Source organism: Mugil cephalus, chromosome 8 (assembly GCF_022458985.1).
Source record: "Mugil cephalus isolate CIBA_MC_2020 chromosome 8, CIBA_Mcephalus_1.1, whole genome shotgun sequence".
Lineage (NCBI taxonomy): Eukaryota > Metazoa > Chordata > Actinopteri > Mugiliformes > Mugilidae > Mugil > Mugil cephalus.
The window spans coordinates 23,882,032-24,142,854 of NC_061777.1; the positions used below are offsets into that span (position 1 = coordinate 23,882,032).

The 260,823-nt window shown below is 41.1% G+C and overlaps 2 protein-coding genes and 1 non-coding gene across 6 annotated transcripts; all 3 read right to left on the reverse strand.

The window, feature by feature from the left end:
• Nucleotides 1–4,270: 4,270 nt before the first annotated feature.
• On the reverse strand, nt 4,271–12,186 carry hdr (hematopoietic death receptor). 2 transcript variants are annotated; one of them, XM_047592804.1, is made up of 10 exons: nt 12,032–12,186; nt 10,200–10,353; nt 9,868–9,996; nt 9,627–9,738; nt 9,355–9,446; nt 9,038–9,130; nt 7,401–7,441; nt 7,123–7,200; nt 5,996–6,032; nt 4,271–5,826 (listed from the first exon to the last, which is right to left on the reverse strand). In XM_047592804.1, the coding sequence occupies exons 1-10, from the start codon at nt 12,053–12,055 to the stop codon at nt 5,540–5,542; spliced, it is 1,047 nt and encodes a 348-aa protein (XP_047448760.1). In that variant the 5' UTR covers nt 12,056–12,186; the 3' UTR covers nt 4,271–5,539. The 2 variants fall into 2 exon arrangements, with proteins under 2 accessions (XP_047448760.1, XP_047448759.1); XM_047592803.1 differs by having other exon boundaries at nt 6,952–7,200.
• Nucleotides 12,187–18,125: 5,939 nt separating this feature from the next.
• On the reverse strand, nt 18,126–200,098 carry unc5db (unc-5 netrin receptor Db). Of its 3 annotated transcripts, none has more exons than XM_047592657.1 (17): nt 199,708–200,098; nt 122,933–123,148; nt 94,365–94,508; nt 92,690–92,793; nt 82,060–82,240; nt 81,109–81,276; nt 69,042–69,206; nt 66,108–66,140; nt 63,897–64,082; nt 58,614–58,976; nt 53,534–53,618; nt 43,514–43,685; nt 35,158–35,385; nt 29,226–29,375; nt 26,625–26,789; nt 24,368–24,546; nt 18,126–22,229 (listed from the first exon to the last, which is right to left on the reverse strand). In XM_047592657.1, exons 1-17 carry the CDS (start codon nt 199,790–199,792, stop codon nt 21,965–21,967), a joined length of 2,889 nt encoding a protein of 962 aa, XP_047448613.1. In that variant the 5' UTR covers nt 199,793–200,098; the 3' UTR covers nt 18,126–21,964. The 3 variants fall into 3 exon arrangements, with proteins under 3 accessions (XP_047448613.1, XP_047448615.1, XP_047448614.1); XM_047592659.1 differs by lacking the exon at nt 199,708–200,098 and adding an exon at nt 141,330–141,552; XM_047592658.1 differs by lacking the exon at nt 66,108–66,140.
• Nucleotides 54,613–54,684, reverse strand: trnap-ugg. The gene has a single exon. It is a non-coding gene; the product is annotated as a tRNA-Pro (tRNA).
• Nucleotides 200,099–260,823: the final 60,725 nt, after the last annotated feature.

A 260,823-nucleotide genomic window follows, 5' to 3' on the forward strand; every position in this document is an offset into this window, starting at 1 on the left:
GAAAATTTGATAGAGGTTTGTCTGAGCATCTATGATGAAATACAAAGTGAAGCTAAAAAAACAAACTCTGAAGACAGCAAAGTGCTATGTCAGACCTTTCCATCAATAACTAATTGCAAAAGAAATCATACCACCCTAGACTCTGAACACAACGTCCCTGGTGAGTTGCATAACTTCTATTAAACTTGAAGCTAAAGTAGACTGTTGGTGTATCTGAACCCTATTCTCCATCTCCCTGACTCAGACTCTCTTGCACACCAAGACATCCCAGAATGTCCCAGAATGTTTTAAGCCAGCTGTGATTGTCTCTGTCTCTAAGAAACCCCTCCAACCTTTCTGAATAACTGCTCGCCTGTCATTTAGACATCTGTTGTTATGAAATTATTTGCTAATTAACTTAATTTGCTGTTTGTTCAAGTACAGGGAACTTCATTGCCCATATCCACAGACCTTGATGTGAACATTTTACATTGAAACTACCAGGAACTTCCAAAACTACGGGGACAGATGCTCACTGATGGCATAAAATACTAAACTAAATCTGCCTGACTAAATACATCTAAAGCTTATTTAGTTGCTGCAGTAATTGCACGATTGTGGTATTTTCCAAATATTCCGTATAAGGCAGTATGGCACAATGTTGTTCTGGTCTGAAAGTATGACCTACTTCCACTTTCTCACTGAATTGAATGAGACGATGTGTCCAAACTTTTCACTGGTGGTGCAGGTGATCCAGCTCTTTTGATCGGACACAATAATGTGTATTAAAACATGCTAGAATTAAAGCATGACTCATCATCAAACATCGTGGCCCCTCGCTGTGCATTTTCATCTTTTTGATTTTTCACAGTTGCAGTCTCGGTTTTATTTCTCCCCCAGGATCAAACACTTTTTTCTCTGTTTCATAATTTTTTCTAGTCGTTGGGTTCATTGTGTGTATCTCTGAGCATATACGAGTTGGAGCATCTAGGCTTTTGTCAGTATTATGGTATTATTGTTATTCCGCTGTTTTTGGTGTATTACTATATATTATGTACTAGGGGTGTAACGATTCATGCACTACATCGATGAACCGTTTTATTTTCCTATGATCCAACTACATCGATCTGTGCTCGGCAAGTTGGCTGACGACATACATCAATCTAATATTGATTTAAAAGGTAATCAATCGACTGTATCGATACTAGGAAATAAAGCATTGGATTAAGCACGTCAGAGGACCTGCTTAGAGTTTTTACTTGAGATACACTGTAAAACTGAACAAACAAAATGTACAAATTCGTTTTATATACCGAAAACACTGTTATACAAATATGCGTTAGCTTCTGGCTAACATCAATAGCAAAATTAATGTACGCTAATGCTAACATCCGCCTTCATATCTCCTCGCCTCTGCGCCTCGTCCCACCAGTGACACACAGTGACCTGAGCAAAAAATAATTTAACGTGCAGCATCGGTCACCACCGTCATGTGATACTGTCAACAGACCAGCGTGTAGTGAGAACGTCAATGCTCAAAAGAGGAGATAATAAACAGAAACGGAGATGTGGTGTTAAACTTCTGGGCCATAATAACGTCGTTCTTTATTGATAAACCGAGCGCCGTCCAGGGGATCCAGACACTTGAGGAAGTTTACAAAGTGACTGTAACAGGTAGATAAGAACCCCAAAGAGTAGATACTGAGCATAGTTATCTGTTGTTGGCGATCAAACGCTAAAGATTGTAACCATCAACTTGTTTCTGATTAAAAACACACCGGCGTGTTTGGTGTGTTCAGGTACGGTACAGATTGCAGTGTGAGGACTGCCTCTGTTGCAGTTCACTGGCTGAATTTGTGTTTTGATTCCAAACCAAACAGAAGATTGCATAGATGGTGCATGTTTTGTGAGTTAAGGATTTCATAAGATATGCAGAAAAAGAGTTTCCACATTACACTCCCTACCATCCAAAAAATTGGATATGTACAGTCGATCAAGACACTCTATTTTGACACGTTCATTTCCGACTTGAAGAATCCTTTTTGTGGGAGAGGCAGAGCTTCAGCCACAGTGGTTTTTCCAAGTCAAATGCGGTCATATTTCATGTGACAAAGCATATTATGGCCCGTGAGTAGCTAAGCTCTCAGATCTTTAATAGACGCGTACCTTCAAATCACCTTTCCTGAGTGGTAATTTGGCTGCTGCCCTAGACGCCTGCGACAGAATGCTTAATAACGTCCTCAGCGAGAATTAGGTTGATGCATGAAAGCAAGGAAGCGCATTTGTTACAGCAGTAAGCATCATTCAGCTGAATGTTTCTGTGAAACCTCTGTTCGACGCTCAGTCTTTGAGTACACACTGTGGGACTGGAATCTGAACTGACGGACACGGCAAGCCCATCAGCATTCATAATGCTAATGCAAGAAATAGACACTTGTCTTGAGAGCAAATGAACAGCGAGCGCAGCGTGCCCCTCAACCTGCTGAATGAAGAATGAAGGAGAAAACGAGGCAGCAAACTGATGACATAATTGGCAAGTGAAGGGAAGTCAGAGCAGCTCATGAGGGCCGATTAATGCTTGGATGTAGGACTAATGTGGGCCAGTTTGGTTTCAGCTATAGGACCTAAGGTCAAATTTAAAAAAAAATAAATAAATAAAAAATAAAAAAAAATCTAGAAAGGAGCATCCAATCATTATCCATCCATTTGCAGACAATGCTTCCTGTGAACTGAGCAGGTGGATGTGCAGGAGGGTCAAAGGTGCACAGTACTGAACTCTGTACTCTGTAGTAATGATGAGTCATAAAAGACCCAGACCCTGTGGTTGACTGAGTAAAGGCTCATTTATAGTACTGCAGGACTACACACCCAAACACTAGTCATCGCTGTTTTTACTTCCTGTTTCACACTCAACAATGACGCCTGAAACTTTACTGAAATTTCATCAAATTAATCATGAAATCGCTCAAATGTTTTGAAATAGTAATGCAGAAATGGGGAGGTCTGGGGAGTTACGCCATCAAAGTGATGCAGAAGCCTAAACTGCCAATTAGACAGCAAGCAGTATTAGTAGTATTAGCTTGATTGCAGTATTCTACTAATTTGTTTGTACAATTCTCACAAAAGTAACTGCACAAAATGACACAATTATAAGGTTTCTTATAAAAATATTGAATGAACACAAAAACCATATGTATTTGCTGTTTTTGGCTAAAATATTAGGCTATAATCCATATTAAATAAAGAGCCATTCAGGAGCCTCTTCTTTGGGAGCTGTGGCAAAAGAGCCGGCTCTCAGATATGAGCTGAACTTCCCATGACTACCATAGCCACCTGCTTTCCCGCTGGTAATCATTGCTGCGTCACCACGAGACAAGTTCAGACATGTCCCGCATATGCCAGTTGTTTAGCTCGTGTAGCAGGGCTCTAGAGATGGCAATGTTGGTCAGCTTCGTGGATTACCATGCAGTTCTGTACAATAGCCTTGGTTCCCAGAGTGAGTTCTACTCTCACAGGTGCACTATTAAGAGCATAAAAGGTGCTTTCTATGGCCGCTTATATTGGAGCATTTCACAATGGCAACGACAAATGCTCATCAACATCCCATAAAAGGTCCCATACAATTGTAGAGTTGATATTTGATGTTGCATGGTGTGATCATTTTTTTAAAATAACTTCTTATATTTGATCAGTGATAACTTATGTGTGTTTTTGACTGAATTCCTTTTTGTGGGCCGGGTAGTGGGGTTCTTCTTTGACTGGGACTTGTGAGAGCGTACCACCAATGTCTACTGGCTCTGTGAATCACACAACCTTCCCTCTAACACCACCATGAGGAGAACCTTTTTGACTTTTTTGATAAACTATACATACTAAAAAGAACTGATTTCATCCCAACAAACTTGTAAGCTCTAAGTCAGACCAGTTTTAACCTTGTTTTAAATAATTTTAACTAAGACTCAGATTTTTCTAAACGTTGCAAAATATGTGAGATAAAGGCAAAAACATGATGTATATTATAGCTGCATTAATAATAATAATAATAAACACCACAAAATTGACCCAATTATAATTATATTATAGATTTTTATTGTGAATAAAAAAAAATCAATAAAAAAAATCAATAACAGCTCCACCTTGGTTTACAAAAATTTCCATCTTGGCAAACTCTGACATTAAGAATGTAGGTGGAACTGAATTCTCTGCTCAGTTGTGGGTGTGGCTCTGCTGTCTAGCCCACACAGGCCTCACATTTTACCAGTTCATACGCAAATCATACGCAAACAAAGTGTACTACACTAAACTTCTTTATTTTTCAAGTTACAAACGCTTCTGGATACAGAGACCTCTTTCAGCTCATAAAACGAATCAGGTTGACAAACAAAAGTGATGAAAGAGACAGACACAATATATAAAACCATGGCACTGACTGTGTAACATTCACCAATAATTTTACTCTGTAGGTAACGTGATGAACCTGTCCAATCCATGTCAGCAACACATTAGATCACAGATAGGGAAATGATTTTCCTGCATTTGACCCGTCCAGTAGCGGGTACACTCAGAGCAGCCATGGACACAGGGGGAGGTGAACCTTTGATCTCAAAGCTGCTTCTCAAAACACTACTGCACAGTAGTTAAAAAAAAAAAAATGTGCGTAAACGGTCAACACTTTCACGTTTCTCTCAACACACTTGTTTTAGAGGCTCACATAAGTGACCACTGTAGAACGTTTCGTAATCCTGCAACGTGTCAGTTACAATTAGGAATATAACAAACCTGGAACATGAGGCATGGAGGAAACTAAAAACAAATTAAATGATCCTTCTGAATAAGATGCTTTAAGTATCCTTGAACGGGATAACATTGTCAGTCAAGTATATAGTACTGTCTTAATAGACTGAACACTTTTAGAAATTTCATTAATCTAAGCCTCAAAGCTCAGATCAATGAGATGATGTTCATGAGGACACAGACCTAATAAATACATGTTAAATAAAGTCTTTCATATTAATAAACATCTGTATCTCTGTGAAACGGTGAAAACAAGGTGCCAGACAAACTCTTCACAGCACTGTGTAACTGACCCAAAGATATCACTTCCAGTAAGAAGAAACAGCTGATATTTTAAACTGTCACTTTTCAGGTCTGTGGTTGTGTAACGTTAAGGACGTATGTCTTCACTACCTGCTTTCCTCATCATGGCCGTACAATAAAGTACAATGACATGCACGTATTGAACGGCAACTTCAGTAAAACACACACTTCCTAAAACTAGGAGAGAATCGCTTTACTGGCCAAAATGCCACTAGTTAGGCTTATGCTTTCCTACTGTAACGTGGAAGCAGGAAGCAACAGGAACGGACTGCCATTCTTTCTCCACATTTATCCCACGGCTTGAGCAAGTAGCTTACTCATGCCAAAGCACCACATTTGATGGCAGTGTAGTTAAAAGCCATCCAGCGTTGGATGGTGTATGCTTTCATAAATGAGAACCTCACACCATGTGGCTACGTGTCAGAAGGTTTAGTCGTTTTTTAAAATTCTCCTGTCACTAAAGCTAGGAGGAGTAATAATGGCCATCTTTCATGGCATTCTCCATGACCGTCTCCGCCGTTCTCCTTTGGTTCAACTCAAGCAAAGCTTTCAGCAGATCATTCAAGCTAGCGTCTCTTCCCTCCTTCTCAACCCAAATGTTCAGCAACTCGTGGATCCTGTCTTCATAGAGAAGGTTCTCTCTGCTTTTGATCACATTGTCACTGATCCCAAGGTGACGGAAGAATCTCTTATGCTGGTCCACATCCAGTTCTTCAAAATACCCAAAGCATCTCTTGAGTGACTCTTCACCTGCAAACAAAGAGGAAAAACCTTCAAACCACACTGTAGTGATAACATTTATAACTAATACATTAGTGCACCCAATGTATGCATGAGTTGTTTCTGTGTTCAGTGGGTCACACTCAGCCATCTTAACTTTAGAGAGAAGATGTGAAAATAATAAAAAAGAACACTTTACCATTCATGGGAACAAGCTTGGGTAATTGTTCATCTTCCTGAATGACAAAAAGAGAAAGAATCATTAATGGTCTTAAGAAGAGTTGGGAAAATGTCCAGGAGTCAAAAATTGTGAGTAAGAAGGTGACTCCAACTCATTTCTTATTCAGTTACATGAACTTTAAATAATTTGTTCCACCAGATTCCTCAGAATGAATGTGTGAATGGAAGTAAAAAGGAACATCTGATAATCCAGATGTCCCTCCACTCATGTTAATGTTTTACAGGTACAATAAGGAACGTGCGACTCATCAAGATTAATGCTGCTCTGGGCAGGAAGACGACCTGACAAGTAAGTCTGAGAGACAGACTAATGGCTAAACCAAGGACAGCCACTCAAATATCAGACAATACATTATCTGCTCAAGTTGGGCAACGGTGGCTTCCACTTCTCTTCACTGATGATGACAACTCCAGTGAGGAATTATCAGTTTCAAAACTGAATGGAAAAAGGGTGTGTGTGTGTGTTTTAAAAGGAAAAGCCACAAATCTCCCAGCACGTACAGTGAGTCACAAGGACGGGTTCATAACTATGTGCATTACGAATTTGTGCTAGTGGCAACGGTCAAATCTCAGCCTCTTACAAATCTTAATCTTTTCAAGAAGATTTTTGAGAACTATTTTTTTGCTAGCCAAGAATATAAGAAAGATAAGTACATGTAAGGAGATTTGTTGAATAATGTGTATAGCTCATATACATTGGTGTAGTATAATAAAAAACCTTTATCATGTAAAAACCAAAGTGGGAAAAGTTGAGGATGAGGACAGTTAGACCAGTGTAACCACAGCTGCGGGTGTGTGCTGTTAGAGCGGCGAGGCATAACTCAAAGGGAGCAAACAAGCAGTAAGCAGCTGAGAAGGAAGACAAAGACAGAAGCAAGGATGGAAGCAGGGGTGGAGATGAGCTGTTGCTCTCACCCTCCTGTTGGGCTGCCTGGGGACGACGGGGCTGGCTCGAGGGTAAGTTGCAGGGTAGGCAGAGGATGGCAGGCCGGCTAGACTGCTCTGGGAGTTACTGGCTGAGCTGTCGAGGCTTTCACACAGCATTTTATACTCATCCTCCACGCCGGCTAAGGATTTGGCTCTCACCGGTTGCCGGGGCAGCATTAGATTTGCGATTCCGGTCTCTCCACCCCCGCTTTCCCCAGGAAGACTGATGGCAGTGTACTGCAGAAGAGAAGAGCATGAGGAACATGTTCAGACAGACACCCTTCATTGAACAACATTATTCTTCTTAGTCTACATTCAGGATGGGTTATACCATTCATATTTATTCCTTGAATAAAAACATTCATTACGTTCATTTAGCCATGTGGTTCTTATATTTGATGATTACTACAGCATTTCTAAATATATAAGATGCTCACCTGGCCAGCTTTCGTCCTGTCAGGTAGATCGCTCCCAGAGTCTACAGAAAGAATGCCAAGAGAAGATTATGCAACTTCAGGGAATTACCTAAAGTCCCATGAAAGCAACTATTTGATTGGACTAACGGGACTTAAATACCATTGCATTAATGTGCTTTATTCACACAGCTGCGTTAAAATATATGCAAATTCATGTATATGCAAGCTACCCCCTTTTAAGTTTACAGTTTATACCTTATTTTATTCACTTTTATTATTCTCAGTCATAGATCTGTACTTTTGTTTTTTTTAATCTTGTGTATTACTGTTTCTACTGTAGTACCTTTTATTACTGGCTGCAGGTATAACAATACATTTCACTGTGCATTGTACTATGTATAACTAAAGCGACAATTAAAATCTTCTCTCATCTTATTTGAGTTCTGTGTGGGTTTAATGTTTCTGTCATTTTCTATTTTTTGAGTTCTAACATTCTGGCCACACCAATCAATAGTGTCACTGGGATAAGCACTGGTTAGCAGCAGAACCTGACTAACAGAGAGCCACTTTGTGCTGGACTGAGCTCAGTTCACTAAAAGCACGGTAAACAGCACAGACCATCTTATTATGGCGGAATCCAAACAGGAAAGCATTCAATGTCCTTGACAGCAGTTGATTGCAGCCCATTTTCAAGTTTGCCCTGAATGGCATTGACATACTACCCATAAACCATGTGGTCTGAACTTCACTTTGACTCACTACCTTTTCAATTATATTTTAATCAAATACACCTCATTCCAACGTGGTCAGAAAGTGTTTCCAACTGCTGTCCAGTTGAACAGGTCAGTCCCATTCTACAAGTCTGAAGCAAAGAGTGACGCAGCATTACTGTTCATCAACAGTCTTTCATCGCCCTATGAATTAAATGATTACAGTCCCTCTGGTCTAGTCAGTCAGTTGTGGATGATGAAGTGTAATTGAAAGGTAAGGTGGAAAAATAGTCCTCATTCAAGGCCTCATGAGGTTTTAAATGCAAATGAAAACTTTCTTTCCCTGAGGGAACTCAAAACCTCCACCTATTCCTATTCCTGCTAACCAGGAGGCAGCAGTGTAGGGCGCCATGGGCAGGTTGCCGGCTTATGACACAGGTGAAAGAAATTTCACGTGTTGAACCACACCTCAAATCTCTTTGAGAGTTTTTACCAGGAGTGCAGCAGCATGTACTTTCCAGTCTTATGCAATCAGCTGGGTATACAGATTTTACAGTTACAACAAGATGTGTCTTTGTGCTTTCAAACCAAAAGTATTTAACATATCAATTAGTGCACACTTGCCATAATTACAATGGAAAGTAAAGCACTCTAATGGCACTAATTTTCCTACCGTGAAAGAACGTCAGCGACTTCAGCCTTCAGCAAAGCAAGTATCATGAAATTAAACCGTTTTATCACATGCTGCAATTTCCTTTTCTTTCCTAAATGAACATGTTGCTGTAGTTGTTTCACTTTCAGTGTTCTGAAAGTGTATAATCTTAACATCGTTTTATAGTATGAGGCTACAATATTTAGTCACACTGAACAGCACTTTCTCTTCATGTTCTTGCACACAAAGATTTTCCCCGAGACTGTATCCAGTGTTAGTTTTCTACTTCTACCCACCTCTTTGTGGAATTCTCTTCTTGCACACGCAAACTGCTATCCCAACAATGGCCAGAGTGGCCACCACACATGCCACAATCACTGCAGTGACACCTAATTAACAGAACAAACACAAACACAAATAATGTAAGTGATATGGTAGAATTTATGAGTGAAAGAATTTCATGTTTCAGTAATTTCTTAGTGCCTTGTTTCATGTCAGGTATATGTAAAGCCACACACCATGATTTGCTGGACTGTAGATTAGAACTCTTCAACAACAAAACAACATTTTCCTAATGCAGGAAAAAGGCCCCAGTGTCAATCAACTACTGTACCTGTAGCAGAGGCAGATTTGGGCTGGATTTTCTTGCACTCCGTGTTGGTGGTTGATGTGCAGTTCCTTACGATCTCTTCACCAGTTTTACACCTAGTTTGAAGGGAAGCAAAAAAAAACAACAACAACGACGAATCTTTAAAAATCGTAAACAATTCAAATAAGCAAGGCAGTTAGAATAAGGGAAAGTCATAAAATGCATTTGTCTCTCATGACTGACTTGATGAGTAACTGACTAGTTGTCATCTAGTTGTTTGGTTTGTATACACTTACTTTGAACACTTCCTGCACACTTCACATGCATGGTCAGGATGACAAAACGTCCCCGATTTGCACCGACATTCAGTATCTTGAGTGTGAGTACACTGCCTTACAACTTCCTGATCTGAGAAAAACATGAAAAAGACCTTGTTAAGTCTCAGTTTATGCTCAGAGCACTCTGAAAAGGTTGAATATTGATTTTTCCTTCTTCAGTCATTGCAATCGATGGTGTAAAGCTGCCGAGCTGAATTACCTGGGTGACACGGTGTGCACTTGAAGCACTGTTTCAGCCCATTGTCATGCTCAGTGAAGGTTCCATAATCGCATTCTTCACACTCCCCCTTCTGTCCTGCTTGCGTGCATGGCGATTTCACATATTTGCCTAACACACACACACACACACACACACACACACAAAGCACAAAAATCTCTTAATATAGAGCAGCTTAATTGGGCCGTCAACTGAAAATGTCACTCTAGGTAAATAATTACTTCTTCATATGGCCGTGATGGATTTCTGGTTTGAACTAGTCACAGAACTTGAGTCTCTGAGGGCTAAATCAAGTGTGGCTCCATGCGGCTTACCAGCTGGACAGTTTAAACAGCAGATGCTGCCGACTAGGTACTCCAAGTCTTCTCTGCAGGAGACGTCCCTCTGTGCCCCGCTGCCTCCCACATCAAGGGCAGACGGCAGGTTTGCCCCAGTGGGTTTGAGGACCCAGACTAACGCGAAAACAACCTTAAAGGAAAAGAAACAAAAATAAGTTTTTTGTGGGTTGTCCTACAGTTGTATAGTAACAGTTGCTTTTGAGGTGATTCATGATTTAGTGGACAGTGATGGTGTTTGATAGACTCAATTAACGGAGGCCCCTGGAAACTAGTTAGAATTTTTGTTATAATAAAAAACAAAATGATATTTATTTGCATACTCACTCAATGTTTTTGTCTAAGGAAAGTTGATGGAGTTTAAAGGAAACTGATTTTTAGATCTGATTCTTACAAGTGCGTCCCTTTGATCAGACAAAACAAGACAACCGGAAACATCACCTTGGATTGTGGCAGAATAAATAGCTTGATTAATTAACGGACGGAGATGGTCAAACTCAAACATGACACTTACAATACTAACAGAAATAATAGAAAGTATGTTAATATTTTACATATTACTATAGCAGGCATTTTTTCTTTCTTTGGATCAGCCATTCATAAGTATATGTAATGTCAACTTATCCATCGTCTTGTCCTTTGTAAACAAGCTCTAATCACAGGAAATTACTGGAGTTGTTATCTTTATTTGCAATACATCAAAGATTTTCCTTTCCTGAATAACAACTTCCGTGCTTTATGATAATATGACTTAACACTTCAAAAGACTGAGTATTACAAATCGTATGCACTTCTTATCAAGCCATTATCTCATGTACAAGGTCAGAGGTGCACAGGTGACCTGAGGAGGGACTTTCCATCAGTGTTTTCCATCCATCTTGAGAGCGCAGAAGTGTCTGCAGGCCTTATAAAGCCTTCTCGTTCAACAGGTTTTAATTGGAATGCCAAAATCTCACCGGAACTACATAAGCAACATATCCAGATACAGACAAGGCCTGGAAAGAGTATCCAAATAAGGCATACTGGTAAACTAGCTTCCTGTTCACACCCACCATGGCAGCTCATGGTCGTGTGTGTGTGTGTGTGTGTGTGTGTGTGTGTGTGTGTGTGTGGACACTTGAACACACCCTGACACACATTTGCTTCTTGAACATGTGTCATCGCTCTTTTTGATTACACGTTTTTTTTCTTCCATTTTCAATAAAAATGTTGTGCTTTAAAATCTACAAATGTTAAATGAATAGTCCACTAAAATAAGTTGATGCAACTTTTAGGACAGAGACAAATACAAGAAACGTCAATTATAAGTTCATTGTAATATGAACATGAAGCCTACGTATAGGAGACAGCCTTCAAATCGACACACGTAGCCCCACACACTACAACACTTGGTTGTTGAATTTCGCACCCGAGTTCAGCCAGAGACAGGAGGGGACTTTGACATATAAATGCGACATTCTTCAATCAGGGTCGCACTAACGAAAGAAAAAAAGAGGAGAGTTTCCTAATACAATTTATTCACTGATAGCTTACCGATAACCCGTGTCATACATGCCCCAAATAAACAACTTTTACGATCACTGAGGAACACCACCGCTTTAAACAACAAGAAGAGTGAACTAGAAAAAATATATATTAGAGTTCACAAAACACTCGGTGGTTTGCCGTCTGCTTCTTTCAGGAAATACCATTTTGACAAACGTTAATATGTAAAATGACTTGTGAAATATCTACACCTCAAGTCTCATTAACCGGTGTCCAAAACCAAACTTTTTTTGTTCCGCTGTGCCGTCTAAGTAAACCAAACTCACCACAGGTATATGAGCGTCGTTCATCTTTCAGTATTAATTCAACCCTTCAGAGATTTAGATGGAGTCATTCCAGGACTCCCGTTTAGCTCCGTCAGTCGTCGCGTCTCTCTGTTTCTCATTACTCTCAGGTGCGAGGATCTTGAGAGACTGACGCAGCGCCGGGGCGTGGCCACAGGGCAGGCCACGAGACCAACAACAGAGACATAAAAGGCCGCTGACGCAATTAGGCTCGCATTTATTACTTTGTTTTGACCGTTGATGGACAATCAGTCACTTAAATTCACCGAAATTATCGAAAATAAAATTATTTGTTAAGCAGAAAATTAAAATTACAACCACAGTTACTCGCATTACGTTTTCGATTATTGTAAGCATTCATCATAGTCTACTACGTTCTGTTGTGTAAAGTTACAAATCGTTAGCTTAAAAGCATAACTGCCTAAGTCACATTTGAACGTTTTCGGAAAACAAGAAGAAACACAATTGCTATGTTTTATTGATACTGTAACAGCAAGTCAAAAAACAAACAAACAAAAAAAGTTGGAGCTGTATTGCTTATACAGCACCAATATGTATTTATTTATTTATTTTAGTAAAACGAGGTTGTTTTTAAATGTTCTAAATAAACTTTAACTTGACTATTTTGTGCAATATTATTTTAGTTGACTTATTTTATTATATAATTATTTCACAGCTTCCACTAGTTCCTAGCTTCCTAGTTGTCATCTCTGTCTTTTGAGAGTAGTGCTGATTTCTAAGTGTCATTGTTTACAAAATAAAATAGTGTGTTACTATGTTGTTCAGCGGTCCCCGGGGTGATTAATATGACCCAACCCAAACTGTAACACACCAATCAGCCCCACCGCAGAGTCTGGAGAATGCTGCCACACAAGAAATCAGGGTTTCATTATTATACTGGAATGTTGCACCTGTAAGCAGGCACAATTAATGTTGAGCAAAGTGATTATTGAAATTTATTTTGCCTTTAAACAGTCAATTATATTAGAGTTTAAAAAAAAAAAAAAAGTTTGGAACTGGTGATTTAGGGCTTGTTCAAACCTTGCATTAAGATCTGATCTGGGCGATCTGATCATGTAAAAGATCCTCAGGGGCATTGAGATTGGATTTGAGAGACCCAAGATCCAATTTGTAAAATAGTCAGCCACGTTTGTAATGCTGTTATGTCATTGTATTCTTTTGCTTCTTTTTCATCCAACTCCAGGTAGACTCGGAGAATGTGCTGGTTAAATACAAAATTCAGCTGGGTTTTTGCAGACAGAAATGACATTAGTGTTAATTTGAATGCAGAGCAAACCGTGATTGGATTCCAAAAGGCATATTGAGACACGTTTGAAATGCCACATTTGAACAGGCCCTGTAAAAGCTGGCCTCCTGCGATCGGATTGCCCATGTCCAACCTTAATGCAAGGTCTGAACAGGCCCTTCATGTGTTCATATATAAGATTGATATATGGAAAGTGGTGTAAACTGTTTTGCGAACCATCATAGTGACAACTGAAATCACTGTCACTGTGTGAAGAAGACATAATGACATAGTTCACTGGGAATAACAATCTTTTCCTGAGACAAATTACAACTTTTCGCACATTTACCTTATATGGATAGATATAGATAGCTGCTTTAGTTCAGAAGAGTAAGGCAGAAAGGTAGAGGAGTGATAACATGCTAAAAGTAGAATACGCTTAATGTCATATTGATTTTTTTCGGTGGCTTAAATGGTTGTTTTTTCTGGTGGACCCATCTAGAACAGTTTATTACTGTGATTTGTTGCCAGGACTCACACCTGCTGCTTGGACACTGACTCTAAGTACTTCATACAAGTCCACTTCAAAGAATCTCAGACTCTTCAATCTCTTTAAACAGCTTTTGATGTTTTGGAAGGCTTTCTTCCGTCAGGTGAGCAGGAAACTTAAGTGTGACAGTTGTGGGCCTGTAATAATGCAGAACGTTGTCCAGAGTTTACCCAGCCACCACGCTGTGCGAGCTGGGATGGGCCTCAGCCCTCCACTATCGCGGAGGATTTATAATGGAGTGCCTGATGTGCGTTCGAGTCTCTCTCGGCTCTCAATGCAAACAGCAACTCTCCTTTACCAACCTGAGTCTTTCTGAATCTTCAAATGCAGCATATGTCAAAATAAAACCTTGTTTGCTATAACAAACACATGACATGGCACCTCATGTACCAGGACAACAGCTTTGAAGCTGAATGAGCTCAGCATTGAAATTGCTGCTGGTGCGAAGGGAATAACAGTTCCGAGTGCCCCCCCCCCCACCCCACCCCCCCGGTGCCGGAAAATGTGGAAAACCGTCTATTGTACAAAGCCTCTCATGACAAACCGCATGAAGTCAACCATCATCACAGTGTTCACATTCCCCACGCGTGTGTGAGTGTTTCAGTTTGACATTATCTAATGAGAAGTTGTCTGCAGCATGGAGATAATGAAGACCAACAGGAAGCGCGATGGGTTGCGCATGTGGAGCGTGTCTTGATACGGGCTGGGGAGTTTTGGAATAAAACCTCTATTTTGGTCTGGTGATTGTGATGCTCTGAGCTGTAGCTGAAATGGTCTCACCGTTTTGAACAGTTGGGGCTGTTCTAGACCCAAAGATTCGACTCATAGCCGGATGACTGATGGATTCAAGGGCTGCTGGGCACCCCGACAAATGGAGACCATGCAGTCATTGTATGAGCCCACTGTGCACTCCACTTCATCTACATTTAGCAATAAAACACCACATTTTTTAGTTTTTCTCGCTTTATTGTTACTATTTGCCTGGTCATTCTGAATACTGAGTTTCTGTCCGTTTACCCAGGCCTGCTGCCACAACTTATGTTTTTGATGATAAGGATTGGGAGGAGGCTAAAACCTCAGAGCCACTTTTTCCAAGATAAGACATGAATTTTACGTTCAGACGGACCAAACTGCTTTCTGCTCATCGGTTGGGTCGAGGTCGAGATCAATTCTAATGATATGGAAAAAATATATTTATTTCTTCTGTCACAGTGTCTTCTGTGTTGAGTGGAATCTTACTGCAGGGATTAAGGGACTTTTTTCTTTTTTTCTTTCTTTCTTTTTTTTTTTGAAGAGAATGTCAAATGTAAGAATTTATAACAAGAAGCACATATGAAACCAAAACCAAACATGAAATCAGTTAAAAAAAAAAAAAAGAACTTATCCGTTGTGCAAACAATATCATACACACAGGTATGAAGGAAAGGGAATGAAGACTATCATGAAAATGTATCTAGTGTGTGTGTGAGAGAGGCTCATTAAATGTTGTGATTTGTTCATGATTACTGGAAGCCTATTGTTTCCTTTTTGTCAGGTCTCATTCAGTTTCTCAGTTCGGTGTTGCAGGGCAGAGTTGCAGAGGTGTGTTTTAAAAGCTTGTCCCTGACTGCAAACAGGAGGCTGCAGCACTATGAGTCACTGTGCGCGGCCATGTTAACCTGCTTGCCTGTTCAGACAGGACACGCATAGCGCTGAATGGCTGAATCATTGTGAACCATCTTTTTTTCATTGTCTCCTACTCTTGCAACGGTAACCAATAATAAACAGGAACAATACTATAATTTTATATGATCTGATTATCATTCCACAGTTGCTGTCCCTTTTGATTTCCCTCACTGGAGCTCCAAGTCCACCACTGTTAGGCCCTCCAGACGTAGAAATGTTCAGCTGTTATCCATAAAGAACATTTTCATAAAAAAAAAACTTGAAGTTATTATCAGCTCTACATGCAGCAGAGACACCTGTAGATCAGTGTGGAGAAATGTTCATCTGGCGAGCAGCAGCCTGGCTGTTCGCCAGCTTACACTGGAGTTGAGGATTGACATACCACAGCACATCAGTCTCCTGATGGAGTTATTAAATGTTGGAAACTTCTTTCTTTTCTTTTCAGGGAGACACACACAACTACAGTTCGATGTGGCAACACTGGGCAGCGTGGTTGTCATGTGTACGAAAGAAACATCATTTCATTTTCACTTTTTATAGATTAGATGGGTGTGTGTGGTGGGTGGGGGGGAGAAAAAGAAGTGTGAGATCAGGTGAGACATGACACCTGAGGCTACGGCTTCAAGACCTGCTGCAAAATAATCTTGTGAGATTATCGTTGCTTATGTTTACATAACGTGTCAAATACTCAGGAACTTAACGGGCACGCACTGGGTGGAATTTAGCGGTAAATGTTTCAGTTCAGGCATGATTCATTTCTAACAAGCCTAATGTTAGCAGTGAGTAAACCCATGGCCACTGTGACTGACAGCAAATAACATCAAAAGGGGAAGGACAACCTCGAATGAGTCAACGTGGTGCTCAAATGAAACGTAATTTTATTCACTTATTCATTATGAAACACCCTTTTTTGACATGACAGTCAAAGAAAGTCTATTGTAGCAAAAGGCTGACAACAAGCAAGCCACACCTCGTACTTCCAAGTTATCAGACCAGCACTACAGCCTTCATTTCAGTGTTTGGATTCCAGTGAGTGAATATTGCTTAACTTCCTAAACTGTAATATAAAAAGAATGTTCCTCTGTGACAAACGGGAGTTTTCACAGGAGAAACCGCGGCGTTCTGGCACCTTCAGGGCGCGGCAGAAGTTACCTGAGATCCAAAAAAGTGTGGGCAGCAAGTCTGGGGCAATGTGCATCAGGAAAACGTGGGAAAACCCACAATCATGAAGCATCATTCCTTTACTGCAGGAATTAGCTGGTGGTAGTCATTTTTGTTTTGCCACTGCCACTGCAGATCAGCTGCGGATGCATTGTTTCCTAACCTTGGAAAAATTACCGCAGGCCTTTTTGAAAACCAGCTAATCTAGTTAGAGGCTGTAATTAGAGCGATAATGTGGAATGGAATCGAGTTCATACAGAAAGCAGTTGCAACCACCAGGCAGAAATAAGACACTAAAAACAAATTCAAAGGTTTTATCATTTATCAGTACGCGTTTCACTTAAACATGCCTATCCCAGTTGTCAGAGGAGAGAGTTGAATCATTTTATTCTTTTATAATTGGGTACATGGTTTTAATAATAATACCACACCAGTGAAGCATGCATTGCTTCATATTACTGATACATTACTCATACAGTCATGGTCACACTTCCCTTTGAATGTAAGCAACCCACCTAACCACCCTAACCACCCCAACATAACAGAAAGTTAAACTCAGAGGCATTTGTTTTGTTTTTGTCTCACTGGAAATGACAAATGAACAGCTATCTGTGGCGCCAGCATTTTTTAAGCTCCGCATCAAAACGTTTCTAGGTATCAGTGCATACTAGAAATGAAAAAAATCTGGAGGTGTGGAGAGGAAGTGGGCTTTAGTTGACTCCTGCTTTCTGTTTAAGGCTAGCACTTACACATGCTAGCATCAGGTAAAGCTGTTTGGGTAATGTAGATGGAGTGTGTGGAACGAATCTGTACAATCAAAAACAAAAGGGCCGGTGGGGCATTAATTCATTGATTCCGCCCACAAACAACACTGCACAGACACCTGGTAACCCTAAATGTTTAGCTGTTCTTGGCAAATGGGTGAAATAGGATAGCATCCATCTAGCTATCCAACTGTCAGGCATAACAATGTGACCTTTGGGTCCTGTGGATTGAGGGGCGGGGCTCTGATCAGTTTGGGATCTAGTGAATTTGGAGGCCAGGCCAGCACCTTGTGCTGTTCTTGGTCATTTTTTTTTTTAGAGTTGTTCTAAAACTGTTTTTGCATGTGTGTCTGTGTCAGGCTGCTAGTGACGGCTGCTGCCGTCGAGGAGTGTCATTACTATCGGTTGCTATGGTCTGGTGTAGGTGGGTGCTACGTGTAGCATCCACATGAACGAATACCAGGTCCAAAAGTTTCCCAGCAGAACACTGAAACGTCAGAAGACGGTCAATGTTTTTTTAACTCTCCAGTGGTCATAATGTTGTGACTGATCATGTACATTCAACATTTGAATATACATTTTTGAAAGTACAAGATGAAGTGAAGCACACATCCTGTGCTGTTCTTGATTTTTCCTTGTGATGAGATCAGAGCCTGAATTCTTCAACCATAATAATTCAATCCATGTGAGTCCTATTGTGGTAAAAGATTTAATGGACATGTTCACCGCATGACGCAGAATAAATAGCTCAGGGAGAGTTGAGCTTTCAACTGTACATTTATTTCCAAAAGGCTGCATATACATTTGCAAATTCTACTGTACAGAAAACATCCAAAATGTCCATAATTATAGATACAATATACCACAAAGCTGCCCTGGCGTTACCAAACATAGATGTTCAGCACTAGAAAAGCTCTGCAGCCTATTCAATATTATAATCTTAAATACTTTTTCAACTAATACCTTTAAATGTATGTCAGTATGATTAATTGTTCTGTTTTTTTTTCATCCCCATCTGTACTTTACAACATTCACCATTTACAGTAGTTAAACAAGGCACGAGAATAGTGATATGAAGCCGAAGGCCATGCGTAAAGCAAAGAAGGAGGATGAGACTGAGCAACTCAGGTGACAGGAAATCATGGACGCAACAGTGAACAGGGTTAGTCTTACACCAAAGCATTATACATAGTGAGAATATGTTAGTGCATGAGTGTGTGTGTGTGTGTGTGTGTGTGTGTCTGAGCTCTCTTTTAAAGGAACGCTAATGGGATTACAATAGACACAGCTGAAACACATCCAGAGTGGAGGTGAATGTTGTGGGTGTGGGTGATGGGGTGTACTGCACAGACAGGATGCTCCTGATGCAACATAAGCCACCGCTAAGCGTCACAAAAGCGCACATTTCCATTTTCTGACACTCTTTGCTTGCAGGAATGGAAAGAAAAATCCAGTTAGTCACAATTAAGAAAACAATCATATTGGGAAAACATAAAAGATTACCTTTCACATTCTTCACTTACCAGCTTAAAACACAGAAAAGATGAATAGAGTTTGATTAGAAATGCATAGAGAAGCTGCAGGAAAACAAAAACAGCTCTTATCATGGCAGGATGAGTTCAATGACATATACAGTATCAGGTCAGAGATAGTCAGTGATGTATTCAAAGTCACCATTATAGTCTGATTCCCCATCATAGAGACAGCAGCCATCTTATACACTGTGTGCATTACGTATCTTGAGGGTTCATTATGTTTTGTTTGCGGGACGTTCAGACGTTCTGCTGTCCTCCAGTAACAGGATGTCTGTTTGCTTTATTAGGATTTGATATCCGGTGAAGAGATGAACTGTCATGATAATGGAAAGTATTCAGAAGTTTCATTATGTTTTGTTATTCCAGCATACCTATAAAAATATGTTATTTTTTCTTTATTATTATTCAGTTTTTTTGTTGTTTTTTTATGAAGCACTAAATTTCATATAGCTGAGATCAAAATGAAGGACAACTTGAAATGTGTTGCCTGCCCGTCTTTAGTGGATGTCGGGATGTTCTGTATCTTTGTCCTGATGATGATTGACAGGTTCAACATTTGATTTATATCGGAATTTAACTTCCCTGTATGAATCCTCGTACCTGTTCCTCAAACATATTTCATCTCAAATAGTTTTACTCCCCCCCCCCCCCCAAAAACCAACATTTAAATCCAACAGATCACCCTTCTGTCTTGCTCACACTCTTCTGGGTTAGCATAAAGCTGACACATTCACTGTGTGTTTTTATTCCAGGCAGCCACGACGATTTCAGGCAGACTCAAATCTGTCAGTCCACAGAAACAGTCTTCCCACCTCAAGCTGATTCAGTGCGATGCGACTGAATCGTAGAGGAATGGACAGAACACCACCTAGCACTTCAAATGAAGCTGCAGATGAGTGAGTCGTGATTGCGGTTTGTGCAAAATTCAGACGCGTCCATCTCATCCCTCCCTGTAGTCGGCGAACACTTCTAACCTTCTTCTACAGCTCAGCTCCTCCTCTCACCTAGCTAGCCCTCCTCCGTCTGAGTGTAAATTAGCGAGGCTCTCAGCGTAGTTTTTCATTTCCATGAGCACCGCAGAGGATGTTTCATTCGCTTCGGTTTGTGTGAGGTTGTGTCTCTGTGGCGGATAGCTCAAACTTAGGAATAATAACCTATTAACTATTTCATGGCCAAATACCATTAGGAGCATATGAGAAGATATGCTTTTGGCTAGTTTGGCCTTATTCATCCATCTAGCATGCTAAAGAGGTGTCGTAGACTAGTGGTTAGGAAACTCGATATCCACTATGGTCATGGCTGAGGTGCGTTCAAGCACCAATATACATGGCTGTTTTGACCCATTCAAAACATTTAAATGCAGAAAGACTAATTATTTGTGTGTGTGCAATGTTGAAATATTTATTTACTGATACGTTAAATTTTCATTGATGAATATCGTCCACACACTTTCTAAGGCTCTGACTGCTTTAGTCGGGCATACAAACAAAATCAGACACTTAAAAAGTGCTTCATTTAGTTGACACAGGACTTTATATCAGCACGTTTTCATTCGTCACTACTTCACATACGCAGGGGGTTAGTGTTTTTGTGTGCGTGTGTGATTTTAAGTGATAGTGTGTTTTATTGTCCTTAGTGCACTTGACGTGGGCAGGCATGAAAAGTCAATGTGTGAGTGTGCCAGGGTGTTTTGATGATGGTGGTGGTGGTGGTGGGGGGGCAGTCAGGTGTGTCAGAGCCTGATATGAGGTCTATGTGACGGGTGTTAATGGTAGAAGCTGGGTGATAAGAAGCAACGACACGCTCCCCGCGGTGCCAGGAAATGATGTTTTACAGCTTCCTCTCTCGCTATCTGCTGCTGGAGGAAACTCTAATGAGCTGTAATGCCACGGTTAGGAATCTCTCCCTGCCACATTACGCCACAACCACAACTTTTTTTCTTTTCTTTTTTTTTTTTTTTTCTCCAGACAACGTGAGCACAGTGCTGACCTTCATAGTTCCACTGGGGCTGCTATTTTTTGTATTAATGATCATCACACGCCACCAGAAGTGCCAACTGTACTAAAGGAATTTTGGATTTGATTTTAAAAGATGAAAAAGTAATCTGAAGCTTCCCCCTGAAATGACAATGTTGGACATTAAAGAAGTAGCTTTTAAGTCCTCATTCATTCATTGAAATGGGTGTTAGATTGAATGCAGGTGACTAAATTAGTCCACAGTTGTACGTGGGAGAAGTTTGGCTTCAGGGCTTTCTAACCCGTGGTTAATGTTGTGAAAGGATCTCTTTTAATCCAAAACATCTTTTTTTAAACCCAACCATGCTGTGACTTAAAATAAAAAAAATCAACATTGACTTTGGGATTTACACAAACCCCAGTCTCCTGGGTGAAAGTCCTGAATTTGACCCATTCATCCACCCCAACCTCCTCATTATGCGGTTCTTTACACACTCTCTCACCTGACGCCCTAAAGCCTTCCTGACAGAAAACCCTGAAGGCAACTTCTGCCACCGACTGGATCACCTTATTTTGCATATGAGAACCTCTATGGAAATAGACTGAGCTCCGAGTGGACCGGTGAGGAAAAAGAGGGGAAAGAGAAGCAGAAAAGGAACTCCCTTTCTCCTCTGACACGGATTCAGAAAGTACACGGACAGAAAGGAGAATGAATATACAGCATATCAACTTCAAAGAAAAAAAAAAACAAGAAAAGGAAAAGGTATATGTGGACTTGGGGACTGAATGAGAATGCAGAAAAAGATTTACAGTTCGTTCTCAGAGAGAATCTTTAAAGAGAGGGACAGATCCACAGCAGGCACCGGCTCGCCTCGGCCTGTTGTGATTGGTCGGGCATGTTGACCGCTGGCACCGTCTACTCACAGACAACCTCATGACCTTCTAGAGCACCGCCGCAGTGTGTTGTCCATCACTGGCTGTGTGCGTACACAGATCTATGGCTCAGTCTGTCGGTTTTGTACTTGCTGTGTGTCCTCTCTCAGCCTGTATATTCAGGAGCAGTGTCCTCTTCAGTCTTCTGACTGTTTAGTTTGCCCGTTCCGCACAGACTGCCTGCTTGTATGTGATTGAAGTCAGACTCCGGCTCATCCTGGTCCTTGGGGGAGCTTCTGGAGTGGATCTTGCCAATCTCCTCCAGGGCGCTGGCTAGAGAATCAAGGTCAGCAGTGTCCTGGTGGCGAGCCTCCCACAGGCTCAATATGACCGCGGAGGGACTCCGCTGCTTGGCAAAGTAGCCCAGGTTTCTAGAAAGGAGGACATTAGGGAACACGTTCAGTGTTGGCTACTGATAATAAATGTTTCTTTGATAATGACACATGCATTTTTCTCAGGCAAATGCATTAAACATTTGTCCTTTTTTCTTTCCTGTGATTTTTTTTTTCATGCACAGGAAACTTAAGTGGGGTTATTTTTTGATGTCAAAGCCCCTTTAAGGTCTGATGTAAAACCAGGGAAGTGTTATCACGTCACTCAGCACTGTACTGATACTGTTTGACACAGGTTCATAGTGACAACCACAAATACATGAACGTTTTTAGATTTAGTATATTCCTCAAAATAGAGTGAAAGTCCTATTTACAATCTTTTAAATGGCAGTTAATAATTTTTTTTTAACACAAAAGATAATAAAAACAATAAAATAATTTCTGATTAAAATTCAATTAACTGGAATGAACCAGTCAGATTTATCTACACATAAAGGCATGTGTGAGTGTATGAAATCCAACGATATAATCAGTCTGATGGTGATCGATGAATGTGACAATCTGTGGGGTGCAGACAGACAATACAAGAAATGAGCTATTCAGCAACATCGTTTCAGCGTTTCTGGAACTAGACATATCTGATGACAATTGTGAAAATATGACGTTTAAGTGTTGTGATTTAAGGATGGTATTTTATTCATTTTAGAAAAGCTGGTTTGCAGCTGCAGAAGGTAGAAGATATCTCTTATATGTGTGAGACTAAATTGCCCCTTTTTCGTCACATTAGGCAGAAACAGACTTCTTTTGTCTGATTCATTTTCAAACAATGTATTTAGATATGGTCACAATGACTGTCTTCATGACAGTCATGCTCCTAGAGGCTCTCGAAAGCCCTTCCCATTGCTGGAATCCAAAACTGAAAGAAACGACTATGAAATTCCCCATAAACTAAATGCTGTCTACATACCACACACTCATGTCCGAAATGTTGGTTCTTCTTTGATTTAGACATGACCAAAAAATCCAAATAATGTTCAGCATGTCCTAGGTGTTTATGAATGCATCAGATATTATGCAATTTGCAGACAGCTTCTGGCACGGTTTAAAAAATAAACCACTTAATTTTAGTTATATGTATTAGAAAGTATGTATAATTAGAGAATGTAATGATAATAATTATCCACGTGGCCCCCAACACTCAACAAAATCAAAAGTGAAGAACACATGTGGGCCCTTCAGTCCACTTCAGCCGCCTCTGCTTACTTAATAATACCGTGCACTCACTGAGCTAAAATGTGTCGCGGTGCACGAGCATCTGCTTTTCCATGTAGCTAAGACAAAAGGTTTGACCCTTTAAGAATTAAAAATATTATCAAGAATAAATTAGCATCACAAGTGGTGAGTAATTACATGCAAACAGAGTTTGGTTTGGATTTCATTCTCAGGTTCTGTCAGAATGAACAAAAAGGGAGCTTGTTGCCATGCCAATAGAGTACAATGTCTCTATATATGATTTAGCAGGGAGTCCAGCTGGGGGCAGTATTTCACTGCTGCTGCTTCGTTGCAAGAGTAATAACAACAAGCCACGCAAAAGGCTGCAGCCATTGGTCACATCAAGCTCAAAGCCACCCAACTTGGACAGGAAAGCTTATCATGATAATTTGGAGTCCCAGAGGACTCTTAGATACCACAGTCTCAATGAATCTCACGCTTAACAGGAGAATATTGCTGCCACAAGCAAAGAGACAACAACCGGGGTGAGTAAATTCCAGTGTATCTCCTCATAAAAGTGAACGCTTGTATGACAAAGGAGTGACCAGATCATAAGAAAGTGACCACAGATCCATGAACCCAGCAGACATGTGAGATGCATTAGATTTATTTATTTGTTTTAAACTTTTACTTATCTCCCATGTTACCGCTCAACAGACAACACAATCGTTTTTGTGCTGCGCTGCTGAATATTCAGCCCCGTCTCTTACTGCTGAGAGAGTGCCACGAAGAAAAGTACCTCGCAAAGAGCTGCAAATGAAGCCACATTCAGGAGGTTATCAAGCAGTGTTATCATTCTCATCAGCCTGTGTTCCTGGCGAGGCCATTACAGAGACGAGGGTGTGTGCACGCGCCCGCGCGCACGCATCGTGCAACCTCAGAGAGGATGCACTTCACGCACTCACCGATCTAAGTGGAGTTTCTGGGCTAAGAGTTGCCAGTCCTTGCCCTTGGCGTTGGCAGTGTCGAAGGTGGCACAGATCCTCTGGCGGATGGACAGGGGGATTTTGAAGGCCTTGGGCCCCGTCTGGGACGTGATGGTGCAGTCTGTCTGCATAAAAAATGGAACCGACTCCTTTTCAGTCTGGAGGAACAGAGCAGCAAAAAGACTATAATCAGAGCAGAGTGGGTTTTTCCAAACGCTGCTTTGTGCTTGTTTTTACCAGCTTGGAGAGCCAGATGAGTGAGCTACAGGGCCAGAACCGTGCAGACTGTGTTCAACATTACAACATTTGTACATAGGATGTAAACCAATAGCACAAATGTGGAGGAAGGTATTGGTGTTGGTATTTCTCATAATGACATATCCAACCCAGTGGAACAAACTAAGATTTTAGGTGGAGTGGAAGAGGTGGAGATAGCTTTTCCTCTTCCATTGTTTGTGTTCATCGGTTTCCCAACGGGACTCATTCTATGTTCACATAAAGTTGCCTACATTTGCAAACACATATTTTTCTATTTTATTTTCAGACTAAAACAGCATTCCACTTTCAATGAATGTAGACCTCCTTTTATCAAACACAAAAAAGTCCAACTGATGCCATATCAATGACAACGCAGATGGTGGCAGTAGCGCCGCATTTCACTGTTGTCTTGAACTAATCCTGTCAGGGGAAGAAGAAGAAAGAACAACAACAGCAACAACAGCAGCAGCAACAACAACAATACTTCTTTGGCTTTATGGTCGTTGTTGCCAATGCTCAAAGAACTTGATGTTTGTTCTATGATGACACTGTAACAACAACAACAACAAAAATCTGCACAAGTTATAGTAGAAATCCACATGAACAATCATTTCAATTTCAATGAGTAGAAGCTGCAGTAAAAACTTTTAGTTTGTTTTTAATAGCTTTTCATAGGTGAACATTTTGCACATGCCCAGTCTGACCACGGTGATGTGCACACTTGAACAATGGAGACATTGACTACTTTGGATACAGAGAAATCATTATGTTAAGTACATCAGGCTACACACTACCCCACTGGAGCCATGACATTAAGTTCTTTGTAGAGGCTGAGCGTTGGGTGATGGGGTTGAATGGAAGGCTAATGTTGTTGCACCTGACTTTGTGGAACACAGCGGCCTCATGGTAACATTAAATCTGGAGTGAGACAGAAAGACTAAATGCTTTGTATGCTTGGATGAGAAAAGTTCGGGTATGAATCCATAAAACAAACCATTTTCCTTTAATTTCTGGTTTCACCGTTGGATTTAATTGACCCAGGCTGGACAATAAGGACCACCAGCTTTCCTACTGCCTATAAGAGTAGTGGACGAGGCAGTTTTTTTCGTTAAAGATTTTCTCAAAATCCCCTGAAGTATTGAGCTAAATTTGGATAGAACCTTGATAAAGGCTGGCAGCTATAAACTGCTGCTGAGCCGGCGTAGATGAGATTGAACCCAGCCATTGACCCAAAATGGTCATGTCTGTTTTCTGTATGTGCCAAAATGAAGGTGGTGATGATTTAAATTCCACACACAGCACCTGTAAACTCTTTTATTTCTCCTTCCTATCGGACGAATCCAAACTAATCGTCCAGGTAGGATTTAATCTAACCATAAAAGCACCTGTAAACAACATTTCACCTGTGAATGGCCGTGAGTTTAAATAGTGTTGGTGGCCTTGAGGTAGGACACGCACGTTTGTGAGTGGTTGTGAAAAAAAAAAAAGCGTTCGGCCAGAATCAATGAGTAACACTCTTTTCTGCCTTAACAACTACTGTCAAGGTGCTCTTGAGTGAGGATTTCTCCTCACTCCTTGCTGCTCCAGTGAAGCTGCTCAGCGGCTGACAGAAGACTGTTGTTACAGTGGGCAGCTCCCAGGTGTTGGTGCATGTGAATGTGAAGTGGGCGATTTGCTGGAACACGTGTCTCTCTGGGCGAATAAAGGATAAAACAAAAAGAAAAAAAAAAAAACACATACAGCAAACATAGCGAACAGCTGGATCTCTGTCGTTTAGCATAAATCTGTGAAGGGAGAAAGAAAAGAGTGTCCTGTTTGCTCTATTAATACACAGTGCAAGCTCAGGAGAGCTGGCCCCGCTGTCAGTGGACACACTCCAGGAAGGTTACACAAAGGTTGAGCGAGAAAGTGAAACAGCCCCCCACCACCCACCTCCCCCACTCAACGCCCCGCGCCTCCCGCAGCTGCGGAGCCTCACCTCGGCCACGGCCGTGTAGACCTGCAGAATCTGCTCGTGGCCTTTGACCTGGCGCACGCTGATTTTGCAGGAGAGCTGGGCGGTGGCAGGGCTGTATCTCTCCAGAGAGAAGGCACAGTGCAGGGGCTGCTGGTTGCTGCACCACACTTGGGGGAAGGAGAATTCCTGAGAAGGCAGAAGAAAAGAAAAAAAAAAAAAAAAGAAAGAAAAAAAGAGGGACGTCAGATACATGTTAGCATGCGTGCTAAACGAGACGATTCAGCTCCACGCTGTCAAACAGACGCTTCGGCGTGGCAGGATAAAAGGTAAGAGCTGACTTTGAAGTCTCAGTGATTCCACGGCTTGATATATTTATGTGGGGATATAACTACTGTTAAAGAGAGAAAGAAGTCGTCCTGATGAGGTTTGGAAAAAAAAAACTGAATCTCAGCGCGGCTACTGTGATAGCAGGAGCACAGAAACAGCTCCTGGACTCGGTACTGAGCTATCTATGTGGTAACACAGGAAGGAGAGAAAAGATTGCCTTTGATGTATAATTAATTTCCAGAGAACCGGCACATCTGCGGGGAAACGTCCTTGACCCCTGTTAGACTTAGCCTCTGCTGTACCTGCATATTAAAAGTGACCTGTAAACGATTCCTTGCACAGACCGCTGCATTAAAAGCGGTGGCCGATGTGCTCGCTCAAGACTTAACCCTTGTGGCTTTGATCCTGGCTGCCCTGTGCAGCTCACGGCAGCAGATAATGGAGTCTGGGAGCAGTGGTGGGGGAAGGGGAAGGGGGATGGGGAAGAAGTGGGGGTGATGGACGCAGAAACCTGGGATGCTCTTCAACACTAAAAGCTGACTTGATGTATGGCTCGGCGCTCGGCTATTATTCTGCACCTGCTCCGCCAAGGCAGGTTCGTGCTTCCTGCCTGCCGCGCCGAGGCCTTCATAAATAAGGCGGTGGAGAGGGTGGGTGTCTTTGGCACACTTTCACCCCGCATTCACGTATTTAAGCAACAGCACTGTACAGTGGGGACACAGTTCAGCAGCTTTGCAAATGGCAACAACAGGTACAAAGCATTCAACCGCGCTGCGCTCGAGCTCCTGTTTGCATCTCAATGTTCCTGCAAGAAAAACAAACAAAGAGCCATTAATCTCTGGTCACGTCCGTCTTCGTGATCCTTCTGAGAGAGAAGTGTTTGTGACAGCGGATTTACACTAAAAGAGCAGCGTTAAAGAACAAGTACGAATACAGAGTGAGAATAATATCGGATAAAACTACATATATTGAGTTGGATGTTTTTTTTTTCTTTGCAGAAGCATATGACGCTCCATGAGGGTGGTTTTCAAAACCAAGCTGTAACTATGAACAAATAAGCTGTTGCCTTGTCATTTACAACAGGTCTACATGCAGTCTACAAATAGTCGAATGTGTACGTGCTTATGCAGAGCAGCAGCAGAGTGTGTGCATCAAGACAAAGAAGCCAATGCAGATATGCCAACATTGTAGTTCCTCAAATGACCACTTGAGGCTCCTAAAGCGAGTCAATTCCGATAGACTTCCACGTGACGTTAAACTTCACAGAAGAAATATACATATTAACAACCTGGTACGGTCTCTAAAGCTATCTTCCTTAGCCATTCATGACAGTTATACTGGGCAAGATGGACATGTTCATATGATATCAAGTATTAAGGTCATGCATATTTAAGCCAACACTTGTCTTCCTGAATGAGTAAAGATTACAAAAAACACACACAGCAAACACAGTGAACAGGTGGTGCCTGCGCTTATGCAGGCACCACCTGAAGCATGAATCTGTGATAAAAGAGAAAGGAGTGTCCTCTCAGCTCCGTTAATACACAGTACAAAGTAAAGAAAGGCGACCTGTCTTTCCAGGAAGGTGTGGCCGCTCTGAGTGACAAGTGGGTGACCTCATAGGTTGCTAGCTGTCTGCCTCAGTGCCACTCAATCACCTCAGACCTACGCATGACTCATGTCTTTGTCCATTTTCAAAGCATAACGTCCGTTCAGACAGACCACAAAATCCAACCCAGCTCACAAGCCCAGTCACATGAGCTGGTGTCTGCCGACAGCTCAGCTGAGGCAACCATTGGCAAACCTAATTTAGGCCTTATTTAAAGCTGCTTCAGCCTGACTACCCTCGCCCTCACCCGCTTCGCAACCCACCTCCACCCTTGTCATGTCTGTGTAACTGATCCCTATTCTGTATCCACGTCTTTGCTAAGATAATCCTTTATTTAGCGCTGCCTTAGCCCTAATATGCAGGCACATGGAAGGACAGGGAGGTTCCAGACCAGAGCCGTGCCGCCAAAAATAACTGACTGCTAGTGCCAAGAAAAGTTTCTGTGATGGAAGTGGTGAGATGGGCTAAACAGGAACAGGACTCAGTGCGCTAAGCAGTTCATTTCTCTTTGCAATTAAGATGGAAATCTTAAAATATTAATTCTGCTAGAGTAATATATGTTTATTGACTGAATACAAAGTAAATTGTAGCATAGGACAGAGAACCCCTTAAATATATGTAAGATATAATATATATATAATAATATAATAAAATAAAATAACATGTTTTGTAACTGCTTTGGTTACCTGACATGTAGTAAAGGGTTTGATGCTCCACAGGAACTGAGGAACATCCTGGATTGACACCTGGAGGCTGAAGGTGTTCGCTCGGAAAGGCAACATCTTTGGCTCCTCGAGGAGCTGACCCCCTCTGCTCTTCTCTGCAGCCACCACTCCCTGGAGGAGATGAGAAGGGGGGAAATGGATAAGGAAGAAATAAAGAGGAGAGGAAGAAAAGCAGGATAAAGAGAGGGAAGGGAAAAGAAAGCAAGGTGGAAAAGAAAAACAGGACAGGAGATTATCACAAGACAAAATTAAGAACACCAAGAGCGTCCCTCCGTCTGAAGACGCGCTACCTTTGCATATCAGTGCAAACACCTGTTGCTAATCCTTTCCTCTGTCACTTCCACTAATTGACTCATTTCAAATATTAACACAGAAGCAAACCCAAGAAGCGACATCTCCTAGGTGAAGTCTCCCCTGAACAAATCCTACAACTTGCTCTCACATTAGCATCACATTTGCAGCTTCGACGTGACAGATTGAAACCTGAATTTAATGCAGGGGGAACTTGTATGGCGGGGGGTTGGGGACGTCCATCTCCCAAATTGAATTTGCGATGATGAAAGAACACTTTGATTGTCGCTTGCAGGTATTCATCTGTCATCATTGTTCAGTGTCCCGGTGGGATGGTTCCGTGTCTGGCCTGTCTATCCTCAGCCACCTCAATCACAAAGGGAAAAGAGCGAGAACAGAGCTGTGACTAATGCCATGCAGCGCTGATTGATTCTGACTGAGTGTCTCTGCGTGCCAGAGCTCGTCGGCGCATATGTGCGTTTAAACGCGTGCCTGCGGGAAAGCACGCACGAGGCATATTGCATATTGTCGTTGCTATAGGTGTGAACCATGAAAGGCTAAATGTGACACCAGGGAAGCTCCGCCATCTGCCTCTGTTTTTGTAAAATGGAAGCCCGTGTGCGGACAATGCTGCACTTTGATTTTCTCATAAAGAATGCGGCTAGCTTAGATCAGCGAGAACGTGTCCGCGTGTGAACTGAGCTGAAGCTGTCACGATGCCATGACCGATGCGTTCTGTAGCCTGTGACTGCTCCTGATCTGCTGTTTGACACATCACACACAACTCAAGTGTCTTAGATCATGTTTCTACAGCGACGGAATATAGCAGCGTCAACCACGGATGAGAGATCCAGGCAGAAGAAAAGAGATTCAAAGTCGCAGGAGGGATTTTTAACATATTAAGTCCTTTAAGGTAATTTTTCTGCGTAGACAATGTGAAGCGATGGCTGGATCGATTAAACCAGCACTGAAAAATCTGTGCTAGATTATCTGTGGTGAAATACACAAGTCCATGTGCACTAAAATGGAAAAAGGAGAGATGTCAGCAAGGTCTCCCAAGGTGCATTTCAAACACAATCACAAGACTTCCAATTGTCAAAAAAAAACTAAAACAAAGGCAACCTAATCTGTTGGGTTTCTTGAAAACGTTTTGCTACTCATCCAAGTAGCTTCTTTCTAAATGATTCTAAATGATTGTAAATGACTGGTGGAGGGCTGGGGGTTTCCTGGGAACATCTGCGAGTGGTGCTGACCGGAAACTCACATGACCGCATACACAAGCGTAATTGGAGCAATTTATTTTGATTATGGTTTCTTTTCCCCAGTAAATTGTATTCCAACAACAGATTAATGGTCAGAGACTACAGTCTCAACGATTTGTAAAGAAACATCTTGAAGAAAGCCAACAAGTTCACCTGCCCTTGTTTAGCTTTATTTATTTTTTTTGATATACCATGACCTGGATGTCTGAGAACCTGAAAACCTTCGCAGACAAAAGGGCTTTCAGTTGTGAGATTGTCTCAAAATTTGAATTATAATGAGAATCAATAACCCATTTGCCAAACTCTCCATCCTGATCTTTTCGGCAACATCTGTGGTAATTGTCAGTAACAGGAAGGACATCAGATGCAAACAGCCACTGATCTAAGAGTTGTCATCACCATCCTGTAAGTTCATTTGGTAATAAATACTGACTGAAACATTTAGAGATATAGAAATGTTAGCGACTGCCACGTTTAACAGCCTAAGGTGGATGTCATTCAGCTTCCATTTATGATACTATGTTTGAGTTTGAGGAAAAAATTTACTGCTTTTGTGAAATTGTCACTGTCAGAAAGTAAATTAGTTATATTAACTAAACACCATCTTTAATGAACATAACTGAGCTTGTCAGTGTATAGAGAAATTAATTCACACGTGGCGCCTGTGTAATTTGCGTTGAACTGAGAGCTTCGAACTTACAAGACGACAGAACATGCATGCTGTAATTTGCACCTTAAAAGGACCTACATTTTAATTTCAGGGTGAGATTGAAGAGTTTACACGAAACATAGGGCTAATTAATGGATACATGAATGCAGTCCAGTTCAGGTCAGTTTTAAGGAAGCATACGCATGCACAGAAAATACTCAAATGAATGATTTAGTTTAGAAATTCAATTTAAGGGATTCAGTCTCTAGTTATTTTGATTTCTACAACATGCAGCTCACAAAGCTTCACGAACTCTGATATATACAAGCTGGCACATGTCAGTTCCACACACTTGCATGAATGTGACAGTAGAACTCATAAATGTATCTACAATAATGGTACTAATTGAAATCTGCATGCAAGTAGCGCTTGCAAATCGCTTGTGTGAAACAGGCCCTTGGCTATGTGATGTCATTTCATTTGAAGCTATTATTTGAAATTTGTGGAGATGTCTGTAGACCTGATCTGCCACACATTATATTTCACAGCTGCGTTGACGTTATGAATTAAGCATCACGCGGATGGTAGAGTCACAGAATGACTGTTGTGATGAAAAGCACTTGATTCATCATTTAATAAACCGCTGGTTTCTAGTAGATGAGCTTGGAACTCAGCAGAGATCGTTCACCAAGGCTAAAGACTAAAGGTTGAGGTGAACATTATTATCTGGTAGCATTTACACAGGAAGCTATGATCTGCCAGCAGAATACAAATGCTGGTGGTATTTTCAGGTAGGAAGCTTTTATCTACTGTCTGTCCAACACAATCTGAATACTGTGACCTTGGAAATAGACTTACTGCAGGAAGGCCATTATTTCTGCTCATTAATAAGCAACGAGCCTTTGTCTTTGCTGTTGCAAGTGACACAAATGATGTAAGACGTGAACTGAGTATTTACCTGCTAATATGAAGGTTAGATGCTTTTTTAAAAGAGACAGCAGCATTGTGCAGTATCAGAGTCAATATCAGAACCCCTGTCAATCATAAGCCTCTCTTCCTCCCGCTCCCTCACACTAGTGTTTGCGTTGCATCTGGCTTCGTGTTGATCCAAAATCCTGCCTGTGATTGACTTTGTGCCTGAGCTTGGAAAACACACAGCAGAGATGTGGCGCTAACAGACAGGAGCCCAGGGGACGCGCAAAAGTCTGGCATCTGCTTGGCAGGCTGGGAATTCATAAACCAAATCCAGAATGCATTTTAAAGCCAGCTGCCGCTGACGGCTGTGACATGACAGAAAGGCAGTCGGGAGGCAGAGCCACTCACGAGGCTCACAGAGCTCCATTCAGCTCGGCTCAGCTCTTCTGTTAGTCTCGAGTCTCTGGGGAGGACAGGAAGCTTGATTTCCCTGATGTTCACTGATGAGATCTCAGTGCTTAAAAACCCTATAGGTCACCAAAGGATAATGAAGTCAAACAAGATGAATAAAAGAATGATTGTTTAACATTTGAATGGCAGTGATTACAGGAAGTCGGCCTTTGTCTCAGTCCATTAAAAGAGCTTCTGTCAGGCTGTCAAACTGTGTCCACTACACTGCAGCGTTGGTTTGCAATGGTAATGAATCTGCAAATACTCACATGGTTTAACACATGTTGAGACTCGTGCTGTGTCAGAGAGCTCAGGGAGCATCCACACGCACAAAGTGAATCAATGTTTTGACTTACAGAATGCACCTCCTGATAGAGCGGAAACCACTAAAGAGATTGTAATGTCAAGGTGCTGCCAGTTTTACCAGAACTACTAGAAAGTAGACACTGAAAACCATGAGTGACACAGAGACAAGTTCAGATCACCTCAACACTAACAGCTTCACTCTGACGACCAGTTACATGAGTCACAATTTTGGAAATATGATTTTAAATGAAGGAAACATCAAAAACACAACCTTATTCTCCTTTCCATTTCAAAGGTGGGTTTCTACATGAACTGTGAAGTTATTAACTCAGCTAAACTCAGCTTTATTTAAGAGCACTTTAAAAAAAAAAAAAGGTTACAGCCAAAGGAAAGGGCTATACATGGGTAAAATAAGAGCATAAAACAATTAGAAAGCAACAAAACAACAAATTAGTAAAAAAAAATGAAAAAATAAAAACTATAGAAAATAAAAAACACTAAAAGCACCAGACAAGGGCAGACTCTCATGCTGGTTGAATGGAATAAAAATGGATTTTAAGACAAGTTTTACAAAACGGACAGAGAGCTTGTCTGATGTACAGTGGCAGGTCATTCCCTAGTTTAGGAGCAGCAACAGTAAAAGCTCTGTCCCCTCTGAGCTTCGGCTTGGACCTCAGCACAGAAGGATGGAGAGCCTCAGAGAGGTAAGACAGGGTGAGACCATTTAAAGATTTAAAAGCAAATAAAAGAACCTTAAAATGGACCCTAAAATGCATAGGCAGCTAGTGGAGGGAGGCCAGGATGGGAGTTATGTTCCCTCTCTTAGGTGTTGGAGTTAAGAGAGGAGCTGCTGCATTCTGGACCACCTGGAGATGTGGGAGGGAGGACTGAGTGACCCCAAAATAATGTGACGAAGGCAATGATTGCCATCTCAAAGTGCTGATGTGGTTTCCCCCTAAAGCTGAAGTTAGTTACCACTGGACCAAATTAAAATCAACATCCATCTTAAAACTGAAGTTTGAGACTACTTGCTTTACATAAAATGCCAAGGGACCCAAGTTAACAGCAGGAGGGTCACAAAAAGCTACTGGGATTAAACACCACCACCCCTGTTTTCTTTTCATTAATATGTATCTATCCATCCATCCAGGTTTTAATGTCCTCAAGACATGGCAGCAGTGACTTGACTTAGAGGGCATCTTTCTTCTTCAACGGCACTTATATCTGACTGTCGTCAGCATAACAGTGGAAGGAGATACCATGTTTTCTCAAGATAGAACCCAGACGCAGTAGATACAAGTAAAAAAGCAGGGTCCCAAAATTGAACCCTGTGGAACCCCATATGACAGTAAGTCAATTATGTCAACTGACTCTGTGCTGTAGGTTGGCCTGAAGTTGTCCAGCAAACTGCGATCAAGGCCAGGTTTCTTAAGCAGGAGACCTGTGCAACTGAAACAGCTCCTTTGAGAGTAATTTGGGTAGTAAACACAACACTTATTAATTAATATCACCATTACAGGTAAACATGTCTGACATGTTATAGTGGTTTATTTATTCACCTAACACATAGGAAGCAAAATGAACACTGAATTATGTTCAGTATCCATCGTTTTTTAGCTCTGTTTTTGGTCCCTACCAGCTCTCAAAGGAAATAAATAGCTCTTTAGTTGCAACATTTCTTCTACCTTCGAAAAAGTAGTAGATATTGTGGTCCATCTTTGTTTACGTTCTTGGCAAGTAAAATATATTCATTAAGGATGTCCTGGAAATGTTCAACCTCAGCAGTCATTTTTAAATATACCAATCAAGCATTAAATGAGCTTTGCTTGGAAACAAGCAGTTTAGAACCTCAGCCATGGAAAAAGGAAGCCAAAGCCAAGTCACGCCATTATTGCTGGCCATGTGCCATTTGTGAATAAATAAGACTTTATGAGTAAATGAGAAAACTGCAAAACACAGCGCTACAGGAAACAATCATGACTCAACCTTTGCTGGAAAAATAAAGAGGCAAAACAACCACCTGAAAGGCGTGCGGCGTGTCGTCCACACAGTACACCCGCAGGCTGTAGTTCACGGAGCAGGCCTCCATGCTCCCAAACACTGCCAGCTTCAGCCTCTTGACGGCAGCCTGCGTCAAGGGCTCGCCCACCAGGGCGTATGAGCCTGGCTGGTCCAGCAGCAGGTGGCAGCTCGTCGAGTCCATCAGGCAGTAACAGGAAGTGGACTCCTCCTCCACTGCCATCACTTCCTGCAACAACAACAAAAAAAGATGCTTCTATGACGTAGTTATATTTTATTAACTATACTGTGTAATATATATTTTGTATTGATCTTGCATATGTAAATGGGGTTTAAATATCTAAAAGAACACTTCTTTTAGAAGTTTACATCAACTTCTAAAAGAAGTCTTCAATATGATATCTTTAGGAGAAACTTAAAGAAATGTTCGCTGGCAGACTGCAGGATGTAAATATATAAGGCATTAAAAGATGGTAGAATATTGAACACAGCACATTAATAGGTTTTTAGGAAATGTTATATTTCTGCATCAAAAGAATTGTACTGCATAATTCACCAATACGATGAACTGTCAAACATGCCGCACAGTACGTCCAAGTACCTGACTTTTTGCAAAAGAATACATATTTTCTGAGACCAAAACGCAGAAAGTGAATGTAACAGTCTCACGTGCACTTAGCTACTTAATTTAGCTGAAATATAATGCAAATTTTGCATGTTCAGTGTCTTGGTTAAACCTTCCTTCCGATGTCCTTGTGGCAAGATCAGGATGTATCTGCACCTGCAGTATCATTAAAACACAACCCAGAACATTTCTGAATGACTAAGATTTATTTATGTGTTGTGCATTTATTGCGGTTCCTCTTTGTTGCTCTACATGTGGGTTGCAGATGAGCAGTTTTATAATGGAATCAATTCAAACGTCAGTGTCACTATTGAAGCTGTTGATGCTCTATTTTACCGTTTTGTTAGGATGAAGTAAAGATTGGATTTTTTTTTTGTTTAGCTTTTCAAATCTCACTCTGGCCTGATGATGTACACACAAAAACAAGAGACAAAAACTCTCCCAGGTGTTAGTCATCCATTCAGCCCAAGAATGCTCATTTTGGCTATGAGTCTATCGCTAACTGAATTTGGAGATTATATATATTTTTTTTCACTGCTTAAAATTTCACCTAGCATGGGGCTTAAAGGATTAAAACACCACAGACAATAGATGCAATATTCACTTGTTTTTATGCACATTTCACTGTGCAAACAAAGCACTGAAAATGAAATGAAAGTGTAAAAATGTAAGAAAAAAGTTTGGTAAAGTAAAAGAAAGGTCAATCAAAAGTAGAGTTGGTGCGGAGAACATGTCGACTGTGATACTACACAGAGCACAGTTGTTGAAGTCGATCGTTGCACTAAATATTCATGCAGAGAGCTGCATAGATATAGCTCGGAACCAGCAGATGAGCTCCTGTATACAGCTGAATGTATTATGGATTGTGGTCCATTGCTGGTGAATAATGATGTACAGCATAACACAGGTTTAAATAAACAAAGAAAACCCCAAACAGGTTGTAAGCAGTCTCCAGAGAACATAAAAAAACAATTTCCTACATGAGCAATGGTGATGGTACACAGCAGAAGACAAAATAGTCATTATAAACAATACAGAGTGCTTTATTTATGGGAAGGCAGCGGAAGCTGAAAAGCTCTTCATTATTCTAACTGAAGTAAAGGAATCGTTTCATTTCCGTTCCCTTGCTTTCATTTCCTTACCTTTCTTTGAAAAGAACTGCAAAACGATAAATAATATATGATCTGCAAACATTTATCACAACAAGGTGAGCGTTAACTGAATTAGAATAATCCAGGGAGCAGGAGGCAAAGAGCACCAAATTCACCTTCAAATATTTCTATGTGATTATCCAAAGTGCATGGCCATGGTGTCACGCAGTAATCCCTGACCTAGCAAGCACAGAGAATTCATGAAATCCATGTAATTACACAATTTAATGAGGAGTCGTGAGACCAAACAGCCTGAGGACCAACACTTATTCCTTCACAAATAACTGGCCATGTGCCAATTAAGAGTCATGTTACTTGGAGATATGTTTAACAGGATCTCCAATCTCTACAGGTCCACTCCCCAATGGCTTGGTTTACAACATACATAGGTAGAGGAATTTAATGCTTTATCTTATTTTGTGAACATGAGTACCAGTGTATGGGTTAAGTGAACTTATCTCCTCCCTTAACGAGCTAGTGTGGCCGACACATAATACACCAAAGTGAGCTAGACTTGGACTGCAAGAGTGTTACGCTTTTTTGTCCCCTTACCCACCTCTTCCAAGAACTGAGGGAGAAATAGTGGACTTCTGCAAAGTCTAGACTCAGTGCTCGTATTCGGCCCGGACTATGAGGTAGCATGAGGGTTCAGACACACCAAACCTACGATAAAAAGCTACTAACAATGAAGTCCGGTTGTACTGTTGCTGCACATCACCTGTGCCTGGATGAAAAAGTTGTATTTAAACAAATTGCAAAGATTAAAGCCAACACCGGAGTAAAAGGAAATAACATCATACCATCAGTTGGCAGTGGTTTGCATGTGTCCATCAAAAGGGGAAACTGGAAGAACTACTGCTGAGTGACTTGGAAGCTAGGAAAGGCTACAAACTGTCATACAGAGTGTGTCTCTCTCTACTCCTGCTGATCAGTGGGTCTACACTTCTGTTCTAAAAGATCATGCCACTGATTCAACACACTGAATAAGTCAAAAAGCTGTAGACAATGGCCCAACAGGTGTGGTCCAGTGATGTGGGACTTGCTGCAAAATACTACTTAATGGACACTCAGTAATGACCTAATGCCGGCAAACAGGTGACCATCGGCCTTGTTTGTAACATCCTGAACCATTAGCACACACATTGGGACTGCCCTGTTTAATTTCAAACATATTTCAAATCTAGGATTCAAAATCTGGATGATCATGTCAGTAAGAAAGGAATGAGTCTACAAAGACAAGGTACAGCTCCCGGTAAGCGACGGTAAACATTCTAGCCCCTGAGGCTGCAAGGGGCTCTTATCCACACTCATTTGGCCTTCTGCTTCATTTCTCTATTCACACTTTTAAGTATTAAGTTAAGTTACAGTGAATTCTTACAGCCCTGTGTACCCTTCCTTCCCGTGAGATCACATGAAGTTGTGCATTCAGTGTTTTGTCATCCAGCGCATTGAATCCAGTAGTTGTATATGTCTGAATCATGTAGTGAGTGCAAGTTTGAGCGTAGAAAGAAGAATTTCTGTGAGGTAGGGTATTCAGTGTGAAATATAATCTGCTTTCAAGACTGGGAAGGATGATTTATAAGTTCTGGGCTGACGTAGAAATACGGAACTACACACAGAATACAGAAAAGGTTCATGCTAAGCTCAACCATTTTAAGTTCATCATGGTGGTCAAGTGCTAACGGAAATATAATGATGAAAACTGTTTTCATTTTAGGCTAATAGATCCTACGAGCTAGACCTGTATCAGTTGGCCTGGTATGGAAATACACAAATTAAGCTCTTAGCAGGTTCTCAGGGAACCACTTTACATTTATGAACAGCAATTCAAAGTGGACACTGAAAATAATAAGATATACTGTAAGTCAGGAAGAAGTGACACTGAATCTAAGAATACATGCATCTGGTTGCTGTGACTGAGTTATGACTCAGTGAAGCAAGTTTTGACGCAAATTACAATTATCTGGCTGGTTTTGAAATGTACTTTGCCTTCATGAGCTGTGAGTCACAGCCGCTGCTGCTTCTGCTGCTGCTGCTGCTGCTAAACACGAGCAGGCTAATTCAACAAACTAGAATAACTGAATCGCTCTTATTTTAGGGTCTCTCTTTTTGCTTCTCCTGCTTAAACTCTCTGGAATCTTCTGATGAATCACACTACTCAGTTGACTAATAGAGCTGGTTTTGGACCACTCTGAGAGACACAGGCACAGAATAATCCAACATTATGAGGTGAGAGGACTTATGAGCAATATTCAAACACAGTGAATAATGAACTACCATGGCCAGCTTAGACTCGTGGCCAGAATCGTATATAACAGCTCAAGATGAAGAAAAAAATATATATACAAAGTTGCACAAAGCTAAATACACACAATGCTCTGGGCCCAATTTAGTTTCTCTGAGCCGCTCAAAAAGATGTAACGTTAACACTTTGTTTATTCATGTCAGGTGTTGGGACTCCTGTGAATACTTTATGTTTATGCATTTTGCACTTGTGCTTTCTGCATGCTCATGAGCACGGCATTACACACTGCAGTACGGCATCGAATAATAAGTTCTGAGTCATGTGCATTTTTAATGACAGTTGAAATCAGAGCGTTTTAATGCAACTTTGTAGGTATTATGCATCTTTGCCCCCCCTCCTCCTCTAGATAACCTCAGTAAGTCATTATTTCCAACCATGAAGCTCTAAGGATCTCTACACCCCGTTAATATTACAGAGAGAAATCAAATCAACATGAATCTTGTATTTGTTCCTATTCCCTCTCTTTCGTTTTCTCACACTAGCACTAGCCCATCTCCTCATGAGAAATTGCACTCTTACGCTGAAAAGAAAAACATTTTTGTCTTTTTGTCACACAATAGCAAACCTAGAATGCTTATAAAAGGCAAGGTTAGGTAAACACGAGCCCAAACACAGAGGAGGGCAAGTAAAATACAAACGGGCAGACAGCAATGGCTTCAGTCAGCAAACAAGATGCGGGTAGAAATGAGAGCCCTTCAAACCAACATTTATCTCTGACTGTATGACCCTCAGAGAGTCGACACGGTTTCTAAACTGTAGCAGGAGTGGCTTCGCAGACAGCGATTATAAAGGTGGACACGGGTGACGATATAAATGATGGAAGAGGGGAGGTCAACCTGCACATTGTATTCTGTAATTTGATGTCCCCTCAAACACAAGGAAGGGCCTTGTTATATAACTTTGGGGTTGACTGAGGTATCTCAAAGTCAACTCAGGTTTCGATCTTTCTAACCCGCTCTGCAGGACACGCTTTCTGTGGATATTTATTTAAGGTGATCTGAGTGAAGCATGTCAATGTGTTTTTGAGTATGCAGATGGCTTAGCTTTGTACACATCTGCACCTGCTCTGAAGTAGTCAGACTCTGTTCTTGTCAGAATGTGAGTCTGGTAAAACACCATTTGGATTTCATTAAAGTCAGCTCCACAGCGCTCAGAGGACATGTATGACTGAATCCCTAGTACTCCTCTGTCCATCCCTGCATCGCTGATTGGCCCAGCAGATCCCAAAGTTGGGATTCGTCCATTGTGATAAATGTGATGGTCAGTCGGGCTACAGGAGCCAAACTACTGGGAGTACACATCTCTAAGACAAAGCAAACATAAAGTTGTTTCTAAAAGGCGAAACAATGTTGTTAAAATCATGATACATCAAAATTTTGTGAATCAGCTAACTGAGTCCTTGGTTTTGTACAATCCTAAGTACCCTGCAGTTTGGTATATTACCCATATCAATAAATAAAATGAATTTGTATGCATGTCTTAAGTTTGTTTAATTGAACTTTTTGGGTTGATACACATGCAGATAGTGTGTCCAATGCTAATCCCATACAGTCCAATGCAGATGCGTATAGTGTGTCCAAGTGCAACTTTTTGGCCCTGACACAGGTGACATATTGGAAGTAGGATCTATTCTGGCCTCCAATAATCTTGACTTTGTTTAACTATGTTTAAAAAAAAAAAAAGGATATAGAACAAGGATGAAGAGAGTCTTGACTCTTGTTACACGTGCAGCCAAATCTGCCAACACTCTCAGAAAGAAACCGCTGTTGAGCTACTCTAGATGAAGTTTCATTATGCAGCATCTTTGTTTGAAGTGTGCGGTGGAGCCTGCTGTAGCTCTTGAATATTCGTTATAGTAGCTGAGAAAAGCATTATTCAAGACAAAAGCAGACAATCTAGGGAGCCGACAAATCCGGCCAAAATAACAAGCTCTTTTAACGCTGACAACCACCACAACAGCCACGGGCAAACCTGCACTCTTCATTATTCTGACCTACACTTGACTTGCCAAAACTTTACATCAGCTTTACATTTACATGAGCGCCTGACTTCATTAAGCCCCACGTTCCGTGCGCTCCCTCCTTTCCCCGCGCAGCTTGTTATCATCGAGCCGGTTGCAGCTCAAAAAACCAAGCAAATAATGCAAAGTGACGACAGCGATTGGAGGTTGTTATGCCTTTAGGTTTGGGATTAAGCTCTCGGGACTTCATCCAGACCAGTAAAAAACAATCTTCTTCACCAGAGGGGAGGGGAAAACAAAGAAATAAAAGCCTGACACCGCTGGAATGGAAATACACACAGATAAAGAGATGGAAAAATACAATGTGTCCTGTTGCAAAGCATCAGAGCGAGGCTAACAAGAAACGCAGAGTAACGAGGGAGGGTTTCACCGCTTGGTTGTGTTCAGAGTTGATGGCGTTCCAGGCATGTGTGTCGGTGGAGGCAAATGGAGAGTCGCGGTCAGTGGAGGAGCAATCTCCATGATTCTCCTCCTGATTGCCTCACGTCTAAATTCACCGTTCCATGTCTTTTCCTGATGCGCTAATCGATACTTCCTCCGTCTAACGGCCTTTGTTGCAACCCTCCCACCACCCTGCCACGTCTCCCCGCTGAATGACAGCAGCCATGCCTCTTCCTGGTCATTACATGCTGTAATTGTTTCTTTATTTCCCTCCTGCCGCACCAGTGTAGTTCCCTTCATGTGGCCTTATGTCACCCTCTGGTCTCACAGAGACCATAAGGCCGGATCAATCAGCGCACACGCAAAACCCGGACAGTCTTTATGGTTAACACATAATTCACGTGTCAGACCGGCTAACTGCACGTTTACTACATTAAACACATATATAAAGGTCAGTGAACAGAAGGGAAATCAACAACCCATGGCATTTAATATCCAGGAACACAGCTTCAACCTCTGTTTATAAAGACAATTGTTGTCCAGTAGAGAATGACCGCAGTTATTGTGTGGTATGACATAGAATAATGGGAAACGACAGTGAGGTAAATATCAGTCAACAGCTACTACACTTCTGTACAGAAAATTGCAAGCACGCAAATGGCTTCACACAGCAATTAAAACGGTTGAGGGAGAAGAAGTACAGAGGTTGATTGAAGCTCCCGCTGTTCACTCATCTTTAATGAGATTATGAAATAACTCATCTTGGTACACAAGCTACTCCTTAAACTGAGTAAACACTAGCCTGATATAATCTGAAAATGCTGCATATATGGAAAGTAAATAAACAAACGCATCCTAAGAAACCCTACATTTCTCTTAAACTGAGAAATCATCCAGCAAGTTGTTCAGCTTGAGAGGTTTGCCTGGGAACACAGACTGAGACACTCGGTAGAGTCGAGGGGAACTGTAGCCTGCAGCGGGTTGAATATCTGCAGCGGTTGCGTAAGCTCATTTAGAAGCAGATGGACCTTGTGAGGAATGAACCTGAACTCAGTAGAAAGCCCGTTTAATATAACAGTGAAGACATTTTCAGCAGGTTTTACATCCATACATATTAAACAAGTATTATGGTGAACACGCTGTACATCTAATTCCTTTATACACAGCTTCCAGGTGTTTCACATTATGGGTCCTTAATGTCTCCACTGTGGTTCTAATATTCACTGGAAGGACGTCAAGAAGTGGAACATCAGTTGGAAAACAGATTTCTGCTTCTTGGTGTAAATATCAAACAGGTATTTGAAATTATAAAACCTGTTATGTATTTCTCCAGTTGACAATAAAAATAGGGATTTATATCCTCCTCTAAGTGTCTTTAATTCTACAGAGATGTGTGCTGCAAGAACAGGAAATTGAGTTGTATCTTAGATAAAGATATTAGAATGACAGCAGATCATCTGAGATAGCCATGATGGATCTCACTTAGATTGGCTGTTATTACTGTAACTTATCTGAAGTCAAAAGGGTTCTCAGTGGGAAATTAGTTCCTTTTACATATAATGTAAAAATAATGAAAAATTGAAACACCATATGGCGACATAAGAGGAGAACAATACTGTTTAGACTTTTGATATCTATGCCGCGATGTGTCTTTTCTGGTGTATACCGGTGAGATCAATATGTGCACTTCAGTATCGCTGTGTCAAGTGTTGAGGTGTAGCTGATGTAATCTGCTGTGTTCACCTTGATTCATGTCTGCTGACAGTTAGCTACGGGAAAAAAAGCCATTCACGAATAAGACAAGCGGTACATCTGAGACAAGCTGAGATCCTGATCTGTTGTGCTGTATTTGACAGGCGATGGGTCTGCGCTCACCTCCCATTTGCTGTCCTGGGTTTTCCTCTTGAGCTGGATGTTCCAGTTCTCGGCATCCACCTCGGCACAATGGGCGATGGTCATGGCCACTGGGCATAAGAGGTCCAGCCCTGGAGGACCATACGTCACCTCTGGGCCCAGGAGGATCTCACAGCCTTCCAGTGTTTGGACACTAAACACACAGATGGTGAAATGCATCATAAAAAATACAAAAAATATAAAACAAAAAATGCAGAGACAGATACAAGCAGCAGAGACAGGTCAGCAGAATGACTCCGTTAGACATCCTGTAAATGTGCCTTTAGATGCTCGCTTCTGTTCAAGATGCATCATAAATGCACTTTTACTGCAGGTAGGATCTTCCTGCACAGCTGCCATCTCACATTTAAGTATGTACGCAATAAACTGCTACGCTGCAAGACTGACAAAGCATTCTGTGTTAAAAGGAAATGCTCTCATTCCGTCTGTACTTTTATTTTTTTTCCCAACTTGAGCCGTAATGCGTGATTAAAAAGCTTACACGCTCATAAAAAAGGGTGAGAGGGTTTAGCGGCTGACGCTGTACGCGGTAACTTCTAAACATTGTCAAGGCTCTAGGCTGTAATCTTCACATGACTTTCTACATTTAACATTTTATCACATCTATTTTTATCCCTTTATTATTATTCTTTTTTTAATTTTTTTAAACTTTTGCTTTTGCTGTGACGGGAAGGGCCAAGCTGTCAATCAGCCAGCTTTAGGTGGGCCTTCCTATGCCCCGAATGAGAAGACAATCCTTCCTGGACAAATTAGCTGCAATGCAAACTTGCACAGTGCAAATGTGGCAGGTGTCAATTTAGGAAGGAAGGAAAGAACTAATTTCTTTCTCTGTGTGTGCCCTGGCTATTATCTGGTCATGGAGTGGTCTGTTTCACTGTTGCTAATGGAAATTGCTGACAGGCTAGATGCACGGAATAGCTGAAATAAAATAAAATAAAATAAAATAAAATAAAATAAAATAAAATAAAATAAAATAAAATAGGGAGAAAACAAATCTGGCAGAATAAAGGCATAAAAACTAAATGCATAAAATATAAGACAAACAATAAGTACCAGTATGTATATGTGATATTTAACTATATATTAAGGATATATTTAAGAATGTAGACAAATCTATAATTCTTCAATAAATGAAGAAATAAACATCCCAACAACAATTATAATATTTCTACAATCTGCAATTTATCAAGAACAGTATTTTTATCTGGTGTGTATATACCATATGTATCTGGGTTCTGTTTTTACCTAGCGAGTGTGTGTGTGGGTGTGTACCGTCATCATCGTCATGGCAAAATATTAGACATCTGTCTAACAGAAGCTACCACAAACACACACATAAAAATATGCTATTTTTTACAGTTAAAATAGCTCCATCAAAATTAAATGGTGGCTTAAATGATTCCCAAAAAAACAAGTGTGTCACCCTCAGCATCTCTCTTTGAGCCTGTGCTGCTGCTAATTGGAAATAGAGGTGGGCTGCAAACAAAACTGGTACATCCAAGTGTCGCAGACCCTGGCTTCTTGAGGGTTCAACTTATTTTGACACAGCCCGGGTGTTGGAATTAGTTCCAGCATGGGTGAAAAGCCCTTGCGATTTGCCAACGAGTTAGAGTGTGCTCATTAAAAGCAGCTTACAACAAACAGGGTCAAGCCTGTGGATGGTGGCAGCGGCAACAGCGGTCGAGTTTTAGAAATGGAATACGAAAAGAAGCAGGTGGGATCATGTCAAAGGAGAAAAACGCCTCAAACGAGCGCTCCAACAGTCGTCTAAGTCAGAGAAATGAGAGGGTTGATTTTTAAAGATTTTTTCTCTTTTTTCTCTCTCGCAAACCACCGCATGAAACGGAAGCGTTAAAGTGAGATACCCAACAAAACAGGTACGAACCATCAGGCTGACAATACAGAGGAACAGCTAGATGATGTGTTAGCATTGGGTAAATCACAATCATGTGTTATCATGTAAAAAGCTGACTAATTCATTCTAATGAAACCACCGTAGCAAGGACAGCCACAGTCACAAGCACAGAGCTGACTTATAACATGCATTTATACACTGAACACACAATATGAACTGAAATAAAACAGTTGATTCTACCTTTCAGCAATTTGTCACGAACTTGGGCAGTTTTATTTTTTATCTCAAACATCACAAATTGCATTTATTTACTGTTGCGCACTGCGTCACCCATGTCTAATCATCCAATCTTGTTTTTTATTTTTTTTTGAAATTACCAGAGGTGTTCACTTCTCATTTGCCAGGCTGCATTCCCTGCCGTCAAGCTCTCCGAGCATCTCTGCTCCCTGCCTGTAGCGGTTGTTTAGCTCCCTGCTTTTCCACGCGTGACCTCAAACTTGTCGACGCTGATATTGGACTTGGTACTTTGCGTCATGCATTTGGGTTATCTTCTCCTAAAATGAAACGTTTAAATCCACAAACTGAACTTTAACACACGGTGCTCAGAATCAGTGGCAATTAATTAGCAGAGCTCAAACGTGGCTCAGGCTTCACTGGGAGCTGAGATTTGCCATTTAGATTGAGTTCTCTGACGTGTACCATGTCACATAGTTTCCTCAGGAACAAAGGAATCACTGCTCTCCACAGACAGCCACTTATTAAAAGTTTTACTCGACCGTAACTTGGGTGCAGCATTCACAAGCAAAATGCGCACAGTGATCGCTTTGGTATTAGCATTTCTGAAATTCTTATCAATAATATGGATAAATATACAAATATACTTCATGACTGTGTTTTGAAGGCGGGTAAGGTTCAGACTGCCTTCCAGGCTCCTCCACACCTACTAACTATGGCACGAGTCCCCTCTTCAGGAAAAAATAAATAAATCATCAGAGTCAAATTGTTTGGTTTATGTTCAAATACCTGCATATCTTCATACATTTCCATTTGAGTTTAGTGCTAATTAAGAAATGCTGACAAAGAGGCAATTAGGATTTAGCCCAAACACCACTGTGCCGACAGCCTCACAGAGGTGATAGCATGGCTGTATACTTCTGTTTAATGAGTCCTAGGATCACAATGGCATCCTCAAAGTGTTCGTACTAATCTCTGGTAGCACAAAAGATGTGTACGTCCACGTATAAGTGTTGGATAGCAGTCTACCTTTTGGGCTGTCATTTTATTGTAATGCTTTAACCACAGGAATTTTAGATGATTGTTTACGACCTGGCTGTAATGGATTTTACAAATACAGAAACAAGATCCAAGATGGAATAAAGGGTTTTATGGGATATTTCCTTCTGCATGAATAATAGTGTGTCAAATTCTCAGCTGCTAATAAAAGCTACCACAATATACTTTCACATTCTTTTTTTTTTTTTTTTTTAATTCAGTCTCTCACTCATTTCACTTTCTGAAGGTCACAGATTTCTCATTACTTTTCTGTGACAAAAAAGCCTGGAAGTTGACTCATGTAGCCGAGCAGCTTGCTGCGTCCAGCGTGCCACCGACACCATGGCGGTTGGAGGTTTGTTTCCCACTGAGAGCAGCCATGCTTCAAACACACGCTGCCACTGTGCCACTCATGGATAGAAGCATCCTTTTATGTGGCGTATGATTTACCACACTGCCACTGATTGTTTACTTGAAATGCAATAATTCATACGGTCTAGATTGTCTGATCAGCCTCCAAAATATATATATATATTTTTTTTTTATGTCAGCAGCCCTGCTCTTGACTGGTCCTGAGAGAGCCCTCGATCCTTCGGCCAACAGCGGTGAGCCTCATCGCGCATCTAATGCAAAGTGCTGGCAAGGAGCAGATTACTTGCTCCTTAAGTAGCCTGCAGCTCAGGCTCCAGAGTCCAGCGGCAGCCTTAAAGAAGAGCCCGAGGCCAGCGGTCTCTTTTCTCAATTCCACTTGTCATCACGATGAAGGGCTCTATACGGCAGCTTCTTGGGCTCCTAGATGAGGTGCATTATTTAAAGTGATCAATGACTCACTCCTCGGGGACCCAGGGAGCCGTGCAAAGTGGCAGATTGGGCCGGGAGCGGAGACGGCGGGCTTAATAAATGCACACATTAGAACGCTCCATTAGCTTCACCTTTATTTGCTTGTAGTCTCCCACCTGTTTGTCCCACTGTGCTTTTGTCCATTTCCAGGTTGACGCCGGGACCTTATGTGGCGCGTGGACGTATTAATCAAACAGGCATCTAGAGGTGAAGCTTAGTGAATAGCTGCAATATCAAGCAAAGACATGTACTTTTGGTTCTGCTGCTTTGATCATCCTATTACCGGCAAAGTGTCTACTGCAGCACATTCATCAAAACAGACTTAATATTCAAGTGTCGTCAAAGTTATAGTACTTGACTGAGGCTGTGGAAAACATTTACAATAACCTTAACTACCAATCTGAAAAAAAAAAAAAAAAAAAAAAAACATCACAAGGCACTGAGCCTTGATTTATAATACATTTGATAGCACTTCATCTTTAGTCCCAGGACCTTGCTGTACTGAAAACCACTTGACTGGGGAAATGAGTGTACAGTAAGCAACACGGCTAATCACTTGAAACAACTCACTGTGCTATTTGGTCACTCATCACTGAGAGGGCCACTCAGATATGTAAGAATAATGTCAAAGGACTGGACGAGTTGAATAAACGCTTTAAGTACTTATACAACCGCTGTTATGTTTTGCCAAGTTGATGTATTACAGAGTGTGTTATTTCTGCTTGTTTAAAGCAGACAGTGATTCAGGAGCCTATGGGATAAATACATCCCATATCCAATATGAGTTTTTCTGCCACAGACAGTTTAAGAATGATTTTCTGATCAGACGAGGGCCCCTATACCCCTTTTTGAAGAATTTGAAGAAAGAAGTTTCAATGCTAACAGTGTACATGTCTGTTGCTACAGTTTGTCTAACTTTGCAACGATATTACAGGAAGTCGGGACTTGACAAAGTACGGAGGGCCTCTGGTTGGTGCTCAGGAGACCAATGAGACAGCCAACAAAATGTGAATTGTAGTGCCTTGTGGTTTGTTGGAGAAATCCCCCTTCAAGGTCTGTTCTTCTATTTTCTTTTTTTTTTGTTATAAAATAAATGTGGCCGTAGAACTATTCCTTGCATGGCTGCCCACTGCTTTCAGTGTACATGTTTACACGACCCTCCCTGTGTACATATAAATGGATTAAATGCTACAAAGAAATTCCTTGTATATACAGTGTCCAGCGTACATGGCCAATAAAGTTTATTTACATTTACATAAAGGATAGAGATGTTTTTATGTGTGAATGTTAGCTGGCTGTGGACCTGTTTCAGAGGTTTTTATAGGGGCTAGGAGGAAGGCAACATCTAAAGATCCCACTTGTTCAAGTTTTACTTTGAAGAAGTGATTTTGCTTATTCACATATTATTTATTTAAACAGGACTGAAATCCTGCAGCCTATGTTCAAACACCAATGTTTGACCTTGTACAAAATTTAACGGACATCATCTATTTGTAGTGTTGTGTTTAAATTTCCAAGAGCGGCATATAAAAAAAATTAAAAAGAAAACTCTCTCTACAGGAAATACTGATCTTTATTTACATCATATTTTAAATAGAGAAACAAAGAAACTGCAGATGCAATGAGTTCTATCAGGATTTTTAAAATATGTCTTGTTTCGATTTAAAGTGTTAAATCATGAAGATAAATCCACAGTTACCACAATGAAATTATAATGTGATATGATGTAAGTACTCCTATAACACAAAGGGTGACCTAGAAGAGTGTTACACTCCATGAGCCCAACAGCAAAACAGGAAGGACAAATGTCAGTGTCTTCATTATTCTGCAGATGATGTCTTCAGACATTTCAGACTGACACTGACATCGGTTTCAGGTTAGACAGCTCACCTCGGAGGCACACACAGGAGGTGTGAGCTCTGGACTGAGACCCAGAGCGATGTGTCCTTCCAGAGATCTGTGCCGTGAGATCCGCGGACCATGAGGAGAGCTGACGGTTTAAAGTGGGAGCTGCTGAAAAACACATCAGCTGTGTCAGCCACTGTGGACAGCAGTGGGACCGACTATAGGGCCAGGCATTCAAGCAGGAAGCCATGTCACACCTACGCACCGGTGCACTTCCACCTATAGCCATGTAAAGTAGGGCAGCATTTTTAGCCAAACGCTGTGAAACTTATATCTGAGAGATTCTTTTCTCTGATTTATGAAATGAAATGTTAACCAGGACAATCTAAGCTACACTAAATAACGACCAATGGTTTAAATGGGTCTTTTTCATAAAGTGCACTTATGGAAACTAGTTTCATCCTTAATAATCGTTCTACAAGGACAAAGCACTTCCTGTGTCAGTAGGCTGAGGGATTTATCTTACAATACAAAGCACTCACAAAACCTCAGAGGCAAAAGGAAATATGTCTGACCTAAGCAAAACTGTGCCTTCAAAAGATTTAGATGAGCCTTTGAATAGCTTCAAGAACACATCTTAAAAAAAAAAAAAAAAACGAAGAAGAAGCTTTAATGTGACTCCGCGATGGTGTGGAGAAGTAGGTTGGACAGGGATTGTGGCTGGACGCTGCAGCGGGGAAGAAAAAGATGCAATTTTTCTGCATGTCCTCTGGCCTGCCAGGATACCAGACAGTGATTGACAGCTGGCGAGATGACAAGCACAACGGACCGCAGGGAGAAATATGGGCGTCTACAGTAAACAGCACTCGGCTTACACAGAGCGATGGAAGAAATAAGCAGTAGAAAAGCACGGCTGTGGCTGAAACCAAATACTGTCAGGTTGGAGCCTGAAATATTTTGAAGTGTTTCAAAGGTGGATAAACCGTGTGGGAGAAACCGGACGCTTTATGCTGGCAGGTAGGAATCCATAACAGGAGATGAAGGCAGGTCTAGACTTTCTTGTAAAGATTTCCAAGGACGTCACGGATTACATGTGCACTATACATTTCAGCAGCGGTGGCTAAACAGGATTTGCTAGAAAAGCTAGAAATCCGTGGGTTTAGGTTGACTGTACAGTATGTTGTAACCCTGTCGAGATCAAAGAGCTGTTGTGAATTCTTTGAGGTCAGTGGGAAAAAAAGAAAAAAGAAACGTGTCTCATAATTCTGTGAAAGGAAAAATGACTGACTGCTTTTAAAATTGACTTCAAGTACAAAAACGTTCTGACAGGCGTAAGTCACTCTTTCTTCTGCTGTTTGCATCTCATTATTCCCGCCAAGGCGATCCACGTCCCTGTCCTTCCCGCGGATAAAAGGTGCATTCTGTATCTTTTGTGACTTTGTTCAAGTGGAGCGCTGTGAATAAGTCGCGACACATCAGAGGAAACTGGAAACCCTCGTGTCTCTCCGCAGGGAGGAGTGTGCAAGCCCCCCCTGGAGAGACAGTCAGTCCATCCAAGGGTCATTACCTAGCTGTGATCAGAATACATAATGCACGTACTGCCAAGATGAAAAGCCTCGGGAGACGTCTGCGCCTTCAAGCCCATCAGAGCACCATGCTCCATTCATCACCGCATTCATCATCATTTAAACAAGATTCCCGGGTCGTGACTCTCTCTCGCAGGGAGCCGCATTGTTGACACCAACTGGAGTACATAACTGCATATCGACTCTCACACTGAAGGGGACGCAGAAGAGCTTAGAGGGCTGGAGGTTTGACTTTGCTTCCTACGTGTCAGTTGGCTAAATGAAGGACTCTAGCGCAGAGCCCCCCCCCCCCAGGGATCGTGCGCCGTGAACTTGAGTTTCTCCACAGCTGCTTGGACTTCAAAGCGGCCAGACTGCCACCTGTGAGGGGGGCTTCTGAAAATGAACACCCATATCATGGCACCTAGAGAACACCTACAGGGAGCGCTGGGCCCATCTGTCACAAAGCCTGGAGCTAAACACAGAGACGAGGAAATGGCCACAGGGAGGGTCACACACAGTTACTCTCTGTCTGGGTGCACAGAATGTATCAGTTTGTTCACTTAATACTGGTAGGACTGAAAAATGCTTATAGTTTACGTTCTTAAACAGTGTTTTAACACTAGAAAAACATTTTTTTTTTATGACTGCATAGGTAGGCACGACTCATCTGTGTAAGAACACAGAGTTTAGTCACCTTGTGGCTAGTAGACAATGACTTGTGTTACAACTCATGTTTTGCCCTTTAGAAAACAGCGTACATGCAGGTAGCGACTAGCAGTAGCATGTCCAGTATTAATGAAGTCAGTTGGGGTGATGATGGACAAAAAAAAACAAAAACAAGCCCTTCGGTGATACGAGGTGGTGAATACCAAGTTGAATCAATCTCAGCTGCCATGATTGAGGCCCCGACCAATGGAAGGAACCGGTGCAGTTGACTGACATATGACACCAACACAGAGTTCCCCAAACACTGTGGCAAAACATCATCCACAAGTTTGGTTCCTGCCACTGAATTCAGCGAGCTGACAGCCGGCTGGGAGCATCACGTGAACTCACAGCGTGCTGTGACATCGCTGACAGTATTTTCTTATCGAACAGGGAGACGTGGCGACCAGAAGAGCTAGCTCCATCCATACACCTGCGAGTTTCCCATTACCGTGTACTATCTCAGCATCCAAAATCTATTTATCTTATTCTCCTGCGCCACAAAGCTCCGTTCTAGTCCAAAAAAGCCCTTAAAGCACACAGCTAGGCACAATGCTGCACTGGTTGGCATATTGTTCCGCTGCAACAAAAGCACACATTGTACTTTGTTTTCACACCGTCCTGTTGGAATGCTGAAAATACTTTTTTTTTTTGGGAGCAAATGTGCATTAATGTGCACTAATTCTCAGCAGAACACATCAGCAAATCCGTGCTGTTTGAGCACCATGTGTTAAAAATGACTGCGAGCAGCTGTTATTGAGTTTTTAGTAGTAAAATGCAAAAATAGCTACCGACTAAGTGATGCACTGCTTTGTGTGGAAAGAGAGTTTTTCTTCCCCACTGTCACAAGCAGCGGCGCTCATGAGGAACTGTTGTGTTCCTCTTTAAAGTACTGTAAGGTCTTGACCTTATTATGTAAATTACCCTCAGGTGACTTATGCCTCAATTTTGCAATATACCGCATAAATTAAGCTAAACTGAGCTGAACTGTTTGTGAAAATAATTGCAGTTTTAGCTGAGTGTTCTATGTGGCTAACTGCTGATTTGTAAATGCAATGGAAGCTTTTTTTTCCTTCTCAAATGTGGCTTGAAGAGGATCTAGCCAGAACTGCAATCATCGGCTAATGACAGGGACCTTTTCAGAGCTGGGAATGCACTTTTAAAAGCTCCATGTCTAGAATTATCACACTTTTTTTTTTTCTTAGACCTGATAAATCTTCTGCAGAACATATAAACTCCTTTTCTTTAAGCTACAGTCATTATGTAGTCTTTATTTCATGCAGGTTTGTCTGTCATACAGAATCCATCTGGGATCAAACACATCATGCACGACTACTCATATTGAAACCAAAAGACTAAATAGTATGTAAGAAAACTGTAAACTAGGAACAATAATACATGGGAATGTTGGGGCTGGCCTGCTCATCTATTTTAGTGTTTCAAGACTATAAACCCTTCAGTTTATCTTTAAAGCATGAGAAAGAATTAACGGAGCAGGCATGATAAAAAAACAAAAAAAACAAAACAAAACAAAACAAAACAGAAAAGGCCTAATTAATATCAACTCAACACAGACAATAAACAGTAGGAAAACATATTTCCTTGACATCAGTGTGCTTAAATCTAATGCCGTGCTAATTAGGCCGCCAATGATAGGCCGCATTAAACTTGTAACTTTATAATCTGCTTCAGTGAGACAACAAAGTGCCGTGAAGTGAAGGTCCTACTGACTAAACCCCGCAGCTGTGATGAAAGTAACAGAAGTCGGTAAATAAATAGAGGAGGAGGAGAGCGAGGACAGAGGATGGCGAGTCAGGACAGATGGGTGATAAGATAGAGGGAGACTGACAGACGGATAGATGCTTGAAATGACATTTGAGTAAACTCTGGCCTCACCTTGCCTCTCCCTGATTGATCACCATGTGCATCTCCCAGGACATATTTTCAGCCACGGCTCCATGAGGCACCAGCAGGCTGACCCCTGGAAAACACACACAAAGGTATGATGAGCAACCACTCCAGCAGCCTGACAGCGGAGGGCACAATGAGGGCTTACAGCATGTTATACACGCTCAGGTTAGGTCGATATTCATGAGAGCTCCAGTTTACTCAAAGACTAAAGCGAACGAGAGTTTAATGTAATATTCAAATGACCTTTAGAAGAAATATTGAATTTCAGCATAAATGTAATAAAACAAGCCTATAATTGGTACATAAACCGACACCTACTGTAGCGGCAGTAAAACATTTGGGAAAGACTGGTCTGCACAGTTATCTGTGGGCTTCAAAGTGAAAGACAGAACACACACAAATGTTTCATTACATCTGATCAAACCAAAAACTAAAAAAAAACTAAAATCCTTTCAAAAGCTGATGGAAATGGCAGCCTGCTGTTAGACGCTTTGTTGACCCAATGTAACCTCTTTCCAGTGAACAGCAGTTTGGTTGTGGTACAAACGTGCTACTAAATTGAGCTGTTTCTTCATCAGAGTTTAGCTGTAGTTTACACTTTAAGAATTACCCGTGTGTCTTGACCTGCTCTCTTCTTCACTGCTATGTGATCAGAAAGCTCCAGACAGGAGCACACCTCCGTTTTCATCTAAAATGCTGCATGCAGCAGAAGTCATAGCCAGATTAAATAACCGGCTATGCCCTCGCGTAAAACTTGGAAATGCTGCTGGGAACCCCATTCTTCTCAACAGAATTCAACAAAAATCACAGCCATGAGTGGAAGCCGTGTTGCTTTGGCAGAGCTGACCTTTGAACCCTCCCTGAGCGTGAGACAGTTGGCATACACTCATGAGACAGAAATCAAAAACATGTTTTGAATAAACTAGCTTAAGGTATTACCCCATTTGATAAATAACCTGTTCCCTTATTGATCCTTCGAGGGGAAATCCCATCTCTGCATTTTGGCCCATTCATTTGTTCACACAGTAGTGTGTACAGTTGGAGCAGCAGAATCCATAAACTAAGGGCTCGTCCGGGATTTGAACCAGGGACCTCTCGCACCCAAAGCGAGAATCATACCCCTAGACCAACGAGCCACACATATAGTGATCGAGTGTCACGTGGCCGACAGATTATTAGGAGTGAACTCTCGAAATGCATCAGATCAAGTAACTTTGCTGCAATAGTCCATCAGCACCACAGTTCTGCTTCCAATGGCAAGTCAGATTCATTATGTTCTAAATCTTGTAGCACTTCATCATACAGGCTATTGTAATATAAAAGAAAGAAAATCATAACCAATGCAGATCATTATGATAATTTAAAAAAAAATCACTTTATCCATCAGCCTGATAATAAATGGCTACAGAAAATAAACAGTAGAATCAATGTGTGATTTGGGTTGAGCTGTAATCACGTCTGCCTTAATGAAACCCTTTGATCTATTAGACATCTACAAACCAGGTTTCTGTTCAGTCTTTGTATTCAGTCTGCGACCGACTGCATTCACCAAACTTTTGAATTTACAACATCTTTGCAGGAGCATTTTTTTTTTTTTTTTTTTTTTTTTTTTCTGCAGCGTGTCAACAGATCATCGTTGGCCCTCCACTGTTGCCTGACACCATTCATCTGCTGCTGTGTAAATGGCAAAGCATTCACACTGAAGTGCAGAGAGCATATAACGGCGCTGCTCTACAAATAAAAGGTTCAGAGGAGCAGCGAGGGGGATGACAGATAAAGACGGGTTTTGGCAGCTCTGTGGAAAGTGAATATTTTGTAATAACCCGCCCATGTCTCAAATGTGCATTGTAACTAGTGAGTTTTCATTAAATAAACATTCTGCGACACATTTTAGTGGAGACGGATGTGTCGTGACATAAACGGAGTGAGTCAAACATAACTGATTTATGTACCGTTAAAAGATAAATAAATAAATAAAAACGTGTTCACACTATAAAACTGCTTTTGGGTATACTTGGGTGTATGCTACAGTGAGTGAACTGCTGTGCGTGAACTCCAATGTCTGCCTCTAAATACAATGCCCTGATGTGTTGTGCTGGAGAAGAAGCTTGAGCGTCAATGTGAAACTCTGAAGTATGCTCGGCGCCTCACTCCCTACAGTCAGGGACGGGGTGAGCTATGTTGAGGACAACAAGCTATGCTGGAGCAAAGAGGCCAGGTCATCAACACAATTCTAGATGAGCAACGCAGGATAATCATGTAGACTAATTCCTGGCTCATGAAACATACTCATGTGTCCTGGCATCTTTACTGCACACACGTGCTGTGGAGATTCACATTTTGGTTTTATATTTAAAACCAGGTTAGTACAAATATTTGAGACAACTGAGTAGTTTTCCTTTGTGTGATAATACAATGACTTCACTCTTGTTATTATTACACTCAACTGTAAAAAGGGTGAGAATCAAATATTTAAAAATAAATTCAAGAAATATGGATCAATTGTAAAAAACTACTATTACTATTCTATTAAACTCTCTCTTAAGAATGTTAGGTAGAAGGAAGTCTACTACTCAGAATGTGCAGACAGAGGTTTGTGGGTGATTCAACCTAAATGGGACGTTGGTTCCAAAGAGAGATGCTGAATCCTGAAAGTTTAATTGAATTTGAATTACTTTCAACACTGTGACTAGCCCAGACAGTTCTTCCCCCCTCCACTGAGATGGGACGTGGAGCGATCCGCTCTTTGAAGGGCTGAATGCAAACGACTGAGTGAAGTGTACAGATCTAAGAAATGTTGCTATTTTGGTGCTATATCACTAAGGTGACCTGAAAGCTTCAGTAATCTGCGGCGCGTATAGCCGGCTATTCAGTCTAATGAATAGCGGTCCCTGCAGACAAGCTGTGTGAGAGCAGCACTTGACAGCGACGACTCCTCCACTCAGACCCTCAGCCTCACAGACAACCGCAGGAGGCTGATTTCACTTCACCTTTCCACGCCAGCTGAGGGCCACCGGCACGTATGCGAGGACCACAGAAGAGGGGCCGCCGGTGCAGCCGTTCGAACGCGCCGTTGACCTCGCAACCACTGTAGCTGTCAGCGCAGACTCCACTCGGCCCATTTGTGTTGGCGGGACATGATGGCAGCATGACCCCTGTTTGCCTGAGAGAGCGAGGATGTGGAGGAATAACAAACAGCTACCTCCCCTGGCAACGGCACTGACGGATCTTAGCAACAGCCCACAACTCATAGTGTCTCAGGAGCGCGTTTGAGTACTAATAAGACTTCTTTCAACAAGCTCAGTCACCTCTTTGCATATGATCTTTCTTTATCATGTCTCACTTGAAAACTTCAATCTGTGTATATAATAATCTCTACAGTAACTTTTTTCTTCCCCCAAATAAATTTGTGGTTTGGTATATGCAGCTAAGTGCATCGATCAGACTTGTGTTGTTAATACTCCACTTCAGAAGGTTTGAGCAAACTATTAAAGCCTTGAGTCATCACCTAGTGTTGGGCTGATGGTGACCCTTGTTTTTTCCGGTGTGTTCTAGCCCCAGTGTTGACTCACTGGCCGAATGAGCCTGAGGTGGATGGAAGCGATGAAAAACCACGAAGTTCGATGGGTGCACAGAAGGCTTTGCTTGTTTGACTTTATCTAATGCGAGCATTAGAACAACATGTTCATCTAGAACAAATTAAAATGATTAGTATGATTCAGTAGAGGTTGTAGCTTCCTACCCTCCCTGCTGGATTTGGACATTTAGATGTGGAAATATCCTAATCAGAAGGCCCATGACCAATTTTCTGATCTAAAGAAAAAGCTGGTGACCAAAATGAAAAAAAAAAAAAAAAAACTAAGTTAAAAAACGATTCTTCTTGACGCTTAAGATTAATCACCCCAATATCAGTCTGATTAGTAGGACGCAGAGCATTGGGACTAAAAATGGGCGTAATGCAGAGCAATTGCTTCCCTGTGTAGTGTATCACAGTGGGTGACTACACATGATGTCTAAGATGTATATTTTCTTGCACCCTATTAAGACTTCCTTTACAATTCCTAATCCTATTTATTTATGTTCTTCATGAAAGATGGCAAGCTGTGATTCTGTAAGAACATAATCATGTTTTCGAGCCAATCAGAGAACAATGCTGCGTATTCTGAAACTGAAGAACATAAAGCTGATTTCTGCATGAAATAGTTATTTCAGAAAAGTTCAAGCAGGAGTAAAAATCCCTGTTCACCAAAGACTCTCAATGATTCTTGTACAATCCATCTTAAGAACCCTCTTAAGCTAAAAACAGCATTATAACATAAATCTTCTCTGCTACTACCAGACCTGTGGAGGCCGCAGGGGAAATCATACTCTTCTAACTTTACCGTTTTTTTATTCTCCTTTCACCAAGATGTCTAGATATATTGTATGCTTTCAAAATGCTGAATTATTGTTATTATTATTTCATGTTCTATCCAAAAAAGATTAAACTAGGGCAACTGATTCTGTAAAATATCCTTTCACGGGACGAGATAAAGCCTTGACAGACAGTTCTCATCTTTTGCTCGAGGTGAGACTGACCTGTGGGAGGTGTTACGAGTTTCCTTGTGCAACCACAAATACAGATATTTTATCCAGCTGAACTCCCTGTAATGATCAGCAAACATCATTACATAGTTTATTCTATGCTTTGTTACATTTCTACTGTGCACTCTGCTTCACACTGCGTTAAATTTGTTCTATGGACGTGGTCTTGGAAAGCCAAAACTAACTTTCTATTCGCCGCTGATCTGATTTCGTGCCACATTCCTTTGCTTTCATGAATAACGCAGAACGCACAGTTACAACAACAAAAACAGGCAGCGTGTCAGCTGGGACCCGGCGGTCGCAAGACTTCGTTGCAAGGCTGCAGCTAATGCTAAAAAGTGCTGGTTTACTATAATGAGAAGTCACCGTAGTGCAGCGTCACAGCGTGGGACCTGCTATCCATTATCAACACAAAGTCAGACGGCGCTTCTCCAGCTAACAAACGGAGCCGGCACTTTCATCTGCTTCCTGTGATGCTCACCTGTGTTGGGCACCACCAGCCGCCCCCCGGGGTGGCCGAATATGCCGGTGGTCTTCAGCTGCTCTATGCCGGTGCTGAAGGGCCCGTTGAGTGTGAGCAGGCCCTTCTTGCGTCTGTCCACGGTGCTGCAGTAGTCGCGGCTCAGATCACGCGGGAAGGTCTCGGACGGGGCCTTGACGTGGATCTCTGCCTGCTCAGCCACACCTAGTGAAACCATAAAGGAGCTCTGAACTTTGACCTTGATGTCTGGCAAGGGGTCAAAGAGCTCTTTGTCTGTGCTGTCCTGAAAGCAGAGGGGAGTGCTGTACGTCCTTCCCACTGTTAAGTCGGGCTGCATTGAGGAGTTGAGAAGCAGCGGGTTGCCTACGGAGAGGGAGAGATACACAACCACACAGTCATCCAGTGTCCCCGCTCGCTTGGGACTCTTTCATGCAGGGACCTTGCTTAATTAATAAATCAAAGCCCGGCCTTTGTGTTTCCTTAACAGCGCTCAGAATGACACTCACTGGTGTCCTAGATACAGCTAAACAAGGTCAACATTGTAGTGCTATTTTTTTTTTTTTTTTTACCATTTCCTGATTTATGAAAAAAATGGAAAAAAGGGTTCACAAGATGGAAAATGGGAAGAAAAACAAGCATTATGAAAATGAAAATAATTTTGCACAGAATAATTACTACAAGCTTTGTGTCTGCTGAAATTACAGAAGATTACTTTTAGCAGAGTTGAGCCGACACATTGGACTGGAGATTAAAATCGCCTTTATTCCGCAGCATTAGTGAAAACTTTTGGATGTCCGCAGAGAACATTAATCCAGGTTAAGTCAGGTGTAAGGGACACGTCGCAGGGCTCCTTCTCCTGAAATTTCAAGCAACTGACCAGTGAAGCTGAAGCACCAATTAAAACATCATGTCCGGGCAGGCGACCAGTGCATCGGGGGTAAGGGAGCACAACCTGGACAGAAGGTCCAGGGCTTGGATCCACGGTCGTAGCGTTAGATTTAATTACAAGGCACACACACAGCTTGATCTCCATAATCCATCTGCTGGTGTCAGCTCCTGTGGACACCCAATCGTCCTCCTGAAGGACAGCAGGGAGGGCCAGGTGGGGTCTAGGTGACTGCTCCTTAAATGAGGGGAGTATTTCTTCTCCCAGTTAGGACCCAACAGCCTGCGGAGGGGTGTGTCTTTGTCTGTGGCCATTAGATGCGACGATGCTGCCAAACGGAGCGAGGAGCACGCTGCATCGATCTGGCAGACGCGCCGTGCCCCTGGATGAGCCGTGCCAAGATAACAGCGAAGTCACTGAGTCCTTGCTGCCCAGCTGTTGCCTGGTTAGGGGTGCAGAGCGGGAGGCTAATGTTGTTTTATTTTTAGGGAAATCATTAATTACAAGTACTGGGGCTGTGATAGGTGATGAGCATTTTAGAGTGTGTTGGTTTTGACTTGTTTATTTAAAACTCTGCCTTTCCCCTTCTTACACCTTCTTCCCGTCACGTCCAAATGTAGACTTCAGACATCAGTTTATGTCATTGTAACTGTGCTGCATGCTCAAATGAGCAGGGCTGAACTAATCATCATTTTCATTATTGATGAAAAGGCGAGTGAACACAAGCAGCGGAGCCTGTAGAGAGTATACAGCTATTCAGACGTGTGAATAGTAGCTAAAATTGCTGTACATCCCAAAGCTGTTCCCTGAAACTAGAATGTAAGCAAAGAATGACATTCAAAATGATGTGTGTGGCACTAGTGTTCTTTTCTCCTTCTGGTCAACTTCATATAAAAGGAGAAAATTCTTATCTGAGCTAAGAGAAGATTAAAAAAAAAGTTCAAAGAGGCTAGTCTTTTAACCTTGACAAAATGCAGCATGAGCTGTTACCAACTGCACAATGCAGGTTAAAGTGACAGTCAGGCTATTATTGGGCTTATAATAGTGTTGTGAAGCCAGTATTACAGTGGTGTGAAATGTACCTTACAGTGCTACAGTTATGTCTTTCCAGAAGGTGGGCATGGGTGTCAAAAGAAACGGAATTATACTCTGGAGGGTGTTAAGACAATTAAGGCGGTACGAATTACTGCATTCCAGGCAAACAACGGCACTTAAAAGGATGCTTTTATCCAGAGCTAGCGCAACGACAGCATGTGTTTGTAGCACGGCCGCTGTCAGTGAGACAGAAAAAATTATCCACTATGGAGTATACTGATGAGATTTGAGATTGTGAGATCTCACATGCACTCCTGTTTCATTATGTTTTTGTTTTTAACCATTATCGTCACATGATGAAATCAAAAAGACAGCCAGGTTGGCCTAGCTGCTGACAGCATTATCAGTGTACTATTGGCTACTAACCAGACTTAGAACAACAACAAGCAGTTTTAATGTTCGCTAGAAAGAAATGACTGGTAACTCATTGATTTGGCATACTCTGTCTAAAAAGTGATGATGAAAAAAAAAAAGAGCGTTATAGTACAGCCATTAGTTCTGCACCAGTCACCGTACCAGCCTGGAGGATTTTAAGACCTGCAGATCAGAAACGGTCAAAGATTAGTCATCTGGCCTGCCCAATCAGCAAGGTTAATGTTCTTGAAATCACTTGGTATCACACTGCTGAAGAAAAAAGCTCAACCTTTCTTCAGCTCCCTGTGCAGGGCTAAAATGCTTATTGAATGTGTGCAGTAAAGTAGTGCATCTCTGCCCGCCTCCAAATATTTATAGAGGGTAACACTAAAGTCAAGAACTAAATCCTTAATGTTGCTTTCTGCTGGTGGCACTAGAATAAAAGATTAAACATAATATAGTGGGTACTGAAACATCTCTGCTGTCTTCCTCTGAAGGATATCCAAGTGTAATTATTTTATGTACCACTGGTCTAAATAATTAAGGTAAATCAAGTGGTTAGGTGCTTGGTCAAGTTACCTCAGCAGTGAGATTACAGGGGGGGGGGTAACATCCAAGCCCCAAAGCTGCTGCTCTAACCACGATATCATATCATCAAACTTTCATATAGTTTAAAGAATTATTGAATATTGAATACAAAAGCCTGAAGAGAGATCCGTTTGGTTAATTGTGTCCATGTGTCCATGCAGAATTTAATACTGATGAATGATGAGTTTTCTTTTGCCAGTTCAGACCAAATCAAACTGGATGTGACGAAAAACTGGAGACTAAAGGTAATTACTTGCACCTGTGTTCTCTGTGTTGCCTGACAATCCACTGCATCTGTGACTCTGCAATATTGAGGAAGCAGTTGGTACATGCAATGTTTACACAGGGCCCACATGTCAAAAGACGCTTTGCTGGGAATTAAAACTGGGTTTCTGCGAGGATAGGAAATAATGGCTCCCCTGCCTGTTGCAACAACCACTGGTGCCTTGGTGTTTGCTTCACTGGGCACTGAATTAGGTATCTACGAAGGAAAGCAGCTGGTACCAGCGGTGCTTGTGTAGGGTCCGGAAAAGGGAGCTGTATTTTCTGACACACTAGTTTCTGCAGCATTTGACCTCTCAGTCTGACTTGATAACCTCGCATTTGTAAGAAGTGATTTTTTTCTGACCGCCTATTAAGCCAAACCTTCGCTGACTGTCAAATACTGTCATATAATTGACAGCAGTGCAAAACCCAGTCACAAGTTCCAAGGCAAAAAAGAACTGTCTGGCAAAACCTAAACTTACAGTGACATAAAATAAAAAAGTTATCGAGTATGTAGGTGTATGTCACTGCAGGGATTAAACCTGGGACATGTTCGCATGGAATATATTCCTTGATCCCATGATATCTGCATTATATAATATAAAGCATAAGTAGATATGATATGTAATGACTGGATGAGAAGCATTTTTTTACATTTATGAAAAGTCTAATAGAGACAGAAAACCTGTGGATATTCCAGGTCACAGTAGCCCAGTGGACATTACCCCTCTGCAGCTGACATTCGATCACCGTTAAATTTTCTCCCCTCCGGTTGAGTGGAGAATGATCTGATTATCGCCCGAGTGTGCATCTTTAAGAATGGCGCAGTGAAAATGGAATGGCAGTGGTGAGATGAGAGAAGTTAATGAAATGTACCTCAGGTTGAATACCTTGAGGGATAGGTTTGGAATTGGGCCTCTGATTAAAAATCACTCAGAAGGAGAAGTAATGCAGGGAGACAGGGTCAGGTCCAAAGACTCATTCTGCACTCTGCCTTACAGACACTCTGGCATCAGAGAGCCATCTGAAAGCATTTAAGAACGTCTATAAAGTATTTTTTCTCCTCTCTGATGATTATTGGGCATGAAAAAGCTCCTGATATGCAATTAAACACACGCTTTGAGAGGTTTTTCCCCGCAAGAAGAAGTGATTTGATTTCCTGCCATGTTTATGAAAAAGATGGCAAATTGTTAACTATGTAATCACAGCGCAAGCAGGCTCCACGGCACCTTCGCAAACAAACTGAGGCTGCCATACTGAAAGAAGAGAGGGGCAGGAGGAGGTGCTCTACATTTCATGGGGAGCCACAGCCTGTCTGAAAGAGAACAAAATGGCAAGGAGTGATTGTGGCCGGTGGAGGGCACAGCAGGCAGGCTGCAGGGAGAGCTGGCCTATTTAAATAGGATTGATGACCCGCTGAATGTAGACCTAGCTCCCCTCCGCCACCCCTTTCCCCATCGCGTGACAAAGGGTGGGGGCTTGACCAGCTCCCTAGGCCTTATTGGAACCGGGGGGAATGGTGTGGGCTCCTGGAGGTGCCTTCACGGCGGAGCAGGATGGATCACCTGTCGCCGCAATGGCTATCACTTGCGCTAACCCAGAAGTGTCACTGACAGTCATATGAATGCCTGTAGCGAGGCTGGCCGGGACAGCCGCAGTCACATAAGCAACAGAAGTTATTGCTGTGCACAACAAAAATTGAATTGATGTTCACTGTTCCATACCCCTCACATTTATCCATCGCTGGCTTGGGCCTGTGTAATCTGATGGAGGAGATTGGTTGCCTGACAGTCAAATGTGTGGTCCGCAGAGAGGGAGTAGGGGGGGTCGGGGCTGGTCTATCAGAGATTGATTATCTCCTGCTTCACAATAACAGCGGAGCAGGTCTGTCAAAATAGAAGGACAGGCCCTTTCACTGATTATAGAGGCATAAATCCTAAGCAGATAGGGAGGTTGCACACCATCCTGCTCGATGCAAACAAATTCTATCTATCACCAGGGTGGCCCTGTCAGGGAGCTGTTAGATGACGCTGTTTTTTTGGTCTTGTGGTAGCCGTCTTGCATTAACCCCCTGGTTTGAGAGCGCTCACTCTTACCTTGTCTGGTGGTCTTGAAGTTGAAAGACTGGAAGCCCCCAGTGAGCGCAGAGGAGTCGATGACGTCCACTCCGTAATCGCTGTGGTTCTTCCTGTACAGCATGACAGCCACCACAAGGATTGCCACGGCGATGATGCCGGCTCCAAGGCCTGAGTACAAGGCCACATCATTGGAGCCGTCCATACCTGAAACAAGAGACACACAACAACAAGACTGTTACTCTAATTTTTCATATATAAATCTGAACTCAAACTGTGGCTTGGGCCATGAAAACCAGTCTGTCAGTGACAATGCAAGGCTTTTAGGAAGGATGACGAAGTATAATGATCAGGTAATGAGCATCTCCTGACATGGGGTTGCCACTTCTGTTGTGCACTTGGATTCAATAGATCAACCAAAAGTTGACCCGACCACTGTCTTCATCGATAATGAAATAAAAAAATGATAAAACTAAAGAAGAAAAATAAAAGGAGAAACACACACACTGATAAATATTTTAGCAGTTCAATTAAAAATGAGTCAATAATGAGTCAAAATTATAACATATAACAGGCAATTAAATGGGAAAAGAAATAAGTAAGGGAATTAATACAAATATAAATTAAAAAGAAAATATCAATTAATGTCAGATTAAAAAAGGATATGTATTTAACTGCCTTTAACGGCATGGTAATTTGTTTACTGAGTCATTGTTTTATTTCTTTATTTAAGTCTAATTATTGCAGTTTCCATCCTCCTGGAATAAGATGAGGTCTAATTGAAGTTACTGTCACCAGTACTCAATCCTCCCTGATGTATTTTCACATTAGAATTTTAATTAAAATAGGAAGGCTAAATTCTGGAGAAAATTTAAAGTCATATGTTAAAAAAAGACCAAGTAAAACTCCACCTGCTGTTGTGATGGAATTGATGATATAGAAATGTGCTTAGTGATGAAATGACCAAGACAACAGGTAAACATGAAGAAGCATGTCTCTAATTAAGGCTAATTATCTCTGTTGCTGAGGTACATTAAGGTCATAGCCCCACTGAGAATTAGCATGTAAGTGTATTACACTAATATTTCTCCTGCAACAATTGTTCTTTTGTCTTTAATGAAGTGAAAGGGCTTATTAAGTATTGCACATAAAAGACTATTTACTAAGCTGTACTAATAAAGTCCTACAGACAATGAGGAGGATATGGAATAAGGAAAGCAACTGAGACAATATTATGTAGACATTCAGTGGCAAACACAGGCCAGAGTAACACTCTTGTTACACTGTCTCCCACATGGAAATGAAACAAGGACGATGTAAAGTGGTAAGATGGAGGAGCAGCCCATCTGGCTTATCTCTCTATGCTACATTGTGCACCACGGATAGGGGTAAAAGAACATGTCCAACCATGACTCTAAACTGTTGCATATCACACCCAAGCTGCTAACACGGAGGGTGATTAGCCTAACTGCCTTTAGACCCACTCGTCTATATCCAATAGCTATAATGGATATCTCACGGTAAAGCAATCAGAGCCCATGTGGTGAAGCTGGTGGTCACCAGTTGTCACAAGAACCAATCAGAGGCAAATTAATTTAGAGTACTCCAACCAGGGTGATGGCTTGTCACATGCCAGGTTAATGCACCCTCCGTTCGATCTCTCAAGCTTCCCTTAAAACTTGCAAAGACAGCAGTGGGCACGACTGCTCTCTGAAGTGGCACGCTAATGAAAGCAGTCAAGCTACAGTAGCACCTGACAATCACTTAACCGGGCTAACACCGGCGAGTGATTGAAAGCCACCACAGGAATGCTAGGACAGCACCATAAATTGGTCAAATTAGCTCGTTTGCAGTGATTACAACCCATTAATCCTCCACAACATAGCACATGTTCACTTGTCACAACCAATATATCTTCTGGCTCAAAGTAGAAACACAGCTGTGGTGTCACGGTTGTCATAAAAGTCAGCGCTAAATAATGACATGAATGCGTAATGAGCAGTTGCTGGGTTAATTCAAGAGTTGTTCAGATCAAGGTGAATTAAATGGCGGGAATTCTTGATGTTTCTATTTCCAGAGTGAATGCAAAGGACTGGCATTCCTCCATTTGTCAGCTATCTTTAAACTTATTTCATCTCTTGCCCTCAGAATTCAGGGCATATTATGTATTAGTGGCAGGTGGAGGGGGGCAGAGGAGTACAAGATGAAAGAAATCCACAGAGGACGACTCACTTTGAGGTTTAACGTCATGTAGCAGCTTTCGATCTGCAAAGACAGAAAGATAGAATGAGACAAAGAAGAGAGAAAGTGGTGATTAAAGTCCAAGCCTCTCTGAAGCGACTAAGAAGTGTGGTCTCAGATCCAACACCCTAACTGTAGAGGGAAGCTATTCAGCTCACAAATGATATACAGTATCTGATAATGGCCAGGAAAGCATCATTACTGTCCTCATACGGCTGTAAGTAGAGGTAGTGAAGTGCAGACTTCTTAGAGTGAGCTAACGATCTCCTAGCACAGTTTGAAAAGTAAGATTTATTTAGGCGGGTTGGACAATTTCCAGATATACAATATGGAAACAAAAATGCCCGATATAATCAAAAGCAGTCGTAGTTTGGCTGAACCATTACAGGAAAGTATTCTGATCTTATTTTTTGAAATTCTATGTTAAATAATATGTCATTCCTCTTTTTCAAGCCACTCAATTGACGGCTCTGCCTGACCATGTAACAAATGACTAACAAAAGAAACAGTGGAATTGAGGAATATTATCCTAACTGCGTGAGTAGTAGTTATTGGATGTATTTCCAGTAAACCCTTGAGCAGTTCTGCCTTGGCACCCTGAGACAGATCATTGCAGTCATCGTCCAGTCAGGGGTTAGCGGCCGCACACTGCGGCCCTCTTTACAACTGCAGTACATGTGCTACACATCTTCCTTTCAAACTGGGCCTGCAGTTAGACGACTCTGCATTTACTCATAAAACTGCTATTTCTATTTCGTGGAGACTGCAGGCGATGGATGTACTGCCAGCTGGATCCCAACCATGACCCATTAAGTCAAACACCTGAGTGAGCGAGAGGTTAAAACACGCCAAAAAACTAGCCAGAAAACAACACCGCCTCTTTGGTATCAATATGCCCGACTCCCAGAATGAGGCACCACATCCAACAATGTTTCTGATGTTAGACTGAACAAAGGTGACAGCCATAAAGAGGACAGCCAAAGTTACAAAACCACCACTTCAATGCACTCCAAGGCCAACCGCTGTGGCCTAAAACCCTTGCGACTTGCTTTGCAAATTCAATGAGAAATTCACTTTGTTAACAGCAGGACGCCTTTGGCAAGTGCACCATGGCAGCAAACAGCTGACTGGACTGCTTTAGACCCGCAATGCAGTCCATGCAGCAGCAGGGTACCCACATGGGGTAGGTCTTCCTTGTTACTTTGAGGCAGCGGTATCAAAAAATGCAGAACTGTCGTCTGAACCTCAGTGATCTCCTTTGCTGTCAGCTCTCTGGTCCTACTGCAACCACCTCACACGAAAGACGCTAGCCAGAACATAGCCAGAGAGCATGCAAGCTACCACTCCTCCAAGCATGATGAAAGATGTGTGACATTAACCGGCAGTGAGACCGGAGTTGAAGGGAATAATTTTCCTGCCAACGAATGCTCTCCTTCCGGGTTAGCGCAATGCAGGCGTGGCAAAAGTTACTCAAGGCAAAGTTCAGATGGGACATCTTTTACTTGCTTTAATTAGATTTGTTTTGGTACAACTTAAGATGCGAAGTTTGCTCATCGTTCTTTCAGGGTGGCTTCATGAAAAAGGCCTTGTGTTAAATGGGGCACCACAATGTGCACTTTCCTCCCGACTGATCAGTTACTGTAATGATCTGTCTCAGGGTGCAGAGATGGTGATTCAAAGGGGCCAAAGACAAAAGAGACAAAAAAAATAAAAACTCTACAAACAAAATACAATACTTGAGGAATACTTTCATAAATTCATTTTAAAATGGGAAATATATGATTTGAAGATGGTCTATCAAAGAAAATGTCTGTAGATGGCATTGCTTGTAGCTAGTCACTCCTCGCCTGCTAAACCAGATTAGATTAGCTTTTAGCAAATTTACCTCCAGTTTAACCCATTTATTCTTGTAATACTAAACTGAATTATTCTGATGTTTTTAATTCAAGAAACACAATAAGTGGTTTAAGGTTAAATGAAATGTTGCTATTGCTTTTTCCCCAGTTATCTATAACTTTCCAGCATGCATTCTGTGTAGTAACCATTTTCAAATTAATTACATTGTTCTATTTAACAAGTTATTTTCACAACATAATTTGAATCGCCTAAAGGACAGAGCTATTCTTCAACAGGGCAAACTAGATAAGAACCCAAGTGATGTGCTGTGCTCAAAAGTTGAAAACATTTCAATCCATCTACCAGCTGTCTCATGCTTGACAACTATGAAGCTAGCTACAGTAGCCAGATGTGGAAAAAAGACTCACCGAGGTGTTCTTCACACACTCTGCAAAGAGTGGTAAGAAGTGATATTTCTTTTTCCGACAATTACCTTTTGGTCCATAATGCATAGACTCGATAAAAGCATGCAGAGCGAAGACACAGCCAAGACTAAGAGCTAACACCAAATGAGCATTAACCTGCTGCAGCTATGTACTCAGCTATGTACCCACTCATTTAGACGTTAATGCAAGCTACAGTAAACTCCCACCTTTGATGATGTGATTTGTCAAAGGGTAATGCTGATTTTAGTAGTTCAGCCCTTATACATGTGTGCTCACACCAGTGAGTAAAACATTCCATTTTAAGTCATTGCATGTGCAGGACCCAAACAGTGCAATGACCTTTCATTCCAAACATCAGGCATCATTCAAGAGTGAATGTCTGCACGTCTTACTCTGTGTCAGACTCAGTATGACATACTATATATGTCAAGTGAGCAGTACATGAGAGAAAGAGCGTTGACATTTTCATGCACTGGGAATACGTGTCAATCCGCAGTGTGATATTTCTCTGCAGCACACACCTCCTGTTCAAACATGCTTGTGATGGTTTACCATAGTGAGTGCATAGAACGTGATAATGATAATGACAGGAAAGTGATGAGAATGGCGGCGGCGGCGATGCCCTGTAGGGAGAAAAACTTACTCTGGGTACACATTCCATCTGTGCAGTTCTCAGTGGCCTCGCTGTTCCCTTCACACATCTTTCCTCGGTGTCGGGGCGCTGGGGAGTTGCATTCCCGACTCCGCTGCCTCTCGCACTGGCTGCTGCACACTGTCCATTCACTCCACTCGTCCCAGCCTCCATCAACTGTGACATAAGGCAAAAGACATGCAGCGCAAAGAGATTAACATACTGCATGGGAAAACAGAAAGACTAAAATGTTCAGGGCAACAATAAAAGCCTAACCAACAGGATACCACACTGTGGCTCAGTTAAGTCTAGATACACTTTAAGAAATGTGCTTTTTTTTAAATAAAAAGATTGATATCAACCGACTTTAGTGATATAGCTCAAGGCAACATGTGACTCGACTGATCAGGTGAGTAGTTAAGCTGTCTAATTGGAGCAAAGGAATCAAAAAGTTAGCAGTGTGTAAGAGTAGATTTTGTGTCAAAGTACAGTAGATATTAGAAGGTTGATGATATAGTTATCATGGCATGTAGATGTGTTGTTATTTGGGTTTTAATCTCTGGGATGCTATATGTCACCATGCCAAAAGCCTTCCAGTTCTTTCATTAGTTTATCCTGGTTACACTTGTCAGTCGCTCATTCACACCTCCAAACAGAAGGGTTTCATGTCCCATGAAAACATAGATATAACACATACCGGTGTGTAAGGAGTACTATATTAATCACAAATGTATAAACGCTATTCTCAGAAGCACTCATGGCACTAAAAGAAAATGACAGTCGATACATATAAACCTCCTTAACGACATCATGATTCATATTTTTACAGATTTTACATTTACAATTATGCAGCATGATCATCGCGCAAGGTCACTGCCAATATAAATCTTGCAAGCTATACATACATAAAGACGTGTCTGTGAAGGTCGGTCATCCAGGTCATGGTATATAGACATGTATAAATACAGCACATGCATGTAGTATGCATAATTCACCACACTGTGCTCCGTTTAAGACCATAAGGAGAATGAACAAAAGCAAATACAGCTAGAACAGAAATAAAAATACAGATTTTGGCGACAAACTTCGACTCCCACGAAGCTGATCTTAATCTCTCTTTAGGAATAAAAATGGCTGTTAATTCTGTGTGGTGCAATATTCACATATACTCTTTTCAATATTTACATTTACCTTCACACATATTAAGTATGAAACAATACACATGGCATGGTGTGGTGGTACAGCTTGGGGGACATTTTCTCCACATTAACCCTGAGGCCTGTTTCTGTAATGGGATTTGATGCAAGACTACAGAACCAAGAGAGCTTGGTGCATGCTAATGGTTGGGATTCTCCCGTCATGCTCTGTCGTCTGATCAAGGAAGAGCTCATCATGCTTAGCTTAACAAATATTGGGAGAGCATATGGCGCCGGAAGATTTTTTTTTGGCAGCAGTTGCGCCGCTGATAATACAGTCTTGTGGGTGGTGGAGAAGGTAATTTTCCTTTTGTGATGTTCAACTGGCTCTACCTACACTCTGCATTTGTTTGTGCTTTCCTCTCAACTACTTAAAATGCAAACGAGGGGTTTGTTTGTTTGTTGCAGAGAGAATATTGAGTGATTGTGAGTTTGACCGAGGCTGCTGGTGTGTGTGTGTGTGTGGATATTGTTTCTCCTGACAGTTCCCCTATGACTTGTTGCTCTGATTCTGTTGAATGAGCTCATCTACCTACTGGTAAACAATAGATACAGTGTGACAAACTGTAATGACTGCAACACTCTGCATCACTTTAGCTTCACAATCTTATTTCTTTATTTTGTCGGTGCACTCTGCCATGTCTAGTTTCTTAAATTGGCTACTCGCCGGATTCCAATTAATTTGTTTTGGTGACATTTTTGCAGCTAAGCAGACACTACTTTGTAATTATGTGCCATTTTCTTTCTCAGTTTGCAGTTTTTAAAGTCACACCTCTGTCCAAATGCGATAGAAATTGTCTTTTGCAAAAAAAAAACAAAAAAAACTTTTGTGTTTTAAAAGAGTAAATATCAAGTCTTGTGTGGGCTGTAGATTAAACACATTGTAGAAACTATATAGGGAAATTTTAAGATTACTGCATGGCACCACCATGACCTTTATGATCTAAAGCTGCAAGAAAGTGGCACAGGTCTGTATCTGTACTTTCATAAGAGAACATAAAGATATGTACTGCTGTGTAACTGGTGTGATTTGATGTTCTTGTGCCATGCGTTCCATGGAAACACCAAGAGAAAGTTTAAGAAAAAACTACTCAGATATTATTTCACACCTGCATTCACGTTTCTAACTTTGATGGACACCAGCTGCTAATTGTGGTTAACACAAGATACAGTCCGTCCCATTTTTCTCAGTCCTTGACAAATGTGAAAATGATGTTTATGTGATACTCTACTTGTCAGTGACAGGTGATGGTTTGTGCAGATACAGTGAACTACTGCAGTGAGTTTTACCTCTGTAAGCAACATCTACGTTTTCAACAGTTAACCAGAATTAGTCACCAAAAGCTACCACACCAGGAAAAATTATACTGTAACAGTAACGTCTTTGTTAAATTTTGGTATAATGTAATTAATGTTAAAAGTTTATTTGTTAAAGGATGAATGTGTTATTTATTTATTTTTATCTAAGCCAGTGATGTCCAACTTGTTTTAGCTCAGGGGCCACATACAGCCCTATCTGACGTCAAAGGGCCCGGACCAGCAACATTATAGTATAATAAGCTATAAATAACTCCTTTGTTTTAGTGCAAAGGAGTACAAGAACATTATGAAGATGTTTACATTTAATGAACTATCCTTTTACAAAACATTTTATGAAAAACCTGGAATGTCTTAAGAAAAATAAGTGTATTTCGTATAATTGCAAAAGTTCTGGGATTCACTGCAGTGTTAGGTCCACAGCGTTTACTAAAGCTATGTGACCTCTAGCAGTTACTTCTATTGAAAAATTACAATAATGTCTCCAATGTCATTTTACCACTTTGAAAATTCATCCCACAGGCCAGACTGGACCCTCCAGCTGGCAGGTTTTGGCCCGCGGGCCACATGTTTGACACCGCTTATCTAAAATTTACAGCCACAGTTCTACTCTAATTTGTGAGACGGCCCCAGCTATCGATACAAATAGACAGTGAGAACACTTTGCCCTACAAGTCCAGGGCATGTCAGGTCTAAACTGAGTTAAAACCTTATTATATCATTGAAATGTGCAAAATCAGCGTGGAAAAACCAAACATCTGTGCTAGGATTTCCTATTTCTTGTGTTTGTAAAATCACTTCTGATACAGGAGCAATGTAGTTTTAACAGAAGACAAACTAGTGTTGCTCAAATGTAACTGACCTAGTTTAGCTGAGAAGCACCTCTACCTCTAGTGAAACGGATTCTAATACATCATCTTAAATTAACTCAAGCTCAGAGAAAGGGGCAGTACTTCAGCATCCTGTTCATTCATTTATTTGTTTTTACTTTTATTTCTCAGTGCAGTGAACTGTATTCATTGACAATGACATTCAGAAGCGTCCCTCAACCCATGCCGTGATTTCCATTACACGCTTGCGCCTGTGTTTAAAGCAGTGCTGTTAGAGGAGCTGGAGATCACAGACTTTCAAACTGGTTTCTGTACAGAGCCTTCTCTGGATAAACCGAATATTCTAATGGCATGAAGCACTGTAAATGATGAAATCCCTAAATTCTTTGCAATAACACTATGAAATAGTATTTTCCCATGCAGCCTTTTGCAGATTGGAGAACTCCTCCCCATCTGTTGTGCTGAAAGACTAAGCTCCTCCAGCGTGCTCTTTTTTCTATAACCGATGATAATTATGCAACTCTTCCATTATATTGCAGTCCCGTCCCAGCTCTTTCTAAAACAAGCAGTGGCAGCTAAAAGGAACACAAAAACAAAAACAACAATTGAATTCTCAAGTTTCAGCACTTTCTTGGCGTCTTTGAACTACTTTCAGTTAAAAACATGCTTTAAATGATGTGCAGATCATTGGATTGTGTTTATATTAACTATTTACACAGCTACAGGACTGTAGATCCTGCTCACAGCTTTTGTAAAGGCAGTAATCACTGCAGTAGACATTGCGTATTGACTTAGTTTAGTCACTTGTTGGCTCCAAAACCCGAGTGTCATTTCTGTCAATATTCTCTTCTGTGTTTTCTGCCTCTTGTGAAGTGGCCGCGTCATGCTGTAGATTTTGACCTCGTCCAACCTCAGTACTCTCCCCGCTTTCAGACCACCATTAAGGCAGTGCTCTGGGCTGCCTCGTCAAAACTGGACGGACTCAATCAGCAGCGCAGACAGGTTCACCGCAGCCTACGCTTCGCTCCAGCCTGCATCACCTTCCTCCCACAAAGGGATGGGGCAGCACCTGCTTCTCTCCGTGCTGCATATATCAGCCACCCTGTGAGGGCCCCGGGCCACGGCGGCAAATCACGTCTGTTTATCTCTTTTAAAGTACGAGATTCTTCTTCCAGTTCTTTCACACTTAATTTTCCTCTATAAACTTCTCAGTAAAAGAAACAAAAAACAAGTCACTCTCCTCCAGAGCTCTTAAGGGCCATATTTCAGGTTAGCAAATTTAATTGGCGACATGGTACTTGAAAACTCGCTCACATCAGTCAGCATCTACAAATTTCATTTTTTTTTCTCTGCTTTGCAGGCACTACAAGCCAGAAAGTGACTTCTGAAAGTTGGCTGAATCACTGTTATTGATCACCCACCTCGTCAGAGTTTTATTTTTTCCAGGTCTAAAATCTGATGTGTCTGGCTGTGTCATTTTTTGTTCTACCTCCATCAACAGAGGCAAGATGTGGGCAATTCTAACTAGATACTGCATTTAAACATGATACAAATCTTGGTTTTAAAACTAGATCCTCACAAGAAACACCCACTCAGTCTTAGAATAATACTGTTTTTTCACTGCAGCTAAAACATATGGTCCTTACACTATATTGTTATGTAGCTTTTACAAAAAAAAAAAGATTTCATTTTGTAGAGCAGATTTCTATCCAACCCTAGTGAGGATAAGCGGTAGTAGAAGATGAGATGAGATTTCCATCTGAGAATCTGGGCCAAAAGAATCTGGGTCTTAGTTTTCTTGTGAACAACCAAAGTCATGTTTTCTCATCAAAAAGTGTGCGAGTATCCTTCAGGCCTAAAGATACACTGGACATTTGCCTTATTATAGAACATCATTTCCCCAATGGGGATCAATAAAGGAATTATCTCATCTTATAATTGAAAAATATATGATATCCATGCAGCAGTGTCTATCACATGACACTTTAAGCAGAGGACGTACTCATCCTCAGAATGAGTGGAGAGCGGCTTAAAAGCACCACGATGCAGAAATGTTAGCCAGCCAGCGGCCTGCTGACACATGCAGCACGACTAGCACCTGGGTGAGAAGAAAGAACCATCCATACCAGCAGATGGCCATAGTCTGTATTTGTCATTTTCACTCCAGATGGCTATAAATGTTTATAGGTACATACTGAATGGTCAAACGAGATTAAGATAAAAAACGCAAGCATCCGATACACGTCCTCTTGACTCAACCAAAACTTCTTGTTGTGGGGTGCCTCTCTATGATGAATAGCCAATCAGAGTGATTTTTCTTACTGATGCATTCTGCCTCCGATTATTCAATTCCATATACAGCTTTATTTGTCCCAAAGGCAGTTCAGTTTGACATAAATAAGCAAGTTCCCATGCCTACATAAGCATTCAACAATAATAACACTAACACCGTCAGAGATAACATACAGGCCCTGTGTCAAGTCAAAAAAAAATATTATATAAGAAAATCAGGGGTTTATTCCCATATGGATGGTTTTAGATTTAAAAGACTAACAGCAGAGGGGATAAAAGAATCTGGAGTAACGATTTGTTTTCCTGGATGGAGCTTCCTGAGGGCACAAGCTGAGAGTTTGCAGCTAGTATGTGGTCATGTTGTGCAACAATAGCCCTAGTTTTCTTGACCACCTTTTTGTCCCAGAGGGAGGACAAGTCTTCCTGCTGCACCCCAATTATTCTGGAACACACCCTCACATTAAACATGCTTCTGTGGGGAAAAAACAAAAACAAAAAAAAAATACACACATACAGATACATGTGTGACTATTACTGGCTGTGTGGGACATACTGAAAATTCTGGGGCCACAGACACTCACTCAACATTGATCAGCCCTCAATGTTGGAACCTGTCAGGGACAGGGGTGCGTTTCTGGAAGGACTTATTAAGCTTGACTTATAGATGCATACACTGATCAGGCAAAACATTATGACCATCTTCCTAATCTTCCCACTGTCATTAGTGGGGCCTTTGGGTCTTATGGGTTGAAGGGAGGAGCCTCTGTGGTCAACACCTTGTTGTTTTCCATGTTTTTTGAGTTGTTCCAAATCTCTCTGTGTGTGTGTGTGTGTGTGTGTGTGTGTGTGTGTGTGTGTGTGTATGTGTGTGTGTGTCTGTCAGCATCCTGCTGGGGATGGCTGCTGCCATTAAGGAGTGGGGGGTGTCTGGTCTGGTCTAGGTGGATGGTACATGACTCAGTAACATCTACATCAATACCAGGTCCAAAAGTTTCCCAGCAGGAGGCTGAATTGCCACAAGATGCTCCATGTTATTCACTTCTTCTGTCAGTGGTTGTAATGTTGTGGCTGATCGGCGTACTTTCATATTACTTCCATATTAAATAGTGGAGCTTATTATCCAATTTATTAAACATTTTACACATAAGAATGATCCCTGAACATATAACATACAAGTCCATACTGTGTAACGTTTAATGTAAGTGTTGCATGGTTTTGTGTATGTGCTACTGGATTTTATTTTATTTTATTTTATTTTTTTCTCATATTTCTCTCGTCGTGCTACCATCCATTTGTAATTCCATATGGGATGAGCCAAATGTTTGGCATGACAAATTGAAAATTAGGTTACTAATTGTACCGTATGGTTGTCGGCTTGTGCCAGTAATAACATCTTTGTCCTTTAAAAGCCAATTACACCACAATTATTACACTAAATGCGATATATATGCTAAATTTAACGGCACAAATCATCTTACATCAGCAGTCTTTGTGACTAATTCCCTCTGACTGACTTCTGTGCCTTCCTAAAAGTTCCACATCGCTCCCTCATCCCTCTCTGCTGCTATCTGCTGCCACTCAACTAGACCCGTCTCTACGTCTCCATCTGCGCCTTGGCAGTCTTAAATCTCCCAAACTGAACAAACTGGCATGAGAAAGCCTCGTTTGGATGACCTCGCCAACTCAGGAAACCTCATCTTCCAAGTTTCCCGAGCTCTTTGGGAAAACAAGACAATATGTGGAAAATCAGAGAACGTATGCATGTCGTTCCCTTGTGCACCAGTAACATGCGATCAAAGCCACATGATGTGGCGATGTGCGTGACAGCTGCTAATTACATACATCTATATCACTTAAGGGCTGAGCTTTTACCTGAAGTCTGATTTCTTCTGTTCTCCTTGTTTATTGCAAACACTGTATACTTTGTTTCCTCAAATGACAAACAGTAGTAAATTAAAAGCCGAGTCTTTGACAGGGGTTGTGAGGATACCAGCAAGTGTTAATAACTATAAAAAGATAGACAGACACTGACCCCAAAGATCAGAACAAATTGCATTTTTTCATTTTTAAAAAGCACACAAACTAAGTGTGCTTCGCACTACTAATGACAGGGAAGGCAGTTCTTGGCCAGACACCAGCAGCTCTTCTGCTGATAACATTACACCTGCAGCACAGGCTTTGGCTCGTCTTGGCTGTCAGAGAAACTGTTCTCCTACCAGCTCTACAAGTCTGATAACGCACACTTAATGCAAACTTCAAACTAGATGGAGCGCTTCTCCTTGAAATGTTAACGGATCCCAAGTCTTCATACAAAACTGTGACCAATTAAACCTATAAAACCAGAAACGTGAAATATAGGTCTGCCTCTAATGCAACAGTGGATGTCTGACCACACACAGCATACAGTGTTCTTCACTGCCGAGGTTGGGAAAACTCCACAACAATCATGCTCGAATTACTTTCACATATTGGATGAGATTTCACAGGAAGAAAATGTTCTCACACTAGATGGTTAGGCAACAAGGTGAAAAGCACACATTTAATTTTATAAGTGAGACATACAGTATTAAAATTAAATATGTGTGAGGAAAAAATTGAAAGCGCCCCACATCCTGCTTTGGTGTGCTCTCGCTGCGCACCAGATTGGACCTACATGAATAACCTTTGAGCCAGTTGTTTCTGTCTGTCATGGAAGAAAAGAAAAAGTTTAAAGTTTGTGTTTGATACAGCTGGAGCAACGTCTCTTTTGAAATGATGTATATGGAAACAAAATGCTGGCTTTCACAGCCTGAGCGACGTGCACAAACACAGCAGAGATGACGGGTTTATTCCTGAACAGACAGGACCCATTCACTGAATCTGAAGCTGCAGATAGCAAATATATCAGATTTTATTTGTGCAGGTTTTGAATGTCAAAGGTTTGAGAAGTAGATCTGCATACAGTATATATTTCAGAGAATTCATATTAAGCCATTCTGCATATTCAGAAATGACGCTTTGAGGAACACACCGTCCTAAGGGGCAACCAATCTCTGGAGCAAATCTGTCACCTAAAAATGCTAATTTTCCCCTTAATTTGCATCATTTGCATCTCCAATCATCAAATGGAGCAGACATTAATTTCGTCAAAATGTTGTTAATGAAATAACTGGCTGAACAGCAAGAAAAGCGTCTTGTGAGAGCCCAGCATGAGATGATCTTCAAGCACCCCCTGCAATTTGCGAGTAATAATAAAAATACCATGGACTTTGTTTGATTTATTGAATAAGCAAAAATTTAATCCTTCTAATTAAGTGCTTAGAGATAAAGGCGCAATACCTGCTAAGAGGAAAATTGTGCTTTTTTTTTTATCACCTACTCAACAACATCAAAAAAAAACAAAACATTATTTTGTAATTGCTTGTGATGTAATATTCTGTGAAGAAAAGTCAGCACAACCTTGGCATTAGATTTCTCTATTTAGTCAAAACGACTTATATAACTGTGCACCAGCTTCTGACATTAGCTTGCTGATTTTTCTGACTACTCTTCCACAAAAATCATTTCATGTGCAAGTTCTTTTCTTTCATGTCGTGTCTGTTTCCAGTTGTCTTGTCCTGCACCTCATCTGAGCTCCATGGTGGATGTGGTGTGAGGGTACCATATAAGAGAGGTGGCCCGTTCTGGATGACAGTGACAATTTGATGTTTTTAATATTTAACGTTCATTAAGAAGCACCTTTGTGAAGAAGACCAAATGTTTGCTTGTTCAAATATGTTGAAAAGAATGAATGAGTGCACAGAGGAAGTTCACTTCCTGGTGCTCTCCAGTGAGAACTAGTGGTGGTGGTTTCAATTGAAATATCAGAATTTTTAGATGATTTAGTTGGCACCGTTTAACTGTGGAACTGTTTATTAGTGCAGCTTCATAGATCAGCTTTATTTTTTTATTATTATTTATTTTATTATTGTGGGAATACAGCAATGAAACTCGTTGTGACTCACAAGCAGCCGCAGTTTTGTTCAGAGCTCAAGCCCTCAGTTCCCCTCTCAACCTCCAAGCCCCCCATAACTATGCTTTTTTATTAGCACCACCTACTGTGAAGAATCATCAGAAGGAGAAGCATGTGGTTTTCTTTTCAGATTTTCTTATTATTTCAGACTTTCTTATTATGTGCTCTTAAACCCAAATGGGGGGTATAGGTAAAGAAATTAACAACGCGCTATGGAGCAATGTTTTTCCACTTCTTCGTCTATATGTGCTCAATAAAATCTAATCCAAAGTAAAATTGTACAACGCACTCACTAGACAAAACTAGTGTAAACAGTGTGCCAGGGAGCTAACTGTCCCACATGTTCTGGTCTTGCCCCTCTCTTTGTAATTATTTGAATTATTTGTCCAATAGCTTTTAAGTCTTCCTTTACAATACCACCTGCTGGAACTCTCCCACAGATTAAAGCAGACCTGGTTAGCCGAGCAGCTGATGCAGCTTAATTGAAAGTCTCCTTCTTCTCCACCATATGAGGCTTGGATCAGAGATGTTGTCAATTTCAGCATATCAGAAAAGATTAAATGGCTTGTTTAAACATTTCCAGACTCATTCCATCTTGAATGTAGTCTGGAGCCTTAATTACACTAACACTGATATGTTTTTTATTTTCTCTGAGGACCATATGTGTTGCATTGGACAGTTAATGGAGTTTTGGGGGTTAGATGCATTTACTTCATGCACTTAAAGTTTCTGTATCATGTCCACGTTTTAAAGGGATCCACTGAAATGAACTGAAAAGGTACAGTGCTGTGCTGTAAACTAACAATGCTTTCAAGAATATAAATAATGTTTGTTTATTTTTATCAATTGCAAAGTGAGTCACAAGTTACATCTATAGCTGGTGTTACTACCCTTTGCCTTCCAACCAGCATCAACCCTTATAGGTACACTTGCACAACGTCAGAGATTTAGTAGGATGGTAGACACAGTGGTCGGCCAAGGAAACCTGAAAAACACATTAAGCTTATTTCCCTTCCAAATCTGAAGATGTCCATCAGTACCATCAACCCAGAACTGGTAGAAACCAGAGGGGCCCAGGTACACCTATCTACTGTCTGGATAAGTCTGGCCAGAAGTGCTCTTCATGGAAGAGTTGCAGACAAATATCCAAGAGACTCAACTATGCACCAAAACATAGGAATGGGCTGGAGAGCGATACAATAATGTGTGTCTGCAGGCAACCGTGAAGCATGGTGGAGGTTCCTTGCAAGTTTGGAGCTGCATTTCTGCAAAGGGCGTTAGTGGAGTTGGATTAATGGTGTCCTCAATGCTGCAATGCTATCCAAACATACAGCCAAGGTCATTAAGAACTATCTTCAGCATAAATAAGAGCAAGCAGTCCTGGAAGTGATGGCATGGCCCCCACAGAGCCCTGAACTCAACATCATGGAGTGTGCCTGGGATTACATGAAGAGACAGAAGATCTGCGGTGAGTTCTCCAAGATATTTGGAACAACCTATCAGCTGAGTTCCTTCAAAAAGTGTTTGCAAGTGGATCTAGAAGAACTGATGCTGCTGCTTAGGCAAAGGGTGGTCACACCAGATATTGATGTGAGATTTAGATTTCTATTCTGTTCATTCATGATGAAAATAGACTATTGACACTTCCATTTCTGAAAGCTTTGTTAGTTTATAGCAGTTCTATACCTGACTAAAACTTTTGCACAGTACTGTATATCTGAGACTTAATCAAACAAGTCTAGAAGAAGAAGTTGCAGGCACACAACTTCATTCTGCGAATGTGTCTGTGCACTGATGCAACACTCACCTTACAAGGTAAGGTTTTTGCCTCTGTGAGAACAAATCTCAGCCTTGTTGGAACAATATAGCTCTCTGTTTGTTCTTGCAAAGTTTAAACTCATTTCTTCAACAAGTACCTCAGCTCAACTTCTCCTCCTGACTCACGTAACACACGCTGAGTCATATGCCCACTATCACTGCGACTTCTATAGTCACTTATTGTGCATCATAAATCCCCTCTTTTCCTATTGAGTCTTTGTTTTTCTTTATCTGCAGCAGTCCAGCAGCACAGGGATTTTGTCAGATCACTGCTGGATCCGTCCTTTGTTGCATTATCGGCCGTCTGTAATTCCAATGATGCAGGGATTTAAGCTTTTTCAAGTCATTTCAAGCACTCGGGATATCAGCAATAGATAAATGCTGTTATAGTACATAGTTATAGTACAATGTGCTGTAAAAAAAAATCTGGCAATAAAATATGTCAAGTAAAAATGGTGCCAGTAAATAATTAGTACACTGCTATCCATTTATATCATTAGGAAATTAAATGGGACATTTTTAAATTTTTGGGCTGACTGCCAGACGAGCATTAACAACTTTTTACAGCAAAGTGACCTTTGTGGCTCCATGAAGTTGTACTTAATTCTGTGCAAAAACTTAGATGTGAGACTGACTTGGACAGAGCGCGTTGCAGGTGATCTTCTGTACAGACATGCCCTCGCAGAACGCCCCGCCGTTCAGGGGCGCCGGGTTAGTGCAGGTTCGAGATCGCTTCTGGACACCCCGCCCACATGGCACGTTACAGGCCGACCACTCCGTCCACAGGGACCAGCCGCCGTTCACTGGAGGGAGTCCAAGAAAGTTGAGAGAAAGAAGAAAAGCCAGAGTGAGTACACAACACCACGTATTACTTTTTGCAGAAGTCTGGCATAGTTAAATACCCTAACAAGAGCTGGGGTTATTAATGATTATGCAGAGGCTCTGAGGCACTGCAAGCCAACAATGCATAACGGCAGGAGCAGATTGAGCACGGCGCAGTCATTGTGGCGGATATACGGCTCCCTCCGTCCTAATTGCCAGTTCAATGCTCCTTGCTCTTGGATTAAATTAAAGGCATAGAACTGAGTGAAAACAGAGAAAGCAGCAATTAAATGGGAATGCCATTTCTAAAAGCGACACTGACTCATACTGGTTGACAGGTTGGAATCGACCACTTAGTGCTGTGACTGAAGCACTTTACTCTATGATCTCTCTGTGTAACGCGCGGAAGCTAAATGTTTAGGAGCGCTATCAAAGCACACCACAATTCTGGGAGGCCTCTGGCAAATAAATACTTAATAAGCAACACTCCTTTTAAATGAGATTAAGACACAGTGGCTTGTTTCCTTTCATAAAGTACACATTGATTTTAAACAAGAGGCAGTAAATTGAGTCTTTGAATAATACATTCATTGGAATAAATAGGAAACATTGGTCTTCTGTGGAAACAATGAGATGGGTCTCTCAATCACTTGTGTATAGGGGGCGCAGGAAGCCAAACAACTGATCTGAAGTGCCATGTAAACACAGTGTCAGTACTTAATTGGTTTTAACAGGTAATAACAGCAGCTGCGAGGACGGCGTACCGAAGACTGTCACCGTGGCTGTGGCGCTGCGTCTCTTAGCCACGATGTTGCTGGCCAGGCAGGTGTAGTTGCCCGAGTCGGACAGACGCGCCTCGTTGATGATGAGGTTGTGGTCGGCTCGGGTGTCGATGTTGTCGTCGGTCAGGGAGCTCACCAGCTCTTCGTTTTTCAGCCATTCCACCTGCGCGAGGGAGGTAATGAAAGAACAGTGGTGAGAAATGTTTGCAACAAAACATTGGGTGTGTTTTTAGAATCGTAAACTTCAGGCTGAGAGCATCCTAATCTTGTAACTGCATCGCAGTAAAGCGCACCACTTTAAAATGGGAAATAGAATTGGTTGTTTCTCAAGGGACTGGCAGATTGTAAAGGGAGATTAAAGCACTGGGTTGACGCAGAGGGACTGGACATTTTTCACTTGACTTATGGATTTTATAGATCGGAAGAATGCAAAGATTTTCATTTAAATAAAAAAAATTGTTGCCAAATGACTCCCAGATGAAATGATATGAAAGTCCTGGCATTTTCAGTGTGCAGAACTGGGTGTCTGTGGAGACGATTCCCGGGAAGAATCACATGCTGTGCACAGTTAGTGAGTCATTATCCATCACCCAATAATTATCTCTCAGCCAGAAATGGTGGCTAGAGCTAAAATTCAACTGACTGACCGTATGACTACTCAAACATGTACTGAAAAGCTTCTTTTCTTTTTAAAACTGTATATACCTGCACCTGTATATACCTGTATTTATGTGACAACCACACTTACATTTTCTGTCAGTAATACACATGGTATGTGCCAACGTTCTTTTGGTGACTGCAAAATTCAAAAGCTGTGCAGTCATATTCATTGCATGGAAACAAATACATCAAGTACGCATCGAACATGTAACAACAAGATAATTCTGGTTCAGTTTTGATGCAAACTGCCACAGCCATATTCCAAAAGAGAAAGCCAAGAGAAAACTTTCTGCCTGCCTTTGAGTCTTAATTCTGAGTGGGTATAAATGCTTTTGCTTGGGACGTGGTCAGAAAGCACGCTGAGGGTTTCAAACATACCCAAGCCTACCTCTCATGTCTGGATTCACTCCTTTTAAAACAGCCCAGAGACATATAACTGCTGGTCAGCTACTGCTCGCTGCTTATTAGTCACAACTAGGTAGCACAACCACCATGGCTAAGACCATTAAGCAGTCAAAAGCAGCGCTATAACCAATTACCAGCAGCAGAGAGGAAAACTAATTACGAATTACAAACTTAGCGACGCTTTGCTGCTTCTACCCTGGTAAGAGAGCTGCATCGCTGCATTTGCAAATTACATTCATAGCGTGGCAGAATGGGCCGGGCTGATGGATTTATAGGGAGCGCGCAGGCACCCTTTATAATAAACAACAGTCGGGATGGATGCAAATGGGAAGCGCCTGTGGGCATGCAAACACTGGGTAAATAGAAATGACACAGAGACCAGACAGATGATGGATTGCAGGTATATATTGACACGGATAAAAATGATAATGAACATCATAACACAGTAATCATTTCTCGGATTCTGCATTTTTTTCCCCCCACACCTACTTGAAACGATTGTTCTGCTTTTGGCAGGAGTGGGAATTTCTCTATTGCACAGGAGGGAAGTACAGCATGTGCCGACCAGAGCTTCTATTTTTCCCCCGTGAGCCCTGGAGAAAACTCACAAGCTGATCTTCAAAGTCCCCCAGATTCTTCTGTACAATTAAAAGATGGCCGTTAGCGTGGGGAGGTTAAGCGTGTGATAGATTAGAAGATGGAGGGGACAGAGGAGCAGGGGGACGGAGTCTAATATCTCATGATTAAAGCCATCTATTACTGAATGGGTGGCACCATCTACACTCACCTACACTCCCCCACCCCCCCAACACATAAAGTCTTTATGTATTTATTTCGTTTTTGTCCGGGGAAATCTGTGACTTGAAAGAGGCAATTAACGTGTGGCACAGGACGGCCCTCAGTGTTCGGGGCCGCGCTGCACATTAGCTGTCTGCCGCGAACAGCCCTTGGGTAATGATGAAAAGATTCACCAAGCAGAAGAAAGAGAGAGGGAGATAGAGAGAAGAGAGAGAGAGAGAGAGAGAAAGAGGGAGAGAGAGGTGGTGGCAGGAAGAGAGAAAAAAAAAGATGAAGGGACAAATACAAATTAGCCTGGCAAGTGTGTGGCAGCGGATGTGAGAAATGAATTGCCTAATTGGCACATTTGTTTCAATTAGGATGCGGTCATCAGTGTCAGCCTTGACGGAGGGCTTTCCAGGCGGGCCCCACATCAGGGCTTCTTCCCTGTGATTTCATTACCCGGACCTCCCCTGAAGGTCACCTCCTCCAGCCCCGCGCAGCAGGCAGGTCCTCTCATCTGCTCGCGCACACACACACAGCACACAGCTCATTCAGATGACATTTGCTGATGATTAGATGCTGGGAAATGTGGCGGTCGAGGGGCAATTAGAGGACAGAGGGGCAATGTAAACGGGTGACACCGCAGCCATCACCCAGACTTATGAGGAGAGTGCTGATCAAGACCTTGCCAGCTGATGCATTTTTTTTCCCCCCTCTATTCATGCGCCTCAGCGCGCGCTACAGGGTCTAATGGTCATCTGATGTCAAGGTGATGCAGCTGAAAACGGTTCGCTTTAATAGTAGTGGTGTAAGGAGAACAATCTGTCTGCTGAGTCATGCTTGGGCGCCACGATTTAGGATCATCTCCTGCCCTTTGGGCGACACTTAACTGCCTGCGGCCAATCAGGCGTCGGCAGCAGAACTTTTTAATTGCTCTGTATCCCATCAGCGCAATCGTGCAGATTAAGCGTCTCCGTCAGACATGGGGAGAGAGGGGGGGACCAGGGGCCGCCGGCGGAGACCCGCTGAGCAGCATATCAGAAGCGACGCCGCAGAGCACAGAGCCGACCCGCCTCGTTTTCCCCGCAACCAGCGGCACATGTGAGGAAAAGGCACGCTCATCGCGCGCGCACACACACATCCCCGGAGACACTTTGAACGCAGCGTGGCTCGGTGTGTCCGTGTGAACGGCAGGACTGGCAGCAGCAGGTAGAGTCGGAGGGAGCTATCTGCTGCTCAGCTGTGCTTGCCCGCTCCGGAGGTTAATCAGAAAAGTACAGGGAGAACACAAAGCGAGCCCGCGTCGGCCATCCGCCTCCCCTGTAGCCTCCCAAATGCCACCTCTCCCACCCCCCCGAGATATGTGGCACTGCATTACCATTCCACCTCGATCTGTCTTATCTTAACGAAATAAATAGAGGGAGCTCCCGGCTCCAGTTCTGTCTGGGAGGCATGTAATTGCTTGGCTTAATAATGAAGCTCATCATCTGCTCTCTAGGAGACTTTCTGTGACCTATGAGAAAATAATAGAGGGGCAGGTTCTGAAAGTAGAAACAAGTGCAACGGAGGCAGGAGGTGGGATGGATGCAAAATGCTAACTTGTTTTGGAGTATACGTCACGACGTATTCATGAAACAAAGGACAGCTTGTATCACAGCGCAGGAGCATTTAGTTGACTCCTCTTTGTGCCGTAACCCGGCCTGTCTACCTGAGCTACTGTAGATCAAGGGGACTCATCTCAGATTAAAGGCTTTCATTCAGAGGAGGTGAAATTGGCTTCCAGTTTGGCTGTTCATTTCACACTTTCTCTCAGAGCAACCTCTCAAAAGAATCTCATTATTCAGTGTTCTCATGGAGTCCTTTCTCCTCGAGTTAAAAGATCTGCTCTGCATTCACACCCCCTGATGTCTGTGAACTAATAGTAGGGGATTGGTTTTGGATAGGGAGCACTGAAACGAAATTACAAATAAGATGCTCCTACGTTCGATTAACCATAACCAAATTACCGCGTCTGCTCTTTGGATGCGGGGAATGAAGGTGTTTTTGTTGCAACTTGAACTCATCCACTCGTGTCCTGGCTTTGAATTCACCGGCAGAAGGGATGTCTAAAGATACCTGGGTATTCAAGTCATTTTGCTTGACAAAGAAATGTCTTGTAAAGGTTGGGGGACAATAATATTTCTGGATTTGTAGATATTCAGGTTTCAGCAGACTTCTTTTGAAAAGACCTACACTGCATTACAAGTGAAGCAGATGTTCTAGGGTTAGATTATTTGCTACTGCACAGTGGGACGTCAGGCAGGCGGGGTACAAATGAAACTTATGATTCAGATAGATAAACAGCACCTCTACAGAGAGGTTCAACTATAAAACAAAAGGATAACACTTATTTTAAAACCTTCTTCTGTCATGGAAATGTATTCAGAGCTACACAGGAACCAAGTGTTTCACTGTTCACTTTATTACATTATTTGTTGAATCCATTATTGCCAAAGAAATAGTGATTAGAACAGCTAAGTAAAGGTGGTAATTAATTAATTTCACTTCTTTTTGGAAAGTGGAGAGTATAATTATTACGCACACAATGTGCCTCTAATATAGAGCTTAGTTTTTACCCTCACAGTGGGTGTATCTGTGCATTCATACCTGTGCACTGGTGTGTCAGCATTGTTCTGTAATTACATTGCTAAAACTCTAGGTCCTGACATGTCAGCTGTGTAGAGTTTCACTCTGTACTTCACACAATGGTGAGAGGAACTGAGCGGCTCATGATAATAAATGTGGATCAGAAGTTACTTTTACCGATATTTTACTGCAACACAGAACAAAGAGACATCTGAGCAGATGATGTATATGAGGAAGAACAAGGGAAAATTTTGTTCTGGTGATGTGAAGGTCACACTGTAGCTGTACAGCACCTACAGCACAGACCTGACACTTGACTGTAAACCAAGCTTTTGTTGATTCTAACCTTTCATACTGTAAGCCACAGGTCTTCAACAGGGATTACACGACCCCTAGGGGTCTGTGGAGGTACTACGGAGGGTCGCAAAATATTTAGTGATTAAACATTTTATATATACATATACTTTTTAATTTTCCACCACAATTTTTCGGTTAAGACTAACGTTGTTTTGGCCTGACAAGGCTTTAATAGCAGTACTAGCACATATTTTCCAAAAGAAGTTTTCAGGACATTCAGCCTTGCTTCTGTCATTAAATCTTCATGTATTCATGTTTGGATCAGAGTGGGGGAACACAACAAGCTGAGACCTGTTTACAGGAACTTCCAGCAGACCAGTCATTTAGCATTCATTTTAGACACCTCCTGAATGTGAAGGTCAATATTTTTCTTTTATCTGCTTTGTTTTTACCAAGGGGCAAAATGTTCTGTAGTAGATTACTTGAGATAATTGGTACGGGGCATATATCATACTTGGAATCGATCGAAACGTTTCTTTTTCTTTGTCAGCTTTAATTCTCTGTGGGTTTGTCGCTGTAAGCAAACGTCTTTTAATTTGCATGAGTCATCTGATCCTTTGTTGATGTAGAAATATTGATTCGCAGATAAATAAGATTATTTGGTATACATACAGATCTTGAATGCTTCACTTCAGTAGAGTTGCACAGAATCAGTAAGACAATATCAGTACATGTGCTCAATTTGGATTTTTACGTCACCATTTGAATTCCAGCTACAAAGCATTTTATTTTCCTTTTGTTTGTGTGTGAGTGTGTGTGTTCTTGTACTTGCTACGTACTGAGGGCCAGTGTGAGTTTTTAACCAACAAAGTGAAGTCTTTTTTAGTAAGTGAGGACATTTTGACTGTTTTGAAGGTTAAAACTCAGTTTTAAGGTACAGGTTACAAATAGGTTAAGGTTAATGTTAGTGTTAGGGTTAGAGTTAGCGTTAGGGTTAGGGTTAGACATTTAGTTGAGATGGTTATGGTTAACGTAAGAGGCTAGGGAATGCATTATGCCAATGAGTGTCCTCACCAAGATAGATGTACAAAAATGTGCGTGTGTGTGTGTGTTAGTTTGCGTAAACCCTGACACTTCAGCCTCTGAAGATGCCATGGTGCGCTTCACAAATGTGGTTTCTACAGCTCAAACTCTCACTTTCGCTTCAGTTGTTGCGGCACAGGGCGCGGAACGAGTCGGAGACCTGTGACTTGACGATACTGCGGAGAGACAGCGACCGAAGTGCAGGGATGGCAGTCCTCCAGGAGGCACCGCGGCTCAGAGGAGCAGATAAAAGCCTCTTTTCTGTCTTTTTGTTAGTGATATAAGAAACACACAATTCTCGTTGTACCAACCTGTCAATCAAACAGAGACGTCTTCCAGGGAGTTATATTGTTATCACTTAGATGTAGGATTTTGCAGTGACCTCAGCTGTCACGTAACCGTCTTGTGTGTCTTCCCTCCGAGACTTAAATAGCCTGTTCTAATTGTGTTCCATAATTAATTTCTGTTAAATGCTGCATGTGATTTACTAAAGTCTACAGTGCTGACATTAAAGATTTAAGTGTCACACAAAGGAAACAAAAAATCATTTAAATAACTTTCATTTACTCTGCTTAGGGAATACTCTTAATTGCCCAAACACATGTCCTTTCTATCCCACACACCATTTTAAATGTTGTCTTATATGTTTGCTTTGTTTCATTACTCCATTATCTAATCTGATGATTATTGAACCCAATGTGGGGAAATGTGTATAACTGGGTGCAATTATACACACAGTTTATATAACAATCTTACCTTGTTTAAACCAGCAAACCCCTTATTAGAAATACATGTGTAATATAATGCAATGGATGTATTTTTACTGACTTTTACTGAAGTTGGAGATGATGGCGGTTTACTGGACAGTTCAAAAGATGCTGTCAACCGCTCTAACATACATGAGAGGCTCAAACTAACGAGCAGTTTAAATCAGATAGAAATGAGGTTCTATCTGATTTTACAGCATTTTAACTGAATTTGTAATTGACTGCACACTGTGTTTATCATTTGCACTTTATACTATAATTACCCTCACGCTTTAAGTTTTGATAAATTTATTGGCACTTTTTTTTACTGGCAATTTGAATTATTTTATAGGTGTTTCTGTAGGTAACAAACTATTTTAAATTGAAAAAAGGCACTATATTTAGGCATTAAAAGCAAACATCCTCACAACATTCTACAAGGATTTGTATGAATTTATAGGAGGCAAACCAGCACTTTACACTAGACACTTTTAGGAGCACATTATAGATAGTGTTTGTGTGTTTTGTGCAATGCTTGTTGCAAGGTGTCATGGGCATCTTTGTGTGTCCCATGGGTCTGTGTTGGATATTGTTTTGTATTTTTACAAATGAAAATTCTGCTAAATCTGTTGCACACATCTATTCACGTCTTTGACACTGATTAATGTATGTGCGCACTGTCCATAAAGCTGATAAATACATAAAATAGATATATTGGCCTCTAGTGAGGATGAATGCATTTAAAAACAACAGTCCTGCACCAAATTCCTCTTCATGACTGTCATAATGTTTGATTGCTGCTGAAACAGCAAAAGAAAGGCGGTAATTCAACTGATCATTTTGGAGGAGGGGGACTTTGAGGCATTTTGTAAATATAGATGAAGAAAGCATGTGCCTATAAACTCATGTAATCTCACTTTTTGTCATGACTGACTTACAATATTTAAACTCAAGTATAATGTGTGATGTCAGTCTTGCTGTAGCACATTTCCGAATCAAGACCTTAAAGAGACATTGTTGTTGTCAGACTTCAACAAACTGTTGTGACCGCGCGATACAAAGCGATTCCACTCATTAGCCTGCCATGACACCCCTGCTGACGTTAGTCATTTCCAACCACAGCGTATCCATACCGCGGGCTCGCATTCTGTCGGCCAACGCTGCGGTTGCTACAGCAGCATCCATCCTGCAGCTGCACTCTGAAACCTCACACTGGCACACTCCTGGACGCCATCTCAATATTTCATGGAAGAGGTGGGCTGAAATTGACTTGGCTGAGGATATCTGCCCTGTGCTCTCTACATTATTCACTCCCTTCTCTTGTGTCCGGGCTCATTTGTGTTGACAAAGGACTAGATGTGAGATTGCGATTCGGTCTGCGCCGCTCAGATTCAACTATTTTTATCCCCACGGTGGAGGCTGGAATGACATCACTCCTCCATTTCCACGCTGAATGATTTATACGGTGCAGGGCCGGAGGTTGACCTCCCATCTAAATCGGTTTCCTGTACACATCATTTACACAGCCATTGTCCATGCTGATTATGACTGCACCAAATGTAGAACGGTTGCATTTGGAGAAGAAAATGCACACAGAGAGGCAGGTGTGCTTGTGACATTTTTTATGTATGTCCACACAAGTCTGCAGGTTGATCCCACTGTGAGCCTTCGGCCAGGTTACCAAAAAAAGCAATCAGTACAAAAATACACGAGAAACACAAGATTTTTAAATATTGTATATCAGTGACTTGAACTTCACATTCACATTGTAGATACATTTTAAGACAGTAAATTTATTTAAATTTAATTTAGTGTTATCACACTAGAAACTGATCCAGATCCTGACTTGTACTCTCGCTGCCTTTTATCTGACTGACTGACACTACTGGAGCCTCACTCTACTGAATACATACTTATACTTATACAAACAGACTCCCCACTAAGAAAGTGGGGACGCTGAAATCTCCTCCTCTCACTGATTTCAGTTACTGCAGGTGAAACTGACACTGCCAGTTAACATCATCTGGTGTGGAAGTTAAAGCGTTTCGTTCGATGCATTATAGTCACAGAGGAACTCTGTGCTGCAAATCTGACAGAGGTGTGAGGCAGGTGTGAATGTCAGCAGTGACCCAGTACCAAAAAAGGCTGCAGGTGATGAAGGCTGGAAGCAGGTGGCTGTTCAAATGTGACAGGTGTCACAGGTTAACGTCTGGCTGTCAGCCTTTAACAGAGATTCTTCCTTACCTCCGTTTTTGCCCTTCGTTTTCCTGCTCCTCTCAGTGTGGTGCAATTAATATCCAATCCTAACAGAGATGCTTAACAAATCCAGGCTGCAATTAATGATCATTGCTTATAGCTTATTTTAACATTTAATTGATTTATGAGAGCCCTATAAAATTTATGAAAATAAATAAATAAATAAACCATCAGAAATCAGGATCAGTTGGAAATCCTCTTACACTGTGACATGTTAAATTCCCTGGAAACATTAATTTGCAACATTCAATTTTTTATCAGGGAAAACTTCACAGGAGATGTTCCATTTGTTACCTGCATTCAGTTGAAGTAGATGTGATCTAACCACAGCAACTAAGAACCTTTAAAGGAACTCAGACACCCATTGTTCACACAAATCCTGTGTGGGACTGACTGATCTTTGACTAATGGCTTTCTTTAAAATGTATCAGTCTCAAGAACTTTACTTTAGGTAGAAAAACAACCTCTATCACCACGCACCTATAACATTTGAATCACAATCTGTTCACAGTATGTTGAGAAACTTCATTGTCATCCAATCTAGAGCACACTACACCGTGTAACTATGTTTAATTTACAGTTTGATTATTAAATCATGAGCATTTATTGCTATTTAGAAAACAGGTAATTGTGAACGCCAGACACATAATTATTCCTGTATTGTTTGTTGGAGCATCTTCAGTGGTTATTCATAAACTAATAATAAATGTCAAGGAATAAAACAGACTAAATAAACAGAGCCTGTTTGTGGTTTCTTTCTTTCTTTTTACAGCAAATCTTTTAAATGTAACTCCTAAAACCACAAATCTCAAGATGCCTACGAACATTCAACACTACAAGCGGGAAAAACACCACATTTTTGTGACTGATGAAATGTCTTCCAGTTTTGGTGATTAGACTTAGACATTAAAACAGCAGCAGAGTTGTGGCAGCCAGAACTGCCACAGATTTGGAAATCTGTTTGCTATTGATTCAAACCAAGACAAAGCTGCCACGCTGCAGGAGATCAGAAACCTGGATCATGTTGGTTCTGTAAACAATCAAGTTTGGCATCATGTGTGAAGTGATCAAAAAATGAGACGGTTGAAAATGTCCTTTGCGAATGGTTTCAATGGACATTCATAGATGCCCATGTTTCCAAAACAAACAGACACAATGTGATTCCCTTTCACCATTTTTATGTCAATACGCAGCAGGAGCTGCTAACGGATCGAACTGCAGAATCCAAGAAAAGAAAGAGAGCGACACGGCAACCCAACTGCATCCTGGCTCCTTTAAAAAAAATCAAACCCCAAAACTGTAATTGCACCACTCACTCTGAGGCCTGACACATTTTAAGTCTGACGTTTCTTGCAGCGTGAACTCACGAGACCCGAGGCTAATGGTGCTATGAATTGAATTTGAGAGGGGAATCTCAGAGTGTCTTATATTTTAATAATACATTATACGTGTGTGTGCAGACGGTTGGATTAAAATTCATCCTGTGAATCCCCTTCTTCAGGAGGTGGCTGCCTCGCTCTGAAACCAACACCTTTGTTTCTAAATATTTATGTGCGCTTATTGCTGGTACCTAAACATAACTATATCAGTCTCTTAAAGGTCAGAGAAAGCAGAGCTGCAGGCAGAATCGACTGTCTGAGTGGCACAGCGTTACTCTCCCAGAATAAGGATGGCCGCTCTAATGCGGATCTTTTCTGCTCAGCGGGAGTATAAGCTTCTCCTCTTTCAGAGGAGGAGGCGCCGATGAGCGGAGGACTTACCTCCGCCACGGGCACTCCCTCTGGAGGGCGGCAGTGCAGAACGATCATCCCGTTGATGGGCACCTCCTTCCCCTGGGGGTCTTGCTCAAAGTTTTTCCTCAGGTCTGTGTGGGGAGATAAGAGGCATCTGTCAGGTGTCGGGTGTCACGGTCAGCTCGGCCTCAATCCTCTTCAGGAAGCAACACTCTGGCCTGACCCCCAGCTCTGCACGACACAACCTTCAAAACCCACATCAGCCTGTATAAGAGAGAGCGGATCCAGTGGCACTGTGCAGGGCGACCTGTGGACAAGGTGGTTTGGAGGATACGGTGTATGCACGAAGTGTGTGTTGACTGCTTTGATTATCCCAGACAAAACTGCCTTTGATTGCCTGCTGCACTACAGCCATCATCTGTTAATGTTTACAAGTCTAATTCTCTTTGGAAAGTAGGAATGCCCCTTTGAATTTCTTTGCATCCTTAGAAACATACGAGGTTCCATGCACATACGAGATCTGATCTGAATACAGGAAGGAAACCGGGGAACCAGAACCTGCAGTCAAAATCTCAGTTCAGCTGAAAGATGCAAATTGAGTCTAAGCAGAGTGAAATGCAAATACCTCGGCACACAGAGCTTGACACCAAATGTCAGAATGATTTCTTTAATGGGGCAAGGTTTCTTTTCTGTTAGATGTTTAACAAATATTTGATTCCTCTTGGCTTCCAGCAAGTAAAAACACTAAATTCAACACATAAGGGAGTTTTGATTAACCTCTAACACCCTCTGGCAGTAGTGCTGGTGTTTGTAGCTGATCACTTCTCACTGCATTAGATCACATTAGTGTCTGGGAATCAATTATCCATCGCTGATGAATCTGATTCAAAAGCAAGAATTACAAGAAGTCCTGCTACACGTTGGCCCTTGTCTGTCAGTGGACGGACACTGTAAATAATTTGTCGGACACTTTTTGTGACCTGTCATTCTGCATCACTCCCACGCTACACAGACCTCCAGGGGAAAATCAAGTTTTTTTTTTTGTTTTTCTTCCCCAGTGACTGACAGCTAGTCATGCTGTACTTAACTGCTCTGCACATATTTAGGTTTTTGCTGTAGTGGTGACCGAGAAGGAGTGGGTTAGTGTCAGGAATTAGGACAAATTTTCACATTTTTAAATCCAGTTTCATATATCACCTTCACTCAGTCCTGCTTGACTTTATGTTTGCAGAAGAACTGGACCAGACTGTTGTGTTTAAGATAAATATGAAGATAAATGTGTAAGATTGTTTGGCTTGTCTGCTGGTTAACTCAAATGAACTGAACATGAACTTGTCTGTGGCCATTTTAATTCCTATGACAAAGACAAATTTAGATGAGCTTTGCAATTGCACAAATCAAGCATAACATTATGACCACCTTCCTAATATTGTGGAGCTCTCCTCTGTGCCTCCAAAACAGAGAAAGGACATGGGCCTTCTGAGAGTGTCCTGTGTTATTTTTTAATGCATTTTCATAAGCACTGCATGTTAAATCAACACACAAATTGAAGTTCAATCAACTCGAGTTCAGTTGTACTTTAAAACCTCTAACGTTTTGATTATTTCCCTGTAAGTAAAGAAAATGAGGTTGAGCCTCAACATGTTTGCTCCTTACGTTCTGTGGCAGACTCACAACAGTAAAGAATTCTTTCCATACTCACAGGCGATGCGGACAGTGGCCTTCCGACTCTTGGAGGTGCCCAGGTGGCTCCAGGCCACACAGAGGCACCAGTAGTCCTCAGGTCCATGGAAATCCTCCACCTGCTGGCGGGAAACGTTGATCATCACCTCACGCACCTTGAGCCCTAAGAAAACAGAAAGGATAAGCTAGTCAGCAAATACAATACATGCATGAAATGTGCTGCATTAAATAGGCTTTTCCTTGAAATAAATAACATTAAATCAATGAATATTGAAATGTTTTCAAGAAAACTCAAGAAGGCAAGTTGCTTGCTTTAGCTTTTTATTGGATATACCAAGACACTTGGATCTGATGGGGTGGTCACACCATCCGTGAGAGAAAGACAAGTTACAACACATTCAATGTAAGCCAGCCATGTGGAGTGATATCTGACACTTGTTCCTACGTGTTGGGCAAGATATTGAAAGTTCAGCTGGCTTAAATTTTTTCGGCGCTCCTCTGATGCAGTGATGCGTCAGCCACTCACATGCGTCTGCGTCAATGACCCGGCCAACCTCCTTTTGTGATGTCGCTCTTACAGCTTTTGTCGCTTGTAGTGTGAGTGCACGATGAGTAAGTCTGTGTATACTGCATCTGTTCCAATTAATTAAACCAGAAAAACCAATAGAATAGATACTGTACTATACTGTTAGAGTTTGGCTAGTCACCCAGAACACAACAAGTCCTGACAACAAATCAATTTCCCTGTGAAACACCACAAGACCCACAAGACCCAAGGTTTGGCTATTTTCAAATGTAAATTTATTTAGAAATGTCTTTCTCCTGCTCCGTATTATACCGTTTTTGCATCCATGTGTGTCATCTGCTGCACAATGTTATGCAAATCACATTTGAAAGAGCGCAAGATCGTGGCCACTGCATTGCATTGGTTTCTCAATCTAACTATTAGGCACAAAACAAGTGAACGAGGAGCTTCTTAACACATCAAAGCTACTGCAATTCATCCTGTAGGGAACGTGAATGTCTGAAAACTCATTTCATAGCAACCAATCCATTAGTTTTGCAATATTACTATATATTATATTAATATTACAGAGTGACTATTACTGAAAGCTACAAATGTCAACCTTTCTTGAGGGGCGTGAAAGGAGAAGTAATCGATCAACCTGTGTCATTAAGCGTTATTCCCTGGAGACTATGGGTGTCTGTTCTGGATCCAGGGACATCATGTGGCTCAGGTGCTAAAGATTCCTGTTTTAGGCACACGCTGAAGTAACAGTCAAGAAAGAAAGGAAGAGGAAAAATACAGGCGCTGAAAATCCCTGCATGCTAAATATGGATCCTTAAAGAATCCTTAATCGATACCTTGATGTGTCTAAGGGCTTGTGTCAGTGATCAATGGGTTTTACAGGATTAGTTATGCATAAGTTCTTAGGAAGGGCTGACGCACTTCCCAAATCAGTGGTTTCACCCCCTCTCTGCTGAGCTCTGTGAGCATCACTAAGGAAATTGGCAGAAACACAGAGCCCCGGGGAACCTGCTGTATGTTTTGAGCGCTCAGTGCTGCTAACAATCTAAATCAGCTGTGGCAGAATTGGCATTAATAATTTGGACTACACTTAACAGCATATGCAGGCTCCGTGTACAAGTGACACAAGGACAATATACCACATTATGCAACACAAAAGCCATGTGAATACAGCATGCTGCACAATGCTCTTATTATATTGAATGCATTAAAGAAGACAAGAAAAAAAAAAAAAAAGCTCTATTTGAAAATCCTCTTAGGCAACACACACTCAGCTCCCCGCAGGAAATGTTCGTCACACTGTCATATAGCTTCAGATGGTTATACAGCACCCATATTTAATCTGAGTCATCGGCTTAAGGCCTGTCACATGTGTTTTCTCAGAACCTTTCACAGCCTCCAGGCCTCATACCCACAGCTGGATTAAAGAGAGAGAGAGGTGCAATGTGCTGAGCTGCAAAAGACCAAAAGCCACCCTGGACTCTTCTGGCTCTTGTGCATCCACTCTCCCCGATAAATAACGCTTTTAATCTGACACGCTCTTACTAAAGTCAAAGAGTCTCATACTGCTGCTGCACAGCTTGCCAAAAGCTGAGCGGACTATTGAATGAACACCAATTAAAAGCGAGTGAAAGGCAGCACAGCTACCGATGAATCCATGCTGGCATTTGAGGTAAAATTAAAAAAAATAAAAATAAAAAATTGAGAACGTTGCTTGGAAGGTAGGGGGGTCTCGACTGTGCCAGGTATAAATGACAACAGAAAAGGTGGCCTCTACTTCTTTTTCTAACCAAACTAAGACGACGAGTTGCGAAATGTTGCTACAAATAAATGGTTTGTCTCAATATGCTGCATCCTGTGTATTCGGTAACTTATGATTGACAGGGCTGGAGGCCAAAAAAAAAGGCCGCTTTTAAGATGAGCAGTAAACAAAGTAGCAGCTCTACGGTTAGTGCTTCCTAGTCGCGGCCCCTGTAGAGAGTGAGACACAAGCATAATTCATAATTTCTCGAGCAGGGCAGAGATCTAGCAAGTGACAGCGTATGTGTGGGAAGAGAGACAGCAGAGAAAATAATGACTAATGACTATCCATGATGCCTTAAAATGTGTTAGCCTGGGTTTTGGAGAGGAGAAAGAGAGACTGAGAAGAGAGAAGAGAGAGAGAGGGTGGGGGTGAGCCACATTTCCTGGAGTCCAAACCGACGTCGACAGGTGGTTTGCCGGAGAGACGGAGACGAGCGCTGCGACTGTGTCATCTGTCAACCCTATTTGTTTATAGGCAGAATGCTGTTGACAGGGCTCATTAGAGTAAACCACTTGATCCGTTCTCCTCCCCATTCCCCTCCCTGTTCTTCACAATTTCCTGAGTCACTTGATAAATCCATCCAAAACAGCTGAATCACTCAGAGAGAAGCTGGAAATACAGCCGGAATGGGAGCTAAGGTCTCGGTGTCTCTGAAATGTGGTGAAGAGGAGAGTGTCACTGCTGTGGTGCCGCCCTGTAGCCTAGTTTATTAACTTAGATGTGGATGACAAGAGCTTCATTAAAGTGCTGCGTGAGGATCATTTCTGCATTTCTTCTGAAATCAGCTTCGACTTCAAGGGGCATGAATGCAGCAGGAGAGCTTTCTCTCTGCAGCATACTTGCTCGGGTTCTCTTTTGCTAACCATCCAATAAAAAGTGAAATGGGCATGGGGTGCCGTCCCATAGATCAATATTAGACTTTTCAGAAAATGGCAATATCTGCCCAATGTACTGGCAAACACAAAAATACTGGTCCAGTGGCTCTGAAGCAGGAGGAAGAGAGGAGGACAGGAACAGACTTTGTAACTCCACTTAAAAGGCTCTGGGCTCATTTTAAAACTCAATGTTATTACATAGCCGAGCTTATGCCAACTGGTTCCACTACTCTGGTTCCACTACTCGGGAATGCAATGAAAGTAGGAAGGTATGCTTCATTATCTGTTTTATCTGTTATCTTCTGTTATCTTCACACATAGTTGTCTTTTTTAGTGTCTTTGCATCCCTTACTTTTAGGTTGTAATTTCACTTTATGGTAGCGTCACACTTCTGCAGCTGTCCGAGACTGTGGCTCATATTTTTTTTATGTAAATCTGAAAATAATCAACTAAAGTTGTGAAGAGTCAAAAAGAAACAACAACAAATAAATAAATAAAAGCACTACATTTCCACGGATAAAATGAAGAAGAACTGATGAGGATTCAAATATTTCTAGGTCAGCAATGAAACTGGAGCAAATTTGCAGAATTGACCTGTTTGAAAAGCATCACACCAAGCTTTGTACACTGAACCAAAGAAACGCAACTTCATCATAAATACAGGATTTTCTAAAGGCCCCAATCAGCAAGTCCTGTCAAAAGAAGGCCCTCTAGTAAAGTCTCAGAGGACAAGCAGCGTCTCTAAACCACTACTCAGCAGGAGAAATAAACACTTTGGGAGGGGGGGGCAACAACGTGCCAGAACTGCACAGTGGAGGAAAGAAAGAAGTCCTGTTTACTGATGATGCCAAGCTAAAGATCCGTTTGATGGTGTTCAGCTATTTTGGAGTTGGACACAACACACATCGAATTGGATCCGTCCCAATCAAAAGGAAGTGGCACTCATTTTTAGATATGCTCCACCCTCTGGTTTGCATCTTTGTGGAGAAGGACTCATACGGCAGCAGAGTAACGAGCCTTAACAACCATAAAGCTTTGAAGGAGTTTGTGGGGTTTCCTCCACAACCACCTCACCATGATCCTGAGCAGCTGTAGCTTAGGTCAGAAGATTTGTCAGTTTAGTGAATGAAAAACTTTGTAAAGTGCTAGAGTATCACTGTCACAGACAATAACTTCATAAGAGCAGACCACTCAGCGTCTACATTCACGGAGAACTTAAAGACTGACAAAGTCCAATGTTTCTGACATCACAAAAACATCTCTGGAATAATCAGACCTCAATAGACTCACAGTGAGACTACAGTGTTTCTGGCATGTAAAAAGGAGGGCAATCGAATCTAAAATGCAAACATACTGTACGACAAAATGGCTCCCTGTGAGGACTGGACTGTGGTTATTGCTGATACTACTGTGTAGATCTTTACACTTGTCTATCTATCTATCTATCTATCTGAAAGTCGTGTTTTGATAGCAGTTTTGATAGGTAAGTACTTACTTGAGTAAGACAGACTTTGGGCAAGTAGCAGAGAGAGTGTCAATTTTTACAATTTTAATGGGGATTAGTGTAACACTGTTAAGGAGCCGAGAAAGTGGGAGTATAATGTCTTTTACTACAGGAAGCAAACTGTTGCAGCAATTGTGTGAAATGAGGTTTCACCTGCTAAAAAGGGTATCCAACTGTGCCGAGGGCAACTGTCACAGCACCTGCACATTTTCACATCATATAATGTGAACCAATAACTATATAAGCATTTGTTAGGCACTGTTAAATCATTCAACCGTTCACTTGGTTGATATGCCACTGAGATTGGTACTGCTAAAAATTCAAATGTAATAGCATTTATTTGAGCAAATATGACAATGGAAGTATGAAGAGCCAAGGGGAAGGAGCCGATGAATCAAAACGCCCAACTGTACAGATGTGTTCATTAATGTTTTGCAAGAGGTCATCTTCTCTCTTTCCCCCAAATGGTCTAAGCCCAACTTTTGTCCTGTCAGAGGTAAAAAGAAGAATTAAAATTGAACTAAAATACAGTGACTGCAGATTGGCCCAGTAACAGATCAGACACACCTGAGGAATGAAACCATTTGCTGTTTGAACACTAACTTGCCTGTCAATGATTTATCATGAGTATAGACAACATTTCATAAGTATACATACCTGCAAGGCAAATACGCTGTTTGGTTTTAAAGTTTACAGTCATCCTCAGCAAAAGCCAACAGCACAGACCTGTAAACTGGTAGCCAGCCGACCACAGTGATTAAGGTTTCAGCTCTCTCCACTGTGTTTTGAGGCTCACCAACCAAAAGTGCTTTCAGGTGCAGTATGGGTTGTCGAATTTAGCTGGGTGTCAGCGGTATGGATTTGTGCCGGTTTGGGGTGATAACTGATGAATTTAGCCTCCTGTGGATAGATGGTGAGTCACACACAATGACCTGAATTTGGGCAAGATACAAACCGAGCTCAGTTTCACAACCCGCACTTTTACCTACTTCTGTTAATATTCAAGTCATGGAAGCAGGGTGGGAAATTGCTGCTATCATCCAGTCAACACTAAGTAAATTTTGATAGTGGCTGTTAGTGCATTTGACAGGAATCAACCTTCTTTTATAATCAATAAGTCTTTTTCGTTTAAATAGGGCCAATTTTTTTCTTTTTTTTTAACCTGCCACTGTGACCAGTGGTAAATAGTTTGCTTTTTCTGTCATCATTATTCCCCATGAAGGTGCAAAATGCATAAACATACATTTACTTTCATCATATATGTTGAATGAGTTCTTAACAGTATAAACATAGTCAGCATGTCATGTGCTGACTATGCTACATGCCTACATGCTAATAAAGCTAATCTAACTCAGATCATGGTGTTTGTTTTTTTGTTTTTTATCTAGAGCTTAACATGTTGCCATTAGTTCTGGTATGATCTCTCGATGCTCATTTCTCATGTATGAATTACAGTACACATCCTGAGTGCAACTCACTGAGCATGACATGAACATGAGTGCTATGTATTACCCCAATATTCGCTCATTCATTACATTATATACAATCATGTTGCAGTTTCTGCATGTTGTAGTTACACTCCAGTCCAGTCACTTATGAACTGATTGGATTGTCATGCTTTCATGTGTGAGTGTATAATGAAAACAGCTGGATAGCCGTCACATCTGGAATGTTCAACTCAACTGGAGACTGAACGCAGTCAAACAGCTAATTGTAATGTTTGCAAGTGTGTCAAGTAGTGGCAGCAGCACAGCTAATTACAGCAGCAGCTTGTGCCATTGGGGTTTTACTTTAACCCCTTTACGCAGCAGCTGTTTCGGGCCAATTCAATTCCTGTTCTTAATGCATAATCATTTCTCATGTAAACATCACAGAACTTTGGTTAATGGCTTTTACCTAGGGATAGAAGCACTGGCAGGCAGAAAAAATCAATTGCCCTTTAATGTACATATGTCGTAACTAGCAAAAGAAGATACTTTTATTAATTACAAAACAACAGACACACATATAGATTTTCTATGTCCCAGGCCCAAATTTAAATTATACAGATTTTAGTTATGATTAATAAGAAGATAGCTTTACATTGAAATAGAGAGAGGTCGCTGGAAATGCAACTGTCAGCTGTTGGTTATGGATCTATTATCTAATGTAAAATTAAGCAGATTCATGCCACTGACTATACTGCAAATAAATAATCTGCTACCTGTAATTCTAAATAAAAATGACAACGATTTGCAGATAAAGCATGTAAGCTCTTCTAATCACAACGAGGTTCAGTTTAAATCCGTAGACAATGAGTATTTCAAAGACCTTGCCAGAATTTTGCTTAAAGCTTGAGAAACACCTAAAGATTAACAGAAACCTAAAAAGACTCTGCAAACCCTTGAATACAAATGCTCAAACCACGTCAACTGGCTCCTTTTCATGACAAGAAACATTGGATTGTCTCTATTCTTCTAAAATGAAGCTGGTTGCTGAATATTTCTGAGAGAAACTGAAGGTTCAGGCTTAGAATATGTACATGTCACAAACTATGTTTGTTTTTTTTATTTATTATCTGTAGATTTTCAACATCTGATGCAGACATTTTTTTTTCTTGCTACCCTACTTACCAGGCAGGAAAGTTGTCATGGTTACCACCTATGACAGCTGATGGGGTGCTAAACCGCTGTCACCTGAGTGGGGGCTGTTCTGTCCATTACATGACAACAAATAAGTCAGCCAGCCAACAGTGCTGCTTCCCAACAGAAAAATATTAGATTACACATTGAAACTGAATATAGAAATAGTGACACCAACATCCTAGATGAAAACAAACAAACAAATGATATCTATCAGATGATATCCATCACTTGATGAGCCTCTCAGCAGTGGAAACGTTGGAGGCATGCTGTAGTTTGATCTGTCAGTGCAGTATTTTAAACACTGCTATCACTGCTCTGTGAGGTACCTCTGTTCAAGTCATCAAAGCACAATTCTGGTTCATTACGTTAGTATTTTCAGCAATACCCGGGTCATTGTAACATCTTACTTACCAAACTAAATGCTTGGATCTGGGAACTTGATGACATCTCTCTAGTGGAGCATGCCACGTGAGTCATCGTAAAAACTGAAATTCAGTGCATTTAATTTGTTTCAACATTATGATTACCAGAACTATAAAAACTGTGCCCAGATTGAAATTACAATCTGGCATCAGACATTTAGACTTGAGATTTAAGAAACAAGTTGCTGATCAACTGGGTTTTCCATTCAACTCACATCAACTTTACAACAAATTCCATAGTTACTGTTACCAATCAGGCATAACATTATGTCCACCCTCTTAATATTGTATAGCTCTCCTCTATGCCTCCAAAACTGTTGTGACTCATCAGAGAATGGACATGGGCCTTCCGAGGGTGTCCTGGTGTACTGTTAGGGAGCCTATGAGTTAAGGAGAGGGGCCTCTGTGGATCATCCCACAGATACTTGATCAGTTTGGGATCTAGTGAGTTTGGAGGCCAGGTCAACATTTATGCTGTTCTTTATGTTTGTTTTTTTTAGTTGTGTGTGTGTGTCAGGCTGCATCCTGCTGGGGATGGCTGCTGCCATCAAAGAGTGTCTTTACTATGGGGTGGGGGTGCCTCGTCTGGTCTAGGTGGGTGCTACAATGGCATCCACATGCATGCCAGGACCAAAAGTTTCCCAACAGAATATTGGATTGTCACAAGATGATCAGTGTTGTTCACTTCATCTGTCAGTGGTTTTGATGTTACTCCATGGGTTATGCTAGCAATTGCAGGATAAGACAGTCTTAGTCTTTGGTCTATCAAAGTTGACACAAAACAGAATAACAAGCTAACAGGCTGAGTTACGAGTGAGGCAAACCTTGCATAGCGCCTCATGGTCACGAACACAACCACAATATAATCCCCATGCTTTTTATCATTAAAAGTGGCAACTGAGTGCATTAGTGCTCCTGCACTCCTAAATGGATTCTTGATATCAGCAGATGATTTGCCAAAGATCAATCGTTTCCCTTTTACCATTAGGTGTTAATTACATGGATGTCAAAACAGCTTGTAATGGTAGCTCACAATGTTAAGAAGGTGAATCATCTGAACTGAAAAGGGGATGGTGGCACGCAGGCAAATGTAGGGATGCATCACTAGTATGAAAAGTAAAGGGAAACAGTTTCTGTATTGGCAGTTTATTTATTTATAGATATTGATTTGGCTGTTTAATTTCTAACCTTTATGATCCAAAGGTGCAGAGTTTTCTATGCCAAAATAGTACTGACCATGCATGATCAGATTTGAAACTATCATAAACTTCAAACAGAAGCTGTTTGTCCTACGATCATAGGGTTCAGTCAAGACCCTTTACCTCATACTAGAAAGCAACAGGACAGTTTTCCAATACACACTTCTAAACGTTTAAAGCTTAGTTTTATACATTATCTCCATTAAACCTCTGAGTTTTATCAGTGGAGAATATCATGTCACTGAAAGGTCTATCTGACAAAGCCTAATAATGGCCTATAATCCTTTTGTTTAACCTGTCTTCTCATGTGCCCGTCTGCACTTTTATGCCACCCACATGCCATAAGATCTTTTTCAAGTTAAGTACACTCTATTTTCGATCTCAGAACAGCCTCAGTACATTAGTATCATTCTCCATCAGGGTCTTATTACGTGCACTCCGGCTCGCCAAGCACAGGCCCAGTTTGCACACCAGGACTTAACAGTGACAAAAAAATCCTGCAGGTACTGTTCTGAAAATTCTCCCTGCTGTTCAGTAACTGGAGCACTTAAAGGACTGAGGCTTTGTTCAGGCCAAATCCCCAAATTAGCCACTGTTTCACTCTGCCCACATTCATATTGCATACCTGCACAACTGGCTTGCACACAAGATCACGGGCACACACCCACACGTGCGTGTGCACAGAGCCATTAGAGTCTATTTCCCCTATGTTTTGGGGCAAAGATATTTGATAGCCCACCATTTCACCATTTTTGTTTTTTACATTTCTCCGTGAAAAGTGGAACTTTTATCTCCCAACTCCATTAGGCCCTGTGCCCACTTCTTAGGCCTGTAACCAGAGACAGTCCCAACCCACAGTCGTGTCTCCTGGAAATGATACCAAATTTCAAGCCTGCAAAACATGACATCAAGCCTGATGCACCCCAGACATGCCGCTAAAAACAGACACATCTTGCAGTGTTGAGATGGTGACAACAACAGTGACACTACACTGCAACGGTGGGAAGCCAACGCAATTGGAACTACTGCAGTTCATAAACCATGAACAAGGAAATGTTGTTATGTAGTTTTCTGTCTTTGTCTGGATGATGAGCTAAATGCAGACTGATACCTCATATTAACCCAATCAATTTAATACATTAAAAATAATGATTTATCTCATCTGCTGAACGAACCTGTAAAAGAATAAGGGCACCCTCTGCAATACTCTCGCTTTCTTTAATCAGCGGATTGCACAGCAATAGTGTGTCCTGGGAGTGGGACAAGGTGGTGGTGTTTAATTAATATTTCCACATTCACATGCCCTGTTCTCTTTCTGCTTCAGGTAACATCTTAAAAACACATTTTACTTCACCATATTGAGTACATTAATTCCAATCCATATGTACCTGTTTGTGTTCTAGGAAACTGTTTTGGTATATTAAAGCCTTGTTCGCTAAATTTTCCCTGCAAATGCAAGTAACTTTGTAGCTATTCCGCAGTGCAGCAGTGCCACATGGACGGCAGGAAAAGAAAAAAAAAAGGTTCATGGACCACCACAATAAGAACAGATGGGCCCAATTCAACCTTCTGATATCCCATTCACTAGCCATGTAAACAGTGATTGTGTCTGATTCACTCATTCAAGTTGGAATAAATGTATTATTTCTCTGCAAGACAGCGCCACAAGAGATAGACATCGTGTCACGAATCAGTTTTCAGGAGAGGCAGAACAGACCTGTAGCACAGCGGAACTGGTCCTTGGCTGAACTTTCTCATTAGCGACCTTCAAAGAGCTAAAGATGATTGAATACTACATGGTCAAAAAACTCAAACCTGCACTGGTACAGATGAGCAAAGCCAGTATCAAAGGTGGGGAAAAAAATTACTTCTACCTTTGCTTCAGGCAGATTTGAAGCTCCCCAGCAGGGAGAGCTACTTCAACACGTCAAATGCAGTTCTGTTTTGACTGATGTTTTGGGGCATGTAAATGCATACATGAAATCGGACAATTTGTTTACTATTTGGCATATCTAATCAGAATGATTTCAAACCGGTGGAAAACTCTTTCAAAGTTAAGTGTATTCTGAGAGGACACTTCTAGGATTGTGCTTTATCCACAGTTGTAATCGTCTGAAATTCTCTTAAACAGAATCTTGAGGCACGGCCTAGCTGTGGAGAGTGTTTAATATGGGGTGCTTTTTGCATATGATAATCCTGCTGTATTAATCTGAGAACAAAGTTTGCATTTCCCATTTATTCACTTTTTAATTTTTTTGTTTTATTTATGTAGATTTGTTTGCTGCTGTTAGATAATTTGAACATGCAGTAATGTTTTGCAGTAGCCAAAGACAAAAGGTTGACCGATTCCCCTTTCCCGAGCTTTTTTTCATCAAGATAAATAAATGAATCCATTCTTGTGAGAAAATGAGGTGTCATAGTGAGAGGTCAAAAACTAATAATAATAATAGTAATAACAATAATTGCAAATACAACCGTTCATGGCTTCTTCACTGCTGAAAACATCAGTAGTGAAGAAGCCGGCTGGTAAAAAGGATGACTGTCAGGTCCTCCACCTCTAAAGTGATCGTATAATAATGGATTGCTGTCTCTAGGTCAGGACTGAGCAACTCTCCTTACTGAAAAAGTGTACTATAAAATACTATAAAAGTCAAGACAAAGACATGAATGAAACATGTGCCTGACGTAGGAACACATTAGTAACGTGGTAATACTGCTCTAGGAAATGACCTGGGAGAAGGATGTGCGGTACGTTCAACCTCATTTAGCCATTTGCTACTGCAACCATGAAAACAGCTGAAGTCTAATGGTCAAAGTGTTAATTGTAATGTCCTTGTTTTGATTCCAGCTCAGGAGTTTGCATTTCCTGCCCAGGTTTACGCTTTCAGTTATACTACTGTAAAGACAAAAACTACAGCTAAAACTACTCCCACTCCTGAGTTCTATCTTGCAGAAAGTATGCATCACTGAGCAGCTCCTGAAGTTGATGGGCATTCTGACTTTTACAGGTAAGTATCACAGAGTACCCTCCCAAGATCCAATATTGGATATAAAAACAGTAGTGCATTCATTGATACTCCTCTGATGGCTCAGGTATTAAAGTTGAACCTGCTGACTCATCAGCAGGGACAAAGGGCTCCTTTCTCTCTCATAAAAAAAATAAAATAAAATCCTTTACAGCCCAGTTCTCAGTACTGGCAGCAAACATGCGGTAAGCCTAAATAAAATCATCTCTTTGAAAACGAGAAGTTATAACCCCTCCTTTCCCCCTCAGGAGTCAGTATATGTGTGTGAGGTGTATTGTCCGGGCCACATTCGGTTAACAACCCCATTAACTGGCTCACAAAGCAACCCCGGGGCAACGATAACATCAATCCTGGGTTTAGAGGCCATTACGTTTGAGCTGGAGATATACGTGGCGCGCTGGAAAAGCGAGGTGAGGCAGCGGCGGCGGAGAGGCTAGAAGGGTCGTAAGGTGACGCCGCCCGTTTGTCAAACCCGCCCCTCCATCCACCTGGCAAACCCCATCCTGACCACACGCACGCCTCCAAAGCTACTGCTAGCACCCCTGAGCGGCTTGGCTGTTTATCTGCTTTACTCAGGCCTTTGCACTCAACATACACAAATATATGTATACACACAAACAAATAGACTCCACAAAGGCATACAATAGAAATACGGACATATGCACCGACACAAATGCATAAATATGTACAAACACATGGCTGAGCTCACACACGCTCGTTTTTGTGTCATGAGCATACACACTATATGCACGCCCACACACACACAAACACCGTCCCACTGTGTGCATACGCATACGCACAGTACCGATTCAGGCAGTTCAAATAACTACATATCCGCACATCCAGATGGCTAAACTGCTGTACACGCGTGATGCACAACTCTAATATAAACCTGTACAGATACTGTACATGTGTACCACCCACACCCACACCCCATCCCCACACATGGACACGCATGTGATGCGGCTTCTGCGGTGTCTGAAGGCGAGAGCTTCATCCGCCCCCGCCGGTCGTCAACGATAACATTCACACTACAGATGTTGGAAAGGAAGGTCACCGGGCTTTTCTTGGCCCTTTTCTTCTTCCTTCTGCTCCGCGGGTTAACTAGTGAACACCGGGATTCTATACGGAAACATGTTTGTGAGGAACACCAAGCGCTTAATAGTCAGATTTCTCCAAGGGAGGCTTAACTGCCTCAATTAAAATCACATAAAGGAGAACGTGCAAGTCCTAACAGTATAAGCATGTCTCCTCTTTTAGAACAAACAAGGATAAAGAGTCTCCCCCTGGTAGAGCCAGGTGGATGCTGATTTTCTCTCACACTCCTAGGTCGGAGACAGTAATCACAATTAGGAAAGTGCCAGGAGAGGCGGCGCGGATGAGTGACAGCTCCCCCCGCCGTCCGGGACATATGGGTGGGAGGGGATTGGTTTACACCCAGCACCCAGGAGATCTGTCAGCTCTCCCATTGAGCATTGACGCCCCACTGAGCGTCTCCAAGATTTGGTGAGACAGGGAGGTTTTCATGGCAACCATGAGAGGGAATGCATGGTGCTTGCTTCATAATAGGAAATAGGACAGAGTTTACTTTGAGGACGAGAGCTCAGAAAAACCCACCAACGCTCAGTTTACTAATCTCCCGGCGCTCCCATGAATCTTAATCATGTGAAATTCTTGGAAGTTTGTGGAGACAGTATGTTTGGAGGATGTACATACAAAATAGTGCATGTTTACTGTGGTGTATTTTCAACTAGTCCAAATTTTTAGCTTTTCATAACAGCCTTACACAAGTTTTAAAGCTGTGAGAATCAGTCTTTCGTGATAAAAGAGGACGGAACGAGCTTGTGCTGTGAAGGTTACCACCCCTGCTCCTCTCTCTCTCCACTTTTGGCTTCACAGTCTCACAACACGTGGTCCAGTCTCCATTTCATTTAAACAAAGTAGCTGTTAGCTGATAATAATAAACGCAGGGGAGCTTTCAGCAAAATGGACGAGTCCAAAACTAAATTAATAGGAGGGTAAAAAACGGACTGCCATTTATAATTTTCCCAGAAACAACTTCATGTGAATCCTAATGTGGCAAATGTAAGACAAAGCTGTTAGTATGCTGCTTTTGCATTGGTCCGCTGCACATACACACTACACACATGCATGGTTAGAGGGATTACTCCTAGCTGAATACGTTACCTTTCTAGAATAAAATATGAACTTCAGGACAATGAATGTGAATAACTTCTTGCCGACAAGGTTTCTGGCAACTAAGAATGTAAACATTTTGTTCTTATTTCCATAAAATTAAAGAAATATCACCTTCTTTCTGTGTTGCCTTTCAACCCTGTTTCCCTCTGCTGTGCAATGACAAGTGATCCTTTTGATTATCTAAATTCTTCATTTACTTATTAGGCATTTGTTCTGTCTTCACTTTAAAGGAAGCTGAAGCTTAGTTTCATGTTAAAACACACAGTTAATGCTGAGCGAGGAGAGGAGACCAGTAAACGACTGCTCTCATTCTTCTGATCTTCACGGGACACTTAAAAAATCCCACTGAAAGCCTGACTAATGAAATTCTTTGGCTGCAGCTCCTTATTGCAGGGGATAGAGGAATCCATTACAAACTTTATAGACTGACACCCCAAACACTCGAGTCAAATCCTAATCCCGCATCGGCTTAAACCTTTGTAATATTAGTTTCATACAGCTCCCTTCACATCCCTCTCACCCCCGAGCCTCAGATGTGCATCGCAGAGTTATAAATAGACTTGAAGGCATGAAAGATGTAAAAATTAGACAGCTGTACCAATTTATCCAAGCTCCACAGACGGATTCACTTGACTAATTATGTGTCCAAACAGTCCTCTGATCAAGTGACTGGTATCATACACATCGTAAATGCTTTCAATGTGATTTTAATGAGCCAGATGCGTTTTTATTCAAAAGCAAAGTCAGGAACTTGTTCTTGAAGTCAAGAAGTCTGAAAAGCGTGATTACCATGAATTACCAATATTCTAATTCTAGACTTGCAGCTGAAATATGTTTAGGATTAAAGATGGGTAACATGCTGTGAGGCCCAGGAGTATACATTTGCTGTTTTTTTTTCTTTCTTATAAATGGCAGCTTCATTATTTCCCCAGAAGAAAGTCAAAGCTCCTGTGCTAAAATGATACTCCAAGGCCTCGAGGGTGTCTGCGTGTTATACACAGGAACTTCAACAAATTTCTAAAAATGCAGATTCATTTAGGAGAATGCATCATATTAGCTCACAATACGCAAAACTATTAAGGCTTATTTTAATGTTTAAGGTACATATGTATGAAATGGTAAGGAAAAAAAGAACCAAAAATAATGTTTTTTGTGGGTCAGTTGGTGAGGTCAAAAATAGGATAAATCTGTAATTATTCATTATCTTGGCATCAACTGGATTGTCAGAAAATGTCAGAGCTCATGACCATCAAGGAGCTTTATCTTGATGATTTTGTTGATCGCTTCCACAAGCGTCCAGCAGGTTTTAATTCATCCAGGAAAAACTTGGCATACATGCTAGTTTCCAGAAAATTCTTTGGCCATTCATTTTTTTAAAAACTTAATTTAAATCATATTCCATGTGATTTACATAGTATCCATAACAATCAAAGCAGTTACTGGACAATTCACCATGAGAGGGATGTTCTGAGGTTTCAACAGCACAACGAGCAAACTTGGTAAGCTAGGATAGTGAACTGTAATAATTACCGCTGTGACATATCAGTTGTTGTTGACATCCACGACATCCACATTAAGCTTAAACTGATCACTGAAATTAAGCTAGCAGGTCCAAACCGTTGTCAATGGTTTTACGCCAAAACTTGATCTGAAAGGTCTTCAGAAATATAAAACTTTATAAAGCCTTTGTGGATTTTTTTTTCTTTTATCTAATCTCACCATTGTCCATCAGCTTTTGTAATTCAGGACATCTTATTTAGCATGAAAATGGTTGGATGAAGCCATTTTCATAATGAAAAGGCATTTGCTGGACAGCACATCAGCACATTCTCATAACTGCAGCATGTAGCCACTGAGAATAAAGGAAATTAGTATTATTTCTGCCTTCTGGTTATCTGATGGAAGTCATGTCTTTGCTGCTATAATAATATGTTTCTGACCTGGTGAGAACTTAAAATGAGACACAGTAGAAAATTTAGTGATAATCTGTCCATACAAGTGCTGGCATTGAGTTTATATATGTATATATAGTCTGTGATAGTTCTTAGAGGTGAAGAGTCTGCACTTTCCCTCATTTTGCAGAATGTCTTCCTACAACGCTTTGTGAACATGTTGCCTTCAATCTTACAAAGGTTTTGTGACCAAATAAATACAGCATGCTGTTGCTCATGAGCCGAGCTGTCTGTGAACACTGGGGTGTGTCTGAAGCCTGGCCTCTGCTCAAAATACCAATTGCCTTGTGGCTCAATTGCATTCTGGTCCAGTGAGGCTACTGTGGGGAGAGGAAGAGGCATCCCTTGCTCCTCTGTGATGGATTTCTTCCTCTATGACCATTGAATGTTGGTCCAAAATGGTAACGCTAGATAGAAGGAGTTGATCACGTTAGACCTGAGGTTTACAATCATACCAACAGAATATACAAGGTGGGTGTGTCCTCAAATTTTTGATAACATCCAGGCTTCAAAGTGACATTCAAATGAACTTGCTCAAATTCAATCTGCAAACAGCTGCTGACAATGATTTTTTTATAGATGGGACTAGAATAATCTATAAAAAATGCAATCAATAATCATACTCGCACTTTGCAGGATTGCTTGTCCTTTGGTGTTACACGGCACGCATTGCAGATGTACTGGAGCCTCCCCTAGTGCCTGCTTCTGGGGGACTCAAGGGCATTGTCAGCTTTATCAGCACCTAGCGATTCATCAGGCTAGTTGGTAAATAAGAGATGGTATCAGGTGCTCCTGGTGGCATTGAGGGCCCATGTCCTAATCAATAACATTCCAATTCTTCACTGATCTCCTCCTCTGATTAGCTGGACTAATCCAATACACAATGTTGCTGTCCATTACTGAGCCAGGACAAAGCCTTCCCGTTAAGACCGCCCTTATCTGTGCTTTTGCGTTTACTACTGATATAAGGCGCGCTGATGCCAGAGGCTACAGCGAGGACATCCTGAGGCTCTTCTAATTGCTAATCCACTTGGACCAGCAGATAGCAAGCAGTTTTCAAATGGCCTGGCAGCAGCATGGGCAGTTAAGTGTGGTTATTGTAGAGAGGTAACCAGTCGGTGCATAGAGACAGAGTATGCCGAAGCAAAATGGCTTGTAATTTTTCCACTCCCTGAAATGGGAATAGGAGACAGTCAAGTGGAATGGAAAATGAAAAAAGGTTAAGAAAATGAGGAGGTGGAAGGCCTGTCAATCAGTAAAGAGCAGGGATGGTAGCAGGCACTTACAGACGTGGGAATTCTGATGAACAAGCCAAGCCTAATTTGAGCTGATGAATATGAAATATGCACCAATTTCCCTTCTTTAAAATGATCTGTAATGAGCATAACAGATGGAGGAGGAAAGTAACAGAATTAACTAGTCAGTGTCTAGCAGCTACAGTATGTTACACACGTTCGACAGAAGACCTCAGAATTATGTGAACCAAGTGCTAGCAGAGATAACTAGACTTTTACGGTAACATTTTAAAGAGAAAAATAGTGACACTGACTGCTTATTTAACTTTATTTACTTATTTTATTTATTTATTACTTATTTATTTATTCTTTCCCTACCACATCTTACTGTCTTAGTCTCTTAATTCTCCAGTGTTTCCTCGTGGGGGCCTGCCACACTTGGGGTGCCGTCCTGTGGTTCGGCTGGGTGCTCTCTGCCTGGTTGCATGGACGGGCCCCCCTAAAGGTAGCGTCCTCCTTGTCTTAAGCCTCAGTGCCCTGCCATGTCTCAACAGCTCTTATATTGTATATGGGTGTGAGTGTGTGTGTGTGTGTGTCTGTGTAATGTGTGGGGGGGATGTGTGTGTGTGTGTGTGTGTGTGTGTGTGTGTGTGTGTGTGTGTGTGTGGGGAGCGGGTATGTTCTTGATTTGTTTCTTGTAATGTTTTATGTTTTGCAACACTTTGAGTTGCATTTTCTGTTATTGCATGAAAGGTGCTATATAAATAAAGTTTGATTTGATTCGGTTTGATTTGATTTGATTTGACTATTCAAAGCGGTCCACCAAAACTAGCAAGGTTTCACAGTCCTGTGGCTACCATAGAGTGTATAAAGATTAGGTGGGAAGAATACGACACTTGAAGGCGGATCATCCTGCTATTCATGCAGCCCCCATCACAGTAAGAAAGCTGACTATGAAGTAAAATAAGGTCCGTTCAAGTACCGTACAAGTTTTGCACTACATGAAGTTATGTGCTGACTATTTACTGACACTCATTGCAACAGTGTACAATAGAGTGTATAATGGATTAGTAATACAGTATACTACTGAAGTTGCAAGAATGCAATTTATTGTGTAAGATTTGAAATGTTGTTTTGTTTCAAAATGTGTTTTATTTCATTATGCTTGTACTTGGTTTACCATAACAATAATTAAAACAACAGGATGGAAAATGACTAAAACATGAGACTAATAAGCATTTTTGTCTGAAGACTGAGACCACATCATAAATGGCAAAATTAATACTGCACTATATTGTTCTAGAACTGATACTGAATAGTTCTGATCCTGGTGCCCCCGGTGGTAGTAATAAAATCTGCACTATTGTAACATCAAGATAGGATTACTAAGAAGAAACAATATTTTTCTTTTTGTCTAACAATTAATCACATTTGGTTACACAAAAGCCCATATACACACCAAGTTGATTAACCTAGACATAAATGTGGGGGCTTTGATGACTCTTCTAAAGTCACCTCAAGGGGACTTCAGTCTCGCCTTATTCTTCCCCGGTATAGTATTATAGCTAATTTGTGGTCTTGAGCAGCTTGTGTAATCTCAGTGAATCAAAACTGAAGCCAGAGCTAAAATACCTTGTCAGACTGATGCACAGAAAATCAGTCGGCCATCACCGGTATAATCGATCAGCCACTCATGTTCATTTTCAAGCATAAATGTCAAACATCATCTAGTTTCAGCCAATAAATGCTTCATAACGGGAATACTGAAAAAAAAAAACAATGCTTGAATTCTGGTTATCTATCATAATTATGCCATCGTATTTACCAAACAAAAAAGGGAACAAAATGGCAGAATAATTGAATATGCATATGCATAATACCGTATATAATGGATAATACATGGTAATATCCATATTTCACCAGGCTCAAAAGCAGTTTTACTTGAAGTCTGTTTCACCTTTCTGGTAGTATGCACAGCTGTACTCCAGTAGAGTACTAAAGTGGAGCTTAGAAAAACACAAGCTTTTAGGACTTGCTAATGATCTCTCTGACACTACCTGAAGCACATTATTATTCCCTATAACAATGTCACCACTAGCTCCACCATTTATGATTCCACTGGTGTGACAAATATCTGATTTCATGTTATAATTGAAAACGAATTCCTGAATTTATTGTTGCCGCAGACAGTAACAAGTGTAATCACTCAGTAATCAGTATCAGTCATGCAGCATTTATTTCCTGCTCTAACCAAGAGGATCTAATCAGGTTCCTTTAACATGGTTCTAAAGCTACAATGTGCTTCTTGACAGTGTTAGTTCTGCTCTTCTCAGTCCCTGGTGGGTCAAGTGAACGCCTCTAAACCTCAGTTGTTGAGGTGACTACACAGCATTTGACCAGAGCAGCTTCTTTCTAGAACCCTGTAGGGTAAACCTAAAACTTTATTCTGATGCTTTGTCTTGAGTAAATGAGCAATTACTTTTTCAGCATTATCCTTTTAATCTGAACAACAGAAAGCACTTACTGAAATGGAACATTATAACCTCACCTTAGGTGTGCAGGTAGGTGGTGGAAGGTGGAGGTCAGTTGGTTGATAATGAGGGTTTTTAGGGAAAATGTACATTATCCTGCTCCCATCTAGAAGATATGTATGGCCAGAACAACCAGCCCACCATGGGACAACCTCAGCTATGCATTATCATTTGAAGAGGAAACACATTTTGGAAGATTCAGATTCACCTCAATGGAATAATTAGTTCCCATGCTAGTAGCTAGCTTATTACTGTGTGTGCAGATGGAGAAACAATCTTTTCTGACATTCTGTTGTTTAAAGGAAAGAATTTTACTGCTGCTGCCCCTTAAATATAATAAATAAAGAGCCGTTATTTTTTGTGCAGTTCATAATCTGACTATTCTACTAGTCGATGACTAATTGCCTGAAAATAGTCATTAGTTGCAACCCATTCCATATAAAACACAACTAGGATAAATAAAACAATGTAAAATACAGTCACTCACACAAATAAAGAAGTAAAGAAGTACTTGAATCACATTTTAATTTGTAGGCCAATAACGTCTTTCTTAGGCTTTATTGAGTGGATGGATGTCGGGTTTGTACCACTGCATCCGTAATCAAAAGTCATGTCCTCTTTCAAACCGCCTTCTTATAACAGTGTTTAACTGTTATTAGACATGTACATGTACCGTTTACAGTGAGAACCAAGTGAAAACACAACCGTCCTCTACTTTTACAATATGATACTGTGAAAAGATGCTTTAGGTTGCTGTAATTATTTCTTGGCCCATAATGCATTGCAATATACATTAGTAAAATATTAGTAAACCCGACACAAACCCGACAAACCCGACATCCATCCACTCAATAAAGCCTAAGAAAGACGTTATTGGCCTACAAATTAAAATGTGATTCAAGTACTTCTTTACTTCTTTATTTGTGTGAGTGACTGTATTTTACATTGTTTTATTTATCCTAGTTGTGTTTTATATGGAATGGGTTGCAACTAATGACTATTTTCAGGCAATTAGTCATCGACTAGTTATTAGTAAAATAACATAGCAGTTGTAATATTGGTATTTTGTGTTGACAAGTTTATAGTTGAGACAACAAGCGGCATCCAAGCATCTCTTCTAATGACAGTAAACCTCTTTCATCCCAACAAGGAATTGAGACGAGTTGAACAAACTTACTCTTTGGAAATTGGTAAGGCTAAATGGATCAGGTCATTAGAAATATTGTTAATAAGAAATGCCCTTTCCCCGCTTAAACATATCCAAATGCCTCCAGTGACTTTACACAAAGCATTTGTTTAATTAGTCCTTGCTTATTGCAACTCTTACACTTCTGAGACTAAACTCTTCTTGCGTATTTTGTGGCACTATAGAGTCCATTTACAGATGGGCTTGTCTTTCCCTCTTTGTTGAAAACAACCGACTCAAAGCACAGTTTAATTACGGTGTTTGCACAAAGACAGCCACAAGGGTATCATGGTGGCATCTCTACAGAACCATCAGGTTTGGGGTTGAGTACTGGAGGGAAACGCGCGATGCTGTGGAGGAGGAAACTCGGCCATTAATCACGCTGTCTTCTGGAGCATGGAAACGAGAATATTAATAGGACTGTCCCCAAGTAAACAGCTCAGAGAATTGGTTTTGTAGACTTGTTATTAATGGATTTAATCAGATTGTTATGCTTATGTGCATGATTGCTATTGTTGTAACCATGCAAGAAGCAGAGATACTGAATTATCTGTCAAACTGGTGATGTTTAAGTAGGTACAGTTTGACATGGATTTGAAATTATTATCAATATTTTATTATTATCGTTATCTTCTATGTTCTCCAATTTCCAATTGGTGAAAGAACCGTGGCAGCTTAGATTGGAGTTTGGAAGGTGACATACTAAATATAACTGATGCAAACTATAACAAAATAATTTAAGTTCATGTTGCGTAGGATTCTGCTGGAGGTGTATATTGGTAATAGTTTGGAAAAACTGCTAGTGTATTTGTTTTTTCACAAATACACTAAGTTCTGTAGATCTAGTGTAATTTTGAGTATCCTAGCCTTGGATCGTTAATGGTTAATTAACAATGGTCAGTGCCTTCTTAACAGCTATTGAAGTCTATGTTCATGTCTATGTTCTGTGTAAAGAAAAATTTGAGAGCATAGGTTCCACATAGAATATTTGGCAATGCACAAACTATAGCATGTTAGCAGGGGTAGCCCTGAAAACAGGGTTGACACAGTGAAAACTTTATTAAATATATTCAGTCACACTATGCACTTTATTCAGCGTTACTACACAGGAATAATGAAAGGAAAGTCATGCCAACCCAAGCCAGGCAGTAAAACCTCCTGATTATATTGAACTAAGCAAAGCAAAAGCAAAGATTTACTGCTGTTTTACTGCTTGTACATTCAGAGTTATTGCATTACAAAGATTAGCATATTACTTGCTATTTTTAAAGGTCCCAAAGTGTCACTTCAGCCCCTTTGACACTGTATCCTGTGGGTCATGCTGGGTCTTTTCGGCAGTGTGAAAGGGTTGCAGTGGCATTTCTACCCGGGGCGATTGCCAGGTCATTTGACCCAGGATTTTAGTGCTGGTCCGATAGATTACCCAGTACCTGTCTGCACACCTTTTTTTATCGATCATGGCAGCGCTCGTTTTCCAATCAGTTTGTATACTTGGCAAAAGGGACAAAATTGCAATGCACGAGTGAACAACTCTAAAATTGGACTTGCTGACAACCATTCTACCATTCATTGTTTAACTCGTAGTGTTCCAGCACACTTAAATGTGTAAAGATGACGTCAACGCAATGACGTATGACAGGGAGAAAAAAAAACAAGCACACATCTCTCAGCGGACGGTCAGACCCGGGACTCCTGGCAGTGTGAAAGCCCTTCAAGGCGGACCAATCATGGTCAGAAAATTCCGTGTTAATGCGCTATTTTTATTGTGAAAGCGTAATTTGATTCTAGCACCAGAAATTTCAGATTTCACTCCTTTTGTTAACACTGCACCTGTATGCGGTAGCCTTGAAGCATAGCATGCTTTCACTATAATGTCATGCTATTATCTGTCAGATCCACTGATTAGCATCCCTCCTGCCAGACGCTGATGTGGATTATGAAGTTAGCTGGAAAATACCACCAAGTGAACTTTCCCTTGTACTTTTTCTCTACACAAAGAACCACGAACAACAGTATTCACAAATTTTATTTTGTTATTATCAAGCTAACAACAATTTCACAGCACAGCAATCACACTGTAATGAACTTCCAGAAGCAATTAAAGCCTCTTTCCTGTGGAGGGACCTTCATGAATACAAGAAAGACATCTCTCTTGCACGCTCTAATCACAGAGCACTTCAGCAGTGGTGTTTCATTGGCTTTGCTGTTTGCAAGAAATCACTTCAGGAGGTCTCAGTCAGGTCCTCTAATCAACAAGCTTCCACCTGACAAAAACTAATGGGGCTTAATTGGGATGACACGCCACTGCTTCATTCACACTTGAAATCATAACCTCGACCAACAGTTCATATCATACGTATTGGCACAGGATCTTGTTTAAACAATATCCACACATTACTAACCCTAACCCTAGCCTAATTTAGCCTGACAGACCACCTAACTCCTCAGTGATTAGCCTAGGTTCATGGTCCAAATAGAGACACCGCCATTTAATTTCTGAACATGAAAGGTAGACGCAGTGCAACTGGTGCATAAACCAAGTGAATAAATATAATTGCAACCAAGATGCGCAATTTGGTCTTTAACCCATGATTAAAATCATTGCAACACTATTTAGGGTGTTCAGGTTTATTGATGCTTCTAAAGAAACTCTTAATTTTCACAGCATAACATTTAATGTGCCTAATAACACGAACAACAGGCCAATAAGGCAGGTGCTCTCCTGAGTCGAATAAAGAGAGGATAAGATATGCTCAAGGGGTGCTCTAGCCATTTAGTATTGCACTGGCTCACAACAGGCACATTAAAAAGCAAATGTTCAAAACCAAAGCAGCAGAGGCAGAGATTTTCTGACTTCTAAATGTCAGAGGGAGCTGCGGTATGGTGGTTAAAGGAGCAGCTTTGGGACCGTTGGGGCACACGTTCACTTCTCTCTATGTCCATGGCCTTGAGCAAATGCCTAACCCCTGACATTGTTGCTCACTGCAGCAACCTAAAGCAATGGATCAATAATTTGGCATAATGCAAATCCGTAGTGTTTAATTCAACTTCCACATCACACTGTTGTCCAATCCAACTGTTTTAATTGTAAATATGTTAGTCTCCCAACGCTGGTTGAGATAGCCCTGATGACATTATCAAAGTCATTTTTTCAAAGACTAGATGGTTCCCTCCAGAGCTACAGCAGACGTTATACAGCTGTTTCCACAGGCTGAGTGTGACTAACCGTGACAAGTAAACTACACTCACAGGACTGAGTCTGAGTTTCCTTAGAGATGCCTGCCTGCGTGAGGTTTGCTAGTCACATACACCGGCAGCAGCAACTGACAACAACAGAAATAACAAAGAACGGTAGTCACATTAATTCATCTCATCTTCTACTACAGCTTATCCTCACTTGGGTCGGGGGACACCCTGAACCGGTTGCGAGTGGGAGGAAACCAAAGTACCTGGAGAAAACCCACACAGACACAGGGAGAACATGCAAACTCCACCCAGAAAGGTGGAGGCATCAGTGCTTACCAGAGCCACTGTGCCACCCTCATATTAATTCAGTGATATGGAAATAATCCTCTAATTAAGCTGAAAAATAAACTTTTCTTGGGGAAAAAGCAACAGTAGAATGAAAGGAAGGAATGTGTTCAAGATTCCATCCCACAGACAAGTACAGGGCAGCTACTATTAGCTGTCTATAAAATCAGGAAAGAAATGGGACCCACTGAATCCTGTTTGGTTTGAGACTACACTGTAACAAATTGCTGTACTTTCTACAGTAAAAACTTACAGTAGCTTCTTGTTTTAATATTTTACGAGGTTTAACTGTATATTGCAATGCATTATGGGCCAAGAAATAATTACAGCAACCTAAAGCATCTTTTCACAGTATCATATTGTAAATGTAGAGGACGGTTGTGTTTTCACTTGGTTCTCACTGTAAACGGTACATGTACATGTCTAATAACAGTTAAACACTGTTATAAGAAGGCGGTTTGAAAGAGGACATGACTTTTGATTGCGGACGCAGTGGTACAAACCCGACATCCATCCACTCAATAAAGCCTAAGAAAGACGTTATTGGCCTACAAAATTAAAATGTGATTCAAGTACTTCTTTACTTCTTTATTTGTGTGAGTGACTGTATTTTACATTGTTTTATTTATCCTAGTTGTGTTTTATATGGAATATACAGGTTGCAGGACTCAGACTGCACTGTTTTTGCAAATGTTAGCCAGCGAAAAACTGGTTTAATTAAGCTAACGCTAGTTGCCTGCATTAGCCCATCACCTCCTGGACAGAGGGAATAAGAGCACATTATCTAAAACCCTCCAGGTTAGAAAAATGTTGGAACGAAAGCCCATATGTGCCACGCTAGTATGACATTAGTGAGCGATGGGACACGTCTTACGCTCAAAAGTTGCCTTCTAGAAGCTCTGACAAGTAAATGTAAGTGTAAAATTATAATACTGTATTTTGAAGCTTTTGAAAATTCTATCAGTTTGATCAGATTACCCTAAACAGTGGAGTTAAGGTTGATGATAATGTCTTCAATTCGATGCTGATAATGTTTTCAGTTTATTTTTTACGGGTGATCTCAACAGCAGCTAACATTAAGAGAACAATGTGCTTCCTGAGTCTCCATGACTAATCATCTTACGTAGTATATATTTTTTTTTAATCTGTTGCAAAAATAGAGACTATGTAAATGAGACATTAGTTTAACCTATGTAACCTACGTAATAAACCATATGTTTATTTATGTTTAAGTGATGTTCTCATGGCAACAAACTGGATGCTGAGCATTGAGGGCCAAGTGGTTGTGGGCCCAAACCAGAACATTGTGGCTGGAATGGCAGCATTTTTTGTCGTGCTATTACGTCTTCAATCTGGTTTACCAAGAGGAGGCATCGAGCACACTGGAATTCATCCAAAGGTATGTGCTTGAAGGGGTTGCTAGTGAATTATTTTTGTTCCATTTTTCATTATGAATAACGTGTAATGTTATTTTTATTAAACTCTGCATTTCCATTGTATTACATTGCAAACCACTTTCTGTTTCAGCTTGCATGGACGGCACATCTGCAATTAAAGCAAATTTTTGTTTTTTGTAGTTTTGCATATTAGGAAAAATTATAAGCTTATCTCCACAACTTGATGGGTTTTGCTGTCTCTGCAAACAATTTATTTCATTAAGTGTATTTTTCTCTGATTTTGTGATTTCAGATGCTTCATTGGGATCAACCCAACCTCTGGCCCAAACATGACAAAGTGGATCAGTCCAAGAAGTGGGAAGGTGCATGAGAACAGGAACGTCAGTCTTCATGTCTCTGCACTTCTCAAAAGATTAATGGACTTTGAATGGTTTTGAGAGAGTCCAAAAGAATGGCAATGGCACACTGTATTTCATTAATAAAAGTGGTTCCAAAATTAGTTTTTACATGTTTAACTTTGTTGCTACAAATATGAGTTACACCGAGTGGTTATGCTGCACTAGTCTTGTGCAGTCTGTCTTATGTTTATGACTTCTATGCCTGTGCCTATTGTTTAAAATATGGATATAGATTTTAGTTCATAAAAATGACATGACAGAAGCAACTACTCTGAGTGGACAAGCCCAGCCCCAGTGTTTATTGCTTCAAACTCTCAGCCAAATCCCTTGTATGAGTGGGCATACATAGCAATAAATCTGATTAAGATTAATATATTGCTCTGTTCTGATTTACCCTTTTATATAAATATAAAAGACTAAGCTGAACAACAAATAAAACAATATGGTTATTTGTAAAATGTAAGCACACGTTGTGATGAAATAACCCTTCTTGATGTAAAAGGAGATGAGAAAAATAATAAAGAATAAGGGGGGGGGGGTTTCTTCACCTCGTGTATTATAAGCTTCTTTCTCCTTAGAACATATTTGATATGAGAGGTTTTTCTGTTTGTGTTGTAGGACGAGTGGGATGGGAGATCCAACCAAGGTCATGTCACACATTTTCATGTAGAGTTTAGAAGCACTTTAATCAAAGCACTTTTTATAACTATGCAGGATTTTCCCCTGAAGTTTAACTCTGATTATCTGAACACATGGGTAAACCATCACCATGATGAGAGTTTGATCATAGTGGGATTTTGACTTTTTAAGCTAGTATGTGTGGCAGTGTGACCCATAACATCTAGTCATGGAACTCTAAGCAAGGTGTTTTTGAGATGTTAATTCAAACATGACATTTAATAACTGAGTAATCGAATGTGCAACAAACTTTTTGATATAGCTACTGTCAGGGGGAGGTGTGTGTGTGTGTGTGTGTGTGTGGGGGGGGGGGGGGGGGGGGGGGGGGTCATCATTGCAACACTATTTTAGAGTATGTGATCATAACAGAAATTTGAATATCAGCCCTCTCTATTTCTGTGAGTAACGACTCATGTGAAAATCGCTGAAATTGTGCTGATGTGATGCAGTATATACCCCTCCATCTAGTGCTGCAGGAGCTTAAAATGAGCCCATACTGCACATATTGCTTGACCCGGCTGTGATTACTGAAGCTGCTCCTTTGTTGGCTTTTAGGATTAAACCATCTGGGGCAACACAATATTCTTCTTGATAGTCAGTCTAAGTAGCTGCGGTCAAGGCCTGAAGTTGTCGCCATGCAAGGGAAGTGCTACATTAACAAATCCTCTAACATGTGACGGCAAATGTAACTGCATTTGACTTTCAAATGCAAAGCTTATTTCTTATCTTACTGGTGGTAATGTGCATAAACAGTGAAAATAATACATTTGCTCTGATAATTTCTCAATAAAGCATTTAGCATTAAGTGAACAATTTATCTGCAATATCAACAACAATTACGAATGAAATGGTAAAATCAATGATGAATCTGATCAGTTAGTACTTGGAACATAACATATTGTAACATTCAAGCCGTTAACCATGGACTGGTACATAATCCATTGCTAATTCAGGCACCTAACATGTGTTGGGGGAAAAAATGTATTAGCGTTAGTCAAACATGAAGTTTTTATAGTCAAGGAAAATAAATATATCAATTTTCCTCAATGATGTTGTCAAACACATCTTTTGGAAATTGACATAAATTTAGCAGTTTAGCCAAAATGGCTAAGCTTTTTGATATGTAGCTGACTATTTAACTACATGACAACTTTAATTGACTACATGAACAGAGGTAATTGGACATGTGACTCAAGAGCTGTTTCGTAATGTCTTTTGTGGAATAATCATCATTTATAAATGCATGGGTTTTGTATAACTGTCTGACAATCTTTGAAATAGTCTACACACACTATGTATAATTTGAATCTATCTGACACCACAACCTGGCGTGGGGTTTGTGTACAGCGGCTCCCTGCCCAGCCAGGCAGACTATTTGAAGGCTGAAAGAGTTAACTAACTTTTTGTCCCGCACAACAACCCAAATGGAGACAGGATACAGTGTTTTGCCTTTTAACACTGAGCATTCTAGAAGGAGGTCACAAAGTGTCATCTTACCAGTGTTGAGGTCTTTATATTCGTGGGAGAAGTGCTCATTCTGGTGCACCCATTCCCCGTTACATTTGAAGAAGATCTGCAAGGCAGGTGCGGCCCGACAACGCAGCTTGATGGGATTGCTTTTGACAATGTAGGCATCCTCCGGCTCCTGGATGAAGTGCGGCAGAGTGCCCTGCACCGAGGGCAGAGCGTCAGGCTGAGCATCAGCAGTGGCACCTGCAAAGTAACACAATGGTTACTTCAGATTGCTATGTTTTTTTAAGAAAACATCATTGAAATGAAAAATCAGTGTTCTAGAACAAAACTAAGACAAAGCTGCTTTCAGTTGGAGACACAATTTAGCAGTGAAAAACACATTCAAGTTCATTTTTACAAAACAGCATAACGGTAACAACAACGACTTCTGTGACAGCAAATTTAAAGACGATTGCTCAGTGGGCAGTGTTTTGAATTACCCATCCATGAAAAAGCAAACACACGCAGAAAGGCATGTATATACAGAGTTCAATTCATCCCACATTTGAGCAAAACTGGTCTCCTCAGAGCAATTTCCAGATGAATGAAATCAGAGCGGAACAAGTGGAGAGGAATTAGGGGGCCACTGATTACCCAAATTGTTGCTGTGAAGTCTGAATACATCTTATCTCAGCCACACGGCCGTGATTTCGGGCCACACAAAAACAGCCTTTGTGCTGGCAACAACGTGCCACCACCTTTAACGACAATTCACGGGAGGTTGCCCCCTTTCATTTCCCTTCAGTCTGGAGAATGCATGGCCCAGTTCAGGACTATTGTTTGTCGAGGCAGCTCATCGATCTAAGAGCAGCTTGAGAAACGCAGATCTTAGAAATTGCGAAAGCGTGACATTGTATTTATCTTATTTTATTTTTTTCAGTTTAAAGTTTGGACTCACATGCCTCACACGGTGTCCTGTGCTTGCCTCCTGTGGTTAAATCACAGAGAGATCTGTGGGCCAGGACAATATGGAACAAGATGTTTGTGCTCCTGCCATCCCCGGGATCCTTCTCAGAATTACACCTCAATTCCATCAAGGCAGCTCCAGCTAAGCTATTCAGTGGCGTAAAAGCCCATGAAAGCTATTATGCCCCCACTATCAAATCCAATTCTGTCCCTTGAAATCGAATCGGCCCTTTCCCCATCTCTCTCAATCAATGTTGTCCTTGTTAAATGGGTAAATGAATGGATGCAGGTGTAAAGAGGGGCCACACATAAAACAAACAGCCAGAGAGATAAATGAATGGAAATAATATGCTGACATTATCTACTGTAGGACAGGTAGATGTCTCCATCACACTGATACCAGCACCGGCACTGGCTTTTACTATTCATACCACCATTATACCTTGTTTTCTTTGTGCGCAGCACTCCTTGAAATAATGACAGGACTCCGGCACTGGCAACAAATATGACTGCTGCTGTACAGATGTTTTCTGATAAAATATTCCATTCGGTTGCACGGCAAGTTATGTGATGTATTAAGGTAATAAGCACAGAGAGGTGGTTTATGCTGTAAAAGCAGGGAAATGACTATGGGTGAGAAGTTCCTATGTAACCGAATACATCAATAAAACATAGACAGATCATATCCTCCGCAAATACCAGCCTGTGTCTGATTTGTTAAATCAGTCTGTGTTCTTTTTTACACCAACAAAGGGGTGAAAAAACGTATTAGTGCTTTGTTGGCGGTAATTGTAACACTGATTAACAGTAGTAATGATGATGATGGGTAATGTAGCTACATCAACATGAGTTTTGAAGGGAAGCTGAAATGCAGTGTTTGATACGGAGCACTGGTTAACCCTGTGACAGGGACAGATCACATCCATTTAGAAATCATCAAGATTTCAAATTGTAAAATTGGCTCTTGGCATCATGATTATCCAACTCTAAGGATATCTTTAGTATTACAATAACAATCCAATGACTGATGTCTTCCAACAGCTGGTAGCAAAAGTAATTTAACAACAGATGGGAAACTAGAGTTGAACTTACGGAGAGTTACATGAAGTGGTCGACAGCTTTCACATTGATGTCAGTGTGACTGATATGCTTCCATTTATAATTATACAGCAAATATATATGACATAGTGCGTCCCTACGTCTACGTTTTTTAACTGAAACATCAATTTCTCCTCCCATTATCTACACAACCTCCAGTTAGGTTGAAAAAAGTCTAAAGAGACTGGTTTCTGCTGCTGCCGTTGGGAATTCATGATTGTCCAGATTGAAGCTGTGGCTCTGTGACTATGGCAACCACGCAAACTACAGGGATGGGAACGTTAAAGGAGGTGATTTTTTTAGGCAGGCAACTGAAATATTTGGGTGACATGTGTTGTCACCGACAAGAAGTGAGAGAGAACAGAGATTAATGAAGAGGAATGGTATGGAAGCTTCAAGCCTGCTCATCTACCCTGAAACATTTTATTTTTTATTTTCTAATGAGCAAACCCTGCCTTTTAAGCGCCCTACTTTATTCTAGGTGAAAGCACACGGAGGCATGACCCATCTGCAGAGCAGGGCAGAACAGTATGAAATGTCATACATGTCCTAGCTTGGTAGATTGGTCCATGAGTCATGTGGGCCTGTGGAAATCCATGGAAACTGATTAATAGGTTAAGAAAACAGATGAATAATCTGCTGGCTATTTTAATGGATGGATAAATTAAGCCCATAATTGGTAAAGGATGTGGATTGGCAAACCATGTCCAACTTCATCTTCCTCACATTAGCCTGTCGGTGCTGTTTCTAAACCATGTGGGTTTACACATGTAAAGTAGCTTTATACATGTTGATCATCTCTGACTTTAAGTTACCACATAACATGACCCACAGACAACCTTATACAGTAGGGCTACCACTTTGAATCTATGCTTAATCATTTAAACAGTTCCATATAAAATACATGTTGCATGTTATTTTGTACGTTTTGCCATAATGCACAATTGGAGCATAGCTAAAACTGTCTTTATTAAATATGTATGTGTGAACACAAAATGATTTTAAGTTTTATTGCAAAATCTATAAATGGATGTCAAGTCCATATGACAGGAGTTCATCTTAAACTGCAAGCACAACTGAACTCTTCGCAGTTCATCAGTATTCTCATACTTCTGACTATGGAGTTCGGTCTTAGCGCTTTGAGTAAGAACAAATACAGGAGAAATATAAGAAAACATTCACGCACGAGACCCACATTTTCTTACTTGATCATTTACCTAAGTTAATTCTGTGTTTGAATAGTCAGCAACGTATCTATAAACAATACTAACCTGTATAAAGTGGCACATGAGGTTAGCCATTATGTTAAAAGGCAAACTATTCATGGGGCATACACACACTGTAGGGTACAAATCCAGAAATTTACATGTGGCACAAACATCCAGATGAATCTGGAATGAGAAACATGAAAGAATCAACACCTGCATGACAGGTTGAAAGTAGTCTTGCTGGACCATTTTCAAACGCTGATTAGATTATTTCTTTTTTTCTAACCGTCGGTGGATGACGGGGACAAAACTCTCAGTGGCAGATGGAAAATTACAGCACTCCTGTCAGATTTTTAAATCTCATCCAAACCTGCCTCCATCCATGTTAAGCTTATTTTGCATATCCTTGTCACGCATTGATTAAAAAACAACAACAACAACAACAAAGAAATCAATGTTGCGTCAATTCCCTTATGTTGGAAAATGACAGGAAAAGGATTAATTTCGCTCTCACAGGGAGGACAGTCACTCTCTGTCCGTACACATGACCAGACGTGGAGGGAAGCTATTACAGAAGCTTTTTCCACTCACTGAGGTTCCCTTCCTCCCAACTCTTTGCTGGATAAATGAAACATCATCTGAATCAACTAGAACAACCTGCTTCTGCTAAGGGAACAGTTTGTATGTCAACTTACAGGTAATTATCTTTTCATCTTTAGGCCATTGAGAAGAATGTAAGTACTTTGTTGAACCAGGTGCTTCCCGTGCTTTCAGCATCGACACCTACAGCATCAGCGGCAGAGCTATTTTCAAAAGAGCATCGCTGGGCTCTGTCTGCACAATGCGTTATGACTCCAGCAAACTTTGGAGGCATTCTATTCCAAGGAAGTAAAGTTTCTTCAGCTCTGTGCACATTTATGAGCCCCCCCCCCAAACCTCCTCCCACATGCCGTGCTCATCATACATCATGTTTTTACTGCACACATTACACCATCACAGGCAGTAGATAAGTGTGAGTGTTACAAGTGGTGAGGATAAATAATGGATATTATTAACTCTTATCCAATTTCGACAAAACAATGAACATTAAATCTACTTCTTAATAACCCTGTGAACAGGGAGGATTATCATTAAGGATGGTAATTACAGGCCAAAAAAATAAAAAATAAAATAAAAAAAATTATACTTGTGATCCCTGCTCTTTTCATTATATAACTTTACTGTGTTACTAGCTACTCAGTTCAGTTTGTTAGGATGTTTATAAACCATCGCAATCCCAAAATGAACCAACCAAACAGCCATGACAGTCAGAGACCGAGGATGATTTATACATTTCTTAACATTTTGTATTTTGGAGGATTTCATCCACCTGCTGCATAGCTCTGCCTAGGTAACAGGTGAGCCTACATAGTTATTTTGTTCCATACTAGAGGAAACAATAGAAACACGTGGGTCTTCAAATTGTAAAACTGGGATCTAGCTTAGCGTTTCTCAACTTCATTCAAGTATTTGCTCAATGAACTAAGTCTCCAACAAAATGAATCACATTTCAGAGCTGCAATTAATCAGAACTTCAGAGCGACAGGTTGCCCGTCTATCACCGTGCTGAAGAAAAACAACCTCTGACAAATCTCTACTTTAATAATTTCCTCTGGTCATACTAGATAAATATATTACAAAAATTAAAATCATAAACTTAGTCATGCTCCTATTAATTTCATAAATTCGACAAGGACGTCAAACTATTTCACTGATAATAAAAAAGGTGAGAAAAGTAGAACAAAAATATCTGAAAAAGGTGCTAACTTCTAGATTTGTCACTCATTCAGCAGGTCTCATTGTCATTTATTATCATGTGGTGATGTGTCCATCGACACTAAAACACTGAATATGAGTGTCCTCATCCTTTGTTCCTCCACAAAGGTCCAGAGATCTGAAGAACAGTAACTTAGTGATTATAAACCATATGATTGTATATTTTGTCTACATGCATTACTGTGCATAACACATTATATAACCAAATCATCATTGTTTAATTAATCTGAAAGCCTCGACACTACTCAAAATACTAAAAAAGCATCCTCATTGTAAACTTCACAAAAAAGATTCACATTCATATGTTAATTACAAGTTATTCATAATAACTTTAAACCTTAGAGAATTAATGTATTTAACAAGAAAGCAACAGTAACCACCAGTAACCACTCTGATGGACAGTTTTACTGTTATTAGAAATCTCTCTTTTTTTGTGATTAGCCTGTTAATTACTTATCGTGCATGCCAGGATGAATGAATGCCAGTGCCGACTGCTGATCAAGAAAGCAGCTTTTAGTGCTTTCACACTGAAACTGTTCAACCAAAAAGAAGCTCTGGTTCAACATAATTTAAAAGCACTAACACGTGTAATGGCCGGGGCATGTAATCCTCCAGCACCTTCCTTACCACTAAGCATTCGTACTCTAATCAGCTAACTGCTGCCATGATGTATAAAAATAACCGCTGCTGAGCTTCTCCTTTCACTTTTTCCACATTGCATAACAACTAATGATGACCCTTTTCTCTTTATGTTTAACATTCAGCACATTCAAAGGGAGCGGATAATTGGAACAAGGTGACAATCCACGCTCCATAAAGCTGGAGCCGAGCGTCGGCCGCTCCACCTGTGATGGATGCTCGTAAATATCAGCCTTAATGAAGGAAATGACTGTGGCGCCGATAAGTCACTTATTTCCTCATTATGCTGGTTAATTTTAACAGTGCCTCTAAAATGCTCCCTCACCCTATTTGTTGCCAGTCACAGGTTTCCACCCGACTTAGCGTGACACTCGGTGCAGTGGACCTGCAGCTGATAAATGCCCTGGGTGTCAATCTGCATACGGGGACGCAGACGACATGGCATCAGTGCTGTTGGCTCAGGCTGGCTGACAATGCCTCGGAGCCAGGGGACCGTGTTGAACAGAAAGAGATTCAAATCAACAATCTCTTTGAGACTTGCCAGGGTAATAAGTGCTACATGGACTGTTTGGATATGCAAGGAAGGCTAGAGGCAGAGCAGATTTTAATAATGAGTGTACAGTCATGGAGCTACAGAGGAGTTTGTGAACACTGCCTCATAAAGCATTGCTAAGGAAACGGGCTCTGATTGGCCTACGGTGTTCACCACATTACACGAGGTGTTCGAGCACAAACATATTGACAGTTTTGTATAAGTGATTCCTAGGTCGGCAGGTTAATGGTAGAATTAATAGGTTTACTCAGTCTCCTTCAAGCCTCAGTCAAACCTTCTTTAAAGCAGATACGGTTGAGAATACTCTCTGAATTGCTTTACTGCTAACGAGATAGGAGTTGGAATCTTTGGGAATCTAACAATGGGAGTGATTTCAAATATCACACATAAATATACTCTTCACTCAAACACAGTTGGCTAAAAATCAATACGAGTGAGTATCTGCCACCGTCCTCCATCTAAGATCCAATATCCCAGTTTCTTCTTCTGTTATGACTGGATGCAGGGTGTTAGACCTAGAAAATCCAGTTTTTGGTTATCTTATCGATATATCTATCAAACTGAATACAATGTATAACCATCAACAGGGGTCAAATCCTCCACACACCAGCCATGTTAGTATCCCACAGGGTCCTATCCTTGGGCCCACTTAATTTCCACAGTACATAAAGGACCTCACAGATATATGTCCTGATATATGATCTCAGCATTCAAATGACACAGCACCTCATCTAAATTCACAAATGCTTTAAACACAGCACACCACTGACTCAATGACACCTGTCTTATACTTAACACAGAAAAAATCCAGTCATACTGAACTTCAACCTGACCTTTAAAAAAAAAAAAAAAAAAGTATGTAAAATTCAACCTACACATGTTTAAATAAATCAGGCACTTCTTCTTAGCTGACACAAGCCAAATCATACGTCCATTGCCTCTTTATACAACATATCAAGTATTTGTTAATGTGCACTGACCTCAGCAAATAAACAAAGTATTAAATTCGGGCAGCGTGTACAGCATCGGCTAGAATGTCTGAGTCTTTCTAGACTCCAGCGAGACCTGGTTAGCTTCATACACAGCTATGCTACCTATGAGAGCTCAGCCTTCTAGGCCCACAGTTCCCTACTCCTTACCCAGAAATACATTATCACAAAGGTAATTCTAGAAGCACACATCACATTTATCTGTGAACAAAAAATGGGTTCAATAGATTCTTATTTGGAGCGATTCTTACCTTTTGTGGCATATTGCACAACACAAAAAATGAACATTAACAACTTTTTACACCTCCCCCCAAAGTCCCAGTGCTTCGCTCTGCCGGGCCTTTGACGCTCCGTTCTTCCAGACACATGTGAAGGTAGAGGGAAACGGGCCAGTGGAGTCAAATTCAGAGGCACCGGTAAATGAAAATAGTAATTAAATAAAATTCAATTCTTTAGGTGGTATATAGGTGGTAATTATAGCATTTCAGTATCCGTTTGTTTACAACAAAGTTCAACTGCTGCAATGAAGTCTTACCTCGCCCTGTTACGTTAGTCAATTATTAGCGGTTTCAGCTAACTTTTGACTTGAGTGCCTGTTTTGACAACTAACGGTAGCTAAAGGTGGCTAACTTTAGCCACCCTTTTCAGACATTTAGCTTCAACATCATTTTTTTCCTTTTAACTTTATCTTATATAATCACAAAGTAATAAATACTCAGTCTCTGCCAAAGAGGTGACAGAATTATCAACTAGACGGGAGGCGGTGACAGATGGCAGCTAGGGAAGCAAGTCATTTTATTCGGACTGAATAAAATGATTGGTCAGACTTTAATCAGAAATATATGAGACTTGAATATTGCTGAGCTTCAAAATCAAGTCATACATTTATGAGGAACATTTTAATATTACAAAAGAAAAGTCCGACAATGCCAGAAAATTAAGAATTGCTTTAATTAGTCTATGGTAGCATCAATTAAGCAGAAATACCAATGGAAAAAAGGCTGAACTGACCTTCCAGTCTCTCCTGCACACGAAGCTGATATGTAAATCAGATACGTAAATTAAAGTAACTTAAAACAACTAAGTTTTAACTGTGCTTTTTTTTCTTGCTGCATCTCCTTCCTCTGTCAACTTGAACATCACTAATCAGACAATTAGGCAAAATTAGGCCCTCAGGCCTTATGTTTACCACCCCTGCCTTAAACCCTTTCAATGGAGAAAACAGAATTTAAGAAATAAAAACTAAAAGCGTCCCATTCGCCATTGTGCAGTGTCCCCGAAATAAAACAAATAGCTTTCAATACACACAATACAAATACATATCAGTCAAATAACTGTTGAGTTGACTTAAAAATGTGCCAAAAAACATAGCTGCCATTTTCATGTCTTTCACTGAATGCAGATAAATTCAATCCACCTACAAAGGTGGTAATGTAGATTGACTAAGGCTAGGTCAAAAATACCTCTAATCTGTATCTAAATCTTTGGGAGGCTTTACAGCTTACAGGCAATTCTGTTGACACAAAGTCAATTCTTAGGCTATTTGCAAGTCTTACTGTCAAAAACAGACACACTTTTTCTGAGCATTAGTCTCCTCTTCCTCCCCTCATTTTGTGCCATTATGGAAAAGCCAACACACCATTAACCAAGCTGGCTTGCAAATCCCGGCAGTTAAATTAGCCACTAGTGGCACCCATGCTTTGCTGTCCCTTTCTGTCCAGAACAAACTATGAGAAAACGTTGTGTATTTCATATCCAGAATATACAACTCCCCTGCTTGGTTCTAAACTGATCACATGCCAGCATGATGACATTTACATAGCAAGTGAAAACAAAAAATATAAATGTAACAACGTAATAACTTTGGATTGAGGGTTAAAGAAAAATCAAAAGATAGTCAGAACAGTTTGAAATTTCAATCACTAGAATTTGCTTTCATGGGAATGAAGAACTTCAACATTCAAGCCCTGTAGGCATCAGCGGTATGTTTTATTTCCAGCTGGCCAAATTATACCATGCTAACATGCTAAGCTAAGATGTTAACCATGGTGAGAAATGTCTGCTTAACATCAGATTAATGTTGTCTTCATGATAATGTTAACAGCACTGTGCCTATGTATGGCCAAACAGGGCTGCACACAATTTAAAGGTCAGCCATTTCTAGATGTCTTACTGTACATCAAAATGGACAAGCCCAAGTTAAATATAAGGCAGTGGTGTGTCTCAAAAAAATACAGCCCATTCTTGTTACGAGAATGACAGCCCGCCTCAGCATCAATTCACTGCAAACCCTACTTAAATCGACACAAGAAGAGAAGAGTTCCTGAAAGATCAAGCTGGCAGCACTTGATATTTCTCCATGCCGGGATTTTTGACTGAGTCGGAAATTCCTATTTCACACAGCCGCTCGGCAGCTGTAGTCCTTTAAAACCGCACGCTTTTCCTCTCACATCCGTGGGATCACTGGGGACTTCTCATGGATTTTTTTTTCTGGAGCTGAGATTGGAGGAGGGCAAGGATGAGGAGCGTCAGCAGTGTGAGTATCGGATTTACATGGTGAGACCCTTCTCAGCCTTTCAGCAGGAGCCCTCCTCATTTGAAAGACAGGGGGGCAGGAGATGTCCGGCTAATCCTCGACACTAAAGGAGAAAGAGTGGCTGGGAAAAAAAAAAAATATCCTCAGAGGTCCACAGCATGGACGGAGAGACCGCTGAGTGAACTCCAGTACATGGGTGCTAGAGACACTGACAGGACAGAGGCTGTGGTGAAAACACCCACACTCTCTTTCTCTTAACCATTTGTGATACTTAGAAATAAATAAATAAATCCACTGACATTCACTCTCGTGCTAACCTCAGCATGAACTTCTTGAATTCTAGAAATTTGAACAGCCAGTCATTTTGCTCTGTACGCTGTGTTTATTTCACAAAGCTGCCAGTCTTTTCCACAAACATTTTGGAATACGTGTTAGGAGTGACAGGTTTTATTTGGTTCTCTGAAAGCATATTTATCATTTCATGATGCCGTGAGACGCAACACTGCAAGGAGCCTAAATTGGACACGCCAGACTTTCTGAAGACTTGAATCATAGATAAGGGTTAGGGCTGAACGATATTTATCACAAAACCGTGTCACTTTTAAGCTGCCTCCAGTCTCTCCAATGTTAGAATTTACAGCATGCTCTGTCTTCTTTTTGGAGCAGACATGGTACCTTTGGACTTTTGAGTCCTTTTGTGTCTTGGTGGACGGGGTCCCTCTGAGGGTTTCGGGTGCTGCAAGCCAAGAAGCATAACAATATATAAAGTGATGAGAGAAATTGTCCATGTCCACTTAAATGTCAATAGTACTTTATATAGGGAAGACCAAAAGTTTTCAGAAGTAAAAGTTGCTCCTAAAGGGAGGTGAGCACATTGCTTGGCAGCTCTGACTATATACTACAAGAATATCCATCTTTTATCCAATTGATATCCAATCAGTATCCATCTTAGGCGATCTTGGATTTTATTGGTGCAAGAGTAAGAGTACCTAACAACTTTACAATAAAAATCGGCCTGATGAAAGCCGCACAACCTAAATGGAATTTATTAGTATATGGCCGAGTATGGTGGCCCAGAGAGCCCAATACAGCTTAAGGAAACATGTGCAAATAAGCAAAACACGAGCAAATTGAGAAAAAGGTGTTCATCAGTACAGAAACGCAATGCCAGTACTCACAATAGCAACAAATACAGATAGAGGTAGCACAAACAACAACAGAGATGTTTCCAAAACGTAATTCACTACTTGTCAGTGTTGGAAATCAGCTGATAACTTTGTCCTTCATAAATTGTGTCATCCTGATCGTATAATTCTTTACAATCATTTTGCTTATTATTAGCTTCCCATTCAAATAACCTTATCTGTCAGATTGGCAGCAGTGATAATGTAAACTGTATTCAGGGCTCAGGGCTTTTCATGACTTTTCTGATTGATTATCGGGGTTTAGGTTGTATTTGCAGCACATATGTTGGACAAAGACGTTTTCTTGATATGTTTATATTTTTTCTATTTGCATGATTTTTTTCTTGAGCTGCAGCAAGTTAAGCTCTCTCTGCAACCGTAGACAAGCCCTAATTCCTGCTTAATTCATCCTTAAACAGAAAACCATCATCAACATGTCCTTTGCAGTTTTATACATTGGTCTACTGTTATTTATCATTAAAAACACCAAAATTATCGACCAACAGCAGCAACTGCATAAGGAGCACACAACTCTCTCTCTCTCTGTATATATGCACATATATGAGAGACAACAGCAACTCAAATAACCACTTGTTACCACCAAGGAATTCAGAATACCATTTCTGAACGCACAACACGTTGAACCTTGAAGAAGATGGGCTACAGCAGCAGAAGACCACACCAGGTGCCAGGTCAGCTAAGAACAGGAAACTGAGACTGCAGTTCACACAGGCTCATCAGAATTGGACAATAGAAGACTGAAAAAATGTTGCCTGGTTTGACGAGTCTCGATTTCAGTTGCAACATTCGGACGGTAGGGTCAGAATTCGCCATAGTGAAAGCATGGATCCATCCTGCCTTGTATCAACAGCTCAGGCTGGTGGTGGTGGTGTGATGGTGTGGGGGATATTTTCTTGGCACAACTGAGTATTGTCGCCGACCATGTTGATCCCTTATTGAGCACAGCCTGCCCATCTTCTGACAGCTACTTTCTTGGACATGACAATGACTTCTCTTCAATTCAATAGAGCACCTTTGAGATGTGGTGGAACGGGAGATTCGCATGATAGACGTGCAGCCGACAAATCTGCAGCAACTGTGTGATGCCATCATGTCAATATGGACCAAAATCTCTGAGGAATGTTTCCAGCACCTTGTTGAAAGTATGACACCAAGAATTGAGGCAGTTCTGAAGGCAAAAGGAGGTCCAACCTTTTACTGGCAAGTTGTACCTAATGAAGTGGCCGATGAGTGTATAGTATCTATTTATTTATTTATTTTCCATGTGCTAGCTTGTCTGTCGAGGCCTGGGAGGTGTGGGGGTGTGGGGAGGGGACTCAGTGATGACTCAATGCGTTTATCCTCACGGTATGAAAGAGAAGCTGGCCACATTGTTTACAGATACACATTTTCTAGCGTGACATTGTCAAGCAACATTCCCTCTCCAGCAGCCCCCATCCCACCTATATGCTTCTCACTAAAGCCTCTTACACGGCCTGTAATCAATTTTAAAAGGTTGAATGGTATGAAAAGCAATTACACAGCACATGTGTCCACTGTCAGGCAGCTGGCGAGGCTGCAGTTTGAGAGGTGGGCTCCCCAGTGATTACAGTGCATAGATCTGGAGCAGTGTCAGTTATAGGTTGTTTCTGTTAGATCCTCCAGTTTCACCAGAGGCCCAAGCAGCCTTACAGGTCCGATTGACTGAGACAGCCTCTGACAGTTATTGACAAGCTGCTGCACTTCCCAGAAAGGGCAACAGAGTGTGAGGGGGAAGAGACTGGGAAGCAAATCCCCATGTCAGGCTTTCTCACAGATCCTGTTTCTACTTAGACTTAAAGTAAGATGTTTGCTTTTATATTATTTGAAAGATTTTTTATGAGCTGATTGGTCCCTATCAGCTGTCTAATACATATCAAATATCAACATGTCATGACAACGTCCAGTGATCCTCTTTTTACAGTGGCCATCTTTTCCCCTGTCCAAAATGATAAATACTTGTTGTGCTGTGTTGCGTGATACTACTTAATGTGCTCAGTTTAAAAAGTTCAAGCTTCTTTTCTGAGAAAAGTCCTCTGCTGTTGAGAAAGATAGATTTCTAATTTACACTTAAGACAGTTTGTCAGAACTGACCTTTTCACATAATATTTAGAGAAATATAACAAAAGAATATGCTTTGCAATCTTAAAATCTTGACCACATATAACCAAATAGAAGGCCAAACATAGCCTTGTTTCCAGTTCGAACTGCCTAACGTACTAATTGTTCAGAGACTTCTGCTGGACGGAAGATGAACAACAGAGTTGTCATACACATGAGTGCCATCCCAAAAAAAGCATGGACCTTGAAGGCATCACTATGTCCAAACTGCATGAGCCCAGTCTTATCATTTAAGTCAATCATTTAAGTGTACAAAGTATGTTGCCAGTCATGCCTTGATTCCTGCAAAGCCCTCTAGCAGTTGGTTGGCAGAGTAATCATTAGTTTGTTTCAATGGCACATAGATATGACAGTCTTCAGCATAAAAATGCAATACTATGCTTAACTTCAAGAGATAAAGTCACCCAGCAGCTTTATTTTAACTTATAACTCTAGCATGTTGAGAGCAAAGGACCATGCCAGGCCACATTAGACTTACAAAGTCCACAGGAGGTAGGAGGTTGGGGTGGATGTTGTGGTCAACAAATTGTTTGTTTCCCATTTCCAAAATATTAATTACATGGTAATTATTCTATGCTGAGGACAGCTCCTAACCCTCATGTACAATCTCAATGCAAGTCAGAGTCATCTGACAATTTAAGTCCAGACAATTTTTTGACTGAAAAGAGTTGTTTCTTCAAAGATGTTACTTATCGTGTGCAGCTTTCATTTTCACCACACTATTCAAGAATCCATAATGAAATTTTGCAGAGAGCATTTTTAAGCATTTTGTAAGTCATTTTCTGAATGATTGTGTAACAGGCAGTTTTAGAGTCTGCCACTATATACGTGCCTTTAGGGATGTTTACTCCCAATCAGCATTTAAAATGATGATATGATGGCTGAACAGTTGAAGGTCAACGTTATCTACGTGACATTGTTGGATATTTAATGTGTTGGTTTTTGTTCAGCAGCGTAAGAAAAATATTTTATTGTAGCACATGGCAGTTAACAATTGCATACAGCCAAATAAGCTAGAAGATTTGACCCACACAGCATATTGTGGTACACACAACCAACCAGCTTAAGCTCCACTCAAACCTGGAGTCTCTGCATATTCTACCCCTGTCAGATCTTACTTGAGCTCGGCATATTTTCCGTGTCAACACGCAGATAGATGAAAACCTGCGAAATCATGGCAGATCACCACCAGACAATGAGAGAAATGTGTCCATTAACATGTTTTCAGGTGTTGTCTCAGGTCTTGGAGCCATTTCAATTATCCTCCGCATTCAGGCTCCACCGCTCTGGGGAGCTGGGGGAAAATTCTGTTGGCATCAGCAGCTCAGTTAGGTGTTGATTAACACATAAACTGAGAAGCAGAATTCATGTCTGCACCAGAAGAATGTAAAAGACAGAGTGTTAAATGCTGAATAAGGAAAAATGACATCATGAAATCATTATAGTAGCAGCAGTGGAAACAACACCAGTGTCCCCTAAAAATGAAACTATGATGTGTCGTTTGGGATAAGACCATTATCAAATACTTACGCATTTATTTTTCTAAAATTAAATAGGCTCCGTTGATGTATTATTGAATATTTCTTTTGACAGATTATTGGGCTAATAACAGGCTGAGTAAATTAATTTATCTAGTTCTGTTACTTCCAGTACAACAACATTTCACAATGTTTTACCACAGTAAAAAAAAGATCTGGTCACGTTCACGACTCCATTTCTGCAGGCCTCCAGCCCTCTCACCTGCCTTATTAGCATTACAGTACTGAAAAATGGCTTGTTAGCATGGTTAGCATTCAAAATTGATACTGATGGTTCCACCAGCGAGCTGCGGGCTCATCAGCATTACATTTGTATCTCATGCATAAACATGTGGCGTCAGCCGTCCTAATCCTTACGATACTGCTGAATCAATCTGCCCTTTATTAGACTTCAAGCCACTGTAGAAATGTTGTTGCCAGAAAAGTGATGACGCTCATTTACATATTACCACTGAATCTATCACCCCCATGGATTGTCTCGTGGCGGCGCTAACCTTGTCTTTGTGTATCACAGGATCATCAGATTAACAGTTAATCCCAAGGCATAAAATGGGAACAGACAGGCGCAGATAGACGTGCCTTCAGGTTGTTTGATTCGTCACGAGCCTCATGCTCAAAAGCACTTGTTTATTATGTAATTTTATGAAAGAAATTCGTTTTACGCTCTAATGTCCTCTGATGCGCCAGGATGTTTGAAGAGCATTTTGGAGCTAAATTAATTTGGTTCTTGTAATACGAGATGATAAGAAAAAACTTGAAGGTAAATTTCCTGCTTCATCTGGGAACCAGTGCTTTGTCAAAATGTTTTCAATCCAGGGCACAGAGTCAATAGAACACAAAAAAACAGAAACATATCACAGCTCTGAGATAAAACAATGACGAGCGCTGTGTGACTGATTGAATTTGAGTGTTGTAGTAAAGCTTTTAATACCATGGACCGTAGCTTTTCAGTGATGGTCCAAAGTTTCTGACCACATGCATGAGTAGATACGATGAATCTACAGTTATAGTACTTTCACTTCTTGCTCATCTTTGGTATTTCTTATCTTCAGCACAGTCTCCACAAAGTGGAAGGCTGAATTAGACCAAGATGACCAACTGATTTAGTCACATTATTTAGTATTAATAAAATGTATAACAAGTATTGCCATAGGAATGCCTGGTCACTATTTACTTTTTCTTAGATAAGATACACCTGTCATTTTCCTCCCAATTAATAACTGGAAAAATCCCTGCAAAACATTTTGTTGACTGCTGAATGGCAGAGAAACAGACATTACTCTGACTGATGATCAGAAGAAGAGAAATCAAAGTGACAAAACCTTTGTGCCTTCATCTCATCATAATAATCCCATGCATATTTTCGCAATAATGTTTTTTTTTTATCATCTGCTGGTACGAAGATGTGTCAGCTGGGCTGAGGTCTTTGGGGTGTGTTCAAGTGCAACCTATTCATCTAAGTGTAGCGAGATGATGTCAGCTTTCTTTGCTAGTTGCTCTTCAATGTCAGTTTGGTTTTACAGTTCTTAACTTATTTTATTTTAAATAAAGGCAATTTTAAGTCACAGTCCACAATAGGTGGATTTACTATGAACTGTCTGTGGCAACAACAGCTTGACTCATGTGAAGTAACCACAAGAAATGCAGTATGTTTGTCAGTGAACTACAGCTATTCATTAAAATGATGTCACAAAAAAGACAATGGACAACCTTTTCTGACAGTGTATCAGTCAGAAATACTGCATAGAGTAATAAAACACATGGGAGCTGTCATGGTGAGCTGTTACATGAGGCACATACTAAAATACTAACTTTGCTAATAAACTAATAAGTTTAGTTTGCTGTAGCAGCAGTAAAACTGAAATGGTTGTGTTCACATGTAGAAGCACTCCGTACAGTTTTCGTGAATAGGGAAATCAGCTACAGAGACAAAATAAAATATTCTTGTGTGTGACAATGTCCCTCTAAACTGAGATAGTTCCACCTCAGTTTGATAATGCAACAAGGTCTGCAGCCAATCCACAAAGGAATGTGTCCGTCCAACTGAATGGCTCTGATCACCTCTTCAGCTACGGCAAACGCTTTAAGCGCTACCTGCGCTGTCTCCTGGCACATTTCAATTGAAAGGCCAGAAACTAATTACCAACTGTGAGTGCCCGACAAAGCTCCAATTCCAACTCATTCCCCCTGTCAAACAGAGAGTGGAGGCGGATGCCGGAACTTGTCAAACTCAGGCTCACTCTGCATAATCCTCCATCCCCGGCTCAACCCCCTCCCTCAACCGCTCTTTAAACTCCAACTGTCCAGCTGACGGCTGTCTCCTGATGTGAGAAAGGTGCACAGCGGCTCAGCGGTCTTGAGGTAAATTGAATCTCAAAAGACGAGCGCCATACGGCCGGGGCTGATTTATTTACAAGCTGGTGGATGGGGGCCACGGAGGGCCCACAGTGGGATTCAGTGGAAATGGCCTCTAAACCCGAGCTGAGGCGGCTCTGATAAATCTTATTTAACACTGTGCCTGAGACTCAAGGTGCTTCCACACAGCTGTGCTCTCACAATCACAGATACAGAAAGAGCGCAGATAGATTCTGTGCATTAATGCAACCCTCGGGCTCTCCTGAGATTTTATTTCTAGCTTCCGCTGAGGCCCATCGGTAATTTGAACACACTGTTTTGTAGTCAACACAACATTTTGTCTTTCGGGATCACTGGGTTCGAGCATGTCAACATTCAACGTATGGAAAGAGGACGATCACATGTCTGTCACTAATGTCACTAATGGACATTTGATGCGATTTAAGACATTTGAATTGGAAAAAAATATATACTTTTTTGGCTTTTAGGGTACAGTTCTTAACACTAAAAACTTAAGGGAAATGACGGTAGTTGCAGTCACAGGTTCATTTGTAGAATCTGGAAAGATAAATAGATGCCTCTGAGTTGTACCCTATTTCCTCTAATAATGTCGAGCCTTTACTTACAGTGAACTGAAAGAAAGAAAGCAAAGAAATTGTTTCTTGGCATTTATTTCTGAGGATGTCCTGTGGTGTCTGGCAACAAGAAAGTTATTAGTGGGGCCAGTGTTGCCAGATGGGAAATGAAGAAAAACGGTTGTTTTTAAAACTATTATGTGTACTACACATGAAAAACTAAATCACACACTAGGACAGTGCATTTAATACCAAAGCTATTCTATGTATGTGGAACTGCATTAAGCTAAGGAATAAGCACTGATGCTTGGCCATTTGCATGAAACAAATGCTTTATTCACTGTCAGTCAAATGGCAAACTCTTTATATCCCCAAAACGATTGTATAAATACTATAATTGTAAACCTAGCAAAACTGGTGGCGGCCTTTGGGTCCTGGGTTGACTACTTACTATACAGAATAAAGCTTTGAATAGTCACACCCTTAACTATGAAGAGTTGGCTTGGAGATGACGGCATCACTTTTAAATTACAACCTCACAGAGTTGCCTAGCACTGGTTTAATCACTTTGTCTTGTTTAATGAGGAACACACGTGTTACTGCCTTCTTGCCCCTTCACTGTCAGGTGTGTCAGGGGAAACCTTTGCACTCGTGCTAACCCACCAAGCAAATGACACAACAATTGATCAAAGTTTCTATAATCAGCATATGGATTGTACTAACGTGCTATTTCTCACTTTCTACTGGAAAGCACAACAAGACACACACACACACATATATACATCGGGACACTACTGCAACTACTGTCAGTTACACAGATATTTACCTAAAGCAGGGGTCGGCAACCCGCGGCTCCGGTGCCGCATGCGGCTCTTTCTGTCCTCTGCTACGGCTCTCCGTGGCGAGCGGTGCGGGGCAAGAACGCGAATTAAAGTCGTTCATTTTTTCACGCTTAGTGCCTCAAAAAGGCAGTAACTGTTCTTTCAGTAGTAAACAAGCGAGAGTTCTCAAGCAACTGAATGCCACACTACTCACACTCATGGTTGTAACCATAGACATTAAAACGGTATCCATGTCTATGGTTCTAACATCCAACAAAAACACTGAACTCCCACAGTGCATTGCAGCACATATAGTCTACTCCTGGTTGTCGAGTATTTCATTCAAATGTATTTTATTTTACTTCGTTAGCTTTTTAAATATAATTCTAAATTTGAATTTATGGTGATCTCGTAACATTAAAATAAAATGTGTTTAATTTTTTTGTCGTTCAAAATATACGTCACAACTGCCGATGTGCGACACCTTCCGGCAAGTCCAGCCCGCTTTTCGACCGCAGATAAGTCAACCATGGATAAATCCCTGTTATGTATGCATAAATAAGATGTCGTTTTTTCCGTAGCAGTTCTGTCATTTCATAAATGCAACACACTATTGTTTGTATACATTGCTTATATGTTAAAAAAAAAAAAAAAACGCTATATGCAGTGTTATCTTCATTTTAGATGTCAAATGGGTTTTGTGGCTCCCAGTGTTTTCTTTACTGTGGGAAACGGGTCCAAATGGCTCTTTGAGTGTTAAAGGTTGCCGATCCCTGGCCTAAAGTTTGCAAACGGCAGGTAAAATGTCATATAGAAGAATTTAATTGACCCATTGCACTTGACATCACATTCCACTTGCACAAAATATGAACACCAAACTGAGGACAAGCAGACTTGTTATATTTCAGGACATTTTGAGGTTGTAGCTAGTTTTTATTTACTGTTATGGAGGTAAGATGGTGATTTCCTGCTGTGCCGTGCACCAACAAGGCTGCAAAGCTAATTCGCCTTTTACAGGACTCCTTGTGTTGCAGACAGAAGATGCGGATGGGTAGCTGCTATCAATCGTACAGACTCGCAGCCCTCAAAATACAATCCAATCTGCAGCAAGCATTTTTTACAAGGTAAGTGTCATGTTAAAAGTTATATAACCTTAGCTATGTTAGAGTCAGTCAAAACAAACATAACAATGTTAGCTCCTAACGTTAGTTAGTAGCTAGCCCTTCTCAGGACTCTGATTGTGTTAGCTGGGGGTCCCAGAACATTGGTTTTATTCTAGGAGCGCCAGCTAATATGAGAAGTGCTAGCTACTAGCAAACAACTGTTACTTAGCCCCTCTAAGGATTAGTTAACGTTGAGTTATGCATTCGTTTATGACACAGTGGTACAGATCGTGAGGACCGAACTGGATGATTTAGTCAGGTCCATGAACACGTCTGCTGGAATAAAGTATGGGCCAGTAGCCTAACACTGCTATCGCTATCTTCTCCAAATATAGGTCTTGGTGCCGTCCTACAAGGTGACTCACTTCACATGACAGCTCCACAACGTTATTCTGACTAATGATAGCTATCGCTTAAATTTAAAACAGCATAGCTTCTCATCCGTCACAATATTTTGTTTTTGTTGTTCGCCTTAAATTTCCTGGTCTATGTATCACTTTGGGCCTTCCACCATGGGGCCGCCTCCCTCATCATGTGATGATTGTGACGTGCATGCAAAGGGTCAGTAGAAGTAAAATACCCTAAATTTTGTTGAAGGGCTTCATAGATTTTATGGGCTTATGAATCTTGTGTATCATTTCCAAGATGATTCTTCCAAAATCCATTCAGTGCACATACTTAAATTAGACTATTAGCTGTGGAAATAATCCTAAGAAATCACAGTGATAATGGTTCGGAAGGATTCTTCAGTAGATCATAGTGGATGTCTCATGCAAGCCGAGAAAAGCACTAGCAACGTACAGTTGGACTAGAAATGGAAAATGTTACCCAAGAAGTAGCCAAGAGGAAAGGAAAATCTTAATTTGCTCCAAAAGCCAATATGCCAATCTCACTGCAGCGAAGCATTTCGTCTTTCAGCCGTCAGCTCCATCCTATTGATTTATGAATATATCATTTTGTAATTGATTGGGCTGGCTTGCAGTAGGCCCTTGTTAATATTTCACTTGACCTCTCACCAAATTGGAGTTTATCATCTCTGACAGATGACTTCGCTTGTGCGAAGGAATGCGAGACGTGAAATGAAAGCCGTTGCTCCCTTCTCCTATTTCATTAAAAATGCAACACACAACCTGCTGGAGGTGAGGCGTAATGAGCGGAAGCAGGCACCTGGGCCCTCGGCGGGTCCAGTTGGTACAGACTCCGATGCTGCTTTGGCTGCTTTTCCATGCTTCGTCACCAGGGGTTAGCGCACATCTTTCCTGCGGAATGTAATTTTAAACCGACAGCTTTGCATACAGATTAATCAGATTTCATTGACCTTTATGTGAACAATAACTATGTGTGTGTGTGTAATGTACTCCACATGTAGTCGATATATATATAATACGTAGTGAACCCCAAAACGTGTAAATGATATTTTATCATTATATGTAGAGGGAATCATCATGTAATATATAAGCCATGTGCTGCCATATCCATTAAAATTGTGGATAATTCAATCTGCTTACTATCCATTATGAGCAGCATCACATTGTAATTTTGTAAAATGAGATTGTATCATAAGGAGGCTGGAGAAGGAAGGGGAACTGATAGGGCTGCGGTGAAGTGCTCCCCCCAGCAGGACGGGATGGTTACAAGCGGCTAGATATTATCTCCTCTGACACCCATTGTGTTGGCGGCTCCCTCTGCAGAGGCACGAGCCTGGAAGCATTGTTGGAATTGATTTAGTGAACGGGGCCCAATCTTTGGACACTTTGCTGCTATTGACTGCCGCTTCAAATCAGAATTTCGAACACAACTCAGTCGGGGATTTAATTAAAACTCAAAAGAGGGAATGACTGACACTGCGGACAGGGTAGTTGTGAGAAATCAATTGTGAAATGCAAATGAGTTACAAATCCCCTCTTATTTATCTTTTTTCTCCTTTCTCCACAGCTCTGCGCTGCATTCTTAACTGGGGGCACAGCTCTATCTTTATTCAGCAGTTAAGAAGATAAGCAAATGTTTTTTAAGCTCATTACTAAAATGTGCGCAATTAAGATTGGATTGTGACCCCATTTTCATGTCATTCAAAAAAGCCTGCCAAAGATGCCTTCACTGCCAATATGAAAACAAGAACTTCAAGGAAAAACCCACTCTAAAAAGCCCTGCATCAAATAAAAAAAGCTGTGCTGTTTTTTTTTTCCTTATTTTTTTGCCAAATGTAAATGAGATGTCGAGATATTTCCAGCACAGCTCCAGCGCAGTTTGACAGCAAATCATAATTCAGCTACTGAAACATCAACAGCAAACGGTCAGGTTTTGATCACAGTCCCTCACAATGAAAGCAGCAGCTTCTATCCAGAGATGGCATTTGCAAAGTGATACAAAAAAAAAAAAAAAAAGAAAAGCAGGGAGAAATCTCAACTCTTTCCACTACTTTCTCAACGTCAGAAACCACTAACTGAATACGAAGTCTACGAGGTAGGCTGAGGAAAAGTGAGCGCAGCAAAAAAGCAGATATTATTGTCGCCTGGCAACGCTGGCCCACGGTTTTTATTTTTCAGTTTTTTTTTTTGCTTTGCTTATTGAAATCTGGCAAGGCCGAATAGGCGTGTTGCTTGGGAGAGGCATAACTTCAACTCTGTACAGAAAGCAGAAAGGTGACTGACAGTTCCTTTCCTCACTCAGGCATCAGTAGCTACATCTCATCGATAGCAACACGTCCAACTGGACATTCTGCGAGAACTTGGTAGAAACCAAATCAGAACTCAATGGTCAGGTTGTGTATTCATTAAAACACAACTCCAAGTTATTGGAATGTTGTTCTGAGTCGATTGTGAATAGCCAGCCGTTAGCTAGCATGTTCACTGTATCAACTTCATACAACTTTTAAGCAGGAGATATGAATTAGTAATACACATAGATGCCTCCATCTTTGTGAAGTCAGTGATGAAAAGGTTATCGATTTTTTTTTCCAGAGAAATATAATGACTTAAGATGTGCATAAACGTGGCCAGCTGTTAAGTTTGGACCCTCTTGCTGCCTGTTTTCATGCACAGCAGAAGGCTGTAGCAGCATGGAACAGACAGCAACAGTTGGCCAATCAAAGTTCCCGCTGCTGCTCCATGGGTTGGATCTCATTTAATTTTTTTAGATAGCTCACGGTCTTGCTGTTGTGTCTTTAAGGGGTAACGCAACACCAAAGCCATATAGTAAATTACATGTACAGTTACTTTGTTACGCTGACAAGTGGTCCTTTTCCTGTTTTAAAATGCAATTACTGCATCTTTCTTTGTAAACATTTGTCAGCTAAGGGTTTACAATGTAGCTGACTGTGTTTTATATCTTGTTGTTACTCCTTTAGATTCTACGGAAGAGTATCAGGGCGGGAGGAGGTATGAGAGGAAGTGGATTTTTTTCATTATGTACATGGAGAAAAATGTCAAAATTTCAAGAATTATGTCGAAATACAATGTTGAGGGAAAAAAACGACCTTCAAACCTGTGGTCTCTACCTTAAGGAAGAGTATTAGCTTAATTATTAACTAGCTTAATTGGCTTAATTAATAATAAAGTACATAAAATTGTATTGTGGTTAGTTTTTCAGTTATATCGCTGATACATTATATTGGACTGTTGCATGTCTACAGTGGCGTGGATAATGTCACACTCTGTTGCCTTGTCCACTGGGGAGAGATGTGAAGTCCAAAGCTCAGGAGCATGTCCCTAACGCACCGTGGCCTGTGAAGTATGCACGCAGCCAGGTCAAAACACGAAACACTGCTCAGGGCACACTCCCTCTGGGTCTCAACAAGTGCACACAGTCCATCCATCTTGCCTGCCAAAGACCCCGCGTTCCCCATGAGGACAGATGGCACTGCCGGTTCGGATGTCAACTTTCGACACTGTATTTCGACTTTTTCCTCTACCAAAAACTTACTTGATGTGCGCCGTATTATTTTTTCTGTGATTAATAGATTCTATCTCTGCTGTTACATCTTATCCAAAACTGAAAGTGCAAAAAAAAAAAAAAATGTTGGCATGCACTTTGCAAAAAGAATAGAGAAAGAATAAGAAAGTTTGTTAATGCATCATTTAAGTGCACGTTTTATTAATACATTCCTTATTCCATTTTTAAAACTGTGATTTCACTTTGATTAATAAGCTTTTGAATTTTCCCACTGGTACAGTCCAGACTCTGACTATCAGAGGCTTTACTTCATTATCAGCCAGTGTTTTCCTTTGGCCTCACAAATGTCGTGCAGAAAGATGTCCCCGTCAGAGATCAGACGCGGGCTGATGGGCTGACATCCACGTGGTTCATGTTGCCGTGGTCGGGCTAAAGTCTGAGAGCAATCAAGAGCGGTTACTGCTGGTGGCACACTTCCTGCTAAATGGTCATTACCATAAATACGTGGGGAAAGTTATTTTCATTGCCATTACCACGGAGACTTGTGCAGAATAATGTCCAGTGAAAATGACCAGCCTTGACCCCCGTCACCTTCCCGGCAGCTAACAGTGCGTAATCATTGATAATTGGCAGCCAGCGGCATTTACAAAAGGGCCAGTGATTAATGCTAATTAAGAATGGGAAAACGTGTGTGTGTGGTGTGTGAAGTTGCGCGTGAGTGTTGTCATGTGTGGGGGCGAATGCTTGTGCGTTTGACCTTGCCTCTTCCGTGAGTCGTATCCCAACAGCTGGGTTCAAACCCTGCCAACGAGCCTGCTGCCGTCAAATATGCCATTTCAGAAGGGGGCATGAGCTGCAGCCCGCCCGCTTTAACGCGGCTCCTGCATCACACGCGAGGCAAGACAGAAGAGCTGATACAGAGAAAAGAAGGGTGTCTGAGCGCCCTGATCTCTCTCATGGATCTGTTGATGTCTACACTCTCCGTGGAGGAGTGCCAAGTCAGCACAACGCTGAATGGCAGACAGAGACAGAGGGAGATCTGGCGGGGAGTGTCTGGGAGCGCATCTCAAAGAGGAGAGAGCAGGCAGGATTTTATGATTATTATGCCACAACTGTCGAAGGCAGAAGATGAGACGTGCTCACTCAAGCTGACGCCACAATTAGAACACTGCGAGATATAAGGACTTTCAGAGAATGCCAGTGTAGCCATGAAATAAAATGCATCAAAAGTCAAGTGGGATACACGCTGATTGTCGGTACAGTGCGGCATTTAAAATGCACATACTGGGTCCCAGTTACTAGACGGACTGCTTTTCTTTTAAAGTTATTTTTATTGATTTTAAAATTGCACATAAAAAAACAAAATCCCTCCCTCCACCCAGATTTCAGTGAATAATGTCCATCTTGCCCTCCAAGGGGACTGTAGTATCAACATTTTAGGGTTACTTATTAGTAGAGTAACATCACCTGCAGCTTACAGTAGCAGCAATGCAGAGATCCTCCTGCCATGTCTTAAAAGTCTCAGCAATGAGTAAATTATATATGATATGATGAAGTTCTGTTGTTGGTTGTAAGAGAGAACCAAGTCTTCATTAATTCCCAGCATCTGACAGACACAGTTGATTAGGGTGATTTGCACATAAAGTGTTAGCAGGTTGTACAGCTAATGTAGCTAAGCTTATCGTTAACTTGAATCGTTAGACCTCAGGTCAGAGACTGTCGAGACTGTCATGCTGAGAGACAATCAGAACTTGCAGGAGCTTTAACACAATGCTCCATGTGGGTTAGAGTGCGTTTATGTCACCTTTGTCAACATTCATTTTAGAACATATACTTTAAAATAGTAATAGTAAATAGTAATAGTGTCATGGAGCAGAACCCATAGATCTTCATCTTCATTCATCAATCATTTTGCCTTGTTTTTCTTTAGCCCGACTGCACGACAACAACTATAGTACATGTAGGTGTTTGACATTTATTGAATTGGAAAAAACAAACAAACAAACAAAAAAAAAACACTGCCAATAAGTGTAACCATGGAGCCAATTCCACCAGCTGCTCAAGTTGAAAATTAGCCCGGTAATAGTAAAGGTGCTTCTTAAAAAGTCTCACTATGTTTAACACAAACAACAGCATATAAGCAGCCTGCTACGATAATTGAAATGGAACAACATGACAGTTTGCTTAGTATTTCAAGAACCATGGACAAAGTGAATGTGCTTCCTCTTTCCAGCCATCTGGTATCTGGTGCAACTAAGGGTCTGTTCAGACCTTGCACTAAGATCCGATCTGGGCAATCCAATCATGTAAATGACAGGTGTGAACACCCATGGTGACATGCAGGAAGTTGCGCACGTGAACACCTTAAACAGTTTCAACAAAATAACCTGAAACAACTGAACAATTTTTCATCTTTTTTAACCAAACATTTCTCCACATGCCCTGCTATAGACCGGCGACCCGTCCAGGGTCTACCTCACCTCTCGCCCGATGACAGCTGGGATAGGCTCCAGCAACCACTGCAACCCTAGTGAGGATAAGCGGTGGTAGAAGATGAGAAGAGATAAGATTTCTTGACATTAATGTGGCCCTATTCCTCCTCTTTCAGCAGCTACTAAGATAAAATAACTTGTTGACGTTGTCTGAGAGGAGCGCTTCTTATTTACAATGTTGCCTGCAACTGAGAACAGTCTTTCACGCAGAACAGTGGTTGCATCTGGATATATCTGGACTGGCCAGATATTTGCGAGCCAGCATTGCATTGATTATAAACATTGTCTTTGTCAATGTTTGGTAGCAGAATCCCAGACTAATGACTTTGGGCATTAATGTGGCATTTTAAGCTGGATGTGCTTTGGTGAAAAGAAAACTCCTCGGACACAGTGTGTATAATACTTTATGTCAGCCCACTGTTCTGTATTGTTATTTTTGTAGTCAAATTTCCTATGGAGAGGGCCAACGTGGTGTGAAATGTCTTTCAACTTTATGGGTTGGTTCTGTTGCCTGTCACTACCGGAGATCAACTGCACATTTTCACATTCACAGCGGTAACTACTGGGACAAACTGCCTGGAATGCGTTTATGCCAGAGACGTTCAGAGTCATTCTGCACATTCAAATTTTTAATAAGATTAATCATAATGATGGATTAATCCGTGTCAACGTGTTCACTTTGACAGCCATAACACACACATATGTAAATATATATTTGTATACTGCATGTATATCAAGAAGTCGTTGATCACACGTTCACAGAACATGTTTACAGCTTTGAGACAGTTGAGGTTTGGAAATTGAGAAGTAAGGCACTGAACAGATTTCTGCATTAAACTTTTCATGCTTTGGTGGAAAATACAGTTTTGTCCTGATTTTTTTTATAATTGTATTCTTAAGTGCTTCTTTGCTTTGCTAAAAAAAAAAAAAAAAAAAAGCTACTGTCCAAGAGCTTCCTGTGGAATTCCTGAATCTGTCATGTTTGACCTTCATGCCAGGTCATCTCACTGCTTAATGCCAAGAAGAGTGGCAGCCTTTCTACGATGAACAATGTGTGTCTGAGGCTTCCTTTAAAATGCAGCTGAGGAGACAAATGGGATCTCTCCACCGTGGCAGACAAAGATGTTCTCAAGACGAGGCTTTAAAAGGTCTTAATAAAAATAGGTTCACCTCATGTTCGCGTGGACAGCTTTGCCAAAGGTTTCACTTCATTTCACTGACACTTAACAAGAGGCAGGAGAGGATTGCACTTATTCAACATTACCTCTCCACTGGCTGCCTCATTATCTTCCACAGAGAGACTGCTGCTGAAAGGTTCTAGAGATAGATACAGTAGGCAGGGGAAGATGCGGTTCAGCTTTGACTGTTGATGCTGTCAAACAAGACATGCCGTGTGTTTGATGGACAGGATTAAAATATATCCTAGCTAAATATAAAAATACATTATAATGTAGGAAAATCATATCCAGTAATATTTGTATTTCAAGTTTTCTACATTTTGTCCTGACAGAGATTGGTGCAGGTATCCACAATTTAGCTATTTTGCCGTTGTCCATCGGTGGACTGAGCTGAAGAAACAAGAAAGCCTACACTGACGTTTGGCACACTGAGCCTCGTCTCAGCCCCGTGGAGCTTGTTTGAAGCAGCTACTGATGTGCTGTTATTTATGCAGAGCAAGACCACAGAGACCACAAGCGGAGCGCTGTGTGACCCACATTCGGCAGACTTGAAAGTGCCGCACGTTGCCAAGTTTAACAGAGGGCAAAAGTACACAGAGGGCACGGCTGTTTCATCTCGGCAGCCCGTCCGATGCATTCAGTCTGCAGAAGAACAAAGACCGCAAATGTTTTAGGAAGGACAGCAAATAAAGAAGGAGCTTTCCAAATAACTCCGACTTGCCGTCTTAAAAGCGAGACAAGAGTGTTGTGTTCTCTAGATTGTGGAGCTAAAGGACCATTGCTGTTGGCTGTAGACAGGGCACTAGAATAGCATTTTTTTTTTTTTATCGCCTTCGTGAGTCAGGAATGTTTTAATTTCGTGAATTCTTTTTTGGAATTTGATGTCATACTGTACTCTGCATTTTTGTGCTTAATAAATTCCAATTCCACACTGTATAGACAGAATGATATTTTCCTCTATATACTTTTCAGAGTGCTGCTATTTCCTTTTTTGTGTATTCTTTCAAATTTGATATAGTTTTTTGTATGTATTCTTGTCTGATCTCTCTGCACTACTGTGACAAGGAATTTCCCATACGTGGGATACATAAACAAAGACTCACGTCTTAAAAGTAAACATTTTCATAATGTACCTATACTGTAATGTACTTATACAATAAAACAAAGGAAAGCAAAAAGTGTTACTGGTCAGGTCCCCTTAATATCAAATCAAATATGAAATAAAGTGACACCCCTGTGTAAGATGATCAATAATATGAAAACTATCAGCTGCAACGGTGAAATATTAAAATGTTAATGTTTTAAGCCATGCAATAGTTCATTTGTTCCTCATCTACGACTGACATGTTAATAAGCATTGAACGCAAAGTAGTTCAGTTGTAATTCGAAAGCAAACTCTTATTTCATTTGTCCAAAACTCGTCAAGACAAAGAAGCCAACCTCATGGAAATGCTAGACAGAATCTACATTGGTGGTACTCGAGGCTTATGGCGCTGTTTTTAAAAGCAGAACGCAGATGTTAACCTGTCAGTCAAAACTTCTTTACATTTCAACTGGATGCAATCGCTGAAATGCGCTGCAAAATAAACCGACTACATCAAAAAAAAGCTGTGCCGGTTAAAACAGCTCGGAAAATGAAGTGGTGTGCATCATGTTTTATTGAGCTCAACATCAAGACGCACAGGTTGATTCAGAATGGGAGGATGTTTCTCTCCGTCTGCCCTTTCATGAGAAGTTTGTTCTCTCTGTCCAAAAAAAGCGTTGAATAAGGTCAGCTGGACTTGTAGAATTTCTTGAAGACGTTTCGCCACTCATCCGAGTAGCTTCTTCAGTTCTGATGAACTAGTGGGAAACTGAGGTTTAAATAGGAAAAACTCTGTGGGTAACACCCACCAGAAACTTGCTTGACCAGAAACTGGGGTCACTAATTACCATAATGGCTGATACTTACCTGTCCTTGAATGGGGGAACTGAGTGCCCAGGCTAACTTACCCTATGAATAGAGCTCTAACGAGGCTATTGTCCATGGGAACCTGGAGGCTCAATGTGTGAATGTTGTTGAAACTTCTTGGGGACAGAAGTCAAAACTGAATTATAAGTAGTTGGTAAATTAAATCTCGGTCCACCTCCTCTGTTTAGAGAAGGTTTCTCCATTTTGACACAGATGGCTTCCTTAACTCCTCTCTCAAACCATCTGTCCTCTCTGGCCAGGACTTTGACGTTGTTATCCTCAAAGGAGTGTCCTTTGTCCTTCAGGTGGAGGTGGACTGCTGAGTCGTTTCCTGATGAGCTGGCTCTCCTGTGTTGGGCCATGCGCTTGTGTATGGGTTGTTTGGTTTCCCCAATGTACAGGTCTGTACATTCCTCGCTACACTGAACCGCGTACACTACATTGCTCTGTTTCTGTCTAGGTGTTTTGTCCTTGGGGTGGACCAGTTTCTGTCTTAGGGTGTTTCCAGGTTTGAAATAAACTGGGATGCGGTGTTTACCAAAAATTCTCCTTAGTTTCTCTGATACCCCAGCTATGTAGGGGATGGTGATGTTCTTCCTTCTGTTTTGTTCCTCTTCCCTGTCCTTCCTGGGATATCTTTTTGAGCCTTTGACAAAGGCCCAGTTGGGATATCCGCATGTCTTGAGGGTTTGTTTAATGTGTGTTCCCTCCTTGTCCTTGCCATCCTGTCTGGTGGGGACAGTCTGTGCTCGGTGCTGGAGGGTTCTGATGACTCCCAGTTTGTGTTCCAGGGGGTGGTGTGAGTCAAATAACAGGTGTTGATCTGTGTGTGTGGGTTTCCTATATACTTCTATGTTGAGGCTTCGATCTTCTTCAACACGTACCAAACAGTCCAAAAAGGCCAGACAGGCCCCGCTGATGTCCTCCCTGGTGAACTTGATGTTGCTGTCCACTGTGTTGATGTGTTTAGTGAAAGATTCCACCTCCTTTGTCTTGATTTTAACCCAGGTGTCGTCCACATATCTGTACCAGTGGGTGGGAGTGGAACCTGCAAAGGTGTCCAGAGCTCTGGTCTCTACTTGAGCCTCCAGGTTCCCATGGACAATAGCCTCGTTAGAGCTCTATTCATAGGGTAAGTTAGCCTGGGCACTCAGTTCCCCCATTCAAGGACAGGTAAGCATCAGCCATTATGGTAATTAGTGACCCCAGTTTCTGGTCAAGCAAGTTTCTGGTGGGTGCTACCCACAGAGTTTTTCCTATTTAAACCTCAATTTCCCACTAGTTCATCAGAACTGAAGAAGCTACTCGGATGAGTGGCGAAACGTCTTCAAGAAATTCTACAAGTCCAGCTGACCTTATTCAACACTTTTTTGGATTACCATGACCTGGATGACTGAGAACCTTCACAGACATTTTGTTCTCTCTGCAACACCTTGGGACGATCTCGCTCTGCTAGCACACAAGGATTGTCTCAAAGAATTCAGCTGCAGTTTTTACAGTTGCAATTTGAGTTCAATAAATATTATACATCAAGGGGCAGTTACGCAACGCGTCCATTTAAAGCAGCATACACAGCGCTGTGTATTGACTACGAACATGTAGAGGACTCAAGAGAAAAGAAGATTATTAATATGAAAAGCACAACTAGATATATTTGTAACTGCAGCAAAACTTCCTGAGATGATTCACACTGTAGCTGCGGAGTTTGAGAAGTGGAGTTCAGCGGCTCTTTCTCCAAGCGGGTCAGAGAGTCACGGGAACAACTGTTGTGTTCAGTGCCGTGTTGACAGTGTAAACCAGACTCGATTTTCCTCCGTGTACATCAGAAGCCGACGCTGGCTGGCAGTCAGAAGGGAATTAATTACACCCTCACAGATTCACAGTTCTGACTGCAAACACAATGAGTTCAACACAAACAAACACTGGTCAGCATTCATTCGCGCAGATGAATAAAACAACACCAGTCATTATCTACGCCTCTCATCTCTCCTTTGTGTCAGCTGCTCCACTTTGCCCAGAATTTGCTGACAGATTTTATTGTGAGCTTCAATATCAGAGAGAGAAAGGCATCCGATTTCTTTCCCTCAGTTATTCTACTGCCACGAGACGCTCAACTATCATTTAACTCTCAGTCTCCCTAATGAACCTATACATAATGCATCACTGTAATGTGAGGCATTTCCTCTCAGAAGAGCTCCGATTGAAATAAATTGGTTTTGATTAGACTTATAACTTCCTTCTTTGTCAGTTTTTTTTTTTTTTTTTTTTTTTTTTGTCTCTGCTATAAACTTAAACGCTTGCTGACTATAAAACAAAAATGCTAATGTGTGATTGTATGGCAACTTTGTCCATCGGAAAATGGAAATGATTGTAGTCTTGCACTCATTTGCTGCTCTTACAGCTGAAAGCATCATCATAAAAAGGCTAAATGAATATCATTAAACCATATGAATTTCTCTCTGTTTGGCATGCTGGGGGAAAGCAAGACCTTTTCTATTAAGCCAGATGAACAACACTATCACTTTCTGCATCATATGTATCGTCTGAATGTTATCTACGCGGAGAATGTGTTGCACTGTAAAAATGTCAAGGATTTTTCTACCGAAACCATATTCTGCTAAACAAAAGGAAGACATTTAATAGCCCACTAATCATTGTTTTATGTCATATATGCACATAATAAACAGTTGACAGTCACCCACAAAAAAGTATCATCAAACTCTGCAGGCGTTTGGCGCCTTATACCACTTAGTTTTATGGATTTTCACCCTCTTTTTAAAGCTTTGTTTCCAGCTGTAGCTGACGTTCATTTTTCTGACAAAGGCAGCAACTTGCTGCGGCTGAAGCATGGAAGGCTGTAGGTACTTATCTCTCAAGGGTTTGTGGAGGCCAGAGGGGTCAAAAATATTTCAGACAGGCAAAGGAATGACTTCAAGCAGAGGCGAAAGTTGCTCCATTCTGCTGGTTGTGTCAACAGGAGAGTGTTAGTCTAAAGAGTATCACTTTGAAATTAAAACCTACTTTCATGCACAAGGGCAATTATTTTTTTTAATTCACCCACCCGAGACGCCATCTATGTTTAGCCTTGTACGCTCTTCATTCTTTATCCAGCTGGCATTGACACAAAATAACTCACTTTTCATTTGTCTCTCAGCAACGTTATGTTGTTCACTTGTATAAGCATACAAAGGAGTATATGAGAATCTTTATGCTATGTAGGAAAAACCATCCGACCTACAATCTGCCAACAAACCATTGATTTATTTTCTAGAGGGCTGGAGCCTATCCCAGCTGTCACTGGGTGACAGGTCTCCAGTCTATCACGGGGCTAACACAGACAACCATTCACACTCAAACTCACACCTTCAGCCAATTAAGAATCACCAGTTAACCTAATGAGCATGACTTTGGACTGTGGGAGGAAACTTGAGTACCCGGAGAGAACCCACACAGACACAACGAGAAACTCCACACAGTCGGTCCAGTCGACCAATGGAATCAAACCCAGAAGCTTCTTACTGTGAGACATCAGTCCTAACCACCACAACACCATGCCACCCAATAACAAACCAAGATGTAAGAAACTGTGGCTGGATGCACGGCAGTGAGCTCCAAATCAACTATGTAGAAGAACTTTTACAATTGTCTCCTCATCCGAGATGACATACCCATAATTATCTATTGAAAATTGTCAACACTGACTGGAAAAGGGCATAATAGCTTGCTAAGTTGCAAGCCCATACATTCATAGGTGAAAATAATACATGTGCGGAGATGTTATTGGCGTGTTAGCAGTAGATGCATGAATGAGCTTAAGCCACATGAGAGGTTGCAAATATGTGAATTGGATTCAGCCAGCAGCCAGTAGTTCAGCTAAGTAGGACCACCAGTGATGCATGCTAGTTACGTTGTTAGCATTACTAATAGTACTGTAGTAGTACGTACGTGACTGATGTACTGTTAGTAAAAGTCAAACACTATGGTGTTTTTAATCCCTCCATTCTGCATTCATCTCTAACCCGGCCTCTACAGTCAATGGTGTTAGGCTGACAATGAATCAGTGTCTGGTCAAACTCAGCAGACATAGGCTTCAGCTTCACCAGTTGCAGCTGCAGAGTAGCCTCATGCTGCGTTCAGACAAACAGATACAAAGAGGCAGGCTGTCTCCTGTCTCTCAAGGAACCTGGAACACCCAATTCACATGTTTTAAATGGACACTTTGACAGTACCAAAGCAAGGAAAGGAGACTAAGCAAATCATGTGGTTTAGTCCCACATACATACATACGTAGCAGTAAATTGCTACAATGCTATTATGGCTCTTTATGTAAGCAGCTCCAGAAATGTTGAGCACCTCTTTTTTCTTAGACTGTAGTGGGAGAATGTCAAAGAATAGGGACTGGTTGTGGACTCCTCCATGGCCACCTTCTGTACATTTTTGTCAGTTTCAATCTCTTCTGGTGACTCCTCAGTTGACACTTCCCGTCACCCTTCCGCTCTGTCTGCACTGTATTGATGTAATTTACTGTATGTCAAACTGATCCATTTGGAGCAGCTTCAATTCAGCCCTAAACCAACAATACCAAGTTTTTAGTGTTAGTAGACGAATCGTGGATGATAATATCTTATTATTTTGTGAAGCACACAACCTTTACATAAACAGTACATGAGGAAAAAAAACTGTGTGAAAGTAACACTGTTAGCACATCATCTCATCTGCATGCCCTGCTAGGAAAGTGTGGAAGGGGCAGAATTGGAGATGACTGTGTGTGAGTGTGTGTGAGTGTGTGTGTGTGTGTGTGTGTGAGCGTGTGTGTTTTGTTTTTTTTTTTCTCAGCAGAGCAGGGCCTGTGATCCTCGAGCTGAAGGAGCTTTGCTCTCCCCAGACACGCTTCCTGCACACGCAGCAGTACCGGGGAACTCAAGCCTGATTGGAGAGGACAGGCCGGTCCTCTATTGCCAGCAGAATGTTCAGGATTCGGCATGTGCGACAACGTCCTGGCAGGGACATCAGTCCACTGGGCACTGACTGGCAGCAGCAGCCAGCGTGGCTCACTAACAGCACACCTGATGACAGGGAGGTTCAGCCAGATAAGGCTGTGTTGATGCTGCCCACATGACAGCCAACCATAATCATACATTCTTCTCAAAGTGCTGCCTGTGCCCTGGGTATATCTACATGAGACTGGAGGGAATCACCCCTCAGGTAAACAGGGCTCTCACCACCTCAGCACAGTGATGGACGGCTACGCGGGCAGGACATCCTGGTGGACAAATAGCTTGCACTCACAAGCCCCTCCACTGCAGAGGACTCGTGTCAAAAGCAATGCTTGACACCCTGGCTTTGAAGCCTAATAGTATTAGGGGTGTGAGCAGACAGCTGGTTAGAGAGGGGTGCATGGAGCCTAGAGTGCATTATTAAGTGTAATGAATGTCAGCATACTGAGCTCATCCGACACATCAGGTGCCAATTATAAAGGTAGGCCCTGATTTGGTTCTAAACTCAATGCACCAAGGAGGAGCTCCTTTGGCCTAACTGACATCTGCCTCATTAACTCGGAGAAACGAGAGGAGAAGGCGAGCGACCATCCTCGCCTCCAGGCCTCCGTGGGCCCTCACTGGGGCACAGGGACACACATCCTCCTCACTCCAACTCCACTGAGCTCACTCCTTACCTATTATTGATGAGGTGGAGGGTGAACGGAATATGAATGGGAGACAGCCAGAGTGACATTTGGAGGTGATTAGATACTCTTGTGCCCCAAAGCTGGAGTGTTTGGCAGGGCCGTTCATTCATTAGTCAACAGTGAATAACGCTTCAAATCTTCACGCATAAGGAGGTAAATAAAGCATTCATGGATATCATTGCCTCGGGCAGCCGGAGCAAACACTATTGATTTTTCTGGAGTGTTCTAAAATAATGGTCGCAGATGTGTCAAGACATTCATCAAAGCGTCTCTATGAGCTAAATCCTCAATGTGGTAAAAAGCCAATATGCTGCTCTGTTCTCTCTGAGTATTCGGAAATCTGCCGTAGTGTTAGTTGCGGCAGTTTAGCTTCTTGTTGCAGTATATTCCAACCAATTAAACACACCCACAACCCCACAAGGACTTTTTTTTTTACCTTTTCACAAAAAATAAACATATGAACATTTGAAACTTTGTTTAACTGTACCATTCAAGCTCCAGGTTTAGACCGCACAGTTGGTTCTCATTCAATATCAGGATTCAGTCCTCCTAAGACCCATGGCAAACCAACAAGCCTCCAGGTGCATGTTGTCTACTCTTTCAATAATATGTAATGTACTCACAGCTACAAAGTAGATTCTCTCAAGGTACTGCCAGCTGTCTCGCAGTATATTCTTTTGTCAACTTGGTGGCACCAGTTATTAGACCAATATATCACAGTGAACACCAAAACACAACAGGAGGAGTGGGTGACCATTGGGGCTTTTTATAACTGTCCACTTCACTGAAGGAAGCCTATAACAGCTCAGTTTAGAGGTGAACAGAGGATTTGACCTCAGCTGACCACAAGGGTGAGTGACTTCTGGAATGCAGCGATCCATACATTGCTTCTGATGTGGACACCCTGATCAAATAACCACCTGTCAACATGGGAATGTGTGGGGCTTCGATTTTGCTCTCCAAAGTCAGAGGTTTCCACCTCGCAACATCGCCCACAGCAATCAGAGCTGCATCATGCTGCTGTGTGTTTGAGTGACGGAGAAAAGATGAGGCAAATCTGCAGTTCCTATAAAGATTAATTCCAGCAGTTTCAATCTGATTGTTCTTCTGTGTGGACTGTGAGCTGTCAGGCTGAATGAGAATTTTCTCTCTACATATCAGGCAGCACGATTTAATAATGGCGCCAGACTGACTAAATTTTCAAGACTTTTATCTCGAGTCTTGGAAAAGCGGCTTTCGGTCGAACAACGCAAACTTCGACAGTGGTGACGGTGAAAGTAACAGAAATGTCTAGATATACTCACCTGATTGATGAATTGGTTCATGATAGCAATATCCCAGAGGACAGCAGAAAGAAAAGGAGAGAGAGAGAAAAAAAAACATTAGCAAATCTTTAACTTCAAAACTGACAAACATTGTCTGTTTTCAAAACAGACCACACGAGCTTAGTGAGGCTCAGATGCTTAAAGAGTTTGTAGATGAATAAGCGGCTTCTTGAAATACATCCTAACAAGCAACCATTTGTTCCTTCTTGACTTGTCCGTTGTAACATTTGTACCATCAGCACTCAGCCACAGTGTGACAAGGCCTCTGGAGGTCTACCAAACACTGTCTCTCTGCTGCAGTCCCAATTAGAAGGCTTCACCTGCCCAGCAGGGGATGGAGTCAGAAGTCTGCCATCTGTCAGACCTGTGCACTACAACTGTCATATCACTCTTGAGAAATGGCCACCGAGGCCAGGAGCCACTGCCTAAAAGCCTCATGTTTCAATGACCATCACAGCTCACTCGATATTGTTCACTGCACTTTGACAGGCTGCTGCTCTCACTCCTTCAAGGAAGACACATACACCGTAAATACTGCATGTCAGACAACTCTCAAGCACTCTAGTACAAGCAAACTGAGGGATTGAGAGAAGGGCCGGAAATTTCCTGACAACTTATAAGTGTTGATGGAAAATACTGAGCACAGGTTTGAGAGGCAAAGCTGTGAAACTACTTTTGAGCGAACCGTTTTATCACTTCCCTTCAAAATCTTCCCATTCAATAAAACGCTGGACAAAAGCCAGACGTTACACTTAAAGTTCAGCCACCTTCTAATTCATAGACATTTCTTTTGGCATTGAGGCCAGCCCAGTCTAGATGTGTTACTTTGGGTGGGTCTCTGGTCGTGACCCAACGGTGGGAGCTTGCTCCCAGGGGCATGTTGGACAGTCCTGGCCAGTGACACATTGATGTATGAGCTCCAGTTTTTGCTCCCTCTCCCCCTCAGCACAGAGAAGCAGGTGTGCTGATCAGTGCCACTTGATCTGTCACTCGGATGGATAAAAATAGCCTTGGAGATTGAGCTGGGAGCAGGACTCGGCTAACTCTTTGGTGGAAACTCAATTGACTTTGAAAGGTTCCCAGAATGTTCTTGACCACAGTAAGTGAGCCAAAGACTTTTCAAGGTTGAACGTCTTAAATGCAGCTTTTCAGTTATCTATCGAGGAGACTGGATAAGGCTTGTCTTACCATTGGGTATCTGTTAGCTGAATGGAAGGGAAGGAGCCCATACAACTGATGAAACATCATATACATGTGGAGTGCTTGGACAAATACACAAGGTTATTTTTAGGACTCTGAAATACTGAAGTGTATTTGCTGTATTGCAGATAGTATCATGTGTAAGTCGCACATGTCAATATGATGAAAACAATAGGCAAACTAGCATTTATCCATTTATTTTATGCAGATCATTCCAAGAGTCCATTGCTTCTTCTTTGTCTTTTCTGTCAGATTTTCCTGGCAGAACCCGGGCTATCCTTTCCTGCAGACGTGAAAAAAAATGCATACGTTTGCAAGCTTTCCCTGAAGTTCCTGATCAAGAGAGATTGAGGGCAGAGAGTATGAGATGGGAGTAAAGCTGTGGCATCAGCAGATTTCATTGTGGGGAGGCTCTGCCGGTTGTTTGAACAGCAGGTGGCCATTACATCACATGGATGCTCAAAGTAATTAAATTTGCTCTGTTCCCCTTCACGTTCTTTTCTCTCTTCTGTCGCGCACCTTAAATCTGCACAGATACGTTTTAAAGAAGTGTTAATGTCAATGGTGTTTGCTCAAACACTTTTTCTGCCAAATGTGACACGGGCGTTTTATTCACTTGTCTTACTCTCACAGTTACAGCAGCGATGATAAAAAAGTACCCACGTGAACGTGCCCGCCGTTAAAGCTGCATGATTAAGTCCTCCATTAAGTCCTCAAGTGAATTTGTTATGTTGTAGCTACGTTCCCTTTGACTGGGTTTACTTTTAATGAGGAATTCTCCATTTCATTTCCACTTGACACACTCCTATCTAACTTTGTCAAAGGTACAAAATGAGGTGTGGAGAAGAAGCTTGTCTAATTAGCTAGCCACTTGTGGTGATCCCACCGGCAACTGCCATTTTAAATATTGAAGCTACTATTATGATCACTCTCACCATTAACATAAAAGCGAAGCAATGGGCCATTTAATGTAGCTTCCTAAGGTAAACACCTTGCAAAGCATATTCAAATCACACTGAGATAGGATCAGCAGAACAATGGGTTAGGATGATAAAGACAAAGATATCTGCTGCCTAATAGATATGTTGAGCTGATAAATGAGGGCAGTGGTCATCGCTTCCCACTAAATCGGGAATTAGGTGTCTCAAACTTAAAGCGCTGACTCACCAAGTCCCTGAGCATTTCATTCATAAGTTGAAAGGCCACGCTGATCCCAGATCAGCTCTTCAGCTCAGAGAAAAGACAAATGGGCTCATATTCATTCAAAGCGGCAGATTAACGGCATTAGCAACACATGCCAAAATAGTGCAGATGAGGCAGTTGTCTGATTCCTGTTTGAGAAGAATATGCTGAAGAAAAAGCCTGTCATCCGGTAACCCAGGGACAAGAGGCCCCAGTGTTCAAAGAGGGATCAATTATGAGCCATGGTAAAAGAGTCAAGACATAATTTAAAGAAAGAACCTTTAGCCAAGAGGAGCTGTGTGAATTGGGAGAAAGCCCCTCAACATGCACTGTTGTAATGTGCAAGACCTAAGGAGAGACAGAACATGTCTGTGTATGAGATTCATTGTTTCATCACTCTCACGCAATTTTCAAAAAAGAAAACCCTAGCGTGGAAACATTTTCACAGCAGCAGGAATAAACTGTGAGTAAATAACTCCACAATGGAGCATAGACTACCACAGAGCGAGCCAAACGTGATACTACAATCAGGGTAAGAGAGACCTCCCTCCATTCAACAACACACAACAAGTGGGACTGAGGATGGCACCAAAATGGAGAGCACTTAATCTTCGAAGTGCTCTGAATGAAGTCGGGGCTTTTGTCATTGGCTTCTTGGCAGGAAGTTACATAAATCACATCCAACAGCTCCTGTGTCTTGGAAAATACCCTTCTGCTGCTTGTTCAGGCTATGCAAAATAGGTTGATATGTTACCCCCGCATGACTGGTCCTGTCTTAAGGATGGTCAGGGAAAGGAGTTGAGGGGGATATTTTACACGCATCATCTAAATTACTGTCAGGGGAGTCGGTCGGCAGACAGAAAAATCGGAAGGATGGCTGCCGTAATCTCTGCAGAAAATAAATAAACCAAGCATGGCCGTTTAATTGCTGCCTCCGTCTTGGCCTCCTCATTGTCTTTGGGGAGCCGAGCTGCTGCAGAGCTGGATGGCCATCAGAGTAAAGAAGAAAAACAGAAAGGAAGAAAAGAGGGATCATGTGGTCCTGGCGACTTAAAAAGCTTAAAATTTAACCTGGCTGGTCCAGCTTCCCAATTCCAGTTCATCCTTGAGTGATTCACAGCTTTGATTGTGCCGTTATATGTCACTGAGGGCATCTCTGTCGGCTAAGAATTCAGTGAATAGAGATCTGGGGAGCCCAACGCTTTGATAAAAGACTGATGTTGCAGCCGAGACCGACTCTCTGTGAGCATGGCGTTGAATGAAACGATAACAGATGAGATATTGATTCAGTGGTGATTACAGCCACACAGATGAATGTCAAAATATTGTCACCATCTCATTCTTCATCATATTATCACTGCAGGGACAAAAGGACAGCCAGCAGCAGATTAATTCCACTGAGAGAAATCCCGAGCAATGGTTTTCATGTCAAGGTTAGGTAAAGTGACTTTACTATACATGATGATAGACTTGGTATCAGATTCAATTAACTGGAACATGTTCGCAGAACGGAGCGGCCCTGTAATGGAATGGATAGAGTATGCTCCTAACATTTCTGGGGTTAGAGGGTCAGTTTCCTCTGGGAAGCCTCCGACTCCACTAAAAATGCAGATGTGCATGGCTTCTACTAAACAGCAGATTCCATATATTGTATGTCAAATCCTGCACTCTTGTATGTATGTCAAACATGTATGTCAAACATAATACATTATTTTTTATTTTAATTCCCTCCACTGCAGTTGCATTGCTGGTGTGCTACTTTCCATTTAGAAACTACAAACAAGTCTGGGATAGAGAACAATATGCCTGGATCTCTCAAGAGAGATGGACTCCAGCTCACAGTCCGTGTGTAATACAGCAGCACAAAAACAGGTCATTTATTGAGAGACAATATGAGCAGTTGTGACCAGTTACCAGGATGAAACCAATAAAAATGTGAGACGAAATATAGGCTAGGAAAAAAAAGGTAAAAAGAGACAAGAGGGAAATATGAGAAATCAGACCAAACACAATCAAAAGCCAGTGAATAAATAGTAATTTAACAAAGAGCTGAACATTTTTTAAGTATTTTGGGATGGAATGTCCCATCTCCCAGGACTGGTCTGGGATAATATCTCAGAATGGGATCCTAATATCGTCCTCCACACTTATTCATAATATTTTCTTCAAACTAATATGAATATCCATTTTTCAGTTTTAAGTACTATCACTACAAACTGAAAGTGCTTCAGAAAGAGCAGATGATTAAAACCACGTGTTTTCACTTGAGATCTCTATGGAAGAGACGTCAATATTTGACACTGACCACAATCTCAGGGTTCCTGATGGACAATCCTGTGAAAAAACAGGTCAAGTCCGACTGGAAAATAATTCTTGCATTCATTTACAATCTCTGAACATGACTATAGTACAGTAAGACTCATCAAAAGACTGGTTAGGTAGAAAACAAAAACAAAAAAATGCATGCCACAAACTTCACTTTACACACACTTCATACACGCTACATACACTACTTGCTATAGTAATTTTCCATCAAGCTGTGTTGAAGATTATCGGCACGAGTATTGATACTACAAGAAACGATTTTGTTAGACAACCAGTTAGAAATGTTCTTGTAACTTCAATAGCATGATCACAAATACTCATTTTCTGCCTTTCAAATTTTCAGATGGGGTGATTCCCGTTCTGATTAGTTATTCATTGCCTCTTTTGTCTGAACATGTGGTCATTGACCACCGGTGATCCCTGCATAACTGCCGCTGCCCGTATCACCCTGACCACCGAAAAATCCATTTATGCTGAAATCCAGGAGCCTGCTGGGTTTCTCCTCCAGCGGCTCTGCATCCTTTAGCTGATCAGCAGCTATTCAAGGTAGCCAGACCGCCTGCCTCCAGCTTAAAGTACTGGAAATCAGAAGAATCACGCACCGGAAATCACTTCAATCTGTATGATAATTTGAGACTCTCATCTGGGATTTATTGGTCCAGTTCAGCAGTTAGAAAGTCTCTAGATTGGTTGGTGATTTAATCAACATGACACAGTCATTGTACATACGGTGCAGCAACCTTTTGAGAAAAGCACTCCATAGAGTAAATGACGCTTTTCAAGAAATCTGTATCGGGCCTTCCATACCTCAGGATTCTATGTTAGAAATCAGGGAGCTTTAGGGGCCCTCTGTAGTATAATGCTTGGTTTATATATCAGATCAGTATTGATACCATTTCAAACGATCTTAAGACAAAAAGACAATGGTGTGCACCAAACAGCAACAAAATCTGCCCAAAGGATCCGAATTTAAAAAATGCCTCGAAGCAAGAAAAAAAAAAAAAGCGGCCAATGAAAGTGCAAAACTGCAAGAGGAGCCCGTCACTGCACGACTTCACAAATCTCTCTAAAGCCAAAGCACCTGAGAGCAGATGGATTTTAGCAAACAAGAAAAGCCCATTTGGACTATCACAGAGCTCTCAGAAGAGCTTTCAAAGTCTGCTCGTGAGCAGGTTGCATGTTGGCTGGGAATGAAACTTTAATTATCTTCATGCCTCCTTCACATTCTCGCAGTCTGACCAGCTATCAGCCCCCTCCCCACCCCCCACCCCCACGGGAGCCACAGGAAGACGGGTTAATAGGGGTGCATGTCTGACTGCCAAGCAAATTGGGTGTGTTTCAGTGGGGTGGATAATCTAAATCCCTGCTCCAAAAAAGACAGTTTGAAGAAAAGACATGGGGCAAAAATATTTTTTGCCCAAAAAAAAGCAAAAAAAAAAACAACAACAAAAAAAAACACATTTCTCAGCACTTGTTGACAGTTTGTGTCAAATATCTGTCCTGGACGTTCAAAGGAAAATAAATGAATAGTTTGTAGTAATTTTGACTAAAAGAATATTATAGGTTTATGTTTGTAGTTTCATCATTTCTACCAGTTATGCTAACAGTAATGAACATGCACCCAGGAATCTGTGACCACAACATAGTGGAGTTCACACCCAGATAAACCCCATACAACAAACTAATGAAATCTGTCATAGGGTAGATAGAAGGGGATGACAGTGGGAGGTTGTGGAGTCTTGTCGATGCACCGTGAGCCTCCAGAAGTTTATTGGGATTGTGGTTGTCATTGCAAAATATGCCACAGTTGCCACAAGGGGGTTGCTCAATTTGGTTGTTGTGACGGTGCACCCCAACGGTGGGGTTAAGATACATGGGCAGTCACACACAAATGAGATGAATGTATCAATTTCTGATTGAAAAATTACAAATACATATGACTTCATTTGGTTGAACAAACAATGGCATCCATTTGGATTGATCAGACGAATGGTGGGTTTCTGCAACAAATTAATTTCAGGACTTCTCTCATTGCTCTCTTAATCCGTTAACATCGTCTAAACACACTGGTAAAATTACTCAACGCTTATTTTATTTATGATCATGCCTTACTTTGCATAGTTGGCAGTGCGCTGCAACACCAAGGCACTCTCCTTGTATCTGCAAACTTATTTGGCGATAAACCATGTTTTGATTCCCACAGCAGAGGATGTAACACTCTCCTGGAGCACAAGCCACGGTGACAATCCTTTTAGAAGGTGTAGAACATCTCCCAACAGCCCACAGCCACCTACTGGAACTGTATAAATAATATTGCAAATTAAAATACCTCTTAGCCCTTATTTGGAGAACTAAGTTGTTCAGGCTCTGTAGATAGAGCCCTGCAAACTACTCCTTTAATTTAGTGAGTACAGTTATATTAGTGCAGATAAGGAGAGTGGGCACACATATAAATAAAGACTACCTGTGCAATGTGAAATCCTTTTTCTTTTTAATATCCAATGTCAATCAAAGCCTTAAACTAACAAGGGTGGAATGAGTGCAGTCATCAGTCTAGCTCTTAATGTTCACCGTCTCTCGCTCTCTGAGCACACAAGTTTTGCTATTTTTTTTCTCCTCACAATCGAGATTATGGATTTTATTCATGACTTTCATTATGCTCTAAAAACCACTTTTACTCCATGTGCAGCTCTTGCTGTTGTGAATGACAGTGTTGTGCTTTCTGTCACTGTTGCCTTCAGCGTGAGCTCCCAAACACCCTTCACTGTATTTCCCGTGCTTCATCATGTCTGGCCCGGCTGCACAAAGCATATCCAGTGATAATTAAGGTCAGACAATTAGACTCAGCCGGCTGCGGTGCTGGTGACTTAATAAGAATAGACAATTATCTGAAATTAATATGATAGATGCTGTTGTCTTGTGCTGCTAGGCTCACTCAGATCTTGGCAGGGCTTCAGGTTATTATTAGCGAGTATGCATCCCCTGCATTAGTTTGAGTGATGATGCCCTCCATGCGGCTGTTGCCATTTCATCACAGAGAATGTGATTATTAGTTAGAGATGCTGTGTTCCCATCCAAGCACACAGCTCTCACCGGAGGGGCCAGGGTTGATGGCATGACCGCAAGGCGTGGAAACAGAGCGTAGTATGTGCTTGGTGAAAAAGGAAAACGTAAATAAGCTCTGACCTGGTCTAAATAGCTGTGAGCAAACGACTGTACCTCCATGACTTAGATGGCACCGTAGAAATAAAGGAAGTAAAAGAACTGTGAAAAATAAGACTATTTTTTTCTGCTCTGTCTTTATACATAAGCATTTTTCCAGTAGGTAGGTACTTTAAGATTTTCAGAACACTACGTGTGGCTTCTTCAAGTACCTTAAACCTCAGAGGAAATCACACGATTATACATTCAGGTTCAGATTTTGTAGAGCAATTTGCACTACAGAGTTCACCGTTTTCTAGCAGCTTCAGCTTTTGACACCTGTTGTCACACTATGGTTTTACCATCTGGCACCCAATAACATCTGAGGAGCTATTCCTTGAGGACAGCAACAAAGGTACTGAGGGACATATTGCTGCAGCTGGCTCTGTCTTATAATGAGCGCTGTCAGGGATTTGCTGCACTGAACTTTTGCGCCCTGATCTGTGGCGGGTCACCGTCGAGTTCATATCAATAATTCATCTCGCAGCCCAGCTCCCTTCCCTGTTATGAAACAAATCTTGTTAGGAAGTCCCGCCAACACCGTCTCCGTCTCGCTGCCCGACTTTATTTGTGTTTCTCCCTGCTCAGGCTGGGAAGCGGTATTTGAGGCAGGGTTTGGGGCAGATTAGCTCATCTGCATGAGCGTTTGTTAGGTCGCAGCTACAGGGAAAGAAGCTTGAATATGTGCGATCAAAAGACTGGACTCTCCCCACAATGGCTCCTCTCTCCTTCCAGGGCTTGAATAGATGAGTTCATGAAATAGAGATAGAGTGTGGCCCTTGGTCTTTATCCTTGCAGTGCGGCGCCTATATAGCTTTCCTCTGGTTTATTGTGAAACAACCTGCAGCTGTCAAAGGCTCAGTGGAGACCTGGGGAGAAGAGAGCAGGGAAGTGGAACGCCGTAGTGGATGGGGCAGCTCTGATAAGATCCAGGGAGACTCCTCTCACTCCCCCTCTGCATCCCTCCCTTAGCTTGCAGCTAGCAACGGTAACCTTTCCCGTCAATGACGGTTGTTAAAAGCAGCAGGGGTATTCGGAGGCATTATGTTTGACTTCTTTCAAATTAGCACTTTTTTGTTGTCGCCTTCTCCTTACTCTACTCATCAAGGTGGCCGCAATCAATCAGCTCACCGTGAGTAATTACACGCCTGGGGATGCTGAGCGCATGATGAACATTCTGCAAACACTCTACCTGTCAGGTATTCATACAAGCTTTAAAAAAAAAAGGAAAAATTTAAAAAGTGGCAACGTGAACAAATCAAATGCACCACTTGACTCCCATTTCCAGGCGACTTCAAACATCCCAGGCCTTGAACACACTGCTCCAGTTTAAACGAGATCCATCCACCAGAGTAAAACAGGTCTAACAGTTCCCCTTATATTACAGTGCTAATGAGGTCCCAGTGTGATACTTTTTAATGAAACCATCCAGGAGGCCAATTGTCCATAACTAATTATCATATGCTAATTGGCACACCACAAGTGCAGAAAGAGGACTGATTTTGTTTGTCTGCAGCTCTCATTTCTTCTTTCTCTCTGCCCGTGCATTGTTTCAAAAGTGGTTAATGATTGTAATTAAGGCCAAAAGACGGTGCAACTTAAATGTTTCTTTAATATGATTAAACAGCCAGGCTCCAGCTGCATGTGGGTGTGAAATTTGGAAATGCACAAAATGTTAAATCCAGCAAATAACGACATCTGGAGAGTTCATCAGGTTTGACAATAACTTTGTGAGTGTTGTTCTCAAGTCAAACTGTGGCAGGATTATTATTGTGATCACAGCGTCTCCCTCGGTCTGAGGTCTTGAGAAGCCAGGTGCAACAAATTTTTGCAATATCACATTATAGTCATTCGTTAACCCCGATGCGTCCAAGTATGAAATAAAGCGAAAAAGAAATCTATGACTGATCCTGCTTCATCTAAGAAAGAGTGAACCCTGTTGAATGGCACCATGTCGAATCACATTGGGTGGCACCCGCCTGTGGACCGCATGGGTTCAGTTCTGGTTCAGTGTGCCAGAAAATGGGACAGGGACTCCAAACAAATACAAATAACTGCTATTGCTTCAGAGCTTGCGGCTGACCAGCTCTGCAAACTGAATATAGCAAAAGGTCCTGGTTCAGTGCGTAACGCAAAGGTGATGATCCTGTTGGAAACGTGGGGAAAGCTGCTATCTGTTGAGAAAAAAACATACCAAGATTGGCCTTCTCATTGCACCAGGGTGAAAATAATCAAACTGGAATTCACATTGTGTCAAAAGGATACTTGGCAAACCAAACACCGAATGGCAGTTAAATATCTATCGTCCATGTCTTCTTATATGAAATTCCAATATTCCACTGTGTCTGAGGACATGCACGTGTCGGGATTCTATTTTGCTAATTTAGGTCATTAAGCTTGTGACAGTTAGCTATGGACAATGAAGCCTGGAGGTAGGACAGTGGTATCGTGCTGGATCCCCATTAGCTCATTTGCGTAGGGTCATTAGACAGGAGAGACAGTTGTTTGCTGCACAGCTTTTCCTAGAGGATCGGGGTCGACACAAGTGGATGATGGCTTTCCACACTCTGTGAGTGGGGATGTTTTAGTGTTAATGATTATGGTGCAAAGCAAAAAAAAAAAAAATCAAGTCAGGGAATGCTTGTAGAAATGACAGTCATCTTCAGTGAGCAATTCCCTGCACTTACTACAGACAATGATTTTTGAAAGGTTTCTTCATAGGTTGTTGAACAATGTGAAGTCATCGGATAATGTCAGAGACTGAACTAAAGGAGGATTGTCAATGCGTCACTTGACGGAAGATGACAGCCCATTAAATCAAAGCAGTCACCATGCAGTACATCACTACTCGATTATATTACCAGTGATGTATTTGAAATACAGTACTCCACAGCAAAATGCATCAAGTCAAAAATAGAATTGGGGCTTGTGAAAGTGTGTTGGATATTTGTGAAAACTAATGACCCGTGCTGCCTCCAATGAGCCTGCTCATTAAAACTCAGAGAAAAATTGTTAGTGTATTTGTTCCCTACAGCAACTGCGACTTGTATGGGTTTGATGGATGGCAGCATTTCATCTGCAATCTATCATGTCATGTCAATACGTTCCAGGGAAGAAAATATGTTTATGTTTAGGGTGCTATGTGTAATCGAGTTGTTCGATGATGGGACAGTCTTTTGGCTCTTGGGGAACACGGTGGTGGGCTGTAATGACTTTCCCATCTCTTGAACCTCAGGAAATCTGCTTCCGTGGTTCCTGGTCTTTTCCTTTTTTTCTTCCTTTTTCATCGTGGCAGTGCTGTAGTTATGTTTCAACCTAGACCCACTGATGTGGAGCTGTGGCTTCTGAGAACATATTGACTGCCCAATCTGAGAAAAAGGCAGAATTTCAAACAGGTTCCTGAAAACCGGAGGCTAAAATCATCCATCACCCTGGGCTGCTTCAAATGCAGACATCAAAAAAAAGCTACCTTATGGATTGATCTTGGTGATCATATAATGGATTTCGCCAGCGCCAGACTGACGGCTGTAATGGGTTTCTATGCCGGCTGCCTATTGGAAGTCTGTCAGTTGCACCGGCTCTCCATGGAGCACTCCATACATTTGCCGGAGGCTCCTTATACCTGCTCTTGGGGGACCATATACTAAATTAACTTCAGAAGCACTCAAGGAAACAAGAGAAAGAAACATCAGCAACTCCTGTAGGCAGAAAACACTTCACCATGACATATTTTTGCAATTTATGTGCACCTTGCACAGATGCTGCTATGTAGATTTTATGTTTTGCTTAATATTTGCAACGGATACTCTCTGTTCTCCTAACTCTCTAAAGAAAATGACCACATTTAATAATCTGCTCCCAGTGTGAAACAGAATGTTCACTGAGACAACAGCAGATAACTGCAGGCTGTTTTGCATTATAATGAATTAGTTACATGTGAATCAAATTAAGCAAATGGAGCACATGACAGAATTATGTGAACAGCATTCTTCAGATGGAACAATTTCCTTTGCAACGCTGATGACTGATTTTCCAGTTAAGTGAGCGGCTGGTGCATTTGTCCTGCTCACTGACAGTAACCCGTCATTTGCGGCACTTAATCTAGCCGAGGACGGGGCACAGCTTTCAATTAACTCGTCAAATAAGCCAAGTGACACATCCGTCATGTGCTTGGCTCTGTGTTTTTGCTCTTTTTTTCCTCTCCTCTCTTCAAAAATTTCAAACAGCAAGTTGTCTTCCGAGCCACAACGGCGAAGGGCTTCATGCTTGGCATGCTTTCATGTCAGGGGGAAAATACGTCTTTTCCAATCGCTTTTCATACAAAGGCCGGACGCAATATCATAATCATATTTTGCGAGCCTAATTCTTTCATCTTTCTTTTTTGTTTGAGGACCTTGTTTATTTCCAGGCTTTAAAAGTCAGAGCTAAATTCATGAAACAGACCCCGAGTGCAGTTTCACACAGCAGAGGTAATCACACAAGATATTTTCCCTCAGTGACTAATTACATCAATCATGTACATCATCATGCATCAATCATGTACCTGGAGGAGATGGCACTTTAAATTCCCAGTGCAGCTGATTACTGCTCACACAGACCCAGCAGACATCTCCGCACAGTCCAGCTGGACCGCCAGGCTCCGAAGAAGGAGCATCGCCTCCTTTCATCTCTTCCCATCCTCCTCCATCGACTAACCAGCATGACCTTGACTTGGCAGCAGAGGGGTACATCTCTCACCTTGAGATGAATCCCCTGCCCGCCCCCTCCCAAATCTGTGGATGCCCTCAGCACCCAGATAAAATCAGTCTAACAGCCCCGGTGTATTGTCGTCACATTTGGCTGGTGGGGTTAAAATAAAGTGGTCCCAGCCTGAGGATAATAAGAGATAAGCTAAATAAATAAGTGGAGGTAGTGAGATATTAACATCGCTGAGAGTCAGTGGTATAGGCCGGCTTACTGACATACAGAGCAGCAGAGCCGCAATTAGATCAGATCATCTGCTTTGCCCTGCCTCCATGTGGCACAGAGCAATCAGGAGCACCTGCCGAGACGAACCTGGAGGTTAACAAAGTTTCACCTAATGCGTCGGATTATGTCTGAAAAACTGCTGTGTCAACTATCTGCTGGGGGATGAATCCAAGTTGTCTTACTGTTAATATAAATTGGCTTCTGCAAGCCAGCATTCTGCATAGTTATATCAGTAAATATAAATATAAATAAACATAAACGTATTAATATTTTATTACCTTGATATAATGAGAGCGCATCGAAATGCTGATGGTGGACTGCTGGCATTGTGCTTCTCCACAAAGAAACATAGGTGTTTCCTTTTGTCACTGTAACCTTTTTGGCAGGCTGCCTAGCCTCAACATCTGGGATTTTAACAAAATTAGAACAAGGAACTGCACGGCCCCATATGACAGCCCGAATCTGCAGCAAGAGTTGTGTTTCGTGTCAACACGCCTATGGATGAACAGCTAAATGGAGCAGATGAACACTCACACACTCTGGTCAGTTAGTATCGGAATCAACACTCACCGGATGGAGTGATGCCGGGAGATTTGCAAAAGTGTAGACTATATACTGTAACTCTGAAGTTGTCAAAGGTGCGAAAGGCGTTGTTGAGTCAGAAGCAAGGTTAGCTGTTGTAATTTGGCCCACTCTCCGACATCATCAGCAGCAACTGTGACACGGCTAATGGAGCCTATTAGGGCACTTCAAAACCCATGGCTGAAAATTGCATCGAAACGTCTTGTCTGAGTGGCAAATCTGAACACACCGGCATCATACACATATATTTAGAACCAGAATGACCTACACTCTTTGAGGACATCACAAATCCATATGTTTGCACAGAAACTGTAGAAAATCCTCATGTGAAAATAACCGCAGGCCGCCTCCGGTTTCAAAATAATCCCATGATAGTTGTTCGTGCATCCATGGGTATTTGTTTTAGATTCATTTAACGGTGCCAATATCTCAAAATGTGAGCAAATCTAGGCTAAAAACAAGGCTCAGGCTGCAACCTAGAGCATAACTAATCCATGGCATTACGGTTTCCTTTTCATTTCCTGTAACATTAAAGGAAGCTAATAAAAGTTAACATAAAAATAATAAATATAGGAGTTAGCTGTTGAATAAAAAATCCCAAGTTAGCACTAAAAATATTGTGTTTTGTCTGGTGGACACACTGATAACATAAAATGTTGGTTTAAGTACCTGTGCACTATATTCCAAACGTACTGGTGATATAACACTGAATTCCCATCCTGTACACTTGCTCAGTGCTTTTCAATCAGCGTTCTGTCACACTACAATCTATAAGTCTGGAACATGTTGGAGCAATTCAAACACACAGTTAGAAATCAAGGACGATAATAATTGGCTGCATAAAAATACCAGTGCAGTGTTCTTCCAAATCAATTTCCAGTACAAAAATCATGCTATTGATCTTCAAATTAAATGAGCATTTTATTTGTTTTACCCCATTTATTTTATCGGTGGAAAATATTTTCACAATTTACACAAGGACAGAGATTACTCAAGGATTTCTCAAGGACTCAAGGAATACAAAGACAATGCAGAAAAAAATTAAATTGTCAGTGAGAGTTGTGATTTAGCACTGAAGTGCGCCAGTAATAAAGCAATCCACTTTCATTTTCATAATTAAATAATTACCTTACACTGTACTCTATATAGTAGCATATTCAAATAAATCATCCCTGTAAGTTAAGATGTGTTTACCAGCTTTCCCTGGAGCTTTCCAAACTATGACAAAATCTTTGCAGTCACAGTAGAAGTGCACATAGAAGCTCCAGTTTTGCTTTGAGACAGTGCTGGTGACAGTGTTATAGGTAGAGTGGTGGGTTTACTGAATTCTGAATGCAATAAATAAACCATCTGTCTAGAATAGAAGTTTTAAAGACAGACTCAGATATCGCACCAAGAGAAAATGCACTGGCGGGATGTGTAAGTTTGAACGATTCAGATGCAAACCTTTCCCTATCACAATGCTTATTTCAAGCATAAACTAGGTTACCCCCAGGCTGGCACCTTAAAAAGGAATAAATATCAAAAGGAGCCGCAGTCTTTTGAACGACTCTTTGAACCGATCCACAAGACCCAGCTCCCTTCAAAGAGCCATAAATCCCATCTCTAATTTATTTTTAGTGAAGCAATAGGTTTGATACCACGTTCGTGCCTTCATGTTAATTACAAAGATAGAGGCAGGATGCTTTAAGTTTATCATAGCATACTCCCTTAAAACTGTCATTAATTTTTCCGTACAGATAAAACCATCCAGATATATTGTGTTAATTAGTGACCATTAGAGCTGTTGGAAGTAACTTTTTGTTTGACAAGCCAATACTTGTATTTTGATTTGCTTCCAGTTTCCATGCCAAGTTAAACCAATATAATTGCCTCTTCTATTAGACTGCAAATATGTCGTGTTGAAATTATTTGATCAAGAATGAAAGTCTGACAGAATGAAAGACACCGTGTTAGTTTAAAGCCGCCCCCTCAGCCTACGGTATATGATATGTGGGGAAGTGGTTACATGTCATTTTCTTTCGGGCAGTATAGTAATATGCGCTGCAAGGCGGGTCCTGGTTTATCACCTGATCAAGAAATCCTTTCCTGAAGAGAGGCCCTTTGAAAACCTATTTTCTTAACTTCTTTATCTCAACTGGTGCTATGCTTAGTATGCTAAATTCATTTATTTGTGATTAAATTAGCACACCTCAGACCCGGGGCTGTGTAATACTTACGCATTCGAACGCTGTACACAAAGCTCAGACGGGTGGGGGTGGGTGGGGTGGAGTTAATGGAAGACCAGCAGCCCCTGCAGCAGCTTACTCTGGCTGTGTGTATATTCAGGCAAAATTGCATGTAATTTGATCAATTGAGGAAACGGGCTTTCCATAGGCAACCGGCATAGTATTGATGAGTCCATCCAACTACATCACATTCATCATATCTGAGCTGGACGACCAGCTGGAGTCGGCTTGACATATCGGGAAACACATCAGTCCAGACCCAAAAGGCAGAGCAAGATTAACAGCTAGAAAAACAGCACTTCATCTGCATATATTCAGTGTCAGTATAAATCTGACCGTTAGCAGTGTAATTTGATGAAGCGATGACGCCGTATTCTCAAAATTCAATCTATCCCTGAAGTAGAGGCTGCTGCCTGCTGTCCTCGAAAGGCAAAGCGGCGGGGTAAGTAACGCAGGCTCCCTCTGGCCTGGAAAATAAGTGAAGGATGAGTTTCAGTGGGCAGCAAGAGCCGCTGAAGACGTGACATTAGAGTAATAATCTCCCAATGCAGGACCTTCTGGAGCCTTTGACACCTCCTCTGCCTCATTATCCCCCTCACTGATTTTCTCTGGTGGTGGTCCGCGGGGTCTGCATCCTTCTCACTAAATTGGGAGGCTTGGGATATCTCACAGCCAATTCAGCTTTGATGTTTCGTTTAAAAAAAAAAGAAAGAGAAAGTGACATCCCAGTGGAGAATATTATGCTAATCTAGGAAATGTTAATTAGGCCCAATGGGTTAATTTCTTCTGCTTTATCAACTCTATACTTTAATCCGTCTCTCAGTTTAAAATGCTTGTGATGGTAAATGCTTAGAAATAATAAGTGTTGCAAATTTCGAAACATTACTTTCAACTTAAAGTTTCCTTAATCCTTCTTCTTTGAAATGTAATTGGTGCAATCTCACACCAAAGGAGCGCTCTCATCAAGCCACAAAATAACATAATCTTCTTTAACTTATCACATAAAGTCGACAACATATTGCAGCTGTCCCTCTGTATGGGACAGTGCGTTCTTTGTGGTAAACTTTACAACAAGAGCCGGCGGGGTATTAACTCTACGGAAGAAGAGAAGGAAAACAACATGAAAACTGATATCTAATGTGGAAACCAAAATATCATTCAGACACCAACAACTTAATTATCTTTCATTCATGGAAATCTCCGCCGAGATCCCGAAAACAATACCTAAATGGATGATAATTACTTTAATACCAAGGGTGCTTTTCTTATCTTACAATCATTTGTCTGTACACAAGGAAGTAATGAAGGAAGCGCCGCGCACAATGTAGATAGCAAGCTGGCATGTACCTGCAAAGTCAACCGAGGCCGTGCCGCATGGAAGCGCTTGATTTTCTATAGAGTGGAGCGTGCACATGAGGGCAAATTTGGCTCGCGGCTCGTTTGAAGAAAACCAATGAGTTCTCTCAGACAAAGGGTACAGTCCCCTACAGGCTTGTTCAGTCACCTGCACAATCACCACAAAGCCCTTCCCCACCTTTCATTAGTGTTAATTCCCCCCCCTCCAGCCTGTGGGGTATAAGAAGAGAGAGGAACATCAAAGCACATGGCTCCCATTTATATTTTTTTATTTTTTTTCGATGCAGAGAAGAATAAACGTCTCTCACCGCTCACAGTGAGTGATGAACGGTGTCCCGACATGGCAGGTAACAGTTATGTATCGCCCTTCTTCCTATATGTGACACGTCGAGATGATAGGCGTTACGGTGTGGAGTGATGGATTCGCCAGTGCAGCAGCAGCTTATGTGCAAAGGTTGAATTGGAGAGCAGGAATTCATCTCAAGGTTGGTCTAAAAGTAAAATTAAAGACGCGCAGAGCTCGACTGTTTCAAGGTTACGTTTACATTAATTCATTCCACAAGGTCTTTTGTTTTTAAGTTGAGTTAAATGGTGTTGGCTACAAAAGCAGAAAAACTGTTATTTGGAGTAGCTGGTTCTCTGCTAAACTCACATGTTCTGTATTCCAATCCTGCACATCTTAGAGAAGAACATGCACCTTTAATCACCAATGGAATTATAAACATGGAGTACATGTAAAAACGCCTACGTGCAAGCAACCAGTAATAGATGTTGCTAAGACGCTTCGAAGGACTCGAGGGGATAGAAGCCTTAGAACAGAATTCAATGAACAATTTGTGCAGCAATAAAAGAAAAGGTCAGTTGTGTTATAATATCAAATTATTTCACACAGCCAATGGAAACAAAGTTCCCAGTTTTATTGGATTTGAAAATGATTCACGTAAGCGCTACAGAACCGGATGAAATGGGTGTTTATTGTCGTCTATTAAAAGGAGTGGGGATGAATAGAAACAAAAGAAACCTGGAGCATATGCACAGTGTTTGAGCTCTCTTTGTCTGCCACAGCGATCATCATTACTAGAGTTATGAGAAAGCCGCCTGACCGAACGCAATGATCCTGCTTCTAAACCCAGACGTGGAGTGTGCTTTCATCTATTAAAAACGATGACTGAAGGGACCAAACTGCCTCCTTTTCCTACCCGACCGCTGTCTAACACTATAATATGGTTAAGTGGACATAATTTGCACCTGTCTCTTATTGTCAGCTTCGAAAGCAGGATAGAGCTGCGCTCAGGCAGAGGTAGCAATGAGCAGCTCCCCGCGCGCACCACTCAGCGGTAACACACTGTAATTCTTGAGCTGGGAAACGCAGAAGTTGAAGAATTTATTCACATCCAGTTGCAACAAAGGGGAAAAAAGGAAAAAGGAAGCTCTGCAACTACTTTAATGTCACTTCACCTGGCACTGTGCAGCCTAATTGCTGCACTTGGCCACTTTCTTGCCGAACTGTCCGCACATCTATTTAGACATCACAGGGCGGGGATGTAATGTTGCTTTCCAGACCTGCAGGTGGTGGGAATTAACACAACTGAATAACAAAGATGCTGCGTTAATACTGCCAACCCCGGCCTTAGGGATTGGACCTTAGCCTTAGTGTGCTTTTTTAGTTACACAGATCCCTATCCCCTTAATTGATTTTCCCCAATTCTTTAGATGCAGAGCCAGAAACAATGTGCCACACAAAGGCAGATGATGGAGTTAATTAGGAGTAACTGTTCTTGGATTAATGATAAAAGCTGAGGAACCATTTAGGCAAAACGCATAAGCCAATACGCAGAGTACAATCCATTAGCTAAGCAATACAACATAGAGGAGCTTTTGCTCTTGAAGTGTTTATCTTAACCATTAAACCCCTGCCATTGCCTGAAAAATGATGCTATATCCGAAAAAGTTGCCCACAGTATATCCCCAGTTAATTATATGTTCAGTGATTTCCACTGTGAATATGAGATTACTTTATATGCCTACAAACGTTTAGACATGAGCAACTTAATTACTGCTAGTATCACACAGTGTTTTGTTCCTGCAGCACTCAATAGCAGATAGGAGATGGTACATATCTAAATATTTCTCAGAGGCAGAGCAGCTCCGTTGTTGTTCTAGTTGAAGCTCAGTGGGAGCAGTCAAAGGAGCAAGGAGTGAGTTAATAGATGTTGGGTTGATTCATAAATATAGGTCTTAGGGTCGTAACAATTGTATAATAGCTGTGAATCTGAACAGCCCCTTCAGGGTTACTGAAGTAGTACCACCTCATCCATCCTGTGGGTTCCCCTACCAGAACTACGCTGTACTTATTAAAACATTTCCCAGCATGGCTTGTTCAATGGAGAGTCCATCTTGTTCAGCTGTCATTAATAGATGACCTTTGTTTCTGTTGCATCAAATTTCAAGTTCAAATACAATCAGTAGGCACTACAATTGCTTCAATCACTCATTAATCTAATCTGAAGGTGTAAATACAAGCCAAGTTAAGCTTAGCTGCTTTGAATATTGTAGAAGAAGAGAAGTGCAGGTTGCAACAAACCCAGTCATCTTAACTATTCATATTAAGAAAAAGGAGATAAATATATTACCACATCAGAACCTTACAAAACAAGTTCCCATCTCCAAGTAGTTCCCACAAGATGCTCACACAGTGTAGCTAAAATTAAGGAAATGCATTTGCCTTTGACTCTGAGGACTGTTTTTGGTCATCTCAGACCATCATTTAATACAAGCATTTTATTAATATTGAAATGTAGCCACAGCCTATCCATAACCTTGCTAATTCTAAATGCCAGTCCTGATTTTTTTCTCTTAGCAACCACAGTGCCGGGCTTAATGGAAGCTGTGTTTTCCAATCTGTTTTCTTTTCCACTGAGCTTTGACCTACTGGACCAAAACATTTTTCCATTCCCTTTAATGCCCACTGAGGCTAAACTTTGCTATTATGATTATAACTACATCCCAATAGCTTTGTCTGCTGAACCCATTCAGTTTGTTCTCAATGGGCAAAACGTGTCACCAACACTGACCGATGGAAACCCAGGAAATTCATTTCTATCAGGGCACGCATTAGCTGGGAATTCTGTGATGACCGAGGCGGAAGTATGCGCTAAATGGGATATGTAGAGTGATGGCAAAAACTGGGAATTTTTCACTAATGGGAAAATTTCTTTGTAAATGTGGAGCTTGCAGACAGCAGTGAGCAACCGCAGCCCACTTTACTCACCACAAATACCATCAGAAAAACACCTCTATCATTCAGATTCCACCCTGGGGCCTGAGTGGTGACAGGCATGACACCAGAGTGACTAGCGCCCAGCCGAGGGGATTACCGTCAGCTGGACAGCAAGTGCACAGTTTCTTTCATCTATAACAAATTGCATTAAAACGTGTTCTACAACACTTCATCAGGTTATCCTTGGTTTAGCACAGATAGGGAGCGTAGTAATAAATATCCGTCATTTATCACAGCACAGAGGGACTATTTCAAATCATTTAAATCTGAGGTCAAGAGGTTGTGCTACATCTCCTCATCAGAGCCTCAAGCTGTCTCTGTGGTAAGGCAAACAGGAACATAATAAAACAGCCAATGCACAGGAGGAATATTAGACTAATGAAAAGCTCTTTCCTGCCTTGGCTGCAGGCCCATCTTGTGTACTGCCTTGCATCTACCATTTCGCAGCATGGAGCTGTGAAATGGAATTCCATTGGCAAAACGACAAAGCAACACCCCGTGCACTTAAGCAAGAAAAATGAAAACAATGATGACTCAAAAGGAAATGGTAAGTATATTATTCTATGTGCGTGTAGAACTACCCAGTTGCAAGTAGTTAAATTCTAAGTAGAACTGGGTGTTACTCTGCTTGCCTTTTGGATTTATTTAAAAATTTATTATTTTTTTTTTAAGGTATAAAGGGGCACAAGGTCCTGGTACATCATGATATTCGTGACATCTGAAAGTGGAAACATTTCTTAATGAGTCAGCGTACCTTAAGCACCATGCCTTAATGCTGGCTTTCAAGAAGAAAATTCTTACTTTGGGCCTTTAATATTGTTAATATTCAATATAATACAATATTAATTTAATATAATCCCGAGAATCTAGGGTGGGTGGTTCTTGAGTGCCAGGTCCAGTCAAGTTTCCCAGCAGAACACTGTATTGTCATAAGATGATCAATGTTATTTACTTCTCCTGTCAGTGTTTTAAATGTTGTGACTGATCGGTGTATATAGTACTATATATTTTTATAAATGACTATCTGGATGAAAATTTGCAAAAATAAATAAATAGATAAATAACTTTGAAAAACAATACAGTAATGTGGAACTTGTGCAGAGAAAGGAAGCCTGTGACCACTTTATTTCGACTGTTATTGATTGGTATTTCCCCTCATTGATGAGATAGCATTGACCAATTAAATAGCTCTCTCATTTTATTAGTTTTTTCGTTGTCAGCATGGTACCACAGCGGGTCAATGGGTATTATTCTCTCATATTTCATGCAAAAATAAACAGCCCGGGAAGACTGCAGCAGGCAGAAAACGGTCATGCCACTGAAAACAATTTGCTTGAGAAGCAGAAAATCTCTCAAGAAAAGTGAAACTATGGCAAAAACCAGTAGTGGCGTGCTCTCTAGAATCTGAGTAACCGCAGCGGCTCTGAGATAAGTGACTCCATCCTATAATCTGACCATCTTTGAAAAGTCACGTCACACTGATGTACAATGCATGTGTCCAACCTTCCAGCTGAGATGTGCAACTTCAGAAGCGAAAACCACTGGGTTTGCAATCTTTACGATAATGATAGCTCCTTGTCGGGGGGAAGCATTGGCATGGTAATGTATCATGCCTTGTGCAATGTGTGCCATTCCAGATCTCAGTGGTGCAGCCTTGGCACTTCTACTGTTTTATTAGGAATTATCTGCAGTCGATTAATAAATGTCGTGCCGGCTGAGTCCCCCAGGATGAGGGGCAGGAAAGCACGCCCCGATAATGGAGGGGTATCCATCATGTCTGCCAGTCAGGACGCTGCCACTGCCACCGCCACCCAGGCGCCCAGGAAGGCGACAGTGGCTAATAAGAATGACACTGCGAACACCTGGAAGTGATCTTGTGATAAATGCAGGAGACATTTTGATTACTTTGCCCATTATGGTGCATAAACATTATATTAATCATCTGTCTTTGTGGCTAAAATCTGAAAATTAATTTCAGGATGACCACAATGAGCTGACTTATCAAACCCCTGCCCTGCCAGAAATAACGGAAAGTGTGTCTACATTATGGGCTTCATGCACAGTCCATATCGGTGAATAGCAGGAGCTAATAGATGACAAGTATCCATCCCACTGGCAGATGTGATAACAGGAAAAAGGGGTAATTTGCAGTAGCTGAGAAATCAATCCTCTACAGACACACGTTTAGATATTTAAAACCAGAATTGGAATTTATACGCCTAAAAAGGCTTTTCCCCACAAATGAATTCAGCCTAAATCATCCAAGAACTCTCAAAGGACAGCGGTAATAGCGAGCTGTTTTTCTGACACGTCATGAATAAAAAAGGCCTGTGGGCTCTCAAAAGCCTGTGGCCTAGTGCGAAAACAGAAAGCTCAGCGCTCGTTTTCCCTCAGTGGTCCAGTAATAGGCCAGTGGAAATAAATGTAATCACTGCACTTTGTTCTCCCCAGTGATATAATTTCTTCTTATTACTTTTCACCCCCTCTGCATCTCGGGCCACCATCAGAATCTCATTTGATCGTATTTACATTCGCTCTGGCTTCAAACCCTGGTGATGCTAAAAAGCAATTACTACTTCGAGATGCCGTCTGCCAAAGAGAGCCACACAAGATGTCCTTGCCAAACCGCAGAAGATTCCTAGCCCGCCTCTGGCTGACATTTAAGCCCTTGTCTTCTCCTGTAAGCATGGCTCACTACATTTAGGAGCAAAGGACTGATTATGACAAACATGGCCTTTAAAAAGAGTCCTTTGACCAGGGACAATCCCTACAAAGTAACATTTATCAGTGTTAATACCAGAGTCGCTCAAAGCCAAACAACACAGGGATGTGCCATTTATCAAATTAGAACATCATCTGAAATCTTACTGACTGTCTAGACAGGAACCTTCATCTGGCTCATGAAATATAACGGAAAGTCAAAACCGTAAATTGTGATGAAAGTGGAGACCTGCAGCAGCTTAGACACTAAATTAAATGGGCTCTCATCGAGTTCAGTCCGCTCATCAGGGGAAGTGCTATTCAGCCTGTGAAAATGGTTGTCGAATGTCTTGTGCGGCTCTGGCGAGGGGGGGGGGGGTCTTTATGAAGCCGGAAAATTGTCCTGGAATAAATATCCTTCATTTCAAACTGGGACGTTTGCGAGACCTGGCCACTTACTTTCTTTAGGGTGGGTGCGTGTACTAAAAGATGTCACTGCGTTGAATTGAAAAAACTGTAGGAGATGGACTCAAGTGTAAAACTCTATGTCTCTGCAAATCATAGCATAAAACCGATCGAAACTAATTCTCATGGACACCATTATTCCTACTGCTGTTATCTTTTGTTTCACAGCAAACACATACCAAGACTACTTACTTGCACAGTAGCCACTGATGAACAAATCTTCACCTTGCTTCTTATTTACTTTTGATATCAGAGGAAATGTCAGGTCAGCTTTTGTGCTCAACCATAGTCTCACTTTCTTGTTAGTGAATGAAATGGCTTCAAGGTCTAGTATGTTACCATTTTTTTTCATCTTAAAAACTTGTTAAAGAAGTTAATATAACCATCTTAATAATGATGGCTTGCCAGTCCCCAAACTTCATGGAAGTTACTAAATCACTCTACTATAGACAGGGACTTATTCAGTTCTGGCTGTTTTACAGGAGCAGCAAACCAAACATAATTAAGTGATTAAGTGAAGAAGGTGATCAAGTAGCTCCTAAGAACTGTGACTTTGTGTCTGGCTTTGTTCTACAGTAGGCATATTTCATCATTTCATCAAGCTATTCTAAAGAATGGGACGCTATGCCATAAAATCATAAAAACATGATGATGAAACTCTTTGTAAAATCTAGAAGGTGATGCAAGTATACGACTATACAACCGTAAAACCTTAATTCTATTTCCCTTAATGGAATGTGTGGTTGTCCATACCATTAAATGTAAACTCTTAAGCAACCCTGTTTTCCATTGATCGCGTTGCTTTCCAAATGGAGATTCAATTACGCTGTTCTTTCAAGTGGGCGCTGAGCAAACGACATGGAACTATCAATAGCAGTCTGCTCGGGGGACGCGTGCAGCCGAGGATAAGCAAGATAGCCGGACCTCCTTTGTCGTGCACCCTTTGTTAAATTACCCAGCGTTAGTGCGGCGTACTGGAGGCAACTAAGGCAATTAGTTTGCCACCAGTTGGTCAATTGTCAGAGTCCGCAGGCACAAGAAGCGTTGTGTACCCTGTGCTGTTTTAGACCAGATGGCGACAAATGAGAATCACATCTGAGCACGAGAAGGGCCGCTCAAGACAGCTTACATTGTTTTTACAACTAGCATTAATGTCAACACTTCTCTCACCTACACTAGCAGTCAAGGTGAGTCCAAACTTTTGACAGCTAGTGTATACTTTCAGGTTAGGTACACACATGGATGAGCAGAACGTTCTTGTTTCAGTAATAAAAAGAACCTAAGTTTAGATAAAGTTTTAATTATCACTAGAAAAGCAATGAAAAACACTCTTCCAATTAAAGTTGGAAGTCAGTGCAGCTCTGTATTCTGTCGTACTTGATGTTTCTTAAGCAGAAGCAGCTCATGAGGATTATAGGGAATGACATGGGTTTAAGGTTTCATACTTTATATATTATGTAATCCATTATGCCTCTTAATTCTTGTCAGAATACTTGTCTTATTATTTTCCACTCGTGCCTTTACATTGTGTTTGAACAAGAGACATGTGTTTCTTCACTTCTATCCTCCCCTGTGGTGGATAGCGGCACAACTAAAATGTGTAATACTCTGGATGCCACTGAAGTGCAACACAATGTCTAGAAATGCCTTTCCAGACCTTTTTGTCTGCAATTACCATTCTGCTTTCCACACCACCCCGGGGGCTACTCATTACTCAAGGACTTAGGGTAGTGATGGAGTACTTCAATTTATTCCACACAGTCTGCATATACTGCCAGCATCTATTGAGTTACACTACCTCACCATGGAAGCTGGGACTTTTCTAAAGGAAATCAGTACTGACATTTTATGACTGGGGTTTTGTTTCGCGACATGTCTACACCACCTATTCAGGTCGCCTTTGAACTCCCAAAAAGCTGCCCAGTGTGCAAAATCAAACTCAAATGCACATCACACCTTTTGTTCAAAGTAAATGGCTTTTTTTCTTCTTTATGGATGTCACCTGCAATCAAGGATTATCACATTAACGAGGTGCAATTTGATATTCTTAGTGCTGCAGAACACCACTGATGGTATTAATCACTTTGAAATGTTCCTCTGCCAACGCTCCGTCTGAGAACTCGCAGAGCAGGGAGTAGACTCAACCTGCTAGCGGGTGACGCTAAAAGCATTTTGGTGTTGGGAGGTGATTTCTGTTACTTTGCAGGAGATCTTTGGCTTGAGGAGCCGATATGGCTTTCATGTGCCCCGAGCATAGAGGGTTTGAGGAAAAGAGACGACTTTTATCTCAGTGTGTGTCCCTCTGCTGAGAACATGACATTAAAGGGAACCAAGGAAAGTTACTTACGCCAGCCATGGAATCAGTCTTTATTTGCTTTAAATTATTAGGGTTAAGAGTTTTATTGTGTCAGGGATGTTCGACAATCTTTTTTGTCTATATTTTCTCTCCAGTCATGATGCTGATTTTCTTGTGGCATCAGTGCTCACTTCAGCTTGGACGCGTTGAGTGACGTAATCTAAAGGTATGATCAGCTGTTAACAGAGATGTCTCCATAGCAACCTTGTGTTTATTATTATCAAACACTTGGATATGTTTCCAAGTGACCTTCTGGATGTTACTTTGCAATGGAAATCAAACACGCTTGGTGTATTCAATGCTCTGATTCCAGAGGATTAACTGAAGACTCTCCACCACGTTTTTCAATGTATTCAAGTTCCTGAGAATAAAAGTTTCAGGTGCTTTGGTTGGAAATATTGTACATTTTTTGTCACATTGGTACAATAAAACATATTTTGAATTAGCTTTAGCAAAAGCCTTAGCCTAGTTCCTATTCTTGTTCATAGTATGACTACTTGCAACATGGTGAATGTCTGTGTGTGTTACAAACCATATCCTGAGCATAGATTTAAACAACCTGGGAACATATGGACTATTTTCTCCCCCCCACCTATGCTCCCATTGTTTCTCCGATTCTAATGGGGTTATAGGAACAACTAAAACATATTCCATACCAACACAAGTCTTACTGACACTCTTCATTAATGGATATAATGACACAGACACACCTTTTTGATTGTACGTATAATCCCCACCACTGAGCTCATATCTAAAGGTACAAGGTGTACAAGGTATGTCCGTGTGATCTATATTTCATACCATGCATGTGACTGCAGTGACTGCTAGAGGAAATCCATTTGTAAAGCACTTACATTGTCATCGTGCCCAAACACTACTCACCGTTAAATTAGAAAAATACTGTCTTCAAACTGCGTTTATCTGCACAGCATTTTATGCGAAGACGAAGCAGGCACCAGCTGCTAACCCTAACCCAAACAAGCAGCAGCTTCTGGCAAGTGATACAATGTAAGGTACATGGTTTCGTAACTGCTATTAGTTCAAGATAACAATATATCTGTTTATATATATATATATATATATATATATATATATATAAACTTCAACATAAAAAATAACAACACTTTTCTTTCCTGAGATGCTGTGTGGGCACAAACCACCACAAATCAGCAAAGATGCATCATGGCCCACAAGGTTGAGATGAATGCATGTTGGTTTACATGGGAGCGTTGAGTAATCCGCAGAGGTGCTGACCCTGAAGAACTCAGAGATTGTATCAAAAGCCAAAATGAGCTTCAAAAGAGGAAATTTCAAGCATGAAAAGAAGGCAGTGGGAGGACGCCTTAGGCACTGGAGGAACTAAGGAGCAACACAGCCAACACCCACCAAGACAAAACAGAGTGGAGTACAATGTAATATTCAGATTCTAAATACTTTACCAGGTCACAAGTCCGCTGTCAGGACCTCTCAAGTCAACAGAAAAGCAGCAAAACAGCCCACAGGTTTCTCCCATCAAACTCCATACTCATTAAAACACACTGAAAACTGTCTTAAAATGGTACAACTCAAACACTAATGCATTAGTCACTGATGAATAAGGCAATAAAATGTGTTTTAAACAGCCAGTTCAAGGTTGGAGGAGCATGCCAGGTGTTTCATCAGTTTCCAGCTAAGAAACTCTGAGGGAATAGGAGCAGCTGTCTGCCATCATCAAAAAACGGCTACCTCATTTTCCTGTCCAGAAGTCTATCTTGAAATATGTTGAAACCCATCACTGCATGCTGTAAACTAATGCCTGATGTCTCTGCCATGGTGACAGGCTTTAAATGTATTTTCATATTACCCTCCGTTTCACAGTGGCCACAACTGTCGAGAGGCTGGTACTGATCATTTGTCAATCCAGGTTGATACTTCCAGTGAGTAATGTTATATGAGAAACGTGGCTCATGTGGCTAGTGAGCGAACAGACTTGTCAAAATCAGATAGACTGTAAAGCAGGGACGCAGCCAAGAAGGTGCCTTTGAGGAAGTAAGCAAAGATGGAGGCTCTCGAAAATATAAAAAATGCATGCGCAGCGTTCTTAAAAATGTCAATACACCACTGTCTGTTTTATTTTAATGCTTTGTGTGGTGATAAAGCATAAAGCAATGAGGCCAGGTGAGACTGCAGCTTCTGGTAGCTTCAAAATGCCATTTATTTCTTATCTTAATGAGTTTCACATTGTTTTTATTCCACCAAATATTCCTTTCTTTTTGAATAACAGCAGAATTAAATACTATGACAATTATGTAAATGTACTGATCTGTGTATAAAATGCATTAGCATTAAAGTACTAGCTTAGCTCTTCCAATTAGTTTAAATTTACAAATGACAAATTTGCATGTGTATAAATATATATTTTGGTGATAAGGATACTGGACACAGCATCTCAAAGCCTTAATCCGTTTTTTCACTCTAGTGAGTTAGCTCAACAAGGTTTAACTAATATATGGACATTTATGTATTTAGAAACCCAGGTAACAAGTTGCAAAACAGTAAAATTACTATTTAAAATGCAATCGTTTATGTGACAAAAGGTGATGATAACGGACTAACACGTGACATGTCACACAGAGTTAGCTCTTGCAGGCAACGTGAAATGTGCCATATGTCCCACATTATCAAATGCTGGACATTATAGATGTACCAAATAGAGCAAAGATTACCTGTGAAGGGTCACTGAGGTAAATCTTTTTCTGATCCATCAGTGCTACTTCTCTCAAAGGCTTAACTGTTACCAACTTAACCAACTAATGAGAAGTAAGCAGTGGCCTTGATTTGGGCCCCTGAGCACTTCGAGGGGTAAGTCGGTAGTAGTGGCTCTGTGGTTGTCTACACTGATCACAACCTGCTAATCCTTCCTTTCTTTGTTGTGTTGTCCATACTGCCGAGTCGAGGAATTGTCAATCCAGGTGCTCAAGAGTTTGAATGTTCTAGTCTGTACTCCAGTCTAATAGTCGGTTTTATTTGGGTTTTTCAGGACGTGCTAAAATCTTAGTGTGGATGACCGCTTGTGCTCTTGGGGTTGATATAGGCGTACCCTGTGCTGTTCTGCAGGTAGTTGATTGTTGGACCTGGACCTGGACCACCTATGGCGCCCAGTGTGTTAAGGTTTCATAAGTCCTGCTGGACCTTATCAAATTCTCTTCTCTCGAGCCACTTCACTTCCAGTTTGGTTCCGTTCTCTTTCTGTTTCCTACACTACAATCCTCAGCATTTGCACTTCTCCTTCACTCATGCATGCCTGACTTCTACATTGCATCTGGTGACCTTTAATTTGGCACAATAATTTGGTTTATTTTGGTGTAATATTCCATCAGTAAACTGCTGTGGTTCACTTTTGTTGTGTTCACCTGAGCTCGGTCATGACACCACCAGTTTAGGAAAATTCTCTGCAGACTAGTGAATTGCGGATACTGAAATACTATAAAGTCAATACCAGATCATTAGCCTCTAAAAACAATTCTCAAAACAAAATATCGTTACTTTTGATACTTCAGTCATTCGAGGTAATGTATATCATTAACAGGAACACCGTAGAAAGTAACTAAACTATTGAGTTGTGGCAACACAACAAACTTTGTGAACACAGCATGGTGGCAGCATGAAGAGGGGTAACTTCAGGATGCTGGAACTCACTGTTAAGCCTTCCTGAGGTGATGTGGGCCTAACTTAACGAAACATTGGTGAAGGGAGGTGCCTACTTGAAAACCCCAATGTTGTGCTGCATACTGCCTACTGCTGTTGGTTCAGCTAGTTAGCTGGCGTTTTCTTGTTGGTTGCTAGCTGGGAGCTGACTGCTAGCCTGCTGGTCAGTTTTTCAGTTGGACCGGGTTTCTAAATGTTCTATGCCTGGGATCTTGGCACAAGGGATTGTAACAACATATTTCACATACATAATATTTCACATATTTTGTATGTTTGTGCTCTCTGTTTATTTTTTCTGTTGTATTAGCTCGGCTATATAATAAATGAAACAGCTACCTCAGTATACTCAGATTAGTTTAAAATAAATAAATTACTGGTGTATCGGTATCGGTTCGGTATCACCAATACCAATACCACCAATATGGATCGGAAAGGAAATCAGTGGTATCGAACATCACTACTGCGGACTCAATGGAAAGCAAAAACTCTGTAAGTGATGCATTCATTCCCCAGTCCTCTAGCTAAACTGCTACTCTCATTGAGAATCTCCAAGAAACCACAAGGTCTACAGGATTCAAATCCACAATGTTTCTATTAAATCTAAATGACGCGTTTCCAATATATTTTATATATTTATATATATTTATTTATATTATATTGTGATGTATGTCTTGTTCACACAGATTGCTAACATGGGACCCTGAAAGCAAGAATACATCAGGAAAAAAGGGTTAAGGACACAAGATTTTCTGAAAAGTCATTGTGTTCTGTGGGAGCATGAGGTTTTAATTTCAATTTAAAAGGATGTAAACATGTAGAAGGAAATCAAGGTTGCTATTAGGGACATGAATAGAGTCATTTCACACCCCAACACTGGAGTAGCAGCTACAAGAAGTCAGTAGAGCTTGTCAGTTTTCTCAGTGCATCTAACTATATATTACATGTTGAAGTTGTTGCAGTAATGGTGTATAGTGATTATTAAAGGCTATATATTCATACCTGAGTTGTGCAACAACAGATAGCCTTACTTACCAAAGGTTCGTTTTTTCATTTTTTCTTACTCATTGAAACATTATCCTCATTCACCTGCTAGACTGCACTTGATGAGGCTGCAAAGCTGTCATTATTACACATTAAACAAGGCATGTCCACCATCAAATGACAAATTAGGAGCATAAATTGCTGTGCAAGTATTTTTCAAACAATTATTCGTAAATAGTTAAATTTACTGCAAAATAGACGCATCTGAGTGCCACAGTTGATGAAATAATATGCCTCAATTTAATGTGGGCAGCTATCAGTGAGGCTGTTTTTAAACCAAATTAAATAACTTTTCTAGAAATTTATTTTTTATCCTGCATTACATGCAGCTTCCATTTTTATGTGTATATACCTATGAGGCGTAACATTATGACCACCTTCCTAATATTGTGTAGGTCTCCCTTGTGCCTCTAAAACAGTCGTGACTTTTAAGAGAATGGACATGGGCCTTCTGAGGGTGTCCTGTGGTGTTAGTGGTGTTAGTGGGGGCTTTGAGGGAAGGGGCCTCTGTGGACCATCCTGCAGATACTTGATCTAGTGTTGTTTTTTGAGTTGTTCCTAAACTGTTTTTGTGTGTGTGTCTGTGTCAGGCTGCATCCTGCTGGGGATGGCTGCTTCTATCAAGGAGTGTCATTGCTATGGGGTGGGGGTGTCTGGTCTGGTCTAGGTGGGTGCTACATGTCAAGTAACATTTACATGAAAACCAAGAGTTTCCCAGTGGAAACTGCATTTTTTTTCAATGCAAGTACTGATGTCGTGACAAAAAACAGGGTACTGTGCACCTATTTTGTACAGAAATGTTTACAGAAATCCTTTTTTTTTGCATTTTTCCTGTTTGTTTTGTGTTGGGATGAGAATTTCTTTATTTGAAATTATTGAAGTCTATGAATTTGGCAGAGCCCAGTGTGATGTCTTTTCTGCCAACAGCTCAAAGAAATCCAGTATACAATGAATGCTTTACAGAAAAACAGCAACAATGCCACACATTTCAAAAGCTGGATTGGGAACACATTGTGGCTCATTAATGATGTTCAGTTCAAAGTTGATTCATAGACTAATCTGTTTAGCTTTTGAGTACATCTGTTCTTTTTGACAAATAATTGGATAACTGCAGGTTATTCAGATATTTCTCTATCTGCAGAAACAAGCGCCTCAAATAGTGTGGAAATTGTCACCATGATGGCCTCATTTGTACAATGCAATAAAATGACTACATTTAAAGAGGACATAAAATATGATTACGAGTGTTTCTACGCACCTTTTGCAAAGCTGTGTCCCTCCCATTAAAGACTTATTGGATTAACTAGTCATGCACCCACCTATCTGTACATTTAAAGGCCTACAGTGAAACTTTTTTTGTTTTCTGAAGCACCTGAAAGTGAGTCAACCACTGCTCAAAAACAGCACGGTCCAATGACTAACATGTGGCCAGCAGCGAGGCAGTGAGGTCCTCCAGGCAGGACGGGACACAGTGAGCTGGGACTGGTGCTCGGCAGTCCATTCATCACAACTTGTCCTTCAGCACTTTCTGTCCCGGTAGGCCTGCTGCTGCACCATGGATCAACAGAGGACATGTTTGAACAGCTGACCCAAGGCCATAAAAGTAGGTACAGCAACAGAAGAGAACCATCAGGCTTGGCATATCAGAGCCCATACATCAGGCGTCCAAGAAAAATACCTGTGATCTATGTACGGGAGAGTCTTTTCCACAACGACTGGCCCTTCACTGGAGCCAGCTCACGTTGCCGGGTCACTATCCTGCCTGGCTGCTTTCTTAGCATTCATAGTGTCTTCGCTCTCCGATTCCGTCTCTACTTTCTTGAAAACTGGCCTTAACGTAACACATCGATTACAGAACTTATAATGCTCAAATCAGCAGATTACTGTAGGTGGAAAAAAAAGGCTGAAATGGCAAAATCATAGGCAGAATTGTGGATGATGTAGAAAACGAATAAGGGCTTTCAGCAGCTCTGTGAGGATATATTACACATATCATCCTACCATCAGCTCTGAGTAACACATCAGTCTTTTTTTTTACCCTCAAACTGTTTTGCTTTTTATGTTATGTATGTTTATTTTAAAACTAAATTTTAGTTTGCCATACAAATAGGTTTACGCAAAAATCTTTTTTTTCCCCCCAATTTAAATCAATCTTCCTTTGAAAGATTCATTCCATCTGTATACATCATTTCCCATGTCCCCTCATTAGAAATCCTGCCGCCGTCTTGCAAGAGTGATTTTGCATGACTAGTTTGGCAAGTCCAGGCACTGAAATTAGTCCACATGTGAGGGAGATCCAAAAAACCTGACAGAAGCTACAACTGTGGCAGCATGGTCAGGCCTGGGAGCCGATGTGTGCCAGCACTTTGTATTTAAGAAGTGTGACGACAGAGATGAGCTGCACTAAGGCAAAGACACATGTAAGATGTGCTAACTAAGTATTGTGCAAATATCGCCAATATCTCCAATGACAACATACGTTTTGTGAAAATCTCTTTTTATAAAGTTGTTTTGAATCTTAGGTATCACTAAAAGAGTCAGTGTTGTACTGAAGCCTTGGGAATTGGAATGACTCACTGTTAATTACCAGCATTAAGTCTGTCATGATGTGAAAGTGGCATTAAGTGCATCGTGCTTTAAGATAAATGCAAACAATAGCATTTCAACACTGGAGTAATATGGACACGTGTTTAATGTTTTACTAGATTCACTTTCCATTATTAGCACCGTGACATGCTTGCTTTAGTTAAATGCCACAAAATACAACTCTTTTGAAGGTAACATCAGTGCCTAAGTCAGTTACTGTAAATACTTGACATTTGGACCTGATTATGCCTCTCAGGGGAGAACAGTAGTTATGTCATCCTGAGGGGAGCATGGATCTGATCCAGTTTTGGCACATTTCTGAGTTTGCTGCCTCCCTTGCTTTGGTGGGGAACATTCTTGCATATACTCTGGGCCAATCAGCAACATGCATGAATGCTTAGGTTGACAACCATTTTGTTCAATCATACTAGGTGCATGCCAGCAGCCCACGGTGCTGGTAGGATTGGAGGAAGACTGCCCCTTATTGCTGCTGATTAAAATTACAGAACTCCCAACATTTCCCCTTGGCAGGCAGAGCCAATCACCAGAATCATTCAGATATATCCCAAGAACTATTCTGAGCCTGTTCAAGTAGATGCCGGTCCATCCAGTAGATAGATGTTCCAGGGCTAAGTATGAGCTCACCAAAATTGGTCAAACTTCGGGAATCCACTGCTTCCATCTGGATCAACCTTGGGCCAGTCAACAGAGCTATATTTCCATCTGGCTAATGAAAAACAAAAGGTTGCTGCTAACATGCGGTATACAGAATAATGACCCTCATTTACCTTGGTTCCAGTGGGAGGACTATGAGGGATTCACCTAGAAGCTTCAGTCATTCAAAGGACCATTTACTTGACATTGTCTGACATAGATTTCAGCCTTGACCCATACATCAGCACGACATGTTTTTCAATAACGATATTGAATTCCCTTTGACTTGATAAGAGATGACGCCTCGCTTTTCTCTTGACTCTCATTCTATAGAAGCTCCTGCCCAGATGCTATCAAATATGGCTGGCAACGTAACACAAATAAAATTTACACAGGACTGTGTGTAGGTTTCCTGAACGTGTTGAGTGTGTGCGTGTGTGTGTGTGTGCTTGAGTGAATGCAGAACCATGCACACATCCTGCAGAAGGCCGTATGGCTGCTTGGAGGTTTACTAAATAGGATGCTATCATAAAGCAGCCTTGTAAAAAGCTCATCTGGTGCACACCATCTGTAAACACAGATATGGAGAAGTTCGTGGAGCCTGCGCAACCTGACACCTCTAAATTTGGAGTATATTACTGCATGGATGTAGTGCCAACATTCGCTCTACAGCAAAGGCCAAATGAATGTGGAAAAAAAACACACTTTAGCGCTGCTTTTTCATAAAGACTGGGTTCTATTTGTACTGAAGCTTGGGGGTAATTGTAGCAATAGAGCTGTATTTATTTAGAGAAAATGCAAGAATCTTCAAATGTAACAGAAATGTTGCTGTGTTACTGTGTGTGTGTGTGTGTGTGTGTGTGTGTGTGTGTGTAAGCACAGCTTTGTTAACACATACATATTTAGTGGGTAAGAGTGTGGTAAAGATCCAGAGGAAGTTAAACTGATATCTCTTTAACATTTTTTGTAAAAATTCGAGCCTAAGACCAAGAGTTCAAATGCAGCCTTCTCAAATCTGGGCCTTTACAGTCACCTCACATTTACCTGGAGAAGGCTTTTATTTAAAGAAGACTTGTATTAAAGACAGGTCTTTATTCTTAATTCTCTAATTCCCCACATTTGAATAGTTTTTTTTTTTTTTTTTGGCAAAGCCTTGTTTTGATCCTGTTTGCCACTGACACAGTCCGAACGCTTGCTTCAAATTACAAGCCCTAAATTTGTTTCTTAAGCCAGCTTTGATTGTGAAACATCTGCAAACATGCCATTTGCAACCCTGTCAGAACGTGACTGGGTTCATTTGTTGCACATATGATCTGGAAACAAAATGGGTGAGGATGATTTACACTAACAGTAGCTGCCAAGGTTCCGAAGATGTATGTTTTTTTAAGAGGAGCACAGTCCAGTATCTAATGAAACCAATGACGCCATTATTTCATTGTTGAATCAATAAGTTAAATAAATAGTAATTTACACTGTGCTTTTGCCTTCTTTTTTATATGACATGTATTAAGGACCAGCCTTTGTTGGTTTGCATCAACCACAACCTCATCCATTACTTGAAACTTTTAATTGACAACCAGTTTTTATTTTTGGCTACATCGTATGCTTAAATACATGATTGCCAATTGACCTTGTTGCGGTACACCTCGCTTCTAGCTCTTTTTAAAAGACAGTTTACGCTGCTGAAGTATTTTTTGTTGTCATTATCCAGTACAGTGAATCCTCCGCCTACTACATTTTCCCAAGTGTTTTCACCCTCAGGGAGTTCTTTTGCAAGTGCTGAAGCACACACACACGCACACACACAAAAAAAATCTCAGACAAACAAAGCTGTGTCCACATGTATTCTTCATGGCTCATACAGAGATTGCAATATTTTAAAAGAATTCTACTCAGCCACAGTCTGGACAGCACTGTGGAATGAAGACGTGTGGCTTTAAGAGCACAACTGATTGAATCTGCTGACTGAGATGGATGAAGGGTATCTGCGGCTTTGTTGCATGATTTAGCACTATGACTGAGCGGGCCTTCTCCCCCTGTCCCGATTGCCGTCCCCTCAGATTAAGCGGGACGGAAGCGACAGTTTTCTTCCTGGACAGATTAGGCCATCATGACTCAAACATTTTCAAAAGTATTCTAAATAACAGCTCTCGGATTCTTAGGGGAAATGGCAAAGTGGAGAATGAGTAAGCAAAAAGGAACATAGATCTCTAAAATGTCATGTGTGGTCAAGTTTGCGATTATTACAGAGACCATTACTGTGAAGACTGATTCATCTCGGCTCCTGCGCAGCTGAACATTTACTTGATTAATTGATCATTTGGTCCATAAAATTGCAGGAAACGGTGCAAAATTAGTAAAGGCCAAACACGACAGCTTTAAATTTTCTTGAGAAGAAAATCAGTTGACCTCATGGGGACGAGACAATAAGCTGAAAACACAACACCTATCATTTTTATAGCGCTCTTATGGCTAATGCAGCAGCATAACGTTACATACATTTGGAAGATATGTGAGAACTCATTTTTGGCCATCAAACCTTATTTTCTCCCCTTTTAGATCAATTTCACTGTACATCAGCTCAGGGAAATATCTATTTCAGCTACTTTGGGTTTCATTATGTTCGACCACTTTAGGCTCTGGGCAAATGCCAGTGGTACCATCACATAGAAGTCAGTTTTCATCAGAGCCATTTCAATAAACTCCATGATGCTGCTAAAAAACATTTAAAATAGTTGTGGCTGAAACCAAAGTACCAATACGCTTAAAGAAGCTAAAAGGCTAAAATAATTTCCTTTCCTGTTAGATTTTACTATGAGCAACTGCTTTCACATAACATCTAGTCATTTGATCCACTGCTGATACAAAAAATATTGATTGGTGCCACATTAATGCTTGCCATGTTGATCACGGTCATTTTGAGGGCATTTATTGGCTGTGGTACAATGAGATGACGTCCCCGTTCAAAGCCTACAGATTAAAAACGTTGAGTATCTCAGTATCATGCAGGCGCACAGCAGAGAGGAGCACCCAATGAGCTGCAGGTCTGATTGCTGACTACATTAAGCCTCTTAGGCAGCGCGCTGATGAATCCACTCATTGAAATGTGAAGGTAATACTCTTGACATAGCAAAGACATAACTCACTGACTGTACCTGCAAGGTCCACAAATGACAGCAATCTCAAGTATGGGCCGGTCCAATAAGAAAGAAGACTTTGCTTTTATTACCATCATCATTACTGTATATCATTTCTGAATGTACAGCCATTTGGTTTCATTTAAATGTAAATCTGGGCACTGAACGGCGCATGTTGTCACCCACGGCAGCCTGACTATGATGATTCATTCTGGGATCGGGAGGGAAAATATAAGAGCCCCTTTACTTTCTCTGAGGGAAAATAACAGTTTTGACCTTTGTCTATTTTCATAAAAAAAAAAAAAAACCTGTGCACAGCAAAAATAAAATAAAAAACCTTGGGATTTTTTATTTTTTCTGTAAAAACCACAGTTTTGTGAAGTCTTTGTACTTTGTTGTGTCTTTTTCCTGCTTTTTCCAACGCTTAACCCACAGAACAAGGACACGATGTACAATCTGTCGCACAAGGTCACAGTTGGAGAGAAGCCTGGGGAGAATTGACAAGTCCACATGTCAAATGCGGTTGCCGCAAACAGAAAGACATCACACGACATGTGGCGATGCTTCGGTGAGACTTGACACAATTTTGCATCTGTGGAAGGGGAAGGATGCCACTTACCGCTCATACTTAATATGTCAACATCTGATGATTCTTTCCAGCGCGGCAAACATTAGCTGCTCCAAACAGCAATCTCTCAACATATTCTGGCAACCACATAGAACATCAGCAAAACTTACAGCGTCATGAGAAGTTAGGTTACAAAAAAAGCAGTGCACTCAGATTGACTTCTTGCATGTCTAAGCAGGGCCTCGTTGCGTGGCATCATTCAATCCCTGATCTATAAGTAAGTCACGTCATGTCTCAGTACGCATCAGATGTCCCTCATGTGCTTCTGCAGAATTGTGAGACATAGCTGAAAAGCCTTTTAAAGTTTCCCCCCAGGCCACGCCATTCTCACTCACTCGTGTTACACATGGAGGAGGCCTCCTCCGTGACCCCTCGCGTGAGCAGCGTTGCCAACCGACGGGGCTCCGCGAACATCGGCTATTGATCCTTAAGAGCTTAATTCTCGCTGAGTGCGAGCTAGCACGCTGTCATGCCGCGGCGCGGCCAGCAAGACCGCCGCTGTTTTGTTCATAGAATCAACCTTGTGGGAAAATGTCCGTGTGACACCTGTCGTTACACTTATGGCTTCTGAGAATGATGTGACGTGCAGACCAACACTGAAGACGCTGCTGAGGGGCAGGAGACGGCACGGAATGTCACTCGTTTTCAGAGGGGCGTTCAAGGTTTATTCATTTCCACATATCTGGATACCCATGTAATCATTATTTAAACAAAAATTCAACTTTTCAAATGTGTTTTTTTTTTTTTTTTGTCTTTTACTGAGATATATCAGCTAAACTGCAGATCTTATGGATTTTGCATTATTAGTTAAATAAATTACCATTTCCTTCTATTTTCTGGCCTTTTATGAGAAAGGGTAAAAATTATTATTTGTTGCAGTCCAGTTTCATTGCTTTTCACACTATAAATGAGATCTGCTCTTGTCATAATCTGGTACCGCTTTCTGTTTGAACACAGGGAAATACTCTTTTCACATCAAAAGTTTGAATTCAGTCAACACTTGATCATCTAAACCGTGACAAACACTTAGCCTTCAGATCTTTTGTATCCGTCAGTAGATGCTGATTCCTCGGAACAGTGGTTCAAACCTTTCTGGCACGCCTTCAGAAACCGAACACGTTTTTATTGATCCTGAGCAATCATAGGACAACCAACTTCTAAAAAAATAAGACTTTGCACAGAAGTGTTGGAAAACTTTTTTTTCTACAGAAATCGCATTCATTCCACTTAGTTTCACTCCATGTGCTTCCTCCATATGTTACCCGGTACCCATACCTTGCATACCTTGAATTCAGCGCAAAAGCCTCTTAACAAATGAGCCTTTTAACTAGTCTAAAACACTGTTTGCTAAACTGGGGGACGGGTCAACCAAGGGGACACTGGAGAAAACTAAAGGGTCATAAAATAATTCACATGGATGTGAACGATGAAAAACATGCAGTACGCTACTGTGGTTTCCTCTACAAAACTTTTTAGCCCTTTACATTCTACCCCCTCTAGGTTTGTTTTAGACGATTCTTGATAGAACGTTATTATACATTGAGGGTGTGGCGTGTCCAATATGTGCCCACTTTTGGCAAAGGAGGATCTAATTAAAATTGTTGCTGTGGAACTTTTGGATCTTGAGGACGCAGTGTTTTGGGGATATCTAAGCCATATTAGGACTAAACATCAGGATATGTGGAGGTCCGCGGCTGTCATTCTGGCAATTATTCAGCTTGGAGTAATAATCCATTTAACTCCCTGTAGCTCATAAATACATGCAATCAAATTCAGATTTTAAATTTGCAATACCTGATGTGAAAATTTCTTCAAAAATAAGCCACTAATCCAGTTAAATATAATATAGATACCACCAATAAGAGGGAAAACACAACAGAGAGCTTCATACATCTGTCACCAGTGGAGTCATGATGCTTGATATTTAATTTATTAGGCCTACTGAGCTCATTTCACATCCACAGGCAGGCACCCAGTGAGGAAATGGTAATATCTATTCAGACCTAAACACCCTCTCTGTACGGCATACAGTGGAGAATCTGTCTGTGTTACAACCGTTAGACTGGCATATGTAGTATTGAGGAACTGATTTTCAAGCCAAGACGGTCAGATGGCAGATTGTGGTGAAGTTGAAATGGGTGGTGTGTTCCAGTGCAGATGCGCAAAATCACAAAAACCTCAACTACAGAAAACTGTGTGATGACCATATGACTCAGACAGAAAATACTACTTTTATTTAATTTTATATGGATCCCGAATGAACCACGTTCTTCAGAAATTACAACATGAAGAAGAGACCGCCTTTTAAAGGTTTCCAACCTCCATTGTTGGCACAGCCACTTCAGATATGAGAATATTTTAATCAATATACTATGTATGCGCAAGCATATTCATATTTATTTTACTTGGAAACTATGGGAACACGCGACATAACAAAATGTAAACCTCATTCAAAAGTGCACCCGACTGAAACCAGCTCATTTTGCCTCGCAAATACCGTTTAGGCGTAAGTGGCAAAAAGGCTTTTCTTATTTTGCGCTTGAAATCAGTATGAATGCTGAGTCCTGCACCGCCCAACTTCCACAGTCATTTTCCCGACACTTCATGATATCAGGGAGCGCATCATTTCCAAAGGAGAATCGACACCAACTCTCAAGGAAAATGCACTGACACGCCTGTTGCACTGGCGCCCTCGAATTAAAGTCTACGCTCATGGATGCAGCGCGGTGATGATGGATTCATTCAAGGCTAAAATCCGAGTGAAAATGGGACAATTAACATCGATCTGAGGGGGGAAATGAAAAAGATAAACGGTGTGGGAAGTTTGCAGTGTGAGATGTGGCTTGATGAATCAATACTAAAAGCTCTGCTGCGCATTGGGAAAGAGGAGGCGCAAAAATAGTGGCAACACCAAGTCCGAGGATGAATCAAAAACGCACGCTGGAACCTGACTGTGCGCGGTGCTGTATTTACAAACCTTAAGTAAAGACGAAATCATTACACTCGTTACAAGTGGTGCGTAACCGTCAGGAAGGCACAAAAAAAATCCAAAAAAGGGTAAAGCGTTTACAACGCAGTGACACACAGGGTAGCCAGGGATGCGCTCGAACGCAGCTCTTACCTTTGGATATCACGGATACTGTGTAATAAACAAGGAGCAGGAGGACCGGCGTGAAGAGGTAACGTCCTTTTGCCAGCGCACCCATACCGAGGCGTAGCTCTCCACCGGTCCGCTATAGAAGTGACGGTGCTCCGGATCTCTGGTGCCTCCTCTCGCCTCCTCCGAGCTGGACGAGCCCCGGCTGCGCAACTTCCTCTTGTAAACCAGAGAAGGGGACAGTTTGGCGCTCTGGCAGAAGAAGAATCGGCAGAGGAGGAAGTGGATGGCTCATGAGCTGCACTGTTGATCGAAATGGAAGAAGCATCTTCACTTCACTTTTGCTGCGCGTGTGTGCGCAGCGGGGGAGACGTGCGCTCGGAGTTTAGCCTCCTTTCCTGGCATCATCATCCCGGAGCTTGCCTCGTGTTAACCAATAGTAGAGTGAGAAAGGCGGAGAGGAGGGGAACGAGTGTGACACGTAGGACTAATCACTCAAACATTTCTTCTTATTGTAATGCAGCAGTCACGCTTCCAGTCCGGCAGGACGGATGCTGACACTTAAGTCTGGAAATACCAAGAGAGGGGGAAAAACGTGGAGATAGGAAAAGAGAGAGCGTTCGCCCAACCGTGAAGCTCCATCTCATATTCCCCATTACAATCTGATAAATTAAAGTCAAACTAAAGCTTCAAATGACAACTATGTGGTCATGTGTGATTTTCTGTTTCTGTTACAAATGTTTCTTGGCATTTTTCTTCTCTGACATAATAATAATTAAAAACTATAAAATCTCCAGATTTGTTTAGAGCACAAATCTATTACTGTTACTATATATATTTATAAACTCAAGCATGAATAATGTAAAATCAAATAAATAAACCCAATGTTGGAAGTGGCCTTGCTGCAAAGACTGATTACCAGCTGGGCGACGCTGACAACTGCCCTGAGGCCCGCTACCGCTAGGGTTGCTGTGGAAGGCAAGTTCAATGTGTTACAATTTGATTAATTGTAAATTAGTTTGCAAACCGCTTCACCCACTAAGTCACGGACTCTGCAAGACCTCTGGATGTGGCCCCATTTAAGGCAATAACGTGTTAGCAGGAAATCCTTTGAGTAACTTTCCAGAGCAAATCTTATGAAAAGCAACAAAACAATAAATGCATCCATGCAATGTACAAATACATACACAAGTGTCAACTTTCTGTCGCCGTTTAGTTGAATTCCTTTGCTGTCCAGTCTATTAAAAAACACCACTGAGCTACTCCTTGAATTAAAATGGCATTTATGCACAGTACAAACAGCATATTGGACGGTTAGATTGATGTCTGATTTTGTCTGTGTGTCTTCACAAGGCACACGCTTCACACCATGATTGACAAGGCTGCTGAGGTGAGGAGCCATGCATTGTGTCTCACTTTATTCATTTGTTGCTTCAGTATGTTGCACAACTCATTAATAAAAATCCAATGCAAAAGCTAGAATGCCTCCCTAGAGAGTCTGTCTTTGTAAGAGAGTGTTTTTTTTTTGAAAACATAAACTCCTGTGTACCCCCAGCTTTTCATGCTGCTACTCAGTGTGGCTGTTCAGACTATAAATGCTTTTGATTTCCCTTGTGGTAAGGCAGGACGTCTCGAGGCAAAATGGGTGCTCCAGGCGGCTAATGTCGATGTCTACTCCCAATCAGACGAAAAAACAACTTCTAAAATGATTCATGTTAATACTGTTTTATAGAAAGCTGCCGGGAGTACATGATATTTGCCTGCTTTTTAGCCTCCTCATTCTTCCAGAGCCATTTTTATCACTAGCTCTAAAAATAATGCACTAAAGGCTTAAAGGCTGGTCAACCACTGGCCTGTCTTGGGCTGTTCGTAAGTGTCTGTGTCCCTACTTTTGGTAGCGTGTCACTAAAGGCCTGTTCCAACCTTGCATTAACATCCGATCTGGACGATCCGATCACTTAAATGACAGTTATGAACACCCCCAGGAAGCGCTGAGATACTATTTGAGAGATCTGATATCTGACCACATTTGGAGGTGTGTCTGGATGTGTACGCACTCCTCTGGTAGTGTGAACACATTACGTCCTGAGTCCCTTCAAAATCGCCTATACTCTACAAGGGTCCTCCTGCATCACTTAAGTTTTGCCTCATTCATTCAGAACAACCAAACACATGGGCACTATTATAAATGGTCACCTGAAAAGAAAAAAGCACCACAAGTGATGTCTTTTCATTAGTAATGAGAGCCATTTGAAACATTCTGAAAAATAAACAATTCTAAGTAAGAATCTAACAATGATATGAGTAATTAATACAGTACACAAGTGTTAAACGTTGATGTATGATGAGCCGTGTGTGGTTATCCCCTCAATTATCAATGTCTTTATTTACATTTATTACCGGAGATTACAGTGCGCATGGAAGCTTCTAGGGTTGGAGTTATTATCTGAGTTTTGTGCACATCTAACCAACATCAAGACGGAGATCAGTAAATAATAACTTAATGTGTGTGCCAAAGTCATGACGCACACACACAAGACAGCTGCTAAAATATTCTACTGCGCCCCAGATGATGTAGCTGTTTATTTGCATACAGAGCGTGAAATTGAGATCAGCTGTAGAGTCGCATGTTAATGCCAGGTCTGAACAACGTACCTAAAGCTGCTTCACTTGCCCGGATCGGATCTATTTCTTTCACATCTTCGTCTCATCGGAAATCCAAATATTTTCATGACAATCATCTAGACCAACTGATCACCATAATTCAGGAAAACACTGCATCTGTGTGACAGTTCTTTCTAGCTTATTAGCATCTCCTCTGATTAGCTACTCGTCCAGTTTCCAGCCATGAAGGGGTTGTAGTTTGTATTCAGCATTCAAAGCCAGCAAAACAACTGTGGGCGCACACAGAAAGTCTTTGCATAAATCCCCACCCATCCTACATAAAAATGTATCCTCAAGAATTAATAGTGTGTAGTGGGAGTAACAACACACAAGACTAAAAATTGTTTAGGGTACGACAAAAAAAGGGATATATGAATAAAATCAAACAATGCCGACGTTGCTTAGAGAGGGGGGCTGGCTTACTATCGGCACCTTATTGAGGAGCCTGGTCAGGTAAGCTAATCTTCACAATGGCCCTACATCTATGACCAGACTCTAGCAATAGACCTGCCCAGTGAGTCATCATAGCTATACAGATAAGAATTACCCACTATTTTTCTAGTGTTTTACTTCCAATCTTGACAGAGGTGTTGGTTGAAGTTTAGTTGCATTTCCCATCACTTCTTATCTGCTGCTGTTGGCTAGGCTAGTTATCTGGTGTCTTCTAGTTGGTTGCTAGTTGGTAGCTGACTGCTAGCCCACTGCCCGGTTTTCCAGTTGGACTATAGGCTTCTAAATGTGTTTTGCCTCAAATCATGGCACAAGGGATTGTCCTGTGCATTAATGAAGAGTTTTGACCAAAGAGTGGAAACCAAATCTCGCTGATGGAGTTGAAGGAGATTTCCTGCACCTAAAGTTCTAAGGTTGCTTGTGTAGCCCCACGGACGGTTGAAGATTTCTTAATCAGAAAAACTGAGTCGCCATAAACTCTCCATTTGCTTTTATACAATGTGACAGGAACACTGAGGTTGGTCTGGCCTTGATCTGGTGAAGTGTTCTTAGGCTACACAACACGACCTCTGACCTCACTGCTGTCAAGTCAACAAAATTAAAGGAAGTAACAAAAACATGACAAATATCTCACACATGTTGCACTATACAAAGATTACAGATAAATATACAGTCTATGATCCCACAGAACTGCCATGATTATTACACAATAAATAAGACTTCAGCCTTTTGCTAAATAAATAACCCTAATAAAGTTCAACCATTATTAACTTCTGTACATCCAAAAGGCGCTGAATGTCCTGTACATGTTTGGTCCAGATTCCAGCATTTATATGTTTGGTTCCCATCAACAATAACTGCAAATCAACACTTTCTGAACATAATCTTTTCCTTTCATTCAACATTTTCAGCAACTCTGGTGCTGATGTTGGAAATATCTCTCCCTCATCCGGTGAAAGGCTGTTTCGTCAGGAATTTCTTGATCTCGTTCTGTGTTGCACATATTCTGCATTTAATGAAGTTTTCACTCTCATCTGTCATAAGTGAGAATTAATCAAGGGGGCCAGTGCACAGCTGTGTACAGAATGGCTTTAAATTGCAATTTATGGAAAGAAAGTAAGTGAGAAATGGGACTTCACACAACACTACATGTGAATGATAGAGTCTAAATTAGTATTAGTGTATCTTAATTGCAGCTCAGTCAAGATGTCATAATTCTAACTTACTGATTGGTAGTTGTCAGAAAACAACAACGTAAATGATAACTTGGATCAAGTACCAAAATCTTCCTTTCCTGTTGTTGTAGTGCAACATAACAGATGTCAATATTTCCTCTTGCCATAGTGTGAACATGTCTCAGTAATGTCAGCAGGATGTTACTCTTTTCCCTTAGTAATAATTACAGGGAAAACCTTGAATTTCTGGTCAGCCAAAAGCAATGCAGAGAAACAAATCACCAACTGTATGAAGTTGTTTTCGGAATAAATATCTTGGTTCAGAGCCATCCTGAACATAACTGTAGCACTGGATTCACTTATTTACTCTGAGGAGTATTAAGAGGAAGATACAAGAAGGCAACATTTATTCCAAGTTACTGCTTGTCCTGAAAGTAGATGACTATCCCTGTTTCTTTTGTTAAAAAGAAACAGGGATAGTATTCTGTGGCTGTGTTTAGTCAAGAAAATGATGTAATCATTTATTAATAATAATTAATTTATTATCCTTTTCCTGCGGCCTCCCTAGCCCGAGCACTTCGCTGGTGCCGTCTGCAGGGGTGTTTCTGGGCTTTTGGGTAGGTCTCGTCAGTCGGTCGGGTGTCTCCAGCCCGTCCAGTGGTCGGGGTCCAGGGTGTGGGATGTCAGTGGTGGGAGGTGGACAGTAAGGTGGTAGATGGGCAGTGGAGTGTGGGGGCCTTCCTGGCCTGCTCTGGTTTGTGCTCGCTCGTTGCAGTCTGAGAGTGTTTGTCATCACCCGCCATGTGGCTGTGGTGGTTCTCTGGGCTTGGTATCCATGTGATCCTGGAGTGACGTGGTGGTTCTTGGGGGCCGGGTCTTCTGTCCCAACTCTGGGCCCTGGTGATGGACTGACTCATATTTAGGGAATGCTGACATGCCTGTGTGGTGTAACTTGCCAGTTAATGTTGTGTCACATCAAGAAGCATTGATGAGTCCTGCCTAGTAAAGGCTGGACTGCTCTTTAACACTATCACTATGTGACCGGTCTTTGACTGGGCTCCTCTATTGGGACTCGCCCATCTCTCCAGAGATCGACACAGACCCCTCTGGACCACCTCAATCCTGAGTGAGGTGACTTGGAAAGCACAGGATCCTTCACTCCACCAGTTCCTACCAGCACCACATGCCTACCTTCCTCTGCCCATCAAAGATGTGGAAGACATCTTTTCCATCCTTTGTTCTCTCCCTCTATTCACTGAGGTGTAGCATAGTCCTCCCTGTCACACAAGGTCACTCCACTCAATAAAGATCAACAAACTAGCTCCCAGGGAGGAAGCACCGAAACAATAAAATATTCAGTCGCAAGAATATAACTGCATCAATCTCATATAACGTTGACACCCTGTGGTGTTTAACTATGTGGACAAATCCAGACAAAGAAAGAAAAAGAAAAAAAAAGAAATAGAAAAGAAAATGATCCGATAGAGCTCCAGGAGATGACGTCACTCTGCACCGTTAATCACAACGCTGCCATATTGGCAGGAAAGTGCACTTCTCTAATAAGTATTCAGTTGACAATTTCGAGCAACTAACTAATTAACCTGGGGCTGTTGTGTCCCAGGATGCCAGAATAGTCGAAATCGTTGTATAGGATTCTCAAAGATACCGCAAGACGGCAGATGTGGATTAATGCAATAAAACGAGAAAATGGAGTGGTGAGATCCCTCAAGAAACGGGTCTGACTTGTGTAGCGATCACTTTAGACAGAATCCAGCGTTTTCCAAGTGTAATGTCTTGTTTATTTAATATGTTTTAACACAATGTCCCTTGGTCCACAAAAGAAATGTTTTGTAAAGTCAAAGTCCTGAACTTAATCCAACTGAAATGTTGTGCAAGGGTTCATATGAGGAAAACCGCCCACATCTCAGAAGTGCTGTGGTTCTGTACTGGGGAATTTGGTAAAATCTCTCTCAGATGCTCAAGATGTGAGGTCAGAAGGTTTTTAGTGCATGAGATGGTCACACCACCTACTGAAAACACGGGTTCACTTACTTTTGCACCTCAAAGATGTGTACAAATTATTATTGATATTTTTATTTATATATTTATTGAGGATCCCCATTAGTTGAAACTCTAGTTACCAGCTAGTCTTCCTGGGGTCCAAGGTCCTCGTTATCTACTGTCAGCACTGTTTTTGAGTAATTTTTATGAAGAAATGTAGAAAAATCTGAGGCAAATACTTTTAAGTGGAAGTGTACACACATCGACTACTGAGTGCTGCAAATGATGCCCTCACTGTACACAGGCCATTAGGTAATGAGGAGGCTGATCTTTCACCTCACATATGGAAGTTTAGCCTTAGTCTGGAATCATACCACACATATAGCTCCACTTATGTGGTACAGGAACAGGTTTTCAAACCAGCATTGTCTGTTAGTCGCATTTCCTAGGCTCAGTTATTTCTTCCAGACATTATTTGTGTGAAACCTTGTCTAAACCAACCAAGAAATTCAACTTGTAAACCTGCCACTGTCCTTGTCAAGCTTCTGAACAACTGTAACATTGCTGAGAAGGGAAGGATCTCAATATCAAACACAGCATTTGGAGATGTGACCAGATGAAGAGCATCACACTTTGACAAATCACATTTTATCAAAGAAGATTCCAAGCACAAAACAGAGTTTCATGAAACAACCTCTGCTGACCATTTTCATAACATCCTGTTCTGGACTGGGCACTTGTGGCAGGAGTGTAGTGGATGTGAAAGGTGCACTTACGACCAACCCTTGAAATGATTCACCTTTTGTAGCTTTTTATTCAAAATGACTGGGGGAGCAATCTATGCAAGTATGCCCAGCAATGTGGATAATACAAGTGCATAGTGTTTTCATGGATTGGGAGAGCTGAAAGAACTGTACACAACTGGCTCAACTGTACTTGACTGGAGAGTGGCAGTGGGATTACTATGCATAATAGTTTCTCTGTAAGTACACCACTGTAAGGCCTCCTTTTTCCTAAAGTACAAGTGATTTGCATTACTTTTGTGCGAGGCATGAAATGCTCATTAGATTATTTCACATGAAATATGTGATGAAAAATGTAGCTGTCAGAGATGAGAGGCTATACGGCCGTGATTAAGGAAATCATTAGAAACACTTTTACGCAATGTAGGACCCAAATGCAGGAAACAGGATGAATAAATCCGACTCGAATATAACTTTAAAAAAATTTTAAAAAAGTTAATATAACTTACAGGTGACAGAGGGCCTTACAGTGTTGAAGCAGGTGGAGTCCAAAATAGTAATCCAACAAAATGGGGGGAGACAGACAAATGAAGAAAGCATAGGGCAAAGACCACTATATATAGACACACAGAGGGGCTGATTGGGTAAGTAAACACAGGTGAGGCTACTAAGGAAGGGGTGGGTGAAGACGGCTGTTTATCTACATTTACATTCTCTGTTATGGAACCAAGTAGCGTCTTACGTTCTGAGCTGAACCTGGATGGTACAAAGTGGATTTATGATAACCTGTTATTCATAATTCTAGTCAAAAACTAATGTGAGCTATACTACTGCCAGGCTAATTGTAAACTGAGAAGCATGTGTCCATGATAAAAATGAGACAAAACAGGGAAACCCAAGTTCAGAAATTAAATATCAGTTTAACTTGACAGCAACAGCACATTTATACAAGGGCCTTCACCTGCTTAGAATGATTCTTTGCCTGTACAAACCAGGGATACTCAGGTGGCAGTTATAACTGTGGGCAGCGCTGCTTATCCACAGACAGCTGAACTCATAATCTCCATTATTAATGAGACATGTTAATCATTCATGTTCTCTAAAATGTGAAGTATTGGCAGACATTCATGATTTCTGTTTGGAGGGATTACAGGTGCCAGTCTGCATTCAGGCTCTTGTGGAAAATACCTGTTGCCATTGTCAAAAACAAAATAAATATTTAATATATATTAAAGTCAAATTAGCGTAATATCGCACAACAACAACAACAGGGCCAACTGTGACTGTGACCTCATGCTGTGAACACGCCATTATTAGCTGGGAGCTAGGAAGCTAAGACGGGCTATGCTCTGACATGCAAAAGTAGCCTGCAGTTCAACAGTTGATTCATTCTAGATGATGAGGTGAGGATGACAAAGGAATCCTAGGTCCTTTGATCTTTGTGAATTTTCTGACTTTCATCCCTTCTGTTTCTTACTTGTCTGAGCTTAACAGCCAATCGGGTCTGATGGACTTATTCCACTCCAGATTTAACGTGCAGAAACTGCTGAAAAGCAGCAGACAGGCATTCAACTCCCGCAAAGGGTGCGAGACTCGCCGACAAAACTAGTGACACAGACGGGTTTGGTGTGCCACAAACCTTATGTACCACAGATTATGGTAATGTGTGATCTGGTCAATGAATCTTAGAGAATGTCTGGTCGGTGGGTGAATGAGTGGGTGAATGATTCATGTGTGTCCAGTGAGTTGGATGACAGAGCTGATCACAGACTGAGTTTGATCAACATCTCCCTCACAACTGGGTACTATTGTGTACTGCCTGTTAGGGCTGTTATTGCAGGGTAATTTATAATTGATTTTTGTCACTGATTATGATTGATTTTTGAGATAATGTGCAATTCCGGCACCACGTCAGATCTCCGGTGATCTTGATACAGGATATTGTCAGGTTTGAGCAGTCAATTGAGTTCACCTACCAATGGAATGAGAGTTAACACAGCTTTCCCTCTCTAAACTAAAATCACTAGCCAAACAGAAGTAGGGTGGGGGTGGGAAGCTTGGTTGAGATCCAGCTGCAGCTGATGCCTGCTTTCAAGACAACTTGGGGAAGTGACTGAAAACACTGTGCCTCTGGCTTTAAAGATCTCACTCACACAAGGCACCCATCCAAGCTTCACCTAGTTTGAGTCCAGAGTTACTTACGACTTAATTGGAGGTCTATTTACGCCTCCAGAAAATCATTTGCTCTGTACAGATGTCCTAATACAATACAGTGGTAGGGATTATCCGCAAGAGGTTAATACCATATTTTCAGGTCTTTTGCTGGTATTGATTGTTCATATTAACTGCATCAGGCTGGGGATGCTTGAACTTTAAATAGTAATGAAACAATATACTATAGCCTGCATTGAAACATAATTACACAAGCAATATCAGGATTCCCACCTGGTGAACCCCTGCTGGCATTATTAAAAACATTCACGTAATCTGCAATATGAAACAGAGTCAATATGGCCAAATTTAATTTACCTGATAATAATTGATACACTGTTGGTAAAGTGCAGGGTGATTCCCTGAGTATGCATAGAGTTAGTGGTCGGTTTTGTGGAGCAGGCAATAGAGGATAAGGACATGTGGCACAACACCATGCAACAAATCCAGGAAGAGGCTCAGATATCCAGCTGTCAGAAGCCTAAGATTCCCTAGCTTATTGCCCAGCAGTCTTATTAAACTCATATGAGACTCTGATGTTTGCAAAACACTGCAGCATATAGTGTGGGCCTCAACATCACTGTGGGAATTACATTCCACTGCAACATTGTTAAGAGAAGGTATGAATCATTTGGCCAATCTTGCTGACTTACATCCGAAGCAGGTGTGGCTGATGCATTCCTCCATTTAATCACAGATGAAGAATTTGTTGATCAAATCTTGTGCTCAAGTTATCTTTACACTCACTCTTCTTTTGTAGATGCCACACAGCCATTGTCCACTTGCGCAGGTGTTAAATTGATTCAGCCTTTTCTCGGGACTGTGCATAGACTGACTGATTAAAATGGGCGGGACAGCGATTGCGTCCAACATCGTTGCCTCAGCACACTGTGGTCCTCTTTGGCTTCATGCTGCATTCACACCACATGAGATGGATGGGAACCAGGAAAATGAGTTCTCCACGTGTACAGAGAACATCCCTCGCATGGTGCATGTACCATCTAAGAGCTAAATAGAACATTGTAACACTGAAGCAATGAACTCATTGATGGAGTCAATCAAGGGCCCCAGTTACACTGAATCTGTTCTCTTTAGCTTTGTGGAGTTCTCTCATGCTTTCACAATAACATTTTCTAATTAGGACACTTCTTGAAAAAGCTCTTAACAAATGGTGTTTCTTTCTAATGAATGTCAGTTTGTCAAGAGCTGCCTGCCTCAGCAAATTCAGCCCAAGAGCATTCAGTTTCTTGCAAAGGTCTCTAACAGACACTTCCAAGAACCCAGAGGTATCATCACAGGTTTCTCTGCAACTGTTGGCATCAAGGTTCAGTGAACCTCAAACAAAAATTATATGTTGAGATTAATTTGCTGTTTCAGGGACTGGCCATCAAATATCTCAGCTAGCTGTTGTCGTGAAATTGCCAATGATAACCTTGTTCTGCTAAAGGGCAGAATACTCTCTGGTGAAGTCAAGGATCCTTCCATAGGAGAGTATTATACCTAATGATACTTTTGAATAAATGACTGAAAATCTAAATGTTCTGTCTAGGCATCACGTTTGTCTTGAGCCACTGTTTCATATATACTTAAAAAAATAATAATAAAACAATCTATTTTATTCATACACCATCAGTAACAATACCAACTGTCAGGCATTTCACAGAACCCAGCCTGAAACCCCCAGAACAAACTGTAAGGTGATGGTGGCTGGGACAAACTGCCTCTTACCATGGAATGCATTTACCTTTGCATTTACATTTATTTTTAACTGTTGAGGACTTCCAGACACTTATTAATCACCAGTTCAGAAACATCAGGCGCTTCTAGGAAAAGCTTGAATGCCACAGTTGAATTGGGAAGTGGGAGTCACAGGCCTGGCACTATTTAAGTTTCACTGTTGTCCAAAGCACTGATGTTTGGTACCATTGAATAGGATTGCATAGTACACGTATGTACTTGTATGCTACTAGACACAATACAGTGCTCTAGCTGTTATCATTAATATTATTTATTACACTTGGGGTTTTTACTAATAATACATGTCATAAGAACAGTGTTGCCTGATTAAAACACATAAATGTGTCGCACCTAGGTGACAAGTTCCATCATTACCATGCACGGGAGTATGTCTTGGCTCAGTGCCACATGCACCACCCTCGAGTTTTTAATAGCACTGAAGCTAGATGTTAAGTTACACACTGTACTTCTCCAAGGAAGAAAGTGAACTATGCCAGTGCTACACCTTTGTGAAAAGTTGCAAACTAAACCACAGGCTCCTCACCAAAAGTAACTCATTATGTCGAAGCTTTTCCAACACCAAGAAGCATTTGTGGTTAACGGTGTAATAAATACTCAGGAAGAGGCTGTGCAGGTGTAGAATCTCCTGTGGAAAGACAGATTGGAAGATTTAGAGCAATCAAAACTCATTCATCCATTTAAGTGTAATGAACTGCACTGTATTGTCTTATAAGCTAATTAGTAGAAGATTAAAATCTATAGGACATAGAAAGGTTCTAATTGTGCACAGTAGTGCTTTGTGTTATTTCACACATACTGTTCCTGTAACTGTTGTTTTATTTTCATTATTTCATAAATCAGTCCGTTTTGATATCCATTTTGACAAATACCTAGAAGCTTTTCAGTGGTGTTTCACATTGTCTGCATTTTTAATTTAACCAATCTATATTGTATCATAAATGCATGTCTGACATTTATAATAAACCAAACAAATTGAAAATCAGTTGAAAATTCAGTGAGTTGTGATGATTTAAATCACTGATAGACCTCTGTCTCTGTTGACTAATATGGTAAGTGGACACGGCTTCTGCCTGTCCAAGATGGCGGCTGCGTTGATGTATCGTTCCAATGTACAGAGGAGGTGGCATCTACGTGTAGCCTATATACAGTATCTATGGTTGTTTATTATTTGACGCAATAGGTCAACCGGAAAGGGTATTAGCGCTACGTAAACTGGGACTGTGGGACCGCAATCAGAAAGTTTGAGCATAGCTTGATAAAGCTGTGCATGCATCGTCAGGGCCAATACACGAAAAGTCAAACTTTAAACTTTAAAATAGTCAGGGCCATACTTCCTCCGTTTTCTGCTCGCCACAGACCCTGTGTCCTGTTTCACCATCACTTGGGGTACCGTACTAAAAATCGATCCATTATGCCCCTCGCATGCATTCGAGTTAGCTAACCAGATGTTCACACTTTTTTCACGGTTTATTTTTTCTCACGCTGCGCCTACACTGAAGTCCTCTAGTGCCCTCCAGGGGAGGTGCGCCTCACACTTCGAAAACCGTTGCAGCAGAACATTAGCAAATGCCAAAATTTGGCATAGTACAGAAATACTGGAAACTGTAGAATGTAGAATGTAGAAGAAAATGTGTTTTATAGTTTTAAATCAAAAAACAGATCATATGTGTTTTGAACACGTTTAATAGCTATCTTTGTGAATGATACACTGCATATCTTATATTCTTAAAATACATAGATAACAGTTGAAAGGACTTATGAGTCATGGTCTTTCTCCTAACTTCATATTTTATACGACGTGCTGCACAGAACCTCCAGTCCTGAATGCTTGACTCACTCTCTGTTCTGCACCACCCATCATCAATTTACATCCCTTCATGGCAGGATTAATTATGATAATTGGATGCAACATTTACATCACAATTAACACTAACATCTGCATAAACAAACTCAGCACAGAACGGCTATAATAAAGCCATACACAGTGTGCTGTGGTGGGCATTACCTCTTCCTCTCTGCTGTCTGCCTCCACCTCCAGCTCTCCTTGCTTTATCGATCCAAAACATGAAAAAGTTATCTATTAAAAAGTACATATCTCCTGTTTCCCTTTGTACTAACCCAAGTTAATGGTCGTATATCGGTACAAGACATGATACCGAAAGGTCACCTCCAAAAATACCGCCCAGTGAAATTTATCACAAGATGGCATGGATGTAGTGATTCTGATTTCCTCCCGGGGTTCTGCTGAACGTAACAAAAGCTCCAGCTCTGTCTTAATAAGACTCACAGTTTTTGAGTTTCATCATCTAATGCTGCCTGCTTCCCTGGGGTGCCTACCCTCATCTGAACTGAGCTGATCCCACTCCCACCATTACACTCTGTTAGGCAGTTAAACTTAGTGCTATATGTAGGAAATTCAGAGGTAATTGTTGTCCACACCGTAGGTAAACCAAAGATTTAACAAGTGCATTGTATTATTATCCATTAGGATATATTCTGAGAAATTCAGAGAAAATTCCTTAAATTCCCAAGAAACTGAAGCATCCAACTGCTTTAAGGTAACAAGTTTAGGATTTAGAACAGGACCGTGTTTAGTTTAGCTTCCTGCACTGGTTTCAAGGAATTAAAAGTCCACTCTCTCCCTGGTTGTATTGTCCCCTAGTCTTTTCCATTATGGCTGTGTGGTGCATTTGTCACCCTCAGACGTGCATAATAGATGTTATTTTATACGCATGATACTTTTGCCATGTTGTTAAATTTGTTCCTGCATGACAGACCATGAAATTATGACCACGGAGACCATTAATACAGATAAAAGGATTGTTCCACTGTGGTCAAAACACCGGAAAGCCTAATAAATAATATGCTTTCAACCAGGGGTTAATGCTTTCAAAAGTAGAACCAGAACCACATCACGTTATCAAGCTTTACTTCATGCACATTAGTAATGAACCAAGCCACTGAAACTGCAGATTGTGTTCATAAGAATGTACAAAACAACAGTGTTTCATCAGTACCTTGACTGTTTACTGTATCTGCCCAAACGGTCAGTACATCAACAGGTCCCGAGAGTCTGAGGAGATTAGTTTTAAGTATAAATGTATCTTTTATGTTCATTAAGGTTCCCACTGAGCACACAAAGCACACCCTGGGTAGGAAGTAAATGAGCTGTAACAGAGGGTGAACAGAGGCAGTTTGAAAAGAATAATAAAGCATTTTAATTATAATAAACAGTGGACTGAAAATACTCTGTTGTTTGAATGCCCCAGTTGTCCAAATCAAATATGCACATATAGAATAACATCATAAAGACATAGGTATGGCATATACTAGCAGATTACATATAAAGCCACACATCAGTCAGTGTAGTTCCTCCTGGCTTCTTCCCATATTTTGTTTATGAATGAAACATGTTGGGTGGCTCACCTGTATCAAAGCAGAGTATGGCTGTGTCTGAAGAATAACTTTTAAATGAAAGTCAACACTCTTGTAAATACATCATGCAGTGCGAAGACACACAGGAGTACAACCAAAACAAAAGACTGTGTCAGGGGCACATGGTTGCATATACACCGATCAGCCACAACATTAAAACCACTCGCTCTGGTATTCATTCACGCAGATGTTACTTAGACATGTAGCACCCACCTAGACCAGACCCCACACCCCCACCCCATAGCAGGTGTTTCCAGTTCTCTAGAAAATGTATTTAGTGTTTCCTAATTTGTTTCCTGACCGTTGTAGTATTGCATGTTGTAACCCAGTGTATGTTAACCACTGTGCCACGACACACGAGATCATCAGGTGTGCCGGGGAAATTGTCCAATTTCACCTAATTGAAAACAAATTAATTATTATGTGCAAATAATATGCCTTTGTCGAGTGTCTGCGTTGTAGTAGTGACTGGCAGCGTATTTGTGTAATACTCTTCCTTGCCACTAGATGACAGCAGGTAGCGAACTGCATTGATATGCATTAGTGATGCATCAATGCAACCGTTAGCGGTGACAGCACTGTGGCTAGCAAGACTGCGATGACAGTGATGGAGAAGTTTTTGAAAAGGAAAAATGCTAACTCTGAACTGGGCCCTGGACAAAATTTGAACCCAGATGAAGCCACAGCGAGAGTTACCATTCATTTGGATTTATTTTCACAATATAAAGGATAATAAAATACTTTTTTGTGTTTATTTGATTCCAATTCAAGACACTTTGATAAGAATTGCTATATTGTTAATTAAACTGCACCTTTTAGATGATAAAGTCCTTTTTTCTTTGTGTTTATTTATTTATTTTAACATTTTTGGTTGGTGGTGTGCCTTGTGATTTTTTCAATGAAAAAATGGACCTTGTCTCAAAAAAGGTTGAAAACCCCACATAAGATCAATAGCTGGTGCTTACCCACATGCCTAATCATTCTCATAACTATTCAGTATGGTTTGAAAAATGTGGGTGTATTGTGTTCACAGCTATCACACCAGTTATATATATATCCCACAAGACATGTAATGAGGTACTGAATGTAATCCTTCACACTATCTGTCCAGTAGCAAAAGACATACAGACCCTGTCAGCTTCTGAGGGTGTCCTGTGGTGTCTGGTAACATAATGTTGTTAGTGGGGGTCTTTGGGTCCTATGGATTGAGGGGAGGGGCCTCTGTGGATCAGCCCACAGATACTTGATCAGGTTTGGATCTAGCGGGTCCAGGTCAAAACCTCGTGCTGTTCTTTATGCTTTTTGAGTTGTTTCTAAAAAATGTTTGTGTCTGTGTCAGGCTGCATCCTGCTGGGGATGGCTGCTGCCATTAAGGAGTATCATTGTTATGGGGTGGGGGTGTCTGGTCTGGTCTAGACTCCAATAATAAAATATAAATAAATATTTAACAGCCCTATAGTATATAATAATAATTGTAATGCTGACTGACCTGGATGAACTGATAGTGTAGTAGTGACAGTTCATTTGATTTATTATTTATTTATTATTTATGTAGATTCAGTTTCAAGTCTTGTGTGATAATCTAGTTTTCTGTTTCATTTGGAAATAGTAATAACATGCAGTACGTGAGTACAAAGTATCAGCTCTGACTCCAGGACTGTGGATTGAAGTGAATTATTTATTCCTCAAACATGAGGTTTTATTCAAATTTAAACTGCTTCATAGGAACCACTGTAAGGATGAATTTGAGGGTAAAACAGCTCGATTTTTCTTAGTGTAACAGCTGAATTAAGACAAACACTTTGTGATTGCGGCTTCTGTTGAAAAGGTTCGTGTGCAAATGTTCCCTATATAATACATAACAAAATGCATAAAGAATCCAGAGAATGGAACGCAAAGGGTTTTTGGATTCTCTTTTAGCCTCACACAACAGCATATAAAAGGAAGATAATTCTTTTACCTTGTATGCAGAGGCCTTTCAGGTCTGTCTAGAAGGTGCTCTCCATTTGCGGAATAGAGCCACTCCTGGCATGTAGCGCTTGAAGTGTGCTCTTCCAAGCACAGGATGAATGACACTACTTACAGTATTCTTATTACCGCACACTGCCTTTTCAGCAGAGGGGGCATGGAGTGATGCCATTTATCATGCAAGACATGAGGCTGGGTTTTTATCAAACACATTTTCCCCTACAGGGAGTTCACAGTGCATATGTCTGATGCGTTTTCAAATTTATTCAACAGCTTTATTTATATATTTCCAGTTTCAGTGAGCAAGCTACTCTGGAAACTGCCAGCGCAGGAGCCACCGTCCTCGTCACTTTTGTGTCAGAAAGTATTGAGTGGTCGTAATGCGGAGCATCCTGCAGGGATAAACCTTAATTTCTTCAAGGGAACATGCTGAAAATCCATAAACAAACTGGCAGTGTTAGTGTTTGATAGCTGGACTGCCTGAAGGCTTTGTCTATTGGAAGATTACTGTAGGTATCCCCGGGAGATTCTGTAACAGATGAGGTGACTCTCGCATGCATGCAGATGTGAGACGTGCTATGCTTATGGATTTTCAATGAGAGGCACAGCGTGCAAATCCTGGGCTTATGGTACCTAACAGGGAACCATGTCACTTTATCCTAAGGCTGTCTGACAATCAGGCTGTTCGCTCACACTCACTGAATCACATTTAAAATGAAGATTCACCCCACAAAAAGAATTCAAATGAATTACTACCTGGGATTTGTAATTAAATCTGCACACCAAAGAGTGTTTAGTTGCTAAATACTAGTTAATATGAGTCTTTATCTACAGTTTATTTTCAAGATTCCCTTATGGATAATTCACTTGCTAATATCTCGTCGAAACAAAGCAAGAGGAATTTCTCATATAACTATGTTTGACTTTCTTACAGACATTCATGGCGAACAGAGAATAAAACCTAATGACTCTGTTGACCTCCTGATCTTTCCTCTCGTACCGGCATGGCGGGAGAACTATTGGAAAACTATTGCCTTTGTTAGGAACATCTATGCCCCCCTGAGGAGGGATTCTAATGATTGGTGCCTTGAGGTGGATGTGTGGCTGTTACCAACAGTGGATCCAATGAATATAAAGACAATATAGAGTAGGAGGGGTTATATATGGTGATAAGTCTTCGCTTAGCAACAAATCCAGACTCATTTTGGGAAGCTCTTTCCCTTAAGGCCAGTTGCTAATATTGAGGTCAGCAGCATAAGGAATCAATCAGCAGCCAGACAAAAGCACGGATGACTGAATAAGCACGTCTTTGGGCGGATATCATGATACCTTCACAGTCTGAATAAGAAGCTGATTTGCAGCTGTAGATGCATTTGATGTGATAATTGGAGGAACAAATAGGTAGTGATGAAGATGTTTAGTCAGTGAGTCCTTCTTTTTTCTTTTTAACTTTTGACATGAAATAGTGAGGATGGAATAGCAGGAGTAGTTGCATTCTTTATTAATGCCACACATATGCAAATTAGCTTTGATGATCTAGAGACATCTTTAGCAGGCTGTGATACCGTGACATACGTAGACAGTTAGTAGATGAATCTGCTGCTTATCATGTTCTCAGAGCTTTGTGTTGAGTTTCAGCTCAGTGTTCAGCTTTCCGACCAGCAACTGTACCGTACTGTTTTGGTTCCCTGCTCACTGCTCTCATCATGTTGTTTTCTTCCACAGCAGGAAGCCATTTTTAGAACTCTAAAAGCTGGAGCTACCTGCACAGCAGACAGCCGCTGTTTCAGTGAACCCATCCAAGCATTCAGCAGATAAAGAGCGGCACGTTTCCCACAGGAGATGTTAGAGGAAAACAAGAGTTTTCCAACAACTTCACCATATCAACACTGTCGTCACCAGTCAACACTTTCTGCTGGCAGAGCAGCTTTTTACTTTTCATTTCACTAATATCTTCGACATTTCTTTCTTTCCTCTTGTCTTTTAGGTGGATGACAAATCCAAACATTAACACATATAAGCGCAACCTTTTACAGTATATATATAATATAACTATTAGTGTAGCATTATTGTTTTGAAATAATAATGTATTTTTAGTGAAGACTTGGTGAAGACAATGTGCATTCATGACATTGATCAAAAGTTGATCAAAACTAAGCAAAAGTGAAGGAGTGATGAGACGTGTTCATGTCAATCTTTCTTAACAACTGCATGTTACATAAGTTTGTGAAAGCCTACACACACACACACACACACACACACACATATATATATTTATATTTAAACACTGCCATGGGGAACAAACTTTTCTAATTAAAAGACAGTCAAAATGCTAAATTTAACTTAAGGCTTAAGCAGTTTTTCCACCACAAAATCTTGGGAGTAGAATAAAACTGACAGTTTTACTTCTTCCTTATCGGGTTTACAGAGAAAAGACAGAGCCTATTGTTATTACCAAATTTAGTGCAGTACAAATACAGCACAATAATGTCACTAAAAAAGAACAAAATACTCAAAACAGGAGTTGATTGCATTTTGATGTCAGATAACAGTGGTCCTGCTTGTGGAAAAGTAATAGCGAAGTAGAATTTTAAATAGAGTTTTATGTACATTATAGAATGTTTTTGACACTGAATCAGTCATTCTAGACAAGCTTTGTTGATAATAAAAAATAAGGGGTCAACGCAGCTAATTATCAGGTTTACGATTTAACTATTTTATACTCAGTATTTATTGGGAAAATCATGTTTACTTTCTAGAAATAAATACTAAAACCTCCAACATCCATCATAACCTTCTCCTCCTCAGACACATCCAGCCAAGATGAACAGTAAACACAACAATCACCAGGCAGACTCGGAGAAAAAAAAAAAAATAAAAAATGGTGTTGAGCTCCGCTGAGAGTTGTCGAACACATCCAAGCAGTGGAGGTGAAGACTCATAGATTCCTGTCTGGTTGGCCTTACTCGCTGTCTAAAACAATTCAGCCTTGCTCGCACTCTCTGTGGCCTTTGAACTACAGGTGCTCATCCTCGAGGTCTGCTGGATGCGTCGGCACATTATTCTTCCTTAAAGATACGACAACACACTGTGGGCAGGACCAAAAGAAATAAAAAGAGAGAAGAAGGGGGATGTCATTTATCATGATCAGGGCTGGGGCTGTGTCTCGCACCATGTGGAGGCTCAGGCGTTATGTGGAGGGCATTTTTCAGGTGATAATACGCGGCGTCGAGAGGAGCCCTGGTGGATCCTGGATGTGTTTTGACTGCTAAGGTGGGCTTTCGTCTGGTTTAGGGTGAGTATATTGACGCCGTGTGTTGAGCTGATTTGAAAGTGCAGCAGGGGCCCACTGAAATGTTAAAGGGCCAAGTCAGAGTTTTATTACACCTGCGATGAAAAGTCGATAAAAATGTGACTTTAGTGTTTGTGTCAATTCCTGGCCACTGTAATTTAAGCGGCTGTGAGTTGTATTGATTTGTTTCTCAGTCCTAATGGTCCCAATGACACCCCTGGATGTTGATAAAAGTGACAGGATAGTTGCGGTAATGCATTTGTTAAATAAAGCGCGGGTTCACAAAATATCACCGCATCACCGTTTATGGAGGCGGATGTTTAAACTCAAGTAAACACCATGAAATGTGCAAAAATGGAACTGATGCACGGAAGTGGTAGAATGAATCCAGCTTCCAGTGAAGGTAATGAGGAGCACTTTATCTGTCAATTTAAAGGGTTTAATGAATGAAATAAGTCTTAGAAATCTAGTGCTTCAATGTGTAATTCATAGCGCTGATTTCTAATTTGTTCATACACAGCATTCTTCATTCTTCATGACATTTTTGCTTTTTTTTTTACTCTAGTTACATTTTCAGGCATTTGCTGATTTCAGTAATACCAGTTAAATAGTGATTAAAATGAATAATAATAATAATAAGCTATTAAGTGAGCCATTGTCAGTTTTTATTTTTCTCTAAGTACTATTATGAATAATCTAAAATATCCTTCCTATTCACATACAAGAGCATCCTTGAGATCCCTTGGATATCTTGAGGGAATCAATGAATGACTTCATGTCTTGCAAAACATTTCCAATCTGAGGCACAATCTTAAGCACACATATTTAATCAATATTTCTTTTACTATGTTCTACTCTATAGAAGCCATGAAAACCCCCACGTGGACCCAGCTCCGACTATGTTTTATAATTTAGATTCTTCGTAGTAGCTGCCGTAAGCTAGCTTTGAACACTGTTGCCGCATGTCTTCACTAACATTACGAGGAATGCTCACGTGGAATAGTTTCAAGGTGAGCCTTGTCAGAAGAAATCAAAAATACAGCTCCTCAAGATTAGCGTACGCGGTCAAACAGGTGCACAGAAACCACGACTGACGGACACTGAGAAACAGACGTTTTTATTTTCTTCTGGAAAATAGGCCAGAAAATCAGCACGAATCTACCGAGAAGTGCTTCGGGTCGAGTGTGATCACGGATTTGCGGTGCATTTGATTGGCCTCCAACCTGGCTTCACTCTGGACATGATGAAACTGTTAATCCCAAAGGAAAATGTTGTGCTTGGAGACGCTTACAGTAAGAAGTATGGGCAAATTCTAAATATAAATAACATGTCCAAGCTGTGAAATCCAAGCACTAGTGCTTGATGGACTACTCAACGTTGCACATGGATATTGCAGCAGTGAAGAGTAGTGCACCAGGTTTTTTAATACTTACAGTTACAGTAGGACTGGAGACTGTAGAAGGAGGGTTAACGTGGCTGCTGTCATTGCTAATCTGGTGAAAGCCTGAGATGATGTGCGAGTAACACGGAGAGTCATGTCTCGTGTTACGAACATATTACTTTTCCTTGTATCCTCGTAACTGAAGGATCAGCCACCATCTGGCTTTAACCGTAACCTCTGAGAGTGTAATTCAGCGATGTAAAAACACACTCAGAATGACAAGTGAAATGTTTGATGAATTCTTAATGTTTAATTTATTCTGCATTTGCTACCGTTCCTGAATGTTGGAAACTGTCTTAAATAACTTAAGATTTTTAAAGATTCCTGTCAGGTTGCATTAACACTTCAGTCGATCAGACTGTGCCAATGCAGACATGATATGATAGACGCAGAAAAAAGAAACCTGCACATGGCAATGACATCACAGTGGTGTTCACTCGTTTTGATAAGTGAGCATTCTGAATACCAAAGTCCTTCAGTACATACAGCACACATACAGTATGCTGCATTGTTCATGAGATACATATACAATTTTAACAAGGCTTAAATCCTCCTCGACAGCGAGCTTGATACCTCTGTGTCAGACTGAAAAAAAAAAGTGGGTAATGCATGTTGGTAACAGATACCAACGACGTCTCCCTGTCAGCTCAAACTCACACAACCAATTTGTTTGTCTGATGTTGAAAGCCAAAATGGACTGAGCTGCCAGAGTTTCACGGGATTAACAGTGACAGCAGCCACTTTAACTCGGCTTCCACAGTCAGAACAAACACTTAGGAGACAATGCTGTGTGGTTTCGTCTCAGCTGTGGAGCTGCAAGGAGACACTTGAATCCTCAATTGCTCCGGTGAAGACCCCTCTGAGGGTATCTTGGCTTATTTCATTGGCTATCTATTTATTAGAACAAAACGTGGAAGTGGAAGACAATCCAACCAGCACAACTACAGACAAGATAATGTGTCTCTGGTCTGATTCTTGAGGTTGACGCTGCCACAGCAGCTGTCTGTCCCAAGAACAGATGCGCTTAGAGTCCAATCTCAAAGACCACTCACTCATTCATGCTTTTGTCTTACTGCTACCTCTTCTTCTTATGCTAATTACGTGAAGACATGTCACCAGCTCTTTATTTTAATCTCCCTCTTGGTTTAAAGCGTTTCTTTCTCTTTGTCACACATGTACAGTATCCCACCATTAGCTAGGGCTCTTTATAAAGATGATGAAATGTTCCCGCTTGGAGTAAAGAGGTGATAATGATGTACAATGCTTCCCCTTCACAAGCCACATGAACTCCAACTGAATGTACTTTATATCTGGATTCTCTGTAATTAACAAAATATTAGGAAGTTCGCTCCTAAAACTGAATTCAACAGTACTCCAAAACAATCAACACGTCTCTAGAAATTATAGGATTCACAAAGAGATGATTAATTCCAGACTTCCACACTTACTGTTATTATTATATTCGGTATTGTGCTATATTTTCTGTTAATCCTGATCTCCCATGTGATAATCAGATAATCACTGACGACCATTCCTTGTTGGGTCCATGCCGTATCTCCTCTGAAATAAGAAATGTGAATTCTTGGCTACCTTTGCCATTCTGTCTTTGCTGTAGCGTGCTGATGAGGCTGCGTCAAGACTGGTGAGGTCAACAGACTCAAAGTGGTGAGGAAAGCCCGCTCAGTGGTGGGACTGAACTTGGACTGCTTGGAAACAGTGGCTGAGAGGAAGGTGAAGGACAAAATCTGTGCAATATTGGACAATCCCTCTCACCCTCTGCATGACGAGCTGTGGCTGATGGGCGGATCATCCAACCCTGGTGCACAACTGAACGTTTCAGACGCTCCTTTGTGCCCACTGACATCAGACTGTACAATAGCACACAGCTCTGACCTCACTGAGTCGATATGTAGCCTTTTACATAGTCACTTTATGCGTAACTGGTGTCACTTTGTTCTTGTGTAGTGTATTTTTTGTTGACTGTTGTGTTTCTCCAATTTAATTTCTTTTCTGGTCACTGGTTTTCTTGATTTGCGCTGCTGTAACATTTGAATTTCCCCAGTCGGGATCAATAAAATATTATCTTATCTTATTTGAACATCGTTTGGCTGATGTGATCCCAGTCTCTTAACTTTTCCTCCAAAGACATGAGGAAAATGGATTAGAAATCAAGTAATCCACCTCGTTTATATTGACGCCGCCACAGCTAAACCTCTTCTCCTTCCTCCCAGGACCTGAACAAACATTTTGTAACCACACACCACAGGACACCATCAGAAGACCCATGCCCATTCTCTAAGTCACAGCTGTTTTGGAGGCACAAGGGAGACCTACACAATATTAGGAAGGTGGTCATAATGTTGTGTATGATTTAACTTCATGAACCAATACACAAGAGCAGCTGAAACAAATTTGTGAATTGTTAATGTGTTATTTTGACAGTTTTGTTAAGCAAATTATTTTCTGTCTTTATTATCACCATAATATTTTTACACAAAAGTACTTCATAATTAACTATTCAAGTAGAGCTTTTTTCATACAGTTTCATACAGTTTATACATACATGCTGGACCTGTTTGGCAGTTCATTACTTTTTACTGTTTTCACACTGTGGTTTTAGTCCACCCATAAAAGACAGTCAGCTATATAAACATTCACTATGTGGACAGAAACTCAAATAAAATTCTGCAACACGACTGCAGAATTTCAGATGAGGAAGTGTGAATTCATACATATGGATCTACTCAATAGAATTATATTTAAAATAAATGTTTAACAATTAGCCAGAAAATAGTTATTAGAGTAAATATTTTGGGTCCATATTAAGATTAATGGTCAAAACTCGTGCTCAAATGTTTTTTTGTTGTTGTTGTTCTGAACTACATTAAATGCATGCACCACTTTTCTACAAATTCTACCTGAAACATTTTGCAGTGCACAACTATAATTATCATCATCATTACTAGTAGTAGTAGTAGTAGTAGTAGAAATAGTATGACTAGTATGAATAGTATGCATACTAGTATTAAAGCACCAATGTACAGGAAGAGAAAATATAATGATTTCAAGGCAGCAAACTTAAGCTTATACTTTTTTGTTAGTTGTGTATTCTTTTCTTTCTCTTTGTTTTTTTTTTTTAACTGATCAAATCTTGACTTGTAAATACTTGGGGGAAAAAGCATGATAAAGATGAAAACGAGAACGTGCAAGTACTGCAAAAATATCATTTTGGTTGGTTTTACCCCATCTCTGTGAGTAACTGTTACTGAAGTTGTCAGAAACAAGGGTTTCTTTAAAGTTGTAAGGAAAACCTGAAGGGTTATAACTTGAAATACCTAGTCAGGACTTCAGGAAAAAAATAGACAAAAGATATTATTAGTTTCCTGTTGAGTGTCCTAATCCAACCTGAGATATTACTCCGAGAGCAGCAGTTGTTAGAGATGAACACTGTTCCTAGACTTTCTCTCCTGATCTCTGTTACGCCAGCTGAACTCTTCCAGCAATACTTCAAGGAGATAAATTGTCTTCTGCGGGTTTTGTGAAGCGATAAGAAAGCTTGGATTTGTCTTTAAGAAATTAGCTATGCCAAGAAATAAGGGTGGATACGGCCTGTCTGATATGTATCTTAAATATTTTTTTTAACAGTGACAGATACCTATTATCATAGCCACATGAAAAATAACAGGTCGAGATGGGAATGACTAATAGAAGACAGCCGGCTGAAAACAAACCATCAAACATTTAGAAAGCTTCCATCTTCAAAGTTCAAACGCTAGGACGGACAAATCCCAAATTTACTTTAAAATTAACGCACTTCACAAGCAACTTATTATTAATGGGTCCACTCAGGAATCACCCGCTACACAAAAGCTGTGGCTAAAAAAAACTTGTAAGTGGTGCTAGGCTAGGCAGCACTAATACGGCTCTGGGCTGAGGCATCATGAAAAAAATGGAGACATCGTAGCAGATAATGAGGATGCTTGTTGGCCTGAAAGATTAAATGTATTTGCCGTATTTACAGCAGAGTTTGATACAAATTCATTCTTTATAAGGACATCAAATTGGAATCTGAATGCAAAAAGAGCTGTCACAGCAAATTGGGGAATGGTCTCATCCAGCTGAGGCAGCTGAGCATACAGTATTCCTCTCTGGGGAGACTTCAGGCATTAAGGAACAATGAGATGTGGGTTTATCTTCACCGCAGATCAATGGCACGTGTGACATTGCAAAGTATTTGACTGTGGGCGATATCAAGTTGTACTGAACATTGTCTTCAGAGTCTATATTTGCTGATGTCTTGCGGCTGTTGTATTTAGCCAGTGCTAGTTGTTGGCTCGTGTGTCTCTGACCAGCTAAGAAATGTTTATTTTCCACAGCATAGCAAACAAGATTTCCACATGTGTGTAATGCAGTGGTGTAAGTCTAACTCCATTCCACAAAATATGCTTCGGTTGTTGTTACGTCTCTTTGATGTTTGGCGTTGACTGCTCGGATTCGTGTATGTGCAGAACGCTGTCCTCCGAGACATCTGCTGAAAGTGGAACGTGTCTCTGTGCCCACCCAAGAGAAGGATTTGTGTCATCACGCTTAGTGCTGGCCCAACAGAAAACCACCAGAGGACATAGCGTTATGTGGAAGCCAGAGGGCTACATTGCACAAACACTGAATGGACCTTCAGTGATGAAGGACACGACTTGTACTGGATCAGTCTCTGGATTTTCCCTCTGGATGAGGCTGGAGATGTAGATGCCATGTTTACAAATGGAGAGACCTCCATGTCTATTGACAAGGACAACGAGACATGCTGTATCTAAAATGTCTTAGTGTGAGGATATGATTTTTGTCAGGTGGGGGAAAAAATGAAAAAAATCCAAAACTATGAGCAGTCATGATTAGTCACAACATTATGACCTAATATTAAGTTTGCACGGCTCTGATCCGTCATGTGGACCTCTGAAGGTGTGCAGTAGTATCTGCCTCCAAATCTTTAAATCCTACAAACTGTGAGATGGGGTCTCCACGGATAGGACACCTTGGACTCGCTATTGGGTCTTCAAATCATTCCTCAACCATTTTGCTTTAAAAAAAAAAAAAAACAACCATCACGGAATACAATTTCCATGAGAGTTTGTCCATGGTCTGCAGCAATACTTAGGTAGGCGGTACATGGCAAGGTATCATCCACATAAATGGCAGGTCTCCCAGAAGAACATCGCTGAAAGCATCACACTGCCTCCATTGGTTTTGATTTATTTAGTTTTTTTCCCCATAGTGCAGGTTCCATGTGTTCCCTTTTTACCTCATTCAAAAAATGCTGTTCACTGTCTAGGTTAATACAGAGAACATTGATGCAGTCATTTTGTGAATTGTCTCAAGGACAAGTTAGTCCTTATCGCCATAATTTTTTTTTTCTTATAACTGAATATTTTTCACAGCATTCATTGACATTTAGTATTAGTGGTTCTTCTATGAGGTGATGATAAGCAATTTATGGGAACAATTTAAGTAGTTAAGAGTATCACAAATGAACATCAACTATTTTCCCCTAGATTGAGGTGGATCTAGGACTCTCAAGGTGATATCTCACAGCATGAACGCACATCAGTTAGGTTCATTCAACTAATTGCTGATCCTTGGTTTCTTCCCATTTATTCCAATTTAAAAAAAAAAATTTCACACATAAAGTAATTTCAATTCCTTTCTTTCCAGCATGATAATCGGTTTATCGATTTGAAGCTCGCCTGACAGTCAGTGGATAATCCACCACAGAGAACACCACTTTTTCAACTTTCATTTTTGTGAAAGTTACTACACTGTTAGATGGTAATACACTATTGAAATCAATCTGCACTTACAAAAGTAACAATACTGCAACTCTGACCACGCTAACATCAGACATTGTGTTCACTCTGATGGATTAACTCATGAAAGTTTCAAATCTCTGTATTGGGATGTTCATGCACTGAAATGAATGGAAAACAATTGCTACCGAGGCGAAGGAAAGACATTCCCTATTCTCAGATCATTTTAAGATGTCTTTCATTTAAAAAGAGTGAGTACCAACATCCAGACAGCACCCCGTTCAGTCCTCTTGAAGAAATCAATTTCCAAGAACACTGCAGCATGTATATAACAACAGAATTGACTGAAGGTAGTTCCACTACAGAAGCACAGGCATCTGTTATAATAAAATGCAGAAAAAACTGCACACACAACCTTGTCTACTAAGAATTACATGAAAACAGATTTTTTTAAATCCCCTTAAGGTGTCTGAGTTACATCTTCATGGTGCCTGTGCAGTACGTCTATACAGAATGAATGTTCAGTATTGTATGTTATTTGCATGCAAGTAGATATGTATGTGTTTGTTTCAAAGGAGATGGGTTTTGTGTTTGTGCAAATTTTTAATCTATTGGTTTTGATTGCAGCATATGACGGTGTTTCTGTTACAGCTTTTATGAGTAACCTCAGGGCAGTGCTGTGTGCATACACTTCCTAACACAGGTGTGTAGTTGATATAAATTTAATTCAACTCAGTCCAAGATTCAAAGAGGTCCTCAACTGAACATAAGATTGTGTTAAAAGAGTCATTTTTAAAGCAGCTATATTGAGATCATTCATCATCCTACTTTCAAGACCATACACTTGGTTTATTTGGAACATTTTGTGCCACACACAGTACATTATACTGTCTATTGCCAGTTTAGCTCTCTGATACAGTTTGATTTGCTTCGTCTGAACAATCTTTAGACCTGGACGTTCACTCTGAATCAATGAGCGATGCTGGCATTGATCTGAACTTGATAAAGATTGTCTTCGCTGTGGCCTGAATAGGAGACTGCATTCACTCTGGGCAGCTCAGAGATGTCATGTTTTGTATTGATAGGATATTGGACAAACTTGCGTTTAATGATTTTTTTCTGTCACCTGGAGGCAGTGCAATGACCAGAAGTGTAGTTGAAATTAGAAACAAAACTACATCATAAAATATTTTTTTACACTCCTCTGAGATGGTTTTTAGACATACGGATACAAAAGTGCATCTAAACGGCATGGAGTTAAATTTGTTCACAAGAAAATGTCTGTAATTGGTTGTAGGACTATATGTGAATGAAAATCCAAATGGTGTGCTTATACTTTGAGAAGAACTGAGTCAGACAATGGAAGACTAGGGCGTTCTCGCAGCTCCTCTGTAGTCGTATGACCATTTTAGTTTCAGTTCACCTAAATTTCAAGCCGCAGAGATTACCAGCTGGACGTGCTTTGACATCCTTTAATAAAGGGATCCTCCCTCGTAGGCATCTGATTTTCCTTCATTTTCAGATCCAAATTTTTCAGAAATCTATAGTTTGCACATGTCTGAGATTTGAGACCTGCCTTACAAGACCAAAAGAGTCAATTAAAGCCTAAAGTTTTATGACGCTCTGAGGCCTAAACTTTCCTACTATGCCTCTTTGCCTAAAACAAATTCGAACTAAAGTGAAAAAGAAAGGAAAAAGAAGAAGCTGCGACACTTTGGTTCATTCAGTCTCCTTTTCCGTTTACCATAATCTGTGTGGATTACATTCAATTTAACAGAAAAGAAGCGATTATCTATTGAAAGTGAACAAACAGGTTTGGATTTCCATGCAGCACATTTTCATACTTAAAGTGTGTCTCAAGCTGCTCGAGAGAAAAAGGGTATTGTCAAGATGGTTTTCACTGAGGGCTTTTTATGAGCAGGTGTCAAGTGTGAAAAGGGCTGATGAAAAGCACATTTGAGTAAGTACATAACTGCTAAGCCCCTGTCCCCTGTCTGATGACTTCATGTGTTCAAATGGAGCTGGATTATAAATTATTATTTTTTTCTTTCAATTAATTTTAAAAACAGCCATTACTGAAACAGGCTTAATATTAGTTTATCAAATATGTGGTCTGTAGAGAATTTATGCTCAAAGTTGTCAATAGTAAATACTTAGTACAGTGTATCAATAATTCATCTTGCTCAAAAGGATGTCAGCTGACAGGACACCTGACTGCTGCCGTGCATGAAATGCTGAGATGACGAGGACGAACAGCTCGTCTCTGCAGTCAGGCTGGGAGAGCAGAAGAAAAGCAGCAAATGGAACAGTGGTTGCTTTTCTGACATCCAGAAACACCATCTCTGCCTTTTATCTGTTGCATTTGGCAACAGCACAGACAATGTTTTTCAATCACTTTATGCGAGAAATGGGAAGCATGAGCTCCTTTACCAAACGAAGTCGCTATTTATCTCATTATTGCACCTGCCAGATGAGCCGAGGGTTCAGGAACAGTCAACTCTGGCCCTTCCAGTCTGATTAGGAGATTCATTAACGGATGTGATTCACAACCATGTACAAGCTTCAAGGAATGATTAAAAAATGGTATAATACAATCAAACAGTATGAACGACTATTCTAAAACACAGTTAGTGATGTCCTTTAAACAACAAAAAAGTATTTAAAGGCAAAAAATAAAAGAAAACTGGAAACTATTTAAATGGTCATGCCCAAATAAATGAATACTAATAAATGAATGTGTGAAGAGCAAAGTAAAATGATAAAATGTTTATGAACTAGGTCATGTAAGCAGTAATAATGTAATGGAGCTTCTGTTCTCAGGCGGGTTGGGTTCTCAGGGTGTGTGAGAATTATTTTGAATTTGAATACATTTGTGTGCTAATCATTATTTCTAGTTACTACGGTCAGGATAGAAAAATCAGAGGAGATCAAATTTCTGAGGAGGAGGGTCTCTCTCCCTCTGTGATCTTCGTCTGTGATCTCTCCCCGTTCTCTTCACACCTTCTCCCCCTCTGCTTTTCCTCCCCCATCACCTCTGTCTCTCTTTGACTGCTAGTTGTTTACAGATGCTGTCTAGTGATTGGAGAATGCAGAAGAAGGGGCGGTCCAGCCAGATGATTCATCAATGGGGAAGGCTCCTCCTCAACTACAGACAACCAGTCACAATCTGTAGTTATGGATAAAACACACTGGAATGTTGGAAACTTTGTCCTCTTTGGAAAGTTTCAGCAGACCAAGGAGGGACTTTGTAGCCACATGAATTATTTTCTGTATCTCAATAAATGTTTTATAGATAGTCGAGAAGCAGTCTCAATCCTTTTTGAAGAATTAACGAACACAGATTCTAACAGATGTCTGCCTAAAGTGTGCAAACATTACCCATCATAAACCACTGGCCATGCAGCAGTAGAACCCTTGAGTGTACTGCAGTGAGAAAAACAGCATTTTACAAATTCTCAGTTGAGCTTTATTTTGTAAAACAAACAAAAACATGGTGGTTTTTTTTTTTAAACACATGCTGTGACAGGTCTGACAGCCCTTATTTATTTTGTACTGTAGACTGGTGACAAAACCATTTTTCCTTTCAGTTAAAAAGTAAAATTAAAGTCTTGGGGAGCGGTAGTGCTGGGGTTTGGATTATATTTAGCTGTCATCTGGAACGTACGTCATCGGGGAAGGAAGTGGCGACTAAATTATTTTGCTGTCAGGGTTTAAAGATCTGTTCAGAAAACGTCAGCAGCAGAGTAATAAAACAGATGTTATTACTGAGACAAGCTCAGTTAAGATGATTGTACTTCTCCTGTTCATAATGTAGCTCAAATGCTCCAACATAAGTGTACTAATTTTTACCTGGAATAGCTGTGATTTTCAGTAGTAAGTGCCTCCTCCCCAGCCCAGGTACCGCTGCACACCTGACAGACTACTTTTGCTGGGAAGAAAGTCGCCAAGTACACACACTGCAGCTGGTCTCTGGACATTTGTTAACTGTTTATTTGTCATTTATGTAAGACAAAGAGAAACACTCATAGCCACTCAAGGTTTACATTCAAAAAGCTTCGAATAATGGAATACTACAATACAACGCATAGATCAGATTTCTCCCACTGAGATTGTAAATGGTCAGGAGACGACTCCTTGGAAGTTGTTTCATCACTTCATGGATTTGAAATGGTTTCCTCGATTACTGGAAAGAAGATATCAGAGCCTTTATTCATCTTCTATCATGTGGTCTTCACAGCAACACAACCGCAACCACAGTTAAAATCTGGTATCTCTGCCAGTCACTGACTGCCCTGCAGGCCTACGCGTGTTTTCTGAGGATCGGCCTACGGCAATATTAGGTTCACCTGTTGGTTAAGAGTGAGGGGAGTAACAAATGTTTAACGAGCCCCACAAAGAATGTAGGAAAACGGAATAGGGTCTAAGTTGTTTTTGGTATTTCAAGTTTGGTTTAGGCTCTATAATAAAAGATAAATGATAAATAACAGTTTATTAAAGCAAAAGCAGAGAACAACCATTTTTTTTATTTACATAAAAACGGGTGTTCTTGTAGGTCTAAGTTATTTACACCAGCCGCTGACTTTGTAGCTCCAGTCAAAACATACCGTGGACATGACTTTGGATGAATATTCAGATGTAATTTTAGACTTTATGACACAAGGTATAATGGTTTTTGGTTGTTTTTGTCTTTTTGTGCTGTTTTTATCTATTTTTTTCTGGACTTTTAGTTTTTGGATGTGGCATTCTGCGGAGCGGCCGTTGTGTCCGGTGGTGTCTTCCAGAGTCTGCTGCGTGTCTGTGTCCTGAGCTGCCGAGTGAGGCTGAGATCTGCTGATAGGGGAGTGTGGGATGCAGCTGGAGGTGGAGGTGAAGGAGCGGAGGTTCGGGTCGGTGCCGCCGTCTGTCTTCACGGGGAACGGGGGGTCTTTGGCAGCAGAATGGATGGACTGTGTGCGCTTGATGGGACCCAGAAGGAGTGTGTCATGAGAAGTGCTTTGGAGCCCTGGTTCATAGGACCACAGGACATCTGTACTCGGCTTCAGACTTTATGGGCGGACACGCTCTGTTGCCGTTTACATCCTTCCCTCAGCGACAAGGACAAGGAGACACCATGCGACACGATCCATGCAGCTCTTGCTATGCAACTGGCCAAACAACCACATCACCTTGGACATTGTTTTGCCAACAATTTTTTTGTATATTTGTTTGTAATTCAAATTTTGTAAATTTTTTGATTACACTGTTAATTTTTATTTTACTTTAATCTAATCTTATTTTATTTTATCTTTCTTGTGGTTTTTATGAGAGTTTACTTTTATGTGCAACAAAGCTACGGTGACAAAGTAATTACCCTTGTAGATCACGTAAATTTTAGATGTTACTACTTCCTGTTTCTGGCTTTAAAAGCAAAATTGACAAGCAAACTATACAATGCAGCAATGTATAAGCAAAAGTAGTTACCACAGTAAACAGACCACAACCTCAGCGCCTCAATGAAATTATAAAATAATGTCTTCCAAAGCAGAAGAACACACAGGAACACAAAACTGTCAAATAGCCCAAGGCTGCCTTTCTTTCCAGGCTCTCTTTCTTGATGAGCAACTGGCATCAGGTGAACTCAATCAAATGCTGCGGCGCGCTGGAAGGGAAGCGCCTGAGAGCACACAGGAAAGAGGAGAACAAGCGCACACAAGAAACGTGCAGAAAAACTTGGCATGTAACACTACTATGGTCATGTTGGCACCCCTTCCTGCTTGACCGTAAACATATGCCATGTCCATGGTTTGGCTGGAAAGATGAATGCTGTCTCTGTACTTGCCATTTGAAACAATGGGAATGCAAGTATGCGGACAAAGTTGGCATTAGACATGTGAGTGATTAAGTTACATGATGGACATGTAACTTAATGGCATTTTGCACAATCATCGGTTACTGAGGTTTTTCCACCTAGGTCATGGCCATGACCTCACAGTTGAAGTATTTTGGACTTAAATAAAGCAATGACTAATATAGAAATAGAAACCAGACTCTTTTGTTGTTAAGTACAAAGATCTTCTCACTGAACAAATAAAAAAAAAAGATGCTCTTTTTGAATAAACTTTCTCCTCGCATTCATAATAATGTAGTTCAAATGGCCTGTTCCTAATGTGTGCTTTACCTCCAGATGAGTGGTAATTATTTCACATTAGATGCTTATTCCTCTCGAGTCTCCCTGCTGTACACCTCAATGACGTAAATTTACTGGGACCTAAGCACCCAAGATTCAAGGTTCCACACTACAGCCAGTGTCTGGGCTCCTAGTGAATCTTAATTTTAGGTGTCAAGGAAGTCATGTTTCTGTTCCACTGCTGCAGGTGTGCCAGCGGTTCTTATTTGAGTCAACTTTATCCTGTCGTTGGTCCTTTCTCTTGTTTTGGTATTTGCTATTAGGAAGTGTAGAACTGTAGCGACTGCGGTGATGAAGGGATTAGCTGTATTTACGCTCCCAGATGTTTGTCTGGAAGTGAGTAATCACCAGCGAGCGCACTCTAAGATGCCAATCCTGGGGGGAGGTAAGCCCAAGATGGGATTTCAGCATTCAGAAAAGAAAAACAAAAAGCAGGGGAGTCTTTGATGGGATTACAGTCAAGAGACAAACACCAGGAGGAAAAAGTAGAAAGCGGGCTTTATCTTTGCTTTTTCTCCGAGACCACAGAGCTCGCTTTGTACACCTGGTAATTTGTTGATATAAAAAACACCTCTTTGGCAAGTAATTATAGCTCTTCCATCACTTTTTTTTTTTACAGAAGACTCCCCATCTCTGTTAGCTTAAAAGCTCTTGTGGGAATCATAGTCAGAATGTATTTAAATTCCATTAACCCAAGTCACGTATCAGAGCATGAACAAAATAATTTTCATGTGTGTCTGTGTGTGTGTGTGTGTGTGTGTGTGTTTGTGTGTGTGTGTGTGTGTGTGTGTGTGTGTGTGTGTGTGTGTGTTTGTGTGTGTGTGGTGGGTGGGTGGGTGGGGTGGGGGGTTGCTAAATAAATAATTACACACCAAAACGCCAAATCCTGTCAGCATTGCAGAGTTAAGCCTAGCTCACGCTGATCCAAACCCATTTCCACATCCGTCAGTTAGTTCTCCGGAGCCCAAAAAACAGAGGAGGGAAAAGAAAAACAGTCAGGGATGATACAGAGTTCACACTGTGCCCTGGATGGTCTATTCTGCTGGGCCCCCAGCTGTCTCTCTTGGTTGATCTGAGGCCCCCAGCTGGGGTGACCACCGGGCTGCTGTTATCAAAGCCGTCTGATGTCTCGCACTGTCGGGACTATAGAGGGCCTGCGTGTCTTTTTGTGAATATGTCCCTTCAGTCGTCATTCAAATGAGACGTGTGCGCCGCATGCTAATTATTTCCATTCATCTGGCCAGTTTGACAGATAATGCTCTAAAAAGCTGCTTCACTGACAGAAAAATCATGTATTGAATGCATTTAGCAATTCCGGGGGGAATGACTGATGTAACGGCATATTAAATGTGGACTGCTGATTCCACAGGCGCACTGGAACTGTAGAGAAATGTGCTATGGTACTGAGGACAGTCTCGAGGAATGGCAGTATAAAAGTAGCAGCAGTAGGAGACAGAAACACGCCATCAGCTGGTTCATAAAGGTTACAGCCACATTTGACATATGGCAGTTCAGCAGGAGCTCTTTAAAACGTTACAGACTTCTAGCTACATGAACCTCTGATCTGCTCATCTGATTTAAAGAACAACTAGAAGCATATTTTTGAGCAGTATTGACACTGATTGAAGAGAAAAATACTTCAGTATTTAGCTAGATTGTGAAAATATGTTGTGTAACATATTAAGAATGCTGAAGTTTGTATTTTAGTGATTAATCAACAGGTCCAAAAGCACAGAGATAACCCTATTAACTTATATAAAGGGGAAAAGGAAGTGGCATGGTCCAAGAGTGACAGTGTCTCTGAGCTGGATCTCAGATGATGGCGGTAGATATCAACAAGGACCCCCCGGAGTATAAACAGCGGAGGTGGTGGAGAAGAAGAAGTTGGAAGGTGACTGAAGGAGGCTTCTAGGATGACCATGGAATGGTGGAGATAGAGAGGAGGAGGAGGAGGAGGGCGGCACAATGGACAGTCTGTCATTTTGATGGAGTGACAGAATGACAGTGATTTGCAAGCGCTGGGACGATAGAGTGATTACCTGGGAGAAAGCAAGCAAATAGTTCATTGGATGGAAGTAGCAGGTGAGGACGGACTGATTTTGACAGTGTGGGAAAATGGAAGAGATAAGGAATTAGAGTGAAGGCCCACATTCACCAGAGGGGAACAGACTGGGAGGGGACAGATCAGTCGTCTGTACAATAGTGTCTTTGAGGCCTTTGAGGCATAGTGCTGGCACATAGAGGCAAACAAATCATCATATAGGCCAGATAATTGTTACGTAGAAAAATGTTTTGGGAAAGATCGAAGATAGGCCAAAATAGAGAATCTTTATTGTCATGGTTACATTATTAAACATAGACAACATTTTGGAACCTTCCTGGAAGAAAAGAAACACCGATGCTGACCCATCCATCAACCCCAACCTCCTTCCCCTTGTGCCACTGTAACTACTTCACATCACTTTTTTCTTTGATCTCATCACGGCTACCACCGCAGTGAAATATATTTATGATCTGTTACAAGCAAAATGCTTGGATGTCCTTACCAGCTGCCAGATTCCGTACTTTATTTTTTATTTTAGACTTGGTCTAAATCAAAGTTTGTGGCAGCAGAGCTGAATCAGTCTGCTGGAGGATGAGCTCCTCTGTCCCTCTAAAGGTTGGTGTAGTGGACGGCATGGATTGTCCATAATGGAGAGCAGTTTAACCAGCGTCCTCCTGTCCCTCACTGAGACAAATGTCTTTTTCTGCTGGTGCTACTCCCCCAACAAACCACAGCAAAGTACAGAGCACTCACTACAACAGACTGGTAGAAAGACTTTAGTAACTCACTGCACACATCGAAAGACCTGAGCTTCCTGAGAAAGCAGAGTCTACTCAGGCCCTTCCTGTTCACAGCATCACTGTTGTCCTCCAGACCCTGGATGGTGATGTACCAGATGCACTGGTGTTCTCTTCCTCCTGGAGTCAGTGACCAGCTCCTTGGTCTTGTCCACGTTCAGGAGTAGGTGGTTTGCCACAAAGTCAGTGATCAGTGTCCAATACTCCATCGTTGCATTGATTAGTGCAGCTTTGAGTGTGATTTTATTCAGCTTTTTATTCCATTTTTTCCCCCAAGAGTCTTAATGTTTGAAGAAATGTGCATAGGCTACTGACCTACACTGTTGTTAAAACCTCTTTTCTGTGGTAAAGTGTCTTGGCAAAAAAAAAAGGAAAAAAAAAACATGCATACAAGGACACAGAGACCTTTAGTGTATTGACTTGACAATGAAAAACATCAGATGCTTCTATTGACTCTTTGCTTTGCTTCACTCATTGTTGCACTGAGTGAAGTGGGACTGAGCTGCCTCTGGTGTTACTCACATCAGCGTTAGCTTGAGAGGCGCTCCCCTTTCCTCTGAAGCACAGATCCGCGGAAACAAAGCAAGCTAAACCACTTAAAGTATCATCAATCAAAGTGCATTAAAGGAGGAAATCCGCAACAAAGCCTTAAGGCCTCCATCTCCACTTTCACACTCTGTACCTTTTGCTGGAAAGGTGAGAAGGCCTTGCTCCGCTAATCGAGACAGGGACTATGTTGAGACACCAGCGGTACTTCCTCCATCAAGGGAATGAATACAGTACTGTGAGACAGTATTTGCTCACACCTACTCAACCCGACATCCAGGAGACACAAGACCAAAGTTAATTTGAAAGACTCCGTGTAAGCCAATGGCCAGGTGCATAAAACCACAGGACGGTCATTACACTGGGGCTCATTTCCTCCTCTCAACAGCTGGTAAACGGATGCTATAGCTACCTAAACACTAGAGGTGGTGCAGTACATGCTGGGCTCAATCAAATAAGCTGCGACGTGCACTAGATCTGTGCAAAGGAGAATGACGCAATGCTTTGAATAATAAACCCAATTTCAAACTGTAAATTGACAGAGAGTAATCCCGCCAATTCCACAGAAGATGAATGCAACAGTTCTGTGGCATACTAAGGCTGCACTGTTATTTTCTGAGCTGCACAAGTCAAGGAATCCTGCACAACTATGAGAAGGAAATCAGGTTACTTTCAGTATGAAGACTATATTCAATCACTGACCTTTAGAGCTCTAAAGGTTTGTGTGTGTCTGTATGTGTGTGTGTGTGTTTGTGTGTGCGTGCTGGTGGTGAAGGAGCAGCACATCCTCCCATTCAAATGAACCTGTAATGGAGAACCATGCATAAATGATGGATGAGATCTGCACTGAATCTCACTGCCACAAAGAGTCGCGCTGTTGTTCATATGACTTTTGATTCAGCTATCGCAAGAGGCAGTGCATCATTCCTTCAGTGTTATTTCAGTGCAGCGAAAAAGAAAAGATCAGCCTTCAAAGGGTAGAAATCCATCATATCCAATCATCAAAGGATCACAGGAATCAAAAATATAATTTAACCTCCTCAGGTGGACAGAAACATACAAATGTAAACGTTCTGCACATTCTGGATGGTTAAGTGTTGTGTTAATACTTGCTGCAGTGCTCCAATATTGCAATTTTTGTACACATCCAGTGACACGCTTAAGGATTTAGGTTAGAAACACAGCAGTCTCATGTAAGCCAAACTCATCTGGAGAAGAAACTCAAGTCAAATGTTGGTAAAATTGCTACCGTAACTGTCTTCTGAAGTCTCCTGTCTCCCTTTTTGTTCTTTGCAGATACATAAAAAAGAAGTTACACCGTTGCTTATCTTACCTTCCATGACGTAAAGAGAAGCTTTTTTTTCTCTCCTTTGGTGAAAAATGCTGTTTTTTTTTTGTTGTTTTGTTGTTTTGTTTTTTTTTTTTTTTTAATTTATTTTGAATAATCTGGTAATGCTAACTGGTATCCATGTTTTGTGTATATGGGGTTGATAACTAATCAATAAAAAGTTTGTGAATTAACTTAATTTTCAGAATACCTGGACTGACCAAATTATCATCATAAATGGGGACGTAATCAAAAGTTACAAGTCCAAAGTTATTAGACATGCATAAAGGTATGTCAAAACTAAAGCACTTGACTGTAGGACAGAGACTATTGGTTATAAGGAGGAGATACTGTTTATAACAGAGGGGAATGTGTATTCCCCTTAAACCTGTGACTGAAGATTGACATATGATTAAACATATGATTGCCTTTGTTTTACAGTAAAGACTCAGAATTAAGAGTAAATACTAAAGTTCTTTGACACGTGCAGAGGAACATGAGCATTTATTTTGATAAATAAGCCAAGTGTTACTTTCCAAAACCATGTCAAGGAAGTGTAATCAACCGTAGTCACGTCAACCTCAACAGGACATATGTGCACTCCTGCTGCAAGGAGCCCACTTCCTAACAAGGATACTTAGATTACTTAGATTGGCACAACACCCGTTTCCCCTCGCTCCTATTTTAAAGATGCCATTTCAGTTGTAAGATCAATTTTAACCCTTTCTAGCTGAGGCAACCCGTTTCAACTGTTTGGGCAACATGAAAGAAAAATGAGGTCTGATGGAAAAATTGAACTGGTTTCCACTGAGTGTTATTTCTGAGTGTTACATACGTTTTAGAATTTAGTGTTCACACTGTATTCCACTGAAGTTGGGCCCAGATGAACCCAGATATTCTACTGGGTACTACTGGGTGGAAAGGTTACTTGTTTATTAAGGGACATGGTACAACATGTAGCAGGCTGCAGTTTCCTCCTGCTTCCAGCCTTTGTGCATGACTGGCATAAACATGTTGTAGGGCCTACAGAGAGAGCACTACCATCATGCAGCATATCTCCCCCTTTGCCACATCGTCGGAGGTTATTCTCCATTAAAGCTTTGACCAGATATTACTGAATAAACACATGGTCACTCGTCAGGGTGCAGCAGGACTGCAGCATTCTAATTCATGCAGACTTGGATGGAATCTTCGCTCTTTCATCACAGAGGTCAACATTCTAGAAGCTGGGACTCTCTCCCTCACAGGAAGACTTTTCAGTCAGTTTTAGTTCAGCTACCAGACCAAAGCAGTTTTCGAGACTTTCAGCCCCCGGAGCTCATCTGCTGAGGTACAACAATCATGTCACACACACGTTTCACTCCAAAAAACAAACAACAAATCTTAACAGTCAAAACACCTGTTTTGTGTTTGCTTTCCACAGACACCTGAGTCAGATCAAAGATATGCACAACAGAAAGTGAGTCACCTGACCTTGTTCTACCAAATGATGGTGGACTCAGTTCATAAAGTCCTCTGTGTGTTTCATTTCAATTTAGGACACTCAGGAGTTCCCGACATGAGTCCTGAACCAGACTGAAGGGCTGTCCCCTTCACAAATATTTCTCTGGACGTGATTCCTGGGGCTACCATTGAGGAAATGCTTCAGGCCTACCTTCACTGATCTTAGGCCTAATGACCCACACACTGCTTCCATTTGTGTGTTAATGCAGTTTCTAACACCTATCCTCTTATTTTCTGTGGAAGACTTAGAGTGCAGCTGTGAATGTGGAGGGAAGATTTCCAGCCTAAAATCCAGTCTCGACACCCTGCTTGGGTAACAGACTCTATTCATCACGAAAAAAAAAAAACTTTCCACAAAAAACACTGTTCTTCACGTTTCTTATTCTTCTTTATTAATGACTTGCTTTCAATTGTGTAGACTACTTTGTCAGGCATAGGCCTTAAGATATTAATGAGGATCTTTCTTCTGGTAGGACACTACATCACCGACGCTATTCTTCCAGACGACTGCCCAGAGACACTGATTGACCACTGGCTCACAATCAATGACTCACAGGTTGATGAGACAGTGGGCTCATCTGTATGCAAACAGCTGAAGAAGTTGGCATACGTACTTTTTTATAAGAGACACTTAAGTTTACCACACCATCACATCCTGAACTGAGGTTTGGAAGGATTCAGAGACACAGTGTTTTCTTCTTTGTCTTTAGGTCTTGAGCTGGATGGACATAGGGGAGTGGAAGAGGTTTGCAAGAAGAGCCCAAAGATCCCACTGATAATGAACGGGCAACCACTCCCACTCTTGACGGCAGTCATCAATTCATTTGTCAGGAGCAAGACTTGCTTACTCCTGGCATCGTAGTGGCCAGAGGAGCTGCCACAGGTAAGTAAGCAGAGAAGGTAAGTGTGGCGATACACATACGAGTGGGAGAGGTACAGTTGGTCAGAAGTTAAGGATGACCAATCATGCCAGATAATGCCACAGGAAGTGGACACCACCACCAGGACACCAGGACCACCACTGTAAGCTTCCAGCACTGGAAATGAGAAGGGGAAATAGTGGGGTAAACTCAAATCAACTAAATTCCCATACAAATCAAACCAATAAGCAAACTAATCAACAAACAAAACTTAGGTTGGCAGCAACCAAATTAACAAATTAACCAAATTTTCAAAACAAAACTTAGATGCCATAAATAATTCAAAATGATAATTCACAATTAAACTCAAAATAATTAAAGAAAAATATCAGCTTCAGTAAAGCTGTCAAATAAAGACTTAATAAGAGTGTTAACCCAACACTTGTCACTTGCATAAAATTCATCTGGATACAGATGATCCTGTACACTATCCCAGCCACGTGGGCCTCTCCATGTACGCTGATACGGCTAGCATCTTTCGCCCTGCTGCTATGTCCTGGACTGTGTCAGGGGCATCTTTGTACAGTCTGCACCTTGGGTCTGATCTGCTCTGGTAGATCTTGGCCTCTATGGCTCTTGTACTTAGGGCCTGTTCTTGTGCTGCCATGGTTATTGCTTCTGTGCTGTCTGTCAGTCCAGCGTTTTCAAGCCATTTATAGGTTTTCTTAATATCAGCCACTTCTTCAATTTGATGTTGGTACATGCCATGTAGGGGCTTGTCTCTCCAGGTTGTCTGCTCCTCCCCACAGGTTTCTGTTGTCTGAGACATTCTCTTAGCATTTCGTCATTTGGGGCCATGTATTGATGTATTCTTGGATATTCGATGTTTCATCCTTAACTGCGGCCTTGATGGTCACTAGTCCTTGCCCTCTCTCTTTACGCCTGCCATATTGTCTCAGGGTGTTGGACTTGGGGATAAACCCGCCGTACATGGTGAGGAGCTTTCCTGTTTTGATATCTGTGACTTCTATCTCCTCCTTTGGCCAGCTTATGATCCCACCAGGGTATCTGATGACTGGTAGTGTGTACATGTTGATGGCTCTACACCACTCTCACCAGGATCTACAGCAATGACATAGGGATGTCATTTGGGTTGGACAAGTGTGGCTGGATGGTTGCCAAGAGAGGCAAGATGATCAGAACTGAAGGGGTCAACCTACCAGAGGGCAACATAGGTGACATCAAAGTCAGCTACAAGTACCTTGGTATCCTACAGGCTAATGGAAACCATGAGGAGGCCACAAGGAAGTCAACCACCACCAAATACCTGCAGAGAGTAAAGTAAGTGCTGAAAAGTCAGCTGAATTGTAAGAACAAGATCCAAGTCATCAACATGTAAACACTACCAGTCATCAGATACCCCGCTAGAATCATAAGCTGACCAAAGGAGGAGATGGAAGCCACAGATATGAAGACAGGAAAGCTCCTCACCATGCATGGATGGTTTCCCTCCCAAGTCCAACACCCTGAGACTGTACACCAGGTGTAAAGAGGGAGGCTGAGGACTAGTGAGCATCAAGGCCACAGTCTAGGATGAAACATCAAAAATCCAAGAATACATGACCCCAAATGCCTCCAAATGATGAAATGCTAAGAGAACGTCTCAGACAACAGAAACCCGATGAGCATGCAGAGGAAGAGGAGCAGACAACCTGAAGAAACAAGCCCCTACACGGTATGTACCAACATCAAATTGAAGAAGTGGCTGATATTGAGAAAACCTCTCAATGGCTGGAAAACGCTGGATTGACAGACAGCACAGAGGCAATAATCATGGCAGCACAAGAACAGCTCCTAAGTGCAAGAGCCATATAGGCCAAGATCTACCAGAGCACACCAGACCCAAGATGCAGACTGTACAAAGATGCCCTGAGATAGTCTAGCACATAGTAACAAAAAAAAACAACAACAAGCTACCTTGTATCCACTCCCTTCTGAAGATCACTGAAGATCACTGGGTTCCAACCCCCAGCTGGGACAAAGATGAAGAAGTGCTTCAAAAGTTGAGCTGAAGCTTTGTTCAGTCAAAACACCTGCAGAGCACAACTCGGTGAAGGTGTTGATGAAGGCAAACTGCTGGTTTGAAACGTGCTTCAGTTGCAGCTTGGAATTATTTTTTTTATTAATTATAATATATATAATTAATTATATATTTTTTAAAATTCTCCCATCATGTCTGTAAAATATGTTCACATATGTCAGATGGATGCTACTTTTATAATTTCCTGTGGAAATGTCTGTCCTGCACATTACCTGTTGTGTACCTCTCAAGTTTCTGGAGCTTTTTTATTATTATTTTTGGTTCCATAAAGAAATATTTCATCAAAATTTTACATATACAATTTTCCAAAAATTTCCAAAAATATAGAACATACCCACCCTACCACAGAGCAGAGACATAGGTAGACAAAAAAAAACTCAAATAAACATATAGTAGAGAAAATATGAAGCAAAATGTATAAATAACAAATGTATCCACTCCTCTCTTTCCTCTTTAGCAGATTATTGATCCCTCTCAACCAATGGGATCAATAATGTGCGATACACAGTGTCCTTACTGCACCAAATGTGCTCTCAATGGAGACACAAAATCAACCCAGTTTTTTAAATTTGTCTGTTTTCAGTCTAGTCGAAAACGTCAGCTTCTTCATTCTATAAATATCAAACATTACCTCTACCCAATCCTGCGTGTTTTTAACCATTTCTTGGTGATAGCTTTTTTATCTGCCACCAACATTATTCAAAATATGTATCTCTCTCCTGACCCTGTAATCTTTTGGTTCTCTTTTCCTAAATATAAAACTTCAAATGTGAATAGAAGTTGCACATTCAGGATTGTCTCCATACTCTTCTTTAATTCCTGACAATAAAAAGTATCATACAAGGGCTTTCCCAAAAGATATGAAAAAGATTGGCTTTACTGTGCCCACAGAGTCTCCAACATCTTGTACCTTGAGATGCATTACATTTTTAAAGTCACCTTCCCAACCCTGCTCCTGAAAATTGACCAAAAACTGGGTACTGAACTCTAACATAATGCCCAGTTTGAACAGAGAGACCAAAACAATGCAAGCCAAAAAGACTTCCAGGTCTCCACGTTTACTTCCATGCTTTGCGACCCATTCCACATGCCCATAGGAGCGGTTCATGGCACGGGTAATACGGGCAGCTTCCTGGGCGGCACAAGCAGCATGAGGAGAAAAAAACTTTTCATTCAAACTCAAATCACCACTGTGCAGATTGGAGTAATTCAATGAAAACTATAAAACATGGATTAAACTTAAATAACGCAAGATATAGTATCTGTCCGTGTTTACAGTTCAACTGTAAACTCAACTGCAAGCTGCTATACATTTTCAACAGAGGATGTTATTTTTACCATGATAGAAGATGCATGGAAATGCAGGGTGAAAAAACTGGCTGTAATTTCTCTTGTTTTCAGTTTTATTTTTAAATGAAGTAATAATTTTTACCTGGATTATAGCACGATTGCTGTGTTTTTTGTACTTTTTTAGGAATACTGCCAGCTTCCGCATTCAGTTGTAACAGTTTAATACTGTAGGAAACAGAAAAGAGACCAAAAAGAAAGCAAGTACCATGGGAATGAAACCCATGTAGTTCCACATTATATTTTTTATTTACAGTCTATAAAACTGTACTAAAATGAGTCATCACATGGAACAGCAACAACTGTTTGATGGGAATCATGATTACTCTAATCTCTGATGAAGGTCTTATGACCGAAAGCTAAATTATGAAAACATTATAGTGGAACCATTACTCAAATTCAAGTGTGCGGAAATCTTTTTTTTTTTTTTTTTTTTTTTTTTTATCTTTGGATTTTTCTTGGATTTTTTTCTTTTCTTAGATTTTTTTTTATTATTATTTTTCCATCAGGTGATGGAAAAGTCAAAGCCAGGCTGAGAGGTAGTCCTCTTACAATCATTATTACTCTAAAAATTATCCAAAAAAAAACATCTCCCCTAGCTGAACAGATAATTAGTATTATTTATTCATCTGAGGTCCTACATGATCACACTGCATTACAACTGGGCCAAACTCTATTTAGCATAAAGGAAAATCATCTCCCATGCAAATCTTTCCAGATTTTCGTAATGAATGAGTTGAAGATTTTTTAAGTTTAAAGTTAAGTTTTAAGTTAAGTTGCTGTAGATTTAACACTGTAAACCATGAAATGTAAACCTTGTTCTGCTCCAGTGAGCTGCTAATCCAAGCAATGGGCAGTAGTCACTGAGACACACTGTGTCCATGGACAATAGTTTGGCAGCAAACCAAGGTGCTAATTAAGTAGTCCCATACAATGTTAAATACAGAAGCCCTCTGCAAAGGTGAGGTGCTGGCCAGTAACTCTGAGAACAAGGTCAATGCGCTCAACATGATCTCTCTTCATTCCACCCTGCTGGACATGGGGATAATCTCATGCATCTTTAATCCTGTTGTACTATGCTCAGACTGAGGAAATAGATTGGATGTAGAACACTGGAACCGAGAGGAAAGAGCTACTGCAGAGAAATAAAAGCCACATATGGAGAGACTAAGCTGTGAATATACATGTGCATATACGCATTTGTCATCATCCACTGTTGTACGCTTTAGGTTCGAGGTCCTCTATCATCACAGAACAAACTTATAATTGCCTCTGTAAACCTTTCCACAATGTAGTAAACACAACTGCACTTCACTGCATTTCTGAGATGAGTTTTGATGCGAGAGCCAGTTTTGTTTAAGTGCGTATAATGCAGATTGAAAACCCACACAATATATTCAATATATTATTAATGTTTGCACTGTTATTCAAAGCAAACATAGGTTGTTCAGCACATTCCAGTAGTTTCGTTTTAATTGAAATTTGATGTCTAATAAAATGATGCATTTCACCATTTCACCTGTATTTTAGCCACACTAGTATTACGATGCTTCCATGATTTTATACGGACAACCATGGTTACTGGGAGATGGTTCTACAGACTTTGCCTGGACAGTTTCTCTAGTGTTACATTAACGTGATGTCCCGAACACTGATAAAAGAATAGCCGCCATATTTGCTACGTAATTAATATGAGTATACACAGTGGGACATTTCATCCGGCAATTTGATTTGTGACCAAATACTTGCACAGCTAATGAGTCTCAGCTGGACTCTGTAATAATTTTGGTGTGCCAGCATGCACGCTCAAGATGTGTGAACATTGTAAGGATCGTCATTAGTAGCATGTTAACGGGCTGATGTCAGCTGTTCGACCTCTACGCCTGCTGACTCGCCGCCATCAGATAGTAGGCTGTCCCCAGAATACCTTTTACTAACTCCCTGGAAATGAAACTGAACTTACTGGTTCAGAGTCGATAAAAGCTGGGTGTATGACCATATTAACATAACCTGAAACAACAACTATTACAGCACAGATGGTTGTACTAATGTTATTGGGGGCGCAGGTTCTGCTCTCTGCATCTAAAGCAAAGAAATGGAATAATGCAACCAGCCCCCTGAGGTAGACAGATCAAAAACCAATATCACCGACATATGGAATACGCATCATTTTAAGAGACATGCCCCGGGAAAGATGCCACTGCAGGTTTGTGAAGAAGGGAGCACACACAGTAACTAAAAGGGTAAAACAACCCAAGCAGCCATGAGTTGAAGACAGGAACTAGAAATAAAGGTACTGATGATGACGTCGTTCTTTATGAAATGTGATTGGTTTTGATCAGCTGACGCAGCGCATGGGAGTTACTTGTTCTGCATGAAGGAACGCAATGAATAAACAATGGGGCATGTCTCTGGACTAAAAGGGCAGGTCTATTATTTAAAAAGCAACATGTCCTGTGGGTGTTTGGCATTCCGCTTCAGTGACGCCACTGACATAAGAGAAATTAGTACTGTGCATGTTCCGCCATGTTGATTTCTATATGAAGATTTCAAGTTTCAAGACAACTGTTTATTTGGATCTTGAGAAATGGACCACTGGGCTTTATGTTTACCACCAAAAGCCTACGTGACTAAAACATTTTTTTTGTTGCTACAAATACACTGAGACATACAACATATACATACAATTAGCTGCACACCCAGAGGAAAACTCCAAACGGCAAGTTAATAAGCATAAAAAGCTGCATTTATAATGGTGCTAAACTGTATTAGAGAGCAAACATCCTCTAAGACATAGCATTTGATGGGGGGTTGCATTCAGAGTGCGTCATAGTACCATAACCATGCATATATTTTCAGCATTCGTAGTCCCAGTGGAAATCCACCCTTCACCCCGGCACTGCTGAAGCGCTGCTCTCCTCTCCCAGCTAAGCAGCTCCTCAATGTTTTACACCAGCCAGGTTCAAAAGTGTATCTAAAAGCACAGTCAGGAGTGTGATTGGTTTCTAGCTTGGTGCTGTATCACTGCAACACTCGCTTTTCTGAGAGTTTATGGCAGTACATGGCAAATTGGAAGGAATACCCATTTGTGGTAGGTCATCAACATTTGTAGTATAATATGTCCAATAAGAATGCCGCTGCTGACCCCAGAGCACATTTGTCAGATGAATAAGGCAGAAAGAAAACAGGTTTGCCCAACACTTAGCTTAACTAGATCTTAAATGGAAGGATAAACTAATTGTTGGAACCAAACTTTAGCTAAATACAGATAAAAGTAGAGACGTAACACGGGGACATGAGTTTTTCGTCTTTAAAATGCACAAACTAGATAATCTATAATTAATGATAATTCCGTTTTTATGGGATGCTTTTTTTTTGGCAAATGGCTCTCTGGTGATTGCAGCATTTTCTTTAATTGGCCACTAATTGCAGTGAACTATAGCCACAACATATTTAGGTCCAACCAAAGTGCACTCTAACAGACTATAAATGGAGATAACACTGTAGTCCCCAAATGTATATCAGGTTAATTCCCCTCATATTCTAAACAAAGTAGTCACATATCCATTACTCAAGCTCAACGGTTTGTCTGTGACTAATATTAGTCAACAAAAGAGAGCGAGTGTTTCATTTAATGTGCACAACTGCTGTGGCCACCATCAGCTCTCACTTACTCTAAACATACTTCAGTGGTGCCATGAAATAGCTCTCCCCAGAGCTCATTTTATTAACTTGACAAATCTACCGCCGTTCCAATGCATCATCACCCTTGATAATCTCGCAGTGGGGGAGATCGTGGTTAGAATGATATTTCCATGTGAGGCACAGGGGTAGAGGAACTCTAATGGTATTAAATGATTCGTAACTCGGTTATCAATAGTAAATGTCCCTCAGGAGGAGAGTTCATTGCCTCGCCTCTGCCGAAGATTCTGCTGGAGGGAGGATGCTTGTGTAGCATTAGGTTGTACAGTCACAGAGACGATTAGGATCTTATTTATACATTTTTGAACGATCCAAGGGTGATCCATCCCAGGGCTGGACTAACATGCCAGGTTCAAAGATGTCCTGTGTGCTGCTTTTGACACCATTATGCTCAAAGAGCAACTAGTATTCATAGACCAGAACAGTGCTGTGCAGATGGATGCGTGTCAGCTAATTGTTAGAATTTCACTGAAGATACCCTGCATGGTTTGTTTGCTAAGGAACAGTTATGATTACACTTGCCAAATGTGTCACTGTTTGCAGCCATCGCAATAAATATGCCAAAATATTTTTTTCTTTGCTTCTTGACAAGATTCCACTTGTCGCTTCTCAGATGCCTTAAATGCAAAATATGCTTTCTGTATCTGTAACTTAAATGTGGAGCCCAAACCGGCTTTTTTATCGGAAAAATAAAATTCCAGACGGGCCAACTGGGCATGAAACTGGCAAAATTGGTCAAAATGCTCTAGAAAGGGCAGGGATGGGTGTTTTGTCAGCAACAAAATAAGAATCTTCTTTGACAAAACAAGTGGTTTAAAATATCCACAAGAATATACGGAACATCATCATAACAGTTTATTAAATAATTTACGATGATGCAAAGCTGCATGGCTTCAGTGACGTAGGAATGCTGGATATCGCAATATCACTGTTATTGTAGGTGTGCTTACAGTGCAGGTGTAAACATTTGTACCACACAGGGCAGAGAAATCCTGCATATTAAGGCTTTACGTAATTCCGCTTTGCAGAAGACAGTCATAGGTTCACTCCCCACGGCAGGCAACAGAGACTGCTCTCTGAAAAGATGCTGTTGCTGCAATCGCTTGGTGAAAATGCTGCCTGACGAATATTCACAGATGGAAATTACCCAATATATTATGTTGATTGCATTGGTCCACAGAGGACGAATGCCTCTCCAGTTTTTCATAAATATTATTCACAGCCCTGCATGCAAGTCCAGACGCGAAAATCACAAAACGCACTACATTAAGACCAAGTTCATGGGGACAATTTCCAGCAGCCATTCTGAAATGATCAGGAAACAGCCGAAGGTAATCATGTGGGCCATTTGTCTGTTTCCCCTCAAGTGGTCGACTAACGCAGAAATACATTACGCAGTATGAGCACCGCACTAGCTGCTTCCTCTTACACAGAATATGTATGAATACAAATGCAAACCCTCAGCATGAGTGCGCAAGTACAAAAGACATTTGATTGAAGGCAGGATCCACATCACCAGAAATTTGATACAATGGATGATGTGCGGAAAATGGGTGCGTCGATGGGAGTATTTTGATGGAGAAATATTTCTTCCCAGAGGGGGAAAAAAAAAAGGTTCTCATTTTACGTTCCTGCAACATTACGTCCACAGTCTGAAGCAGCGGAGAAAAGGGGGAGCCTCATTCTGCGAGTTTGTCAGTCTGCAAAAGCGTACCGGCAGCAAAGTAAATCACCGAGCCCAAAAAACATTTTTTACTCGAATGCACTATCCACTATCTCCATGTAAAGTGACCTTACCGTATAGGAAAATAAGACGGTGTTTGTGAATAGCTTCCCTGGGGGAGGGGATTCTTTTTCAGTTACTAAAGTTTCCTTTGTTGATAGCAGCCGGGTTGAGGATTAAACCTGAAAAACAGCAACACCCGCAGGACTGGGATTTAATTTCCAACTTTGCTGAAGGAAAAAAAAATGTTATGAATGTGCTACGGTAATGCAATTTCTGTGGGCATATTTCTGTGGTATAAAAATCTAATTTCCAGAGGTAGTTTTGTGCTCCTTTATTGCTTACAGATCAATAAAGGTGCCAGTGCAGCTCCAGTGGTGCGAAAGCAGCCACTGTTTACTGGAACACGATGGGAACTATTCACAAATATTAGGTATGAACAGCGTTTATGTCATGAATATAGAGCAGACCTTGAGGCTGGGCGTTTAATATTGGGGAGGGGGGAGTGAGGTGGTTGTTATGAGGGACCTTGAAAAAGCAGTTTAGCATCTACAATACATCCTTTTTCCACCCTCTTCCAAGAAGGTGACCCTCTGACACGGAGGGAGGGCACTGTGCGACACAGATGACCGTCTTTATGTGCTCGGCGTATGTCATGATTTGGAAAATGAACTTCGCGCGCGTGTGTGGGAACACGGATTCATTTATGGACAATTGAAAGACAAAAAAAAAATATTTATATTCATTTTTGCACACAATAACAAACCACATAACACTCTCTTATGAATAATGCAAAAGACCAAAATGCACTTTTGTCCCATTTTCACTTAATTCAATTCTAGCTTCCAAAACCAACTTTGCATTGTTTGTTTTTAACACTCCAATAAAAAAAAAGAAAAGAGAAAAAAGACAATAAGATTGTTCAGTTGGTTTTGGATAAAAACAACAACAGCATGACGCAGAGTCTCTCATTTACATAATCAATTTCTTCATGCTTTTTACCTTCTCCCGCCACCTGCAATCTCAATGAACCCGTTAGACAACTCAGTCTGAGTATCACATCTAGTAGTGGTTAAACAGTTTTTCTGTGTACCGCTAGCGCCGGAGACAGCGGAGGTGACAGGGAAGTACTGCGCGTCTTCGTCCCCCGAGAGCCCGTGACGATGATATGCTAATATTCTCTTCACATGTCTGTCAACTGCTGCATGAGTGTACCTTTGCCGAGAAACTAATCTGAGTTTTATTGGGCTGCCAGAAGGAATTTATACATTGCTATTAGATTACTGGGGCTGGCAGCTGTACAGTGCGTAGAACTAATGTACTCTGTCACAGATTGTGTGCATAATGAACTTGGGGAGGAAAGTAGCCAAGGCAAGTCCAGGAAGACACACAGTTGCAATAACACCATCAAAAGCCTGGTTGTAGTCAACAAGCGGCCGAATATAATCCGTGCGGACGGTTTGACTCAGCCAGCAGAACCATCCTTTAAAAACAATATGTCTATAGAGCATTTCACTCTGCAGTAAGTGGAATCGCCTGCCACTGATTCAGATAAATAGGTTTGAGTAACTGAATGTGGAAGAGTTTATGTGGAGGCACAAGGAAGGGAGTCATTTCCACTGGAGATGTTGTTGTGGGTTTGGAGGATAGTGTTGGTTTGAAACAAAAGGTCAGTTGTGACTCATATTAATGCAGTTAGGAAACCAAGTCATATCACTGGCAACATAATGCATATTTTATATATTCGGTCTTAAAATCTTAAAGTGCATCATCATCTTCTAGTCATTACAGCATTTTTCAACTCACAGTATGATTAGGAGAAGGGGTTTGGACCTGAAGGGGGTGGGCTGTGGACCAATGTGGATTGTCCTGGAGGAGCAAGGCTTCCACAGCATCCCAGTCAAGTGCTGGACAATATGCCTATAAGTATTCTTTTGTTTCAGTATGTTGTGTTTATGACACGCAAATCGTGTGTGTAAATTTAGACTCGTTTCTTCCACTTTTTTTATCACAGAGTTTGTAAATTAATAAATATACACAATTTCTTTAAATAACATTTCCCTGTGTTGCAGTCTTAAATACCCTTTGTTTGTTTGTATCATATGTCCATCTTCGTTGTTTAAAATTACCACTACTAGGATTAGGGTAACTTCAACACTGGTGTATTTATTTTAAATCTAATGCTAATATTCCCCTTACTTTAGTCAAAGTGCTTTTGTTGACAGAATTTACAGATAAGTCTCCAGTAACTGGGGCTTTTGAAAGCTTTGAACACCCACCATCCACCCCAACCACCTCTGATACTATGTTATGTTAAAATGGGTAACATAGTTACATGCTATTAAGAGGAGTTAATGAATGTGTGTTTTTTAGCATCTTTCAGCTCACTGGCCTTGATTTCCTGTAGCTGCTGTTGGAACTGCTGAAAGATCTCCTACACCCACTCCACCACACACTACCTGCTCAGTACTGAAACCAAAAAAGTTGGCAGCACATTTGGCTGCTAAATAGCTTAAAAAATAAATAAATAAACTTAACCCAGTCACAAATGAAGCTCCAAATAAAGACTAACGTTGCTCTGCATCATATAAATGTGTTGATAGTAGTGTGTCAGTGTAGTGTTTAGGGCAGAAGAAAATGAACTAAGGCTAATTTAAGCATGCACATCTTGAAATGAATATTTTCTGAAAACCCACCAAGAAAACTACCTTCTGATATTTTTTTAATTTTTTGTTTCTGTTTTTTTTTTTTTTTTTTTTTTTTGGTTTTGGAAGGATGTTAATCTGTTTATTGGTAATTACATCTTACAACTGATATGGACGGCATTAAATAGTGAAAATGTGTCACTCCATTGCATGAATTGATAACATTCCACAGTTCCTCGCATACATGTGTGTAAAGACATGAGAGAGCGTTGGGTTAATTTCTACTGAAGAGCCCTGGACTTCTTCACACCCCCCTACATGCCTTTGACTTTTGGCTCATTCCCACAGAAAGTAGTCCATGTTCCTTCTTAGATACCTCTCTGGCATCTCCATCACCAAGGCATCTTGACAGATCCTACTGGGCGGCACGACTTATTAGGGGGCCACCCTAAAGACAAAAAATATATAAACGGCCTTTCAGAAGCTTAACAACAGAGAAAGAAGTTGCAGAGAAATTCGCATCCTTGTGTGAGGGCAGCTCGGAGGAGAGGTGTGCAGCACTATCACGGATTGAGCAGCGGACCAGCTGCCCAGAGATGTAGTCAGCATGTTGTATCTGCGAAACTGTTCAATGAATCACACGTTCTGCGGTCGCTTAGGTGATAAATACACAAGCATGGGGTCTAACATACAAGATAGGACTCATTGTTGGTAGGGCCCAGCCTGTATTTCATAGCCTGGGCAGCCCCGATGATGGATGACCCGGCGCCTGGTAATATTTCTTCCACAATCTCGGTTCAGGCATTATGTTGAAAGTATCAAGAGCAGCTCACTGTGGAGGTAAAATAATGGTGGGACGAGGCGGGACGGCGCGAGCGAGGGGGGTACGAAGAGACTCAATGATTAACTAGGAGAGAAATTACATTATTCACGGTGGAGGGATGGAATGCTAATACAACAAAATCTATCAAGCCTGTTCAATCTGGTGTTATCAAGCAATCGCATGATATTTACCCACTTGAAATTTCACGGAAACGCCTTGAGTTTTTATCGTTTTGTGCATGCGTGTGGTAATCCACTTCATTTTTTAGGTGAGGTAAATAGACAACACTTTGAGGTAACAAACTGAGCTACAAGGTCACAACTGTATTCATGTGAACACTTGTTGTTTCCTGGCAACATGTTCCCATGAGAAAATAGCAACTCCTTCAACGTTGTTGGCCTTCACAAGCGCACAGCATTTGCCTTGTACTGAGAGGCCAATATGATAGATGCTAAAGGGTAACAAAATAAATAATGAAGGATAAAGCCAGAAACACAACCTCGGGAGGGGTCCTGACACCCTGTCCAATTATCATCCTTTTTTTAACAACAGCTGACAGCTCCAATCTAATCAAGCCTCCACTGGCACCGCGCGCACACAAAAAGAGGGCAGACTTCATCACCTGTGATCGCACCCAGAGCGAAAACAGTCCAGCCAGCATCACCAAAACTCTCTTGATTCTTCGCTGACGTCAAGACGAACTAGCGAGACTCAGGGTCTTGAAGGCAGACATCGCTCCTGGCTGCACACCTTGCATTTTTGCCTCTGCCCATTTAATCTGCTCGATTCTTTCTTATTGTGTTGCTCTCCGGCTATCTGTCCCATTTCTCATACAGCTTCTAAAAATACATCACAACCCCTGGAGCACTCTTCCATTAAAGAAAGGAAAAAAGAATATATATATATATATATATATATATATATATATATATATATATATATATAGAGAGAGAGAGAGAGAGAGAGAGAGAGAGAGAGAGAGAGATAGATAGATAGATAGATAGATAGATATAAGAAGTGAGACTTTGAAGCAGCTTTGTATCTTGCAAATGAGATAAAACTCCACAACGTGTTGCCTACTCCATCTCCAGATTGCCTCACATTTCTAAATTGGACAATAAAATTAGTCAATACGTCCTTGGCATCCTAATCATGACTGAAACTATCAAAGGCTCATTTAAACCTGAGGTACTTAATTTGAGGTTTGCTGCACTTGCATGATACCATCATCTCTTCTATGAAAGGGGAATTAAATCACAAACTCCTCAGCAAGACATTACAATGAAAATAAAAAGGAATTTATGGTTTCACTGTGATTGGGTAATCATAGCAGAGTTGGATGAAATTGTAATAAAAGCTCTAGAATTAGATTATAGAAAAAAAAAAAGTGTTGCAGCTGTTTCCTTGTCAGTACCTGATATTTCTCTAGCCAGACAATATGAACTGAACTGCATTATTATGAAGTAACAGCAATGCCATGCAGAAACTTGGGAGCGAATGGATTGTGAAAGATTGAAGTTTTTGTCCATGTCTGTGTTTGTATAATGCATATCTGGATTAAAAACACAGGCAATTAAAGACATTCTACATCAGGTTCTACCCCACTCTTACTCTTAATATTCAACTCCCAACAGAGTTCCTCCTGACCAACCTTCACCTAAAAAGGTTTTGTGTGCAAGAAAAGTTCAGGCTTTCAGACTAGTAAAGTACTAAAGAGATACAGTGATGAAGATCAGTGTTCCGTAATTAATATGCAAAATTATTCAGCAAGGTGTTTAAAATGTGTACGTAACTGTGATGTAATAACACCATTTCTACTATATATCCTTCAGAGAGAAACAGTAACACCGGCATGACATCATAATGTTCCAGATAACAACTGTACCGTGGTGACCAGACATAAAAACTTAAGCTTTTTGTGGCTCCAGGGGGAGCTGCGTAAAAAATGAACATCTGTTGGAGCTGACTTGAAAATGAGATTACTAGACATCTGTAGCCCTATGCTCATCTCTGTTTGCAATAAATACAGAACAATACCCATGCTCTCAATTGTCAACAATGTCCATGACCTCAAAAACATGTTATCTGCAGCATGACGTGATTTGTCTGTGCCAAAATGATTACAAATCACTGTAAGTGGTTTTATGGGTCAACCCAAGTGTAAAGATTTAGTTTTAGCAACAAACAGGCTGGGCTGTCTTTCACCGTCTCCTTCACAGTCTGCATTACTTGTTATTATTTCTTACAAGGTTTTGTTTTCCTTGTGAACGCAATGTGTTTATGTGTAGGGATACTTTTACTGTCATAGATACAATAATTAACACAATTGGGAAATGGTGACACAATCACACAGAAAAAACTAATGCTGTGTAAGAGGTAAGCAAAAATGAAGTAAGCTGCATCCACAGTGTCTAAATCCAGTGTTTTGTGACCCATCCATCCACCCCTGCCTCTTATGTTTGTGACTCTGTGATGACACTTGACTTCCTATGTTGCTCCCACTTTAAAATAGCACTGTTCTTCAGAGGACAGTCTTTTAAGTGACATATTTTGTGAAATGTGTTCTTGTATCAACTACCCTAGATGTTAAACACAAAACAAATCAACAGCAAGTGTAAGTTTGATTGTCACTATGATCCAAAAATACAACAGTGCCGCTGTGCACAGTATTTGTTGAGATAATCTCTTGTATGTGTAAAATGACTTGGAGCCATGTTTGACTTAAGCAGAATCACCACTGAGACATGAAGCCCCAGGGAACCATTGTCACCCAAGACATCCACTCCTCTTATGACTTTCTTTAAACCTATTATGTATGAGCCCACTCAGTCAGAGCACTTTCACTAACACCTCTACATGTACAGGGAGTTTTTAAGGTAAAACACATCACTCCAACACTGGTGACTAGTTAGAAGTGATTACGGATGTCTGGGCAAAACTGAACATTTAGCTCTGCTTACGTAACTTATATCTAAGATTCAAGTGCAACTATTAAAAAGAAAAATGTGAACTACAGTTTTCCAGCGTGGAAAATGTTGACTCTACACCATATATCTCTTTTCCCTAGATTTATAAGGTTGTAGAGTGTATTCTTCACATCCAGTAAAGAAGTTACAGTTTTTTTTAAGGAACAGAACCAAGAGTGTTTAATGACTCGTTGTTACAAGTGGTGTGTACACTCCAATTCACAGTTTTGATTGAGCAGAAGTAAAACTCTCAAACCTTACAGAGCTTTTCAAATCCCCCTTTGACCTGGTGATGCTGACAAGGCGATTTATTGTGATTCAAAACTTTCCAGGTATTTCTTATCCCTGCAGTCCGATGTTATTTATTCTGACTTTACAGTTGTAAGTTGTTACAGACTGAATTTTGATTTATTTTTTTAGGTTGAACCAAAACTAGAATTACCTCCTCAAGGTTGTATGCCTCTGCCAACCAGTCAATTTTTAGTTTACATCTATGTCTGTCTATAAGATAGAATACCTAGTGTGGAATTCAATAAAATATTAATTGTATTTTTGGGTGAAATAAGTCTCTCACTGTACACGGACGATTCCACTAAATTGTACACAATTCCTATACAGAAGCATGCCTTCTCCCCTTTAGAAACGTTTTTACAGAAGACTGATTGAGTGTTCTGTCAAGGAAAATCAGTGAGCTCTGCAGTGGACTACAACTGGAACCAGAGGTCTCATTTCCTGCTTGTCGGGCAGATGGAAGAAGCAAAGAACATGGCCGATAGTATAACGATGGACGATGGAACAGCTCCTCCAGATAAGGAATGGCATCTGTCATCAATTTATTATCATTCCATAATATTAAATGAATTCATCATGATATAAATACAGCATGAAGCTTAGCCAACGTTAACGCTTTTGCATTAGCTACTGTCATTTCAGTTCAGCATCAACATTCACTACTTTGACTTTTTAAAATGAATTTTTAATTTTTAACATTATAACTAACAACTCTGATGACCGACATTAGCTAACGTCAGCATCATAATTTAAAGTGATTACGTGTTTGCTGCACACACACACATAGCGACTACCTGGGTCCCATCTTTGTCCACTCGTTTTATGGCCTGAAGCCATACATGTCTTTGGTTTTCTCTTGAGGGGAGCAGAGAAAATTTCAGAATTTTATCTTTTAAATTGTTCTAAGAACAATACCCTCCAACCCTAGGCCGTTTCAGTGACGTAGGCTTACTGTTTTCTATGCAAGGAAGTGGGGACGCATTGCCCATATTTATTTACAGTCTATGTTGTGGACATGGGTTAGACATGCTGTGAGAAAGGAAAATGTGTATTTTGAAGTCACAGTGACCTTTGATCACTGAATGCTAATCAGTTCATTCTTAAGACCAAGTGAACATGTGTTAAAAACAACAACAGGGTGCTCCTCAGGTAATTTAGTCACAAGACTACACAGACAGGCTTACAAACTGATAAAATAATGCCTCCGGTCAAGGCTATCACCAGCACAGAGGCATAAAATAGCCTAGGGGCTTAAGGGGTTCATAATCCCCCTTGTATCAACAGTGTACATGAAAGCCCTCATTAACTAAACAACTTGATATTTTTGTTGTTGTCATTATTATTCAGAAATCTGACTTCTGTTATTGAAAAAAAGTTTAGAAGTTCCCTCCTCTTTTGGAAACTATTATTTTTTTTCTAAGTTGAAGCCATGGAGCCCTTCTTAGTGTCACTGTGTTGTGGAGCAACTTGTGAACCCCTATGAATTAGCTCTTTGTAAGCAGAAGGAGAGAGCAGTACACTATGAAGCCTCCATGCCATTTTACAGATGTACCCTAGCTCTCAGTGCGGCTGCTCAAGCTTTAAAGAAGCAATTAAAACAAGACATTCTCCTGGAACTTCACTGGGCTGCTCTCCTCGCATGTTGCCACAGATAAGCCGCTCAAACGGCAAGCCTATTTTTCTACCTCTCAAGGCTCGGGGTGGATGAGAAGCAAGGAAAAGGAGGGAAGGAAATAACACCATCTTTCTGCAAAGCTTGCTATCAACTCTGGCCACAAAGTCACAGGGAAATCAAGGGTAACACATTATCTGAATTTGCTAATCACGCATTAACCTTTCATCCAGACCTGTAGTCAGTTCATTTGATTGCCTTTGTTTTTGGTTGTGTTTGGTAAGTCCCCCAAGGAAGTGCCATGGTGCAATGATGGATTTTTAATAAACAGATAATTAGCTCATCTTTCATTAACAGCAAAGGCCCAACAAAGAAGCTTTATGATATTATTTTTCACACCTGAACCTGAAGATGTTGAGATTTGTTCTCTTCACACAGTGCTTTTTATTTATTTATTTATTTTTTTTTAGAAGGAGAAGGTGGATTGGTTTTCAAAATGCCATAACCCCTGGCATTTGGAAAGGGGGCTTGCTAACACTGGTGCACACACTAGAGGCCCAAAAGCAGAAAACTGGTTCGAAGATTTGACAAATAATTTGTGGTTTTGTATCAATGATGCCACAGCTCTGGCTCTTAATCAGTTTTCTCATATGCACTGGTTTCTTTACGGCTCTTATTGTCACATAGAGGTGACTTAAATGTTGACTTTGGCACGAACCCGACAACTTTTCCAAATATAAAAAGCCCCGTGCTGCAGTGTCCTGTGTCCATTACCACGGGTAGCCCAGCTGGCTGAGGCAGCTGAGAAATGGCTCTGGGACCTGCCCATCTATCACAATCTGCCCCCCTTTTTTCATGGAGAATCCATCACCTGAGATTTGGCCCGGAGTCACTCCCTCGCCCAGGTAATTTTCAGCCAGGGAGGGAAACAGAGAGTTTTGCTCAGAAAAGTGACCTCAAAGGTAAAGTGAGAAGCAGCTGGATGGACAGATTTACCTCCTCTGGTGCCTTTTACACGGATGATTGTATGAACTTAGATGTGAGCTGTATATCCCACTGACCATTATACTGTGTTGTTCAAGCGTAAATACAATGCTCCTGGTGGTTAAAAGAGCGGCTTGGCGTTTTATCATTGACATATTAAACCCTAATATCGATTTGTCCCTCTCTCTGACTCCCACTCTGGTTCTTCCATCTTCAACTTTGGTTTAAATTATATAAACCTCTGACCTCACTATCTGCTTCAGCGGGACAGATCAAAGATTGCCAATCTTGTTCAAAGAGTGTTCCCCCACAGGCTCTGCAGTGAGACAACAGAGACCTATACATATAAGTTGTCCATGTCACTAGGTGTACCACAAACATTTCAAACCCGACATGTTTTTTTTTGTGGCCTCCATCTGTACTATTAAAGCGAGCGAACACAGGGAGCAAATTGAAAAAGAGACAAATGGCCAGGACCTCTGGGTGGTAACATTTACCAACAGACACAATCTGATTTAAGTATCTTAGGTGACATTCAGATTGAGCACCTAGGTAGGACCCTTAAGGGTTCAGTCTGCTTGAAATGAACTAGGGTGTACGGTGTGTCGTTCAACCACAACAGTTTGTCAAATCTCCACTAGGCTACACTGCCCTGACTCCTTGAAGTCCCAACAAGAATTTGTTTGTCATTTACTCATTGTGGTTTTATCCTGGGCTGTATTGGAGGGTAAATGAAATGCAGGTAACAAGATAATCGAATAAGTAAAGTTACTTACTTAAAATTAAACTGTTGTGATATTGGTACTGATAGGACTATGATAATATTCAGTTAAAAGTCTGCATGATAATTGCACAGGCGTATTCAAGACCAGGACACATCTGCATTTTCCCTCCACAGTCTGCTAAACATTACAATTAATGCACAAGTGCAGCTGAACTCCAGTTTCTCATTGACATTAATCCCACTGTCAGGAAAGATGCGACACCACAGCACACTCATGATAATAAAATCATGCTGAAATCTCAAATCTTGGATTTTTTTTCATTCCAGTGTTGCAAAATAATGTACTGTCCTGTTATCATAAGCAACCTGATAGAGTGTCCTTCAGGAAGACCACAAGGATGATATTAATAATCTCTCAGTGTGCAGCTACATCCAGGGTAGTGTTGTCTGCACCTAGGAGGTCCCCTTCTTCCCAAATAAAGAGCCCTGGATTAACAAGGCCTAACCCTCAGATTCAAGGTATTTCTAACTACCACAGTCATCACAACCAGCCAGGAGAGACAGCAGCTCACCAGGGTCCTGTCAACAAGACTAGATGACCTGACAACATCAACTCAAGGATGCTCAAGGCGTGTGCATCCTGTGTGGAGTGGCTGAGGCCAAGAATAGATGTAACAGCGCTCTCAGTGACTTGAGATTTCGGGCTGACTCTTTAGATGTTCAAGGAAAAGGAGTTTGGATGTGAGGTTTATTCAATCACTGCACTGGATCAGGCCACAACACTTACAGAATGGTACTTGGGAATCCTCCACATCGGCTCTTAAGGTTAATCACGTTTCCACTCAGCTATAGTTAGTGATGAGGCAAGCGCAGTCAAGTCAACAGGCCTCTATCACTGGCCATCACCAGCCAATCAGATTGTGACGTTTCCCTAATTCCCCACTAGTTGTTCCACAAGCTAAATTTTTCCTGTGACTGCAAAATCAATGAGAAGTTCATTACAGCCATTCAAAGCTCCCCAGTGTGCTACAGCATACATTTAGGAAGGCAATAGAAATAAGAGTCTTCAGAAGATGAGGAGGTTTGCATGCACTTTTGAGGTTGATGGTGGGCTTGAAAGCAAACGTACTGATTTTTCACAGTTCAGTGTATTTTCCATCACAGTTATCAAATTAGCAATCATAGCATAATGGAGCAGGAGTGTGCGTGTGTCTGTGTTTTCCTGTTAGATCAGTCAAAAGTTTTCTTTCAATAACAGATCACTAAAAAGATAGAACATAAATCTCTAGTGCTTTGAGTCTGTCAAAATAGAGCAACCCATAAACCAAGTTGCTCACAGTGTGAAGATAAAGTTTACTCCAACAGCACGCCACAAAATTCCCATCCTTGGCTTCTGGCTCAACTTCAGCCCTCAACCCTTTGCCTCAGACTTGAGAGATCAATGCACAGAAAATGAAAACTACAAACTTATCTTGAAAGAAAAAACAAAACAAGGGAAAACCTCTCTTCCACTTTCTATAGGACTTTTGCACCATCTGTAAACCTAAAGGGGCATAAGTGAGATTTTTAGCCCCCCACGCCCTCAAGCACAAATGAACCTGCAGGGACCCATACATTACCTAATGCCCCTTAAAATAACCAGCAGCAGCAATAATGTTGCAGCAGCGGGGCCCACATATAGCAACATCAATTGGTGATTGGAGATGATGGATAATGTTGGCCTAACATTCACCTGCCGCCAACTTTTCCATGCCAACAAATCAAGGCGGCTGTGAGCAGCGTCAGCCAACATTCCTCTCAGAAAATGAAGAGTTTTTCTGTGGCTCATTTGTCAAGGTACATGAACTGTGAGCAAGCAGTTAGGGGCAGTTTTAACGATTAGGAGAGGAGAACATCTCACACATTTACCAGCACAAAACCACAGGAGAAACATAGAATTTGGGAATCATTTCCCTTTTCCTCCATTTTGGAGGCTCCACTACCAAGCTTGTTTACCAGATTAAGGCTTACAGATGGAAACTGAGCCCTTTGGATATTTCC

Bases quoted from the DNA above. Each gene is read 5' to 3' on its own strand.
- hdr (XM_047592803.1), bottom strand. From the start codon at position 12,055: ATGAACGACGCTCATATACCTGTG. The intron at 9,131-9,354 runs GTACAGTAGTTG...TCTGTTAATTAG, and splicing joins CAAATCTGCCTCTGCTACAG to GTGTCACTGCAGTGATTGTG. The intron at 7,201-7,400 runs GTGAGCATCTTA...TCTCTTCTGCAG, and splicing joins ACAGGACGAAAGCTGGCCAG to TACACTGCCATCAGTCTTCC.
- unc5db (XM_047592657.1), bottom strand. From the start codon at position 199,792: ATGGGTGCGCTGGCAAAAGGACGTTACCTCTTCACGCCGGTCCTCCTG. The intron at 123,149-199,707 runs GTAAGAGCTGCG...GTTACTTTGCAG, and splicing joins AGTATCCGTGATATCCAAAG to GTGCCACTGCTGATGCTCAG. The intron at 29,376-35,157 runs GTGGTTGTTTTG...CATCTCCTCCAG, and splicing joins ACACGCCGCACGCCTTTCAG to GGAGTGGTGGCTGCAGAGAA.